Genomic DNA, 279759 nt, shown 5'->3' on the forward strand with positions numbered 1-279759 from the left:
AAGCAGGGTTGCTCGAAGCAAACAAATTATAAATGTTACGGTTTTAACAAAATAAAATACAAAAAATTGACCAAGATGCTAAATTGAATAACAAAATAATAGAATTGTACCAAATAGTTCTTGGAGTGAGTATTGCTATTTTACCAAGAAAAATAATAGATATTTCTTGAAATGAAAAATCTAGCTAAAGAGCAAATAACTACCTAGGACCAGCGAGGTCCAACCAATATAGAAAATTAATGACACCCGTACTAATGTGTTACCAACTTCCTAATCTTAGTATTGCCTTTAAAATTTCTCAAAACTACTTGGGCACTAGTAGGGTAGGCTTAGTTTAGTTTTGAGCTCAATGTGGATTATATGCGCACTCCTTTTACTTTCAGCAACACCACTCAAACATGGCCCACATGGGTATTGGCAACATTGAGTTTTTACCATGATCTATTGGCTTGGACCAACATCTGAACATCATACTTTACCTGGTCCATTGGCTTGCACGGCTTGTCTGAGACTAAAACCCTGGTCGGACGAGAAAGAGACAGAGAGGGAGTTGTAATGGTGGTGGTGGTTGGTAATTATCGTAGTAGCGATTATGGTGGTTGATGGAGGTGGCGGTGAAGAGTAGAGAGAAATAGGTTGTCGGCGTCCCTGACCTTGTTGCCTGTTGTTGACACCATCTTTTTTATTACAAAATACATGGTTTTCTCTGAGGTGGTATAAGATTCCTAGAGAAGAAAATGTTCAGAAGACCTAATTGAAATACCAAAAGAAACCAATCCATTGTGGTCAAACGATCTATTAGAAGTCCCATTTACTCTTTGGATGAAGGAGGCCCCAAACCAGAAAGATTGAACAAGTAGAGCCTAATTACTTACATAATGAAAAACATGCCTAACCATGCAAACTAATGACTTTCTTTAATATTGTCGAGTGAAAGGTTAAGTGTACAAAAAATCTTGATTTAATTTGTTACATGTTGACACACTCGGGTAAAAGAAGGGTAGTTAAACTTCGTATTTTCGTTTTTTTAATGAAGGTGAGTCAACATGTTATAAATTAAATCAAAGTCCTTTGTGTACACAGCACTCTCCCTTTGTCAAATCAAAGGGTTGCATTTAAATATGTTTACCAAAGGTGTGGCCTGGAAAGCAAAGAGATATCAAGTCCCTCAATGCCATTGTAACAAAAAAAAAACGTCCATCATGCCATTATAAGAAACTTATAAAAATGTCTTTAACGAAAAAATACCGGCCTCAATTAAGAGCAAGAATTCATCTATACACCGAGATAGATGGAGAGATGGTTTGTCAACAACCCTTGGTTGGAGTATTTACCAATTTGATTTCCACTATTTAGATCTCGAATTTGAAACACATATTCTATATTTCGCTCCCAAAAAAACTTCCTCTGCAAGTTTTTTGAGATATTACATAATTTAAGAAAACTGACTTTTTGTCCAACCATAATCCCGATCAGAATTTCACTTTTCTCTCAATAAATCTGGTCCCGCTACGTATCCCGACCAAAATTCGGTTGGGATTAAGGTATATGGCACAGTATCAGCAGTGATAACTTAATACTCTCTTTACTTTATCCGACCAAACACGACATCAATTTCTTTTGTTTCAAACAAGAAAATAAACCAATGAAGGATCTCAAAAAAAAAAAAATAAGAAACCAATGAAGTAGAAAAAATGTGACTTTCAAATTCAAACCATACCAGAAAATCGGATAGGTCTCTAACAAAAAGAAAAAAAAAGAAAATAGGTTAGGTGTTCAACCCTTTAACAAAAAAAAAAAAGGTTAGGTGTTCAAGACCACGGAGAGATAAAAAAAAATAGTAAAAAAAGGAAAAGAAAAAAGAAAAGGAAAAGAAAAACCTAACTATAAATAAAGAATAATATATGAGGAAGCTTGAAAGTCCTGCATTGACTTCCTATTTTAGCTCCTAATAAGATCATTTCTCCATTTATAGATACATTAACTAATGTTTAATGAGTTTTTATGGCATTGAAAATTACATAAAAGAACACATGTTGCTGTGCCGGGAACATAAACAAGCTGAATTGCGGTCAGAATATGTGTCTGGACACGAGTTAAAAAGAATATTTAAATTTCGATTTCTAAATCTTAGAGTGGATACGTACCTAACTATAATTTGGTCAGGATATGAAAGGGGAACTGTGTGCACCATATTGGATCCTGAATCCTTCAAATCATGCAACGCTGCATGCGATGTGCATCGTGGTCCACGGAAATGAAAGAATAAGTAACTAGATAAAAGTTAACCCATTTGTACACTTACACTTGATGACCCCTTGCCTGAAGAGATAGTGGATAGTGGCTAGTTGGGTGTTTCTGCCCGACCCTCCCCTTATGCAAGAGGTATACATGTATGTGCGTACATGATGTACAACTTCTTGAGTTAGAGTCATGTTAACCAGTACGATTAGGCACTATGATTAACACAATGAAGGGAAGGCACTATGATTAGAAAAATACAAGGGAACGAGGAAAATCATGCAGATTATAAGCATAAATCTTAAGTATGTTTTTTTTGTAGTTCGTACTTTCGATGATTCTGATCCACTAAGCAATGAATCATGACAAGTCACATAGAATTTCTAACTAAAGTCTACCTAATTTTTCTTGTTCTCTAACACTACACAATTAAGGTAATATGTACGTATATATACTTTAATTGTCCCTCTTAAACTGTGATGATAGTCCCACATGAGAAAATAGAACTTTATTAACAAAGAATGTAATATGAAGCTAGGTTTTGTCCCGTCATTGTTAACAAACTTAAACCGAATAGAATGATTTAAAAGAAGAGCATAAAAAATCACGAAGACATTTGAGAATGAGAAACGCAATATCAACTCAAATCGAAATTAGAACATTCTCGTAGTCAACAATAATAATAATAAACATCCGCAAATTCATCTCAATCTCTCTTGACACTTTCTTCTTGGTTCATTCTGATCATCAGCTAATTAATACTAGCTAAGCTAGTTTAAATGGATGCAGAATTGAAAGTACCTAATTATTCTAACAACAACAAGCAAGAACACAAATGCAAATACATAACTAATAAGTAACATAAACTAATAGGCTATTAAAGATCATGGGTTGATCTAGGTTTGTTCTCTGATAAATTAGATGTGAAAAAGAGAAGTGTTTTTATGATCTTGGTGGTGGGAAGAAGTGCGTACCCGCCATGAAGGCATTGAGAGGAGTTGGGTACAATGAAGATGGATCAATCATTCCGGCAGTTGAGGCACCAGCACCAGTAGTGGTGGGGGTGGTGGCAGTGGTGGTTGTTGCTGCTGTTAGTAGATGACGTCCACCGCCACCAGCACCACCGGAAGAACTTTCGCCCCCGTGAATGTATGAACTGTTATCAGGTCCTTGATCATAAAGAATACCCTTGAATAAATGACCTTCAATGTTAACAGCCGTTTGATAAGCGTATTGTTCATCAGCATCATCAATTCCACTAACTCTCACACAACGAAACACAGCCGGGGAATTCAATTCAGCTGGAAAGTTCCCAAGTTCTAACCCTAATCATAACTCAAACAAAAGAAACCCTAATTTTAGATTTCTAATAATTCCTTAGCTCAATATGACATCAAAATAATTTTAACAAGGAAAACACACACAAAAAAAAAACTTTCCTTTCTCTCTTGCTGATTACTACATTTGTAAAAATAAACATAGTAGAAAACCCTAAAAGAAAGTCTATTAGGTTAATGTCACTTCATTACAGTCACAAGTTTATGAGCTAGGTTCCCTTTTGTTTATTGTCTTTCTCTCTATCCTAAAATGGTGAAGTCATTTTCAATCTATCAAGAATTATGAATACAAAATAAACCATTATCTCAAGATTTCTCTTTAACCTAATCTATATATATATCTAACCTAGATTCTATCTAGTAATCTAAAGAATAGGATGAAACCCTAATTTGTTTTAGTAGTAAACTTAATAGTAGTAGTAGATATATAGCTAGGGTTTGAATAATTCAGAAGACAGAATGGAATAAAAGGAAGAGAGAAAGCAACAAAATATATACTGTTACCTGAAGTGGTAGTAGCAGTGGGTAAACGAGTTGAAGTGCAAGCAAGAGTTGAAGAATTTGGATTCTCTCTCTGCCTTTTAGTATACTCTCTCTCTTGGGTTCCTCTTAGGGTTTCTTGTTGTTGTTGTTGGGTTTGAAGTTGAAGTTGTCTCTCTCTCCTTCTTGAAGCAGGTACCCAAGTACTTTTAATATGAGTTTGACATGGAAGTCCTCTACTTTTACAACAACTTCTACATCTCATATGAACACAATCTTTCTTTGCTTTATTTCCACAATCTTGACAACTTCTTCCACCACCTTCATCACCACCACCTCCTCCACTACTACTTTGCCAAGATAACATTCTTAACCCTCTTGATGAAGATTCATCAGAAGAATAAGCACCACCATTCTGTTGTTGTTGGTAAGGGTGGGTATGTCTTTGAAGCTGATTTTGGTGATGATTTGGATGATGATATTGCCATAACTCAAAACCCTTGTTACTATTGTTGTTGTAAGATGAGATTTCTTCGTTGTTTCGGTATAAGATTAAGCTCTCAGGGTGAATTTGATGAGATGGGTTTTGATTATTTCCTCCTCCTCCTCCACCACCTAGTAAGAATCCAGCCATTGATTGCACTTGTTTTCTTTACAAAACCTAAATTTTGAGAGATAATCCATCAGTTTTAAGAAATGGGTATGAAGAAAATAGTGAGTTTATGTTCGTTTGGATCTTAATTTCTCTGAAGTGATGATGGTGATTGTTCAAGATGATGCTGGGTAATGAGGAAACTTTGAGAATTCTTGTGATTTTGATCAAAGAGTAGTACTGTTTAGAATATGGGTGGTTCTGATCTAGGGTTAGAGGATGAGGAAACAAAGTCTGTTTGAAACTTAAATTCTTCTTCTGTAATTCTGTGATAGAAGCATTTAAGTCAAAGAATTACAGCTCTGCTACGCCGCCATGGCACTTCTGCAACTTGTATCAATTAATTGCAACTAAAACAGAAAAACTCATTTCTCATCTCTCTCTCTCTCTCTCTATACTATAGACAGTGAGAAAGACAACCCTAACTTTCTCTCTCTAAAAACCCTTTGTGTGAAGAACTACTTACTATTACATGGATCAATATTCTTCTCTCTATCCTTATCCCTCGTTAAGTTAAAGATAATCATCGGACAAAATCATGTTATCATCATGAATATCTCAGTTGATCTAACGGATCTAATATGTACACGTGTCAGAGCAATAGCTTTTGATTATTATTCGTCCTTGTACCGGAAAACCCGCTACTTTATTTTTTTTGTTAAATATGACCCCCACTCCTTTGATGTACCAAGAGAACAACCCCCTATTTCTCTGCCAATGCTCACTTGGTGTACCTTTTGGAATGGTAAATTCTTTTTCATTTTTTTTGTTGTTGAATTAGATGGAGTGATTGTGAGTTCTATTCTAGCAAACTTAGATATTTTACCTAAGAAGTAAACCATTATTACAAAAATGAGATGTAACCGTTTGAGCACCATATGTAACGGTAAATGTGAAAGATCTCAACTTTGGTCGTTGTTGATGTGGTCTCTGCGAATAATGTCATACATTTGGGTCCAACCGAAAATAGATAATTAATTCTGCAAGCACCTCGTCCAGAAGGTCTTGGTGTATTGTGTCAAGCTCAGAGTATCTCCATTACAAGACTGATCTTACAATCTCTAAGGGTCGCATATAATTTTTAGAGCTTTTTAGTCTAATGTAAAACTCAATCAGGATATCTAAGATGAAGTTAGCACGGTTAATAAAGATATCTCAAAATAACACGCTGTCGCGATAGTTTCTTTTGTAATCTTCGAGATGACTCCCTGATTCTCATCATTTTTCAAGTGAAATCACTACTATTCAAAACGAAATCAAGTCTCTATATATCTTTGAAATAACTAAATATTTTTTTTACAAATATTATCATGACACATAAGTAAACATTTTCATTTGAAACACACAAATTGTAGGATCTATATTTTGTCGCAGAAGAATGAAAATCTCAATGGATCTTTTTTAGTTTTGCATTGAAGATGCTCTCACTCTATCTATACATGTTAAGCTGCAGCAGTATCTTACATATTAAATTAGCTCAGACAGTTATTTAACAGATAAGTCTGATTGTCTATTTCTTGTTGTGAGTTTGATAATATCTTATCTTATTGGGAATGGTTTCTTTTGATAGATACAGTTTAAACTCTAGGTAATCATCCAAACAACTAAAGAATATTTTGATCAATTTATATTAACTTTTTTTTACTACTCAAATTATTCCCACTATTTTCTCCCTCATTTTCTCTCCACATCTAGTATAAATTTGAAACTTGACTACCTAGTACTAAGAAATCTTCCAAATTTTTGATATTGGGATCTAGTATCAACTTGGAACTTAACCACCTAGTATTTCAAAATCTCTAAATGTGTGATATCAGCATGTTAGCCAAAAAAATAGTTACTGAGCTCGTAAGATGCGATGGACGCCTAGTTAAAGATCCCTAGAAATTCAAACCTATTTCCTTACGCAAGTTCATGCACGATCCAAATAGAAGTGTTGTAGGTACAACCAATATTGTACATAAATTTACCTATCAACTAGTTTTGTTATTATATTTTTAAACTATTGACCCTAACCTTAATTTTCGAATCCGTCTTGACTTCAAGGATTATATAAGTAAATTTGCTCTTTATTCTAATATATGAAAACTTAATATACATGAGAGTAAATTATCCATGTCTACATATTTTCAGTACCCTACTATCCAAGTAGAGGAAGACTATTGGGAGACCAAATATATAGAGAAAGGACATCATTTCATTTCATTTCAATTTCTAGTATAGAACATTCATTTCAATCATCACCCTATATATTTTGTCAAATCATGAAAATAGTACTACTATAAAGAAGTTTGGTTCTAACATATAGTATTATTACCTATGCTCTAAATCACTCTACTCTGTTGGGAACTTTCTCTCGATTTCTTCAAAAATTCTTGTATATATTTCAGTACAGGAATTGAAAATACTACATTTTTCCTTGTATCCAAATTGACCCCCTAAATTTTAAATTTTGATTGATATTATTATTATAATTATTTATACAAATATTATTATTTTAATTTCCAGACGGCACGGTCTGAATCCCGCCGTATACGGACTCTGAAAGAGAGAATGAGGAAAGAGAGAGAATTGAATATTACTATGATAATTAAATGATTATGATAAGAGAGAGTAATCTTTAGGAGTATAAAAGTTTCAAAGTCAATCATATTATAAGAATATCGTTTAGGGGCCCGAGGCCATTGACCAATCCACTCACTTCACTAATCACTACTACCATCCACCTAAGTAATTAACCAAGTAGATTGATTAGTACTACAACATACCTATAGGTTAAGATACTAATTCAACTAAACTATTTTGAATATTAATTAGGTGAACCTTTAGGTGTATAAATCAAGCAAATTACTACATAAATTAACATGAATTTAGTCACGTAACTCACGTTGGAGTATTAGTGAAGTCAAAGAAATCGTCAATGTCTATAGGCGTCTCAAACATCTGTCCTCGTTCTCCTGCTAATATTATTTTTTTTACGACTAACATGACCTTCCTAATTCAAGGTGTTTTGAGCATTCTAGCTCGATGACTCGTTCTTGTGTTGATCATACATACACTGGTTAACTCTCACAAGTTCGTTAAAACACTTAAATACATAGAAATGATAAAAAAGTATTTTTGATGACTCTTTGAGTGACCTCTTTACCTACGTATTCAATAAGACAAGTGTTTTTTTTTTTGTCTCTCTCCTAAATGAGATAATCAAAATATCTCTTGATTTGTTAGGACGAAGTCACCCAAGAAATTACTAAAGTACTAGTATTTTTGTTGTTAAATATATAGACGTCTCACTCTCACATGTATACATATACAAGTACTTGTAAGAGGAGTATAATACAGTGGTACAACTGTCACATACTATTTTTATTTTTTTGTTGTTGAAAGATGTCACATACTATTAAAGAGTTAGAAAAGAATGGTTGGGGAATGTTAACATAAACATCAAAAGTGAATAATTTAGGAGAGAGATAACAAAATAAATGTGAGGTTAAAATGAGTAGGTGAATGAAATGTACAAATCCCAATAATTGTCTGTTATTCTCGAGCCATGAGCTGCCTCTCTTTCGGGTTGACTCTATCTCTCTCTCTCTCTCCCTCTCCCTCTCTCTATTTCTTCTTCTACTACTACTGTAGACAGACAGAAAGGAGAGATCTAGTGAGAGAGAAAGAAATAGTAGAAAGTAGAGGAGAAAGGAAGACAAATGAAAGAGAGAAAACAAACAATTTGATAGCATTTATTCTCCCTGCCCAAAGGTCTGATTTTATCTGTTCAAAGTCACAAAATTTCTTGGTGTTGGAAAGAAAATCTCCATGGACATGAGGGGGAATTCCACAGCACTAATCCTATTAAACCGATTACTTTGTCTAAGTAAATTGTGTGACGGCCCAGCCTTAGCAGTACTAATATTGTTCCAATTTTAGTATTTCAGGCCAAGCTGGTGCAAAGCTTTGTTCTATTCAAAAGTTCCACAAACCTATTCAAAAGGCCTCCTACATTTATAACCCAAGTTCTCGTGAACGATGTACGGCTATCACAAAATGATTTTACACTTTAGTTTTGTTCGTGTGCAGACGTCTGCACGTCTTTGACATATGTTCACAAGTAAAATTTCCACATAGTTTTTATGAGTATACACAAGTTTGCAAGGTTTTGAAAGTGTGTTAAAAAGACCAACATGTCTTTCTACCATTAGTGACACAATATCCGTCTGTTTCACACCAATTTCTCCATTGTGAAACCTACTATGTACTAAAAAGAAAAAAAAAGTGTGTTAAGCTTCCACGCTATTAATAAACACAAAATTCCTTTCAAATTTGAATCTTTTTCTTTTGAAAATCTTTTAAATTTGACTAAATAGAATAATCATTGAACCTCTATATGTTTCAGAGTCAATCCGTCTTGATAGAGAAGGCGTGATAATCATTCGGACGTATATCTATTAGCTAGGTTGATGATGTTAACGTATGGATTAAAGAAGACAAATAGTAATGGGTTCAAAATTCAAAGCCATTAATCAAGGTCCAACTCTTCAAAAGTCTCTTTAAATAATTACTCTAATTAATTTTTAATTAGTACTCCATTAAGTTTTGTTAACTTGTAGAGATAATTGCATAAATTACCTATGGTTAACACTCAATTTGTAGTTTCAGATTTTATCTATGACTCAGATCCTTGTGAACCAACCCGAAAGTCATAACATCCCAAGGTGTTGGCAGCCCACCGACACCTGAGGTTCTATGCAATCGCCTAAACAATACAAGAATAGTGTATCTCAAACCGTATCAGTTGGACGCGTGTTTCCTTGCGCACCTAAGGTGCTAGTTACATCCTTCTCAATTGCGCTAATGTGACATCAACTTTTGACTAAACATTTTGATACGTTATTTATGCAACACACAACAATTAGAAACACCCCGATCCTGGTAATTACAAAATAGAAAACAAGCGTACCGCGCTACAACCATACAAAAGGTAGGGCTCAAACTATTATATATAGCATCAACTCCGACTAAAAACCGACAAGAAAACCTTGGCATAACTCTTAAGACCAACGTCTAGGTGGGCAACGGGTAGGATTCTCCCTTATTTACTACAAACTCTTTAGAATGAAAAACTGGATTTACTTTCATGGATATTTGATAACCAAATCCGGATCGGGATAAAGTGGACCCGGATGTGGGCCTAACAATCAAGTGTAATTGGATACGAATATAGGGCATGCTTAGGTTTTGTTTCAATGAACTTAGCCACGATGGTAACATTGTACTATTTAAAGATATATGTCTCGATAAACTTGGCTTCGTGTAACAAAACCCATTTAGGACCAAGATCTATCTCTTTCATAGTTGAAATTGAACTATGAAAAATGACCAACCATTTATCTATTTGGGTTAAGGGTTCCTATAAATGAGCTCAAGCTAGAAGTTGGTTAATAGCTTGGTCCTTCTACCAAGTGTCCTAACTTCACACGATGAATTTTCGGTAATTTCAACTATTTAAAGTTTAACCCCCTTCATTGATTGTATTGATTCTTAAGTTTTTATTAAAAGGAAATTAAGTCTTATCATGTGTTCTTATGAGTTACGACACATAATAAAATTCTTTACCTAACCAAAACCTTACTAATTTTTAGTAGTTATTAAAAACTTATTGGGGTATCGTTTTGATATGACAATATTAACTCTTTGATAACTAACATCAAATTATTGAAGTCCAATAAGTTATGGTCATGTGAATAGTATGTTTGTATTCTCTAACCCACTTGGGTTGTGTGGATTTCATTACAATAATTTGGAGTTTTTGGAAGGATCATGTTTGTTGATCAAACACAAAGATCAAGTCACTTCACTACTTTTTATTCTTTGATGATGAAAACTCAATGTATTATAGACTTGTGGTAGAGATTCCATCAGTCTATGTCAGTCACTATGAACAATCAAAATAATTAACCTTTTTTTATGTTCATCTCTAACTTTACAATCAATTACCTCCTTTCTAGAGCCTACATATCTAACTATAACTTTTGTTTCTCTAACTATTTCCTTTCAAGGACATGCATGTCGTCAAGATTGTACCTCTTTCCATATTATTGTAATGCAAGTCGAACCCTTCCACAATTGAAATTAGGGAAGGTCTAAAGACGCCTAACATAATCCTTATAGGGTGCCTAATTTACTTACAATACTTCCTCAAGATTTGAATCTAGAAGGACTGCCGCAATTGTGAGATGAAGAAGAAGATGAAGACTAAGACTAAAAAATTATCAGATATAAGTCAATCTTAATTGACTAAATTTTTATGCACCCAAAACTTCTTTTTGTGTTCCAAAACCGCGGCCTTACAAAAATTAGACATACCATAACCTTCTTTTGTTCATTATTATTGTGATGAAACTTAACTATCAATATAGGGTTCATAAACTCTAAAAAGGTTGGTCCATTCCTAGTTTGAAAACCCTAATTAAATTGAGAACTAAGATGATGATGGCAATTCAATAAACCAATGGGGTGAAATGGACGGTTAATAGCCGTACCAACTTTCGAAGATGGGACCCAATCTTAATAGTAACACTTCAAGCATGTGGCTCCAACAATAGTAGCATGTACACAACTTGGTAAAGGAAGTCAATAGACTTGGTTAATAGGGGTTGTTTCCTCTTTTGAGTTTTTTTTTGTAGGTGCATGTGATTAGTGGGCACCTGTCATTTTGTCTCCAAAAATTCTACTACAAGAAAACCCTCACCTTCCAATCCCCTACCCCTTTTCATGACCTATCACTTAGGAGTAGGGGTGGGAATTTTGCCCATGAGCCCGAACCCGCCCACGGGCACCCGAGCCCAACGATGACCATGGACGCCCGCGCCTGTCTCGGGCACAACCCGCCCAGCCCGCCAATTTTTAGTGGACGGGCATGGGTTAAAACCTCTACCGCGCACCCGCCCGTGCCCGCACCCACTTAAACTCACCCAATGATAACCAACCAAATTACATCAACTTTATGGGTTGATGAAGCCCCAGCTGTCTATGTTGCTAGGCTTAGTTGAGATGGTAAACAATATGCTTAAGGGAAATCACACGAACCCAATATAATGCTTTGCAATGGCCCAAGAGAATTCTTAGTAGAATACTGAATTAGTCTTTGGCTTTGAGGGGACAAAGAGTGGGGTAAGTTTATATTATATCTCATGAGAATTCTTCATTAGTTTTCAATGTGAGATTAAATTCCTAAAAGGAACAACACAAATAACGTCTAGTTTTAATCTCACATTGTCTCTTTAGAATCAGGAAAGGTATTTCCAGATTCTATAAGAAAAAGAGGAAAAAGTGATTTTTTTTTTCTAAGTCATGAGATTACCCGCTACCCGCCCGCCCATACCCGAATTACCCGAACTTCTTAATGGGCTTGGGCGGGTAATGAGCAAGGCGAATTTCAAAATTGCCCGCCCAATTAACCCGCTTACCCTAATAGCCATTGAAATTTTGTGCCCGATCCGCCCAGCCCGATGCTTCAAGTGCCCATGGACGCCCATACCCGCTCAATTCCCACCCCTACTTAGGAGTGACAAAACCCTTCCCTTCCAATCCCCTGCCCCTTTTTCATGACCTACCATTTAGGAGTGACAAAATCCTCCATGAATTCCTAAGATTTAAGGATTGAAAAGAAGTCAGGAGAAGGGTATATATGCATATTTATCATTGAAGTATATGATGAGAAGAAAAGATTGAAGGATTGAAAAAGAAGTCAGGAAAAGGGTGACCTCATACCACCCCAAGAGTTGAAATAAGAACATAAGGCAAAGGCAATCGTTTCTTGGTAACAGCGACAGCTATACGCAATATTTCCTAAGAATCGGGTGAATTACTGACATAGAGCTCTTTATAGCTCGAGCACATAGAATAGTGTCCAACTTTTTGGTATTCCTTTTTTCTTATTTTGTTCCACTCTTTTTGATCTTTTCTTGTTCAGATTGAGTTGTAAATTTTCTGTCATCCATCCATCCATTGATTAAACATGTTTCAATGTTTCAACATTTGAGGCAAACGAAAAAAAATGTTGTCTGTTACGTGAAAAAAGAAGTGGGGAATGCACATATATTTGAGACCATTCCCAAAATCATTGTTTCACTATCTTTGAGAGCTTATAGGTCCATTGATTAAACCTTGATGAAAATCAAATTTTACGTTATAAGGGAAAAAAGTACATCTAATTTGACATTAAAAGAGGTAGTCTGGTCACATGTAAATGGAATACCCTATAACTTAACACTAATTCGTTTATCGTTATTTGTTCCTAACATAATAACTTGAGTACCCATAGGAAGTGTGATATCAGAAAAGAATTCAACGAGAGATTGGCTTACTAACATAGAAGAAGATAGAGAACAGAGAGACGAAAAGACAAGAAAAATGGGGGAGTTCTCCATTAATACCATCACCTAATAGAGTAATTTACCAAAACCACCATTGACAACATCTTCATATCTATCACCATCTTAACAAACAAGTCCCCTTTGCTGCCATTCTCTAGTTCAAATCAACAACTAAGAAAACAACCAACTCAAAATTCTTGAAGTTTTGTTTATTACACCAACTCAAATCAAAATCATTTGAATAACGAAAACGAAAAAAAAAAAAAACATTACAAAAGGAAGATGTAAATAGAGACAGATAGAGAATAAAGAGCAGTTCACTCAAACTGAAATTCATGTTTAATATTTCCTACCTCTTCTTACCTTGGCCTAATGAGACAGAGGAACAATAATGTATAATCATCTATCTTACCTGAGATGGAGAACAAAGCAGTCCAGAAGCATCAGAACCGACCGAAGCAAGATCACAGACGCTACAGATATGTCCCTCCTGGGCTGGCACAAATCGCGAACAACAATATGGACATGCTACGTCTTTCTGTCCACGGTAAATAGGTACATAAGTTGCTCCACAAACAACAAACGGGTTTCTGAAGTCGTAGTTCAGCTGAGTTTCATCTCTCATGTTGTTCTTCTCAGCAGCTTGAAGAACTTGCCTGGCTGTCTTAGATTGATTCTCAACTGTCGGGTTTGTCTCCAAGAGTCGTCTGGCAAAATTAGCTGCAGTATTGAAGTTCTTGGCCTTGTAGCAGATAGTCATGGCGTTCAGTAAAGCGAGTCTCAAGTGAGGCGTTTGGAGGTTGCAGTGAGTGAAGTAGGCAGCTAACTCCTGCTGGCGAACTGGATTGTCTTTAAGCTCCCTCCTTTTAAGCTCCATCTGCAACCCAAGTACATATTCTTTGGTTATGATGATCAACTCCTTCACTTCATCAACCTCCCTTCTTGATTCAACTACAGTCAGAGGAATGGAATGAAGGATAGTGAGGAAGATACGAAGGGCTTCAGAGAATTTTCCGTTTGTGGTGGCCTTATAACCAGCTTTGAGTCTCTCATCCAACTCAGAAAACTTGAACACGAGAGACGGTGGGCCTCTAACATTAGGGATAGCAGACTCAGTCCACCCTCTCTCAACTGCTAATGCAATCACGGGGGCTGAAGAAAAGGCCCGTAGGTAGGTGTGGCTTGCGGTATGTAGATCGAGAAACACGGACTTCAAAGGAGTGAAGTTCTTGATACCCAGTTGTCGGTTCAGTAAGCGCATGGCAGTATCAAAATTTCCAGCAGCTGCATGTTCACCAGCAAGAGATGATTTCTGGATCCAGATCTGGCTTACAGGCATGCCCGGAGTTGGAGTTACAAATACTGAAGACCGGGCATTGGTTGAGGCCTTTGGAGTATCTTCTGGGGGTAGTTCAAGGTCTTCTAGCTCCCATCCTTCCTCTCCTTCATCTTCTTCATTTGCCTCCCCATTTTCATCCACTACTTCGACGTCCCCATTCTGTATCTGATCCCCATCGACAATATCCAAGTCCTCACCCCAGTCACCATTGGCCTCATCCCCTTCTTCCTCTTCTACTTCCCTGCCCACATTATCCAAACTTCCCTCGAAAATACCCTTTGTGACCCTTAATAAGGGCCAATCTCCACCACACAATATGGGGTTTGGAGGCATTAAAAGTGAAGGGGACTTTCCCTCTGGCAAAGAGGGTACATTATCTCCTAACTCTTCCTTAAGTCTCTCAGCAACATCCTGGAGACCATGAACGGCAGCTGTGGTGTAAGCAAGGGGCAAATGACCGGCATTTTCCAAGATCTTGACTCGCTCACGGATATCTCCCAAGTACAGTGCATTATGGAACTGACCCATCACATCATTCTTGACTTCGGCAATTTTAAGCATTTTTGAGAGCTTATCTATGTTACCAGTAATGAGATACAAGAACGATAGCCTCTCGAAGTTCTTTGTCCTCTGATATGCATATTCTACAATGCCAGCATTTCCTTGACGAAGTGCCTCTACCCCCAACCTATACCAATGATCTTTCTCATCAATCTCCTTTGCCGAAGCAACAGCTATCTGAATATTACCACTCTCTAATGCCAAGTTGAAACGAGTCCTTTCATCTTTCACAAAATGTAGAGCAACCTCAGGGAAGCCTTTCTGTTGCAGATAGGCAATCATGGCCTGTCCACAGAGCTGTGAGCTCCTGATCATATTCATTACCTGGTCATATTTCTTTTTGAGAAGGGAGAGCTTGAAAACATACTCTGTTGGATCAATAGTTATGGCGCGGTTTTTTCCATCACGGTCCAAGCAATATATGATGTTCCCACTAACCTTTGTCATGTATATCGGGACATCAAGAGTTCTGATGATTCCACTGTCACCGTTAGGAAGACAGTACTTAATATGGTTCAGTGTTGTATAAATGAATACTCCATTGTCATCCCAAGCTCCACTTTTTACACGGATCGTCTCATGAATTGTGCATCGATGAACCAGCTTCTTACTGGCAATAATGATAGCATGCTTACTCAGCAATGCAACAGTCTCCATGTCATTTGACCAAACAACGTATTTAACAAAAGGGGTCTGGAGATCGCCAAGAACAAGCCTCTGCTGAAGGTCAAAAATCACCACTCTATCTTCAGATCTGCACAACAAATTGCCAGTGCCGGCATAAAAAATAGCATCAGCAGGGACAGGAAGACCACTCTTCTTCACAATTTCATTTTTCAGGTTTTTGACCAGCACCTGATTGTTGCTCTTATCAAGAACAGCAAACCTGTTTCGAGCAACAAAGATCGCCGATCCTCCAAGTCCTCTCTTTGCTTCTTGCACAGTATCACCCCTGCCCGTGTCTTTGGGCACTATATATAGTTCATATGACCCTCCATCGACATCCGAACAGATCAAAACAGCATTTTCGGTAGGGCTGTAAGACATTGTTCTCGGGCCTTGATTCAAGGTAGTCGATCCAGGCCTTCTAATAGGGATTACTTGAGTCTCCTTCTGAGTCGAGAACTCATAGAAGCGCAGGAAGCGATCTTTTACAAAATATAGAGAATCGGCACTCACACAGAAAGCAGGACGCTCTCTTTCCAGCTTAAAAACAATCATGCCACTGTCATGACCAGCAGCCATAAGATTCATTTCGGGATGCAATGCAAGAATCCAGAATCGATCGTGCTCTCGGCGGAATGTTTGAACCCCAGTGCGCTTTGTAACATCCCATACACGAATACTTTTATCCTCTGAGTTGGACACGATGATGTCCTGCCTAGCATGGAACATGACACAGGACACATTATTCATGTGTCCTCGTAATGTATCTACTTCCCAAGCCTTTGTATCTGAAAAAAGTGTAAGTTTACTTGATGATGTTAATATCTTTACTTGAATTTCTGAAATTTAAGTAAGATCTATCAAACTGAAGATATTTGCAAAATGAAGGAGAAAACAAAGCAGATATTTTCAAAAGTACCATTCATTCGCCAGAGCTTTACTTGACGATCATCTGCTCCAGAAACAATTAGGGGCAAGGTAGGATGAAATGAAGCCCAATTTACACCCCGATCATGACCTTCCAAGACATACTTCACAATTGCATCAACCCCACCAAATAAATCAGTGTTCATCTGGCTCAACCGCAAGATGTCATCTGCTGGGGACACTGTCTTCTTCCTTAAGGCACCAATATCCCATACACGAACAGTCTGATCCAATGAAGCCGAAACAACAAGATCCTCCTTAGGGTGGAAGGTAGCACACATGACATAGTGGTTATGCCCGGTCAACACAGAAACACAGGTGCGTGACTGCCAATTCCATATTCTAATAGTCTGATCATCACTTGCACTAACAATCCAGGGGTATTCATTGTGAAATTGAACAGTACGAATATAATCAAGATGTCCAAGAAGGGTAAATAGACAGCGGTGCATCTTGTAGTTCCAGACTTTGATCTTGTAGTCATCTCCTGCAAAAACCAATGTCTCATTCAAATCAAGAACCACAACCATGGAAAAAACGCGTCTTCGGGAAATAAGTTTTGGTGAATTTGACACCGCAAGCAAGGATACTAGCTAGCTGACCAGAGTGAACAACAAGAACAAATAGTTCAATTGGATTTACCATATGCTTGGACAGAATCTAGATCGGTAAGAGGGTCACTAGACTAGGAACGAAAAAGTTGAATCAAAAGGAAACAGGTCAAGATCATTAAGTAGAACTTAAAAAGTTACTTTTTATTGGAATCTACGAAGAACTTCATTAACTGTGATAATGATCTATTCTAAATCTATCTACATAAAAATTGTTCCAATATGTTATAAGACTGAAATAGCATTGCTATCAGCAATAAAAAAAACTATAACAAATAACTGGAAATGTTGGATCTCAAATGTGATCGAAATTACTAACAAATGGCAGAAATTTGTACCTCCAGATACAAACAATGGCTGAGATTTATGGAAATGAACTCCCCGGACTGGTCCATCATGTTCATCAAATCTGTCAATAAGAGTCCCCATCCTGTAATCCCATAGCTGGATCACACCACTGTGAAGACTAGCAAGGATCCATGGCCTTTTAGGATGAAAACTCAGTCCTTTCACACGATTACTCTTCGTCTCAAATTTCGTCAACATTGTCCCGAAAATGATCTAACTACGTCAAACTACACACAAAAACAAAACAACAATTCAATCATAACTATACACTACAATAAGAACTAAGGCAAAATCAACAGACACACTATTGTACCCTTCAAGAAATTCAATCAAATTCAATTATCAATCAAAATTTGATTAGAGAGCAATCATCATCAATTTCATCATACACATTCTATACACAAAAGAACTTAAGTAAGAACTAGATGTGCAGATATCAAAAGTTAAGAAAGAGATCTAAAGATCGAGGGAGAGAGAAAGAAAATAGAATTTTACCTTAGATCTGATAAAATGAATAGTAGATCAAGCGGAATTTAACATCGGTTGAGGAATCAGAAGAGCAATCAGCAGGAAAAAAAATGAAGAAGTTAGTGGGAGAAATATAGGTTTGAAAAGAAACCCTAGATCGGAAGAAAATAAAATCGAGAACAAGTTGTATGAGGAGGTAGATCTAGATTTTGGCCTCGATGAGTGTTTTCTTTGTGTGTGTGTGATTTGAAAGTAAGTGTTGGCCGAAAAAACAAAAAATGAAAACCTTGAAATATCAATCTAAAGTGCATATATGCTTACGCGATATGGTGTTATTAAGGTGTACCAAATTATGTACGTTTATTACTTTTTGACGGCCAGGATCCTTTTTGATACTAACAACTAGATCATACGTAGATGGGCCTGGGCTCGAGAGTGGGCCTGGGCTCGACAGGTCGTAATTGGAGATAAGGAAGTGTTATTAGCCCACAGTCCACCATCGCCACCGTCTCTCTCCTTCCCCTCTCAATCCTCTCTTCTGACGTTCGCCTGAACCCTCGATTGGGGGCACCCAGAGAGAGATAGATTGTGAAGAAGATAAGAGAGTAGACAAACAGATGGTAGTGACGGTGACAGTAGTTGGTGGTGCCGTGGTGGTGGTGAAGATGAAGATTGGTGGGAAAGATGAGTTTGTTTTCTATTTGTGCCGACATCGTAAAAATTATATGTGCCAATAAAACTGCACTATACTAAGTACTAACAGTCTTAGAATGCTATGATCATGGGCCTTTAACCCCGTTCTAAAGGAGTTGTCGTTCGTGCTAAAAGCGCTCTATTGCATATGCTCCTTCCTTGTTTGGATTAGGAAAAATTTATTCGCACCCCCACCCAATTCTTATTGATACCCCTCAATGCGAACTTTAGGGGGAAGTATCGAGAAAATGAACACCAGTCGCAGGAGTCTGTAGTCCGAACTGATATTCAACTTAATCCATGGCCCGATTTTAACGTATATGTTTAGAGATGATGAAAATCATGGAAGTTGAGACCAATGCAACAACTTTACATAGGTCAAATAGGACTAAACATTTTATATATCAATCATGAGTATAGGTATCACGAATTCGTATTCTTTTTCTGAACTAATAAATTCTTTATCTCACTAAGGGTCCGTTTGATACATAGGAAAACAGGTCGGGAAAATCGATTTTCGTACGAAAATCGATTTTCCACTGTTTGTTTGGGCAGTAATGATGGGAAAGTCGATTTTCGTAGTAAAATATGGTGGGAAAAAAGGCTAAAAAATTTTACCACCCAAAAGGTGGTAAAACCGTTTTCTCACCCACCTCAACTTTGCGCTCTCTCTCCTCCCCGTATCTCTCTATTCGCCCGAAACTCTCATTCACTCTCACTCTCTGACTCCATCTCTTTCTTCCTCAAGCAAGAAATCCAGATTTATGTCCTTCTTTGACCTTAATCTCACGGATCTTCGCAATTGATGATGGAAGCTTAGAGGTTAGAGATTTCTGAGATCCCTCTTTTACCTTATTCTCAAACTACATCAACAGTTGATGGAAAGGTTAGAGATTTTGATCCATTAACTCTCTCTCTTGACTCAGGAAAAAACCCCAAATTGGTTAAACCCTAGATGATGAAATTGATCTTCGTGATTGTTCTAGAATGATTAGTTATGTTAATGGTGATGGTAGTGTTAATTTTGAAGAATTTAAGAAGATGATGAAGATTAACAACAATAACAACATTTCTTCTTCTTCTTCTTTTCCTTTTTGGTGTTGTTCTTGAATCTTCATCTTCTTCTCCTTTAAGCTTCATCTTTAATCTGTAGGTACTTTAGTTTTATGAAGAGTCAAAGCAATTAATGGATGATGAATGATACTGATGAACCATGAAATCTTTTCTTGTTATTATGTAAATAGATGGAAACATTTCTGTACTTGTTTTTCAAATTTGACTGATGAAGAACCTAAATTTTTAGGGTTTTTTTTATAGCTTTGTTGAAGAAGCTAATGCTTTTAGGGTTTATCAATTTAATAGATACAGCCATGAAGGTGATAAAATGTGTCTTTGAAAATTTAATAGATGGAGACCCTAATCTCCCTCTCCACTTTTTTTAGAACCCTGTCTCTCTCCCTCTCTGTTAATATGATTTGGGAGTTAGGGTGTTGGGGAAAACAATTATTTGGGCCATTTTGGGGGAAATACACGAAATTAAAGGGGGGTGGATTGAATTTTTAAAGGCACCCTAGATTTTCCCACAACCAATCAAACACTAGAATATGAATTTCACATGAGAAAGAAAGTCACTTTCTTTCCTATCAAAAAAGAGTCATTTTCTTTCTCATGTATCAAACGGACCCTAAAGTTGCTCCTTGGAAAGAAGTACTAGTGTATTTTGTTTTTCAAAAAATCAAGTACTAGTGTATTTGGGCACTTATATTGATGGTTTTACTTTCACTCCTTTTTATCTTCTTCTTTTTCACTTTTCTCTCTTTTGCCCTGTTTGGAATCTACTCCTATGAAACAATTCAAATTTAAAAAGCAGAGGAAAATGACCCAAAGTCTGACATTTTTGCCCGTGAAGGTCAAAAATCTCTGAACTAATCTAACTTTTTTACTCAAGAAAGAAAAATCCAACACTTCCCCTTCTTGTCTTTTGTCTCATTAAATTATGACAAACGAATTTATTGTGCTGATTCCATCTGTGACATTTTCATTTTTCCTTATTTATCTCTCTGCAAATATCTCTTATTAGATCTGAAAATAACCCACAAGAAGAAGAAGAAGAAGAAGAAGAACAGAGTAACCAAGTTAGTGAGAGAAAGAGAGTTTTTTTCTAGAAAGAGAAAGAGAGAAGAAATGGGTAATCGATTTTTCTTTATGTGGTTGTTACTAATTTCAGTAATAACTGTTTCAGAATCAAAAACTTATTGGGAAGATATAGAAGGATTGAAAGACCTAAAACAGAGTATTGATTCGTCATCTATTATTCCTGGATCTTGTTTGAGTTCATGGGATTTTTCAGTCGACCCATGTGATCAAATCTTCAGTGATCAATTTACTTGTGGATTCAGATGTGATTTAATGGTTTCTGAAATGAGTCGAATCACTGAAATTACCTTAGATAAAGCTGGATACACTGGTTCACTTTCTCTCTCTAAGTTCAACTTCCCTTACTTAGAAACCCTTGATTTATCAGATAATTTCTTCTCTGGTTCAATTCCTGAATCAATTTCAAATCTAACTCGTCTTCGTCGACTTGGATTCTCAAGCAACTCTTTTTCTGGTGAAATACCCAATTCTATTGGGTCTCTCTTTAACCTAGAAGAACTTTACCTCGACCACAATCAAATTGAAGGTTCAATTCCTGAAAGTTTGAAGCTTTTAGTGAGTTTGAAAAGATTAGAACTTCAAGGAAATAAGATTTCAGGGGAATTTCCTGATTTGGGTAGTTTGAAAAATCTCTCATTTTTAGATGCTAGTGATAATGATTTCTCAGGGAAGTTTCCGGCCAGCTTACCGGAAAACCTTATTGAGATTTCAATGAGAAATAATAACTTAGAAGGAAATGTCAATGAGAATATAACCAAATTAGGGTTTTTACAGGTACTGGATTTAAGTCATAATCAACTTTCAGGGTCTGTAATTTCAGCTCTATTTCGTCACCCATCTCTTCAACAACTTACCCTTTCTTATAACAAGTTCAAATTCATTCAAGAAATGAGAAATTTTGATGAAACCCAGAGTGAATTAATAGCAATTGATTTGAGTAATAATGAAATTGAAGGATTATTACCAGCTTTCATGGCGATAATGCCGAAACTTTCAGCATTATCAGTGGAGAATAACAAGTTTACAGGGATGATACCTTCTCAATATGCATTAAAAACAGTTTTTCCTGATAAGGGTAGTTCTCCATTTGTGAGATTATTATTGGGTGGGAATTATTTGTTTGGACCAATTCCAAGTCCATTAATGAGGTTAAAACCAGGAAGTTCTGTTACTGTTAGTTTAGTTAATAATTGTTTGTTTAGATGTCCAATTAGTTTCTTCTTTTGTCAAGGTGGGATTCAGAAATCTTTAATGGCTTGTATGAGTAATGGACCTGTAATTCCATGATGATAGTATTGGTGATGATAATGAGTTAGGGTTTTCACTTTTCAATTTGAGTTCTTTTTAGTGTTCTTATGAATCTCCATTAAAATGGAAAAATTGAATCTTTTGATTGTCAGAACAGCTAGAATACAAAGAAGAGAGAAAGACAAGAAGAAACAGAGAGTTATAGAGACTAGGATAATTTATTTATTTTTTGGTTGAGAATTGACTCTAATCCAATTTTAGAATTTTCTTTTTGTTATTTAACTCATAATGCTTAACTCGTCTAAATGACTAATTCAAAACTATTATAGATTCATATGAAACAAACAATTCAGATTTAGACAATGTGAAAAATAAACCACCATAGTCATAGATCATAGTGTTACGCTATTTGGCAAGTCCTTTCACATATGGCCAGTACAGCCAATTTGACACCACTAGTATAAAATTCGTGGCATTTAAGAGATCTACTCTAACTAAAAAGAAAAATCAAATTGTATGATTATAGATTAACTGAATCGAGTACGTCACATATTCTCTAACTAAAAGAAGATTGGGCTTAGTTCATCCTAGTCACCCAAACAAGGGAGTCTCACTTTTAAGAAGAGTGGAACAATAAAGTCTCGTTGTTGTTACCGTTGGGAGCATGTGCCAAAAATTTAAAAATCTAAATGGTAATGGTTGACCCTTGACAATTTTTTTTTTATGAGATACCCCCTTCACAAAATTTAAAACAAATGGATCGGTAATAATTCCATACAAATAAACAAATATTAATAATATATAGAAATAGAAATTGAATTTCCAAATAGATCCTTAATTTATGAGCAATAAACAATTTCATACACTTCTAACCCGAAAATAAAATGTTGGGAGTTGGGACAGGCCTTCGATTAAGAACTTATGATAGATATGTTAAGATAACCATTATGCAAATATTAGGTCAGAGCTCGCTCAAATATTAATTACGACAAATAAAAACGAGATTAAGAAAAGAAAAACGAGATTAAGAAAAAATCGAGAATGAGGAATTTGTTATTAGAATTTAGAACTGCAAGAAGTAACTAGAGTAATCCTTTGATTTTCAAAATTCATTATCTCATAATGAAAACACAAGTTGTTGATATAGATTTATAAATCTTATTGGGATATTACAACAAATTTTAAGCTACCTAAAAACAATTGAGATATGAACCTGGTTTAAATGATGCTGATGAATTCAGTATTCACCATGAATCTTGAGTTCAGACTAGTTATTTCTTCGACTGGAATGGTTACCCTCTCTCCAAGTTTCTGAACTCCCTTCTCTCTCTATAGGTCTTCGAGGTTCCGAATGGCTTCCACCTCTCCCAAGAATACCCTTTCCTTCTCTTATTGAAAGCTGCCTTGGCTCTGAATAGCCACTGCCTCTCCCAAAAACCCTCTTCCCCTTCTCTAAATATCTATCTCTCTGTCGTGGCTCCGAATAACTATTGCCTCTTCCAAAAAAGCCACTCCTGTTTCCTGAGTTAACGTCTCTAGTTGCAGGTTTCCATTTAGCCGAGAGTGGTGAGTTTAGAGGAGTTAATCTTTCAGAATCATCGGAGTCGTAACATAGTGGTTGAATGTTCTGCAGATCTGGCTCAGGTGTGAATCCAAGTGGGTGTTTTGATACGTCCATTTTTCTGAAGGTAATAGATATCCTAAAAGAAGGGAAAAAATATTTAATATTATAAGAAATGAAAATTTTTCGGGTGAAGTTTTCACATTAAATATCAACGCGAGTAATATCCACCTTTTCGTCGGTACTGCTGGTACACAGTGCTTCGCAACATCAGCTCCATTTCCATTTAAAACCAGTACAGACCTGAAAAATAAACCATCTATTACTTGTAAATTGTTCGAGAAATATAAATCGGAGTATATTAAGCAAAGACATCTGAACCACAAATACAAAACTTCACAGGAAAATAAAAGGATTTTCGATCGACCATAGATCCACTTGGCCTGGCATTACGATTAGGATCAATCCAAGGAAGTTTGACACGTTAACAGGTAAAAAATGCTCACACAATCACCCTAACTTCACTCGATTAGGCAAGAGGTCAGGTTACACTTCTACGGCTTCGGTAAGAAGCCAAGAACGGCAAATCAAATATTTGTGGTGGTTTATAATTAACGTCAGTTCTGTCTCGGTTTTGTGTTTTGTATAACTCGTCTGCATGGTGGACTCGGACTGGTTTTGGGTCCATTTGAGTCAAACATAAAATAAGACAGAATTAAGAGTCCATTCTCTGAAATGACTTAACCGACTACTATACCCCTAGCTAAAACAAGTCAGACTCGGACGAGTCAAACTCTGACAAAGAAACAAACTCGACTTAATATTAAACCTGCCTCGAGGTCGAATAGGCGAGTTAGCTCGGTTAAGGTCAACTAACCAGGTCTGATTTTCATCTCACATGCTCTAAACATCAACTTAAACTGGTTATATGGATGGATGGTTGCTAACCTCATTAAAGGAAAGAGATCCATTTCTTGTTAAATGTTGAGATTGGAATTTTTTTTTCTCTACAACTAATCCGCGTTTATTATACTCACCCAACTGGAAGAGGAATTGCAACTGAGCCAGCAAACTCGCCAGGGCCTACGATCTTTAGAGTTGATCCAAAGAGAATATTGCATTCACTAAGAAATGAAACCGTACAAAATGGCCGAACAAAATCATGGTTGTCGATATGAGGGGGTATGCAATCTCCTTCCTCGTAAATGTTGACTATACAACTGTCGGGTACACAAGTCGGTGGAAGAACGTGCCACTGCACCAGCCTTCTTATTATCACTTTGAAAAGTTTAGGCAATGGATCGACAAGTTCATTGTGAAGGATGCCAGGGGGATTTCCATTTTTATCCTGTCATAGAAGCATTGATTTCTTCTATCATTAATTTATTGGATAAGCATTTATTTGAGTATATCATATTAAAAGCTCAAGATCTCATTTTACCGTCGCATAGTTGTAACAGCAACCAAATTGGATGGTAACACGTCCCTTGCCTCGCATCCACTTCTGAGGAGCAGTAAATGTACGGTCTGTATAATAATTAAAATAGTTAGAATTTCATAAACTTGATGTGATATCATTTCCTTGGAACGAGTTAACGAAGAGGTATGCACATGCAGGAAAAGAAAATCAAATATCCGCACTCTACAAAAGATTTCCTTAGCATATAATATATTTCAAGATAAAAAGAGACACATAATGTTGATTCTCCCATGACGAAAGAACATAACTCCATATGATATAAAAACAAATATAAGATAAATTCTGTGGAGTTCTTTTCCCGTATTTACAATAACAAAGGTAAGAGCTAATACATCTATTTCGGATATCAAGTTTGGAAAACGCCACTCTAATAAATGATATCCGTTATAAATATCCTAGGCTTGGTTTTGGTTTAGATTTGGTCCATCTGTATATGTTTTACTGCTGCCGGAAATAAGGAACAATAGTTACCAAGAAAAAGGTACTTAGATTATTTTCTACAGACTCCAGAACGAATTTGGATGTATAATAATAAAAGGCCGACTATAAGGAAAAGTTCTTTTTGAATTTCATGAAAAATTCAACAACAAGAAAAAGTTGTCAAAGTTAATGTTAGTATAGGTTTTCAGGCTCGATTAAGTTCCAGACCGTTTTTGGTGTTTATAACATACTATAGTCATCTGAACAGAACATATACTTGACTATGTCTTGCTTTTTGAAACATCACTTTTAGCTCGGACAAACCTCTATAAGAGGTCCAAAACTAAAACAACCCAGAAAAAAGAACTTAGTTTATAGTGTTGCTTAAAGAGCATCCATAATACTAGCGAGGTCCTTGTAAAAAAAGAGTTTTTTTTTCCGTTCTTCCCTCGGCCCCAGAAGTACAAGATATCTTGAACAAACATCAAGAACCAAGATGACATTAGATGTATAGGATAACTTTCAACAAACTATTAAGGAAATTTTTCTCAGTGATTTTTGAAGCTTTGCGAAAAAAAAAATAGTCATCAAGAGGATGTCGATTGAAGTGGTAACTGACGATACTTGTTCACATATTCCTATGATCTAAATAAATTTCAAGCCATACATTCCTTCAAACTTTCAAAATATGTATAGATCTATATAAGGAAAAAAGACTAATAAGCGCAAACCATTCAATTTACGTAGACGTTCTCCTGAGGCTACTCTAACCAACAAATACATTTCCGAGGGAAATTAGTAGAATGTGCTGGATATGTATGGATATAAAGGGGAAAAGTCACAGTAAATTACCTCTCAATTCTTTATTTCTTCCTTTCTCCTGAAGTTCAAACACAAAATCAACTATTCTCTTCTGTTCAGCGGCACTAAATACACCAGTGTGAAGCTCGAGCCCATCAACAACATTAACTATTTTGCCGTTGATTCTCTCCAAGAAAACAAAGTCTTTCTTTCTCTGGACACTCATGAATCGAATGTATTCTCTTTGTTCCCTTGGTAATTCCGGTTTTTTCTGCACCTTCCCTTCTACCTCGGCATGAGCAGAGGTATCTCGTGAATGCTGATCGTCTTCATCTTCTTTACCCCCTCTCTCTTCGAGCTCATCTGCCATATCAGCCCAAGAAGGACGAGCACTCGGGGGATCAACACTGACCACTTCTGAGACACTGCAATCCGCATCATGTTCCGACCAACCATTTGCCCCGTCTTTCCAGCTACCAAGAGAATGAGTGTCACAATTATCACAACTCCGATCAGATTCTTGATGCGAATGGCTTGAACCACTGACACTCTCCTCTACTTGTGAGTGTCTAGAAAGTTCTACAATGCCAACCAAAATTACCATCAGCAGATAAACCAGACATGTACAAAACAGAAAAAAGGTAGAACCTTTCATGCAACATCAATTATAACTAACAGAAACCCTAATCTTACCGGATCGCCATCAAATAATTCTAACATATATTAAAGAGATACACGAAAATTTTACTGAAAAACTAGAGAGCACATCCTGAAACCCTAATTTTACAATGTAATCACTTAAACTAAAAGTAAACCAGAACTATTCCTCTAAAAAATCACATAATTAGTTGTCTGATTTAGCAATGAAGATATAACAAAATCTTTTCAACTTTTTTCCTTTTTGGTACAGATAGAATTTCGTTAGTGATTTCAAACCGGCGGTAGCCATTATCTTAAGAAGTAAAATCACATAAACTCAATTTGTAACCCTAATTTTAAGTAGTACCTTTATCAAGAGAAAGAACACGAGCAGCGATAATGTCGTTGCAACCACGGCAAAGATCTCTGGTAAGGAAAGGAAGAAGTTTTTTGAGAGATTCAACGGCAATTGGAAGTTCTGATGATGGGAAATCGAGATAGATGTGATCTTCTTTCCTGGTGTAAGGAATACCTAAACTCATGGCTTCTTCTTATCTGATGAGAATATAGAAGAAAGGAGAAATCCTAAACTCTAAAAGGCAGAGAGTTAGGGTAAATGACCCAGAATTGGGGGAATTAGAAGCTTGCTACAGGTTAGAGAGAGAGAGAGAGAGAGAGAGATGAATGTGTCGGAAGAGAAAAAACTGCAAGTGATGAGGGTGTACCAAAATTTGATGGACTTTCTAAATTTGTTGGGTTGTTCAGAGCATCTCCCGTGGCCGTGGAAGAAGAGTGTAGTGAAAGTCTATTAACCTTCACATCAATGAGATATTGAGATGGGTGTTTAGCCTCGGCCCCTGGGGGTGAAACTAATGCCCCCGAAAATCGAAATATCGGTGAAAAATCGAACCACACCTAACTAGACCAGACCAAGGAAAATCAGACCAAGAAACCCCATTTTACAATGGTTGGTACTTTTTTTTTTTATTGAATTGGTATTTAAATCTGAGTCGGACCTTTTCTCACAATATTATATTGACTTCCCAACTTTTTTTTTGATGAAAGAACATTGACTTCCAACTTCCAAAAGAAAAATGAGTGAGGTGTTGGCGAGTGTTACAAAGTCCGAAAATAAGTCAGTGTTTTGGAGATATAAACAAAAAAATCAGAATACAAAATTTTTAATAGAATTTGTGAATGTTGATAAATTTTCTGAGGTGCAAAATCTTAAAAGGAAACAAGATAGGGCCAACAAGATATCTTCTTATTTCCCATTTTCTACCACCAACTCCGATTACCATCACCACTATTTTTCTCCTCTTTAGTTCTTCTTCTCTCCTTCCACCACTTTTGTTTATCTTTCTTCTCTCTTTCTCTCTTTCCTATTACCTCTATCTACTCAATCTTCCCTTTCTGTTCTCTTTTTTTCTTTCCTATTTCCTCTGTCTCCTAAATCTTCCCTCTCTTTCTAATCTGGCGAATGACACTCATCAAATGTCTGGAGAAGACGTTCATTCCCCTAACCAACAATGCGAAGGACAAACCAAAACACCGTCAAGAGAAGCAATAATAATTGGAAATAGTCCTCGATGCTCCAATGCCATGTAGACTAACTTCTTCTGGGCGACGCATCTCTCTCTCTCTTTCTCTCTCATTGTTCCCGCAAAGGTGTCTCCCTCTCTCTCATTGTTCCAGCAAAAGGAAGCGTTCCTTTCATCGGAACCCTCTTTATCTGAGACGTACAGATTCTTAGTTGCCCCGCCACAAAACCCTTAAAAAACATTTCTCTGCCCTCTTCGAGGTCGCCCACGTCTCAAACGAAGGGGGTTCCGGCAAAGGTAAAACTTCCCTTCGTCAGATCATTGACAGAGACAGTGAGGGATAGAGAGACCGGGAGATATATAGGGGTTTGATAAAGAGAAAAACGGTGAAAGAGAGATAATCTGCAAGAGAGAAACGTACAGAAAGACAAAATCAGCAGGAGAGACAGAGAGGATAGAGAGGAGAGAAGTTATTAAGATCTCAAAATACTTGTTTATCCCATTTATCTGACATTACTTTTTCTGTCTCAACTTCTCTACCTTAAGTTGCAATTTTACAGCTACTAACATATAGATGAAAACGGAAAAAAGATACGGGTTTAGGTGAGAGAGTACAAACGTTATTAACGATTTGCTGACGCTCGAGTTTTCCTCAACCTGCCACGAGCCATCCAACCTTCCTCCATGACCACATCTTGCTGAGGTTGACTTGAATTCTCTTTCGATGCAGATGATGAGACTGTTTCCTGTACTATTTCTGCTTTGAGATGTGAAGATTGACTTGTAGATGATTCAGATGCAATCAGATCAGCAACAGTTGTTTGTGTCCTAGTTGTTTCTTCTTCTGATACTTCCTCTTCTGCTGCTGCTGCTGCTGCTGCTGCTGGAAGTACTGGAGAGTTCGGTTGAGGGAGAGCAGTAGTGTCTTGTGGTTCTTCCAGTTGAGTCTGGACTGTACCTGTACTGGATGTACGTAATGGTGGCTGTGTGGCTGGAGGAGCTTGATTACGAGTCCTTAAATTTGCCGGGGGTTTGCGAGTACCTGTATCCTGCTGTTGTTGCTAGAAATTCATTACGAATAATGTGTTAATGGTTGCTTCAAGTTTGTATTCTGGCCAAGTAAATTACAATTCCATTGACAATATAATCAGCAATTAGTTTATTTAATCTTGTGGCGTAGTATCTATATAAATATATATCTTAATGTATTGTGTTTGTGTGTATGTGTTCGTATAGATATGTATTATTGTTTTCGCAAGAAGTTCTTTACGAAAATTGGAAAATACTGAGTAGAGGATAAAAACGGATCTTAATACAAATGAAAGAAACCCGTCCATGCATCAAGAAATTGCCCGTATAAGTTTCGTAAGATTTGCAGGTAAACAAAAGTGGAGCACTACTATTTGATAACTAGGTTAAGTCTGAAATGAGTGCAGGTAAGACGAGTAGAGCACTGCTATTCAATTACTAGGTTAAGACTGTACTGAGAAAAAAAATGCAGGTAAAGACAAGTAGAGCAACACTATTCGGTAACTAGGTTAAATCTGTATCGAGTAATGGGTATAAACACAACAGGTATATGCCAGAAGTTCACTAAGACACTACTAGTCCAGTAACTAGATAAAGTCCATTGCGAGAATAATAGATATAAGCACAATGCTTGAAGCTAGAACCAATCATTCAATTTTATTATTTTGGATATGATCAGAGTATGTGTTCGTTAATCAAATGTTAAGCTAGTATACGGAATACCAGATCATTAAAATATCGTCACTGAGTATGACATTTAAATTTCAGAGGATTTAGTATTGTTATGTAGTTCATCTCGGTTTTCATGTACTTTAGTATTATCGTATAAAGTTCTTTCAAAAAATCAGCATGAAGTTGTTCCATAACCTCTTCTCTTTTTTTAGAGAATAACCTCTTCTTTTACCAGTTCCTAGACACTCCTCTATTATATCAATGAATATCAAGTTTATTTTACGTGTTACATGTCAAGAATTAGAAGGTCCATATGACCAACTTCATGCGGTCAGTGGGTATCAAAGTAGAGTGCCGACGTGCAAAAAGCACCTCGGCACATGATGCAGTGGACCAGAAACGAGGCCACCTACTTCTCCTTATTAGTAGATACCTGGGTTGGACGAGGTCTTGAGCTAGATTGTGAAGCAACATACTGCAAAATCTCGAAAACCCTTGTTTGCCCATAAGTTGCTGCCTTTTGCCAATATAGAACTGCTATATCACCAGCCCTAGTTTTTAGCTCCAACAAGTTACGGTCGATATCTGGTTCATGCTTTGCGACATATGGACGGAAGAAAGAATCATACACATACATTGTTCCCTGATACAGTACAACAAAATAATCGGTATTACATAAAGTTATGTAATTGAATAATTGATTGTAGTATAAACCATAATTGCGAGGAAGATCGTAGATGGAATACCTTTGTTTTAGGGTACCACAAATATATGAAAAAGGCTAACTTGGCCTCGCTGTACATCGGCACCCTTTAACAAGTGCAGCACCATTAAAATACAACACAAGTGATATATAACAGCGAAAAGAAGAGCCAGTGATGAAAAGTAAAAATTCCTTACCAAGAAACAAAAGCATCCCCGACCCTTTCGAAAACTGTCAACATTGCCACTAAAATCCTACCAAATTTCGACGAAACCCCTTGTCAACATTCACTTTGTAGGATTTACATGTATGTTCATTTATCTATGTTAAAAGAAGTAAAGTGAAGATAAATACCAGTATTGGCACCAAAATCTGAGTTGCTCGATCTCTGGTTTGTTCTTCTCCACAGTTTTGTAGCACTCGTAAGCTGGATAAGCGTATCCAAAAACCATTCTGTGAATACAAAACAAAAAATTCTCAAACATATAAGCTACAAAATTACTTTATCCACAGAAATTTAAACCTAAAAAGCCCAGATGGATAATACATACACAAGTCCTCTGGTAAGAAAGGATCCTATCATTGTTGAGATTTACAAATTTAGCATGAACAAGATGAACACAACAACTCCAACCGGCACTTCCTCAGTTATGCAAAAGTAACTGAAACCGAATAAGAAAATTACATCAAAACTGAGGCAGTAATGTTCAATTCAAATATAAAATGACCTAATTTCAGAACTCCTTGCTTACTACTACATCGTCCTCAATCCTCAAATTAGTAAAATTAGGGCAAATCAAACTGCAAGATATATTGAAACTTCAGAAGATAAATCAACAGAAGTATTAAAAAAAGGTAAAATCGAACTTAATCAACATAAGAACTCACAAAAGAATCAAAATCAAACACTAAGAACACAGATTATTAACCGAAAACCTAATCAAGAAACAAGTAGTACGTACAGACTTTTCCACCATAATCAATCAAATCAAACACTAAGAGGACAGGATTCAAGATAAGAATTCACAAGTTGAAAAGATGGCGAGTCTGAAATTCAAGCTAAAAGAAAAAGATAAAACTAATCAGGACTCTTACCTTTAACTAGTAGTATCTTCTTTTACCTTTAATTACAGAAAATGAAGAAGAAAATTCTGAGAGAATTGAACTTGTGTCTGAGATTATACCTGTAAATGGAAATGGATGACTGCTTTGTTAAAGCCGTCGGTGGCGAGTCGAGACCTCACAGTTGAAGCGTCGCGGCTGAAAACTAGTAACGCAACGCCAATCCAAAAGAGTAGAGACAGAGAGAGAGAGAGAGAGAGAGAGAGAGAGTCTTTTTGAATTTTGTTTTGAAAGTTGTAAAAGCTTGGGGGAACTTATTTGGGAAGTCAGAAATTGGGTAGTAATGAGGTAATAAGTAGGATTTGTTTGTTTATTGAACAAGTGTAAATAGTGTAAACTTTAAATGTGTCAAAACATTTTTTTTTTCTTACAAACATTAGGTTATATGAGGAGTATATAGACCTGCCTTCGTGGCTACTTTGGTCCTCACAGCTTAAGAACACATCAGTCAGAAAATCATGTTTAATCTTTGGTAACGAGCATCAGGTTGGTCTTCAGGACTTTCCTCACAGCTTAAGAACACATCAGTCAGAAAATCATGTTTAATCTTTGGTAACGAGCATCAGGTTGGTCTTCAGGACTTTCCTCACAGCTTAAGAACACATCAGTCAGAAAATCATGTTTAATCTTTGGTAACGAGCATCAGGTTGGTCTTCAGGACTTTGAAACACATCAGTCAAAAATGATGTGCAATCGAATCCCAAGATCTACACAACATTTTCTAATGCTAGAAAAGATCTGGAATCTCATATCTGATATCTCTTAGGAGATCCAGAGTCTCATCGTCTTAGCAAAAAGGAGTATTTGAACCCTTACAGAATGACACCATCCTACGACCACGTCATAGAATATCGTTATAAAAACATGTTATAAGATGGTGTAGAGTGTAGACCAACTTTTCAGACGGCTAGAGATACTATTCGCTTTAAAAGGCATTTACGAAGGAAAGGGTGTTTTATCCCCTTTTTTTTCCTAGACATAGCTTCGTCTCCTAACAAGGTAGGATTTGCTTACAGCAATGAGTTTTTTTTCACAAATTTTTCTTGTATTTTATGAAAAGTACGAGTTTTTATATGGCTGTTATAACCACATATTTCGCGAAGTGACATGTCAGTTCTGTAAAAAAGCAGGCTAAATATCTGTTCGAGATAACTCTATAAGGCTGTAACGAATAAAACCAAGAAGAGTATATAAACAAAAATTCAGAGTTCACTAGAAGCTAACTACGGAAATTTGCCATAACAAAAGATTTCAGACAATGTAGTCTATTAGGTACTTATACCATGAAACCAGGGGGCAAACACTTGCTCTGCAACCATATTAGTATATTACCCGTTTATCGGATTTAAGAGAGATGAATATCTCTCTAAGATTTGGATCATAAACATATCGACGATGCTCAAGTAAAAATGTTCGTCAAGGTCTGGTATCTGATCCAATATTTCAACACATTTCGTTATAGAAAATTGATCTTCAGTTTGAATCATGGCATTTGCTCTTAACTTCGATGCTTTTGCCATCTCTAACATTGCTTCTGCTATTTCATCATCAAACACATGGTATCTCTTGTGTGGTCGTGAACTTACTGGTGTCACATGTTTGGGCTTGGGTTCTTCTTCTATCTTGATAGCCTTATCATCTTGAATCGACGTTGGATGGGCCACGTTAAGGGCTTGTGGTTGAGGAGTTTCTGTCCCAACTGTTTCTTTATCCAAGTCAATGCAGTGACTTGACTGGGCAAATCTACCAATTCCAGACGGCTCTGGCTCTGAGAATATCTGGCATAGTTGGTCATAAATCGGACAGTCCTTCACTTTAGTTACTTCACCAGCTCCAGCACCCGGGTAAACCTAAAATGAACAACTTACTAAGGAACTTACTTAATGGTGGCTAAATCTCCTAAACACAAAAAAAAAACAATACGAAAAATTAGACAAAGGGGAAACGGGAAGATCAAAGCTTTGAACCATGGTTAAAAGTTAAACCGAAAACTAGTATAGAATCTTAGAGCGCTCAAAAGTGGTCAGTAGCTTATTCTTCTATTGGATCGCACAACCAACAATAAAAATCTGTTCTATCTAGCAATCCCTTTATAACTAGAGTGCTGAAGTACATTCATCTCTTTATTAAATTGAGATCTCTTAGAGCTCTGATTTGGTACATATAAACTTGACAAAATAGTATTACATTAAAGGTAAACTCATTGGTACAAGACTACTATTTTTTCTTCTGCTTCAGACAAGTACATAGACTATATATTATATCATCTAGAAACCTAAAATAAACATACCTCCAAGATCTCTTCACCAATAAAACACCCCACAAACACCAAAAACCTACCACAAATCCAAATGGTAGCCCCATATAAAACCATTTCATCTCAATCCAGTCTTCATCGTCCACTGATCCTTCACCATCACCATCACCATTTGGTGCTTTTTGACGTTGTTCATCTTCGTCGCATTTATTGAGTGGAAAACCACATAGATCATGGTTTCCGGTATAGCTCAACTCGGAAAAAGTCCCTAGTTGGGTACTTGACGGAATTCTCCCTGACAAGTTGTTATAGGACAAGTTCAAGTATTCAAGAAAAGTTAAGTTCACCATGCTTTGAGGGATTGAACCCAATAATCTGTTGTTTGATAAATCAAGCGATTCAAGTGAACTTAACAGACCAATTTTATTTGGGATTCTTCCCGTAAAACTATTATTTGCTAAGTTCAACGAGTGCAATCCGAAGAGGTATGTTAGTTCTTCGGGGATCTTGCCATATAATTTGTTATTTGAAAGGTCGATACCAGCAAAAGTGTTAATCACACTGTCATCATACCTCATATTTATACCTTTCGTCATATACTCTACTTTGGTAATGACATCAAGGAAAGAATAATTCCCATACTGACGAAAACTAGGGAAGGAAATACTCCACTGAGCAAATTTTTTTGTAACTGCAATACACAAAGGGAAGGAAATCGGACAGTTCTCGAGGAATTTCACCATGAAACTTGTTAGAATGTAGTCGAAGAACTACGAGTGTATCCTTAAAGCTTTCCCCTATCCATTTTGGTAGCGGACCTGTGAGTCTATTCTCACCAAGATCGATTATCCTCAACTCAGTACAATTTTGCAATGAGGAAGGAAATACTCCACTGAGCAAATTTTTTTGTAACTGCAATACTTTAAGTTGTTTAAGAAAGCCAATAGATCTTGGAACGTTCCCAGTTATTTTGTTGCTTTGGAAACTTATCCCAACCAAAGATCTCCAAGGAGACCAACAATCAGGAAGCATTCCAGATAGTTGATTTTCTGAAAGATCCAGAAACATCAAAGAATTGTTATCTTCAACCGGATTACATAGTAAAGCGGAAATAGGCCCCGAAAGGTAATTTTCGGAAAGATTCAGTTTGAAGACAGTAGAAGATATAAGTGGCAAGTTACCTCTGAATTTGTTTGAGTTCAAGTAAAACAATCCTATCGGATGACATTTCAATAACACATTTGATAAGTCCCCCTCAAGTTGATTGTGTGATATATCTAAGTAGTATAATTGGGAAGTCATGTTCCAAAACCAACTAGGAACTGAACCAGATAATCGTGAATTCGATATGTCTATTCCTTGGAGGTCTTTTTGCGTCCGTAACCATTCAGGAAATCGATATCCCACTGAAAAATTTCTCATACTCGCGCGCTGGAGTTGAAAAGGAGGAACCCAATCAAGGCTCACGTTTAAAACCAAAGAATCAATTTGTAATACTTTCAGTCTTGTGAGATTGGCAAAGTGAGCTTCAGTCACGACAACACTTTCTAGTATGTTATCTGAGATTAGCAATTCTTCTAAACTCCAGAGGCTCCTGAAACTTTCTGGAAAAGACCCATTTAACTTGTTTTCGCTAAGATCTAAGGTTCTCAACAATGACAATCTTCCTAAAGACATGGGAATTGAACCAGAAAATGAGTTACCTGCAAGAGAAAGTCTTTCTAGATTCTTAAGACTTCCCAACTCATCAGGTAATCGTCCAGAAAGTAGATTATCTTCCAAGAATAACGATCTCAATTTGTTCGCAAAACATCTAGATGAGTTTCTGAATAATCTTGATGATATCTCTCCTTGAAGCTTGTTACCAGACAAATGTAATACCTCCAAGTTGCAAAGATTCCCCAAGGTTCTTGGTATCTCCCCTTCCAACTGATTACCACTCAAATCAAGATACTGTAAATTATGAAGTGAACCCAAGAAAGCTGGTATCTGAATCCCCGTGAAATTGTTAAAACTTAAGTCTAAGTGATACAAATGTTTCAACTCCAACAGAGAAGAATTCAGTTCGCCACTCATCGAAGAATATAATGGGTTACCCCCAAGTTCAAGTTTAAGAATCCAATCGTTACCATCACTTTCAGTGTTGTTTTTGCAGATTACTCCGTACCATTTGCAACAATCCTTACCAAACCAAGACCAGAGTTTATTTGAAGGATCTATCAGATTATGCTTGAAGTTTATAAGAGATTCTCTTTCTCTTGGATTGCAAGCAGCATTAAACTTGATCATGTTTGATGAAGACAAAAATACACCGAGAAAGGAAATAGCAGCCATTATCAATCTAATAAGCTCCATGATGATTTAATTAGTTAAACAAGGACATGTACAATGTCTACAAAGAAAGTGAAGTCTTCATATATATATATATATATATATATATATATATATATATATATATATATATACATAAATATAAGCTCCATGATTAATTAGTTAAAGGACATGTACAGTTAGCACTTAATGGTTCTGAAATCTTGATCCATTCATTTGATACAGTTGGGAGTTTAAATACACAAAAGGGACCTAGTGAAGACTTGCCGTCTTACTTACATATTCCGTCATGATAGGATAGGATTGATGAAGACTTAGTCGTTAACTTTACATATAGGTAAGGTATCGATCAATGTGAATGTGACGCTAATTACAAAGATATATAATTACATAACAGGCATCAATTGTTCGCATTTGTGATAGTAGTCCAGGTTGTGGACTGGAAACCTCTCAATGAGTCAGGCTTATCAACTTTCTAGTCTCTTAGAAACTACAATATCCTGTTACTGTAACAGAGGTTGAAACGAGGATTATGGGGAAGTCGAATCTTTTGCAAGAAGTAGCTAACTAAAATAGAAGCTTGACCATATTTTTTACAAAAAAGAAAAATGTAAAGGTATATATGTTGTTCGTTGTCGAAAGTAATAATGTTACAAGACAACTTCATGTGAGGAGAAATATGTTGTATGCTGGCTCCAAGAACAGTTAGTTTCAAGAGAGACTTGAATGGGATTCAAGTTGAGTTGCATGCAATATTTCCTAGCAAGATGAGCATTAACATCATAAAAGCATGAGCTCTTTAGACCAAAAAAAAAAAAACCTATCGTTTATCGATGAAGGAATGGTGAATTCACCGTTTCATGAGTCCTTTGTATTCATGTTTTCACATATTCATAAGTCTAAATGATTTTGTAGAAAAATTAAATTAATTTTTTTATTGATTTTAAGTTTGATATTTGGGTATAATAATCTGAATCCTAGCAAATCATAGAGATTTGTATAGGGTGATTTTGGTTCAATATATAATTGAGACTTAGAAATCTTTAACATTCAAGAGTCTTAAGATTCTTAGTTGCCAAACAGACCATTGATTTTGATTCCTACTAAATTCTATTTTTGGTAGGACCCTACATAGAAATATTGCATCCAGACGCACCATTAAGTTACTCGTCTACGTTGAAACATATTTTTCAGTCTTTTTGTGTCCGAAAGACTTTTGCTTATGTTTAAATTGAGCTCTTTAGACCACTGTAGTTAGACAAGAAGGTGCTTAAAGTCATAAGAGCTTCTCCCTGTTGGATAACAATGAACATTATGACACATACCAAACCTGATAAGTTATGTGTAAACACAAGTAAAACAAAAAACCAACTTTTTTTTTGTTTTTTTTTTTTGTTAAGAGATTCCAACTTTTTTTTTGTTGAGAAAAAAAAAAAAAAAAACCAACTTGGATCATTACAAAATTAAATTCCTAGACAGTGTCATACAAAATATTTTGGTCTTAAGCTTCATCTCAAGTTATTTGGTATTTCGCCTAAATAGACACAAGGGGCTTAATAAAGATTTGGACGATTGACTCTAAATAGACCATATCTGTTCGTGGACAGACCTTGCTCTGACGAAGGAGAAACCCCTTCGCCAGAGTGTTTAGAGAGAGAGGGAGATGAGAGGTTTTTAAATTTTCCGGTCGGCGATCTTCGTCGGAGAAGAGAGAGGTGAGTTGGAGGTGGGCAATATACGGACAACTAGATTTCCTATGTGGACAACTATGTTGGGTGTAAATATAACTAATTATTTTCAATAGGGGACAATTTATTCTTTTCTAAAAATCTCGACATAAACTTTTCACTTCCTTCTCCGACCAACCATCACCACCTTCTCAAATCAATAGTATTTCTCTTGATGAATCAAGAGTGTCCAACCACAGAAACTTTAAGTATCTTAATTATTTATTGCTACGATTTGATGAATCAAAAAGATTTAAAAAATCCTAATGAAGAATTACAACTTATCATTCTTCATCATTTATCACTTCATCTGATTTTTCTACTGATTCATGGTTTCTTGCTTAATAAAGTTATTGGAAGAATAAATTATGATATAATCTAGAGAGAGAAACTATCCAGACTTAGTATGTATGATTTTAGTTTCAAACCCTACTACCAAATTAAATAGGAAGAAACCACCCAAACATATCCAAACCCTAAAACCCCATTAACCAAATGTATTGATGTTTCACATAAATGGAAAGGACAAGAAAATGGATAGTCTAGTAGTTAGATGTTGACGAAAGAGGTGATTTTGCCCAAGGTGAAAACTCCCCATTCTCTCATGGTGATGGGCGTGAAGCATGGTAGAGATTTTAGAGAGAGAAAGAGACCTAAAATTGTCCCCTTAAATTAAAAGATTATATTTACACCCAAAACAATTTTTGTCCACATAAGAAAATGGTTTGTCCACTTATTGGCAACCTGAGTTGGAGAGAGAGAGAGAGAGAGAGAGAGAGAGAGAGAGAGAAAGAGAGAGAGAGTTGGAGAGAGAGGTGAGGTTGAGAGAGATGTGAGGTGGAGAAAGAGGTGAGGTAGAAGCGAGGTGGAATTCATCTTTTTTATTTAATTTTATTTTGAAAAAATATTTTACAAGAAGGGCAGTTATGACATTTACATTAAAAAATGGGGTCATATTTGAATTTATAGAAAACAGGGGGCTATAAAGGATGTCTGTCACAAAGTAAAATATGAATTAACTCTAAATATAAGGGTCCCATAAAAACTCGAGTCTTGACTTTACATATACACAAAGGACGACCTAAACATCTATACGCGTTCTCAACAAAAAAAAAATATCTATACGCGTTTGTTTAACGGATAAAGATTCAATTATATGATCTTAAAAATAAAGATAACATTATTTGTAGCAATCTCACATCCACTAGTAGTGTCAAGATCCGATGTTTTATGTGTGAAAGTAACTGTACAGATTTTATGGATGGCCTCGTCACACATTTGCTAGAATCTAAAACTGGTAGCCATATGTGGTATGCCATAAAAAAAACAGAGACAATATGGATGTATGTTAAGGCCTAAGGCATTACATTAGTCTTAGCAACTACAACACTTCAACACTTACCATTCCGATTTCTCTATTTAGATCTCTAAGAAGATGTTGTGGTAGTTAGATAGATATATCTCAAGTGGAATACACTCAATTTCTAGAGTGCCCTCTTCAGATACCTCTAGTTGTCTAACTCATCAATTTTAATATCTAAACCAATAGAAATAAAGTTTTTATATATCTTAAAAAAACTAATTATATCTTTACAAAAATAACCATGTCGCATTAATAATCAACCAACTTTATAGTATAAAACACAAAAGAATTGAGGATTTCTATTTTCGCCAACAAGAATTGAGAATCTCAATTGAAACTTGAAACATAGAAATAGTAAAGTCTTTTAAGTTCAACATTTGAGATGTTTTCTTTTATATACGTTCTTGACTACTGCCACATCACTTTAAAGATCAAAGTTGACTTTTACATTGGAGAAATTTTTTAAGAAAAAAGTTCCGTACGCACAAATTCATAGGATTAGAGTTATATTGGAGAGACCTTTAGAAAAAGAAATGAATAATTCTTGATAGAAAGATAAGCAAGGGGAAAAATAATTAGATTAATTATTGGGAGAGAACATAAGAAGGAAAAAACTAAAAAACACAAGTTTTTGGAGAAAAAATTGGATATTAGTCTGACATTTTTACCATATTTCAGATTTCAACAGAAAACATATTTCAGACAGATAAATTTAAAGTTGCCAAAAAGGAAGAGAAAGCAAGAAATTTAGACAATGAACAAATTGGTGCACCAGATTTCGTACCCAAATCCTGTGACTTCAAAGTTGAACCCAAATCCCATTATTTCTTTTAGATCATCTTGGATCCACAAAGTCAGAGTCAAGTTTCTCCAAAGTATTTAATTTTACTATCCGATACTAACATTTTGAAACGAGAACTATATGTATTTGATAGGAAATATCAGTTTTGTTGATTTAAATCCAACACTAGGGTTTTAGTTTAGCCTTAAAAGCATTCAAGGAGTTATATATATTTGCCTATTTTGGTGATAGATAAGTTCTAAATAACCCTGTAAAAGTGAACAGCAAGAAAAGGTATATAAACAAAAATTCAGAGTTCACTAGAAGCTAACTACAGAGTACGGAAATATGCCATAACAGAAGATTTGAAACAATGTAGTCTAATAGGTTCTTATACCATGAAACCAGGAGGAAAATACTTGCTCTGCAACCATATTACCCGTTTATCGGATTTAAGTGAGATGAATATCTCTCTAAGATTTGGATTCTCAAACATATCGACGATGCTCAAGTAAAAATGTTCGTCAAGGTCTGGTATCTGATCCAATATTTCAACACATTTCGTTATAGAAAATTGATCTTCAGTTTGAATCATGGCATTTGCTCTTAACTTCGATGCTTTTGCCATCTCTAACATTGCTTCTGCTATTTCATCATCAAACACATGGTATCTCTTGCGTGGTCGTGAACTTACTGGTGTCACATGTTTGGGCTTGGGTTCTTCTTCTATCTTGACAGCCGTATCATCTTGAATCGACGTTGGATGGGCCACGTTAAGGGCTTGTGGTTGAGGAGTTTCTGTCCCAGCTGTTTCTTTATCCAAGTCAATGTAGTGACTTGACTGGGCGAATCGACCAATTCCAGATGGCTCTGGCTCTGAGAATATCTGGCATAGCTGGTCATAAATCGGACAGTCCTTGACTTTAGTTACTTCACCAGCTCCAGCAGGACCAGCACCCGGGTAAACCTAAAATGAACAACTTACGAAGGAACTTAATGGTGGCTAAATCTCGTAAACACAAAAAGACAATATGAGAAATCCGACAAGGGGGCAACGGGGAGATAAGAATTTTGAACCATGGTTAAAAGTTAAAACAAAAATTGTGTAGAATCTTAGCGAGAAGAAACATACCTCAAGGAACTGGTAATCATCCCAGACTTCATCTTCAGTCATTAGACTCATGACGGGGTTTCTTGATTCATTCCCACCTAATCCATTTTGATCAAGCTGTGACTTCACAGCATAGTACTTATTCCTCAAGACATCCAAGTGTTTCTTCAACTGGTTCTTATTGAACTCCAAACCTGCTTGTTTGTTGAAATCATCACATATATGCTTCCACGATCCCTTACTAAAAGCATTGTTTAGCCATTTCCCCTGACGAACTTGTTCCAGTATTACTTCCGCAAATATCTTATCTAGAGCTGTTGTCCACTTTGTCCTTGAACGATCTTGCTTCGTTTGGTTTTGATTGGCCTGACTATCCATCTATAGTTGCAATAAGTATCGTTAACTAGATTTAAGTGACATTTGATGAACAAGGCTATTCTTTCTAATTTGAACAAGCATTTTCTTACAGTTAATATCAAACAAGATTCTTACGGATCAAGAAAACTATAGAACATCATTAAAAGAGAGAAAATTAGTCAGCAACGACTCCCCAAGAAAGGATGATTGTACGATAAAAGATTGGTTGCTGACATAGTGTAAATTATACAGAGGGCCCTGAAGCAGAATGCCGAAATAACATGTTGAAACGCGAGGGGCAAGGGGCAACGGGTGTATTACAATTAATCAATTACATTTGAAACTAAATACTTTCCGATTCTCATCGTAAACCCCACAAGTTCAAAGAGAAAATAGATAGCAGAATGCCGAAATACCATGTCGAAAGGCAAGGGGGAACGGGTAAATATTCCAATTAGTCAATCAAGAACAACACAGACCAATCACCATGTCAAAAGCAAATAAAAGCAGCAACATCACATCTAATCCTTAACTAAGACAATTCAAAAAGCAATTTGTGTCTCACCGAGAGTGTCTAAACATAAACCTATAAGTAAGACAGTGGATCCTTTCCACCATACTGACTCTCCAAATGCAAATTTTATTATTCATATATCAGATTTATGTCCCGTAACACCCGATTTTCCACAACCCTGCATGTACATGATAAACACGGGGCCTGTAGTTTAGCTACACTAAAAGACTTGTTGAGCTTGGAGATAGGAAGAGCTGTAACGAATTCAGAAACCCGAGAAATCTTAACCGGTTATCTGTTACTACGAATTAGTATCTATAAGCCTATACTATCTAAAAGTGAAGGTAAGTGGAGATTCGACAATACTAAATAAGTGAGATAAATGTTGTTTCACCTCGATATCTCAACCGTGTCAATTAACTTCTCCAATTGATCAAGACCCATAGCCGTGAAAGATTGACCAATGTTCTAATGCGAAACCCGACTACATATTTTTTGTGATTAAAGTATATAATTCAGGCATTCAACTTTAACATCTTATGGTGCATTCAAACAAGCCCTATCTGCTTATGAACTGATAAATTTATAGTGAAATCAAACAAACAATGATAAAAACAAATGAAATTACTCAAGACATAATAACTAGGGTTAATAAGGACATAAGGTTCCTCTCAATCATCCTCTTCAGAACCCAAGACTCAGTTCTATACAAGTTAATTCAAAACTAGTTCTACTGCCTGAAATCTTAAACGCAGTTTAATAAACAAGAATCAAGTTTGGGAACGAGAACCGAAGTAAAAGAATGAAACAAAAATTCTACCTTTTATTGATAAAAACTCTCGGCTGAATGAATTCTACCTTTGATTTCGTTAAGTTTGTTCTTGTGAATTCGCCCGATACATCTTTTGTGCATGAATGATACGGGTAATTTCGATTTAGTATGATCAGGCGGGAGAACGGAATGAAACCCTAACGCTATTATCTGGTAGAACTTTTCAATTTGGGACTTTTTTTCTCTTCTGACGCTAACTGAGTTTGGGAGGAGGAAAAAAACCCTAGAGAAGAAATAGGGGAATTGAGAAGGCGCGCGAGAGCGGGAGGATCGAACATTCCCTCATTTAAATAACGAAAATAACGGGAAAATAACAGCAAACACTTAAATGTCACGTTATAAAAAAATTGCCCGATCAAAAATCCATCATAATTTTTTTTTTTTTGTTAAGGAAAAATCCATCATAATTATTGATAAATAAGTTAGATTTGCAATCCCTCTGACTCCACTAATAACATGTTAAAACACTAGTTAATTACTTACAAGAGTACATCTAGTGTATAAGAGCATAGGTTTGAGGTTATTCTAGTTTAACACTTCTTGATGTACTCTTTTTATCTCTCACATTTGTTGAGCACGTGAGATTTAATTAGTTATTAAACTACGTATATAGTATATGATCTGCATTTGTATAATCGAGTTATCTGTGTAGATTGATCCAATATTTATTTACTTAATTTTTGTTGAAAGATTAAGAGCATACGTTTCGTTTTTTGAAGCAACCTCTGGAAAAAGTAGGACTCTCACACCGAATTTCCTGTAAATAGGAAAAGAAACTTTTGAAGTAAATTGCACATTCAGAGACGTAATATGTGATCAGACACTGAACTATTTAAGGAGATTGTGGTTCGTGGGCAAGTACCTCATGTGTTTCAAGTGTGAATTGGCATTGCTAACCAAAAGACAGACATCTATTATCCTCAAAAATTTTTAATTAAATCATGATCAAACTCACATTAGTCGAAGGTGGCGAATGTCAAAAATCTCATTTACGAAACTGTCACTAAGATCGTTTTAAAGAATCTAAGTGAGATGCAGGATCAATTTGTTATGTAGAAATTTGTTACTCGAGCAATTTATGCTAAGACGAGTGCTACAATTTCTTCCTACTATACTCCCTTTAGTACGATGTGTAATTTAGAACTGCATTTCTTCTTTTGAGAATCAACTACGATTTACGTTAATCATTACAAGAATATTATCAAGATGTACTTAACACCATAAACCAATAATTGTATAGAACCTTAATTCATTTGTAAGTTCTAACACTATCTACCACTTCTACAACCAAGTATGTTGACAACTTAGAATTTCTAAAGGCACACGGCCAAAAGGCTGTTAGTATCCAAAAATTTTATTGACTCGGATCAGTGGCCATTGACCCGAGGTCTCTATAAGCACCGGTTTTTAATGTGGGTGATGTTCACCTTCTTTTGTTTCTTCATCTTCTTCTTCCAAAACAAAAGGAATCTCAATTAATTTTTCTTCCAAAACAAAATCCTAGCAACATTTTCCGGCGACGGCAACGACACCGGCACCTACCCGCGATCATTCTTTTATTCAGAACCATCAATCCGAGTGGCTCAGTTGGTGCCTAACAGTGAGGCTACTATGATCTTCCGGTATGCCCAGATCCTTGTTTGGATGGCTTAGTTGATGACTAGCAGTGAGGTTATAAATCATTGACGGTTTCAAATGCGTACCCCTAGATCTTACATTGCACTGACCTATTAATATACTGATTACTTCTTTTGGTCATTTTTTTTCTCAATGCGTTGTTTTCTTTGAATCATTAAAATTACTCCATAAAATGAGTTGTAACCTAAGTAAGAACCTAAGTAAGAGATATTGGTACTTAATATTCAGGAAACGTTAGAGGAGTATGTACACTCTTTCTCTCTTTTAGATCCAGCGTTTACACGTGTGTTATGACACTATCATACTCAGGCGAATAACATGTATTATTTTGAACCAACCTTGAAGAAGCAATTGTAGCTTGATTTCAACTTCGTCTCCACCAAATGATGCATGATTCTAACACTTGGAGAGCGAAAAAACTCATTCCTAACAAAATTTGAGATAGATTCGTGAGATTATGAACGATTTGGCGAGTAGAGTTCGGTTTGCTTAGAGAGGGAAAGTTTGAAATTGAGATTTCTGGTTGGTTTTGTGAGAGAATTGGGATTTCTAGTTAGTTTTGTGAAAATGGATGGAGGTGTTAATTGAGAAGGGACCGGTGCCTACATAGTTGATTGGTGCTAATAGAGAAAGGAGCGGTTGGGGCTGGTGCTACCAGAGATATGGATGCTAACAGCCTTTTGGCCTAAACACCCAAGCAGCTGGTGTTGTTAAAATATTTAAACAAAAAAAAGGGTGAGCTGTCAAACCAAAAGTTGTGGGTCCAAGAAATTGACGGCAGATCTACCACGTTTAAACCCAATAAGCTCACTTGTTGTTGTCGGTGTCTACTTCAAGAACCCATCTACACCGTCGATATCAATCACAACGACCCGTAAACAAATCTAACGGTCAAAACAAAAGACGACCTAAAAACTGGAGGGAATCAAAGAAAACCAATCTACAAGAAAAAAAAACAGATACATTTATCCTCACAAATGAAGTGGGGTTTTTAGTGTCGGTGATTAGTTCTTCTCACTCAAGCTTATAAGTTTTAACCTTTTCTCTCTAGAAAATCAGAGAGTTTGTTGACTCTTTCTCTCTCTAAAACTCTGATTCTTCCAGATCCACTTTCGTCACTGTTTCTCTCTCTAAAAACTCCTACAACTACAAATCTTCTTCTTCTTCTTATAGTTCAAATTGCAGTTCACAGATCTCTGATTGAATTTATATCTGTTGATTCGAAGTTGCATTTGACTCTTCATCTCTTTCTGTTGAAAGAGATTGAAGATTTTGATTAATGCTGGTGAAATCGGAACGATCTAAACCCTAGAAAACTTGAATTGAAGAGATCTGAGCTTGTTTGAAGTGGAAGAAATGGGAGAAAGATCGAAGTCGAAAGGATGGTGTGTTTGGTTCGTTATTTTTTTAATCATAGCTCTTGTCGTTACAGTTGCAGTAATAACTATTAGGAAGAAATCTCAAAATAAGTCGAAGCCATTACCAGTTCCAGGACCTCCAGGTGCTATCGAGAAGAAATATTCAGATGCTCTTGGAATCGCTATGCAGTTCTTCGATATTCAGAAAGGTATTGTTTCTTTTCCCTTTTTTATCTTAGTCGTCTGACTCAAGATCTGAATTGAGTTGAATTGATTTCAGAATGTTTGTTTTTGTCTTATGTGTGATGTTTAGGTCATTTGAATGTCTGAGTTGAATTGATTTTGGTCAGTTTAGTTAGATGAGTTAGATTCAGACGAGTTAGGTTCGGACAATGTCTCACCTTGTAGATACATTGGGTTGCTTAATTATCTTCTTAATTTGTCCTTTAGATATCTTAAATTTATGTAGTTATTGTCATTGTTGTGGAAATTCGAGTTAGGGAAGTATTTCGTTTGCTTATAGAAGTATGAATGTGTAGTTGTTTGATCCATTTTGGTGGGGTAATAAACGGATGTTTGCCATTAGTTACCCGTATTTGTAGTAGTCGATTGTTTGATATATTACCTTTCGTATTGTAGCGGGTAAGTTGGAAAACAATAAAATTCCTTGGAGAGGAGATTCGGCTTTAAACGATGGAAGTGAAGTGAAATTGGATCTATCGAAAGGAATGTATGATGCTGGAGATCACATAAAGTTTGGGTTTCCAATGGCTTTCACTGCTACAGTATTGTCTTGGGCTATTCTTGAGTATGGAGATCAGATGGGTGCAGTTAAACAACTTGACTCTGCTCAAGACTCACTCAAGTGGATCACCGATTATTTGATCAACGCTCACCCCTCTCCGAACGTTCTCTATATTCAGGTTTCCCTCGTAGTATCTTTAATTTACATCTCTCTCTCGTTATCCATCTTTGCACACTCCATGTGTAACAAGAGGGATTACGATTGATCTGTGATATTACGTGATCCCTTAGGTCTAGGTTTATAGGTATGTGATTATCTAATATGTACCTTGTTTTCGGCAGGTAGGTGATCCAAAAATTGATCACCCATGTTGGGAAAGACCTGAAGCGATGACTGAGAAGCGGCCCGTTATACAGGTGAACGCAACTGCTCCAGGATCAGATGTTGCAGCAGAAACCGCTGCTGCTCTTGCAGCAGCTTCTTTGGTGTTCAAGACAAGCGACGCTAAATATTCAGCAACGCTTCTTCAGCATGCTCGTCAACTATTTACTTTTGCTGATACTAATAGAGGTTTATACAGTGAGAGCATAAAGGAAGTTCAGACATTCTATAATTCTACTGGATATGGGGATGAGCTCTTGTGGGCAGCTTCATGGCTCTATCATGCAACACGGGAGCAGACGTTCTTTGATTACGTCACTTCTGATAATGGAAAAGCTTATGCTAAGTGGGGAAGCCCAACATGGTTTAGTTGGGATGATAAGCATGCGGGAACTCAGGTATATTTCTCCAATCCTTCGAGATGGACTCTTTCTTAACCTTCTTTAGTAATGTACTTTATAACTTAATCTGTAGTTTGTCCATGATATTTTGATGTCGCCCTATTTTTTACCAACTCATTGCCCATTCAATGTTCCTCTATTCCTCACCCATCGGGAAGCTGTGTCCTCAATAACAAACTACAGTTTGGCGAGCCATATAAACTACTAGGCTAAGTTTGTAGAATACAAACTACTATCTGATTATAGTTCTAACCTTTTCTAATTTTTCAAATTTCGGAGCAGGTTCTATTGGCGAGGGTAAGCTTCTTTGGTGAAAAAGGATCCTCAAACTATAACAACGTTGGACTCCAGTCGTACCGGAAAACAGCTGTAGCTGTTATGTGTGGTCTTCTACCCGATTCTCCAACAGCCACAACTAGCAGAACAGAAGGTATTATAGTTTTCATGTTATTTTTTCTTTTCGTGTTCGAAAGAGATGTTCTAAAGATGCTTTACTCCTTAAAATCAAACCAGTATTCAGTATTATTTCCAAATTATAAAATGAACTACTTCTTAGCATGCACTTCCTATTCTTCAAGAAACAAACAATTGGTGCCTAGTAAGTATTAACATCCAATGTCTGCGTACGATTTCTCCAAGGCTTAACAATCAATTGAACATGCAGGTGGTCTGACATGGGTTAGTGAATGGAACTCATTGCAGCAGCCTGTAGCTTCTGCATTCCTGGCTGTTCTTTACAGTGATTACATGCTTACAACACAAACACCACACATAACTTGCAGTGGTCATTCTTTCACTCCTCAAGACCTCCGCAACTTCGCCATTTCACAGGTATGGTACTTAACCATTACTGTTCAAGAATCCATGTGTTTGCAAATTTTAATTTCCACCCCGTCTTTCCCAAAATCACAAACTGAGCTTATAGCCTACAGGGCAAGCCCAGGCGAAAAGAAGCCAAAACGACTGTTTGGGGCGCAGAGCAATATTGGCCGAAGCCCCAAAGTGGACAAAAGGTGTTGCCTTTCCGGGTTTACCATCACTTTTTTTCTCCGGGTAGGGCATACCCCAAAGACTTGGGCCTACCCTTTATAGACTGTACCTTGTCTGTTCAATGTGGAGAGTAGGATTCATATGTTTTGAGAAATAGTCCATTTCGATTAGGAGAGACTCAGTTGTGATGGGGGTTTACCTTCCTTGACACTTCTTTTTTCTTCAAATCTAGGCTGACTATGTGTTGGGCAATAATCCAATGAAAATGAGCTACCTTGTTGGGTATGGAAGCAAATATCCACAATATGTCCACCACAGAGGAGCTTCAATCCCGGCTGATGCCAAAACAGGTTGTGATGATGGAGTCAAGTGGCTGACGTCGACCGACCCAAACCCCAATGTGGCAACTGGAGCTCTGGTTGGTGGACCTTACCTGAACGAAACATACATCGACTCCCGAAATAACTCCGAGCAAGCTGAACCGAGTACTTATAACAGCGCCCTTGTTGTTGGGCTCCTCTCGGGCTTAGTCACTACGTCCTCTGCAGTCCAGTCTTTCACGTTGTGAGAAATGAGTTTTTTTTTATTACGTATAATTGTTTTATTGATTTTTGTTGTAATATATATGTAAACTAGGTTTTCTGTAGGCCTGAAACACTACTCTCTAGTGGCTTTTGAGTGTTATAAAATCTCTTATTGTCTTGAATGGTTGCCAGTAGTATTGTGGACTCTGCTGGGTTGAGCTGGTCCCTTTTCTCTTTTTATGTCAAAGAATTACTCAGGAGATGATATCAAATCTTGTACTTGGTTAGAGATGGTACCATTAAGAAATAAAAAAGGACAGGTTATTAATGGAAGTTTAAGTCGGGCAGCCTACATAGATTTAACTTCAAATTTGTTGAATGTAATGCGTGGCATAACTTTGTCCGCACATAAATGATCAACCAGAGCTTCTTGTAGTGGCAAATGGTCGGTGTTTCGGGGGAATAAGAAAAATTATCGCAAAATGGTGGAAACAATTTTTTTGCTTCCTCCAAACACTATATCACTTTTAAAGTTGTTTATTTTCTTCTTCCCTTCCCACCACCATAAATTCCGGCGAGCGTAAACTACGGCGACACCACCAAAGTTAATCCCGGGGACCATTACTCTCGTCTCTCTCTTTTCTCCTCTCTCTCTTCTCTATCTTTTCTCACTTCTCCTCTCTCTCTCTCTCTCTCTCTCTCTCTCTCTCTCTCTTATCTCTCTTTTCTCTGTTCTCCTCTCCCTTTCCCTCTTTATACTCTTCTATGGTTCTGGCGAAGGGGAAATCTCGTCGTCAAAACTCTTGTCTTGTTTTCCAGACGAGACTGGCCTGGTTCTACCAGACGAAGCGTCGTTTGGTAGATCCAGGCGACCTTCGTCTGGTTTTCCACGAAGGATTTAGCGAAGGGATCATTCCCTTCGCTGGAATTTAGAGAGAAGGAGAGGATATGACGAATGAGAGAACAGAGAGAAGAGAAGAGAGAGAGAGAGGGGAGATATAAAAGATGATGAAGTCGTCGACTGTCGTGTACTAGTATACTAACAATAAATACATGAATAAATAACTTAAGACATTTTTTTTTGTTGAGGATAACTTAAGACATCTTACCATTTTAAGACTTGATTATCTTTTATTTATTACTAGGTAAAACCCGTGCCTCCGGCACGGATACTTGAATTACAACCATGGGATAGTTGTCTGCACACATTGTCCCCACACATTTCGACTTTTTTCTGCTTTCATTGTGTCATTCCTCCTCGCAATCTGCTACTGTTTCCAAATCCATTTGTCCTCGTAATAGTTTTGTTTAAAGAAAATGTGTTGAATTAAAAGGGTTAATTCCGTTTTGGCCCCCGATTTGTGACCAACTGGCCGTTTTGGCCCCGAATTGTGTCCGGCAGTTCGTTTTGGCCCCAAAAAAATTCCTAAATGGCCCCAAATTTTTTCAACCTCCCAATTTTACCCCCATGGCATTTCTGTAATTATCTTTTTTTCTTTTTCTTTGTCCACCTCATCTAACAATCACCACATCACTCTGTCCACCTCACCCTTCTTCTCCGGCGAAAGGTTGCCGGCCGGAATAAAAAATTCCGGCCGGCCACCTTTACAAAAAAAAATAAAAAATAAAAAATTTCTTCATCTTCTTCATTTCTCTCTCTTCTTCATCTCCTTCTTTCTCTCTCTTCTTCATCTCATTCTTTCTTTCTCTTCTTTCTCTCTCTTCTTTCTCTATCTTCTTCTTTATCTCTCTTCTTCCTCTTTCTCTCTAACCCCTCTCTCTTCTTCCTCTTTCTCTCCAATCAGACCGGGACTGGTTGTAGAAACCAGATCTCGGTCTGGTTTCCAACCAGACCGAGTCTGGTTCTACAACCAGACCGAGTCTGGTTCTACAACCAGACCGAGTCTGGTTCTACAACCAGACCGAGTCTGGTTCCACAGTAATGGTTTTATAGATGGTTTGTACCTCAACTGAATGAGGATATCACGAAGACAAAGATTCTCAAAATTAGTACCTATCTAGCTATATCATCTTGTCGAAGGCATGAAAATCTATGATATACAATAAATAAGCATTCATAGACATAGTTTCTACGTTTTTCATCTTAAGCTAAGTTTTGAGTTATGTTTGTTATGGTTCAAGCATTCTAGATTAAAATGGAATATGGTGCTCCATGGCTTAATAATACAAATTTACTTTTAAATTTGGCAGATCAGGATGATACCTCCCGGAATGGTGGCTTAGTGATATCCAAATCACATAAGAATTACAAGGTATAGAATATTGTTGCCTCTTATGGTTTGGAGTGTCTACGCCATGGCAGTAGATTTTTGAGCCGCACGGCAACCCATAAACACTATCACATTTTAGAATCTTGTCTTGAAATCAATAGACCGTGAGGATATTAGAAGTATATAAACTTAGAAAGACCCGACTATCTGATTGTGCAAAGAGTTAGAAATCCTTTTCCGAAAAAAAAACATATAAATTAAGAGCATTCAAACATGTTCGCCGACCAAACAAAACAATCAAATATCAACATAAGATGTCTCGCTTCCAAAGTTTCTTGTCTTAGTTATTAGACTCTTTTTTATCTTTTTCATATACAAAGTATTATTTCTTGATCAATGAACATATTATTATGGACGAAAAATATTGATCTAGAATGTTGTCTCATAGTCCCAAAGTGTGTGCTACTAACACAAAGATGTACATTCAAAATCTTACACTATAATAGCCATTGAATTACTATTATGTGATTATCAATTGAGGTGTTTTCATTGTTCATAAAAAAAGGGGGTTTTCATCAAAATGAGAGAGAAGAAGGAGAGTCAGAGAGAGATGAAATTTACAAGTAAACTATAATTCAAACTTTTCACTGTATAGATCATAAAAAAAATCTCCAATCAATCGAACTCCAATTTCTCCAAACTGTACAAAAAGAATTCCTAAACAAAAAGGTTATTAAAATCAAGAGACTGAAAACGAAATAATCGATTAAGGGTTTGGAGAGATTTAACGAATGCATTTGAAGATTCGATGAAGAGAAGGAGAGCAAGAATCGTCAAACATCTAATTTAGAGTAACTCACATAAAGGAACGTCAAGTAGAAAACCAATAAACAGATTAAACAAAGAGTTATTTAAATAAACTGAGTCCATCAGCTCAAATCATAAAACTTGATAAGAAGATGGAGTTTTGATAGAGAGAGAAAGAGAGAGACCTGATTTGATGAGGATCCGTTGAGTTTCCTGTTCATTCAAAGAATAAACCATCTTAATACGGGATGGCAGTCCTTTGTAAGTGAAGATTAAAATGCACGAAAAAAAATAAAAAACCCTGAATCTTAGAATGATCAAAGAAGAAGATCAAACTCACAAATTCTCTCGATCTACCGATGATGTTTAAGGGGAAAGAAAAGGGTGGCGTTTGGTGATGCTTGGTTATGGGTCGTGGTCATCTGGGTGCATGTGAATGGATATTAATGGATATTAATTAATTGCTACATGGAAAACATTTGATCTGTAACTGAAATTCTTTTTCTCTTCATCTTCTTGGTGATAACCTCTTGACCTTTAAATTGATTGAACGATTGAGATTGGTCAATCTGTTTGATCAACAACTTAGATTGGTCAATGAAATAATTACAACCAATTAAAGAGCCTATCACATTACCAATAAATTAGAGTTACGTATGGATAATGGAAGGTCATGATTTATCATGAGATAAATAAAAGGCCAAGATTTATCATGGGTTTGTCCCAGTCAGCACTTTTCAACCTGTTTTATTATATAGACTAGATATAGCCCGTGCCCTAGGGCACGGGCAGCTTCTTTATCTTTTTTTTTTTTTTTGATGAAAGGCAGCTTCTTTATCATATCACAAATCTTATACAATTTCCTTATTATAGAACTCAAATCTTATTGGCCTACCCCATAAAATTTTCAAAGAGGGAACAAAAATAGATTTGTTTGAAAACCAAAGTCTTATATACAATCAAATGAAAACATATAACCAACTCTTCGTCAACTATGAATAGTCATCCTCAACAAAAAAAAACTATGAATAGTTAGATGACATATTTGAATTTAGCATATTGTATAATGGTGGATGTTAAAGACTGGATTTACAAAATTACCTCACCATCCTCTAGCCACAGTCTCCTTTTGTTTTTCAAGGAAATAGTTTAATATAAGGACTACCAAGTATCGTTATTACCTCTTACTCCTGAAACTCTTAGTTAACATATTACATACCAACTGCCCATAATCAATTTGAGGTGCGCACTGAAGGACAAAAAGTGATTGTGAACATTCAACATTTTGGGAAGAAAAGAATATCAATAATGTTAAAATCTCCCAATAACTCAACAATGTTTAATACAAATCTTCAACTACTCCCTGCCTTTGAAAATCAACTACTCGCTGCCTTTTCTGCCTTCATTCCTGAACACCCTTTAAAAAGCCGAGAAAGAAAGCCATATGTTAATACATGCTACACAGACCCAAAATTCCATCCAATTCATTACATAGTCATAATATATACCTCCTCCTAAATTTATTGTAGACATCAGTCAAAATGTACGATACGAAAAAGAAAAAAAAAACAATAGAAGGTTCTTCATCAATTTACTTTAGAGTAATTTAGAATTGTTGAAATTGATGTGCTTTTTAGTCTAGTTTGTGTTGATCGTTCCACTATCTGATTTATTAGTTGTATCATTTTACTCTTCTTTCACCTCAAACTTGGTTTGTTTTTCGTCTTCCTTCACCCTTAAATTTGGCTTGTGTTGTCAAATTTTTGTGTTAGATAATACAATTTGGATTTGAGATCATTTTTCTCTTCATGCGTCACTACAGGAATAGTTGGTATATTTTATTGTTTTTTGCTTTTCAACTTCAGTAACTGATCTTTATTCAAACCCTAAGACATAAATAAAATCTGATCTAGCTAAGAACAAAACAAGTTAATAAAAGATGAGGTTTTATTAACTCACAATCGATAAATAGTCAACGATTTTTCGTTGAAGCGTTAATTCATTTCTTAACCATGGAATTCTAGAATTAGATTGAAATAAACCCCAATCTTTTACAAACTCCGAATAAAACTGATAAATCGTGGCACCACTCAGACACAATAACGACAAATCTTAGCCGAACGCTGCCCATTTCTTTTTCGTAAGAACCTTTTGGCACCAGCTACTAACAATGCCAGAACGTAGTACTTGCCCAAATTGATTAGATTCCGTTTCTCCCTCGTTGAACCATCTGCTAGAACACCTAACTCCCAAAGCAATGTTAGACACAATTTTATCCTTAAAAATCAAAGAAAGGTACCTTAGGGAATTTATGAACCTGCATTGCCCTCCAACAATAAGGAAGAAATGAAAGGGCATAAGCGAGCTTCAATGCTTGATCCTCATGCAAAAACCATAATCCTGAGTTCTAGCTCCTGGTTATGTAGTAAACAAGCGATATACTCTAGGGTTCGAAGGGTCGGTACCTCACTGCAAAGTTGATCAACCATAAAAAAGTCTAGCATTAGAACCTACAAATAAACGAAGTTATACTTTCTAGAATCAACATTAATTAATTGAATAGAACTACAACCCTCACTGATAATGTGCCATTGTTGTTTGGCCTCCCAAAAAACGTGCCAAGTCAAAAGATTTTGGCGGGACGTAGATAAGTTTCAATTATACATACCTTATAAATTAAAGGGGTGTTAATATGATACTCCTTATCGCTTAAGGGAAACGATAACGCTTGATCGGTAGACAATGTTTAATGGGCAAACCAGCACAAGTCAAAAAGAGCTGCATACACAACAAAAATCTTTGAACTTTACCATTCCTATCTGAATCTTAAAATGCTTAGGTGAATTTAAGTTGTGATTAGGAATTACCAGAAGAAGAATGCCAGGAATAGACCGAATTTAATTCGATGAATACCCTTTGGCAAAGAGGTAAATGAACAACCAAGATCCCTACACCTCTATATTTACAATGTTTGGTAGGAGCCAATTCGAAGATGAAGTTACGTTTATTCAAGTTTTTCTCCATATACATAGTCGCACCCATACAGAAAAGAGTACGAAAATATTAGGTTGAACATGCTGCAAACAAAAGCGTCGAATTATTAGAAATTCAAGACAAGTAAAATTATACTTTTTACGGACAAAAGAATGTCTAAAATAGGATAGAATGTTTCATGTATATAGTACCAGATTGCTGCTTAAACATCCCGGCAATATATGCTATAATGAAATATCCAACAAAGAGTGCTACGAAACATCCGGCGGAGAATCCTGAAAAATCATACATTATGTAAAGAACACAAAATATGCATTATGAAAAAGAAAACTGATCCATATCGTAGGCATCAATTTATTAAAGCACAACTAAAAATAAAAGAAACGAAGAATAATTGGATGAAATTAGAGTCACAAGTCAGAAGTATTGGAAGTAGAAAGACAAATGAAATTTGGGGGGTTTCCTATGGAACCACATATAATCTAAACAAATAATTAGATCATAACAAAGTTACCAATATTCAGTGTGTGGGTTTCAAAATGAATGTTTAGTAGTAAATAACAACTCATCCTCAGTGGTTCCATCTCTCTAGCCCGGTGGAGTTCGAGGATAGCGAGGTGAAACCAGCTGGGTTGGAACATAGAAGCCTCAGAAGTGCCACCGTAGTATCGTGTTTAGTCATCTCGCAAAAGCATGTCCAAAAAGTTCTCGAAACTCGTATCTGGTTCAAAGATATAGGCCAGAAGCGTAAGCAATCTAAAGAGGCGTATAGAGGAATATGAAAGGCACACCTTAGAGGCTTGAACCAGATTCATAAAAAACTGAAAGATTCATAAAAAACTTACACTCTGACTTGATTAAATTCATAGGAAATCAGAATGCTTCAGTCGTCTCTACCGTAGTTGCTGTAGCTTTAGGATTATAAACTTTTAACCAAAGGTGCAAACTAATCAAACACCAATTAAACATTTCTAACTAAGTAATATACATTGAAGTTGAAATTTAAAAAATGGAATAAAAAAAATAATCTTAGAAACTTGAATGATACATTTAATTAACAAATTTATCTCATATTTGCTAAAGAATCAGAACCATACATGCCCTCACCTTGATGCATCTGAACCCTGAAACCAGAAACCAAATTTAGAAAAAAAAAACAAACAAACACCAATAAGTATTCACCAAGAAAAGAAGTATGTCATACCAGTTTTTTGGAGTTGTTCAGAGAATGAAGATCTTGGGAATTTCGAACCAAGCAATGAAACATGTATGGCAAAAGAAGAAGATTGGGTAAAAAGCAATTGTCTTGGGATTAAATTTTGTAACCGAAGGAGGATAAGTGGGTAAAAAAATCTATACCTTCAATCGAGGGAGAGAGAGAGACTGATAGAAGATGATGAGAATGAGGGGAGAGAAGAAACTTTTAGATAAATTAAGAGTGATTCGATTTGGCGTTTGGTATTAGCGTAGAAGAACCACTCTCTTAGGTAATCATTCTCAATTGGTAACTGATATCTTAAAATTTCAACAATAAAAAGAAAACTGATATCTTAAAGGCCAATACTAAATATCAGCATTTAAGAGGGCGACCATGATTTGAGACGTTGGTGTATCCAAAGGCCAGGATTTGAGATGAAAATTCAACTACGTTTTTATATAGATTAGAAGGCCCCCTTTCATCCTCTTGTTTACTTTATTAAGTGGGTGAACAGATTTCGTTTTTTTGAGGTAGGTAATTGATCTAACGTCTAAGATTTAATGAAAATCTCAACGGACGACCGGATTTGTCTCTCGACTTGTCCCAGTCAGCACAAAACATTGTGTTTTGTTATATAAATTTATATTTTATTTAGACTTTGATTATCATTGTTTCTTAAGATATTATTAATTTTTATTGATTATTTCAATAAAAAATTAAAAATAAAGACTATTGTGCCCGATATATATTGTATCTTATAAAATTTTATTAAGAATTGATTACTTTAATTTTTTTTTTGTTGAACTAGAATTGATTACTTTAATAGAAATTTCAAAATAAAGTCCATTGTGTACAATATTTATTATATATATTAGATAACTTCTTTAAATGTGGCCCTCTTGGCCCCGACTGAGGCTTTGCTTCATTAGGCCTCAGGGCCGATCCTGACCTCGTGACCCTCGCAGTGGAAGACGATGAGGTGGCGAGAAGATGAGGTGGCAGAGAGAGAAGATGAGATGGAAGAGAGAAGGTGATGACTAGTTAACGGTGTGCTATCGCTTACTGAAAAAAGGAATCGTATGGGAATATTTGATAAAGTTAAGGGCTAGGCAGGAAGCTGGTCACAAAGTTAGGAGATGTTAGGGAAACAACCCTTATTTTATATGTTTACAAATTATGTCACTAAAAAAATATAAATCTCAGCGGCTGACTCTTCAATCGAAATTGATTGCTCTCTTTGAATCACTTAAAGTTAATACAAAAAACAAAAAAATAATGATAAATAAACTAGGGTTCATGGTGGGATTTCTGAAAATATGACTGTTGACGAAGAGTGATATTCTTAATTCTAGTTTCGATGACTCTGACGATTAAGCAACTGATGAAGTTTCTAATATGATTGTCGCTTCACCGTTTTAAATATATTGTTATTCGAGACGACATGTTATGTTTTTATAGCCGAATTGTTTTGACCACGGACCTGGTCATCCTTAATTAAATAGCATCTTTGTAACTTCAAGTCTCCATGGTTTTAGTTCAACAAAAAAAAAAAAAAGTCTCCATGGTTTTATTTCTTGAGAGAATATGGTTTAGTCCTTTAAATAAGGGCTACAAAATTTTGACTTGTCTTGGCATTAAATACTCACTATTTTCACAGATATTGTTCTTGGAACGAATACCTAACCCAACCCAACGTGGAGTTCCAGAACTATTTAACAGATTTTCTGTTCATTTTTTTGCCAACTGATCTTAGGTACTACAATTATAAAGGAGAATTATCAAAAAATTATATCTTGACATGTTACTAGTTTCTATTAAGAATTGATAATTTTATTGACACATTTGATGAACATGATCGACCAGTTCGGGGAGCTGATTTCCATGTATCTCACCCATTATTCGTATCTGGAGGTACAAATTTCTGCCATGTGTTGCTAATTTCAACCACATTTGAGATCCAACGTTTCCTATTATTTGTTATAGCTTTCTTCTACTTAATGATCTTGATTGGTTTCTTGTTGATTCAAAATTTTCGCTCCCCGAGTCTAGCTGACTCTCTAACCTATCTGGATTCTATCCAAGCATATGGTAAATCCAATTGAACTATTGGTTCCTGTTGTTCACTTTGATCAGTTAGCTAGCATCCTTGCTTGCAGTGTGTCAAATTTATGAAAAACTTATTTCCCAAAGTCGAAAATATATCATCCCCATTAAGCCACAAGAGACGTATACGAACGGTTGGATAAGTTTGTAAGAACCATGACAAACATATAAGGGGTCACATTACAATAACTCTCTTCCAGCCACCAAAATATGAGGGTCGGACTAACATTCTTTTCAATAGATGTTGTACTTTTTTCCTTGTTAAAAAGATAGCATTCTTTCAAGTTATAGGGTTGGAATTTCTTTACATTTTGATAAAAATTGATCTTAGGAAGAACTTTCTCTCTAATCTCTCTATAAGATCATCTCAAATTTTGTGCTCTTACATGAACATCTCTTCTGATTCGGGACTGATTCGGTAAAAATACCTTCTTGCCATCTCCATAAGTTCTCTTTTATCCGCAAATCTTCTCTCTAATTTCAACTCACTCATCCAACCAAATTGTTGTATCCAACTCAGTGAGTTCAGTATCCGAGTCATAAATAATCCCTCCCTCTTCGTTTTATTACCTACTTCAAAGAGCTTAGAGCATCTCCAAGGAGAGCTCCATCCCTCCAAAAAGTACAACTTTTGGAGGGATGAAGCTCCAATCCGTCTCCAACGGTGCACCATGAATAGTGGGCCTTCAAACATGAAGGGGCACTGTTCGCCTCTCCAAACCTTCTTCTTTGGTTCTTTTTTACTTTTCTTATTAGGATTAAGTCCATATGATTATTTTCTTAGTACATATATATCACTTTTGTTCTTATTTTTGTTATTTTAAGTCCCTAATTCTGTATTTAATTAACTTTAAGTCCTTAATTTTATTTTCTATATAAATATTTATGTCTTATTTCGGGTTATAAATTTATTTTTTAATGAATACACTATATAATTCAATATTTCTTTAATATAATATATTTTTTTAAATGTAATGTTTTTGTAATGAAATATATTTGTAGTTTTTACTTTAATTATTAAGAACTGTTATGAGTTTTTGTTAAATTATAACATTAAAAAATGAGTTAAAGTAGTTTGGAGAGATGAATATCGTTTCACCATTGGAGTGGAGCTCCAAAAGTGAGATCCAAATTTGGAGAAGATTCCAATTTGGAGGGGCATTTGGAGCTCCACCCTTGGAGATGCTCTTACCCGAGTTCAACAACACACAAAGTCAAAAATCGGATGAGTTGAATTTACCAAACCGATTTCTCAGAAAGACCAAAAAGAAACGGTTTAGAAATTAGAATCATTCCAAAAATCAAAATTTAACCTTAAATCAACGGTGGGAAGTTTCTGAAAATCATTCAAATTCACAAACTTGTTAAATTCAGGTCGTGAAATATATCGGAGTATATCATCTAAAACTGACTCGTCGCATGGAATCGCTAAAGGACCGTGACTAGTAAACCCTCATTCTTCTTCAGCTTGAATCAAAAGTTTCTTGAAGACGGGAGTTTCTTTCCATAAACAGAGACAATAACGTTAAATGCTAAGGTTTGTGGTATCATAGTCGAAGACTCGCGGGGGGATTGTGATTGTTCCACATCTCTCACGAGACTGTCTAGAACCGAGATTATAAATGAACTATCGAGCTCTTCCGGGTGAGTTCCTTAAACAAATCCCCGTAAATGGGCTTGGAGTCTTGGACCTAGAGTGCCAGGAGCAGCGACAATGGACAGAGAGGAAGATTTTTGCACGTGGGTGCCCCAAAACTCAAAAAACTACCCCATGTTAAGTGATTCCTTGTGGGTTGTCATTTTGGACCCTCTCAAACTTGTAGAAACCCCCTTATTTACCCAAAAAAAAAGAAACGTACTCCATATAATTTAGACACTAAATAAAGTCGACGTTGTCGGACTTTAGGCTCTTTGTTCTCTCGCTTTAAGTTCTTTGTTACGGACTTTAGGTCTCACTAATTATTGGTTTAACTTAGGGCGGTTATCGTGCTTATCACGTCTTAATGATGTTTCAATGCATTGTAACGACTAACGTAGATCGTAGTCGATGTCTCAGAAGAAAAAAATTAAGAGACCAGGTTCAGTCTCTTCGCGTCTTTTGTATGACTAGGGATCGAATAAAAGAGTTATTTGTATATTTTTCCTTTGGCAATATCTTTCTCTTCGCGTCTTTTGTATAGCCTTAACAAAAAAAAAAAAAACTAATTTTGGGTGATGTTGAGTTGGGGTCCATAACTTGTTTTTTCCTCCGTATTTCGGAACTTTCCACGTACGAATATGACACTCCCAATCTAACACACCCAGAAGTTACGAATATGAGAGAGAGAGAGTAGGAAAGAAAGAAATCCTGGTGTTTGTTGAGAGATATTTTAGGTATATTTTAATTGATTTTAGTATTATTTAAAAAAATTTGTTTTTTTTTTTAAGGAAAGTTTAACCAAAACGGGATTCTTTTAAGTAAGTGGTTATTTATTAAAATCTTTTTTTTAAGGGAAGTTTAACCAAAATCTCTCTACTAGGATTATTGTTATATATATACTATCTATTTGAGGAGAGGGCAGACCGTGGGAACCTGAGTTTAAAGAAAGAGAAGGAAATAAGCTTGTTGTTTAAACTACAATGACAAACTATAGTCAAGGTGTTTCAAACCTTCATGGAGTTTATGGTATTGATGAAATAATGGTGGACATACTTAGTAGACTTCCGGCAAAGTCACTTATGCGGTTCAAGTGTGTACGTAAGAGTTGGTGTTCTCTAATTCAAGAAGACAAACTCTTCTTCTCGTTACACAATTGTCGTCGATCAAATTCAAATAAAAAGATTCTCGTCCATTCTTTGTCCAAACAACGAAAAAGTAGTTTTCTCACACTAGATTTGTTCAAGGGGAGTAGTACTGAATTATTGCCTAAAATTCCATATACATGTGAGGGAAAACAATTACTCGGGCCAGTTAATGGTCTGTTATGTTTCATCGATAGTTCGAAACATTCTGTTCTTATTTACAATCTTTGCACTAAGGAAGAATCACCATGGATTACATCAAATTTGTGGAAAGGTAATAATGTTCTTATTAATCGTATTTCTCCGTTATTTGGATTTGGTTTTGATCCTGTCACCCAAAAGCATAAAATAGTATTCGTGTGGTTGATAAAGGGTTATCGTCGAGATGATGTGAATGAGGCAAAATATGAGGTATTGACAGTTGGTGAAAATACTTGGAGAACAACTCACCAAGTACTAAGGTATGGCAATAAAGATCCAATGTACTCCGATGATTGTTCTATATATTGGTTGTTAGAAGATAGGGATTGGTTGGGTCACGTATTAGCATTTGATGTTGGAAAAGAGAAATTTAAATTGATAAAACACCCCTATGGTGTGAGATTTGGGAAAAATGAAGGATTTGCATTAGAAGTTGATGGACATTTAGCATTAGTGGAGAGAATGATGTATGATGATCAAAAGAAGGTGACACAGATGAAGTTGTGGACTTACATTGACCAGGAGGAGGAAGGTGAGAAGAGCAGTAGTAAGTGGATTTGGGAGAGGATTGAATTTCCTTTTTGTACGGGAAAGTATGAGTCATGTTATATTGAATCAATTCCAGGAACAGATATGTTTATAATAATACGTCTATCTAAGTTTGATGAATCTCCTTTTGTTTATTTTTATGACACGAAGAAGAAGGAGTTTAGTGAATATGGTAGTTTGCCTCGTTCAAAAAATCAGTTTAGCGGGTATTTCAGGTATCCTTATACTTGTAGATTGTCAGTTCTTGAAGAGAGCATTTATCCTGTTCGAACACAACTACCTGCAGTCGGCGACGAGCACAATGAGATGATCACCACCAATCTACCACCGCCCTTTGTTGTCACCCCAAGTAACACCGAAGAATGGTCTAATACTAGCATAGTAATTGGTGTTTGTTGTTTTCTTGGTATGTGTTCGGCTCTTTATGTTTTATGCAAGTAAGGAAGTTTGTTCAAGTGCGACACATATTTATATTTCAGTCTAGTATGCAAGACATATTAATTATTATTATTTTTTGTTCAAATGCATGTTGTGGTTGTGACTAATAATTGGATTGAGATCTTCCAGAGGCTTATAATAGAGGCTTATAATAGAGGCTCAATTCCCATCTCATCTGATTTTACTTTAATTAGTACAAGGTAGGAGAAGATTGAAAAGAAAAAAAAAAAACCCAAATCTCTATCAATTTTTCCCTTAACGGATTTAGGGCTTTACCTGTTTGATTTGAGTTTAGAGATGTTATACTAATAGATTCAGACACATTTATATATTCGTTTTAACCTTGAATCCATTGGAAAGCTTCATAATAAAAAAAAAAAAATAAGAATTTTAGAGAGAGAGAGATGAATATTGGGGATGCCTGCTAATAGCATGCCCCGTTGGTGCTTTTAGCAGAAAATACATGGGTTTACAGGTAGGGTGTATTGTCAAAACTTTCGACGTACGAAACACTCCCAATCTAACACACCCACAAGTTACGAATATGAGAGAGAGAGCAGGAAAGAAAGATATTTTAGGTATATTTTAATTGATTTTAGTATTATTTAAAAAAAATAGTTTTTTATTAAAATCTTTTTTTTTAAGGGAAGTTTAACCAAAATCTCTCTACTAGGATTATTGTTATATGTATATCTATCTATTTGAGGAGAGGGCAGACCGTTGGAACCAGAGATTAAAGAAAGAGAAGGAAATAAGCTCGTTGTTTAAACTACAATGACAAACGATAGTCAAGGTGTTTCAAACCTTCATGGAGTTTATGCTATTGATGAAATAATGGTGGACATTCTTAGTAGACTTCCTCCCAAGTCACTTATGCGGTTCAAGTGTGTACGCAAGAGTTGGTTGTCTCTAATTCAAGAAGACAAACACTTTATCTCGTTACACGGTTGTCGTCGATCAAATTCAAATAAAAAGATCCTCATCCATTCTTTGTCCCAACAACGAAAAAGTAGTTTTCTCACACTAGATTTGTTCAAGGAGAGTAGTACTGAATTACTACCTAAAATTCCGTATACATGTGAGGGAAAACGTATACTCGGGCCTGTTAATGGTTTGTTATGTTTCATCGATAGTTCGAAAAATTCTGTTCTAATTTACAATCTTTGCACTAGGGAAGAATCACCATGGATTACATCAAATCTGTGGAAAGGTAATAGTGATCTTATTAATCATATTTCTCCGTTAATTGGATTTGGTTTTGATCCTGTCACACAAAAGCATAAAATAGTATTCGTGTGGTTCATAAAGGGTTATCATACAGTTGATTCGAATGAGGCAATATATGAGGTATTGACAATATATGAGGTATTGACAGTTGGTGAAAATACTTGGAGAACAACTCACCAAACACTACCCGTTAGAAGGTTTGGCGATAAAGATCCAATGTACTCGAATGGTTCTATATATTGGTCGTTAGAATATGGGGATATGTTGCGCAACGTAGTAGGTTTTGATGTTGGAAAAGAGAAATTTAAATTGATGAGACACCCCTATCGTATGAAATATGGGAAAAATGAAGGATTTACATTAGAAGTTGATGGACATTTAGCATTAATGGAGAGAATAATGTACGATGATCAAAAGAAGGTGACAAAGATGAAGTTGTGGACTTACATTGAGGGTGAGGAGGAGGAGGAGGAAGAGGAGGAGGAGGATGAGGAGGAGGAGGAGGAGTTGGTGAAAAAGAGCCGTCATAGGTGGATTTGGGAGAGGATTGATTTTCCTTTCTTTATGGGAAAGAATGAGTCTTATTATATTGAATCAATTCCAGGAACAGATTTGTTTATAATAATAGGTCTAACTGAGTTGGATGAATCTCCTTTTATTTATTTTTATGACACAAAGAAGAAGGAGTTTAGTGAATATGGTAGTTTGCCTCGGTCAGAAAATAAATTTAGTGGGTATTTCAGGCATCCTTATACTTGTAGATTGTCAGTTTTTGAAGAGAGCATTTATCCTGTTCGAATACAACTACCAGTCGGCGACGACCACGACCAGATGATCACCACCAGTCTACCACCGCCGTTTGTTGTCACCCCAACCGAAGAATGGTCTAATACAAGGATAGTAGTTGGTATTTGTTATTTTCTTAGTTTGTTTTCGGCTATTTATATTTTTAGCAAGTAAGAAAGTTTGTTCAAATGCGAGACATAATTATATTTCATCTAGTATGGAAGTTTGTTATATTTCAGTCTATTATGCAAGACATATTAATTATTATTATTTTTTGTTGAAATGCATGTTGTGGTTATTTGGTTATGGATTTAACAAGAGTGGTGATTAAATAAATAAACTCAAGCCCATGTAATACCTTATGCATCTTGTTATATTTTCTTTTCATTCAATAGTGTTTTCTTTTCATTCAATAGTGTTTTAGAAGATTTTTGGGTCTGATTGATTTCCATGAGCAATAAGAAGAGGATGGGTTGTTTTTGGTTCAGCTTTTCAAACAAAAGGTGAGATCTTTTTAGCTTTAACTTACTAATTTCTTGTTTTAGAATCTTAATTTCTTCATAGAAAGTGAAGATCTCCATGTTTAAGAAAGTTAGAAGCTTTGGGTTCCTCTGATTTTTAGGATTGAGTGTGTAGTAGTTTAAGATAACTGATAACTTTGGTGTGAGTGAGTTTTTCCATCAATTTTTACAGTGAATTGAAATGAGGATGCGATTTTCTTCAGATTAATTTTTCTCTAATTACCTACAAGGTAGGAGAAGAATTAAAAAGAAAAGACCCCAAATCTCTATCAATTTTTCCCTTAACGGATTTAGGGTTTTACCTGTGTGATTTGAGTTTAGAGATGTTATAATAGATTCAGACAGCAGACCGTGGGAACCAGAGATTAAAGAAAGAGAAGAAATAAACTTGTTTAGACTACAATGACTAACGATAGTCAAGGTGCCGATGTTTCAAACCTTCATGGAGTTTATGCTATTGATGAAGTAATGGTTGACATACTCAGTAGACTTCCTCCCAAGTCACTTATGCGGTTCAAGTGTGTACGCAAGAGTTGGTTGTCTCTAATTCAAGAAAACAAACTCTTCTTCTCGTTACACAGTTGTCGTCGATCAAATTCAAATAAAAAGATTCTCACCCATTCTTTGTTCGAACAACGAAAAAGTAGTTTTCTCACATTAGATTTGTTCAAGGGGAGTAGTGTTGAATTGCTGCCTAAAATTCCGTATACATGTGAGGGAAAACGCATATTCGGGCCTGTTAATGGTCTATTATGTTTCTTCGATAGTTCGAAACGTTCTGTTCTTATTTACAATCCATGCACTAAGGAAAAATCACCATGGATTACATCAAATTTGTGGGAAGGTAATAGTTATCTTATTAAACATGTTTCTCCCATAATTGGATTTGGTTTTGATCCTGTCACCCAAAAACACAAAGTATTATTCGTGTGGTTCATAAATGGTTTTCATGCGGATGCTGCGTTTGAGGGAATATATGAGGTATTGACAGTCGGTGAAAATTCTTGGAGAACGACTCACCAAACACTACCGGTTAGAGGCTTTGGCGATAGAGCTCAAACGTACTCGAATGGTTCTATATATTGGTCGATACACAATAGTGAATGGTTACGCCACGTATTAGCATTTGATGTCGGAAAAGAGAAATTTAAATTGATAAAACACCCTTATGGTATGAGATTTGAGAAAAAATACAGTTTTGCATTAGAAGTTGATGGACATGTAGCATTAATGGAGAGAGTAATGTATGATGATCAAAAGAAGGTGACAAATATGAAGTTGTGGACTTACATTGACCACGAGGAGGAGGAAGGTGAGAAGAGCAGTTGTAAGTGGATTTGGGAGAGGATTGAATTTCCTTTCTGTATGGGAAAGTATGAGTCTTATGATATTGAATCAATTCCAGGAACAAATTTGTTTATGATAATACGTCTAACTGAGTTGGGTGAATCTCCTTTTGTTTATTTTTATGACATGAAGAAGAAGGAGTTTAGTGAATATGGTAGTTTGCCTCGGTCAGAAAATAAATTTAGTGAGTATTTCAGGCATCCTTATATTTGCAGATTGTCAGTTCTTCAAGAGAGCATTTATCCTGTTCGAACACAACTACCAGTCGGCAACGACCACGACCAAATGATCACCACCAGTCTACCACCTCCCTTTGTTGTCACGTCACGTGACACCGAAGAATGGTCTAATACTAAGATAGTAATTAGTCTTTGTTGTTTTGTTAGTTTTTTTTGGGCTGTTTATGTTTTTAGTAAGTAAGAAAGTTTGTTTAAATGCAAGACATAATTATATTTAAGTCTAGTATGGAAGTTTGTTATATTTCAGTGTAGTATGCAAGACATTAATTATTATTTTTTTGTGGTTATGGAAAAAGAAAAGAGTGAGGATACTGGTCCATTTGGCATCAGAAACAAAACTTAAGTGGGAGGTCACACGGGGGATTAGGTCGTCCAATGTTTTTTTTTTTTCTTTTTTGAACTCAGGTCGTCCAATGTAGGTATGCAAATTTCACCCATTTTATCATTAATTACAAAATTGGGAGCTAAACAAACAGTCAGTAAGTAGGTCACAAATTTGCTGTTAAAAGGAAATAAAGGTTTTTTCTTTTGCCAAAATATCTAACTTCTCATTTTCGTGTCTCTCTCCACCTTCTCCTCTTTTTTCTCTCATTTTCTCTTTTTCCTTAACTTTCATGTTATCTATAAGATGTGGGCCGGTCCTGATTTTTTGGTGGCCCAAAGCGAACTCAAAAAATGTGACCCGATTATTATATGCAAATAAAAACCGTATTTATTATTAAAATTTATCATAATTATTATAAAATCATAGAGATATTTAGTATCGTAAATAATTTTCTTTATGTATACAACAAAAGGTTACTTTACAATTACTTGAATTTTGTTCGTCCTACATTTTTAGTTGAAAAAACGTTTGATGATTGCAGAGTAACCAAGATTGTAGAAACTTCTTTCTCAATTAACCTATTTAAACTTTGTGGTGGTATAATAAATCGAACATAAAATTGGATCAATCGACTTCAAATAGAGAAAATGTTTTCTGCAAATGCAACCGTAACAAGTATAGTTAACAAAATTTGTAAGCAATCCATGCGTACGAGTTAAAATCCTCCATATATTTAAATAAGCTTCAATAAGGTTTTCTATCTCTTAGTACAAGATGTTTCAAGACTTTTCAATTCTTGGTACGACCAACATTCTATCATACTTATAATCTCCATACATAACAAAACGAACAAGGATCAACAACTAAATAGAGAAAAGAAACTAGGAAAGGACTGCCCATTAACAGGGTCGGCCCTAACATATTGGGGGCCCAAAGCCAAAAGCAAACATAAGACTACCCCATTTGCTAATTCTTGATTTACATAGATAACGGTGTTCTTTAAGTCCAATTTTAAAGAACAATTTGTGATACCATACTCCACCATTAACCAACTAGATCAAACTTTTCCATGGGTTAGCACTATTACTTGCTAAATTCATCACCCCTAAATCTCCAAAACCTCACTACTTTATCTCGCTTCAGTCCAAGTAAAACTTTTAGATATCCATGAGCAATAAGAAGAGGATGGGTTGTTTTAGGGTTCAGATTTTCAAACAAAAGGTGAGATCTTTAACTTATTAATTTCTTGTTTTAGAATCTCAATTTCTTCCTAGAAAGTTAAGATCTTCATGTTTAAGAAAGTTAGAAGCTTTGGGTTCCTCTAATTTTTAGGATTGAGTGTGTAGTAGTAGTAGTTTAAGAAAACTGAAAACTTTAGTGTGAGTGAGATTTTTCCATCGATTTTTACAGTGAATTGAAATGAGGATGCGATTTTCTTCAGATTAATAATTGGATTGAGATTTTATAGAGGCTTATAATTGAGGCTCAATTTTGATCTAATTTTGCCATCTGATTTTACTACAAGGTAGGAGAGAGAGAGAGATATTAATGGATTTAGAGCATCTCCAATGCAACACTCAATCTTAGAAACTCTGAGTGCCACTTAGGATTTTTAGAGTTTTTTCTTAAAAATCCTCTCCAATGCAACACTTTATTTAGATCTCTAAGATGACGTGTCGAGGTTGGAATAGAGATATCTCAAGAGGACACTCTGTTTCTGGAGTGTCCTCTTGAGATATCTCTAATTGTCCAACTCATCAATATTTGATTTTCAACCAATAGAAATCGAGTCTTTTATATTTTCTAAAATAACTAACTATTTATTTACTAAAATAACTATGCCACATAAGTAAATAAGATAAGTTTAGAGTTTTGCATTGGAGACACAAAAAAAATTGAGGATCTTTATTACGCCACGTAGGAGTGAGAATCTCAATTGAAACTTGACACATAGGATGAATAGAGATTTTTTTGAGTTTTGCATTGGAGATGCTCTTTGTTGGAAATTAAAAATACTTGCACAAACAAAGAAGAATAAAGAAGATATTTAACTTGAATTGAATTACTTGACTTGATTTGATTTTTTTTTATGAAAATAAACTACAAAGACTGGTCTATTTATAGACCCAAATTCTACCCACTAACTAAGACCACTAGTAACATGATTCCACTAATTCATCCATTAACCCACTAACTTAATCAACTAAAGAAAATAACTACCCACTAATTAGTACATTAATCCCACTAAAATTAACTCTCTAATTACTTAACTACTAACACTAATCCACCTCATCTCACACTAATTTAATGAATAAATAAATAAATACCTTTTGAGTTTATAATTTTAACACTCTCCCTTAAACTCAAACATTAACACCCATCATAATCTTCGACTTGAAAAATCAATGGACCTTCAATGACTTAATAAAATATATTAGTCATTTAATCTTCAACTTAAAAATTTCATATCAATCTGGCTTTTCATCATACCCTTTCACAACTAATTTGTCTACTTCATCATCTGGTTTGTACTTGGTTTTGAATGACCATTTCAATCCAATTGACTTCTTTTCTGCAGGAAAAGAATTTAGCTCCCAAGTATCACTTTTCTCAATTGGATAAATTTCGTCGTCCATAGCAGAAATACACCCCACATTTTTTACTGCTTCTTTAACAGTGATAGGTTTGGTGTGATTATAATCTGCAAAAGATATAACACTTGAAAAATATTCGTTAGACCCATTATTATCATTGCTTACAACGTATCCATCAAACCTCGATGACATAACTTGAATACAAGTTGAACTGGGACATAATTCTAGATTTGAATTATCATCAATATTCAGAGAAATAGGTGCAATCTCAATTACTTGAGATTCTGAAGTTACTGTCTCATCATCAGTATCAATTTTTATTTGATGATCTTTAACCGGACAGTCCCAAACTCCATCTTCATCACTTTCTACCGAATCATCATCTAAATCTTCATCTGAATCTTCATTTAAATTTTCATCCGAATCTTCATCCGAATCGTCATCCATTCTGCAAGCTAATAAAAGAATTTCTCCCTCTTCTACATCATCTTCAGCAAAGTTAGCATGCTCTGAATATTTCTTGGAAACTCTACATTCTGACTTATAATGACCTAATTTTTTGCAACGAAAACATCTAACTTTAGATTTGTCATACCTTCCAAATTTTTTTGGTTCTTTACCATGGCTCTCTTCACCATTAAAACCACCTTTTTCAAGCAGAGTCACTTTGCTTTGAAAAGCTTGTTCAATAGACCCTGCAGCAGCTCTCTGGTTCATCCTATGTTCATGAGAACATAATGAACTCATCAAACCTTCAACTGACATAGTTGAGAGGTCTTTTCCTTCCTCAATTGCAGCAACAACATAGTCAAAACGACCTGTTAATGATCTCATGATTTTCTCAATAACACGAAGATCAGTTAAATATTCACCATTAACCCGCAATTGATTAACAATAGATTGAACTCTAGAAAAATAATCAGAAATATTTTCAGAGTTAATCATATTAAGAGATTCAAATTCACCTCGTAAAGTCTGCAACCTTACATTTTTTACCTTCTCATCACCCTTGTAGGATCTTTGTAACAAGCCCCACACTTCTTTAGCTGTTTCAGCTCTTGAGATTTTCTCGAAGACAATCTCATCAACAGCTTGATAGAGAAAGAACAATGCCTTCTTATCCTTCTTTCTGTTCTCTCTCAAACTATCTTTTTGGACCTGAGAGAGAGCTTCATGTGCTGCCTGATCAACTGGCTCTACATACCCAAATTCGACAACCTCCCAAATTTCCTGGAAGCCAAATAATGCTTTCATTTGGATACACCACTGATCAAAATTTTTCCCACAAAATCGCGGAAGCTGAGGTTGGATTGATCCATTCATTTTGTAATTCGGTTAGTAATCACAAAATAATTCTAGCTCTGATACCAAATGTTGGAAATTAAAAATACTTGCACAAACAAAGAAGAATAAAGAAGATATTTAACTTGAATTGAATTACTTGACTTGATTTGATTTTTTTTGATGAAAATAAACTACAAAGACTGGTCTATTTATAGACCCAAATTCTACCCACTAACTAAGACCACTAGTAACATGATTCCACTAATTCATCCATTAACCCACTAACTTAATCAACTAAAGAAAATAACTACCCACTAATTAGTACATTAATCCCACTAAAATTAACTCTCTAATTACTTAACTACTAACACTAATCCACCTCATCTCACACTAATTTAATGAATAAATAAATAAATACCTTTTGAGTTTATAATTTTAACACTCTTAGGGTTAAGAGATATTATAGGAGAGAGAGAGAGAGAGAGAGAGTAGGAAAGAAAGAAATCGTGGTGTTTGTTAAGAGATATTTTAGGGGAGATTTTGGTAGTATTATTTAAAAAAGTTCGATTTTTTTTAAAGGAAAGTTTAACAAAAACGTGATTCTTTAAGTAAGTGGTTATTTATCAAAATCTTTTTTTAAGGGAAGTTTAACCAAAACGTGATTCTTAATTAAGTGGATACTTATCAATTTTTTTTAAGGGAAGTTTAACCAAAATCTCTCTACTAGGATTATTGTTATATATATATATATATATATATATATCTATTTGAGGAGACAGGCAGACCGTTGGAACCAGAGATTAAAGAAAGAGAAGGAAATAAGCTTGAGTTTAAACTACAATGACAAACGATAGTCAAGGTGTTTCAAACCTTCATGGAGTTTATGCTATTAATGAAATAATGGTGGACATTCTTAGTAGACTTCCGGCTAAATCACTTATGCGGTTCAAGTGTGTACGCAAAAGTTGGTTGTCTCTAATTCAAGAAAACAAACTCTTCTTCTCGTTACACAGTTGTCGTCGATCAAATTCAAATAAAAAGATTCTCGTCCATTCTCGGTTGAAACATCAACGAGGAGCTAATTTACTCACACTAGATTTGTTCAAGGGGAGTACTGCTGATTTAGTGATTAACATTCCGCATGAATGGGAGAAAAAACACATATTCGGGCCTGTTAATGGTCTATTATGTTTCTTCGATAGTTCGGAACGTTCTGTTCTTATTTACAATCCTTGCACTAAGGAAGAATCACCATGGATTACATCAAATTTCTGGGAATGTAATAGTGATCTTATTAATCATCTTTCTCCGGCAATTGGATTTGGTTTTGATCCTGTCACCGAAAAACATAAAGTATTATTCGTGTGGTACATAAATGGTTATGATGCAGATGATGCATATAATGTTATATGTGAGGTATTGACCGTAGGTGCAAATACTTGGAGAACGACTTACCAAAGACTACCATATAGAACCTTATATGATAAACCTCCAATGTACTTGAATGGTTCACTATACTGGTGGTTAGACACTTCGGGATGGTTGCGCAATGTAGCAACATTTGATCTTGGAAAAGAGAAATTTAAATCGATAAAACACCCCAATGGTATGAGATTTAGGAAAAATGAAGGATTTGCATTAGAAGTTGATGGACATTTAGCATTAATGGAGAGAATAACGTATGATGATCAAAAGAAGGTGACAAAGATGAAATTGTGGACTTACATTGATCAGGAGGAGGAGGAAGGTCAGAAGAGCAGTAGTAAGTGGATTTGGGAGAGGATTGATTTTCCTTTTTGCATGGGAAAGTATGAGTCCTGTTATATTGAATCAATTCCAGGAACAAATTTGTTTATAATAATACGTCTATCTGAGTTGGATGAATCTCCTTTTGTTTATTTTTATGACACAAAGAAGAAGGAATTTAGTGAATATGGTAGTTTGCCTCGTTCAGAAAATAAATTTAGCAGGTTTCTCAGGTATCCTTATACTTGTAGTAGATTGGCAGTTCTTGAAGAGAGCATTTGTCCTGTTCGAACACAACTACCAGTCGGCAACGACCACAACGAGATGATCACCACCAATCTACCACCGCCTTTTGTTGTCACCCCAAGTAACACCAAAGAATGGTCTAATACAAGGATAGTAGTTGGTATTTGTTATTTTCTTAGTTTGTTTTCGGCTCTTTATGTTTTTAGCAAGTAAGGAAGTTTGTTCAAATGGGAGACATATTTATATTTCAGTCTAGTATGGAAGTTTGTTATATTTCAGGCTAGTATGCAAGACATTAATTATTATTTTTTGTTCAAATGCACGTTGTGGTTATGGATTTAACAAGAGTGGAGGTGATTAAATAAATAAACTCAAGCCCATGTAGTGTAGTATGCAAGACCTTATGCATCTTGTTATATTTTCTTTCCATTCTATAGTTTGGTTTGTTTCTCCCTTTTAGAATCGAGTAAAAATATTTGGTTTGTTTCTCCCATTTCGTATCAAGTAAAGATATTTGGTTTGTTTCTCCCATTTAGTACCGAGTAAAGATTGAACTTTTCAACAGAAAAAGAAAAGAGTGACGATAGAACTACTGGTCCATTTGGCATTGGAAACAAAACTTATGTGGGATGCCACACGGGATGAATTAGTAAGATTAAATTTAAGTTAAACTTGATGAATTAGTAAGGTCGTGGTTTCGAGGTATGAAGAATAATCTCTGAAGAATAAATTTTCTAGATAATTCATTTATTTCTGCACATTTTCGGGCGACATTTTTTCTAGTTCAAAAATTAATTTGATCAACAATTGCCTAAAATCTTCATTTTCTCTAACACATTCACCACCACAACTTTCAACCACCACCATTGTCCCATCTTCTCTCTCCTCCTTTCTCTCTCACTCACTGTTGCGCTCTCTCTCTCTCTCTCCTTCCCCCGCTTCATCTCTCTCTTTTCCAGCTCCATCTATCTCTCTCTCTCTCAGTGTTTGTTTCTTTAGGTCGCTTTCTCTCCCTCTCTCACCCGAAATCTCTTTCTCACAATGTCTCTATGAGAGCATCTCCAATGTAAACCTCAAAAGAAACTCAAATGTCTTATGTGTCGAAGCTTAATTGAGTTTCTCTTTCCTAGATGTCAATATTAAGATTCTCAATTCAGAAGACATCTCTAATGCAACACTCTAAAAACTTGAAAATAACTTAGGTGTCATTTCAAAGCTCGCGCATCCGAACATGACGAGGAAGTAAACCGGACCAAATTCCCGACCTTAGATACGTGCAGGCTTGGAATCTCGAATCAAATCTGAGTAGGTCATATCTTGAGACAGAACTGACTAGGTCTGAGACATCGAGTCAGATCTGAGTCAGTGAGAACTCTTCCCACGTGAGGGTGGAAGCTTTAGGTGGTAAAATATCCGGTCCAATAGTCATGATCATGGGTTGGGCTTTCTGAAAACAACACCACAAGAAGAAGAAAAGAGCCAACTTCTCTTTCTGCCCTAAAAATCTTATGAGCAAAAATCAATTCATGGTCTCAAAGGCAAAACTTTCCACGTTTTAGAAGATTTTTGGGTCTGGGTTCAGCTTTTCAAACAAAAGGTGAGATCTTTTTAGCTTTTAACTCACTAATTTCTTGTTTTAGAATCTTAATTTCTTCCTAGAAGGTGATGATTTCCATGATTAAGAAAGTTAGAAGCTTTGGGTTTCTCTAATTTTCAGGATTGAATGTGTAGTTTAAGATAACTTTAGAGTTAGTGAGATTTTCCATCGATTTTTATCTATCTATTTGAGGAGAGGGCAAACCAAGGGAACAAGAAAGAAATTACAGAAAGAGAGAAAGGGAACAAGATTGTTTAGACTAACTACAATGAGAAACAATAGTCAAGGTTCTATTCCCACCACCACAACCACCACCACCACCACCGAGGCACCGCCGATGTTTCAAACCTTCATGGAGTTTATGCTATTGATGAAATAATGTTGGACATACTTAGTAGACTTCCGGGCTAAGTCACTTATGCGGTTCAAGTGTGTAAGTAAGAATTGGTTGTCTCTAATTCAAAAAAACAAACACTTTTTCTCATTACACAAATGTCGTTGATCAAATTTAAATAAAAAGATCCTCATCCAAACTCACTACAAAGGAAATAGATTCTTCACAGCAGATTTGTTCAAGCGGGGTATTGAAGATGTGACGACAATTCAGGACACATGGGAGGGAACCATGCACGGACCTGTTAATGGTTTGTTATGTTTCGTCAATGGTCGGAAAGGTTGTGTTCTTGTTTACAATCTTTCCACTAAAGAAGCATCACCATGGATTAAGTCACATATTTGGAAAAATAATCGTCATTTATCTGATCCTATAAGTGGATTTGGTTTTGATCCCGTTACCCAAGAACATAAAGTATATTTAGTGTGGCTGATATGCCGTACTTACCAGAAAGTTGGTGTGGATGTGTTGACAGTCGGTGAAAATACTTGGAGAACGACTTACCAAGTATTATCGGTTAATGACTTCGGCTATGCAACTTCAGTTTACATGAATGGTTTAGTTTATTGGTTCTTAATGAACTCTCCGGCGGAAGGACGGTTGGACAACATATTAGCATTAGATGTTGGAAAAGAGAAACTTAGATTGATAAAACCACCCTTCTATGGTATAAGATATAGGTTTAATTATGAATATATACTAGAAGTTGATGGACAATTAGCAATAATGGAGACAATGGTTTATAATGCTCAAAAGAAGGTGACAGAGATGAGAGTGTGGACTTATAATATCGATCAGGAGGAGGAGGAAAGTGATGAGAATAATTATAAGTGGATTTGGGAGATGATTGAATTGCCTTTTCGTATAGAAAATGGTAAGATTCATATTATTAAATCAATTCCAGGAAAAGATTTGTTTATGATAACAAGTAGTATAATGGATTTAGTTCAACAAAAAAAAGTAGTATAACGGATTGGAAGGAACCTCCTTTTATTTATTTTTACGACATGAAGAACAAGAAGCGAATATGGTAGTTTGCCTTGGCCAGAAGATAAAATTGTGTTTTTCTATTTGTTTGTTCTTGAAGAGAGCATTTATCCGGTTGGAGCACAATTACCCGTCGACGACCAAAACGACCAGATGATCACCACTAGTCTCCCACCACCACCCTTGGTTGACACTGAAGAATGGTCTAATACTAGTAATTAGTGTTTGTTTTTTTCTTGGTTTGTTTTCGGTTCTTTATGTCTTTTTATGTTTTGAGGAAGTAAGAACGTTTGTTATAGTTGATTCTAGTCTGTGTGATCATTTTAGTATATAATAGGAGTAATAAAGTTTATTGATGATGAAGTCCCTTAGAATCATAATCAATCGCCTAATAACTTTTTTTTTCGATAATTATGACGATTTAGATTAGTTTTAACACTACCTACTATTCTTTAGGCCTCCATCTCTCAAAAAAAAAAAAAGTTGTGGCTTTGGGCATAAAGAAAATAATTTTTGAGTCTATAGACCAAAAATAGGGTCCTAATAGGAGATTTAATCCTCTATAATCCTAAAAAGGATTTCAAAACCTAAATAATAATTTAAATGGATATCTAGTCCTTTTGGTCTCATCTAGAGAGAAAACACAAATCCATATAATACATATTAAAGATTTAATACCTATATTAACCTTCTTTAATATCAAAACGTGATTTACATTTTAAACTGTTAAAGATATTTTTTCCATTTTTATCTCAACTTTCTCTCTCCAATCACGTTTGAATTGTAACTAACTACTATGTTGATAATATTCCGTAACTGAAATCCGGTAACTTTCCATCTCTCTCTCTAAAAACGAAATCTTCATTAAACATAAATTAAACTCACCACCAGCTGTTAAAAATTCCATTGTTTAATATTCAATCAAGAGCTTTCATCAAAACCTCCATTGTTATTTAGGTTTTATACTGTTTATCTCTTTATTCTAGCCATTGTTATTCAGGTTTAAAATCTTATCTTTATTGCTTTATAGGTTAAAGATTCATATAGAATCGTTGAAAACATCAAATCTTGATTTAGGTCTTTCTTTTCTTGTTTTCCATTTCAATAACTTTGAATCTGTTTTGCTGTAATCTTAACTACCTTCGAATGGAAGATTTATATTTTCTCTCTCTAAAACTTTCATAACTCTTTAAGATCTTTGATGTTTGTTTCTTATTTAATGATTTGTTCAATGTTAGTATGTTATTTCTCCTTCCAATGTTCATTGTATATTTCTTCAGATCTACGTTAAATCCTCTTCTTTTTTTGTTTTTTTTGCAGATCAGAATCATCTGTCCGTACAGTTCTTGATCTTTGTGATTATCCACACTTATTCCTATAACAGAATATAAAGTACAGGTACTTTACGATAACTTTTCATGTTTTCTGATAAAATTTGCTAATAATATCTTGATGTTTATCCTTTCTGATTCTTGTAACAGAATAAAAATTACAGTTACGTTACGATAAATTACCATACTTTCTGATACAATCTGCATACATTTCACGTAAGATGATAGTATTAATGATGAAAGGTTCGTAAAGTATGAAAAATTTATCCAACATTACACGTCCTTTTTTTACCAGAACAGTGGCCATGACAAGCATATAAAACTTCTCTTAACCTAATAAACAATTGTACTTTTTCATACATTATACATAATTTATTGATCTGTACCTGTTATTTATGATCCATCTCATTTGTTTTTTATTAAATGTTTCATTATTAATGTATGTAAATTTGATTATAATTTTTTTTAACTAATACATATGTTTTTTTTTTTCTTGTAGTAAACCAGCACTGATGGAATTTCTTACAGAATCATCACATAAACTATAGAAGTATAAATTACGATGAAGAAGATTGTTTCTATGATCCTGTTTGGACAACGGAGTCTTACGTGAAGACTTACAAGGAACATATAAACCCTGCCCCTAACTTCGATGAACCATGTACATTTAATGAAGAGTCAAAAACACTACCATGTTTGATTCGCCGTAAACCTGGAAGACCAAAGACAGTAAGGATCGAGAGATCGGGCAACATTCTGACGGAGTTTGTTTTTAAGTTACATAGTCTACTATGTTCTTTTCATTTACAATAAAACACAGATTACTGTTCAATAAAATTTCCTTTCAGTCGTACAAAGGTTGTGTTATTTTCTATACAGTATACATAATTTATGATAAATCACATACTTTATAACAAAAAACATGATTTCAGATTTACATTTCCTAACAAGTTACTATAATTTATGGTACATAATGGATAATCTAAGTATTCAATGGTACATAATGGATTCAATGGTACATTTCCTAACATGACATAAAAAACAAGTAATTTATGTCAGAAAGTAATCTAAGTATTCAATGGTACATAATGGATGACACACACGCATATGATAAATTACGTTGTATACATGACAAATGATGGTTTCCTCGTCATAAATAACACATAATTTACGAACTTGTTTCATAATTTGTATTCGATGTGTGTTTATGTATGAGTAAAAAATGAAAGTTAATTGAGAGAAAGTTGATATATATGTTTTGAATATTAACCCCCAAATCACGCTAATTGATCTCAGAAAATATACTCTTTCCAAATCTGAAAATTAAGTGAGAGAAAGTGATATATAGATTTGGTTTCCAAATCTGAAAGGATGAGAGAGAAAATATATTTTGGAAAATATCCGTTTTCCAAATCTGTTTTGAAAAATCTGTTTTGGAAAATATCCTTGATCCGTTACTTCCTATTAAATCTTTTCAGTTTGTAACCTAAATATCTCCCCCAAATCACGCCCCCTGGTTTGGGAAACTTTCCGGATTCATTCTGAAATTTAACAACCCCGGATTTTTTAGACGAGGGACATGAAGGGTATTTATCAATAAAGTATGAGTTATTTATGCCCTTATTGTAAAAGGACTAAATGTCCATATTTTGGGAAGATTGGTCTATATACCTATTATGAAAATGATTTTGGTCTATATACCCATGGACTCTAAAGAAAAATCTCCCGAGAATAAAGACTTAATCAATCACGATTAATTTAGGAGGCATACTTGTTTTCTAATCCAAAAAATCATTAAGTTGTCATTTGCCTCTTAATCTTCATCTTCTTCACCACACCTCTACCACAGAACTTCTAACAACCACAACTTCCAGAGCTACAATCACCACCACCATTTTTTCTCCTTCTCCACCCCCCCTCTCTCTCTCCCTTCTTCTTCTTCTCTTATTTTCCGTCCCTTTTTCTCTCTAAAAACTAATCTTCTTCTAGTCAGATTCAAATGACTTGAAATCAAATCAAAAAAAATATTTTGGGGTTTGATTATATGGTTTCTCAGCGAGATTTTCCTTACACTACATAACCTACTTCGGCACTTCGCTTTCGTGAAAGTTGAAGCGGAAGAGAGTAAGAGATCGCGAAAATCCTAGATTTCAGTTGATCGCCATCTCTTCCTCTTAAAACAACGCAAAGCCAAAATTCTATTTCTGCGGATTTACTTAAAAATCTTGTAACTTATAAAGATAGTTTTTTTTTTTGTTGAAATACTTGTAAGGATACTTAGTGACCATATATTAGCCCAATGGCATCCCATAATCACATTCTTAAACAAGCTGGTTGATGAAAATTTACCTTCATACTTTAAGATAAAAAAGGAAAAAAGGTATAAATAAGTTGGTGAAACTATTCCATTCATCAACTAGGTTAGTATGGAACTCCACAAAACTCTTCTTCTTTAGAAGCCATTAGTTTATCTCTCCATCGAATCAAATTAGCCAAAGGCGTGATTTAATGAGTCCACGCTAGAATTTCAATCAATTCCTGCCAATATCCACGCCGGGAAATTAAGAACATAAGTCAAGTAGCCCAAACAAGATGTCCAAATAGGAACATCCATGCCCAGACCGATAAATTATTCATACCGAAAGATTTAAATCCATTGATAAGTTGTGAAGAGTTTAACCATAGGTAATCTCCTTCCTAACCAACCCATAAAATAAGTGGAGGATTCATTAAACTGTAAACGTTACCCTGCCATAATGTCACCTCCGCCAACAGGTTTGAATTGATGACCCAGATTGATATTTAACATGGATACATCATATTGTTCATGCCTTTCAACAAAAAAAAATGTAGTTCTATGCCACAAAGTTATAATAATAATAAAGAGGACCTCCAAATGCTATAGAAATTCCACTAATGACAGATTGTTCCGTTGAGTATGTGACCTCTAAGTTTACATAATCGAGATACTATCACTTGAGCAAGATTCTCGAAAAGAAACATAAACTAACTAGTATCATTGAGGGCCTCCATTAAACAGATGTCATATAATTGGCCAAGAAAAGGATGATAAAATATTTTCAAATGGACTAGGAATAACACCTTAAAAGCTATCTTAGATCCTAATGGGTAACCTAAAGAGCTTAAAATCTAAATGAACCAACTTATGTCGTTATTTCTACCTTTAATAACTCAAGTTCAATAAACCTTGGATTCCACCTCGCTAACAAATCGAAACTTAAGACATTCAAAAATTTTGAATACATGCACTACCGACTGAACTATCAGTTGTTGGCACTGATTAACTACACAACTACATCACAAATTTATCAAACAAAATCTGTCAAGTTCTGTTAACAATATAAACTTCATCAAATAATGCAATACCATTATCGAAAAAGAAAAATGAGATGAGATTAATCAAAACTTATGTCTATACCTTCAAGTTAAACCTAATAAGTAGATGACAACAAAATCTCAAAAGCATCAAAATGTAAAAACCCTCATCTTAAATTCATATCCTCCTTTTCACTGGAGACATAAAAAAACAGAACAAAATAACTCATCTGCAAAAACAGATTTGCTTATGGGTCTGCAATGGTGACTTCAACCTCGACACCAGGTTCAATGGTGATTGAAGTGATCTGCTTCACTACCTCTGATGAACTTACAAGATCAATTACCCTCTTGTGAACACGAAGTTCAAATCGATCAAAGGTGTTCGTTCCTGACCACAGAATAACACAACCATTTCAGAACATTTCCAAGGAAAATGGCAAACGTGTAGTCCAATTGAGTACAAAGAAGATTTGTGTGATTTATGTAGTTAAATAAATTCATAAAAAATGAATGATATGAAGCATAGTTGATGTTTTGAAACGTTATTCCGCAATCTTCAACTATTCATCCAAGCTTTAATCAAGTTAATGACTATGCATTTCCCATTGTAACGACAGTCATGAATTATTGAATGATGGAGCTGCCGGGTTGTAAGAATTCATCTCCCTAGTTATCAAGTTAAACTACAAAGAAGCACTCTCCTAACCGAAGTGAAGTTTAACAAATACGAGAATATGACAGTACTAGCGTGCAAGAGAGAGGTTGATTAATGGTTTTGTTGGACTAATAATAAACTACAGATGATAAAACCTCCACATTTACCATCAAACAACCAAGCACTATGAACATTTCTTTCATGGTTTACCATAATATAGTATGTGAAAAATTCACGCTTAACTCAAGTTATCAACACAAGTAATATTTGGGAGAATATTACTTGCAAATGATTACTATCTTGCATACACATAAAATGGTTTCACGATTCAAGCTCAACTAGCAACACATTTGTTAACCAGGAAATTAGTCCACAAGTGTGATGTTATTGGTACCGACACACAGGCTTTTACATGCAAACAAATAGAAGAATTTACCTTCACCACAGGGGGACTTTCTTGTTGTGATGAGCAAGGTTTTTGTTGGCATTCTTACGGGTCCCTTCACTTTCAACCTTTTGTTCTTAGCTCCGCTCACAAGATCGGCACAAACTGTTAAAATTATCAAACGCAAATTATTAGGCTTTAACATCAGACTCTAGAATCAAATAGATTGTTACGAAAAACAGGGGAATGTCGACAACCTTTCTCTAGATTCTTCACATTCTTCGATGAAAGAGTAATCCTAATACGGTGGAGTTGTTCTTGCGGTTCCTCAAAACCGGGTTTCGTCGGTTTCATCATAGCAACAGCAGCCATTGTTCCAAATTCAAAATATCTAACAAAAGAATACCAACAACATAACTAAACCTCACAAATATGGACCCATCTACGAGAACAAATTTAAAAGAACCGAGTTTCGATAGCGAAAACTGCCAACTTAAGCCACAATCGGATAAGTCAAAGCTTCAACTATTCAGAAACCTTAGCATTTTAGTGAATGAATGCTTCTATAAATCCATATTAAGGCAGATTTAATTCATGATTACTCATTTCTTCCAAGTGCTGTGGAAAGGGGGGAAAATAACCCTAGATTCAACTAATGATATCTATTCATGAATTATCACTGCATATATTAACTCCTATAAAGCAAAACAATCAAAATCAACATGAAATTTCATCAGGAAAGACATAAATAACAAGTAGAAAATCAAATAAAACTGGATTAGGGTTTCTAATAAAAATCTATAACTAAAATCTGAGGACAAAAATTGATCTTTACCTAAATTCCTGCTCGAGGTTTTCTGAAAACGGCACAAGGAGAGATATTGAGCTAAAACAAAACCCTAATTCATCTAAAAATCATTTTCTTCTACTGAATATAAAGGAAAAACATTTTACGCTTTTTACCCTTGAACAATGAGGATTTGATTCTTCAGTCCTTGTGACGAAAGGGGTGTTTTAGACAGTTTACATCGAGGAGTAACTTCACAAACGCCAACGGAAATTCTATTCGACCCGATATGTTACCACCTCAAGCTTCCGGCCTCGCGTCGCAAGACGGCAAGAGTTCTCACCTACTCAGATCTGACTCGAGAATCAAAACCTACTCAGACGTGACTGGAGGTACCAGAGCTTACTCATATCTGACTCGAGAGTCCAAACCTACTCAGATCTGACTCGATGTCCCATACCTACTCGACTCAGTGATGCAGGGAGATCTTTTTCGCTGCGTCATCGAAGTACCAGACCAACTCGAATTTGATTCGAGATTTTAGGCATGCACATATCTAGGGCGGGAATCGTATTCTGTTAGCATTTAGTTCCTCATCAGGTCGGGATGGTTGTGCCTTGAAATTTTATGTTCATTGAGTAATTGCGTGTGAACTCGAACCAGAGTTGTGTTTGAGGGAGGCGGACAGGGCATTCACTTTAAATTGAAGTATGTATATATATTGAAGTATGTATATATGTATTAGAAACTAGTTGGCAGAGTGAAGGAAGTAGAGTATGTGGGATGTGGCCCAGCGGTATCATACAAGAGGGTTTCTCATAAAATTTGGTCCCAGACCCTCAAATTCTCAGCCACCGTTTTGATTCGAATGAGGAATTCGTCAAAAGTGGAAGTCCAAGTCCGTTTAAAGCCACATACCTTCTTGAATTTGAGTTTCTCGAATTCCCATTCGCCAACAAAACTTAATGCACACCCAAGCTAAATTAGGCATAAGTCACGTAGTGGTCGGGAATTTATAAAGAAATCAACTTCTAATTCATTACAACATGTAAAAAAAACCTTGTTTCTTTTACACCTTGACACAACAAGACTGTGGTACCATTACGCAAATCTAACAGATCAGGATTAGACAGGATGTCGGACATGACTTCAAAATCTAAAATCGACCTCTTTATTTCATCCGCCTCACCCGGGGTGAACCCATTTCTAGGATTTGGTGTCCATGGGCCAACCGGTGTCAGTGTCCATGATGAGTTACGGGTTTCGGACTTCTTTATCAGGGAAACTCAGATCTGACTCGAGGTAGCAGACTTACTCGTACCCGACTCGAGTTCCCAAACCCAGTCAGGTCTGACTCAAAATTTCTACCAACTCAGACCTGACTCTAGATTTCAGACCTATAAGGCTAGAACCCAGTTCAAGTGCTTCGTTTGATTTTGAGAAGAGAGTCTGGAGAGAGAGATGTTGAAGTTTCTATCGAAGGTGAGGATCGAATTCAATGTGTTGGATCCAAAAACAGCAGCGTGCATGGAGTGTTTCTGGCTCAGTGCAACGCAAGGTCACAAGGAAGGCAAAGGAATCAAATCCAGGATGTCATTGTTGTAATCAATATTGTCATCTTAATTTGTTCGTATTTATCAAATTCAATATAATCACTTCTGTTAAAAAAAAAAGGAGGTACATTGCCTAAGGCAAAATATACAAATAAGTCTTTTATTCGATCCCTAGTCGTACAAAAGAGATGATGATTTCAGTAAGAAAAAACCAAACTTGGTCTCCTAAATCCTTATTATATACCTTTCAATCAGCTGGATCTACTTCCAAACAGAGTGTTTTTTTGGGGATAAAATAAGGTTTATGGGTTTCTCCAAGTTTGAGAGGTCCAAAATGACAACCCATAAGGAATCACTTCATATATTATGGGGTAATTTTTTTGAGCTTTTGGGCACCCACCTGCAAAAAATCTTCCCATCTGTTAAAAGATATTGTCCCTGTTTCTGGGCACACCAGGTCCAAGCCCTCATTTACGGAGATTTGTTCTCGGCGAAGGTTCCAGAAACTCACCCAGAAGATCTCAAGCTTTCACCCATAGTCTAGGCTCTAGACATTCTCGTGAGAGGAGTGGAACTATCACAATACCTTCGCGAGTCTTCGAATATGATACAATTATGAACACCCCAAACTTAACATTGAACGATGTTGCCACTGTTCTTGGCAACCCCCAACCCAGGCCCACATGTACACCATTTTTTTTTCCCTGAGGAAGACTTTTCGAGCCTATCAAAAAAATCGTGATACATATTAAGCTTGAGCGTTCACCGGTTCTCATGTCATAAGTTTTTTTTTTATGTACCACACTAATTAAGTTAAATTGATGGTACAAGTATTATGTTATTATTATTATCAAATCCAAGGGTAATTTAGTATACGAAACTTTATAAAAGCACCCTTTCTCTCTCTTCCCTCCAAAGTCCCTCCTATTCTACTTCCTTTCTCCAAGAACTCAATCAAAATGTCTACCGGCTTCAGAAAATGCTGCAATATCCGTCACATTGTTAGACTCAGGCAAATGCTCGCGTGATGGCGTCATAAAGCCACTTCCCGCTTAACTGGTTGTACCGTCGATATAACGTCAGATGTACCAGTGGGACATGTAGAAGTAACCATCCGCAACAATTGCAGAAGATTCATTGTACGGACGAAGTACCTGAATCATCCAGTCTTCAAGAAACTTCTGGTTCAAGGTGAAGAAGAATTAGGGTCGCCAACAACCCTTGGCTCAAGTCCTAAAAGGTGAAGAAGAATTAGGTTAAGTCTTCCACATAAGAGGTCAAGGATTCGATTTTAACAAATTCAAAAAAAAAAGTTATGGTCCTTATCGGATTCCTTGCGCCAAGTTAGTTTTTGAAGATATTCTCGGGTATATTTCACGATCTGAATCTAACAAGTTTGTGAATCTCAATGATTTCCAAAGACTTCCCACCGTTGGTTTAAGGTTAAATTTAATTTTTGGCCCGATTCTAAGCTGAATTGCCATGATTATCGAACTATTGACGGCCTAAGATATTCTCGGGAAAATCTTGAAGTAGTGCATTTTTTGTTTCAGAAGTTAGAACTAATCTGAATTGCCATGATTATCGAACGATTGACTAAGAGACTTCATCAATAATAAGGTTTATTATTATATGGTAAAATGATCACACGCATTAGAATCAACCATAACAAACGTCCTTACATCCTAAAAACATAAAGAGCCAAAAAAAACAAAACCAAGAAAACAACAAACAGTCAACGGTGGTGATCATCTAGTCGCGGTGGTAGCCGGCTTGTGCTCCAACGGGATAAATGCTCTCTTCAAGAACTAACAAATAGAAATCCACAATAGATTTATCTTCTGGCCAAGGCAAATTACCATATTCACTAAGCTTCTTCTTCTTCATGTCGTAAAAATAAATAAAAGGAGGTTCCCTCATGTCCATTATACTACTTGTTATCATAAACAAATCTTTTCCTGGAATTGATTCAATAAAACGTAACTCATATTTTCCTAAACAAAAAGGCAATTCAATCATCTCCCGAAAAATCCACTTATAATTATTCTCATCACCCTGATCAATATTATAAGTCCACACCCTCATCTCTGTCACCTTCTTTTGATCATCATATTCCATTCTCTCCATTATTGCTAATTGTCCATCAACTTCTAATGAAGATTCGTACTTGAACCTATTATATCTCATACCATCGGGGGGTGGTGGATTTATCAATCTAAATTTCTCTTTTCCAACATGGAATGCTATAATGTTGTCCAACCCATCCCCCCCATGAGGGTTGCATATCAACCAATATATAGAACCATTCAAGTAAGTTGGACTTGTACAACCAAAGCTTCTAACAGGTGGTACTTGGTGAATCGTCCTCCAAGTATTTTCACCAACGGTCAATACCTCCGCACCATATTTTTTATTACGATTCATCCACCACACTAATAATACTTTATGTTGTTGGGTAACAGGATCAAAACCAAATCCAATTGTAGAATATAAAAGACCAGGATCATTATACCAAATATTTGACTTAATCCATGGTGACGCTTCTTTAGTGCAGAGATTGTAAATAAGAACAGAAGCTTTGCAACCTCTCGGACCACCATTGACGAAACATAACAGACCATTAACAGGTCCGACTATGCGCTTTCCCTCCCATTCAGACGGAATTGTTGTCACATCTTCAATACCCCGCTTGAACAAATCTACTGTGAAGAATCTATTTCGTTTCCACTGAGATTGGATGAGGATCTTTTTATTTGAATTTGATCGACGACGACAACTGTGTAACGAAATAAAGTGTTTGTCTTTTTGAATTAGAGACAACCAACTCTTACGTACACACTTGAATCGCATAAGTGACTTGGGAGGAAGTCTACTAAGTATCTCCACCATGATTTCATCAATACCATAAACTCCGCCATCAAGGTTTGAGTTACTCATTGTAGCTAGTTTAAACAAGCTTGTTTCCTTCTCTCTTTCTGTAATTTTCTCCTCTACTAATATATATATATATGAATAATCCTAGTAGAGAGATTTTAGGTTAAACTTCCCTTATTAAGAATAGATATTGATAAATAACAACTTACTTAAAATCCCGTTTTGGTTAAAGTGTAAAGAAAAATCAGATGGGATCAAAATTAGATCAAAATTGAGCACTATAAGCCTCTAAAAAATCTCACTCCAATTATCAATCCTGAAAATTAGAGAAACCCAAAGCTTCTAACTTTCTTAATAAACATGGAGATCTTCACTTTCTATGAAGAAATTAAGATTCTAAAACAAGAAATTAGTGATTTAAAGCTAAAAAGATCTCACCTTTTGTTTGAAAAAGCTTAACCCCAAAAACAACCCATCTTCTTCTTCTTGTTGCTCATTGAAATCAGTCACACCCAGACCCAAAAATCTTCTAAAAAGTGGAAAGTTTAGCCTTTTAAACCCATCACTGATTCTGATTACAGTTCACACCAAGAATTGATTTTTTGCTCATAAGATTTTTATGGCAGAAATAGAAGTCGCTCTCTTTTGCTTCTCCTTCTTCTTGGGTGTTGTTTTTAGAAAGCCCAACCATGATGACTATTTAGACCATCTCCAATAAAAATTTCAAAAGAAACTCAATTTGTCCCGTGTGTCAAAGTTCGAATGAGTTTTTCTTTTGATATATGTCAATATTAAAATCCTCAATTCAAAAGACATCTCTAATGCAACACTCTAAAAACTTAAAATTAACTTAAGTGTTATTTTCTAAATGAATACATTTGCTTTTAAGTGGCCGATTGAGATTCTTAAAAGACATTTCAAATATTGAATTTTTTCTTCAGATATCTCAACATTAAATGATGCCACATCATTTTGAGATCCAAAGGTCATGGCTTTGGAGAATAAAGAAAAATCTTTGGGGCATAAAAACTTAGTCAATTACGATTGACTTAAGAGATGTACTTATTGTTTAACCTAAAAATTTAATTGATTGAAATTTGCTCCCCAATTTTCATCTTCTGCCACATTCACCATCGTAAAGAAAAGTCCTTTGGTTTCTCTTTACCACACACTCTACTGGTCATTCTGTCTCTCATTGTTACTCTATTTTTCTTTTTCTCTCTCCAAAACTTAACATACTTTCTCAACTAAGAAGAATCAAACTACTCGCTATACCTAATTCTGCAACTCATCTTCTCGAGTATATATGAGGAAGAGATAAGGTCTAAAATCTCTGTGATTTCTTTTAACAAGTTTTTGTTAAATCTCCAAAGCTTCAATATATTTCCTCTCAACAACCTCAACTTTGGAAACTAACAATTTGACATCTCTTATATCATCTTTCTTCTTTTCCTTCTTGCACATTTCCATGGCATTTTTAATTCTCTTCAAAAATATTTTCTAATTCACCTGTTTCCAACTTCAGTTTCCAACTTATAAATCCATGACAAGCTTCAACAAATAAAGGGTCTTTAGCAAGTATGAAACCCTAATTTTGTCAATTCGACTTCTCCATGAAAAGATGGGATTTGAAAAGAACCCATTCTGTTTCAGTGGATTTGATTTCAATTAACTTAACGACTATTGAGATTGCTTCTTCGATTTTTCTTAGTTTGATTTTGACTTCCAAAACTGCTTTAAGGGATTTGACATGGTCGGTGGGGGAACTCAAATACTCATCTAGGATTTCTTTCTCTTGGAGGTGGAGATGGAGGTGGCTACAACGATGGGTGCGGAGGTGACTATGGAGATGATGATTTACCCCCGTATTAACAAAGTAGTTTCAATTAGAAGTTTTCGTAAAATGTTGTAGTTTTAGTACAATGACGTTTTAGCTTCAATTTGTAGTTTTAGTAAAATATCATAGTTTTAGTAAAATAACATATTAGTTTCAATTTTTAGTTTTATCAAAATATTGTATTAGTTTTAATTTGTAACATAAGTCTTGTAATTTCAATTAGTTGTAATGTAATCTTACTAGGTATGACACGTACATTCGGCACGTTCAGTTTCGTATATTCGTCTTAAAGATCATAAAGAAATAAAATAATTTTAGATTTTTACTATGTTAGTTGTTATTCTTAGGAGGCTCCTGAGCATTATGAACTATTTGACATGTGAAAAAGGTAACGTCAACATGGGATTGTTGTCAAATAAACGTTCATTTTCATTTGTAAGTACAAATGATGAAATAGAAAACAGTAAAAGCATCTGGTCATTTATATGACCTCATGTGACAAAGAATTTGAGTTCTCTTTGCACTATGTCTATTAACTACGTATATTACCATCAATTTAGCACGAATATAAATATATAAGTTTCGTTATTATGTTATTTACATTTGGTGCTATGAAGGGTTGAAAGTCTAAAAGTTAGGAAAATTCGGTCCAAGATCACCCTTAAAGATCTATAAGTTTTTAGTCCTTTGTCTAAAATGTCAAAATACCCTCAGTACGTCAACAGATTTTATACATCTGGTAGTTTGTGCAATGCATCTGGTAGCTTGTTTAATGCATCCGGTAGTTTGTATATTGCATCTGACAGTTTGTACAATGCATTTTTAAATATGTAATCCATTTTAGTCTATGATTTTAGATTCTTAGCATCTGAAAAATTAGGTTATGAACTTGACTTTGTACGAGTCTTAGATGTAATGCATTTCTAATTCAACGTTGGTATATTGTATCTGGTAGTTTGTACAATGCATTTTTAAGTGTGTAATTGTATCTGGTAAATTGTACAAACTATGCGAATAACGTGGAATAATTCTGAAAAATGTATGGAGAATCATAAATAATGCTTGAAAAACATGATGTGCAATGTAAGGTATAAGTTCGACAATGTTAGAGTAATGGTTGAATTATAAAATACAAATGAAGTATACATTGTATGTAATGTATGGTACAACTAATACAATGCGACAATAATGGTTACAATATAAAAGAAGCTTGAAGAAAATACATTGTATTATCATTCCTTACACATTCTTAAAAATGTACATATTATAAATCATTAGACAATTAGAACATACATTTTAAAAAATGCACAAACTATCTGAATAGTGTACCACACTATCTAATTAATGTACCATAATTCTGAAAAATGTGCACAGAATTATATATATAGAGGGGTAAAGTTGGAAGAAAGAAAAAAATCCCTAGAGATGGAATTTAGTGCATTGAGACCCGTTTTTGGACTACATGTTAGTTTATAGTTTGTTTTTGGACTTTTGATTTATTTTGGGAGATGAATGAACTATTTGTACCAATAAGGCCTTATTTTTTTACCTCCCACCCATTTTTTCTTATCGAAACATGAAGTAATTGAAAGGGAAACAATGAAATTGAAGATAAAAGTTCCAACAAAAATAAAACCTAACCATCGTTCACTAGTTATCCCGTTGTGATACTATGGAATCCAAACATAAGCAGTCAGCATAAACATTTCGTCGATGTAAAAAACGCCTATCTACCTTTTTTTCGTTTGTGTTTAAGCTCTTTGACTTGGACAAAACCGAATCAAATTGAAAACGGTCAAAGTATTGTCTTATCTTGAAGTTTCACTCTTTCTCTTAAAAAAAATGAAAGAAACAAAAATTCTTCAATTATTTTATAAGGACTCAGTGAAGTGATAAACACGATAACCACCTAAACAAAACAAATTAAACAAACATTTAATGGGGCCTAAAGCCCGACAACATTGAACATATAGCCTGACAATATTATTATTATTTATAAATTCAAATTCAATAATTATGGATTTCATCTAGTTTCTGTGAATACTATCAACCTCTTGGGCAACTAAGTGTGGACAGTATATTGTTTGTGTTGTGTTTATATTATAACAAGATATACTTTTATATAAAATAAAATATTAACTTGGCCTTGTTGGGACACATGCCCTCTCAGGTTCCAATGTGAGCCCTTATTTGGTTCCATGATTATAGATATGTTTTCATCATTCTATCTCAAACTTGAATACCCCAGTCATTTCTTAACAAAAAAAAATACCCTAGTCATTTACTTACCTAAGGTGTGAAATTTCAATCAAGTCAGAAGAATTGTGGTAATGATTTTTTAAAGTGGCTACGACAGTCATTAAAATAGCATTAGTACACCAATGACATGTGATAAATACGACAACCGTCAATGTGTTGGATCCAAGAACAACTGCGGGCGTGGAGTTTCTAGCTCGGTGCAACGCAAGGAAGTCGGAAGAATCGAATTCAAGATGTCAATTAGAGGTGAAGAGAAGAACCGACGACCATTGATGGAGGCCATCAGCATGGGCCTCACGGCCAAGTCATTGGGCCTCACGGCCGAGTTCATTAGGGTTAGATTTGAGTGTTTCCTAGTAATTTTAGAGTTTAGAAGTTTCTATGTTTGAGTATCTTTGATATTTAGGAATCCTAGTTTGAGTCTATCTAGAAGTGTCTAAGTTCCTATAAAAGGAAGTCCAGTCTGTCCTCGTTATTCAGATCAGAGAATATTATCAATCCAGTTTATTATTAATCAGTTAATCGTTTTGTTTTTTTACTTTATCAGTTTTCTTCGCATATTTAAATCACTTCTATTTGTGCTAGTTCTTATACTGGAACTTTTTATTTACGTATTTTACCAGTTTATTTCATTAGTTTAGTTTAATAACAATGGTAGATTCCATTACTTTTACGCTTCCGCAACAATCTACATCAACCATCCACCCCAAATCACAGTAACATTCAATAATGGAGTTGAAGAGGTCTTCGATGCAACATCGACACCAGCTCAGAGTATAAGACAGATGATTCTTGATAAGGGCCGGATCTAGAAACTGAACAAATGTTCAAGGATAATGGAGAGTTTTGGCTTGTGGCCATCCCTGAATAAGAACTTCATCAAAAGTGGAAGTCCAAAAGTCCAAGTCCGTTTAAAGCCACATACCTTCTTGAATTTGAGTTTCTCGAATTCCCGTTCGCCAACAAAACTTAATGCATACCCAAGCTAAAGAAGGCATAAGTAATGTAATGGTCAGGAATTTATGAAGAAATCAATGTCTAATTCATTACAACATGTAAAAAAACCTTGTTTCTTTTATACCTTGACGCAACAAACTGTCATACCATTGTGCAAATCTAACCGATCGGGATCAGACAGAATGTAGGACCCGACTTCAAAATCTAAAATCATGGAGGTACCCATGTCTAGGAATCGGATGTCCATGGGCCAACCGGCGTCAGTGTCCAACTGTCCATGATGAGTTACGGGTTTGAGACTTCTTTATCGGGGCAACTCAGATCTGACTCAAGGTATCAGAATTCAGACGTACACATACCTGACTCGAGGTCCCAAACCCAGTCAGGTCTGACTCAAAATTTCCAATTCAAATCTGACTCTAGATTTCAGAAGAACCTAGAAGGCTAGAACCCAGTTCAAGTGCCTCGTTTGATTGTGAGAAGAAGAGGGTCTAGAGAGAGAGAGAGAGATGTTGAAGTTTCTATCGAAAGTGAGGATCGAATTCAATGCGTTGGATCCAAGAACAGCTGCGTGCATGGAGTTTCTAGCTCAGTGCAACGCAAGGAAGGCGAAAGAATCGAATCCAGGATGTCAATTACAGGTGAAGAGAAGAACCGACGACCACCCACCTCAAATCACAGTAACATTCGTTAATGGAGTCGAAGAAGTGTTCGATGCGACATCGACACCAGCTCAGAGTATAAGACAGATGATTCTTGATAAGGGTCAGATGCTTGAAACTGAACAAATGTTCAAAGATAATGGTGAGTCTTGGCCTGTCGTTATCCCTCAAGAAGAACTTCATCAACGTTTCCCCGGTACCAAGGTACTATTTTTCTAGGTTTTGTTCATTGAAGCACTTTATCGAACAGTTGGTGTGCATATTTATGTCATGTTCTGTTAGGTCTAAATTTCTTGCTTGGCCCTCTGTTTTGACGTTTTTATTAAAAACCCATTCTTGTTTCAAACTTGTTTCATCGATTCCTTTGAGTATCAAGCGTACCAGAAGGGATGAATTCCTTATTTTCATCATCTAGAATAATAATATCGAAACAATAGTTCATTTTCTTATTCGAAGTTTGGTTGATCAAGATTCTGCTTTTTTGTTCCTATACTTAATGTTAATCTTATTCGAGGTTTAGGATAACAGTTCTTAATCTTGTAAGGGGGAGGTTGTCTTAATGATGTTGTTTTGGGTACGGATCGATAAGGTTACACGGGAATCAGTAGACATAGGAAGACATAGTACTAGGTGTTTCATTAGGCAAGGGTCAAGAGCCTACTTATGAATGGAAGATCGATCATGAGAATACATCGCGAGAGTGTGGAGATAGAATGACCGAGTAGTAAGACTCATACATCGGTACGTGCATAAACACTTACGAGTGAAGCAGTTGGGATTGGGATTTGGAGCTCAGGACTAACTCGTATTTTAATTATTTTATGTAGAATGCTTCCATTTTCTACAATCGAGAGTTTCGTATAAAAGAAATGAAAAGGGAAACAGAGAATGGAAGCTATAGAATAGGGAAGTCCTTGAGTCCCTCGAACTGAGCTTAGGTTAACCCCCGAGCTCGAGCTTACTTGTAAGCTGAAATAATTAGCTTAAGGTGTAGAACCTACAATTCTTGGAGGGAATATTGAGAAAGTGAGAAGAGAATAAAAAAGTAATTATGAAATGTCACTAGAACGATAGAGAAAACAGTGCACATGAATAATTGTACCAAGTACATATAGTTTCAATATGAGACATCGTATAATATGATGTCCTCCAAAGATACTTCTTAAACCCATGGGTGAGCCAGAAACACAGTCTTACCCAAACATCATATATTGGCGGGTCTCCTTCCCGGCCATAATGATTGTATTGTGACAATTGACACGTCAAGAGTGTATGTCGTCTCTGTTTGTTCTGTTTATGAATTGAATTGGAATTGTTATTAATTGGAGTCCTGCCTAGGGTTTCATAAACCTACTTTTGTTCTGTAGAAGATCATATTTGCATTGAATGAGTAGCTCAGGTCCAACTGCGGATGAACGATACCCCACTGCAGGACTCAAAAACTCTTCGACGACTTCTTACCTGAAAAAAATCTCCAGAATTGATCAAATTTTAAATTGAGAAATTATCATTTTTATCTTCATGCAATTCAAAAGGACGAAAGTTTTAAAGTTACAAACATTACTCACTTTCTCATTTTCTTCTTTCCAGCCAAGGAAGGCAGAAGAGAAAAAGCAATAACACTTTCTCGTTTATCAGCTGGTGGTTCATTTTCTTCTTTTATGCATCCACCACTTCATTCAGGTAAGAGAACATCATTCAAGGAAAGATGGTTGTGGGAAAGTGGGTATCAAAACAATCTTAAACTTGTACTTGTCTTTGTTCTGATGCACTTTGGATTATGAATATCATGAACGTTTTGTTCTATTCGGTAACAAATTGTTTTGGTTAATGTATAGAAGGAAGTTAGAAATGAATAATTACATCAGGTTTTGTTGAGTAGATATCTTCGGGTGTCTGTTTTCTTGACCATCTAGTGTGCCAAATTGTTGAGTAGATAGAGAGAGAGTCGGGAGAGAAAAGAGAGAGAGAAAGGGGAGAGAGAAGATGTCGCCGCCAGTGACTTTCTTCCGGCAACTTAAAAGTGCGTTTGGTTTGGGTTTTTTTAGTTTTTCACCGTCTTCCCCGGAAATTTTTCTGCTTTCCCCAAAGCCGTGGCCTTTCTTGACCAATTAGAGGACTTCTTTTAATGGAGGCCCCCAATGACACTAATGAGTTTATGTTTCTTTTCATCAACCTTTTCTTGAAAGGCCAATTAAATGACTAGAAGAGTTCATCTTTCTATTCAAGAATCTTGCTCAAGTGATAGTGTTTCGATTATCTAAACTTAGAGGTAGGTCACATACTCAATGAAACAATTTGTCATTCAGTACTGTACTTTCTATAGCATTTGGAGGTCTTCGTGGTATAGAACTATATGATGTATCGAAGTTGAATATCAATCTGGGTCATCACGGTCAATTTCCGAAAAAAAAATAATAATAATTTGTGTCATCAATTCGAACCAGTAGGCTAAAAGCAAACATATGAGTCATCAGAAAATGGGAGTGGAAAGTTGGCATCTTTGAAGAGAAAAACGGAAAAACATGAAAAAAGGAATGTCAGAAGTGGTGGTATTTGAACCCACGCCCTCTCTCGGAGACCGGAACTTGAGTCTGGCGACTTAGACCACTCGGCCATCCTGACTTTCTGGGTAGAATATCACCCCAAGATTTATAAGTAATAAACTTTCTGGTCAGAATATCACCCCAAGATTTACGACTAATTATTTGTGATATCTGAGACAAGCATGAGAGTTCACTCCCATTATTTGTGATATCTGAGACAAGCATGAGAGTTCACTCCCATTATTTGTGATATCTGAGACAAGCATGAGAGTTCACTCCCATGGGAGTACAAACTCAAGATTTATTAAAGTTCGGTATAAATAAGTAGTTAGACAGACTTTAGTTTAGATAAATTTTAGAGAGGTTTAAATTCGATAGTTATCGTGCTTACCACGTAGTATTGATGGTCTATGCAATTGTAATGAGACTATAGTAGTCAATATAAAAAAAAACGGATTTGGGGATCGGAGAAAAACCACTCATTCGAAACATCTTGATCACTTCATTTAAGATCTTGTCATACACATTTGAAGGCCAGTTGGCGTATCCAAACCCCCCAATGGGAGCTACACAGAGTATCCCAAACATCGATTTCAAAATTCGACAACTAGACCAAAATGCCCTCGGACAAACTTAGTTTGGGCCTTAATCGGAGTATGAAAAACTTATAGGAAAATGCATTTGAATAAATATTCCAATTCAATCTTCTTCCCCTACCAAAAGGAATAATATTTAAGATAGTAACAAAACAAAACCCACAACCAAAAAGAATAAATAACATAAACTTGTGTGTATAACTTGTTCTTACCACCAACTCCAAGACCAGGATTAAACACAGACAGTTTACCTATTTGGAGGTTGATTAACCTCTATGTCTCCGTCTACAGGTACTTTTTTAAGCATAATCAAAAGAAATCATACTGAATTGGTATGACCAATGATAGAAAAGAGTAATATTGTCGACGATGAACCCACTCATCTCATGAACGTACTCGTCTTCATTCTTGCTTCGACTCTGCACCATTATTCTGCTGCGGCTGTGGAGGTGGCTGGGGAGACTGCTGCTTCTGCTGCTGTTGGTGTTGCGGCTGTTGATGTTGTTGCTGCATCTGGTATATTTGAGAATTCATGGGCAGTTGGTGAGACAAGGAGCTATTGGAGCTACTTAACTCTCCTGCAGATATCTTTAACCTTTGCACTTCCGCAGTCAACGCCTCATTTAAAGCTGCCATTTGATACAGGGTGAGCACATACTCTGACAACATTATATATATATGCATAAATGTGAAAAGGGGCAAGCTTTTTTGGATCAAAAGGAGTAGAAGCCCGAAACTTTTCCAGTTCGAGTTGATGTATGATATACAAATTGTATTATATTGAAACTGTCCAATTTATAAACAACTCAGCCAGATGGGCCAGATCAGTTAGATACATGAGTGAAAGAAAAGATAAATGAGTATTTAGTTATCTATTGCTCAAGTAGGCGAAGATTGTCTTCACATTATTACTGCACTTTTCAGGTTCACTGGCATACACAATGCAAAAGGTGTGAACAACTTAATATCTACTTTGGCATATTCGCGTATGATGTGTTAACAGTGAGTCAGTGCCAAAGACTTCTTGATTCATGGGTATTTCTGAGTCAGGGAGTTACTTAAAGATGTTTTACATATTTGTATGAAATCTAATACCCAACTAAGTATCGATCAAATTTCGATGCATATTGGCCACTGGGTACACTTTTTGTCCATGATATAATATCAGAAATACATAGGACATTTTGCATATCGTCTAGGGTTGAGTAGCTGTGTGATGGATACATGGAGATATCAACTACTAACTACTTAGTAACTCAAAATCCCAAAACTATTTTCTACCCATTTTAAAAATTGTAGTCTTAAGGTGATGCCACTATGTATTACGTGTGAATTTGAAGTGAAGTGATTTGACAGGATAATGCAGAAGATATGCACGAAGACACTTCTGGGGTAAAGTTATGGTTACAACCTACTATCAAACAGAAGAACAAAAATATTATATGCCCACTTTTTCTAATAGAATTTATCTAAGCTATGTAAACAATAAGAAATAAAGGTATTGATAGTGAGAGAGTTTTACCATCCCTAAGTTGAGCTTGCTGTTCCATGGCTTGAAGACGAAACTTCAGCTCGTTGTTCTGACTGGATAGCCCAGCAGAATCTCTCTATGGAAACCAAATAACAAATATAAGACAGAGATGGAGGATATATATATATATATATATATATAGAGAGAGAGAGAGAGAGAGAGAGAGAGAGAACACTTGATGCTCACCTGCAACAATGTAAGCTGCGCAGACAATGTGGTAGCTTCTGTCTGTAGCGTCTGCACCTTGTGTTCCAACTCTGAGATGTATCTCATCTTCCTCTCCTTCGACCGAGCAGCTGATTGACGGTTAGCCAAAATCCTGAAATGAAATAAATGTAACATACAATCTTCTTCTGCTCTTGATCTCATCTCGAAGGCTGTACACTTCAAGTAAACAAATGTAATTGAGTAAAACAGGTGGAGAGGCTGCACTACCTTTTGGCGCGTTTAGGATCCGTCTGTGCAATCTCAGCAAGTTTCTCATTGGCCATGATCTTCTTCAACTCGGCTCCAGTGAATTCACCATTTCCAAATTCTAAGCTGAAAGTGTTGGAATTTCCATCCAAAGAATTGCTATGTGAGTGTTGACCACAACGAGTACCCGGAGAAGGTGGCAATTTTGGTACATCGTCGACAAAGTTAGGAAGGTTGCCCATGAAACTATCCATAGATATGCTTCTACAATGACGAGTAGTAGGAGCAATATCTCCTCCTGCTCTCCTTTTAGTTCCTTCCCTCTTCTCAGTGCAAGCACTTACACTCGCACGCTGCATACTGTTACAACTTTCATTTACACTACTCTCGGCTTCATTATCACTGCTGCAATTTGTTTTCGTCCCACTGGCTCTACTATCGTTGTCATGACCAGTCTTGTCATCTGTACCGGATGAGTTTAGGGCATCCAAGTTTTCCAAATTCATATAGGTATTAAACAGATCAACGACAGAATCTCCTTCAGATCTCCTCTCACCCATCCCTTCTGCATTATTATCACTTTCTCTATCCCACTCTGATTCTCGTTTCACCAACTGAATTGGCTTACCAACTCGTGAATTTTCTCTGACAGATGCCGATTGGTCGAAAGCGGATTGCCCTTTAGGCGGAATAAACGGAGGGGACAAATAATTCGTATTGGATAACCCAAATGGAATATCACTACTTGATCGTCTATGTGACTTTCGAGGGGGAAGGCTCTCACCAACCCGAAGTGAATTACCTCTCATAAACGAAGGAAGTGGGGGAGTTTGTGAAGTACCACCTCCATCTTCCATCGAGACATCAGCAGAAACAGCATCAGACATTGAAGTAGATGGGGAGTCTCGGTACGGGGAAGGGCTTAACGGAGGCAAACAATCCATGTTGAAAAATGCAGGCTGTGATATAGATCTAGAATGTGTAGGTCCTCGACCAAAATTCTGTAAAGGGGATTGCTGACCAACAACTGCCGATCGAGATACAGGGATCTGAGAATAAGGCGATACAGGTACCATCTGTGGATGAGATGGTGGTATTCCAAGTCTTTTACTATTATCAGGACTAAAGTTCTGTGAGAAATGTCTAATGGGAGCTCGAATTTGCGAGCTATTTAACTGATAAGCAACATCTAATCGATTTGTAGATAAATTTTGTGGGTTTTGAACTGAAGATAATGAATTTCCAAATGAAGATTGAAGTAACTGCATCATATCATTACAAGATTCTTCTCTTTCTTCCATTTCAAAAAAAAAACCTTAATTCTTTAACCACCAAAAACCCTAGTTACTACTTTCACACGTTCATTTAAATTCATCAAAACCTGTACCAATTAAACCAACAAAAATTCTTAAAACTAAGCAAACCCATTAAACCCTTTATAGGGTTTATCACAATATTAAGTTTTTGTAGTTCAAAAACTGCAAAATAAAATACAGAAATGAAACTAACAACAACTTATTAAACTTGAATAGAGAGGAAGAGAGATAAATGATCATTACCTCACCGTGAATACAACATTTTTTAGGTTAATCAAAGCAATGCTGGTCGATCTACTAAATTTTACAGAGAATTTCATGAACAGATTGAGCAAAACTGTGCCCTAATTTAGTAGAATTAGGGCAAGATAATGAAAGAAAAGAACAAGTTTGATTTCTCTATTGGGATTGAAAATGTTTAGAACAATGCCGTCGGGTTTCTCTCTCTTCTTGTATCTGGTTGATAGTGTTGAATTACGCGTGAATTTAAGTTACATTTCAATTTATAAATTAATTTCCATTTAATTTGAATTTCATTCCGACCGCATTTTGTGTGCTCAATCTTTTCTTTCCCGTGTTTGCGCAAGTTATCTATGCCCATAATCTTTTCTAAATCCATTCAAGATTATTTTCCTCTTTTAACCTTCTTCTTTTCTTTAAATGTCATTTCTTTATTGGAAATATAAAGCTAAATATAATATTTTCCCTTTTTTTTTTTTTTTTTTTTTTTTTTTTTTTTTTTTTTTTTTTTTGAAAAGGAAGTAGTCTATTACCAAGGAAAGTTACAAAGTAGTCCACAAATATACACCAAACATACCCGGACTAAATAGTAACTAAGTTAACATTTGAGGATAAAACACTAATTTAAATAAAGTTCGAGGATGACGCTGACGCGGCAAGATCGTGCGCATCTTTGTTATAAATGCGGTTGCAATACTCCACCTGTGCTCGGAGTATATTGACCCTTGATCTCAGGCCGTCAATCTCCCTTGATAATCTCCAAGGGACCTCACAATCGACGGTCGTAATCCAGTTAAGCATAACCTGCGCGTCTCCTTCAATTATAAATTCCGTCAACCCTAAATCTTCGGCCACTTCTAGGGCACACTCGAATCCTTTCATCTCACTATAAACTGCCGATCTCGGCGGTATCTCTTTCACCTTCGTTCCTAAAATGTGTCCCTGTGAATCTCTTACTAAGGCTGCACATGAGGCTTTGGTCTCCATGAAAGCTCCATCAAAGTTTATTTTGATTCTTCCATTTGGTGGAGGAATCCACCTACCTTCCTGTAAAACAGTATGCATGTTAGTTTCAAGAGCTAATAGAGGTACTGACCTGAGCAGTTCTTTGGTGTTCCACCAGCACCTATCCAGATCCGGTTCCTTTTGGAGAAAATGTTTATCACATCTCAGCTTCCACCATGACCAAATCAAATAAGAAAAGGTAAACCATTCCCTGTTGCCTAGATCTCTTTGATTGAGCAAATATTTTAAATTTTTGATCGGATCTACAAATTTCATTTGTAGATTAGTGGTTCCAGCTTTAAGATTCAGTTCTGTAAATGATGGACAGCTACCGAAAAGGTGAGTGATCGTCTCTGTTTCCCCTTGATCACACATGATACATGTTTGATTTATATGATTCACCCTTTTACCTATATTATCTAGAGTTGGTATGCCTCCATGAATAAGTTTCCAGATGAAGTTTTGTACCTTAGGGTTCATATCTTTTTTCGACCAAAAGTATTTCCAAGGAAAATCCGAAATTTCCTCATGAAGTGTTGGTAATACTTTGATCTGTGTATAATATGATTTCGTGGAGAATTTACCTGAATCAGTAGGCTTCCATATGAGTTTGTCTTCAGTGTAACTCTCATTAATTCTGATATTCAGGATATGTTGTGTTGTAGAAGTATCAAAAACCGATTGGATCAATTCTATATTCCATGCTCTTTGATTAGGGACCATAAGGTCCCTGACTTTATGAATTTCATTAGGAAGGGGTTGAATAGGGATGGGTATTTGATTAGGGAGATCTGGTAACCAAGGATCCTTAGTAATTTGTATTGAATTGCCATCTCCTACTAACCATGTGATATTCATTTTCATGGTGGTTCTTATATCTGTAATTGCTTTCCAAAATTGGGATGAGTTAGTTGGGGGATGATGATCCCAAAACTCTCCATTCTTGATATATTTTGATCTCAATAATTTAACCCAAATTGCATCCTTTTCATTTAAGAAACGCCATGTTAGTTTAGCCATCAGTGCCTGATTTACCTCCTCAATTGATCTAATACCTAGCCCACCACTATTTTTAGGGCTAGTAATAATCTCCCACTTTATAAAATGAAGCTTTTTCTCTTGAACACCATGTCCCCACCAAAAACATCTTTCTATTTTTTCTAATTCATGTATAACTTCCTTTGGCATTATTTGATATCCACAAGGATAAGAGCATAATGAAGCCAGTACAGATTTTATAAGTACTGTTCGACCTGGTTGACTTATCATTTTGTTCTTCCAACCAGCAAGCCTACTATGAAATTTTTCCAATAACCACTGATAACTCTGCACTCTGTTGCTTTTTTTGAGGATAAGCGCACCAAGATACTTTTCTTCATCTGTCATGAGGGGAGCTGAGAGTCTATTGATAAATTGGTTTTGGATATCTTCGTGAATGCCTTTTCCGAAGAACAGGGATGATTTGGAAAAGTTCACCTGCTGACCAGAGAAAGAAGAATATTGATTCATTATATGTATTAAATTATTCAAAGTTGTTAGATTTGCTTTACCGAAGACTATCAAATCATCCGCGAACAGTAGGTGTGTTATGTTAGGGCTGTCCGGATTGATCTTGTAACCTGTAAAGATCCCTTGGGATGCATATAAATCAAATAAAAGAGAGAGAGATTGAGAGGTGAGGATAAAAAGATAAGGGGATAATGGGCAACCTTGCCTAAGGCCTCGAGAGGCCGAAAAGTCCCCTACCCTGGTACCATTTATTTGGATATTAAATCGGGCTGAAGTAACACAAGACATGATAAGGTTGAGAATTCTACCTTCTAAGCCCGTAGCCCGCAGGACCGAATTCAAAAAAGTCCAGTCCACTCGGTCATAGGCTTTAGCCATGTCCATCTTTAAGGCAAAGGCCCCATTTTTGGCCCTAGAACGATGCATAGAATGTATTAATTCTCTGGTAATCACTATATTGTCTATGATTTGTCGTTTAGGGACAAAGGCATTTTGGTTCCAAGCAATGGTTTCTTCTAGGTAAGGTCTAAGTCGGTTGGCAATTATTTTCGTGATGAACTTATAGACCGAATTACATAGTGCTATCGGTCTGAATTCAGAGGCGAAACTCGGGTTCCTAGTCTTAGGGATTAATACAATAGTGGTACAATTCAAAGTTGGATCAATAGAACCTGTAATAAAGATGCCTCGAATGTACTCTATAAGTTCTGGACCAATTATATCCCAATTATGTTGGAAGAAATAACAAGGTAAGCCATCTGGTCCAGGGCTCTTCGCTGCTCCCATTTCCATAACCACTGATTTAATCTCCTCTGCCGATGGAACCCTTGAGATGTCGTCGATTTGTTCAGCCGAAAACACTTTGTAAGAGTTTAATAACTCGGTCGGAGGCAGAGTGACCTGTTCTGCTGAAAATAAGTTCTGAAAAAAAGATATGAATTCCGAAGAAATATCATTGATATGCCCCGTAGTTTGACCATTCGGCAATGTTAATTGATGAATCGTATTTTTCTGTCGACGTGTAGACATTGCCACATGAAATGCTTTTGTATTCCTGTCTCCATTATGGACCCAATTGGCTTTGGCTCTCTGTTCTGCCCTAGTACATTGTAAGTTTTCCAAAAACATAATCTCCTCTTGAATTTCACTCTCAATATTGAGTACTTGTTCCGTGGGGATCATTTTTTGAATGTTTAACAGTCTCTGTTTAAGAATAGAGAGTCTATTTTTAATGACCCCAAAAGCACGCCTGCTCAAGTGTTTGATACCGTCTTTGGCCTGTTGAACTCTTTCTGAGAATGTACCCGTACTCTGGTCCCATTGTTCCTTGAATGTTTTCGAATAGTCTTCATGTTTTGTCCAAAAAATTTCAAATTTCGAGATGGTATTCATGGTGGCACCTTGAACATTGAACTTGAGAAGTATTGGGGCATGGTCACTGTTGTAACGTGGCAAATGAAATACTCCTGCTGTTGGATATTTAAGTAGCCACTCCGCATCACATAATACTCGATCCAATCTTTCTTTCGTTAAGTGGTGAATGGCTTTACTATTCGTCCAAGTAAAGGCTGGACCATTGTAGCCTAAGTCCAACAGATTAGCATCACGAACAAATTTCTGAAAATTAGACATAAAAGGGATGTGAGTTGATCCGCCCCATTTTTCCGATTTATCTAGCAGTGCATTTAAATCACCCATACAACAGTATGGGTTAGTAATATTACCTATTCTGAGTAGTAGTTGAGTCCAAAAAGATTGTCTATTCTGGACCTGAGGAGGTCCATAAATAAATAGAAAGTCCCAAGGGGTATTATCATTATCACTACTCACTTTGACATGGATAAGATTAGGAGAAGAGTATATGATATCAAAATTAAACTCAGGGGACCAGTGTAAAATCAGACCACCACTACGCCCTATAGAGGGAACAACAAAAAATTTCGATAAATTAAACTTATTAAAACATGAAAGAGGAATATAATTAGAAATACGAGTTTCAGAGAGGAAAACAATGGAAGGCCTAATAGCCCCAAGGAACTGAGAAAGAGTTTCCTTTGTCGGGGTGTTCCCAAGCCCCCGACAATTCCATGCTAGTGCAGTCATGGCCCCTGCGGCATTAGGGATGCCGAGCCCTTTTCATTGTGAGTGACTTCTTTAGAGTGACGACTTGAGTGCCTGTATTGTTTGATTGTTCTTTGTGATTGAGATGTATTGTCCTCTTCCATATCCACCAATGCATTCGATTGTTCTTTAGGTTGCTTTCGTTTTGGATTTTCCAGAGTTTCTGAGTATAAACCATTGGAATATACTGATGCATCGCCTGTCTTCCTCTGCATTTTTGGTTTCTTTGCGTCGATCAAATGAGATAGGAGATCACCAAAGTTTTGGTTAATACTAGTATTAGGAGGGACCTGTTCTTCTCCTGTTTCATCAATTTCATTTAAGGAAAGATTAGCAATTCTAGGAATTATATCATAACCGAATGAACCCAATTCTCGGATCGGGTTCCGAATAGTGAAAGGGACTTTGAAATCCTCTTTGTATTTGGGAAGTAAAGCTTTCTCAACAAAATTCCTAGTATTAATGTCAATATCCTGTTTAAGGACATCACTAAATGCCAAAACCGTGGGACAAAATTTCATTGAATGCCCTAGTAATCCACAATAAAGACAGAAGCGTGGTAGTTTCTCCACCCGAATTTCAATAGAAATAAGTTTATGGTTAGAAAGATTGAGATTAACCCGTTGTGGTAACTTCTTGGTGATATCCAGTTCCACTCTAACTCTTCCAAACAAACTCCACTTGGACGCTTCCTCCTTAGAAGTGGGAATGTACGAACCAATAGAACCTGCAAGACGGTTTATAACTGTACTGTTTAGGTAAGCAGATGGGATTCCATGAAGTTGAATCCAAAACCATGCTTTGTCGAAAACATGATCCCCCGGAGGAGTATCTGGTTTGCATTTCTGAAGGATCATTAACTCTTCTTGGATTACCCAGGGAGAACATTCTAAAGCAATATCCAATTCAGAACCTGTGTGAAACTTTATAAGGAATACATTATCCTTAACATCCGACAATATGAATTTATTAGGACCGTGAATCACTCTAGATAAACGCATGAAGGCCTGAGAGATATCAATCTTTTTATTACTTTGGATCCAAACGATACCATTTTTGACGATTTCATTATTCCATGGAAGTAAGTCTTCCCCTTGAACTTGAATGGTTGGCGAATCATCCGTAGATAGTTCTGAAAATTGTTGGATTAAGTTTGTGTTGATGTTTTCCATAGTGAAGATATGATAACGATAACAATGTAAAGTCTAAAACTTTGAGAATTATAAGCCCCTTAAGAGCGACAGTGTTGGAAACCCAGGCCTATTAGCCGGAATCCGTGAAAAATTTGAAATTCAAAAAGGAGAAACCACTCTAACTGCCCGATAACTGTAGAAATAACCGTAAATTCAAACGTAACTAATTTCCCTCCTCCACAAAGGGTGGCGACGCTGACTGAGAATAACTAACTCCGCCCGGGAGCAAAAATCCATTTAGTAAGACCACTCCTCTTTATCCTTTTAATTCCCATAATATTTTCCCTTAAATTTCGTATGTAGACTCTTTTTTCCTAAAGGATGTATGGTAAAACTGTAAAACTATCTGTATCGCTAGGATTTTGAAGTTTTGTATATGCAGTTTTCAGTCGTTACAATTTGTACACCTAAATTTAGATCAAGCAAAAATATTGTATAACTCTTATTGCAAACACCTTTTAGGAGAAAAAAAACTGATAGAAAGAGAACCAGACGTCTGGCTCAACTAAAGCAAATATTTTATAGATTTTTGTAATGAATTGAAAAGAAAATCGTTTGAAATTCTAACACGTTTGTAATGATAAGGATAGTGGTGACATTTTCAAAACTATTTAGGTTGGATATACTTCAAAACAACTAAAGTTAATTATTAGAGGTTTCATAATCTTTTTTTGTTAAAGATAGAGGTTTCATAATCAAGATATCATTTGAGATTAGGACTAATGATTTATTGAGCTATCGTCCATAGTCAAAGATAGATTTTTATTATCGATAATTTAACAAACAACCTTCGATAGTTCCATATCACATCCAAAATGAGTTGCTTACTGATCATTATTAACTTTTAAATGTATGTCCATCTAGGATTGTATCAGTATATGACAAAAACTTGGGTTGCTAAAATTTGTAATTACGTGTGAAATATTAATATTGTTCATCTTATAATTTATTTCAGAGATTAAACACGGTTTACTTAAATATCTTCTCTCTCTGCCCATAAGAAATACAAATTTCAGTGTCTGTGCATTTGTTTGAGTGAAGTTCTTTTTATACGAAGACCTATATCACTTGTCATTTGCGACTTAAATTCGCCAACACCAAATAGCAACCCGTGGTACGCCGAAAAAATAGTGCTTGAAATTTCAACAATAAGATTTACATTGACGTGGGGTGGGATATGGGGAGGATGTCCAACTCGACGTGCCGATCTTGTTTAGTATTTATGACTTCACATAACCACACCTAACAAGTTATATCCCGTGTTAATCATTTAAATATAATATTAGGGCACTTTTGTTATTATAAGTAAATTTAGGGGGCACTTAGGAAATTATAGTTGATTTGTTTGCCCGTCTCGCTTTGCCTGTCTAATGTCGGCGACTTTATTACATCAAAGTTTTGGCCTTTTGACTTCTCTACCCATACTACATTATGGGTTAATTCCATTTTGCTCCTAATTTGTATAGGATTTGATATTTAACCTCTACATTTGTCCAATTGAAAATTTTAGCCCAAATTCACTTCTCCTTCACCACATTTGGAAGACTATAACTAGTATAAAATGTAACTTCCAACTTCCTCTTTTTGTGTAGAAATAAGTAAAGAATACCCAATTTTAATTTTATTTTAAAAAAATAGACTACAAGAGTTATCATTACAAGGCAAATATTCATATAATAAAAAACACTCAACGATAGAATAAGCGTTGTAATTGCCTCATTTGAGCCCTAGAAGCTATATATTTGTTTCAATTGTCATCCAAGGGATCTAAAACCCAATTAATATATCTCACTTTATTTATATCAAAATTCAATAAATGTTAAATTTTCAATTATTTGAGCTTGAGACTTCTGTATTTCGGAATGAGTGTCCAACCACTATTCTTGAGAGGTGGTGGACTACCCAATTCTTATTCGTACATACAAGTACAATCGATACCGATTTATACCAAAATCAGGAGTCAAGAAAAGAAAAAAAAAATGTCGAATTTACTTCACAAAAGTATATGAGTAGATCAACTTTATCTTATATCGTAAGAGAGAAGTGAAGATCTAAATAAAGTTGTTGATTTTTGTTCTAAAAACGTGTCAACATGAGACATCTATGAGAATGCTTGTCTTTATATTGAGATGTCATTTTCAGACTCATCCTGATTTATTTCCACAGGCCCCCATGACAAAGGCAGTAGATTGTGGCATAAAGTTTTCACGTGGAAGACGAGAGCGAGAGATTGTTAGGTTCAACCAACTACACTATTGACTCTTTGACTAAATCAATCCAAATATTTTTTTTGTTTTCCGTTTCATTGAATTTGATTTATTTGAGTTATTAAGTCATGAATTTCATAATCTATTATTTAGATCCTAATCTATTACTTAGATCATTGATGATTCGTCCATTTCCTTTTAAATGGAAAATAAAAGTTTAACTTTTTAAAATTTAATTTTATCAAAATAAATATTTATGAATTCTTTTAGTGACATAAGACTTTATAACTTTTTTTTTTAGATTCTCACAATTTGACCTATAAAAAGGGATATTTAAATAATAGAGCAAGTTATTTTATTTTTCTTTCAAATTAAAAAGGAGGGAGAGGATAAAGCTTATCCAATATATGGGCCCATAGAAGACTATTTAAAGATACCCATCACACATAGGCCCGTTTTGTCTGGGCCCACCTAAAAGTCCATTCATGTCCTTGCACCATTATCTTCGTACTATTAGTTAATCGCCTAATCAAGTCTGGTACTATGCCATGTTAAATCCCAACGAGGGTATGTATCTGGACAAGATTTAGAGAGAGAAAGTTAAAGACATTCTTTGTCTTAATCTTGCGCGGCCAAATACCTTGATGGACTCAGATGGGGTATAGGGCCATTCTTTTATGTCACTTTATCTAATCTCTTGCCATAACTACAACAATTTTGACCTAATTCATGGTGTGGTTTCCAACCCAAGTTCGTAAAGGGCCCATGGGCCAGTCCATTACATAACAAGTGAATTTCTATCTAGGAAAATCTGCAAAACATCCAGCTCAATCATTTCTACAACTAAAAAACAGTTCAATCCCTAATTACTTACACAAAACCACGATTCTACAAAATTCTCACCTTCAGGCAAAGCTTTATGCTTCCTTTTCCGATAATGTGAGACCCCGATCAATGGGAAGGCCTGAAAATGGTAAAAGCACAAAGATACAAACAAAGGCGGAAGGCCCATTGGGCTCAATGCGAAACAAGCGTATGAACGAAATAACTAGTCTGAACTAGCTTTCTTCTCTATGCTGGATTTGCTTAACACGAAGACTCCAATCACAATGAACATAGCACCTACAAACCACTGCAAATCAAGAAACCTTTTATGATTGCAAACAGAACAATATGAATATGAGGTTCGTTAGGTCCCAATAGTATTGCCATGTAATAAAAAAATCTAGAGGAAGTAACACTCAACAGTTTATGAAGAATGACTAGTAGATGTGATGAACCGAATTGTACTAAACTTCATTTCAGTTGTATTTAGTCACGATATGACAGAAGTAAGAGATGATCAAATTGGTAGCGCGATAATAATGATTTGATTAAATCATTAAACAAAGACAGTAGAGCAGAAAGTACTGTCAGCATATTGATTATTGAACACTCTAGACGACAATGACTCTCATGATGATAGAAATGATTAACTTGAGTTGTATAGTGGATTAGAAATAAGCAGTATAAAGTATTCTTAGAGGGTTTATTAGGTGAAGTGATTATGTTTGTTCAGTGAGACTGCACGAGTAAGAACGGTTTTCACAAACTCGACACCTAAACACACATACTGTCTTTGTTCGGTATATTGACTCTATATCTTAAAAGAAGGGAACCTGCAAACAATGACAATCAACGTCTAAGGTGGCATTATACAGCAAGCCCTGAAGAGAAAAAGTTGGTCGCAAAATGCATTTGACTATCTATTACCTTAGCGGGTAATGGTTCGTCGAATAAGTAGAATCCAGCAAGCCCTGAAGAGAGAAAGTTGGTCGCAAAATTTGTAACCGTAGCTTGAAGAGACGAGAGAGCTTTCAGGCTGTTGACGTAGCACACCCACATAATCACATTGAAAAAAATAACCATCCCATACTTCAATATCTGCCATTGAAGTAAGCAAACAAATTTTATGCAACAAAGCATAATACACACTACTTTCGATATGATCGACAATATCTCATTATATCCATCATTTTTTATACTCATTCCAACCCAATAAAGTCCGGATGCGTAAAACTCCATCAACGGTTTTCGAGAAAAACATTATACATCTAAACAAGAGCAGTATAGGTCCTCAATTCATAACTCTTTCCATTTTTAACCGACAAACATTAGAACCAGAGAGAATTTATGATTTAGAACTCCCCGTCGAACAATGGAGGAGAACCCCCAAAAATATTTATGTTTTGAGTGTTGTATTCAAGTGGGTAGCCATGGGGGTGTCATTGGAACAGAAACCATTCTACCCTAATTCTAGTGGCTGGATCCAAGCAAGTTAACGAATTTTTGTGTTATGATTTCGAGTAATCCAAATTACCCAAACAAACGATCACAAATTTGATTAATTAGAGTTAAAATGAAAGATAATTCACAAAGTAATCCAAATGAAATCAGTTCTAAAAGTTGAATCTTTAATACTGGTGCTACTTTTACAGACAAATTGAGCAATCAAATAAACTATAAAGTGAATTCAACTAGGGTTTCATGAATGTGGGATGGTTAGAGTTACCTGGGAAGATAGAAATTTAGCAGCAATTGCTGCTAGGGCAGCATTTAGTCCGGCTGATATAGCCCATGCGTAGCCTCCACTGGATTTACCTTCCATTGGAACAACACCCACCAACTATATAACTCAGATCGTCTTCCTGACGGTGGTGATGGTGGTTGGTAGTGGTCGGTGGCGGTATTTTTACGCTTCTCCGGCGAATAAATTGGTGGTGAGACGTGATGTACCGGGAGCAAATCTTAATCGGCTCTTGTTCTCGTATGAATTCGTTTCCTCTCCGATTGGTTCGTTTTGGTTCCGAGGAACAACGAAAGAAGTATTATTCCTATTCAGCCCCAATTCTGTGATAAAATTGACTTTTGGTCTCATATTTCAACCATCTGCCGTTTTAGTCCCTTTTTAACCAGTTAAGTAGATTTCTTTAATAACAATTTTCTGTTCCCAGTTTACCCTTATAAAACTGTTTGTAAACTCATAAAAGCCAAAAAGGTGAGTTGGTCATTATTGTGATATGCGGTTAAATAAATTAATAAATTATTTCACATCACAATTAAAAATTACTTACGAAAATGACGAATATTGTATGAATTACAAACTCAAAACTTCGAGAACCATTTTTATAAAAGTGAGCATGTTATATGGTAGAGAAGCCAGTCATTATATAGGGAGGGTAGGTTAGGGTGTTGTAATTGGTGTTTGTTTTTTCGTAGTGTTTGAGTTTGACTCTTAAATCTTATATGTAAAATAGGTCTGTCAGTTACACATGATACATCACCGGATAAAGATCAGATCTAGGGGGAAGAGCTTAGAAAATAAGTAATTGCAAAAACTACTTATTCTTTATATCCAAATCAAATTTTAACGACTAACCCCCTATTTTTTTTCTCCGTATTTACTATCCCCTCCATACGTTTTATCAAACACTCTCTCTGATCCAAGAAAGATGATGTCTATCTAACTCCTATAAGGGTTGATTTGATTAATTATGGTTTGGTTCAACTAGACGATTCATGTTTATACGAACTAAGTTCCTACTTCGTACGTAAATCTGTTTTGCTAACGTCTTATGAAAATCATATGTACCTAGAATTATATTATTTTTCGAACAGTGTCTAAGAAAAACAGACACTCCGAAATCTAATTAGAGTCAATTCAGACATGGAATAAAATTTCATATCTGACTGGGAAAAAGAAAACACTAGCTAAAGTAGGATTCCTAAGGTGCTTGTAGAATCAATCTCCTCCCAGAACTAGGATCTTGTTCTAAGCCCAGATATTGAGTTGACGTCTCTTCGAGGCCGAACGTGTGTGGCTTATCAATCAATTATATATAATCAAGCCGAAGAGAGAGAGAGAGAGAGAGAGAAAGAGAGAGAGATCGTCATCGAGGAAGAGGAAGAGAAAACCAACCACCAGATCCGATCGAGTTTTTTTTTTTTTTCTGCAAATCAAATCAAATCGGTGTGAAAGAATGTCTACCTCCTTCAGTGGCGATGAAACTGCTCCTTTCTTCGGTTTCCTTGGAGCTGCTGCTGCTTTAGTTTTCTCATGTACTTATTACACATCAAACCCTAACCCTAAATCAATTTCAACTTGATCTTTTTAAGTTTCTGGTTTTAGGGTTTTTATTAATATATGGATTTTTGAATTTGTAGGTATGGGAGCTGCTTATGGAACGGCAAAGAGTGGAGTTGGTGTAGCATCAATGGGAGTTATGAGACCAGAATTGGTTATGAAGTCAATTGTTCCAGTTGTTATGGCTGGAGTTTTGGGTATTTATGGTTTGATTATTGCTGTTATTATCAGTACTGGTATTAACCCTAAAGCTAAATCTTACTACCTATTTGATGGGTATGCACATCTTTCATCTGGTCTTTCTTGTGGTCTTGCTGGTCTTTCTGCTGGTATGGCCATTGGGATTGTTGGTGATGCTGGTGTTAGGTATACCATTTCTCACTTTCTCTATCTAAAACCTATTGATCTTTCATTATTTGATTCAAGTTCTTGATTACTGCATAAAGGGAACTTGTTATCTATGTTTTTTGATCTACCCATCTTTGAATTCTCTCTAATGGTTGGTTTGACTGGATAAAGTTCATATCTTTGTTATTTTTCTGTGATTATATTTTAGTTTTTTATGCATTTGAGTTTTTCTTTACATGTTATTTGATTCCTTGTTTGGGTGAGTTAATTTTATAGGATTGTATTTATCATCAACCCATTAGTTTAGAGTTTATCTTAATAAATTTTTGGGGTAATTTGTAAGAGTGACTAATTTCTTGGGGCTTTTGGGAAGATTTTCTGGGGTTGATTGAGGATTTGACTTTTGAGATTACAAAAACAGTTTTAACTCAGTTGTTTATGAGATTATCTTATCAATTTTTAGGCTAATTTGTAAAAGCGGCTAATGTTTTGGGGCTTTTGCTAAGATTTTCATTGGTTGATTGGGAATTTGAGATTAAGAAAGTAGTTTTAATTTTCAACTTGTGCTTGAGATGTGAATATTTTTTTGTTTAAATAATCTGGTGTAATGAAGTAAATTTTTTCGTTCCCTGATTAGCACATGTCTGAACCTTTCCTTTCATGAACGCATCTCCGCCCTTCCTCTCATGTCTTCATCATAAGTGTCCGTCAGTCCGTGTTTATTGAAGTATATAACTTATATGTTTTCCAATATATGCTAAGTTTTGTGATGTTTCTAGTCTTCAATCTCTCTGGTGACAACTTATTCGCTAATTGCAATCGTATTTGTTTGTGTGTACCTCATGATTCATGAATGATGAGTTCAACTTCTCGTTTTGCATCACACTTTTTTGGCATGTGGTCCATCATCCTTGATTGAGTGTTGACTATCTTGATTGTATTAACTCATAAAAACCAAAAAAAAAACTTAGAATACGATAAAACTCGTAGTAGTCTAAAATCTCGATTGAAGACTGCTAGTAGTGTGTGTTAAACGATGCTCGTTCGAGATTATGATATTGATGTATCTCATGCGAATGAAACTTTAGGTATGGGGGGATCACCTAACTTGAAGTTCACTTCATGTTTAATAGATGAAAATTGGTACTAAACATAGAACATTATTGACAAAGAACGAAAATTCTGTACGGTATCCTTTTTTTTGTTCCATGACATTTAATTATGGGTTATTTTGCGAAAGGGTCGTACATAAGTACTGGATTTTGCGAAAGGGGCATGACCGTTTATTATTTTGTAAAGAGGTCGTGGACTAGGATTGACCAGTTAAGTTTAACGCCGTTAAGCTTTAACACCATTAAATTTTAACGCCGTTAATTCTATCCACATTACTTAAAAAATTTATGGTTATATCTAAGTAAACTTTATACAATTTTGACACTAATTCGCAAAAGTAACAAATTAAGACATTCACTATTATTTTTCTAGATTTCTTAGTTACTTCTATCAAGAACTTAGGTAACTTCGAATTTCTTCTAAATTATTAGATCAAACAAAATGATCCCATTAAAATGGTTGATAAATTGGTCATTTTAGTGCACTAACAGTGCACTAATGTTGTGCCACTACAATACATTGTAGTCACTTCCAGTGCAATCATCTAAAGGGTTAAACAAGTTCTCCAATCGGCAACACCTCTTCATTATCCAGTGAAATAAAAAGTTAGAAGAAATAAAAAGGGAAGAAAATGAATGGAATAAGTTTTTCTTTTATAAAACAAATGTGAGATTAGGCAAGTTTCATTAATAGATTATAGCCATCTATGTGGAGATAGCGTCCATCAGATTTACTTGAGGTAACACCGTTACATTTACATAACGGCGTTAACTTTTCATCTAATGTGAAGTTAAATCTAATATTTATTTAACTGTCAATCCTAGTCCACGACCCCTTCACAAAATAATAAACAATCATGTCCCTTTCGCAAAACACGGTACTTATGTACGACCCTTTCGCAAAATAACCCTTTAATTATCAACATTTGGTTTTACCTATCAGCCTCCTTCAGGTGTCTTTTAGTTAAAATTTGCACGTGTAGGCAGCATAACAGCAATTTACTCTGATTTTGTTGTTAAGTTTTCTAACTATTTTCGATTTTTTAGAGATCAAACTTTTGATTGTTGTGTTTATTTTGCAGAGCCAATGCTCAACAACCAAAGCTCTTTGTTGGTATGATCCTTATCCTCATTTTCGCCGAAGCCTTGGCCTTGTATGGTCTCATCGTCGGTATCATCCTGTCTTCAAGAGCTGGCCAATCCAGAGCAGACTAGAGTGAGAGAGAGAGGTTCTCCCTTGTGTTACTTATGTGGTTAATCTGTATCATTTTGGCTTTTAATTCCATCCACAAGGTTTCTTAGTTTGTCGATCGTGGTGGGTGGTCTGAGAAATTCTTCACTCTGAAAACAATGACTTGTTCTTCTTCCCCACTCCCCATTCTTCATTGGGGGCTTATTATTTATTCTGTGCTGGTTGTGTAGTATTAGAAACCAATTGCTACCTCCTTGAATAAAAAGCTTTACAAGCTTCCATTTAATTTCTGTATTTTGAAGATATATAAACTCGGTCTTGTTTTAGGAACTCATGGATCACTTTGTGTCTAGTGTTTTTGTACTGTATTCGAGCATGCAGTAAATTTTGTGAATCATAGGTTGCAGGAATTGTTTCCATGGGACTGTTTCAAAAATTTTCGCCAATGGCAAGGATTGGAATCTTATTAGTATTGATCCATATATAACGTGGGAGTCTACTGCTTTATTGGAGAATATGTGGAGGATGAATCTTGCTAAATTGCATTTGACATGATCTAAGATCTAGACAATTCCTGTTGAATGATCATCCAAAATTTCTCTCGGGGGCTTCTGTCTGTATGTGCTTCCTCCCTACGGTCCAAAACGCGCACCACCTCTTCTTTTCTGCTTCTCTTTCCCTACATCGAAAAGCAGTTCTTTGATGTTCATAACAATTCATGTCTACTTAACAAAACAACTCCTATCAGAACGGGATCTATTCAAACATCACTCTTATAAGTTATACCCATAACACTCTTATAATTTATACCCATACTCGAACAACCCTAAAACTTCAAAATCTAAAATGAGAACCCTTCTCAGGATATATTGCCTACGAAATAATCAACAGAGTACAATTAAAAAAAAAACAGAGTCCGGCATGAACATTGATAGCAGTTGTCTGGGACTAATCGAAACAACACTACCACAAGTCTCGGATTTGTCCAGTCTGAGCTTCTGAGGGCAATGCTTTGGGTCTCGGCCTGGTTAGTCCGAAAAGAGGACCTATAGGTGGTGGGAGTCTGAGCTTCTGAGGGCAATGCTTTGGGTCTCGGCCTGGTTAGTCCGAAAAGAGGACCTATAGGTGGTGGGAGTCTGATGGAGACGGATCACGGTCAATCAGGCGCCAAGAGAAATTGATTAGAAATAGGGGTGAGCAGCGGTCGGTTGCCGATCATTTAGAGTCCGGCCGAACCGAACCAATCAATGGCGGTTTGGCTAGATCATCGGCCGAAGCCGAGCCGATCAAATTGCCAGCCGACTTCGTTCGGCCTGGTTCGGTTTGGTTCGATTGACTTCGGTTGGTCGGTCCGCCCGAACACATTAAACCAAATAAAACGTGAGAAAAATGAAATTATTGAAATGATAATGTTTAACAATGTAATTCCAATCAAAACGTAAATCAAAACGTAAAGAGATAACGTATTAGGCACAAAATAACTAAAATCTTTTAACAACCATATATTTAAATTCAATTGTCTTGTAACCGTCATAGACACATAAATAACTTAAAAAGATAAATTCCATACACAAAGGTCAGACAAGTATATAAAACTTGAATAGTGGTGTATTAGTTTGATGGGAGATTGGGAGCTTTGATGTTAAGACTTCACATCTTACCGAAAGCGGCAAGAAGAATAGTCGAAAACTATATTAATTAGGTTAGATTTTAACCTTTTCACTTAAGGACAAAACAAATAGAAACTTATAATTCAAAGGAGCTCTTTTTTCTATTAAAGGTTTCAATCCGTAGAATAATCCTTCCTTAATTTTCAATCCCGATTTACTATTTAGTTTCAACTTTTAAATACTTATTTTTAGTTTTATTTTATACAATATATATATATATATATATAATGTATAATAAATATATGTAGTTTGGTCGGTTCGGTTTTGGCGGTTTTCAATATCCCAAGCCGAAGTCAAACCAAACTTTGATCGGTTGATCGGCTTTTCAGTCGAATCGAGCCGAATACTATTCGGTTCGGCCTAAAAACCATTCGGTCTGGTTCGGCCGAGTTCGGTCTGGTCGGTTCGTCGACCGTTGCTCACCCCTAATTAGAAATGATCTTTCCTCTTTCTTTTTCTTATTTATTTACTCCATGAAAGTTTGAAGAAATAAATTGACTTTGAAGATAACATCAGCAATTACGTCACACTTGAGAGAAATAAAAATTAAGAAGAGAGTCAGCGAAGCTAAGAAATTCATTCATCAGCAATCTGAATCATACTCCATATATTTGATTTGAGGAATTGAATGAGCAGACGTTTGCCGACTTCTTCTTCTTTGTCGAAAATGGCTGAGGCAACAATCAAAAAGGTCGATGTTGAACTTTCTTCTTCTTCGTCTAATAAATCTGGATCTAGGTCTCTTTGGCCTTCTGTTCTTCGTTGGATTCCTACTTCTAACTTTCAAATTATTGCCGCTGAAAAACGCCTTCTATCCTTGGTCAAGTACGCCCCTCTTTCTTATTCCTTGTTTATTGTTCTTTTGATCTTGTAATTCTTTGTTTCTGCTTTGATTTTGAGTTTTTTTGTTTCGAAAATGGAAACCCACAGTGAATTCAATTTAGGGTATGTAAAAGTTTCAATTTTTAGTGAGTTTATGATTGATTACTGGAATCCCTTTATTTTGCATATTTGTGTTTGTTTTATGTTAGGGAGATGCTAGAGTTACAAAGGATAAAACAAAGTCTAAATTGCTTACCCTTTATGAAACTGAAGTTGGTTCTGGATTTTAGGGTGACTGATATATTCGTATTGATGAATTTCTAGAATCGTGGTAATATGGATTTGAAATTCCTTCAATGGGGTATGTTTTGTATGGATTTGAAATTCCTTCAATGGGGTATCTTTTGAATTGACCCACGTCGCTTGGGAGAGTGTCTAGAGCCTCGGCTATAGCTGCTCGCTTGCTCAAAATTAGTAACAAAATCTTGTAGTGGTTGGGTATGACCCTATGAGTGTCAAAGTGCGTATAGTATCGAGAACTGCTGCAGCGTAGGTCGTTGGAGGAGGGAAATTAGTAATTTCGATAATTGTTTTAATCTTTTGATGAACATTTCCGATGTCAATTTTCTTTAAAAAAAATGTGTTTTTGCCTATCCTATTTTCGAAGTACTACGCTTCCAATCAGTATATAACAAGCTTTTTTTTTTTTGAAACTTTGAATGAATAACAAGCTTTAGTTAACGAAAAACATGATATTTAACAGCTAATTTGGTCTTAGCTAATTCTGTTTTCACATGCATTGCAGAACTCCGTATGTTCAGGAGCAGGTTAATATAGGATCAGGGCCGCCTGGATCGACAGTAAGGTGGTTTAGATCCAAGAGCGACGAGCCTCGGTTTATAAATACGGTTACATTTGATAGTAAAGATGACTCTCCTACTCTTGTTATGGTTCATGGTTATGGTGCCTCTCAAGGTTTCTTCTTCCGGAATTTCGATGCTCTTGCTAGTCGTTTTAGAGTAATTGCAATTGATCAGCTCGGGTGAGTTGGTCTTTACCAAATTGGATATTTACTCATGCTTCTTCTTAATGTCTATTCTTCAAGAATAATTGTTCAGATTTTAACCATATCGGGCGATTTTTTATAGGTGGGGTGGTTCAAGCAGGCCTGATTTTACATGTAAAACCACTGAAGGTATTATATATGTTTTCGATATGTAAACTATATGACAAAATGCATACAGACCCTGTACTTGTCATGGTTACTTCTAAACGATTGAGGTACTAGGGTAATCAAAAGACTGGGTTTAATCCTAGGTTTATTCGAATGCAGAAACTGAGGCATGGTTCATTGACTCCTTTGAGGAATGGCGCAAAGCTAAAAACCTCACAAACTTTATTTTGCTTGGTCATTCTTTTGGAGGATATGTTGCAGCCAAATATGCTCTCAAGGTGGTTTTTTTGTTCCCTAATTGCTTATTATATTTAACAGGTCATTTCCTCATAGTTCTAACGATGATTTTATGCGTTTCGCAGCATCCTGAACACATTCAACATTTGATTTTGGTGGGTTCTGCTGGATTTTCATCAGAAGCTGATGACAAGTCTGAATTTCTAACTCGATTTAGAGCAACATGGAAAGGAGCTATTTTAAACCATCTTTGGGAATCTAACTTTACTCCTCAGAAAGTGATCCGGTATTCCCCTTTTTCTTCTTATGTATGTTTCCTTCAGGTAGATGAACTCGTACAGATTTGTACAATACATGCACATTTCTTCTCTCATTTAACTTTATGTAAATTTAAATGGTTCCGTGGATACGCTCTCATCAGTCTTGTGCTTCTTAAACTCGGTTTTAGTCTTATCCTTTTGGATTGCAGGAACCTTGAAATCTGCTTAGAGGGGTTGTTTCCTTTCTGAATTAATCTTATAGTAATCTAGTCATAGGTTTCTTTCAAAAGTAGTGCTGAAAATTCTTCAAATCATTCTTCATCTATTTGTTGATAATTTTCTAAGCAGGTGTCAGTATCCATATCAATGAAGATTTCCTACTTTGACAAAAAGAATTATTTTGATCAGGGAGAATTTCATTTCCTCGAATATGAGTTTGATTCAGTTATGTTCACCATGCAGAGGTTTAGGTCCTTGGGGTCCAGACATGGTTCGGAGATATACAAGTGCTAGATTCAAAGTAAGTGCAAATGGTGATGTACTAAATGAAGAGGAGACAAGTTTGCTTACAGGTATACTAGACCTTCCACCTTTGGTAGTTCAATTGCAATATGGCACTAGTACTGCATAATCCTTTTTTAACACATCCCTTCGATGGCAGATTACGTATACCATACTTTAGCTGCCAAAGCTAGCGGAGAATTGTGTTTGAAGTACATATTTTCTTTTGGAGCGTTTGCACGACTTCCGCTTCTTCAGAGGTCTTAAGTCATTGCTAATTTAACTTCTCTGCAATATTTTCCTTTCTTTATCTTCTGTATTATTTGGTTTTTTACTTCTCTAAGTCAGATCTGAAATTTGACTCGAGGTATGAATTGACTCTAGTCAGACCAATTTTGGAAGTTAGGTTTGTTGAATTACCATAAAAGGCGTAGACTAAAATCTTGAATATACTCGTGTTATGGTTTTTCTAGTCAATAGTTTTAGAGGGATACAAAATTATACGAACACCCATACTCCCATATGAAACTTTTCATCCCTGAATATGATCTGCTGTGGTAAAGACGAAGAGCTATCAATTCCGTGTCTTACATTTAATTCTTATCATAAGAGGGTGCTACTCATTAGTCATCCATTTGTACAATATTGTCGAATTCCGACATAAGTGATGGGTTTTACACTTTCTCTAATATGTTTATATGCACTTGTCTCTTTCTTCCATGGTTGCAGGTCATCAGAATGGAAAGTGCCAACTTCTTTCATTTACGGTACTGATGATTGGATGAACTACAAAGGGGCGCAGAAAGCTCGCGAGAGTATGCCTGTCCCTTGCGAGATTATCAGAGTGCCCCAGGTCTCTCTCTCTCTCTCTCTCTCTCTCTCTCTCTCTCTCTCTCTCTCTCTCTCTCTCTCCATACACACACTCTTACACGAACACACTCTTACACGAACACACTCTTACACGAACACATGAACAAAGTCTAACACGACCACAAACATATCTAGACTAGTAGGCAAAATCCATCTTTTTTACCCTTAGGTTAACTCCAATTCCCATTTACTCCCGTAAGTTTGCCTAGATTCTTGGGACGCCACCCATCTGGCAGTGTGGGCAAAGATCGGCGTTGGCCTAGTGCAGTAGGGGCGGCCCAGTCTGTCTCTCGCTAAGCTGGGCGGGCTAATTCTGCAGTTCGAGTTTCAGGTCCTGAAAAAGGACATCATCTTATCCTTCTGCACGCAGAAAAACTATCCAAGCTCACTTGTCTAGGAATTGCCAGTACTTTATGATTATTGACATCTTAAAGGTTGTGGCCTTAATATCCAAGTCAAGACATGATTGTTAATGAGTCTCTTTGACCTAATTAAGGTGTGCATCTGATCTACGATCAATATTAGATGGAACTTGTCTACCTGTGAAAATGGATTTTGCACATTCAGAAAGTTCATAAGTAAATTAGTAATGTTGTAAGAGTTGTCCATTAACTAGATCTCACACTTTTTGACTGCAGGCTGGTCATTTTGTGTTCATAGAGAATCCACCAGCGTTCCATTCGGCTGTTTTTCACGCTTGCCGGAGATTCTTGTCACCTGATTCAGTGAATTTACGCTTCCCGGATGACCTGATTTCTGCTTAAAAATATGAACTGTAGGACTTTTATCCTTTCCAGAACTTTGATTGTAGCTCTTATTGTATTCCTTATTTGTTATTGATGTATGTATATAAGTTATAATGAATGACCTAATAAATAACACTGAATGACCGAATGCTACATGTACGACCACACAAGCTAAGGGCAAGCTGCTCGCTAGCCTCTCATATAAAAGCCCAACTTGTAAGGTTTTGTTTCATCTGGTTTTAAGTGTTCATTGTCTTCTTCTGTCCCCCCACCACCACCATAACCACCACGGCGTTTTCCTTCTCTCTCCCTCCTATCAATGGCTGTCCGCGAAGGCGCCCCATCCTTTTCCTCTTAGCCCATTCCCTTTCTTGGCACTCCACGTAGCCTTCAGATTGAGCAGTCCAATGCTCACGTATTGTGGCAGTCTGAGGCTTTGAATACAAGCACCTTTTTTTTTTTTCCTCTGAGGCCGTTCCTCTCTTGGCACGCTACGTAGGCCTTGGATTGAGCAGTCTGAGTCCCTTGAATTGGGGCAGTCTAAGGGTTTCAAACTCAACACTCCTCGTAGGCCTCGGATTGAGCTATCCGAGGGCTTTGAATTGACCCGAGTCTATGCTGTTCAAGCCTAGACGGACACGTGTAAGCCCGAGTGCCGAAGGGCACTGGCCCTGGCCCTTGCAGTCCGCGAAGAGGGTTAGTGGAGTCCGACTGTCCGAGTGCCGTAGGGCACTGCCCTGTGTAGGGCGCGAAGAGGGTAAGGGGACTGAGTGTAAGCATAATTTGGGTGGAAATATCCTAAATATCATTCTAGTTTTCAGTACTATATTTTCTCGGCCTCTTCTTTGTTTTGATTCTGAGAGTGAAGTGAAAGCGACAATGGCGACGATGATGCAGAAATGCGGCGGTTTAGTGAGAAGAGTGACGATGACGGAGATTGGTGGTCCGACGGCATCAATTCCGGCACTGTGTGGTCGAGGAGATAAGAAGACTAAAAAAGGAAAGAGATTCAAAGGGTCGTATGGAAATGCGAGGCCTAAGAAGGAGAAGATGATCGAGAGGATTAAAGACAAGGTTGAGGTACCTAGATCCACTCCTTGGCCTCTTCCTTTCAAGCTCATATGAATCAAATTAAGATTTTTTTTTTACTACCTATCTCTCTCTCTCTCCCAAATACTAATTGGGGATTAGGGTTTTGGTTTCATATTATGGTGTGGTTTTGTCAGAATCAAATTAATGGATGAATTGAATACTTGAAATGATAATTTGTTTCAGATTGTTGATTTCGATGTATTTGTATTGAAGAATTAACAGCATCTGAAAGTTAGGGTTGTTATTTTTATTTTTTGCATAAAAGTTAGGGTTTTTATTAAAGAACAAATGGGGACCAAATCATGATTCTTGCAGTACTTGTGAAATTGAATTTTTTGAATGTTTTCTTAAGATCTATGATTTTTTGCATATTGGGTATTCCTTAAGAGGTTAATTTTGTCTAATAGTTCATATAGGAAGGAAGGACTCACCCATCGTCGAAGAACCCTAGACAACCCATTATAACACGATCAAATGTATAGATATCCCTTCAAAACAACATAAATCATCGAAAGGATCTAAGACGATAAACAATAGTAGGAAATGATGCGAAAAATAGATCGATTTGATATAACTTTTCACTTAGAATTAGCAAAAGCAATGTCTCCTTGTGTAATATAGGCGATTAGTTATTCACTCCTGGTAGACTATGCACATTGATGTTAGGGTTGCTATGTAGTAGGCTACTCGAAAGAGATAGTTGTTTCGTTACAATGGGAAATTACAGGATCCTAAGGGGTTACAGATATTGATCTTGACCTATTACCAGATGTTGGTTTACGTTGAACACTCGGGAAGACAAAACTTGAATTACAGAACACAAAGAGTTCTTTTACTTACATCACTCGACTTTTTTTTGTTGAAGAAAGTTGAGATAAAATGCTTGCTAGAAGCTTAATATTCTGCATTTCTCAGGAAGACAAAACTTGAATTGTTTGCTATATTGATCTTGTGAAACTTGACATTTATCTTGAGCTTTTCAGATTTGTGATTCATTATTGTAGAATTGTAGTAGTGTTTTGTGAAGAAATCAAGAGTTAGATTGGAGTTGGTTTTATAGCAAAAGCATGGTATGGAGTTGGTTTTGTGGCAAAAGCATGGTGTGGAGTTGGTTTTGTGGCAACATGGTCGAGACGACTCCAGAGTACATGAGGAACTTTTACGAGATAGTGTCACCAAAAGTGCATGAAAGACGGGACAAAACTTCCCCAAAAAATGAAGAAGAGTTGGCGAAAGTGCGTAAAAAGGGTTGCCAATTTTCTTAGAAAGAGTTGCGGAAAGTGCACAAAAAGTGTCGTTAAGAATGCATGGAAGAGTTGTTGGCAGAAGTGCAGGAAGACATGTTGGCATAAATTAATTACTACAAGTGGTAAAAATGTCACGAAAAGTGCACAAGGGAGTGTTGCTAAAAATGCATAAAAGAGTGTTGCTAAGAATGCGTAAAGGAGTGTTGCTAAAAATGTACAAAGTGTTACCGAAGTGTACAAATTAATGTTGCCCAAAGTGTTCAAGGAGTGTTACTAAAAATAGTAAAAAGTGTCTGAAAAACTGCACAAAAATAGTTAGGATAAGTATGTAAAGCCATATTCTTAGAAGTGAATGAAGTAGTACAAAACGTCACACTAGAAGCGCACAAAAATGTTACTGAAAATTCCTAAGCATTCTTTCCGAAATGGTGCAGAAGAGTGGTGAACTACTACAACACTCGTAGATGCACTGAAAATTCCTAAACATTCTTTCGTGAAAGTGCATCTACGAGTGTTCTAGTAGTTCATTAAAAGTGCACAAGTGTTACCAAAAGAACACACGCTAAATATAAATGAAGGAGTGTTGCCGCAAGTGGTAGAAAATGCATACGTGATACTTAGTTGGAAAAATATGTCGCAATAAGTGCACAAAAAGTGCCGAAGAAATATATGTTGGAAAAATGCAAGTGTCGATATAACCAATCGTCACTCACACCACGTTAAAGTGACACCAAAAGGCCTTGTGGGTGCTTAGTTGGCGTGGAGATAAAAATCAGAGGAGAAAAAAAGGTTTTTCCGTTGCCGGGACTTGAACCCGGGTCTCTCGGGTGAGAGCCGAGTATCCTGACCAACTAGACTACAACGGAACTGTTGCAAATATTCCGAAGGAAACCTACATAGAGTCGTTACTATCTAGAGGGAGAAGGAGAGATAAGTGAGAGTGAAATAGAGGAGAAGAGAGAGTCTGGAGAGAGAGAGAGATTCTTGAGTAATGGAAGCTTTGAACCCTAATTTAGGTTTAGGCATTTGCTCAGGAAGAAGACCAATTAACCCTAATTTAAACACACCAAAGAGATTTCCTCCTCCTCCTCCCAAATTAAACCCTAATTTCTTAAATGTTGGACCTTTTGGTAGTAGAAATGGGAACTTTACTACCACCACCACTTCCATTCCTACTTGCTCCGCTAGCAAATGGGCTGACCGTCTCATCACCGACTTCCAATTCCCCTCTTCTTCCTCCACCACCACCACCACCACCACCACCGTCGATTCTCCTGACAACAACAACAACAGCAACTACACCACTTCTTCAAACACCCCTCTCTCTTCTCTCCTCCCTCCCCCTCCTCCTTCCTCCCTTCCTGATCGCCACCTTCCTCTCCCCATCGACTTCTATCAGGTTTTAGGAGCTGAGACTCATTTCTTAGGAGACGGAATTAGAAGAGCATACGATTCTAAAATTTCTCAACAACCTCAATATGGGTTTAGTCAAGATGCTTTAATAAGTAGACGTCAGATTCTTCAAGCTGCTTGTGAAACCCTAGCTAACCCTTACTCAAGAGCTGATTATAATCAAGGTCTTATTGAAGATGAAGATGCTACTCTTATTACTCAAGTCCCATGGGATAATGTTCCTGGTGCATTAATTGTTTTACAAGAATCTGGTGAGACTGATATTGTTCTTACAATTGGGGAGAATTTGCTAAAACAAGGGAGATTACCTAAATCTTTTAAACAAGATGTTGTTTTGGTTATGGCACTTGCTTATGTTGATATTTCTAGGGATTCCATGGCTTTGTCTCCTCCTGATGTTATTCAAAGTTGTGAAGTTCTTGAAAGGGCTTTGAAGCTTTTGCAGGTTGGTTTGTTAGTCTTTTCTTTTATAATGGTTGTTATATGTTGTTCTTTTCAAGCAAATTGGTTTAAATTGTTCATCAGAGGGCAGTCGAAAAATGAGAGATTTTTTTATATCATGTTCATAACTTTATATGGTTTACTAGTTTTACTTGCATTAATGGTTGTTCTTAATGTATGTGATCTTCGTTTAGGAGGAAGGTGCGAGTAACCTTGCACCTGATCTTCAAGCACAGATTGACGACACGTTAGAAGAGATAACCCCTCGTTGTGTTTTAGAGCTTCTTGCATTGCCTCTGAACGAGGAGCACCAGAGAAGACGAGAGGAAGGTCTACATGGTGTCCGCAATATTCTGTGGGCTGTTGGAGGTGGTGGTGCAGCTGCTATTGCTGGAGGATTCACTCGAGAAGAGTTCATGAATGAAGCCTTCTTAAGAATGACAGCAGCCGAGCAGGTGAGTTATGTGATTGGTTGCTACTGTGTAAACTTGTCTAAGTCTCATTGTCATTTTGATTGAGCTTGTTATGTACTCATTGTTTTGTATGAAGGTGGATTTGTTCGCTGCAACTCCAAGTAATATACCGGCGGAGAGTTTTGAAGTTTATGGAGTGGCACTAGCTCTGGTTACCCAGGCCTTTGTAAGTAAAAAACCCCATCTTATGAAGGATGCCGATAACCTTTTCCAACAACTTCAACAAACCAAGGTTACATCTCTTGGAGCAGTTGTTTCTGATTATGCCATGAGGGCAGATCGTGAAGCGGACTTTGCCTTAGAACGTGGACTGTGTTCATTGCTTGTTGGAGAGCTCGATGAATGCCGTTCATGGTTGGGCTTAGATAATGAAAACTCACCCTATAGAAATCCATCAATTATCGAATTTGTGATGGAAAATTCAGTGGATGACAAAGACAACGATCTTCTTCCTGGGCTTTGTAGATTATTGGAGACTTGGCTAATGGAGGTGGTTTTTCCTAGATTTAGAGATACCCAAGATTTACAGTTCAAGCTCGGTGATTACTATGATGATCCCACTGTCCTGAGATATCTGGAAAGGCTGGAAGGGGTTGGTGGATCACCGTTAGCAGCTGCAGCAGCCATTGTGAGAATTGGGACTCAGGCTACAGCTGTGCTTGATAATGTTAAGACAACTGCGATTCTTGCTTTACAGAAAGTATTTCCTATGGGTGACAAAGATGAAACTATAAGACGCGAAGAAAATAATAACAAGAGTAATACTGTGTTTGCTATGGAAGGTGAAGAATTCTCCGAGGTTCATGATCATGATATTTTAGGTGGGTTACCTAAGATCTCCGGGGAAGTTTATGCCAATGAGGTTGAAGATGAAGAGTCCATAACTGAAAAAATAAAAGATGTAAGTCTTAAGATCACATGTGCTGGGGTGGTAATTGGATTACTGACTTTAGGAGGCTTGAAGTATATACCAGCTAGAAATGGGTTATCTGTTTCTCGCAAAGAAGTCGGTTCAGCAATGGCTTCTGACGTTGTCAATGTGGGTATGATCCGATGATACTTTTTCTCTCTGTCATTTTACATGTTAAACTCAAAAAATAAGTTATTGAGTTGATCCAAAATTTCTTTCGCTGTTTTGTTTATTGCTTCAAAATTTGTATTTTTTTTCCTTTCTTAATAGCTCTCTGTGTTGAATAAATCATTTCTGGAGGTAAAATTGAAGGCTTTTAACTCTTAAGCACAGTATTTCACAATTACCAGGGTACTCATGCTAAATGTAACAAATAGAGAGACAAATTATTGTGAACGTTTGCATTTTGGCATACTAACTAAAGACTAAGGCGAATAAAAATGTTGATATTTGTGGTAATACATGTGTGCAGATGACGATATTGTTAAGGAAATACCGAAAATGGATGCAAGATTAGCAGAAAGTTTAGTGCGGAAGTGGCAGAATATTAAGTCTCAGGCTCTGGGACCTCAGCATTATCTCGGTCAGTTGCCTGAGGTAACAAATGGTTCCTCTTCGTCTAAACCTTATTTTCTTCATTATACTGTGCATTTCTTCACAGTGAATTGGATCACAAAATGAGTAGTCTTATTTGTTTTACTGCTAACAAGTTCTCAAATGTAAAGGAGTTTGGGCTGAAAATTTGAATGAAGTCTCAGGCACCTTCTCTTAGGAAAAACCTTCTGATGTTGGGAATCTTCAAGCAACTCTTTTCTCTGTTTACTACATTCTGAGTTTCTCTTCTTGAATTTTTATTTTTTTCGTATGTGTTTTCGAGTCCCTGACACATTTTAATCCAACCAGGTATTGGAGGGTCATATGCTTAAGATATGGACAGATCGTGCAGCAGAGATTGCACAAAAGGGTTGGTTCTGGGAGTACACTCTGCTCGGCTTAACAATCGACAGTGTAACCATCTCACTAGACGGACGACGAGCAATGGTAGAAGCAACACTTGAGGAGGAAGCCCAGCTCACGGATACTGCACAACCCGAACACAATGACTCATATAACACGTCGTACTCGACGAGATACGAAATGTGTTGGTTCGAATCAGGATGGAAGATCATAGAAGGTGCTGTCTTAAAGTCATAAGTAGAGAGAGAAAATTAAGATTGATTTTCAGATCACCAAAATGTCTTGCCATTCTTCCTGTGTTAGTTCTCTCTGTAAATCCCAGAGTTACTTTCTCCTCTGTTCATCATTATTCATCCTATTATGTTTTTAAGTCAGCCTTTTCGATACATGTTAGCTTTTCAATCAGGTTTAAGCTTGTCATTGGTCTCTGTTAAGTCCTCTCTCTCTCTAAGATTTCCGGTCTGAACTGCGCAGACACACATACAAGTTATAATAAAATGTGATCATCAGCGATATTGACATTCTCGATCTGCCTGGGTCTCTTGTGAGTTGTGAAGAAGAACAACCAGTTTCCTAACAATGTCAGTGCTCTATTAAGTTTCTTCCACTTGAGTTGTATCATTTGTCAAAGAAGCTCAATGGTGTTGCAGGTGGTAGCATTATGTTGGTTTGGAGTGTTTGATATGGAGGCTTTGGTGGGACTACTGTCTTTCATTTTCTTATCTTTAGGTTTTCAAAACGTTGATATTTGAGCGGTTGAGCCTAACACGTGTATTTTTTTGGGTGACGTGGAGTTCGTGTGACTTTTAAGCCTATCACATGTGGACTTAGATCTGATACCATGTTAAGTTTGTGGTCCTCTTCACACATTGCCAATTGGTTTTGAGTTAAATGACCACAAACTTAACAACAGGAGCATCGGGAAGTTTATCGGTCACATAGGCTTGATGTCAATCGCTATCCATAGGTGTCCTTATTTCTTTCCACATAGTAGTATTTGATTTTCAAATTATGAGACCTAACTAACCTTCACTCATTTTCATTCCACATAGTAGTATTTGATTTTCAAATTATGAGACCTAACTAACCTTCACTCATTTTCATGGGGTAGAATCATTTGGTGAAGAATGTGTGTGTGTGAGAGGGAGAGAGAGAAAGAAAGTAGTGGTGGAGGAAGAGAGACAAAAAGAGAGTGAAATGGAAACATCATAGATATTTTTCATCCCCCAAAATCTTTTATATACTTGTGGTTAAAACTCTTCAATCAAGATGCTTTCTTAAAGAAGAGATTCCAGTCCTTGTATATCTCTCTCTCCTTCACCACAAAATTTTCATTCTCTCTCTCTCTCTCTCTCTCTAACCAACACCATCTTTTTCTTTAGTACAAAAAAGCTCTGAAAATACTAGAGCATCATCATTGTCTGCATCCTTCCATTCATGCTATTTCAGTTTCTTGGTCAACCCAGTACTTCATTTTGTTCACTCTCTACAAAATAAGTTAGGGAAGAGACATGATAGAGAGAGAAAGAAGAAGAAGAAGAGAATTATGAGAACACTTTGTGATGTTTGTGAAGGTGCTGCTGCTACCCTTTTCTGTGCTGCTGATGAAGCTGCTCTCTGTCTTCCCTGTGATGAGAAGGTAAGCTTACTAGTTACTACAATATCTAGAGCTCTCTATGGTTAGGCCATAAATGTTGCGACCAAATCAAGTAACCAAGAAAAATAGAATCACAATAAACAATCACACAGAATATAAAGGGATTTATGTCATTCGGTTTGTTAAACCTATTCTTAGGATGGCGCGATGATTTCCACTGTGATAAGAAAACACGTCATACAAGGGGATAGTGAGAATGAATAAGATACCACTTGAGTTTCAATTTATGTAGCCACTAAAACTCTAATCCTACCTACTCACTGTCTCACCAATTCTCTTTTTCTAATTTTTAAAATTACACTGATACCCTTAGTATTGGTAACCCACCTTAACATAAGTTCTGCTTAACATACCATTCCTGCATCGGAAATCAGTTGTGCTAATAGGTCTAAAATTTCGTGCTGAGACCGTGTAAGCGGGTTGGTAGGTCGCGAGCCAGGTTTGATATCGACCTATATTCAAGGCAAACACTCGAGTTGTTTAGATAATAAATACTGAAAAAAATTGCATCTTTATATTCTTGTTATGACATTTGTTATGAAAAATTGATCTTTTTCAGTTTGTCTAATTTTGTTGAGGTTGAGGGGAATACCTCCTTGATTATTCCCTCCTTTAACAACTATTGGGTGTAAAATTAGGGTTTTTGGATGAAAGAAAGGATGAATATAGAGAGACAAATAATGGAATTCATATTTGGACTCTGGGTACTTGAGTTCTGCTGATGTTATAGCGATGTTTGTTTTGTTTATTTTAGATTATAGACAACGTATGGATAAGGTAGCTGTATAATTTCCACAAACCATTAATGTTTGAGTTGCAGGTTCATATGTGTAACAAGCTTGCGAGTCGACATGTACGTGTAGGACTTGCCGACCCAAATGACGTTCCTCGCTGTGATATATGCGAAAATTCACCTGGTACACTATATTCGCTTCTTCTTCTATAAATTTTCCTTCCTTTTTCTTCAAAAAACAAACTAAATTAGCTTCTTGGTGTTGGTACCCGATTTAGCTTTCTTTTACTGTGAGATCGACGGAACTTCCCTATGCTTGCAATGTGATATGGCTGTTCATGTTGGTGGTAAAAGAACCCACGCAAGATATCTCTTGTTGAGACAGCGAGCTGAGGTTTGTGTCCATATGTATACGATATATGTATATATTAGTACCCACATTGTTGGATTCTTTTAAGAGGAACGGGTTCTCAGTATCTTTCTTTTTGTAGTTTGTGGTGGATAAGTCCGCTCAGATAGACGAAGTTCCCTTCCACCCAATGGATTCAAGCGAGAAAAAACAAAACCAGCCACCGAAAATGTCAATGAATGAGAACCACGAAAACCACAGAGTCCCCTCTGTTCCAGTGCCACCAAATGCTAAAGATGACAACAATCGAAAGATGGATATCAACATGTTCGATCTTAATACCAAGCCTAACCGAACAAACGGGGAGGCTTCAAGTAACCATGTACGCATAATTCAATACAAATTTGTATATTGGCTTCTTTTTATCAATCTTATATTTATGTATGTATACACAGGGGGTAGATGATCGCAGTGTTAGCAATCACGAATCTGCGAGTATGGGTCCTGTCGGTTCGTGTGATAAAGAGGTTGATAAATGAAGAAGGTACTGTATTTACTTAATATTGCCAAGGTCGTTCGGACGTCCATTTGAATCCAGAAAAGGAAAAGGAAAGAAAGACAAGAATGATAGTGTCCTTGTAATAGGGAAATGTTGTAGAACTTGTATTGAAATATTCAGAAATGTAAGTTGTACAAAACCTGAATACATTATCGATCTCTGAGCAACAACATTTTCGGCCACTGTTATTACATTTTTTCTAATCTTAATCTTGAAATTAAGGGAAGAATCCCAAAGGTCCTAAGGTCACATGAACCAGGCCTTGGAACTAATCTTTAGATCCTTAGAGGTCCCATCTTCTATGTTTGTTATGAACCAAAACGGAAACCCTAAACCCAAACAACAAAACAGTTGTCCTGGTGTGAGCAAGTTGACCTGAATTGCCATGGCTTTTGAAAAAAAATTTGGCCATTGGTTATGACTCTAAGAGACTTTATCAATAAGCTTATTACTATACGTTAAAATGATCACAGACTAGACTCAACTGTAATAAACTTCCTTACTTCCTAAAAACATAAAGAGCCGAAAACAAACCAAGAAAACAAAGATTAATTACTATACCAGTATTAGACCATTCTTTGGTGTCAACCAAAGGTGGTGGTGGACTGGTGGTGATCATCTGGTCATGGTAGTCTTGGGATGCTAGTTGTGCTCCAACAGGATAAATACTCTCTTCAAGAACTGACAAAATGAAATACTTTCTAAGTTTATTATCTGGTCGAGGCAAACTACCATATTCACTATACTTCTTCTTCTTCATGTCATATAAATAAATAAAAGGAGGTTCGCCGGAGTCAGCAGTTAGACTTGTTATCAAAAACAAATCTTTTCCTGGAATTGATTTAATAATATGAATCTCATCATTTTTCATACAAAAAGGCAATTCAATCATCCCCCCAAAAATCCACTTATAATTATTATAACTCCACAGCCTCATCTCAGTCACCTTCTTTTGATTATCATAAACCATTCTCTTCATTATTGCTAATTGTCCATCAACTTCAAGTATAAATTCGTAACTGAGCCCATATGTTATACCATACGGGGGTGGTTTTATCAATCTAAGTTTCTCTTTTCCAACATCAAATGCTATAATTTTGTCCGGCCGGAAGTTGCCTCTGAACCAATATATAGAACCATTCAAGTAAACTGGATCTCTATAGTCAAAGACTATAACAGGTAGTACTTGGTGAGTCGTTCTCCACGTATTTTCACCGACCGTCAAAACCTCGCATATTACCTCTTTCCCACCAGTTTTTTTTTCCGCCACACGAATAATACTTTGTGTTCTTGGGTAACATGATCAAAACCAAATCCACTTAAAGGAGAAATATAATCAATACTATCACTATTACTTTTCCAAATATTTGACGTAATCCATGGTGACGCTTCTTTAGTGCAGAGATTGTAAATAAGAACAGAAGCTTTGCAACCTTCCAAACTATTGACGAAACATAACAGACCATTAACAGGTCCGAGTACGTGCTTTCCATCCCATGTATGCGGAATTTTTGTCACATCTTGGGTACTCCGCTTGAACAAATCTAGTGTGAGGAAACTACTTCGTAGGTGTTTCCGATTAGAATATATGTTAGAACGGATGAGGATCTTTTTATTTAATTTTGATTGACAACAACTGTGTAACGAGAAAAAGTGTTTGTTTTTTTGAATTAGAGACAACCAACTCTTACGTACACACTTGAACCGCATAAGTGACTTGGGAGGAAGTCTACTAAGTATGTCCACCATTATTTCATCAATACCATAAACTCCATGAAGATTTAAAACACCGTCCGCAGCGGCAGTTGTGGTGGTGATGGTGGGAACAGAACCTTCACTATGGTTACTCATTGTAGTTTAAACAAACTTATTTCCTTGTCTCTTTCTATAATTTCTTTCTTGGTCGAACATATGTATAAGAACATTCACAGAGAGATTTGAGAATCCCACTTTTAGTTAAACTTCCCTTAAAAACCCATCCCCTCTTTTAGTTAGAAGATTTTGATTAAAAAAAAAGGAAATATTTGGTTAAGTAACTTGTTTGACACTAAATTTCTTTTTCTTGTCACAAAAGTAAGGGGCATATACAAACACCTACTATAGAGAATGTGATGGCTGAGTGAATGTGATGACTGACCTGGCTGACCCGACAACAGGCCCTAAGAGGCTCTCGGCCAGATTGCTTTCCTAGAAAAACCGGTCCGAAATAGCATGACTCTTTTATTTAGGAGATTTGCGTAAAAAATAAAAGGCCAGCGCTTTGGGGAAAGCATTCCGCAGTATAAAATTTTAAAGGGAATATGCGAAATTTTAGGAATTTCCCGAAAAACAAATTTTAAGGGAAATCAAAGATTGCTTCTTCCTCTTATTCTTCATCATCTTCAACTCCGGCCACTATTTTCGACCATCATCTCCAACGACAACCATTCATCATTTTCTCCTTTTATTGTCTAAACGAGCGAAACAAGCAGAAACCGAGGGACAATTCAGTATCTTGATTTCTCACTCGGTCACCCCAGTTTCTTAATACTATACCATTTTTTTTTTACCCAAACGCGGTTTCCCGCCATCCAAGTAGCTGGATGCCTGGATCCATCTTGGTAGTTATAAAAAGGCGTCCGCACCTCGTTTTTTGTAACGGTTCCTGTCAATCTAGAGTAATTTTCTTCTCCCAATAAAATCATTGTCATTTTCCTGCAAACAGATACCCGTTCACCATTCACATAGAGAGAGAGAAAGAGAGTCGGTTTGAAAAGCAAAAGCTAGACGGTGGGTGGGTGGGTGGTTTTTTATTGATTGAAGGAACGTAATGGAGAACAGATTGGATATGGAATTGACTTCTAAAGGATCTCAATGCATCGAATCATCTAAGAAATGTATGGAGTTGGGATATGGGGATTACGGGTATTTTGTTTTTAATTTATGGAGGTGGTGGTCGGATTTTGGTGAAGATGGTGATGGTCGAATTTTGGTGATGATGGCGGTGGACGGATTTTGGTGATGATGGTGGTGCCCGGATTTCGACGATGATAGTGAAGGTCGGATTCCGACAACTCTTGCCGGAATGGAGAAGAAATAGTCAAAAAAAGTAAGCTCGGTCGGATTCCGACAACTAAAGTTGACCAGTTTTTGACAAAGTCTTCACAGCCCGAAAACTATTTTGATTTTCCCAAAGCGCTGGCCAAAAAAAAACTCCATAAGTAACCACTTCTACGTCTTGTTCAGACTAATGGTGGGAAAAAGACTCGAAAAATCGCTATCCTACCCGTTCGATCGAGATAAAAAGTGCCCATGGGCATCCAATGATCATAACGGTTAGTGCCCCACCGACCCGAGAGAATTGGCGGAAGGTCACAATCAAAATTCTGTGTCAATAGACCGCTCGCTAACCGACCGACCAATATGGCCCGTCCAGATACCCGATCGGTACTAGTGACCGAATAGCCAGACCGAATAACCCGTCCTCATTTTTAGAAGTTATAAACTTATAGACCTCAAATTACGTCCCCTAAAGCCCAACTGAACAACGGTCTAAAGCCAACAGAACTACGGGCGAACAACCCAATTTAAACTACTTTATTTATGTTGGGAAAAATAACCTAATTAACTTGTTCAGGAATATGAAGATAAACGATGCGAAAGTAAAAGTAGAGACACCAAGATTATTTAACGTGGCAAAAAACCCCTCCAAACTAGAAGGTAAAAAACCACGGGACCTAGTCCAGAAATCTTCCACTATAATTAAATAATGGGTTACACAACTCTTCACCAAACCTATGGTGGATAAACTGAACAAAGAAACAAAGAAATAGAAATTTCCTACTCCTTAGGATTTGAACAAATCCTAGATTACCAAAGGTTGAAGAAGATAACCACAAACTAAATTGCTTCACAAGATTAATAATCTTCTTTTCTTCAAACCAATATTCTGCTCCTTCAATCTCTCTTGAAAGAACCACTTCAGAAATCTCTCTTTCTCTGACTTCTCTTTGTTCTGGAAGTTGTTGTGTATAATCTCTTCCCTTTCATTCCCTTTTATAATGATAAATAAGGAGGTTTACCAATAGAAATAGGAATTCCTTTTTAGGCTTGAAAAAATAGAAGTTTCTATTTTTTCCCCAAACAAGGAATAAGGGAAATCCTATTCCAACTAGGAGTCCTTTAATTATAAGGAGGGACCCCAACAAACTCCCCCTCCCGACTTATGAAGAGGGACCTACCATCCCCAAACCTGCAACATTGCTACATAGCTCATGTTTGCCTTTGGGTAATGGTTTTGTCATCATATCTGAACCATTGTCGTCAGTATGGATTTTCTCGATCTTCAACACCTTTTCTTCAAGAACATCTTGGATCCACTGGTATCTCACATTTATATGCTTGGACTTGGAATGGAAACTAGAATTCTTACTGAGGTGGATGGCACTTTGACTGTCGCAATGAATAACATAATTATCTTGTTTCATACCAAGTTCTTCTAACAGCCTCTTCACCCATAACATCTCCTTGCAACATTCTGTAATGGCAATATATTCTGCCTCTGTAGTAGATAAAGCTACACACTTTTGTAATTTAGATTGCCATGACACTGCTCCCCCTGAAAATGTAAATAAGTAGCCTGATGTGGACCTTTTAGAGTCTACATCTCCTGCCATGTCTGCATCTGTGTAACCGACTAATACTGGCTTATCATTACCAAAACATATACGAGCTTTAGACGTACCTCTAAGATACTTCAGAATCCACTTCACTGCTAACCAATGCTCTTTGCCTGGATTAGCAAGAAATCTGCTTACTACTCCAACTGCAAATGCAATGTCCGGTCTTGTACACACCATTGCATACATCAAGCTTCCTACAGCTGAAGCATAAGGAATTTTCTCCATTTCTTCTTTCTCACTTCTAGTTGATGGACACTGATCACGAGTCAACTTGAAGTGACTGGCTAATGGACAACTCACTGGTTTTGTTTTGTCCATATTGAACCTTTCTAGAACCTTCTCAATGTATCTTTCTTGTGATAGCCAAAGTTTTCCAGCTTTCCTATCACGAGAGATATGCATGCCAAGAATTTGTTTTGCTGGACCCAAGTCTTTCATATCGAAATACTTGTTTAGTTCCTTCTTTAACCTGCTAATTTTATTAGCATCCTGACCAACAATCAACATATCATCAACATAAAGTAGAAGTATAATCAAATCTCCATCAGGAAATTTATGAACGAAAACACAATGATCTGAAGCCGTCCTGTGATACCCTTGATCCTTCATGAATGATTCAAACTTTTTGTACCACTGTCTTGGTGCTTGTTTCAGCCCATATAAACTCTTCTCTAACTTACAAACCAAGTGTTCCTTACCTTTAACTTCAAACCCTGTTGGTTGTTCCATATACACATCTTCCTCCAAGTCACCATGAAGGAAAGCGGTCTTGACATCTAGTTGTTCAATTTCTAGGTTCATACTTGCAGCCAATCCCAATACTAACCGTATAGAGGACATCTTCACCACTGGAGAGAAAATCTCATCAAAATCAATACCCTTCTTCTGCCCAAATCCTTTCACCACTAGGCGTGCCTTATACCGTGGTTGTGAATTTCTTTCTTCGGTTTTGATTTTGAAAACCCACTTATTTTTAAGAATTTTCTTATTCTTAGGTTTTTCAACCAACTTAAAAGTGTTGTTCTTATGCAATGATTCAATCTCATCTTGCATAGCTTTCAACCACTCCTTCTTGTGTTCATCATCTATGGCTTCTTCATAACACTGTGGTTCTCCACTATCTGTAACCATCACATACTCGTGTGGAGGATACTTGGTAGATGGTGCTCTATCTCTAGTCGATCTTCTCAATTCAGCTGGTGGTTCATGTTGAACTTCCATTTCCTGCTCAACATCATCACCCATAGGAACATCTTCATGAGCTTCATCTTCATGATTTTGTTCTTCACCTGCATTATCATGCATAACCTTAGAAGAGATATGTGGATCTAGATCAATGAGATCATTACTATGATTCTCATGCTTCTCAACTTTCCCAAAGTCCTCAATAGTTTGATTTTCAAGAAAGACCACATCTCTACTTCTAATAATCTTCTTATCGACTGGATCCCATAACCTGTATCCAAACTTCTCATCTGCATACCCTAAAAAGATGCATTGCTTGGCTTTATCATCAAGCTTTGCTCTTTGATCTTTAGGTATATGCACAAAAGCCCTGCAACCAAACACCCTTAAGTGTTCATAACTGACTTCTTTCCCAGTCCACACTCTCTCAGCTACATCTCCATCTAATGGTGCTGAAGGTGATAAATTAATCAGATAACATGCAGTACGCATTGCTTCACCCCAGAAGCTTTTAGGCAGCTTTGCTTCTGAGAGCATACATCTGATCCTCTCCACAATAGTGCGGTTCATGCGTTCTGCTACACCATTTTGTTGTGGAGTTTTGGGAACTGTCTGTTCATGTCGAATACCATGGGTTTTGCAATACTCTTCAAACGACCCGATGTATTCTCCTCCATTGTCAGTGCGAATGCACTTCAATGATTTTCCTGTCTCCCGTTCTACCATGTTGTGGAAATTCTTGAAAACTGCAAGTACCTGATCTTTGGTCTTTATGGCATATGTCCAAACTTTCCTGGAAGCATCATCTATAAAAGTAACAAAATACAAAGCACCACCAAGTGTTTTGACCTTTAAAGGTCCACAAACGTCAGAATAAACAAGCTCCAAAACACTGGATTTTCTTTCAGATGCATTCCTTTGAAAGGATACTCTATGTTGCTTTCCTACTAAACAATGAGAACAAGTGTTTAAATTTATACCTTTTACGTTCGGTAAGTCTTGTCGTTTAGCAAGGATTTGAAGTCCTTTCTCACTCATGTGCCCGAGTCTTCTATGCCAAAGATCAGTGGAAGAATCTTTTTCAACTGCATTCAATTCTCCTTTACACAGTTTTACTTGAGTTCTGTATAAAGTACAGCACTTCTTCCCTCTTGCTATCACCATTGACCCTTTTGTGAGCTTCCACTTTCCATCACCAAAGTGACTGTGGTACCCTTCATCATCTAATACTCCGGTAGAGATTAGGTTATATCGAAGATCTGGTATATGCCTCACATTCTTAAGAATCAATGTACTCCCTGTGCTTGTCTCAATTTTCACTTCTCCAATTCCTACGATTTTTGAGAAACCTAAGTTTCCCATCCTGACTTTGCCAAGGTCACCAGTTGTGTAGGATCTAAAGAAATCCTTACATGGAGTAGCATGATACGAAGCACCTGAGTCAACCAACCATGTTGTTTCTAGTTCTGACTCAGTCATACTTAAGCAATCCTCTCCACAACCTGAGAGTAAGATAATGTCATCACCTGAGGCAACTGCCGCAACATTATCTTGTTTTTCATCATCCTTTTTATTTTCCTTCTTTGGTTTCCTGCAATCACTCTTGTAATGACCCATTTTTCCACAACCAAAACATCTAACTTCTTTCTTTGGTTTTGATCTTCCCCTTGACTTATCACGGTTATGAGGTTTTCTACTTTTACCTCTCCCCCGTCTTTCTGTAACAAGTGCCTCTGAATGAGACTCGTCTGACGATGATTTCCTTCTTGTTTCTTCATTCAACAAACTACCTGTTACGTGATTCATGCGCATTATGCCATCAGGAGCAGAATTGCTAAGAGACACCACCAATGTCTCCCAACTATCTGGTAAAGAATTTAGAAGAAGTAAGGCCTGCAACTCATCATCCAAAACTAACTTCATTGCAGAAAGCTGGTTTACTAGACTTTTCATCTCATTCAAGTGTTGAGCAATTGAGGTTCCTTCTTTATATTGTAATTTTCCTAGCTTTCTGAACAAGTAAGCCTTTTTGGCAGCTGTCTTCTGATCATACAATTCTTCTAATTTCCTCCATAGACTATAAGCGGAAGTCTCCGTCGATACATGATGAAAAACACTGGGTTCTACCCATTGTCGAATAAATCCAACAACCTTACGATCTAATACCTTCCAGTCTTCTTCATCTATCTTCATCGGTTTTGTACCGTGATTTTCAATGGGTGCAGCTAGATCTTTGCAGTATAACAAATCTTCCATTTTTGCTTTCCACATCAAATAGTTTTCTCCATCTAAACTAATCATACGATTAGTATTCACTTCCATATTTCTGAACAATAAATCCAACCTTAGCTCTGATACCACTTGTTGGGAAAAATAACCTAATTAACTTGTTCAGGAATATGAAGATAAACGATGCGAAAGTAAAAGTAGAGACACCAAGATTATTTAACGTGGCAAAAAACCCCTCCAAACTAGAAGGTAAAAAACCACGGGACCTAGTCCAGAAATCTTCCACTATAATTAAATAATGGGTTACACAACTCTTCACCAAACCTATGGTGGATAAACTGAACAAAGAAACAAAGAAATAGAAATTTCCTACTCCTTAGGATTTGAACAAATCCTAGATTACCAAAGGTTGAAGAAGATAACCACAAACTAAATTGCTTCACAAGATTAATAATCTTCTTTTCTTCAAACCAATATTCTGCTCCTTCAATCTCTCTTGAAAGAACCACTTCAGAAATCTCTCTTTCTCTGACTTCTCTTTGTTCTGGAAGTTGTTGTGTATAATCTCTTCCCTTTCATTCCCTTTTATAATGATAAATAAGGAGGTTTACCAATAGAAATAGGAATTCCTTTTTAGGCTTGAAAAAATAGAAGTTTCTATTTTTTCCCCAAACAAGGAATAAGGGAAATCCTATTCCAACTAGGAGTCCTTTAATTATAAGGAGGGACCCCAACAATTTATACCTTTAATAATCCAAATTCAATTATTTATAATAAATTCCACCTGGGAATCGAACTTGAGATCTCTAGAATTTTAAAGTTTATGTCAACAATGTCGACCTCTTGGGCAATGTTGACCGAATTGTGGTAATTCCAAGCAGGTTATGGCAAAAAAATTTGGTGGTGCTGTGGTTTCTCTTGAGCATTGTTACTAAGGGAAGAGTTCTCCTTTCCATACATTATCAACTAAAAATTTGAAATAACTCTCTTCAAAGTAAGCTCTTTTCGATTTGGCTGTTTTCGTCAGTATTATCAGGTATACAACTACTGCTACATTGTGATGTCTGAATACTGTTGCCAACCTTCAATGTTATTCACCTGAAGCTTAATTGATTCTTGTAGATGACTTGCTACCTAGTTGGGTACTTGTACTGCAGGAATCCTTGAACGTGAGGTTTAATCGATCAACTGTTGGTAACCCACGGTTCCTTTTTCGTGTTTCTTATCCTGGTGCACTCAGTGCGTGGTTTCATTTGAATTTTTCTCACTTACCACGTCGGACCACGTCGGACCACGTCGGACCACGTCGGACCACGTCGGACCACGTCGGATTGTTGCAAGTTCTGCAGTTGTAGAAGCCATTAAGGAATTCACAGAATTTCACAAGCAGGTGGTCAAGTGTAATGAGTTCGTGTGGATTTTAATTGTTATCTCAATTGAGTGATTTGAGCTTGTTAGCTGTGTTACTGTACCTTTAAGACCAGGATATATATCTTGTGGTCTTTGTGGAAAACCAGGAATAAAATGGTATTTGAAGGGATTGATCCATCGAAATCAATGGTTGTTTGGGGAGCTATAAACACGATGAATGACTTCTCCATGAATGAGACTGAACAAGACAATGTGGTAAAGCACGAATAGTTGCGGTTGGAGGAAATTATGATGGTTCACTCACGACAACCACTTCTAGAGTGGCGATGGCGATGAATGTACTAAAGCCCTTATAATAGGGAAATGTTGTAGAACTTGTATTGAAATATTCAGAAATGTAAGTTGTACAAAACTTGAATGGCGTTAACAATCGCTGAGCAAAATATACAACTTTTCGGCGATTGTTGTTACATTTTTCTTATCTTGATCTTGAAATTAAGGGAAGAATCCCAAAGGTCTTAAGGTCGCATGAACCTAGCCTTAGAACTGATCTTTAGATCCTTATAGGTTCCATTTCTATGTTTGTTATGGACCAAGACCAAAACCGAAACCCAAACAACAAAACAATTGTCCTGGTGTGACCAAGTTGATCTAAGTGTCCATGGTTATCGAAAAAAAAATTATTTGGCGATTGATTATGACTCTAAGGGACTTTATCAATAAGCTTTATTATTATATGTTAAAATGATCACATAACAAACTTCCTTACTTCCTAAAAACATAAAGAGCGGAAAACAAACAAAGAAAACAAAGATTAATAATTAACCCACCATTAGAACATTCTTCGGTGTCAACCCTAGGTGGTGAGCGGGTGGGGATCATCTGGTCATGGTGGTCTCGGGCTGCTAGTTGTGTTCCAACAGGATAAATGCTCTCTTCAAGAATTGACAAAATGACATAGTTTCTAAATTTATTTTCTGGCCTAGGCATACTACCATTTTCACTAAACTTCTTCTTCTTCATGTCATAAATATAAACAAAAGGAGATTCCTTCAAGTTAGTTAGACCTTTTATTATAAATAAATCTGTTCCTGGAATTGATTTAATAATACGAATCTCATCATTTTCCATACGACAAGGCAATTCAATCATCTCCCAAATCCGCCACCTGTAATTATTCTCACCTTCCTCCTGATCAATATAAGTCCACACCCTCCTCTTTGTCACCTTCTTTCGATCGACATAAACCATTCTCTCCATTATGGCTAATTGTCCATCAACTTCGAGTATAAATTGGTAATTGGGTATATATCTTATACCATTGGGGGGTGGTTTTATCAATCTAAATTTCTCTTTTCCAACATCAAATGCTAATATGTTGTCCATCCGCTCCTCCGGCGGAAAGTTGCTTATGAACCAATATATAGAACCATTCAAGTAGACTGGATCTCTATATGCAAAGTCTTTAACAGGTAGTACTTGGTGAGTCGTTCTCCAAGTATTTTCACCGACTGTCAATACCTCACATATTACCTCTTTCCCACCAGTTTTTTTCGGCCACACTAATAATACTTTGTGTTCTTGGGTAACATGATCAAAACCAAATCCACTTAAAGGAGAAACATGATTAATAAGATGACTATTATTTTTCCATAAATTTGATGTAATCAATGGTGATTCTTCTTTAGTGCAAAGATTGTAAATAAGAAAAGAAGCTTCGGAACTTTCCGACTTATTGACGAAACATAACATACCGTTAACAGGTCCAAGTATAAGCTTTCCCTCCCACATACGTGGAATTTTTGTCACGTCTTCAATTCTTCGCTTGAACAAATCTAGTGTTTGGATCTTTTTATTTAATCTCATTCGACAACAATTGTGTAACGAGAAAAAATATTTGTCTTTTTGAATCAGAGACAACCAAATCTTACTTACACACTTGAACCGCATAAGTGACTTGGCCGGAAGTCTACTCAATATGTCCACCATTAATATTTCATCCATGGTGGTGGTAGTGAGAACAAAACCTTGACTATAGTTTCTCATTGTAATATAAACAAGCTTGTTTAATTTCCTTCTTTCTTATCCCATTTTAGTTAAACTTCCCTTAAATTAAAACCCCAAGATTTTGATTAAACAGGAAGAAGATTTTGGTAAGTAACTTGATCAACACTTAAACTTCTACTTCTTCATCTTCATGGGCCAACTTGTTTTCGTCCAAAAAAATTTCGACATATGTAAACAAACAGCCAGCCACGTGTTATTTTTCAAACGGTACTTCTGCTCAATTAGGGTAGTTTTAATGGCCCCCCCTATAAGTGTTATAGGGGCCTCCTTCAAGGCACATTTAAGGGGGACTCTGGTCTCCAAAATTTCTCTCTCTGGTCTCCAAAATTTCTCTCTCTCTCTCTCTCTCTCTCCAACAGATGAAGACTTCAATATTTTTCTCGCTCTTCTTCTTCTTCTTCTTGATAGCAGAGTCTCGTCGTTACTTAACTCAACAACCACTCTGGTTCAACCAAACCCTTGATCACTTCTCCCCAATTGTATGTCAGTTTCTCTCTCTCTCTCTCTTTCTATCACTTACCCAATTTTACTAGTACTAAAAATTTCAATAAACTTTTTTGCAGGATGGACGTCAATTCGAGCAGCGATACTATGAATTCCTTGATCACTTTCGACTTTCAGATGGACCTATTTTCTTCAAAATTTGTGGTGAATATTCTTGCAATGGGATTCCAAATGATTATATCAGTGTAAGTCTTATCGATTTCGGTTTGGTTTTAGATTTGTAATCATTTCAACTGTTAGGCTGAAAGAAGGCTAGGTGAAAATAGTCGCACATCGGAGAAATACGATCTAGCAACCAAGAATATATACATGGTAGCAGAGCTAGGACCACACGTGATAGACTTATACACCACTTGTGCTCCACATCACCCGAAAAAAGCAAAACCCGTGTTAGGCTCACTCAAAGAATGCCACACGTCCAGTGGCGTGTGAAAATAGTCCCACATGGGACTTGGGAGAAAGACTATCTACTGTTAATGAGATTTTGTTCCATGACTATATATAGGTTTTCATCGATCTATTTCCAACTTGAATACCCTAGTCATTTACTTATGCAATTTTACTCAAGTTGAAGAATTGTGGTAATTCTGAGTAGGTTATGGCAAAAAAATTTGGTGCTGCTGTGGTGTCTCTTGAGCATCGCTACTATGGGAAGAGTTCTCCTTTCGATACATTATCAACTGAAAATTTGAAATATCTATCTTCAAAGCAAGCTCTTTTCGATTTGGCTGCTTTCCGTAAGTATTATCAGGTATATAACTACTACATTGTCATGCCGAATACTGTTGCCAATCTTCAACATGATTCACTCGAAACTTATTTGATTCTTTATATACTATGTTCTTACTTCTTACCACTTTATGCTTGTTTGCAGCAATGGAAACATTGGTTTTATGTGATTAGGTACATCCTTGACTTATTGTCTAATTGGGTACTTGTACTGCAGGAATCATTGAACGTGAAGCTTAATCGATCAACTTTTGATAACCCATGGTTTGTTTTTGGTGTTTCTTATCCTGGTGCACTCAGTGCGTGGTTTCGTTTGAAATTCCCACACTTAGCATGTGGGAGTCTTGCAAGTTCTGCAGTCGTTCAAGCCATTTACGAATACACGGAATTTGACAAGCAGGTAGCCAAGTACAATGAGTTCGTGTAGGTTATATTTGTTATCTTAATTGAGTGATTTGACCTTGTTAGCTCTGTTACTTTACCTTCATTCCCATTTACGTCTGTCCTCTTTCATCTTTCCATTGATTTTTATCTTTTGACTGTTTGACGGCAGGATTTTATGTCTTATGAATTAGGTATCATTTTGGTCATCTAATTGCAGATTGGAGAGTCTGCTGGTCCTCATTGTAAAGCCACGTTACAAGAAATCACTAAACTCGTTGAAGAAAAACTGGCATCAGATGGAAAAGCTGTGAAGAATTTGTTTGGCGCAGCTGAGGTACAGTGTTATGTTTCTTACAGATTTGATTCTATTTGGTAAACTTAACTGCCTTATGCACGAAAAAGCTACTTATAGTGCTAACGTTTTTTTTGCGTACTTTGGTGTTTGTTGTCTCTACGTACTCTTAGAAGTTTTCGTTTTGCATCTTTGATATATGCTTGCAGCTTAAGAACGACGGAGACTTTCTATACTTTGTGGCAGATGCTGCAGTCGCAGCGGTATAGTGACTTATCAAATATAAATAATTAAGTGTTGCTTACTATACCGGTTCTTTTAAGCAAGTGACCGCTTTCTTACATTTGTTTTGCAGTTCCAATACGGGAATCCAGATATACTATGTGATCCTCTTATTGAAGCAAAAAAATCCGGAAAAGATTTGGTGGTAGGCACTTTCTATGCTATTATTCTCATGCATGTGGAATCAGGGGTAAATTGCATTTTGTAAAAAATTGCACCTGGAAGAAATAAAACTTAGTGATACACACAGAGTCTATCATGCATAAGAAATAATCGTACGATGCTATGATTGTGGACACTAGAAAAATCATTGTGGACTTTATTGAGGTAAATTAATAAATAAAATGTTCATGGCATGTATAGTTAAGATTTATTTGTCAGTTTCTATTACTTATTTATTTATAACCTAGACATGAGTTCATTTTGGTATGCTCATATAGATCATCAGATTTCATTATTATTCTTAAAAGAAAAGAAGAATCTCAACTCCTTTAAGAAGCAAATGTCCTTTTAGAAAACTCTGATAAGTTTTTATTCAATGTTTTAGACATTAAGTTATTAGCATCAAATCCTTTTATGTTATGGTTTACAGATCCCATACTTCCCCACATCGCAATTCAAAGGAAAAGAAGAGTAATGATGGACTTGTTTAATTCTTTCTCCAGTAAAAGAATTTATGTGATGTACCAAATACATAAGAACGCCACCGTACTATTGTCTCTTTCTATTACTTTGGTCTTTTGACGAAGATCTATATTCTGGCTTTTTGAATTCGGGGGCGTGCTTATAAACTGTAATAATGAAGGATAATCTTGTTTCCAGGACGCATATGCCAGCTATGTGAAAGATTACTATCTTGGGACTTATGGGGCTGGCGTTCAAACTTATGATCAAGAATACTTAAAGAAGACTTCTCTTGGTGAAGATAGTGCTGATAGGTTGTGGTGGTTCCAAGTTTGTACCGAGGTCGCTTATTTCCAAGTTGCACCCTCAAATGATAGCATCCGCTCATCAAAAGTTGATACAAGGCATGTATCCTTCTTACAGTGTTGAATTTTCTCTACTTTTCCCATCAGATCTCTTTCCCCATGTCAAATGTACTCAAAATATTCACAATATGTTCCAAGTAATTTGAGGTGTTTGCAATACCTTGTTCCTGAAACTTTTGAATATTGAATCTAGCATTTGAGCTTACTGTCGAGTTCCGCATATCTTTTGCAATCCTGAACTTGAAAATTTTGTTAATTCAAGTTTGCAGATACCATCTGGACCTATGTAAGAACGTTTTTGGAGAGGGCGTCTACCCTGATGTAGATGCAACAAATCTATATTATGGAGGCACAAAAATTGCTGGTGACTACTTTAAAACTCTTTCAGCCGTTTTTGCTTAATTGCTTCTTTGTCTCGTACATTCATAGGCGATATGTTTCATTTTTCCTTGTTGTCTCGAACCTTGAATCTTTTACCCAACAAAAGGTTGGTTAACTTGTCGTTGATGCTGTTTACAGTCTCCTTTAACTGTAAGAAAATGGCCTTCCTCATTCTACTTCAACGGTTTGTAGGTTCGAAGATAGTCTTCACAAACGGCTCACAGGACCCCTGGCGCCACGCATCCAAGCAGACTTCATCTCCTGATAGTGAGTTTTCAAACTTGTTAATATGGTAGTGAATTTGGTGGCTAGATCTTACATTTGCATGTTATCATCAGAATGCCACCAGCACCGCCTGGTGGACTGTAGCCCCAGGTGTACACTATACCGGTTGCTCAATCCAGACCTCGTGATATAGACAAGAACTTTAGTCTCAACTTATCATCTTATTTTTGTTACTGCGACATTTTTTTGCAACTATTCAGTGCCATCCTATCTCATCTCATGTCATAATTGTGGCCATGGAACGGATCTGAGAGGGTGTCCTCAATCTCCTGCAAGTCTTGAAGGTATACTTCAAATTCATCTCTTAAGTTTTACTTGCGTAGCCGAACCACTCCAAAGTTACTCCGTTCGGACTCTGTTCTAGCCTGAGCCGAGTTATTTGTTCTTTCATCTTTTTTCTCCTCTGGGTAAGGCGGCAGCTTATATGTATACATGTTATACATGTAAGACAATTCAATCTCTCATGACTTAGGCCACAGCCCGATTACTTAGGTTATCACCAATCATATATGTTGCAAGAACTGATGGGCTCATGCATAAATTTGTGGGGTTTTTTTCATAGGAAATGCCATGAATTGCAGCTCCCCTAATGCAGTGAAGAAAGTAAGAGAACAGATCATAGAACACCTAGATTTATGGCTGTCTGAGTGCCAACAAAGAGGTAGGAGTTCTATCTGACTAATTATGTTCAACAAGCATAAACTGTAAAAGTTTCTACTAATTAACTTGTTCTAATCTGGCTATCATGTACTTTTTGGACAGATAAGTAATTGGTTCTCTCTCTAAGTTATGGCTGAATAATCGTCTTGTATTAAGTGTACTTGGAAATGTAATTTGTATATGATGTAAAGACGTCCATTGATAAACTTCCATACGAAAATAAATAAATACAATATAAAATCCCATATCTATTATCCTCATGGCATGAGCCATCGGGTCAGCATGTGGAACCGATTCAAATCCTTCTTCTTTTGACAAATTTATCCCGTCAACTTATTATTTGTGATGCACTGATATTTTTTTGTTTTCTTCTGTCTGTCGGGGACAAAGTACTGATTCTTTTTGCCAACAATTCTTGGTTGGAGTGGTAAAAGATTTAGTCTTCCACCCTAAAAGTCAAGGGTCCGAGGCACAAATGATTAAAAAAAATGATTTTTGTGCCAATTTACCAAGTTTTATGCAATTTAAATTATATATCTTTTGAAAAATTGACTATGAAGAAGTCATTACAAAAGGATTGATACATCATTAAGATGTGATAAACACAATAACCGCGTGAACTTAAGCATTCTAAATTATAAGGCCTAAAATCCATCTAACTTAGAGGTCAGATTATCAAACTAATCTCTTTATACCTTTAATAATCTATGTTCAGTAAATATGAGATTCCACTGGTTTCAGATTACATGACTTACTAATGTAAGTTCAAAAACTTCAAAAGGCACCATAAACAAATTACATTACTTACTAATCTAAGTTTAAAAATTTCAAAAGGCACCATAAACTAGGGTGCGCCTAAAGGCCCCCCTGAAAGTGGTGTAGGCCCTCGGATTAAGCACGAAGTGTGAGAGGTCTCACGTGTAAACGATGAGCCCTTTGCCCATCCACATAAACAATCATTCATCTTATATTAGGGGATTAAATATTAGGGTAAACGTTAAAAGACACCAAGTTTGGCTGTATAAACCCCTGAAATGTTTAGTCTTTGGAATGGGATGTCTTACTATGAATTGATAACAGGAGACCTCCAAAATGGCCCCCTCCTTTTCTTCTATTCCTAATAACACCCCTTGAGCTTCCTCATACATCTCAAACCACCATCACTACCCCCACCTATCTCCATGGTCGATCCCCTCTTCTCTCGTCACTCTCCTCTCTCACGTTTCACTCCTCTCTCCCTCTGATGATTCCGAAATAAACTGAATGGTTATTATCATTTGTAGACGACCTTCCGTTTGAGACAAATGGGAAAATTGTTTGCCTAATACTACGGAGAAACCTTTCCGTCAAACGAAGGGCAGCAGTTTGCAGGGAAAACGAAGAGGAACTTTTACATAGGTTAAAACAATTTAAATGTGGGCCTTCAAAGTAACAATTAGCAATTTTGAACAAAATTAGGTGTCTCTTGAACAAAATTGGGTGTCTCTTTAACAACTACAGTACTAAAAACCAAAATTAATGAGTACCTAAGTACTACCAAATAGAATCTTGTTAACTAACTTATATCAATTTCCCAACCGTCTCTCTCTCACTCTAGATCTGAGAGGAATGTTGAAACTGAAATACCCTCACTTTACCCCAAAGTAAATCAACAACAACCCTAATTTCATCTCAATCTCTTTCTACTACATCTTCCTCTGTTGCTTCATTTGCCCTAAATATGGCTTCAAGAGACAGCAGGACGAAGAAGGTGAAGAGAATATTTCAACAATTCGATATGAATAAAGATGGAGGTCTTAATCGAGAAGAAATGGCTTCCCTTGTTCTCGCAGTTAACCCTAGGGTTAAATTCAGCCAAGAACAAATCAATGCCATACTCGATGAAGTTTTCAAAACTTACTCTGAATTCATTAATGGACAAAAAGGTCTTACCTTTGATGGTCTCCTCCGTACTTACGATGATGGTGCCGGAGATGTTGATCGTGACTTCCAATCTCTCGGTTTCCAACTCAATCCTGAATCGCCTTCCTTACCGATTTCTGATGAAGCTGAAGCTTCTTCTTCTTCCACTATCGATGATGATCGAATTGTTGAACAGAACGAGAATCAAATTACCAATGCCGCTTGGGAAGCTTCCCCAAATCATGGAATTGTGTTTGATGGTACTTCGAAAATTGTGGATGAATTGGAGAATTTGATCAAGAGATTGAAAGCTAAGCAAGCAAAAGATGGAAGATTGAAAGGGGATAATATTGATATTTACTCAGATGTTGGTTGGTCAAGGGAATTAGGTCCTTCTTCAGAAATTTCAGAGAGAAGAATTATTTGGGAAGAATCAGGAAGTGATTTTGCTTCATTTTTAAGAGAATTAGGGGTTTTGAGAAACAGAGTTGATGGAACTAGGTCAAGAGAAGAGGCATTTGATGGACATATGGCAATTGCTAGGGTTTTATATGAACACCAATTGTTTAAGGAAGCTTTGATAAGCTTTAAGAGATCTTCTGAGCTTCAACCTACTGATGTTAGAGCACATTTTAGGGCAGGAAACTGTTTATACGTTAACGGAAAGCGTAAAGAAGCAAAGGAAGAATTTTTATTAGCTCTTGAAGCAGCTGAGGTTGGTGGGAATCAATGGTCTTATCTTCTTCCTCAAATTCATGTCAATTTAGGGATTTCTCTCGAAAGCGAAGGTATGGTTTTAAGTGCTTGTGAGAATTATAGAGAAGCTGCAATTCTTTGTCCAACACATTTTAGGGCTTTAAAACTTCTGGGTAGTGCTCTATTTGGAGTAGGAGAGTATAGGGCAGCTGAGAAAGCCCTAGAAGAAGCAATTTTTCTGAAAATAGATTATGCTGATGCTCATTGTGATCTTGGATCGACTTTGCACGCAATGGGAGAACATGATAAGGCGATTCAAGAGTTTCAGAAGGCGATCGATTTGAAACCAGGGCATGTCGATGCTTTGTATAACTTGGGTGGGCTTTATATGGATATGGGTAGGTATCAAAGAGCTTTTGACATGTATACTAGGGTTCTAGCTGTGTTTCCAAATAATTGGAGAGCTCAGCTTAATAAAGCTGTGGCTTTGTTTGGGGCTGGGGAATCTGAGGAAGCTAAGAAAGCTTTAAAGGAAGCTTTTAACATGACGAATAGGGTCGAGTTGCACGATGCGATTACTCATTTGAAGCAGTTGAAGAAGAAGAGGCCTAAGCCGAATGGTGGTACTGATGGTGCAGGATCTTTTCATGTTGTGGAAACGTCGAAGTTTAAGAGAGTTGACACAAGGACTACACTCAGACAGGATTTAGCTAGTGCTTTAGAAATCAGGTCTTTTCAGAGGCTTACGAGGTTGAGCCGATGTGAAGCTGAACTTTTGAAGAAGGAAATGGATGAAACCGAAATACCCGTGTCTTTTTCTGGCAATGGTGTCCCTGAGAAATCAATCAGGAAGGCAGCGTTAGAGGTTATTCTTCGTAGGTTACTTCATTTTCTGAAATCCGAGACATTCCAAGGAGCTGTTAAAGTTATCAATGAGAGGATCTTGTCTGTTTTAGATGTTTCAGGTGGGGGTAGGATAGACTTGGGCATGTTCTTTGCAATTCTTGCCCCTATTTGTGGTGGCTCATCGGAACAGCGAAAAAGGACTGCCTTTGATGCTCTCATGTGGCGGCCTGTGAACGAAGAAGGCAATGGACATATCCAGAGAATCGATGCCCTGAATTATATCAAGTGGTTGAGGGCAGTTTATATCCCTTCTCAAGGTGCTGCTGAAATGATGGAAGTTCGTGGAGAAGAAGATAATGTTTTGTTGATCTCTTTCCCGGAATTTGTCTTAATGTTTGACGATCCAGATTGGGGGTTTGGGATTATGACAACTTTCGAGAAGCTCGAGAACAAAGACAGAACTCGTCATGGTCACCATTCTTGCTCAGTTTGTCGATACCCCATTACTGGTTCTCGGTTCAAAGAGATAAAATCTCATTTTAGTTTGTGTAATCAATGTTATAGCGCAGGAAAGGTTCCGTCTTCCTTTAAGCAGGAAGAGTATAACTTTAAAGAGTATGAAACCGAGCGAGAAGCTGTGAAAGATAAGTGCTTGTTCTTTAATTTGCATTCGAAGAACTCTTCTCAAAATGATTCGTAATTATTTAGTTTGTGTTTAGGTGTTTTAAGATCATGTTAATATTCCCCGAAATCATTCTAATTTCTGTGTGAATAAGAATTTTATTTTCTTGTATGTTATTATTCTTGGAGTGTGGTCGAAACCTTTTTAGTTTAACCTTGATTTTGTTCAGATTCTGGGCTCCATTAATGGTGCTTTTGCAGCTTGCAGAAAATGTTTGAACATGTCAGGGTGCTAGTGAATTTATTGTCGAGCGTCTTTCTTATTTTTTACTTCTTTTTTGCGTTCAACTCTGTCGAAAATACCTAATCAAGAAAAACCGATCATCTTAATAGAGAAAAACTCCGAAACGACTAATTCGTCCAAATGAGTCATTTATACGTCTCATCACCAAATCTTATAGTTTCTTTTCTTCCAAGCAAACAACTGCTCCAACTTCAACCACAACGAACGACCATTAGTCTCATTCTCAATATGATGCAACACATTATCATCAATCCATATGAGTCATTTATACGTCTCATCACCAAATCTTATAGTTTCTTTTCTTCCAAGCAAACAACTGCTCCAACTTCAACCACAACGAACGACCATTAGTCTCATTCTCAATATGATGCAACACATTATCATCAATCCATTGCCTCATCAAACCACACGCTTCGTGATGTAGCAATGCCCACTGATCTTCAGTCTCCCACTTTTTTTTCTATATTATCCTCGTAACTAACACAAAGGGGGAAAACTTTATATTCCGCTGCGTCGACTCGACCGTTTTTCCCAACAAAGTATATATATTTGGCTTGGGAGTGCCTATTTGGCTAACATAAGGGCATACCACTCGGTGTGTCTTAAGTTTTGTCCCAGAATTGAAACTAAAAAACCCAAAACTCGAAAAATCAGAAGAATATGAGGCCTTGGACAGGTGTTAGAATCCAAATTTCGGTAATTCTTCGTCAGAGTCCACATGATAACCTTAATGAACATAAAAATTCAAAGCTCGCCCATCACGACCTGATGAGGAAGTAAACCTGACCAAATTTCCGACCTTAGATATGTGCAGGCTTGGAATCTCGAATCAAATCTGAGTAGGTCATATCTCGAGACAGAACTGAGTAGGTCATATCTTGATACAGAACTGAGTAGGTCATATCTTGAAACTGAACTGAGTAGGTCATATCTTGAGACAGAACTGAGTAGGTCTGGGTCATATCTTGAAACAGAACTGAGTAGGTCATATCTTGAGACAGAATTGAGTAGGTCATAACTGAGTTAGTCATATCTTGAGACAAAACTGAGTAGGTCATATCTCGAGACAGAACTGAGTAGGTCATATCTCGAGACAGAACTGAGTAAGTTATATCTTGAGACAGAACTGAATAGGTCTGGGACATTGAGTCAGATCTGAGTGAGTGAGAACTCTTCCCGCGTGTGGCTGGAAGCTTTAGGTGGTAAAAATATCGGGTCGAATAGTCATCATCGTTGGGCTTTCTGAAAACAACACCCAAGAAGAAATTTCAACCGAAAAAAAACACCCAAGAAGAAGAATGAGAAGAAAAGAGACCGACTTCTATTTCTGCCCTAAAAAATCTTATGAGCAAAAATCAATTCTTGGTCTGAACTAGTTATCAGTATCAGCAATGGGTTTTAATATAAAAGGCTAAACTTTCCGCTTGTTAGAAGATTGTTGGGTCTGGTTGTGACTGATTCCCATGAGCAATAAGAAGAAGATGGGTTGTTTTTGTGTTCAACTTTTCAAACAAAAGGTGAGATCTTTTAACTCACTAATTTCTTGTTTTAGAATCTTAATTTCTTCCTAGAAGGTGATGATTTCCATGATTAAGAAAGTTAGAAGCTTTGGGTTTCTCTAATTTTCAGGATTGAATGTGTAGTTTAAGATAACTTTAGAGTTAGTGAGATTTTCCATCGATTTTTATATATCTATTTGAGGAGAGGGCAAACGAAGGGAACAAGAAAGAAATTACAGAAAGAGAGAAAGGAAACAAGCTTGTTTAGACTAACTACAATGAGAAACAATAGTCAAGGTTCTGTTCCCACCACCACCACCACCACCACCACCACCACCACCACCACCACCGATGTTTCAAACCTTCATGGAGTTTATGCTATTGATGAAATAATGTTGGACATACTTAGTAGACTTCCGGCTAAGTCACTTATGCGGTTCAAGTGTGTACGCAAGAGTTGGTTGTCTCTAATTCAAGAAGACAAACACTTTATCTCGTTACATGGTTGTCGTCGATCAAATTCAAATAAAAAGATCCTCATCCATTCTTTGTCCGAACAACGGAAAAGTAGTTTTCTCACACTAGATTTGTTCAAGGGGAGTAGTGCTGAATTGCTGCCTAAAATTCCGTATACATGTGAGGGAAAACGCATACTCGGGCCTGTTAATGGTCTATTATGTTTCTTCGATAGTTCAGAACGTTCTGTTCTTATTTACAATCCTTGCACTAAGGAAGAATCACCATGGATTACATCAAATTTGTGGGAAGGTAATAGTTATCTTATTAAACATGTTTCTCCCATAATTGGATTTGGTTTTGATCCTGTCACCCAAAAACACAAAGTATTATTCGTGTGGTTCATAAATGGTTTTCATGCGGATGCTGCGTTTGAGGGAATATATGAGGTATTGACAGTCGGTGAAAATTCTTGGAGAACGACTCACCAAACACTACCGGTTAGAGGCTTTGGCGATAGAGCTCAAACGTACTCGAATGGTTCTATATATTGGTCGATACACGATAGTGAATGGTTACGCCACGTATTAGCATTTGATGTCGGAAAAGAGAAATTTAAATTGATAAAACACCCTTATGGTATGAGATTTGAGAAAAAATACAGTTTTGCATTAGAAGTTGATGGACATGTAGCATTAATGGAGAGAGTAATGTATGATGATCAAAAGAAGGTGACAAATATGAAGTTGTGGACTTACATTGACCACGAGGAGGAGGAAGGTGAGAAGAGCAGTTGTAAGTGGATTTGGGAGAGGATTGAATTTCCTTTCTGTATGGGAAAGTATGAGTCTTATGATATTGAATCAATTCCAGGAACAGATTTGTTTATGATAATACGTCTAACTGAGTTGGGTGAATCTCCTTTTGTTTATTTTTATGACATGAAGAAGAAGGAGTTTAGTGAATATGGTAGTTTGCCTCAGCCAGAAAATAAATTTAGCGGGTATTTCAGGTATCCTTATATTTGTAGATTGTCAGTTCTTCAAGAGAGCATTTATCCTGTTCGAACACAACTACCAGTCGGCGACGACCACGACCAGATGATCACCACCAGTCTACCACCTCCCTTTGTTATCACCCCACGCGACACCGAAGAATGGTCTAATACTAGGATAGTAATTAGTCTTTGTTATTTTCTTAGTTTGTTTTCGGCTGTTTATGTTTTTAGTAAGTAAGAAAGTTTGTCGTAGTTGAGTCGAGTCTGTTACGTCTAGGCCTTGTGAAGAAAGTATTTTATACAGCTACCTTAGAATGATGCCTGTGATCATTTTGATATATAACATTCAAGTTTAATTATTGAACGCCACAGTTGCAGTACTACTTGGGAATTTTCTTTTACGATCTTGTTACTATTTTTTATTGAAACGCATCTCGTTGTTATTTGCACATATAAGTATTCAAGACATTATGGATCTTGTTGTATTTTCTTGTCATTTTATAGTTTTCTTTGTTTCTCCCATTTGGCACTGAGCAATGATAGAGTGGGTCAAGTATTAGACCTACATTGGAACCAAAACTTAAGTGGGAGGCCATGTCGGATTAGGTCTAAGTATGTAAATTTCACTCATTTTATCGTTACCAAATTGGGAGCTACATCCCCAGTTGGTCACAAATTAGGTGTTAAAACGAGATAAATCATTTTGTTTGGTCAAAGTATTCTCTAGGCCCTATCCATCATTCATCTTAGTCTTTTCACCACCAACAACACCTTCTCATTTTTTACTTTCCCCTCACTTTCATTTTTAACAGAAAAAGGAGCGGTTCTGGTGGTATGGTCAATGGTGGCGAAACGAAGAAGATGGAGAAATAAAAAGAGAGGGACAAAAATTCCTAGAGGTTATGTGCCTGTAACTTAATAAAATTTCAGTTAAACTAGATTAACTAGTTGAAGTTCTTTGTCTCTCCAAAATCAACACAATAATGTTGAGTGTTTGAAAAATCTAAGCGTTTGGAATCTAGTTTAGACGATTGAGTTTCACCCAATGTTTCGATATCCCTCTCTCTAGATCGATTGGAAAGAATCTGACTCAACTTCGCTCTTTTTTACTCTATCAACTTTTAAACCATTTTGAATGTCAAAGCATCTACCATAGAAAACAAAAAACAAACATACAATGCTTAGGTCAATATTCATTGACCATACATAGGTGGACTAACGTTTTTCTTTTCGATATTAAAAACTACTATAGTCATAAAAATGAAATCGATAGATCAATACGAACGATAAACACGAGAACGGTTTAGGAATTTCTTGTATTACAAGAGTAGATTCACTACCAACTCGGCTACCAGTTCATTTTATAGAGAAAGAAAGAACAAGTAGTCAAGAAAGGGAAGCCAAAAGAGAAAAACGGTTTTGAAGAAAGGGTGATATTCCGTTATTTACACTTTTTTTTTTTCTTCTTCCCTCGTTTCGTTCCTCTAATAAATAAATTCCTCCACGCAAACCACAAGAAGTCTATTTCTGAATTCTCCTTCCAAGATTCAAATCACCATTCAACTCCAATTCTTTCGGAGTCTTTCTCTCATTTCAAACTTCCTATTTTCTAGGGTTTCTACCAACATTTATTATCTACTTGAAGAACGCGATCGTCAAAAATTCTCCTTTCTTGTTCTTTCTATCATTTCTCAGATTCAATTTTGTCAACCCTAATTTGGTAGTAGAAAGAAAGAAAGAAAGAAGAAGGAATGGCTTCTCCGGCGACTTGTAGGAGGGCCGTTCTTTCCGGAGGATTTAATAAATCTAGGTTTTCATTCAACGAAATTGGAGGTATTCATTCATTACCGGCGACAAATACATCAACCACGACGACGACGACATCTGATCGAATACATCAAATAGGAGGAGGTTCTTCTTCCTCGATTAGGTTTACTACTGGTACTCCATCTTTCAGTTCTCAAATTAATAGATATGATTGTAGACAGATATCTCAACTCTCAAAATCTACTGGAAGCCAACGAGCTTTTCTTGTTGATACATTAGCTATGGTAATCGTTTGTTTTATCTCTTTTCTTGAATTTTTATTCCTGTCATCAAGTTCTGTGCTTTTTAGGGTTTCTTCTTAGATTGAAAATGTAGGTTCATGTATTTGTTTGATATTGCAGGTTAGACATTTAGAAGCACAAGGGATTCCGTCGACTCATGCCGAGGCGATAACAGCTGCCATTACCAGAGTTTTGAGTGATAGCTTAGAAAGTGTGGCTAATTCATTTGTTTCAAAGGGAGAAATGGAGAAGGTATTGAAATACTCAAGCTTTATCCAATTATCTTTTTGTGATTTGCCTAAAACGATATCAATGAAATTCGGTGATTATGTATGTATGGTGTAACTTCATCTTATATCATCTATTCGTGTTTTTTTGGTTCGGTGTAGATTAAGATGGGTCAAGAAGCCATTATATCCCAGTTCAAATCTGAAGTACAGAGCTCCCAGGTACTAACCCTTTAAAGTAGTGTTTCAGTTCGGTGGTTATAGCATAACTTTGTTAGTTTCGTATACTAATGGACACATGACATAGCATACACGACCCATTGTCGCGTTAGAGCAAATTGAATTTGTTTCATTTTCGATTAAGTAGTGCTGTAGCGGAACAAAATTATACTGTGGATCGTACGGTATTTTCCATCAAGAAAAAAGTATTCACGAAGTTGATATGTCTCTGTGTGTGTGTGTTTGTGTGTCTGTTTTATCGATGTTTAAGAAGCTAGGAATAGATATCTATACCAGTTCAAGTGTTATGGTAAAACCAATGTCATACTTCCACAATCTAGGTTGATAGAACTCTGCTGCATAATCAAATATATGGTCCCAATATTATTTTTCAATTTGGTATGACAGTTCAGGATGTTGTGTTCGATTTCTGTACTAAGTATTTACATTTAGTAAGACTGGCATGCATTATTACGTAAATAAGACCAAGTGCAGCACTTACCATGCCATATTAGGCCTAAGGTAGTACCTTCTCCCATAAATGATAGTACCTTCGGTGTGTATCTCCCTTGGCACTTTCTGGAAACATATTTTCGAGATTCATAGATTACCTTTCTGTCATGAGCGTTCGTAAAGAATATGCCTAGGGCCCTAGGCTTTGAAGCCTCCATAGGTCTTACATGTTTTTAGTCTCTTCAATTTTCTAGATTTGTGATGTTGATGCTCCCATTAGCAAGATAGAAAAATTAAGGTCGTATACTTGTATCTTCTATGATCATCGCGTCGGCCGACCATGTGTTCTTCATAACAAGAATAAACTTTAATAGCTCACAGCGTTTGATTCTAAATACAGCTATCATCTCGAAACGAGGCCTAACGACTATAATTGACAAAAGTAGAAAACTAGCGAAAGAAACCAAATTAGTAATATAAACTATTAACAGGATGATCCTTATAAACCTTAAAGATCGGAGCTTCTCCAATCTCCAGATTCCAAACACGTTTGCTGGATAGTATTTTGACTGGATCATTTGTGCTTCGTCTCTGTCTTGCGCTTCTACCTCAACTTCTCTTCTTGTTCTTAGGGGCCTCATTGACCTACTTCAATATGCCCACTTGAGTTGCCCCTTAGTGTTTTAGACGATTATGCCATTCGTGCAGTACATGAACTGCCAAATGTTTCTTCATAGTCATATCGGCACTGATGTCTGAAATGAGTATCCTGTTATTATTGGAGAGACCGATTATGATGTGGTTCTTTAATGTGTCTTGAACTAACTATCCATAATGAATACAGGGTCATCATTTCTCTGAACTACAACGTGAAACTGAAAAACTGCGGAACGATATAGAGAAGATGCGAAGCGAACTGAGGTTTGATTTATGGAGCTGTAAATGAATAGCAGTATGATACTAGCTTGATCGATCCATCTAAACTTAAATTATGTCCGTTCTCGAAACAGGTACGAAATTGACAAAGTGACTGCTGGACAACGTTTGGATTTGAATCTTGAAAAAGGGTAAGCAGGATTGTTGTCCATTATCTTACCTTTTCAATATAACAAAGCTCGTCAAAATTTCGACATTCTTATACTTTTAGGCAGATACACTCATTGTTCCTCTGGCTATTTGGATTAACTGCTGTTGAATATTGAGTGCAGTCGAATTAGGGATGAGCTAGCGAATCAGAATGTAGAAACCTCAAACCTCACAAACAAGCTTGACCGGGTAAGTTATAGTAGAATGCTTTCGGTAACATGACTATTTTTTCTTACTGGAATTTACGACCATTGAGTTTTGATTTCTGGATATTCCATTTGCAGGAAATTCATGCTTTAAGGGCTCATCTGGAAGCGTCAAAGTACGATGTGATCAAGTATTGTATAGGAACACTCGTCTCCATTTCTGCCGTTGGTCTTGCCGTACTTCGCATTCTGATGTAAAACGCTCCCAAATCAAGCAAACCGAAATGGTGGTGGAATTAAAAGAAGAATGTCTGCCTACTGGAAAATATGCGTAATCTCTTTCTTTTGTTTTTTCTTCCTCTCTCCCCATTTGCTAGGTATTTTTATAGTCATTTGGAGGAGGGAGGAGGTTCGAAGATAATATGCGCATACATCAAATTTGTTGTGTACCAAGCATGAAATGACCATGTCTCTACCTGGGCTTTGTATTGTGAATTTTCAATAGCTGACTATTAATGCCAATTTGGTGCTCTGATTTCAATGTATCAATACTTCAATTACTTGTATCCTCCCTCTCCCAGATTTCATTTCACATAACGACGTTAGGGGTCTTTCTTGCATCTATTTCACTTTTAAAACTTTCATCGGTTCGCTCTTTGTCTAAACAATTTCTTCTTTCGTCATTTAATACTCAGAGAACATGGAAAATGTAGTAGAGTACCTTAATGTTTCGATCTGCAATTTCAAGTTACCCACAATTCGTACCGTTTACAATTATATATAAGCAACAACAATACAACTGCTATTAGACTAACGTAAAGATATTTTCTTGAACTACTTGTGTACAGCTAGCTATACGAGAACTTCTTCGCTTTTTGCTAATATTTTAGTTCAACAACTGAAAATAATTGTCGTCACAGAAGATCAAGAGTGCCTAATTGAGACTTGCCGATGACAGCATATAAGTTTCTAATGCTCTTTGAATTAAATTCCTTTGCTCTTACTTACATTTAAAATTGCTGGCTCGTGTAAAATAGTATACGTTGCAGTTCGAAGCAAACTAGCATGGCCAACCTATACAAACCCAAAAAGGAAATGACAGCATTACCAAGAAGTGGCTGACCAGAGAGTGCTATTTCCATGGGATCAAACATTGCATCATTAATTCAACATACTTACATACCTGCAAAACCCCATATAGTATATATATATCATGGGGACGAGGCCCATAATAAAACTCAAAATGTGATTAAGGTCCTATCTCCCCAGAAAAATGGATTTTAGTCCTTTTATATACAAAATACGTTTTGTTTTATACGGAATTTATATTTTATATACAAAATGCGTTGTTTATCATACATATGTTAAAATTTATAATCTGTTAGTAACTTTAATATAAAAAAATATATCTTAATATAGGTGGAGATAAGGGAGTATGATGATGGAGAACAAAATGAGTTTTGTTATATTCAAAATGAATTTTATTATATATGAAATGAGTTATGTTATATACAAAATACGTTTTGTTATATACAAAATGTGTTTTGTATAATACATATATCCAGATTGGTAATCTGTTAGTACCTCTGACAAGAAAAATTATTATTTTTTTAGAGAGGGAAAATAATAGAGGATTTTTGTTAGAAGAAGAGATTGGTTTTCAAAATGAAATATTTATCTTATATAGAAGGTTATAAAGGGTATTAAGATAAAATAAAAATCATAGAGATTTGTGTTTTCTATAGAGATTGGGCATTTGGACTAGATTTCTATTATAATTTTTATTTTAGCTTAAAAACTTATATTAATATTATGGTGGACTAAATATACGATTAGGTGTCGTTTTTTGGACTATAAACTCAAAAATTATAAGCAATATCATTTGGTTTTGGGAGATTTGCTGTTTGGACCCCCTTTCACATAATCCACTTGCTGTTTGGACTCCCTTTTTCCAGAGTTGCATTTTGGACTCCCTTTTTCAAAAAAATAGTTAAATATAACAGTCCAACAATATTTTTGAGATGAAAATACTATTTTACCCTAAGCAAATAAGAAATACTATTTTACCCTCTAACCTAACCTAACCTAACCCAATCTACTTTTTAACCCATCATGTTAACTAAACCTAACCCGCGAACTGACCTAACTAATGGACCCGTGTACTGATCCTAACAGAGACCTATCGACCAAAAGAAAAATCCCAAGAAAAAATACACTTCGTCTTCTTCCTCTCTCTCTCTCTATAAGCTTACAGAAATCGATTGGGAGAAAAGGAAATTGTGAGTTGTTGTCTTCTTCCATTCTCACTCAATAGACTTTCTTCTTCGTATCTTTTCTAAAATAGTTACATATTCTCTTGAAGAAATCGAGTGGAGTCGAGATTTTGAATTTCTTTTTACAAAAATCAATTGGGAGATGAGTATACCAAGTTTGAGGAAGATGTAAGTTCTTTTTTGCTTTCACCTAACTACATTTTATGAACTTCTTACAATTGTAAGTTTCAAATATTTAAGGTTTCTGAAAATTGGGAATTTTCTAAAAACAGGGGTTGTTCTACTTAGGGTTTTTGAAAATTGGGAGCTTTCTAAAATTGGGAGAATCCTTAAAATTGAGGGTTTAATTTTGTTACTTTTCTACCATTCCATGATAGTTAAAGCATCTCCCTTCCATTTTCCAGAGAATAACTTAGGAATTTGGTGTCTAATCAAAGTTATAAGCAACCACCACTAGCTACTCAAGGTTCTACACAACCACCACTAGTAGAGGCTAGTACACCACCACCATCACCTACTCAAAGTTTATGTGAGTATATTAACTATACAATACGTTATTATTTTGATTAATGGATCATTAGTTGTTACATTATTTTTAAATGTTTTGCTAGGGAGAGACTTGGAATTACCGTCTTTTAACCTGTCAGCTGATCCCGGTATCCCCTCATTTGATTTGGGATTTGAATTTGATGGCATAGATCCTGAAAAAGTTATTCCCAGATTTTATGAACCAGAACCGGATGGAGAAGACAACAGTATACTTAATTTAGTTGGTTGAAGGTACGGCGCACTTTGTTTACTTTATATTTTTTTATATTGTTATTTACTTTATATTACTTGAGTTGGGTGATAGTTTCAACATTTTATATTTTGAGTGAGAAGAGTATTTCGCTGTTATACTTTTGGTGTTATTGGTGGAGTCTTTTTGGTGTTAGACTCAATACTTTTGGTGTTAGTTCCAACATTTTATATTTTGCTTGAGAGGAGTCTTTGTTGTTATATTTTTTTTGGTGCTATAGAGTATTTTGTATTATACTTTTGCTGTTACAGGAAGAGTCTTTTGGTGTTAGAATCAATACTTTTGGTTTTAGTTCCAACATTTTATATTTTGTTTCAGAAGAGTCTTTGTTGTTATACTTTTTTGGTGCTATGGAATATTTTGTTGTTTCAGAAGAGTCTTTGTTGTTATACTTTTTTGGTGCTATGGAGTATTTTGCTGTTTTACTTTTGCTGTTACAGGAGGAGTCTTTTGGTGTTTTTTTTTTTTTGTTGAAAGGAGTCTTTTGGTGTTAGTTCCAACATTTTATATTTTGTTTTCTTGTTGTTTAAATAGTTTTGTTCTTTCTTGTTGCAGACTCCTAAAATTGTCACTTCACCACCATTAAAGAGGGGTCCGGGAAGGCCTAAAAGAAGTACGCATCGAGCACATACTGAACCTCCCGTGCAAAGAAAGATGAGAAGGTGTTCGATATGCAAAGATTGTAACCACAGTGCTACCGTTAACAATTGATACACTTTTGGTGTTACAGGAGGAGTCTTTTAGCAATACTATTTCATAGTTTTGGTGTTACAGGAGTCTTTTTAGTGTTACAAGAACCAATAGTTTTGGTGTTAAGTCAGGATAGTATTTTTGAATTTAGATGGAATCATTACTTTTGGTGTTACCGGAAACTAGTATTTTGATTGAACTCCCAACTTGTTATTACTTTACTGTTATACTTTTGGTGTTACAGGAAACTAGTATTTTGATTGAACTCCCAACTTGTTATTACTTTATTGAATTTATGAAACAATATTGCTTTTTCCCAATTCATGATGTTACAAGAAACTAGTATTTTGATGTTATAGGAAACTAGTATTTGGATTGAACTCATCAAACAAGTTAATCACAGAATTATTATCTCCTTGTTGGGCATAAGCAGCCATTATAGAGTTCCAACCAACAACATTAACTTCTGATAATAACCCATTAAAGATTTGATGTGCATCAATAACAAGACCTGATTTTCCATACACATCAATTAAAGAACTAAATTTGAATCAAATCCTGTCAAAATTGAATGAGCATGAAGAATTCTACATTGTTCAAGTGCAGCTAATTCAACAGCTGCACGACGAGCACCAGAAATACTATAACATAGTTGACCCAACATTACAAGATTTCATTTTAGCAAATAAAGAAAGAGCTTTAGAAGATAGGGAATTCTGAGTTAGACCCACTATAATTGAAGAATAACAAACTTCATCTCTCTCAGGAATTTTATCGAACACCTTGAGGAATTTTAATGAACTTTGCTTTATGAAACAATATTGTTGTTATCCCAATGGATGTGATTTGCTGTGATCCCAATTCCTTGCTGCTGTTATCCCAAATTCCCAATTCATGAACAATATTGCTTAACCGACGAGAATGTGTTTGCAATCTTTTCCACCTGCAGAATAATGAAACAAAGAATCATACAAACTTCAAAAATACTAGCACTTTCATTGTCTCTTAGAAATCAATACTCCAACAATTTTGTCTCAAATCAAGCTCAAAAGTGCCCTAATTTTGAAATAACAAAAACCTAACAGGGATCCCAACCTAACATAACAAGGACCTCTTTTTTAAGTTAATGGAAAAAGTAGCAGTGGTTTCCTTGCCCTTGTGAAGATTCCTTGGCTTCCTAACTCGAGCAATGATATCACTAATTCTTGATCCAGAATCTTCAGCCATGATAATGGTTGTAATGGAGAAGATGAACTTGCATAAGAAACTCACAATGGAGAAGATGAGTTCGTATAAGTGGGACTTCACGTACGACAACCAGCAAATCTCAATTCTCCCACAACTAACCTTGGTAGAGTCAGGCCAGACGGGTCCATGGTTTGATTATTTGGACTCATCATCTCCCTACACGTGGCAGCCATCTAGTTCTTGAGTTAAATAAATCAGGGAGTCCTAATTGCAATATTCATTATGTGAGGATAATTTAGGAATTATCTAAACTATAACTTCATATACGGAATATTCTCTTTTGATTCTGTCAAAAGGGAGTCCAAAATGCAACTCTGGAAAAAGGGAGTCCAAACAGCAAGTGAATTATGTGAAAGGGGGTCCAAACAGCAAATCTCCCTTTGATTTCTCCGTCTTTATTAAGCCAAAAGATTTGAATTGGTATGATTACAAGAATTTGAAAGATGTAGAGGCTTTAATATCCTCGTCCAACTTCAACTGAATACCATTTACTAAAGAGACAGGTTATCAAATGGAGAATGCCAAGGAGAACATTTCTTAATAAAAAGAATGTAACCTCAAAGCCTAAGACTAAATTGATCATGAATCAATATTATCAGAACGTGCCCAACTCCTTTAGAACGTCTTGAATTGCGATCCATTATGAGACGGACATCTCTAACCTAATGAGAGTTAAAGGGTCAACGAGATAAAAGAAATGTGAAAAATGTATAGTGACATCTTTAAGAACTCCAACTAACAAAAATATGTTCTCCTCACAAAGATAATAAATAGTTTATGTTATTGCACCATGAGAGGCAGCTATATGATTGACTGTCATGTTCAAGCACAGCAGATTAAGAAGTAAATCCTAAAGAACATATAATGGCTTCGAGTAGAATACGTAGACCAATTAATACCTACAGATATATAATCGTTTGCTAAGTAAGTTTGAAGGCATAGCAAAAAAACATACACGGTTACACCAGTAGACTTACCAAATCTTTCTAGAGTAAATAAATGTACTACAATGTTTTATGTTTAAATAAGAATTTTTGGGCTTATAGTCCAAAAAACGGGTCCTAATAGTAGATATAATCCTCTCTAATTCTATAAAGGGTTTTAAAACAAAAAAAAAATAATATAAATGGATATCTAGTCCATTTGGTCTCATCTAGAGAGAAAACACAAATCTCTAGAATAAATATTATTTCATAATCCCTAATCTAACCTTTCCATATTTTATAACTGATTTATCTTCGAAATCTATGCATATCTTTTTCCATATTTATCTCTCATATTTCTTTCCAATCATGTTTCTATTCAAAGTAAGGATATCTTCATTATTATCTTCCATATTTCGCTCTCCAATCATGTTTCTATTCAAAGTAAGGATATCTTCATTATTTTCAGTAACGGAAACTCTTTGTTTTATCTCTCTAAAACCGATTTAGTTGACAAACCTCCATTAAACTCAGAAAATCTTCTTCTTCTACATTATTTTGTTGTCCAAATTTATCATTTATCAGGTTTAATACTTTCGAAATCTTTATAAACACCATTGTTAATATCTAATATTTCTTCTTATAACTAAAACCCTAATTATTTCGCTCTATTATAAAACGTATCAGATTTATGATACATATCTATAAGATCTGTTTACTAATTCATTAACTTCGAATTTATGATGTTTATTTTCTCTCTCTAAAATTTTCATAATTGTTTAAGATCTTTATGTTTATTCCTTATTCAATGATCCCTTCAAAGTTAGTATGTTATGTTTGCATCCAGTGATAATATCATATTTTTTAGATCTATGTTTAATCTTCTGTTGTTTCTTATATTTCGTGAGAGCAGATTATCAATCATCTATGAAATGTTTGGTGTTTATTTTCTTTCTCTCTCTTAAAATTTCATCTATGTTTTTAATCTTGATGTTTAATCCTTCAACTTGAGTTTGACATTATTGCAATCAATCATCATAGCAGATATCTTTAGATTTGTAGTTTAAGCATAATGATATTCTCATTTTTTTTCTTTAGATCTGGTTTTCAATCCGTACGGATTTATGAAACATTTGTTCTTTCGTACGGTTACTCATAACAGAATTTACAGTACATGTACTTTATCATAAATTACCACAATTTATAGTAAATTATGGGTAATTTATAGAACATTACTTGTGCTTTAACACCAAAACAGTACTCATTTCATTAGTAGAAATGCTTCGCTTTACTATCAAATCTCGTGTACTTTGCAATAGAGTATATATAATTTACGTATATATTCATGTTCTTACCATTATGTAAATAATTTACGTATAAGTGCACATAAATTGTGTATTTTATTTACCATTACGTGTACTTTTCACCCAAAACAGTAGCCTTGATAAGTTTACCAAACTACTCAAAACCTTCAAATGTTGTCAAAATTTGACAAACATTATATATAATTTACGAAACTGTAGTTTATAATACAATATATGATTTTTTTTTCTTTAATGTATGTGTATTTATGTGTGTAGATTTGATATACCAGATGAAATTTCAAAGAGAATCGTCAAATCAAAGTGAGTCAACGAAACTAATGGAGTGTACATGGATGGGCACCATTTTTGAACCAAAGAAGATTTTGTACTTTTTTTTTTGTAACAGAATGTAAAGGATGTGTAATGTAAAAGAAATTATGTGTAATTTATTGAACAAGACCCACATACATTTGATAAGTTATGTTGTATACTTGACAAATGATGGTTTCCTCGTCATAAATAATACATAATTTACGTATTTGTTTCCTAATTTGTATTCTATGTGTATTTATGTATGAGTAAAGACGAAAACACATGTTGCTTTAATGTTCCTAGAAAAATATACTATTTCCAAAACTGAAAGTTAAGTGAGAGAAAGTGATATATATGTTTTGTATATTAACCCCCAAATCACGCTAAATTGATCCTTGAAAATATACTATTTCCAAATCTGAAAGTTAAGTGAGAGAAAATTGATTTGAATCGAAAAAAATTACATAGTAAGAGAGAGAAAATTGATTTGGTTTCCAAATCCGTAAAGGATGAAAATTGATTTGGTTACGATTTTTGTTTTGAATTGATTTGGAAATAGATTTGCTTTCCAAAACGGTTAGAAGATAGAGAAAAATCAATTTCGGATTTATACGTTAGTTGCTTTAAATCCCCTAAATCACGCCCACATTAGAAACATTCCAAATTCACCCTGAAAAATTAAAAATCCCGTGATTTTTGTAAGAGGGACATGGACGGTAGTTCTCTCATAAAGAATGGGTTATTATGTCCATAATGTAAAAGGACTAAATATCCATGTTTTGAGAAGATTGGATCATAAACCTTTTTTGAATATTATTTTGGTCTATATACCCACGGACTCGTTAAATAAACACTAATGTACTCTGTGACAGGAGGTCAATAACATTGTCAATGGTCATTGACTCAAAGGCTTGAAGTACATATGAAGCAAAACCAATATTTTGAACGGGGTAAACTCAATTACTAATTAGTTTTGAGGGGTAAGTTCAAAAAACCCTTAAAAGATTGATGCAATGGGTCCCACCAAATAGTTAATTTTTTTGACTTATTTTACATTTTCGGTTTATTTTGGTTTTATTTTATTTATTAATTTAGGAGTGGATATGTGACTCATTACCCCCTATTTTTGGATTTTAAACTCAAAATTACTTTATTAACTATATTTTATTAGCTTTATTAACTATATATTTATTAACATTTCTAATTTACTAACTATATGTTTACTTAATAAAAGTTATTAATTTTATAAACATCAAATTTATTAATTAATTTTCATTAACTTTAATCAAACGTAATTTTATTATGTTTAATTAACTATATGTTTAATTAATAAACGTTATTAAATTTATAAACATAAAATTTATTAATTAATTGTCATTAACTTTAATTAAATAGTAATTTTATTAACTATATTATAATTTTAATTTATTATAATTTAGATTATTAAAGTATAGAGGAATCTATAATAAAATAGTTCACTTAGTAAAGTTAATAAAGTTAAAAACGATTACTTAATAAATAATTAATTAAAGAGTATTACTTAAAAAAGTAGATTAGAGAGAGATCAAGATATATATAGATAGAGAGAGATAGATAGTTACAAAGCAACGCAGCATGTAAGATAATTTTGAGAATTTGAATTCCTTGTGTCTTTCACTCGAGCTATCTTGACGAACAATCCATCACGATCACAGCATTGCTTGCAACAAAAAGCATCATCAGAGATATCAACATTCATGATGATCCGAGAGATGAGAAATTTCAAAGATTTAGAGAGAGAGAGAGAGGAATTAAGGGTTTTTTTTTGCGCGTAAAGAGACGAGAAATTTTATTATGTTTAATTAACTATATGTTTAATTAACTATATGTTTAATTAATAAACGTTATTAAATTTATAAACATAAAATTTATTAATTAATTGTCATTAACTTTAATTAAATAGTAATTTTATTAACTATATTATAATTTTAATTTATTATAATTTAGATTATTAAAGTATAGAGGAATCTATAATAAAATAATTCACTTAGTAAAGTTAATAAAGTTAAAAACTATTACTTAATAAATAATTAATTAAAGAGTATTACTTAACAAAGTAGATTAGAGAGAGATCAAGATATATATATATATATATATATATATATATATATATATATATATCTATTATATATAGCACAATGGTGTTTTTTGAGTTGGACCGTCGATTTATCTCTGAGATATTCACGTCTGTCGGATTTTCATCTTGAATTTTATAATCTAACGACTTGAATTGAATTGGAAACCACAAAATATTAACTTCCTTGACTCCCACGATTCCATAACCACCCAGAGTAAAACCAACCCAAATCTTCTCTCCCACGTGTATATCATACCCAAGGTCAAAACTACCTAAATATAAGCCTTATATTCTTCTCTCTCCTAAATCTAATGGCTGGGTTTGAACTATAAAAATATAACCACCCAATTAAAATCAGTTCTAACCAACCCACCCACGATTCTCTCCTCCATTTGAGTTGAACATTCCATGGTTAGTTATTTATTTTTGTTCTTTCATTTACTGATTTTTCATCTCTCTTCTTCTGTGTAATTTATTTTAACAGATTTTTGTTCATTTGAATTTTGCAGGTTCTAAGAGATGATAGATCAACAGGTTCTACCTCCCTCTACATCTTTCTAAAATAAATATACATAATTCTTTCCCAACATTTCTACTTGATATTGTTTTATATATGTTTTCTTTTTCTTTTGTTTTTCACTTATGATTGAATTTGCAGGACTTTAAAGTGACGGAAAGTAGTCTACAGAGATGAAGAGGTTTTTCTCATTCATTTCACTAATTATGTTTGTCTATTTACATTTTGATTGTTGCTTATGATTTTTTTTGTATGTGACTACAGTTTAGGTTATGATGGACACAAATAATTGCTGGATCCAATTCCTTTCTTAAAGAAATTATTCTTCTATTTTTTGTGGTTCTTTTCTTTTATATAAGACTTTCTTCTTCTCCCCCATTTGTTTTTATATTATTGACTTCTTATCGAGATGAACTAAAGTATGAAAGTTTCTTCTTCATTTCTCATATGTTCAAATTTCTTGGAAGTAATTATACGACATCACTATTTTTGTTTTGTTGCTCATGTTTTACCTTAACACAGTTATTACTCAATAAAAATATTTTATTTTTATTTTTATAGTAGTTCTTCTCCATTGTCATTGCTAACATTTTCCTTAATTTTTGTTCACGTAAAATCTCTCCAAAAAAAATTTGTGATTAAATGGACTGTTTGGCGCGATAAACTCCCCATTTTCAGAGAGATTAATGCCACATTCATTACCTTTTTTTTTATCTCAAATTCACATCTCATATGAGTATATCTCTCAAGAATTACGTATATCTGATGACAGATGTCTCCATGTTGATTTGTATTACGTATATCTTTGAAGAATAATTAACCTTTTTTTTTGTTTTATTTGTTTGTAGATTTTCATCAATGATTTCGATGTAAGTACATTTTCATTTATCTTATGACAGATGTCTCCATGTTGATTTGTATTATCCCTGTTTTTTTTTAACAAATGCAAGATTGAAGAATATTAACTTCATTTTTTTTTTGAAAAATTCAGAGAAGAAGGTAGGAGAAATACTCACACTGGTAGTGAGAGAGATCAGAAGGAAGTGATAGGGGAGAAAAGATAGACATTTAAGAGACATTAGTTGAGGAAGAAAAGAAGGAATAATATTGTTGTTAAATCTTTGTTTAATTGTTACAATTCTTACATTTTTGTTAATTTTTTTACAATAGTGTCAAAAATAGACTTCTCTCTGTTCTATCCCACAATTTTTTTTAGAAGTTCCTTATATTTCTTCAACATCAACATAGTTTCCTAATGTCACAATTTGTTAATGCAAATATAATCTTTAGGACTTCTGGCCATTAGTTATTCAGTTTTCTCTTAATTTTCAATTTGATGTAAAAAGGGTCCCTATTATTTTTGCTAGGAAAATGTGGCAAAAAGGAATTTGAATTTGATTAATGAAGATGGAAAATACAGCCTGAACAACTAATTGTTTTCATTAAAGGACGGACTTATTTTCTATCGGAGTTCCTGTTGGAGTGGAAGAAGATTACTCCATTTTCAGATTTAGTTTTTAATTGACAATCTTTAATTTCTAAGTAAATATTTTATATTTTGTAATTGTCCATGATCAACATTTTTAATGAAATTGCCATTATAAGAAGAAAGGTGGTCAGGGGTATCATCAACTCCCTTTTGCCTTTTTTTTTCTTTGTCTCTTCTATAACTAATCAGTTTACAAAATATGTCATTTTGAACCCTTTGCTGCTTCAAATATATGTTCTTCAAATCGATAGGAGTTTTACTGCCTCAGGTTGATGATGTCAAAGTGATACTTATAGACTAATTTCTACAACATATGTTGGGTGTGTATGTGCCACAGTGTTCATGTACCCCATTTGTCTATACACAAATCGTCTGACGTCACACGCGTCGTGTGCCCATTTTACGACTGCTACTAGATTGAATATATTGTTGTCAGAAGATAAAAATGCATCGACAAACATCGTCTATCCAAAAGTACGATTATGATGATTCAACATTATTTAAGATTTTTTTTTAATTTTACTTGGAACTAACAAAATATTATCTATTTTGTTATGGGTGGTAGGTACTACTTTAGTTCCCTTTCAATTTCATTATAATTTTAATTAATTTTTTTTACGATAAATACCTGAAAACTAAATTTTCACCGTGAAAAAAATGAAAACTAGGTTCCCACCGCGCCCTACGGGCGCGGTAGATCCCTCTTGGCTAACGCCGTTGTGGTTTATTACGTCTCGATTTTACGACAAAAGTGTTTTCGAGCATTCTCTGAGTATGCGTGTAACGTGGAATCTATTTTGTGAGTTCACATCACGTTGAGTGGAGCTTACCCAAGAAGTGGATGCACATTGCTGCCCATTTTCACACAATGTGGGGTCAGGCGAGTAGCTGTCATCCGAAATCATGTACTGATTTCGAATGAAATCACGTACTGATTTCGGATGACAGGTAAACGCATGACACCAAAAAGTGCGAAAATGGACAGCAATGTGCATTCACTTCTTGGGTAAGCTCCACTCAACGTGATGTGAACTCACAAAATAGATTCCACGTTACACGCATACTCAGAGAATGCTCGAAAACACTTTTGTCGTAAAATCGAGACGTAATAAACCACAACGGCGTTAGCCAAGAGGGATCTACCGCGCCCGTAGGGCGCGGTGGGAACCTAGTATATATCTATTATATATAGCACAATGGTGTTTTTTGAGTTGGACCGTCGATTTATCTCTGAGATATTCACGTCTGTCGGATTTTCATCTTGAATTTTATAATCTAACGACTTGAATTGAATTGGAAACCACAAAATATTAACTTCCTTGACTCCCACGATTCCATAACCACCCAGAGTAAAACCAACCCAAATCTTCTCTCCCACGTGTATATCATACCCAAGGTCAAAACTACCTAAATATAAGCCTTATATTCTTCTCTCTCCTAAATCTAATGGCTGGGTTTGAACTATAAAAATATAACCACCCAATTAAAATCAGTTCTAACCAACCCACCCACGATTCTCTCCTCCATTTGAGTTGAACATTCCATGGTTAGTTATTTATTTTTGTTCTTTCATTTACTGATTTTTCATCTCTCTTCTTCTGTGTAATTTATTTTAACAGATTTTTGTTCATTTGAATTTTGCAGGTTCTAAGAGATGATAGATCAACAGGTTCTACCTCCCTCTACATCTTTCTAAAATAAATATACATAATTCTTTCCCAACATTTCTACTTGATATTGTTTTATATATGTTTTCTTTTTCTTTTGTTTTTCACTTATGATTGAATTTGCAGGACTTTAAAGTGACGGAAAGTAGTCTACAGAGATGAAGAGGTTTTTCTCATTCATTTCACTAATTATGTTTGTCTATTTACATTTTGATTGTTGCTTATGATTTTTTTTGTATGTGACTACAGTTTAGGTTATGATGGACACAAATAATTGCTGGATCCAATTCCTTTCTTAAAGAAATTATTCTTCTATTTTTTGTGGTTCTTTTCTTTTATATAAGACTTTCTTCTTCTCCCCCATTTGTTTTTATATTATTGACTTCTTATCGAGATGAACTAAAGTATGAAAGTTTCTTCTTCATTTCTCATATGTTCAAATTTCTTGGAAGTAATTATACGACATCACTATTTTTGTTTTGTTGCTCATGTTTTACCTTAACACAGTTATTACTCAATAAAAATATTTTATTTTTATTTTTATAGTAGTTCTTCTCCATTGTCATTGCTAACATTTTCCTTAATTTTTGTTCACGTAAAATCTCTCCAAAAAAAATTTGTGATTAAATGGACTGTTTGGCGCGATAAACTCCCCATTTTCAGAGAGATTAATGCCACATTCATTACCTTTTTTTTTATCTCAAATTCACATCTCATATGAGTATATCTCTCAAGAATTACGTATATCTGATGACAGATGTCTCCATGTTGATTTGTATTACGTATATCTTTGAAGAATAATTAACCTTTTTTTTTGTTTTATTTGTTTGTAGATTTTCATCAATGATTTCGATGTAAGTACATTTTCATTTATCTTATGACAGATGTCTCCATGTTGATTTGTATTATCCCTGTTTTTTTTTAACAAATGCAAGATTGAAGAATATTAACTTCATTTTTTTTTTGAAAAATTCAGAGAAGAAGGTAGGAGAAATACTCACACTGGTAGTGAGAGAGATCAGAAGGAAGTGATAGGGGAGAAAAGATAGACATTTAAGAGACATTAGTTGAGGAAGAAAAGAAGGAATAATATTGTTGTTAAATCTTTGTTTAATTGTTACAATTCTTACATTTTTGTTAATTTTTTTACAATAGTGTCAAAAATAGACTTCTCTCTGTTCTATCCCACAATTTTTTTTAGAAGTTCCTTATATTTCTTCAACATCAACATAGTTTCCTAATGTCACAATTTGTTAATGCAAATATAATCTTTAGGACTTCTGGCCATTAGTTATTCAGTTTTCTCTTAATTTTCAATTTGATGTAAAAAGGGTCCCTATTATTTTTGCTAGGAAAATGTGGCAAAAAGGAATTTGAATTTGATTAATGAAGATGGAAAATACAGCCTGAACAACTAATTGTTTTCATTAAAGGACGGACTTATTTTCTATCGGAGTTCCTGTTGGAGTGGAAGAAGATTACTCCATTTTCAGATTTAGTTTTTAATTGACAATCTTTAATTTCTAAGTAAATATTTTATATTTTGTAATTGTCCATGATCAACATTTTTAATGAAATTGCCATTATAAGAAGAAAGGTGGTCAGGGGTATCATCAACTCCCTTTTGCCTTTTTTTTTCTTTGTCTCTTCTATAACTAATCAGTTTACAAAATATGTCATTTTGAACCCTTTGCTGCTTCAAATATATGTTCTTCAAATCGATAGGAGTTTTACTGCCTCAGGTTGATGATGTCAAAGTGATACTTATAGACTAATTTCTACAACATATGTTGGGTGTGTATGTGCCACAGTGTTCATGTACCCCATTTGTCTATACACAAATCGTCTGACGTCACACGCGTCGTGTGCCCATTTTACGACTGCTACTAGATTGAATATATTGTTGTCAGAAGATAAAAATGCATCGACAAACATCGTCTATCCAAAAGTACGATTATGATGATTCAACATTATTTAAGATTTTTTTTTAATTTTACTTGGAACTAACAAAATATTATCTATTTTGTTATGGGTGGTAGGTACTACTTTAGTTCCCTTTCAATTTCATTATAATTTTAATTAATTTTTTTTACGATAAATACCTGAAAACTAAATTTTCACCGTGAAAAAAATGAAAACTAGGTTCCCACCGCGCCCTACGGGCGCGGTAGATCCCTCTTGGCTAACGCCGTTGTGGTTTATTACGTCTCGATTTTACGACAAAAGTGTTTTCGAGCATTCTCTGAGTATGCGTGTAACGTGGAATCTATTTTGTGAGTTCACATCACGTTGAGTGGAGCTTACCCAAGAAGTGGATGCACATTGCTGCCCATTTTCACACAATGTGGGGTCAGGCGAGTAGCTGTCATCCGAAATCATGTACTGATTTCGAATGAAATCACGTACTGATTTCGGATGACAGGTAAACGCATGACACCAAAAAGTGCGAAAATGGACAGCAATGTGCATTCACTTCTTGGGTAAGCTCCACTCAACGTGATGTGAACTCACAAAATAGATTCCACGTTACACGCATACTCAGAGAATGCTCGAAAACACTTTTGTCGTAAAATCGAGACGTAATAAACCACAACGGCGTTAGCCAAGAGGGATCTACCGCGCCCGTAGGGCGCGGTGGGAACCTAGTATATATATATAGATAGATAGATAGATAGATAGAGAGATAGATAGATACAAAGGAACGGAGCATGTGAGATAATTTTCCGAATTTGAATTCCTTGTGTCTTTCACTCGAGCTATCTTGACGAACAATCCATCACGATCACAACATCGCTTGCAACAAAAAGCATTATCAGAGATATCTACTCAATTAATGGTTCACGTTAGTTTAAAATTGAGAGAGAGAGAATTTTTTGGGCGCGTGGATAGAAGAATTGTGTTTCTTTCTCATCTGTCGATAAATACTCAATTGATGGTCTGGATAATCTTCAAAATGAGAGGTTTTTTTTGGCGCCAATATAGGGGATAGGGGTTCAATTCCTATTTGGCCCCCTACTTTGTGACCAGATTCCTTTATGCCCCCTACTTTTTTGTAAAATGGTAACTCAAAAAGAAAAAATTTGTAACTTATTAAACTAATGGTAGTGCTTAATCACGAAATTTCTTACCTAATGTTTTCCACAGATTACACACTCGTATCAAGTTGAATCTGACGTGGAACTGTGTTTGTCTGTTGGTGACTATGTTGTTATTCGAAAGGTTTTCCGTTCTTCCATTTATTTCTATTCTCGTATGACATATAGTTCATTTAACTGCACTTTTCTTTTGACTCTGGATAAAGGAAATCTAATCTGAACTTCAGTATCATAGAGCTCCACGTACTAATCTTGGGCAGAAATTCTGCACCGAATATTGAACTTATTTTTGAGAAATTGTTTGGACTGCATTCAGATAAATCAATGGCCTCCAAAACTCTTCGAAATGAAGTACAGTTTCATGCGACAACCAATATTACGAGGCACCATTTTATTCATTCGATCCTGCTAGAACCTTCTGAGTTACATTGAAGGAAATGAAATCTGTTCTTAAGTATTATGGTATTTGCTTTTGACAGGTGACGAGCAGTGGTTGGGCAGAAGGAGAATGCAAAGGAAAGGCGGGCTGGTTTCCTTTTGGCTTCATTGAAAGACGAGATAGTGTTCTTGCAAGCAAGATAGCTGAAATGTCCTGAAAACTGTTTACAAGGGGGTTCACGATCAGTTGGGGATTTCAGATTGGATTGCCCATCATTTTGTATGTCAAAATTCTGCTCGAAGATTGAATCTACTGTGTTCTTGTGAGAGAAGGAAAACTTTTTTTTTAGTACACTGTACTTTCGAAGTTCTCAGTCCATGCACATGTTCTCAGTCCATGCACATTGTTTTAAACAATGCTAAGTACAAAGTCTCACCTATATATACAGATGCATATTTGTTTATCGATAGTGAAGGGTTACTCGGTTCTCTCTTTTGTATTTGTTGCTTGATTTAATCGATCATTGCAAAATATACTGTTATATATCGAGCAAAAACAAGTTAAAGGAGAAAATTATAGAGCTTTCAACATTTCCTTATATTTCCCAAATGGTGCAAAGAAATGAAAATCAAATATAAAAGAATCGTCACACTTTTGTCGATACTTTTCCACTTTTTCTGCTCGATCAGTTCATGTAGTTCTGGAGTAGTTTAGGTACTTCATTCTTCATACCGTTACGACATAATGACACAGTGAAGGGTTTCGAATGATTTACCAAATAATGATAATAAATTAATACTAAGAGATAAAAAGACAACATTTGGTTGATACAGGCGAATGATTTCAGAAAGAAAAAAAGACAACATTTGGTTGATACAGGCGAAAAGATCCAAACAATGAAGATAAGAAGTCTCTTCGAATAAAAGAAATGAACTGTGTTCATTTGGCATTTTAAACTTAATTAATTACACATCCGAGAGCAACACAAACTATAAATTTCAGATCAGAACGAGTCACCAACTCACACCATAACTTGGGTGACTTTTCATCGACCTGGAGCAGATTGCGTTCGCCACATCAGCAACACCGACTATTCAAAGAATGAACGACCAAATAGAGATGCTAGTGATTGCCGGAAATGAATGGTCGCTGCTTGGTAGAGAAAAGTGCGATAACGATTGCAAGCACAAGGAAGAGCAAAAAGATCTGCATCGAAAGTACAACAATGTCAAGCATATGATTCATGAAAGGCATCTGGGATAAGAAAAACCGAAGCAGTATTATTTACCAGAGTTGAAGTATATCTTGAGTCGTTGTCGACTATGTATGATTTTCTAGAGGGGAAATAAAAGAAGATGAAAGAAAACTATAAGAATATAATTTAAAATATAGTTCGTTGAGTATCCGAGTAAACATCGAACAATGACAAACCTTTGATTTAGCAGACCAGATTCCCGACAGACTTTTTTTACTGCTTCTACACGAGTAAGAGTTTTTGTAGCGTTTGTATCTTTCTTATCGATCTGCAATCAATTACATGTTGCTCTTAGGATACTCGAGGTCTGAATTGAACGCAGTCAGATTTTAGACTGATTGTTTTTGTTTGACTCATTTGAATAGCTTATTCCGCTTGATTACAGGTTCATTGATTCGGACGAGTCAGACTCAAACAACGAGAAGAAAAGAAAAAATACAAACGCCACGTCGCCACCTTAACTCCCATTAATTTATTAACATTGATGAGATATTTCTGAATCTGGCGTACGGGAGAAGGTCCTGTCTTGTTCACAAATAAGGACCTTTATGGATAACTCTAAATACGTAACTTGCTTCAAATATGCAAGAGGACAGAGATTTCTTACCACGCCTCATTTTCACTACTCCTCTAAAGACTTCAATGTTATTGTAGCATAAAGCCAGGGTTCCTATTGCCCTGATCTGGTACAAGTAGCAGTATATCAGCAACCATCCAAGAAAAAACATCCCACTTATTTTACCAATAATTTACATATATGAGATGGTGCGAATTTGTAAGACATGTGATGGTTGTTCACCGAGGTTCAAAACTTTTGACTGATATTGACCATACTCATATTAACACCGACATGGTATGAGATAGATATTATCAATTACGGTGAAATGAAACATTATGCAACCACTTAACAAACGAAACGGCAACCAGTTAAATTGTGGAAGAATTCATACCTGAGGAATAGCACAAAATCGGAATACTGAGGGGTCCCTCAAAGCAGACATGTACTTCAAGCCATCTTCCACATGTAGACGTAGTAATGCATTAGTGATCATATCATTCAAGCACTGAACCGATTTACTAGAGTTCTCTTCATATTTCAAGTCCTAGAGTACAAGGATGTAACACAAACCAATGAGTCAGACTTAAAGTAGTGGCATAAATACAGAAAACTTCGAGAAAGAACATATACAATAGATGCACCTCAAGTTTGTCAACATATTTACTCCATATTTCACGAGGCCAGAACATGCGTGATTTTGGTATCTCATTTATATCCTCCAGATAGTCTCGAATGATATTTGTTTTCTGCAATTTGGAAAATATGGACAGATAGTGTAGGAGAATTAGAACTGCTAGTACAGAATATGGCAGAATGGTAACAACAATAAGTTACTACTCGCTATGCATATGAAAGATGTCACCTGAAGAAATAAAGCCATAGAATTTGAAAGATAATCTAAAGCCAAGTCCTCCAAATTAGAAGCATGAAAAAGTTTCGACAACCCCAACCCAACAAGCCCAACAACATAGTGACAGTACTCATCGTACTCGTCGACTGTTTCTACCTGCAAAACAAGATATGGGAATAAAACGACACACTTGAGATGTAACATCGACCTACATTCACTCTACGTGCATTACAAGTTAACTGTGGAGCAACAAGGGATAGTTCATAACGAAGGATGATTTGGAAAAAGAATTACATGGTTTTAGGAACTCTAATCTGGTTTCTAAGTAGATTTATGGTACTAGTTATATACCTATTTTGGTTTATAATAGTAGTTTGTCAAATTAAACATAAGAGCTCCTCATTCATTACACACCTCCTTCAATATATAAAATAATTTTGCCATTCCAGCACCCATTCTTTTGGTTGTATCTTCAATTGCCTCTTGATAACTGAAATAATTGGGAAACTATTAAGATTTGTATAATAAGTACTGAGAGAGTGAAATGGTCTCAGATGGACTAGAAGTTAATGCATGAATCATGATATCTTGTTTGTAATTAAACATGGTAGGAGATAGTCAACTGGTATCCAAGTTACACTAGGTGGAACGAGGAACCACATGTGGTATTCCACATGATGTTTGTCAAACACGGTTTTCATACATTATCGTAAAATTTCTTTCTGAGATTCAGACTTAACCTTTTGCACCCCTCCAAAACCAAATACTAGCCGTAACCCCTATGCCATTTGGAGGGTACATTGGACAAGTTTAATAGAAGTAAAGCTTAGTTCAGACGAAAGCTCATTTTTTACGCGGTTGCATCTTTTATTTAATTTAGGTTATCACTTATATATTATGTAAAAAGTGATGAGTTTGATTAAGGAGTTTGATGATGGATTACACATAGATATAGTCTTCTGCTTCGAATTTTCGTAGCTTAAGTTCCGAACTGGATTATATAAATAAAGCAATTTTTTTGTTTTCTGCAGTGTGCTGATTTGCTAAGAGCTGACCTAATATTATTTGCTTGGTTGACACGAAGAGACCTTAAAATTAGTTTCTTTTCTTTCGCTAAACTCCTCTTTGAGCTCAACCTTGCTTCATATTTTACTGTCTTCTTTTATGCACAGTTGACTATTTGGTGATGCTTCCATTATTAAATTTCTGCATTTCGTACCAGGTGGGAGTGGATAATATGTGTATGCCTCTATATGCTGTCAAACGGCAACCATTAGAGTTGCCATTAGAAGAATGAATTAGTAATGCACTGGTTGAAGTTGGACCATCCATAACACTAGCTAGTCTCTCTGAAGTTTTGGCATTTGCAGTTGGAAGTTTTGCTTCTGTGCTAGCTTGTCGTGTTTTCTCCATGTTTGCAGGTCAGGGATATTTGTTTCTCACATTGAAGCCTTTTGGTCCATTGGTTTTTCTTTCTATATTATAGTGGTTAAAGTCGTTTAGTTGACTTTGTTTGATCCGTCTTTCTTTTTCTTTTGCTTTTGTGCAGCATTGGCTGTTCTTTTGGATTTCCTTTTGCAAGTCACTGCTTTTGTTGCCTTGATAGTTTTTGACTTTTTACGCGCCGAAGATAACCGGGTTGACTGTTTCCCGTGCATTAAGGTTAATTCATCTCTTGCTGTATCTGATAGAGGTAATCTAGTCAGAGTTTTTTTTATTGAACATAAAAAGGAACACACCCCAGTTTGTCATAAATATATGGAAATTAAAGCTCCTTAATTCTTTGCATCTCGAGGCCCAAACAAACTCTTAAATTAGATGTCGACAATGATGTTTTTAATTGAAGTTCTGATGTTACGCTGCTTCCGTAGAACCAAACTATCATGATTGTTGGGTTGCCTATCAATTTTGGTAAGAAATGAATTTCTGATGGACCAGGACTTTTAGATTTAATTTCTACAAAAAGATAGTACTTTTAAGATATAGCGGAAGAGGGCAATTTAAATAAATCGGGAATATCTACCTTTTGTTTGTCTTGTCCGGTTCGTTTATTCATTTCTTCCTTGTAGGAAGTTCATGCACCTATACTTGGGGAGTTAAAATTGTTGTGGTTGCCCTTTTTGTCGGATTTACCGCTGCAAGCATTGTAAGTGTTCCGTTCTTTTATTTTGTGAAAAATGTTAAATTATTGAATTCTTTGTAACTGTAGAAATCGAATCAGAAAATCCTCTAGGGAACAAAATTTACACCTAACACATATGAGAGGCTCACCCGAACCTTCAAAGTTTCGAAAATAAGTCTACAGACTTACAGACCCAGTACTTTCAGTAAGATGAGTTGCCTGCTGGAGAAAGGTAAAATGCCATTGTTCATAAAAGAAAGAACAAGAAGAAACATATATTTAATATACTGTGCTACATATCTGAAAGGAAACACTTTCTCTCATCTCATTGAAGCCTTTAGTGAATTGGAAACGGGCAGTGAACATGGCCCATATCCTTGAGGAAAACAATTAAGTTGACACTGAATAGTTCTCGAGGAAAACTTTCCTTTTGTCTAAGAAGAAGAAAAAGATGGTATCAGACTAGAGACACTAGAGGGCCACTTAAGTTTGTTCCGCATATATTTTGAAGTTTCATGTTTTCCCTTGTTTTTCTTTATGGTTATTTAGGCACGATTTCTATCACTTGTGATTTAACCTGGTTTGGAACAACAGATTGTTCATCCTTGGAACTCATATCTGCTGGTTAGTTCTCAGATGCTAGGAGTTTTGGTTCCTTTTTTTTTGTGATGCAAATTATATAATCTTTTATTTGTTTCTTTATTCTTCTGGTTCTTCTTAGTTCTAAATTTTGTTACTTGCTGCAGGGATATTTTTAATAATGTTACTGAATATCTCAGAATAGGCCATCCATTGTACTTTGCGGTGAAGAACTACAACTATAGGTATCTTGCCAATGGCACCTCTTACTGATTGCAAGGTTTTAAAATACGTTTTCATGAGGCGAGGCGGTTTGCTGAAAAAGAGACTATACATTTTCAACTGCAGCAGACTGAAGTTTAGAGATCTCCATCTTTAAGAAGTTGTAACTTGTATGCATTTGCTAATAAGATAATACCAATGAAAAATAATTGTCACACAATTGTTTTTTGATAAATCCTAATCATATTATAGAAGTAAAGAAGTTCATAAAAACTTAAAACTTCTGATGAGCGAACAATTTAAGACTTGTGAAGAATATCTGATTGGTCAAAATGTGCAGACCCCCGTAATAAAGAAAGAGGGTAATTATAAAAAGAAGGTAAATAAATGGTAAGAACCCTGCATGTGAATGCTTTATCTTGAAATTCTCATCAGGAAAAGGACCGCCATAGATAGAATCGGTTACCTTCCCAAAAGGGCCACGAGCAGTATCTCCACCTTGTATCATGAATCCTGAAACGATACGATGAAGTGGTGTTCCCTTATAGTGAAGTTCTTTACCACTTAATTTCACCCTTGCCCTTTTCCCCTGCACTTGAATATACCTTGGTCATAACCACCATAAAAAGGGAGTCCACAGTTACAGTATAGACTGCTGTAAATGAACATCAAGAACGAAGACAGACTAATTCTATTGGTTATCAAATTAGGTTTATAACCATTCGGAGTAAATTCGTCCTTAAGGTCTTTAAGCACTAGGCAACCAGGGTATCATCAGGATGAGGAGTAAATGGTGATGAAAATAATGTGCTACCCATGAGCTAAAATGTAATCAACAAGATTAACTTCCATTTACCTGTGCAAGAGTCCCAATTCTCAAAATGGCTGCTGCAGCTGCTAATGGTGATCCACCAACCCCCCCTTCCAGCCTTTCCAGATATCTAAGGACTGTGGGATCATCGTAGTAATCACCGAGCTTGAACTGTAAATCTTGGGTATCTCAAAATCTAGGAAAAACCACCTCCATTAGCCAAGTCTCCAATAATCTACAAGGCCCAGGAAGAAGATCGTTGTCTTTGTCATCCACTGAATTTTTCCATCACAAATTCGATAATTGATGGATTTCTATAGGGTGAGTTTTCATTATCTAAGCCCAACCATGAACGGCAATGAACACAGTCCACGTTCTAAGGCGAAGTCAAGTTGTTGGAAAAGGTTATCGGCATCCTTCATAAGGTGGTTTTTTTTTTTTACTAACAAAAGCCTGGGTAACCAGAGCTAGAGTCATTTCATTTGAACGCCGCTTCCTTAAACAGCGTAGGGCAAGCGGCCTAAAAGACACCGTATATCCCAAATATTGTAATTGTAGTTATAGTATAACATATGAAGGTCGCTCTCCCAAACGATTTAGGACGAGAATAGTTAAGACCATTATTATTTGGGAGGTGTATGTGAGGTGTATGTAGAAAGTTAGTGAGTACCTCTTCCTTTCACTGTTTAACATTTGAAACTCTCTCTCTCTATACATTCTTTCTCTCTCTCTCTCTCTCTAGAAACAGACGTTGGAAAATCATTTCTTTACGAATCCAAAATTCAAAACCCTAATCTTTCATCTTTGAGTCAGCAAATCGTGAATGGAAGCCATTAGAAAGCAAGCCACAAGGCTAAGAGAACAAGTTGCCAAACAACAACAGGTTAAACTCTCTTTACCCTCTTCTTCTTCTCTTCTCTCTCTATTGTTAACCCTAGTTTCATTTCGTTATCGAAACAAACCCTAAATTAAGATCTGAAATTGTTGATCTGGAATCTTCCTCTTCCTGATCCCATTGAGGTATACATAGTTTAAATCATACCCGTTATAAATACATTCTCATATTCATCAATTGAATCTCACCTTCAAAACCCTAATATTATCTTAATTTGATTCCCATTGTTACTGACAGATCAAAAATTCGATTGCTGTTTCATTTTTTGCTTGAAAATTTGGATTTGGGTACCCTTTTGTCCCTTCTTGAATAAATGACAAATCTTTACATCTTTAGTTGTCAGCTAATCCATGATTGAGGGAATTTGGAGCTATCCAGCATTGGTTTTGTTCCTTTTTAGGGCTTTCTATAACACATATTTGCTTGTGTACTTTGATCATTTGATGTGATTTGATGAAACTTTTTGAGAACTCTTTCTCATCTCCATTGCTTTTGCTTCTCTTTAGTACAAATTCAATTTATGCTGTCTCTAGTAAAGGTATTGAATACTTAGTTTTCTCATTGCTGAATGATATGCTTATTTTTCACTGCGAGTTCGTCTCAGGCTGTTCTTAAGCAATTTGGTGGTGGGGGATATGGGGGTTCAGATAGTGTTGTTTCTGATGATCCAGAAGTTCGGCAGCATCAAAAGCTCGAAAAGCTTTATATATCAACCCGTGCGGGAAAGGTTGTCTTTTCTCATCAAATAGTTTCAGCTCAAGTTAATCTTTTTGGCGGGTATTGAACTTTAGTTTTAACTCTTTTTATTGTTCTTTCAGCACTTTCAAAGGGATATAGTTCGTGGTGTAGAAGGCTATATCGTTACAGGATCCAAACAAGTAGAGATAGGCAAGTTACCAAATAGTTGAATTTATTCATTGGCATTTTCAACTTTTGTTGTTTCAAAATTAACCGTCACTATGTGCGAAAACCACAAATTTACAATAGGTTCAAAGTTGTCCGAAGATAGCAGGAAATATGGTGTTGAGAATACCTGTACCAGTGGCAATACATTGTCAAAAGCTGCACTAAATTATGGAAGAGCTCGTTCTCAAATGGAAAAAGAGCGTGGGAATCTACTGAAAGCCCTTGGAACACAGGTGAATGATAAATTAATTGGAATTTTTGTTCTAACTACTTCCACTCTTATTAGGTAAAAGGAGCAATTGTTGGGTATATCTATTGCCTTCTCTTCTTTCTATTATTTTGGACCTCTTTCTTTCTACTTTACATTTCGTAAATTTCTGTAGTTCACGAGTTGTTTTCCGACTACAGTGGCCTTAATCATTTTTCTACCCACGTCTTTTCAATTTTCTATTACTCATGCTATTTGCATATCTCAATAGTTCCACTAACTTTTGATCTGTATACTATTAATATCTAGGTAGCTGAACCACTAAGAGCAATGGTGATGGGAGCTCCACTGGAAGATGCTCGACATCTTGCTCAACGATATGATAGAATGCGACAAGAAGCTGAAGCTCAGGTAATACGCGTATGAGGTTATCTTTATTCGCGGGTTGTTTAATTTTAATTTTACTACTGTTCTCTAGTCTTTTAGAGTTTAGTCATTCTAAATTTCTATGCTGGTTACGAAATTTCTTTCTACTTCGCTATTTGCAGTTAATTTAAAAAAAATGGAAAAGAAAAATAAATTCTTTTTCAAATTGTAGATCTACCTTACATTACTTTCGTGTTATTCGGGTTACGTGACATGGTGGAGCTCGTGTCAGTTGCTATGTGGATTTATGATCTTGATGTATTAGTTGTTTAATTGAGTGATGTAATTCATCTCCATTTTCTTATTTATCTCTCTACGATGATTTTGTGTGAATTGGATAAAACTATATAACATGATGGTCATCAACTCTAATTTGCTCTCTTTAAATATGCTTTGTAAAACTTCTTTTTGATCAAAGTAGGCTATCGAGGTCTCCAAGCGACAAGCAAAAGTGAGGGAATCCATGGGGCATCCTGATAATACTGTAAAACTCGAGGCTGCTGAAACCAAACTTCAAGAGCTGAAGTCAAATGTTGCAACATTAGGGAAGGAAGCTGCTGCAGCGATGGCTGCCGTGGAAGCTCAACAACAAAGGTTAACACTACAGAGACTTATCTCAATGGTAATGCTTTCTCTTCTACTTTTTTTTGGTTAGGTATAATAAGTTAGTTCTCATGACCTTGAGATTTAGAATTGAATAAGTTTGCTATTTTTCTTCGCACTGAAGGTCGAATCCGAGCGTGCATATCATCAAAGAGTACTGCAAATACTTGATCAGCTTGAAGGCGAGGTATAGGCTAAGGCCACTAACATGTTATTTTCGATAACCGATTATCTTCCAGTTTTTGTTTGGTTTGCAGTAATTCACTTGTTTTCAACTTTGACAAACCAATTATTTATGTACAAAATTTTCCCAATTGGTAGATGGTATCAGAGCGTCAAAGAATTGAAGCTTCGCCTAGCCCAGTCATGGACCAATCTATGCCACCACCTCCATCATATGAAGAAGTCAGTAGCGTTTCTCCTTCTTCATATGATGGTGTAACTGACGGCATGGGATACTTTTTAGGAGAGGTATTTTTTCTTCTTCCAGTTTTATGAAGTAGGTGTTATTATTAAAATATATTATTTTACACGATATTTCTTACCTAATGTTTTCCGCAGGTCACACACTCGTATCAAGCTGAATCTGATGTGGAACTGAGCTTGTCTGTTGGTGACTATGTTGTTATCCGAAAGGTTTTCCGTTCTTCCATTTATTTCTATTCACATATGACATATATATCATTCAACTGCACTTTTCTTTTCAACTCTGGAAAAAGGGAATCTAATCCGAACTTCAGTCTCATAGAGATCCATGTGCTAATCTTGGAAATTGCCGAACATTGAACTTTTTCCGAGAAATTGTTTGGACTGCATTCAGATAACACACATATATATATACACACATATATATATCCATTGCTTTATTACTACATAGACAGGTAAATCAATGGCCTCCAAAACCCTTCAAAAATGAAGTACAATTTCAATCGACAACCAATATTGCGAGGCACCATTTTATTCATTCAATACTGCTAGAACTATCCTGACTTATATTGAAAAAAATGAAATCTGTCCTTAAATATATCGTATTTGCTTTTGACAGGTGACAAACAGTGGTTGGGCAGAAGGAGAATGCAAAGGAAAGGCGGGTTGGTTTCCTTTTGGCTTCATTGAAAGACGAGATCGTGTTCTTGCAACCAAGATAGCGGAAATGTCCTGAAAACTGTTTACAAGGGTTTTCACGATCGGTTGGGGATTTCAGATTGGATTGCCCTTCATTTTGTATGTCAAGATTCTGCTCGAAAATTGAATCTACTATGTTCTTGTGAGAGAAGAAAAACTTTTTTTTTTTGAGTACACTGTACTTTCTAAGTTCTCATTCCATGCACATTGTTTTAAACAATGCTAATTACAAAGTCGAACCTATATATACAGATGCATATTTGTTTATTGATAGTAAAGGGTTACTCGGTTCTCTCTTTTGTATTTGTTGTTTGATTGAATCGATCAGTGCAAAATATACTGTTATATATCGCACAGAAACGGGCTAAAGGAGAAAATACTAGAGCTTTCAACATTTCCTTATATTTCCCAAATGGTGCAAAGTTTGAAAATGGAATGTAAAAGAATCGTCACACTTTTGTCGATACTTTTCCACTTTTTCTGCTCGATCAGTTCATGTAGTTCTGGAGTAGTTTAGGTATTTCATTCTTCATACCGTTACTAACGAAGGTACTTCATTATTCATACCGTTACGACATAATGATATTTCAGATAAAAGATAATGCACCGAGTGAAGGGTTTCGAATGATTTACCAAATAATGATAATAAATTAATATTAAGAGATAAAATATAGTTCTACAGAAAGAAAAAAAGACAACATTTGGTTGATACGGGCGAAAAGATCCAAACAATGAAGAGAAGTCTTTTCGAATAAAAGAAATGAACACTGCTCTTTTGGCATTTTGAACTTAATTAGACATCCGAGAGCCACACAAACTATAAATTTCAGATCAGAACGAGTCACCAACTCACACCAGTACCAGCAAATATAGAACTGTCAAACATAACTTGGGTGACTTTTCATCGACCTGGAGCAGATTGCGTTCGCCACATCAGCAGCACCGACTATTCAAAGAATGAACAACCAAATAGAGATGCTAGTGATTGCCGGAAATAAATGGTCACTGCTTGGTAGAGAAAAGTGCGATAATGATTGCAAGCACAAGGAAGAGCAAAAAGATCTGCACCGAAAGTACAACAATGTCAAGTATATGATTCATGAAAGGCATCTGGGATAAGAAAAACCGAAGCAGTATTATTTACCAGAGTTGAAGTATATCTTGAGTTGTTGTCCACTATGTATGATTTTCTAGACGGGAAAGAAAAGAAGATGAAAGAAAATTATTAGCATATAATCTAAAACATAGTTCGTCGAGTATCTGAGTAAACATCCAACAATGACAAACCTTTGATTTAGCAGACCAGATTCTCGACAGACTTTTTGTACTGCTTCTACACGAGTAAGCGTGTTTGTAGCGTTTGGATCGTTCTTATCGATCTGCAATCAATTACATGTTGCTCTTAGGATACTTCGAGGGATATCGAAATAATTTATGTGATATAGTTATGAATAATGTGACTATTGACTACCAGTTTGATTAAAACAAAGTATTAATAGCTTACATTGGATTTGATTGCTCAACAGAGAATATCATGGAAACATACTTTCTCCACAATAATGCGTTAGATACATGGGTGGAGGCGTGGAGCTACATGGAGACTAACCCTGGCTGCAGCCAGGGTTAGTTTTTGATTATTTACATTAGAAAGTAGTGGTTTTCGATGAAACAGGCAGGGTTTGTTTTTGGATATCTATATTAGAAGGCAGTATTTTTCAAAGAAAGTAGATTGGCTCAGTCGGTGCTGGCTTTGCGTGTGTGTCCTAGGTCATGAGTTCGAATCCGCCCATACCCATTGTTTTGTTTCATTTTTTTTCCTTTCTTTCCCGCTTTGTTTTAAGGCTAGCCAGGCCTAGCTTTGGATCCTGGCTCCGCCCTTGGTTAGATAGCCGATACCGATGGAGCTAAACCTATACAACTCTCCGGAATCCGAAATGGAGAATGACGGAACTAAGGGTACTTTTTCCCCAACTGTTAAGGATATAGTTACGATATATCCATGGAAATTTTGCATGCAGTTATACACATGTTGATTGAATTTTAAAAGGCTAGCTACCTACTCTGTGGAAACTGAGAAACCCCATACCTTGGCCTTCAGCATATGAGAAAAATCATAAAAAGCGCCATAGACGTCAGCCATGGTGTTTGCGCGGTCCATCACTTTAGCTGTAAGACCTAGAAAATCGAAAACAAGGACAGAAACTAACAGTACTTAGCACAAGATCATAATACTCCTTTGAGTTAATTCTGATGTGTACTACTATTTAAAGCATAAAACAACGAGCAAATTTCTTAACTCAAGATAACTGGTTTGAAAGTATTTCGGAAAACCCCTCAACCATATCCAAGATTTATTAATTATGTTATTATCTAAGGAATCCAACTAGTCCGTCTGGACAATGGACAGTACTCCATTTGTATTGCTATTAGTCTGTTACGAAGTTCATTCGTCTACAGAAAACGCACTTAGTTCAACAATTTGAAAAGGATAACTCATTAACAAAAAATGGTATAGCTAATAAAAACATAAATAACACCAGTTCCAATATAATGAGGTCCATCAAATAATTTGAACTTAGGTAGTGTTTGGTTTTTCCGAGTATGAATTCAACGCAGTCAGATTTCAGACTGATTGTTTATGTTTGACTCATTTGAATAGCTTATTCCGCTTGATTACAGGTTCATTGATTCAGATGAGTCAGACTCAAACAACGAGAAGAAAAGAAAAAATACAAACGCCACGTCGCCACCTTAACTCCCATTAACTTATTAACATTGATGAGATATTTCTGAATCTGGCTTACGGGAGAAGGTCCTGTCTTGTTCACAAATAAGGACCTGTGGATAACTCTAAATACGTAACTTGCTTCAATATGCAAGAGGAGAGAGATTTCTTACCACGCCTCATTTTCACTACTCCTCTAAAGACTTCAATGTTATTGTAGCATAAAGCCAGGGTTCCTATTGCCATGATCTGGTACAAGTAGCAGTATATCAGCAACCATCCAAGAAAAAACATCCCACTTATTTTTCCAAAAATTTACATATATGAGATGGTGCGAATTTGTAAGACATGTGATGGTTGTTCACCGAGGTTCAAAACTTTTGACTGATATTGACCATACTCGTATTAACACCGACATGGTATGAGATAGATATTATCAATTACGGCGAAATGAAACATTATGCAACCACTTAACAAACGAAACGGCAACCAGTTAAATTGTGGAAGAATTCATACCTGAGGAATAGCACAAAATCGGAATACTGAGGGGTCCCTCAAAGCAGACATGTACTTCAAGCCATCTTCCACATGTAGTAATGCATTAGTGATCATATCATTCAAGCACTGAACCGCTTTACTAGAGTTCTCTTCATATTTCAAGTCCTAGAGTACAAGGATGTAACACAAACCAATGAGTCAGACTTAAAGTAGTGGCATAAATACAGAAAACTTCGAGAAAGAACATATACAATAGATGCACCTCAAGTTTGTCAACATATTTACTCCATATTTCACGAGGCCAGAACATGCGTGATTTTGGTATCTCATTTATATCCTCCAGATAGTCTCGAATAATATTTGTTTTCTGCAATTTGGAAAATATGGACAGATAGTGTAGGAGAATTAGAACTGCTAGTACAGAATATGGAAGAATGGTAACAACAATAAGTCACTACTCGCTATGCATATAAAGAGGTCACCTGAAGAAATAAACCCATAGAATTTGAAAGATAATCTGAAGCCAAGTCCTCCAAATTAGAAGCATGAAAAAGTTTCGACAACCCCAACCCAACAAGCCCGGCAACATAGTGACAGTACTCATCGTACTCGTCGACTGTTTCTACCTGCAAAACCAGATATGGGAATAAAACGACACACTTGAGATGTAACATCGACCTACATTCACTCTACGTGCATTACAAGTTAACTGTGGAGCAACAAGGGATAGTTCATAACAAAGGATGATTTGGAAAAAGAATTACATGGTTTTAGGAACTCTAATCTGGTTTTAAGTAGATTTATGGTATTAGTTATACACCTATTTTGGTTTATAAAAGTAGTTTGTCAAATTAAACATAAGAGCTCCTCATTCATTACACACCTCCTTCAATATAAATTTTGCCATTCCAGCACCCATTCTTTTGGTTATATCTTCAATTGCCTCTTGATAACTGAAATAATTGGGAAACTATTAAGATATGTATAATAAGTACTGAGAGAGTGAAATGGTCTCAGATGGACTAGAAGTTAATGCATGATATCTTATTTGTAATTAAACATGGTAGGAGAGAGTCAACTGGTATCAAAGTTACACTAAGTGGAACAAGGAACCACAGGTGGTATTCCACATGATGTTGGTCAAACACGGTTTTCATACATTAACGTAAAATTTCTTTCTGAGATTCCGATTTAACCTTTTGCACCCCTCCAAAGCCAAATACTAGCCGTAACCCCTAAGCCATTTGGAGGGTACACTGGACAAGTTTAATATGCAAAAGGAAACAGATGCTATCTTCTCAAAGTCTGATTCTGGTACTTAATCCACAAACAAATCAATTCTTTACATTCATTCTTGCTGTCAGAGTCTTCATTCGCTTTTATGTTCCAATAATGAGAATGCAAGTAAATCCCTTTAGTGAGCCCATTTTGCTTTCAGATTTTAATTGATTATGCCTAAGATAAATAATAAAGAAGAAGCATGAAATGCAAATTGCATTAATACAAGCACTCGGAGAAATGCTTAGAGACTTGAAGTTAACAGTCTAAAAGATTACGAACTCGTCGACCTTAACTTTATCATTTAGACAAGGATAGAGCAAAGTCCAATAATAGAATCACATAGTCGGCAATCAGGTTTGAACTCCCTTTAAGATCGGATAGACGTATCATAAAGCATCCATGATAAACAATTGTAATATCTTTCAATCAATTATCCCAGAATAGGTGTTGGAATAAGTACCCTTTCCCAAGCTCTAAAAATGCAGTTGAAACATGATGAAACTCATCCATGAGAACTTTGTAGTGATTCGTACCACCTTTAAAAGGAAAAAAAGATAAAGTGAAATCAAAAAGTATGTCGACTTCACCTCAATACATGAACTATAGTAATTGCTTCTCCAAATAAGCTTCAGATCAAAGAATTTGAATTATACTGAAACATCAACATTTGAGCAGGATTACTTTGTAGCTAACATTACAAACCCCTCACCTGAGCTATTCTGTGACAGATCAAGCACCACAGTTGGACAGACTTATTTTTAATTTGAGTAGACATGCACATATGTCCTAAGCCGGGTTAGAAGTTTAATAAACAATAGGATGACTCGTGAAATCTCTAACTATTAACCTGGAGTTAAATATGTGTATTATATTATATAAATACAATATGTTGTGGAATCCTCAGAAAAGTGGTTGAAGAAATTGTATAGACTCAAACTCAAGTTTCTTTACGAACATAAAACATGGTTTAAAGCACAACGTTTGAGCACTAAACTAACATTGGTAGACTTTTCCTACCTTCCTTGGGCAACTATAACAAACTAACTTTTAAGTGGGAAACCACAGGTTGACCCTTTAACACGCTGATGCAGCCCCTGGGTAGTGGTCTCGCAATAGCGATCCAGAAGCTGTAGAATCTCTACCGTGTAAGATGCGTAGAATCAAATAATTTTGGATTAAAATGGATTTTTCTTTATTTGATCAGTCCAAGATGAACGTCATGTGCATAAAACCCATTACTCTTGATATTTCAAGAAAATAATAAGCTAAGTAGTATCCAGACAATTTGGATTTTTTAAGGGGAGGAGTGATATTCAAATAAGAGCAATTTCTGGTTCATAAGGTTAGAGTTCAGACTTCAGAGTAATGAATACATAGAGTAAGATTTTCGGAATGCTTACATGGGAAGTGCCAATCACGATTGTATATGTGACCGTGGAAAGCTTCTAGAATAGGGACCTTAACATCAGAAGGTATGCTGGTGTCATCCTCTGTTACAATGCAAGAAGTTAGATGAATGATAAAGAGAATTGACGTAATTAAGAAATAATGTTCTCATGCTTTTAATCCTTGTTGATGAGGGTCGACACAACAACCATTTGAGAACATAAAATAGAACATGACTAAGTGATTTCCAAATAAGCTACAACTTAGAAAGACAAAATGTATGAAAAAAAGGCATTTATGTGGATAGGTATATGCAAATATTAGGCAAAAAGATGGGAACTAACCAACGGTATCAAGTGCTCTGAGAACCAAATAAAAAATGCACACCTGCGAAAAGAGAAGAACAAAAAAATGGCATGGGTAAGTAAAGTATCTTCATCAAAAGGTAATTCCAGAAAAACTGCTACAGAAACAAGAAAAATTACGATATCAGTCAAATGGCATCTGGATATATCCTTATAACATTTCACATTTTAGTATCCTTTGAGGACATCAACGAGCAAGAGTTTTACTGTTATGTTTGTATTTCACAACCACATCGAAGTGAGCATCTAAAGTTACTTACCAGGATAAGCACGGAAATGTGCAGCGGTTAAACCTCTTCCCTATACCTATAACCCCAAGGAAGGCGAATTGTTGATTTTGGGACATTTGGGTACCTGTGAATCACAGTGGTTATATGGGATGATGAACCAACTGAAGCAATCCGAAGTCAACCACTTCGATTCGTTGAAGTTGTATGTTTCAACATGACTCGTACTTGATTGATCACGACAATTGGAGTTCGCATTTCCAATTGAAACCGTGAGAATGGTAAACATATTCAAAGGGAAGTCTCATTACCAACTATATCATAATGGCCCTATCTCTCTTCACTTATTCCTCCTAATTGGTTCATTCTGAATTGGATGTCCACAAACTTAACATAAACTAGTAATCCTTGCTTACCCTTTATCAAACAAGTAAATTATTCAAAAACAAGATCTACCCCAATTTGCAAATTAGATCACAAATCTCGATTTAGCTATCAAAACGAAATCCAACAATCAACACACACACACACACACACACACACACACACACACACACACACACACACACACACACACATATATATATATAAGAATCTGCCTATCTAAGTGAAATCATCTATTTGAAATCGAATTTTAGCAACAACCCATTAAAACTAAGGGTAATTAACAAACAAATCAATGTCCGAATTTGATCTATATGATTCTAAAAAGAGAGAGAGAGAGAGAGAGAGAGTGTGTGTGAGTGTTTGTGTGTTACTTACAGCGTTACGAAGCTCAGGGCCAAGTTGTTGAATAACGAGGGCAAAACTCCGGGAAACTTTACGAAGCATAGAATAACAGAAAGCCCAGTGAGGTTGAGATGGGATCTGTTTCTCGGCATTTCTATCAGCCATCTTCAATTTCAAAAGTGGATAGAATTCATCTGGGTGTTTCAGTATTGCTCCCAAACTCCCCATTTTTTAATTTCTCTTCCCTTTTCTTTTCTCTTCAAACAGATCTCAGGAGAAGAATTATTTCCTTCGAGAGAGAAAATAAGCTTACAGATAGAGAGAGAGAGAGAGAGAGAGAGAATGGGGAGAGTGAAGATTTGAAGTTTGATGGGGGAAGGATAATTAAGTATTTTTCTTTTTGGGTGGAAGGAGGATAATTAAGTATTAGGTGGTGGTGGTGATTACAAAAAAAAGTCCTCCCTCCATTTTGTCCCCCTCAGCTCTCCTCGATTGGGTTTGGATGTGAGCAAATGAAGAAAGGATATCTTCAAGTAGAACGTCGCCACATCAGTTGGAAGACTGGGGGAGGAAGCAGACGGAGATAGTAGAATTTTACAGGCCTAGCATCCGACGATCGTTCTGTCTTAGTTAGTGGGTGCCTAAGAGCACGTGAGATGGACAGATCGATCGACCAGTTGAATAGGTGGGTTGGACATGAATAAACCTTCCACTAGCTAACAACCTGACTTTGGCCCATATACAACTTCCCCATGTTTAGTCCATTTATAACTAGCTTGAGTTTGGCCCGTCTATAACTTGCTAGAGTTTTGAATCTGAATCATTTATGCTAGTTTTGGATACTCATTTTCATGCTTGATAAAATTTTAGCATCTTACGAGTATTACTTACTTCGAACTGATAAAATTTTGTACCAATTGGAAATATCCTACAGAGATCCGATAGGTGTTAGAAATCCTACTTGAATAGGTGATCAATTGTCACATTTGCAAGTTGTAAGTATAAACTACTTATTTTATGTTCACTATATTGTAGTCTTGTTACACTATTTGAGTCTCTTAGTAAAAAATTATCATTATTAATTAAATTTTATTTGATGACAAATTTTAGGAACTATACCCCGTTCGAGAGGTTTCAGACTAATCCAATACGCACGGACCCTTAGAGTAGGGGCCTGCCCAAGAATAAAAAAGAGAAGCCCGTGTAGACAGACATTCCCAAACTTTTAATAGGTCCGTCCATATAAACAACAAAATGGTAGGCCAACCACAGCCCAAAACAAAATATATTTGTATATGAGACAATAACTGGTCTCATATCCTTCATAAGCCATTTGTCCTCTGTGAGAAAGAGAGCGGGAGCGAAGTGTTTTTGTTTTAAGAACGTGGGAGTCCCGCCGGGAAAAAACACAAACAAGACTAAAACCTCTCCTCTTCTTCTCCGTTTCGATATCTAAAACCCTAGTTCTTCACTATAAATAACATCAACAAACTAATAATCCTGGCCAAATTCTTAATAGCCTCAAGTATATGATGGATTCGATCACTGAAGAATCTCGATTATCAACTCCAATTCAGTATTATGAACAACATGCACGATTTCTCGTCGATCCTCAACTTTGTAAGCTTCAATCTCTCTCTCCCTCTCTCTCTCTCTATATATATTTGTTTCTCTCTCTACTCTGTTACTTTTCTCTCTGTTTTGTTTATCTGTTTATGTGTTTGTAGTTTGATCATCGAAGTTATCATCGTTGATTTTTTTTTTTGATGATTTAAGAAATGAGATTTTTGTTAATGATTTTGGTGATTGTTGTATTAAGATTTTGGTTTTTGATTGTTTACCGTGTGAAAACAGCGATTCAGACGAGGCTTGAGATGATAATGGAGGTTCGTGATAGGCTTGAGATTGTTTACACAGACGAGTACCTTAACTTCCTCAAATGTTACTTTAATGCGTTTTTTGTGATCTTAACTGAACTGACTAAACCTCAATTTACTGATAATTCTGAAAATCAAATTCGAAATATTATACTTGAGGTTTTTAATAGTCTTCCTACGAGTGAAGTTCTTCGTCCTTTTGCCTTGGACTTACTGAAACTTGCTTTGAATGTTCTCGTTGTTGATAACGAAAGAAACGGATTAATTTGTATTAAAATCATCTTGAATGTCGTAAGGAAATTCAAAATAGGGTCCGGAAATGAAATTCGGCAAATGGTTGACTTTGTTTCTGAGGTATATAAGAATTTTGAGGCAACTGTTAGATATTTTTTTGAAGATGGAGGTGGGAGAGTTGGTAGTGATAGCGGGTCTGGGACTAGTGTTGCTAGTGGTGATGGCAAGTTGGTTGTAGAGAATAAGGTGATGGAAAGGTCGGGTTTGGTATCATCTGCATATAGTGGAAATGGGCAGCTTAATCCTAGCACCCGTTCGTTTCTGATTGCTATTGAGAGTCCTCTGGTGGTGATGGCGTTGTTCCACTTGTGCCCGCCGGTAGCTCGGAGCAGTGTTCCTCATTTGTTGCCTTTGATAATTGGTGTAATGTCTGTACCAGGTCCAAGTAAGGTTCCTCCTCAGTGGACGAAGCACTTAGGAGATATGAAGGTTGCACAAATTAAGGTACACCGTGCACTAAGGTTTCTGATTAGTTGTTAATATTATTGAATTAAACACTTTTGTTTGAGTTACTTAGAACATGGAAACCTCGAAACAAGATCAAATGGAAGTTCTATACTGAAACCAGTTATGAATCTGGTTAGTGATTGCTAATCTTCTTTCTCCATTTGTTGTAGGCAGTGTCCTTTCTAACTTACCTGCTGAGGAGTTTTAGCGACAATATCAGGCCACACGAAGAAACCATATGTAGAAGCATTGTGAATCTGCTTGTTACTTGTCCTGACTCTGCTACTATCCAAAAGGTGGGAGGTTGGTGTGTTCTTTGCAGTTACTACGACTCTCTAAACCACTTGTCTCCTGATAATTGGGATGCTATTTATTTGACACAGGACTTGTTAGTAGCCATGAAGCATTTTCTAAGATCAGAGTTTAAGAGGGGCTTATTTCCTTTCATCGATACTCTATTAGGAGAGAGGTACTACATGATAGAACTTCTGGTTTTACAAGATGGGTTAAATCTGTTATTTCCTTAATGATGTTGAATAATTTCTAGTTGCATATTCTAGAGTCACGTGAAGAAGTTTATATTCTTTTTCATTTGCACAGATATTCTTTGTTCATCTAGTGAAACAAGAGATTTTGACTACATTTTCATGTGTAGTAAGATTAAGAAAATGTTATTTGTGTTATACATATATATTCTTACATTTGCTATGGTTAAGAACATCTCGATTCTGATACTATTTTTGCTTGTGGAATGCTTCATTGGTTGCCACAAGTTGGTTGAAGTAATATTTTTTGCCATGTTTTGACTTTTGTGTTTGTCCTCCTAAGTCCATTAGTCATTTTCTCACTTATGTGCTTTTGCTAGGTGATCAAATATGGTCATTGACATTCCCTTTACTCTTTTATACTACTCCTTTTTAATGTTTCAGTTTTTTAGCGGGCACTGGCCGGAGATGCTTCCAGATTTGTAGACCACTTGCTTATAGTCAACTTGCACAAATCATTCATCTTGTCCGGGCGGATCTTTCTCTGTCACAGGTTTTCTTATCACATTTTCAACGTTTAATACCTAGGTTTTTTGTTTTTTATATTTCTGCAATTGTCGTTTTACTATCAAAAGTTCTTCGCTTATTAAATTATATGATCTCCTATCCACTTTTTGTTTATACACTAGAATTGATGATTCGTGTCAACACGCATAATTCTATGAACATTTTTGGATGAAAAAGTAACCTTAAATCCTGTTAAAGATTCAAATTCTAATGTGTTTTGTCCAGGTCTGGATAGAACTGATTCTTTATATTGGTGTTTTTCTTATCAAGGAATCAGTAAATTCTTCTTCGATTTAGGTGGATACATTAACGTCTTACCACCCAGCCTGTGCGAGGGAGTAACATCACCTTGAAGCATACTGCTTAGGCACTCAAAATTCATTTGACTGCACTGATACATGAGGTGTAATAGTCCCACATTGCTCACAAGAGTGTCCAGAGACTGGGCTATATGTGTAAGCTCAAGCTTAGTAAGTACCGAGGCCTTTTGGGTAGGCTTGTGGGGCCTTCGCCAAGGACAAAACCCCGTACCTGTGTAAGGTGGTCAAAGCGGGGACAATATCGGCAATTGCTAAGGCTTGGGGCGTTACAAAGTGGTATCAGAGCCGGGGACGGCTCTTCGCTGAGGGTGGGGGATTGTAATAGTCCCACATTGCTCACAAGAGTGTCCAGAGACTGGGCTATATGTGTAAGCTCAAGCTTAATAAGTACCGAGGCCTTTTGGGTAGGCTTGTGGTGCCTTCGCCAAGGACAAAACCCCCTACCTGTGTAAGGTTGTCAAAGCGGGGACAATATCGGCAACTGCTAAGGCTTGGGGCGTTACAAAGTGGTATCAGAGACGAGGACGGCTCTTCGCTGAGGGTGGGGGATTGTAATAGTCCCACATTGCTCACAAGAGTGTCCAGAGACTGGGCTATATGTGTAAGCTCAAGCTTAGTAAGTACCGAGGCCTTTTGGGTAGGCTTGTGGTGCCTTCGCCAAGGACAAAACCCCGTACCTGTGTAAGGTGGTCAAAGCGGGGACAATATCGGCAACTGCTAAGGCTTGGGGCATTACATGAGGAAAAGCTGATTTTTTTGTATTATTTCGACGTGTTTTCATTTTGAAAAGTAAAAAAAGTTATGTTAAAAGCCCTGATGCAGAGATAGATTACAAGAAAAGTCAATAGAAGGACAAAAAACAAACATCTTGTCGACACTTGGTTGCTCAAGTGGTTGATAGTGTTGACATAAACTCCAAAATTCAGGAGGTCTCATGTTCGATTCCCATAGGAGGTGGAATCCATGGTTATTGAATTTGGGTTATTAAAGGTATAAATAATGTAATAAATATGTCGGGCTTTAGGCTCTATGTTGTTGGGCTTTAGGCCCCTTTAGTTATTTGTTTAACTTAGGCGGTTATCGTGCTTATCACGGCTTGATGATGTATCAATGCCTTGTAATGACTAACTTATATCGTAGTCCATTTCCCAGGAAAAAAAACAAGCAAACATCTTTTGCTGTTTTTATAGGTGAATCCTCACAAAAGAAATACATCCCAACCTGACAAGAAAACATGCAATTCAACACTCTTTAGCTCTTTGTATTTAAGGGACTATAATAGCATATTAGACTTAATGTCTAAGATGAGTGCTTCTAGTGTCCTCTCAGTCCCCAAAGTTACCTATTCTTCCGCTACGTCCATGAGAACCATGTGAGTCTGTGACAACAAAAAAGTGATTTCCAAATGGCAATTTTCGCTGGGGTCTGCTGTACATGAGCACATTCAATCTAGGTCTCTTATGATTCTCATTGAGTGTCAACCATCTTATACAAATTTAACAGTTTGTATTTTGTTGCAGTTGTCGCAGATCATTTATTTGTCCTCGAGTAACATGCATGATGAGTCCTTGCACCTCAGCAGTCATACGACTAGTGCTTGCCTAATGTTGAATCTGGTGCGAAAATGAGCTATAATTGAAGATACTGGTTTCTCTTTTTTTTTGTTTGAGTTGCTAACGAATTTTACGAAATACATATGTGATTTGAGTAACTGACAATTTAAGTATAATATTGTTTTGTGGTTTTCAAGGTGGAACCCATATTTCAGAAAGGTGTTGATCAACCTACGATGGATGAGGCGCGGTGTTTAATGGTAGGTAATGTAGCAGAAATAAATGTGAAATAAATAAATATTAGGACTAGGAACCTAGAAGAAATAAAGGGTACATCAATAAGGTAGATAACATCGATTTCATTTAGTTCATCAATGAGTAGAAATAGTAGCAAATAAAAGTGGTTCTCGTAGTTCCTAAATTGTAACTTGGGAATACAGTAAGTCGGTAGTATTACTACTATGGATAAGAATTACTGTTCTCATCCTTAAAGGATTTTGACCAAGTTTGCACCCATAAGGACTCCTTTCTGCCACATAATGTTCTTATGTCTCCTACATCTATCATTAAGATATGACGCAGATATGGCACTTCTCTTCTTTTTGTGTACAAGGATGATAAAAATACCTGTAATGTAGCACAAAAATGTTCAATAATAACAAACTAGAACTAGAAAATTATAAGAAACAGAGGAGAAAACACTAAATTAGATGGCCAATATTTTATTAGCTCATCAAGGACTAGTAATAGTAACAACTAAAGGTGCTTATAAAGCGCATAGTCCGGCGCCTACCGACTCTAAGGGGTTTCCGAACTTTCTTACTTGTAATTTAGAAATTCTTTAATTGGTTGTCCTACTAATACTAGTGATTAATGTTTTCACCATAGGGATTTTTTCCATGTCCGCACCCGTTTTAGGTGCTGAGCGAGGCCCATGGATGGGCTAGGATTGAGTTCTTCATGGTGGTGTCTGTCATTATATATCTCTCATTTTACTGAAGATATGAGCCTCTTTCATCCGATAATGTTACTTAGCTAGTAGTTTATTAGTGGCTCAGTCTCTACAATATATATATATATATATTGCTTGGTGTGGTTTTTGGGATTTCTTTCTGAATAACATATCATCCTATTTCTTTACAGGGGAAAATTTTAGATGCTTTTATGGGGAAGTTTAGCACCTTTAAGCGCATTATACCGCAGGTATGCTACTTTGGTGTGTAGTGAGCATATTGTGTTTTGACTCCTATAATATTTTCTAGAAAGCCAGATCTTTGCCTCCATGGGTGCTTTTCTAGCATTTGTAAGTTGTAGCTAGTTTTTGTCCTTTTCGATCAATGCCAGATCAGTTCTTTCACAAACCAGAAGAAAGAACAAGTAACGAAGAATATATGAATCCTCTCTCTCTCTCTCTCTCTCTCTCTCTCTTGAGAATCCTATCTCTTAAATATTTAATATAATAATATATGAACCGAGTCACTGAGCGATCGAGTGGCTTATGGCTTAGCCTTACTTGGTTCTTATTAGGACTTTGAGTAAGACGCAGCTTGGTCTACCCCCAAGTTGAAGCCCGAAGGTGACTAGTGAGTTGAACTAATTAGCTTTTATTGGTGCTTCATGCTTGTTGATGTACTACTTATTTTATCTAAGATGTTTTAGTCGATGCTGGTGGAAATGCATTTTCCTTGTTGAATGTTCTTCATGGACTGACTCAGACTTAATATGTGGCATTTTTCTGGGACTAGATCTTAGAAGGAGGTAATGAAGGAAGAGAGTGGTTGACGTTGAGGTCGAAGCTTGAGACACCAGAGCAGGTGATTGCAGATCATTTATTGTAAAATATCTAAATTATCTTTATCGATGTTGGCCATTTTATGTCTTAATAATTTATCTGATTCGATTGGGAAACTTTTTGTCCTTCATTTGTTTGAAATTGTCATTAAGGGTGTGTTAGTACTTTCTGTGGAATGCTGAAAATTCTGATGATAGTGAAACTAGATGCCAGTCCTGTACTTTTCAGTTGTAGAGCCAACTGTTGTTAACTTTCTAGTAGCTTCCCTTCTTTCTGTTTGCTACTAAAACCCATGTAATTCAAGTTTCAGCTCAGATGTTGCATGATTGGTTGGTCTCTTAGCTAGCTTGTGTTGTAACAATTTGTCACCACTGAACTACCTACAGCGTGCTAAACTTAACTGCATTTGACTTTTTGGTTCCCTTGTCTCATTTGAGCATAAATGCACCACTCTGTTTTTGTGTGCTTTATTAGTTTTACGAAATTTTTAGGTCATAAAGTAATACCTGTTGACGAAAAGGATATTTATGTTGCATTATATCGGTATCTCTGGTACCTCTTCGTTAGATTATCTGGTTAACAAAAATACCACGCGGTATGAAATTCAGGAGTAAAACAATTCGTATCATACCATCATAGTATTAGTAACCATTTGGAAGGGGAGAATGAATAATATATTGAAGAGCCAAATGTTTAATTTATCTGTGATCCTTTCTCTGTTCTCCTTATTTTGTGGTATAAAGTAAATGACAGGTTTCCTAGGGTATAACCAGTATCTATTTCCACCATGAGTATATCAACATCCGTCAGTTCAAGGATGGTGGTCAAGAGTCCTACATTGATAGTTGGGGGCACATATATATATATATATATATATATATATATATATATTATCTTAGTGCAGTTGGTGTTTTCCTTGTAATTCCTTTCACTGATATATGATCTTATTGTAGGCGGTTCTATATCTGCAAGTTCCTTTTGATTATTCCAAGGAAGTCGGATATTGTAAAAATCTCATTAAGACCTTGGTCATGGGTAAATACTGATAACCCCTTAAAATTATTGTTCATCATCTTCGGCTATCAACCTAGCAAGGTTGCTACTACCTGATTCGGCTTGTAGCTAATTATTTTCTTTGTTCTTGAATCTTGATGATGCATATACTTGGGACGTTTCATGTAGGAACTAGGACCATAATGTGGAGCATCACTCATGCACATTTACCCCGAGAACAGGTTCATTATCCTCTAATTCATCACTTCCATGCACTCAGGTGTAGTCTTGTTATATCATGCTCCACTTTCTACTCTTTAGGTTTCCTCATCATTACATGGGACACAGCAGGAGATGCAGGTTTCTTCTTCACCTAGTATGTCAATAACCCAAGGTTTTAAAGGGATGACAGTAGATGAGGTATTCGATATAAAGTGACCATTCTTCTTTACTGTAAGAAGTCTAGGCAAACTTCTATTGCATTAACATTTACTTTTGTAGGTTCTGAAATCGTCTGAAGTACTAAGGAGTGGGATCCACTGCTTGTCTATTTTCAAGGAGAAATATGAGGAAAATGAAATGCTTCATCTGTTTTCTGAGATTCTAGCTGTTTTGGAGCCTCGAGATTTCATGGACATATTATCACTGTGTTTGCCTGAGCTGTTTGAATGCATGATTAGCAACGACCATCTGGTCTACATAATTTCTGGGCTTCTGCATGAACCGAAGCTTTTTAGTCCATGTGCAGATGTTTTGCTCAATTTCGTAGTCAGTAATAAACTCGATATTTTGAAAAATCCAGATGCTCCTGCAGCAAAACTTGTTTTGTACCTTATCCGGTGGATATTTGAAGCTATTGCTAAGGGTCCATCAAATGGTGAACATATTTTACAGCTTCACGTTCCTGTAATCATGGAAGCTTGCATTAAATATGCTACAGAAGTTGATCATCCAGTAGGTTACATGCAGCTTCTCCGTATAATTTTCTGTGCAGTCTATGGGGAGAAGTTTCAACTACTATTGCGCGACTTAATTCCTATGTTGCATCCTTGCCTAAATATGTTATTGTCTATGATTGAGGGTCCCACCAGTGAATATACAAGGGATCTTGCGCTTGGGCTATGCTTAACACTACCAGCACAGTTGAGTTCGTTGTTGCCTCACTTTCCATGCCTCATGAAGCCTTTAGTTTTGACTTTAAAAGGAAGTGATGACCTGGTGAAATTGGGTCTAGCGACACTCGATACATGGATTGATTATTTGAATCCGGATTTCTTGGAATCAAATATGGCAAATGTTATGGCTGATGTGATTTTAGCTTTATGGTCCCATTTGAAGCCTTCACCTTATCCTTGGGGTAGAAAATCTTTGCAAATTCTCGGCAAGCTAGGTGGTCTGAATAGACGCTTTCTCAAAGAACCCCTTGCACTTGAGTGCAAGGATAACCCTGAGCATGGGTTTCGTTTGACTCTAACATTTCAGCCAGAAACTGCATTTTTGGTGCCTTTGGATCGGTGCATTTCCTTTGCAGTAGCTGCAGTATTGCGAAACAACAGTAATTTGGATATTTTCTATAGAAAGAAGGCTTTGAGATTTCTTTGTCTGTGCTTGTCATCTCAACTGAATCTACAAGCAAATGCAACCAAGGACGGCAGTTCATTTGGGACGTTGATGGCATTGTTATCATCTTCAGTGGATCCAATCTTGCTTGTGGCTGAGGATTCAGATGTGAAGGTTGGTATTGATTTAGGTTTTTTGCATTACTTAGTGCACCACATGTTTTCTTTTTTTTTTTGCTGCAGTGGACTCTCGCTTGTTTAAGTTAAAATTCAGTGCTCAAATGCTCAACCCGGTGAGCATGGTAGCGTAAAAACAATTACCTGCACAATCTATTCCTTTGATCCTTCCCCACATTAATAATCATTATACATCTCCGTGGCTGCTTATGTACGCAACTTTTGCTGGATCTCTTATGGTTTTATTACAGAAAAATAACACTTGATCTTCCTGTTAATGATGTGTTTCTTGTTTTACTAGAAAACTTCGGATACTAGCTTGGAATCTTGGATTATAATAATGGTCCTTCATTGATACAGGTTGATTTAGGTGTAAAGACGAAGACCCAACTTATCGCTGAAAAATCAGTTTGTAAGATTGTATTGATGACCATCATATCTGCCAGTGCAGAACCGGAGCTCAAAGACTCGACGGATGATTTTGTTGTAAATATTTGCCGTCATTTTGCAATGATTTACCATGTAAACTACTCTTCAACTAATTCTCTGGTTGGAAGTGATCAGCCTGATCATATGCTTCCATTGTCTAGTACTGTAACTTCTAGCTCTAGAAGTCCAAGTTCTTCTAATATGAAGAAACTCAATCCTTTGATTTTTTTAGATGCACTAGTTGATGTCCTGTCAGATCAAAATAGACTCCATGCTAAAGCCGCTCTTAATGCTTTGAACATGTTTTCTGAAATACTTTTGGGTCTTGCTCACACAACATATACTGATATGCATACTTCTAATGGAGATCCTGCTCCCCCCACAATGGTTTCAAGTCCATCTACTAATCCTTTATATTCACCCCCACCCAGTGTTTGCGTCCCTGTGTTTGAGCAGTTGTTGCTCCGTCTCTTACATTGTTGCTATGGAAGCACGTGGGAAACACAAATGGGAGGCGTGATAGGTCTTGGGGCTTTGGTTGGTAAACTCACAGTCAAGACGCTATGTACTTTCCAACTTCGGGTGATCCGTGGCCTATTTTATGTTCTTAAAAGGCTTCCTTTGCATGCTAAAAAAGAGCAGGATGAGACAAGCCAAGTGCTCACACAGGTACTGCGTTTGGTAAATAATGCTGATGAAGGAAGCAGTGAGACGACTAGCAACTTTCAAGGAGTTCTTAATATTCTTGCAGCAGAACTATTTACTCCTAATCCATCTCTTATCGTGAGAAAGAATGCAGAGACATGTCTAAATCTACTGGCTAAAAGGACTGCTTGCGAGGTGTCTGAGTTGCTTGAGCCATTGTGTCAACGCTTACTTAAGCCACTTATAATGCGGCCTCTGAGGTTCAAGAATGTTGGTCAACAGGTAGAATATTTAGCTTCTCCCGACATCTCTCTCTCTCTCTCTATATACATATCTAATGTATATATATATATATATATATATCTACCTATATATATATATCTAACTATATATGTATATGTAAATGTCTTCTGTTTTATGTACAACATGACATGTTTCTTTGACAGGTCGGAACAGTCACAACTTTGAATTTCTGCTTGGCCTTGAGACCCCCTGTTCTAAAGTGGACCCAAGAGTTGACCAATTTCTTACATGACGCTTTGCAAATTGCAGAGGCGGATGAAACCGTTTGGATTGTGAAGTTTATGAATCCAAAAGTAGCGGCTTCTCTGAACAAACTAAGAACAGGATGCATTGAATTGCTTTGTACAGCAATGACATGCTCAGATTTTATGGCACCAGATCATGCTGAATTGCGTTCGAAGATCATTACCTTGATTTTAAAGTCTCTAACATGTCGAACACCAGAAATTGTAGCCATTTCAAAGGAGGGTTTAAGACAGGTTAATTATATCTTCTTAAATTTTTTGACTCTTGTTACAATCCAACATACATAGTAGTGATACATCAATTGCTATATGTTGGCTGATCCAACAAACTGCTTAATGCGACTGCTGATCAGCTCTTCTTGGCCGAGAATTAACGAGGGGATATAATCTTAGTCATCTTTTGCTTCACATTTTCTCTAGATCGAAGGTTATCTCATATTGATCTTATTGATTCATTTTGATATGTATAGTTATGGAAGTTTTACAATTTTCAGGCTAAGCGAAGGATGTCCAAGGACATTTTGCAGAAGAGCCTCAAGCCAATTTTGGCCAATTTGGCACACACAAAATGTCTCACCGTGCCTCTTCTGCAAGGTTTGGCCCATGTTCTTGATTTAGGTTCCAATTGGTTTACTGTTTCATTTGGTGGTAAGTTGTTGGAGCACCTCAAGAAATGGCTCGAACCTGAAAAGCTTGATCAATGCCGGAAGCTATGGAAAGCTGGAGATGAACCAAAAGTTGCAGCAGGTTTTCGGTTCTTCTTGCCTTCTTGGATATTTACTGTGATTACCATGTGCTTTAGACTCTTACACAACGTGCTTACTTTGCAGCTATTATTGAGCTTTTCCATCTGCTTCCTCGTGGGACAGACAGGTTTTTAGATGAACTTGTGACAGTTACTATGGATTTGGAAGGAACTCTACCCCAAGGACAATTTCACAGTGAAATTAACAGCCCTTATCGCCTCCCACTTACTAAGTTCTTAAATCGTTATGCATCAGATGCCATTGACTATTTTCTTGGTCGGATAAATCAACAGCGATACTTTAGGAGGTGAGACTATTTTGAAGCTACATTAAAACAAGAGTTTGTTTTCTGCTCTGATTTACACTGTTCTTGTTTTATGTTGTTGTCTGTTTTAGGTTTATGTTCATCATACATTCAGAAGTTGGCCAACCCTTGAGAGAAGAGCTTGCGAAATCACCGGAGAAGATACTTGCAATTGCCTTTCCCCAAGTTTTTACAAAATTGGAGGCATCAAGGACAGCCACATCTGTAATTCCTGCTGCTCCAATGAGTAACGAGATCCATGCTACTCCCTTAACTGATAGTCTTACTGATTCAGCGATAACTCCAACTGCAAGCTCAGATGCGTACTTTCAGGGGCTTGCTCTTATTGTAACTTTGGTTAAGTTGATGCCAGAATGGTTGCCAAGGAATCGTGTCGTGTTTGACACCTTGGTCCTTATTTGGAGGTCACCTGCAAGAATTGCTCGGTTAAACAATGAACAAGAACTTAGCTTGGCCCAAGTAAGTTAGTTGCACGGTCCGCCCAGACTGATGTTTTATTTACAATGTAAATTATAAACCATTGTTGTTCACTGTAATCCAAAAATTGCAGGTAAATGAGAGCAAGTGGCTCGTTAAGTGTTTCCTGAACTACGTGCGGCATGATAACCTAGAAGTTAATGTTCTCTTTGATATGCTCTCCATATTCTTGTTCCGCACTCGGATTGACTATACTTTTCTAAGAGAGTTTTATATCATCGAGGTAATGCTTAGATTATGGTATCGCAATCATTCTTACATTGGAAGCTTCTTTCTGCAAATAATTTGCTAAGGTGACTTCATTATCATGTCGTTATGGGCCTACATTATCACTATCTTTCTTTCCAGGTTGCTGAAGGTTATACACCCAGTATGAAGAAAAGACTTCTGTCACGCTTTTTGCATATTTTCCAATCAAAAGAGCTAGGTCAGAATCACTTGGTTGTCACCATGCAAATGCTCATTCGTCCGATGATGGCCCATGCTTTTCAAAATAGTGAAAGTCGGGAAGTTGTTGATCCTGTTATTCTACAAATGATTGCAGAAAAGCTTCTAGATCCTCCTGAGAATGTACTTTGTCTATTGATATGACCCTTACACATTATGTTCAGCTTGTTATAGTTAAGAGCGTCTTACAGATTGAACTGTGTTTTGCTTTCCGTGACTCATTTATAGGTTTCTGCGGAGTATGGCGAACTACTTAGAATTGAACTTCTGCAGCTCTCGACGTTGCTTATCAAGTACCTTCATAATGACCTTGTTGACCATCGGTTAAGTTTTTTCAAATTTGGGTGGGATAGTCTAAAACGTGAAGGAAGTGCTAGTAGGCAATGGGCACTCGTCAATGTTTGCCAGTTATTCGAGGCCTATAAATCTCCCGAGAAAGTTGTCTTCCAGGTATATGTACCAACTGCAAATTATACTCAATACAATAGGATTGAGTAACTAACTACACCTATCAACCAACCATAGCACAGGAAAACTCTTAGTAGTGACAATACTTTTGAACTCTCTTGGTACTATGAAGTAACTACACTCTTTGTTGAATTTGATAAATGTGACAGACAATATCATAACTCAAAAGAAAAAAAGTTGTAACTTATTATACTAACGGTAGTGCTTCATTATGTTATCTAGTTTGTCTAAGTTTTCTTGTTTGCCAACTCTTTTTTTGTATGATTATGTGTTCCTGTACTCCGAATTATATCAAGCCATGTGAACTTATAAGCGTTTCATGTGTAGGTTCTCGATATCCTTCTTAAAGAATCCCAATCAGAAGACACTATGCTAATTAAGCAAGCTATTGACATTCTACTGCCTGCGCTTCCAAAAATGCTGGCTGGGGGTCCTGGAATGCCAAAATGGATCCATTTCATAAAAAAGGTCTTGGTTGAGGGAGGTTACTCAGTTCCTGTTTTGGTTCACATTTTCCAGCTCATTGTTCATCATCCTGATCTCTTCTATGTTGCTAGAGCTCAATTTGTACCAAAAATGGTAAATCTTCTATGTCCGCTCGGGTTGCCACCTAATTCAACAGTGGAAAATAAGCGCCTTGCCATAGAAATTGCTGGATTGGTTGTTGGTTGGGAAAGGCAAAGGCAAAAAGAAATGAAAGTTGTACTTGACACCAATGGAGCTAGCCAGAGAAGCAATGTATTGACTCGAGGATCTATTAGTGGTGTAACTAAGCGTTCTTCAGATGGTTCGACATTACCTGATGACCTAAGTAAACGTGTCGAGGTTGAACCTTGTCTTCAATCCATTCCTATAGTGTCACATGGTAGTGCGCAAGCGGTTTGTGAGGTTGACACCCCTGGTTCTGGTGGCCAACCTGGTCAAGATTTCAAGCCCAGTGCGGCGATGGAAGAAATGATTATCTATTTTCTAATGAGAGTAGGTCTCTTCTAAACTTTTTATTGATTATCTATTTACTTAGGGTTGTTTGACTATAATAACTTACCTTGATAGAGTTCTTATTCAACTGACCAATTAAGTTGCATTTGTTTTCATTGCTTTAAATGGCACAGGTATCTTTGGTCATAGATCCCAAGGACAAGGGAGTAACTTCTTTGTACATTCAAGCTTTGAAACATTTATCAGAAGCTTTGGAGGTGTGGCCAAATGCCAATGTAAAGTTTGATTATCTAGAGAAGTTGTTGGACGGTCTTCAACCATCTCAGTCCAACAAGGACATCGCAACAGCTTTTGCACGGGGTATGGATGTAATGAACACCATTATGGAGAAACAACCACAGATATTCATCCGCAACAACATCAATCAGATCTCTCAAGTATATTAATACCAGCTATTTTTGCCAGAAAACTGATTCTAAATCTCATGACTTAGCTTATTGCTGATTATGTTCTATATGAATGTTGTGTAGATACTTGAACCCTGCTTCACTGGGGAAGTGCTCGATGAGGGGAAGTACCTCTGTGTCTCACTTAAGATGGTCTTTGGTGCTTTTCCTCCAGAATCTGCCAACACCCCTCAAGATGTGAAGATATTGTACCAAAAAGTTATGAAGCTCATACAAAATCATCTTGATGCTGCGATATCCTCTCAGACACCACTCGAATCCGCTAACTCCATGATCACTTTTGTTCTTTCTGTTGTTAAGACCTTGGTTGAGTTGCAGACGAACTCCATTGATCCTTTCCTTACATCGCTCACTCGTGTTCTTCAACGCCTTGCACATGATACTGGTTCAGAAGCAGCTTCGCATGCGACACTGGTATGTGATGTCTTTCAAAAAATTAATTGTATTCTCCAATAAACTTATATATGGATTACAGGATCACTCAAGTTTTCAATGTGTAACAGAAGTTTCGTCCACTCCTCTTGATTCAACTTTGTTTCTCTTGAAGCAATTCGACCACTGCTTCCTGTGTAACAAGGGGTCTCTGTCTCCAGTATAGATTATATCACATAGATAAATCAAGTTTTATCAAAAAAAATTGGAAGGATGGTTCCCATCAACCAGTTGGATTAAATTTCTGTGTTGGAAAAAAATCTATCTGGGCCACTTCATATGATTTTCTATCTCCTTAGTTTCACAACCTACACTATAATGATATGGTCACTATCTGCAGCATGATGATTGTATGTATACCTTTTTCAAATGAATGCAATATTTTCGAGATACTAAGAACAGATGTAATGATCTATTGACATATATTTCCTCCACACCTTTTTTTCATCTTTATTCAATATATTGACTGCAATTAATTCATACTGAGTTTCAGGGTCCCAGAAGAGATCCAGATTCTGCCGTTAGCTCCTCACATGCAGTTGCTGACGTTGGATCAGTCATGTATAATTTGAAATCTATCCTGAAACTCATCAATAAAAGAACCATGTTTTCCCCTGATTCCAAGCGTTTTCTAAACGAAACACTGCACACTTTACTATCACAGAAGGGTGTAGATTCTAGTGTTCTTCTTTGCATACTTGATGTTGTAAAGGGTTGGAATGAAGATGACTTCAGCAGGCCATCCACATCCAGTAGACCAAGATCTGTGCTCAATCAGAAGGAGATAGTTACTTACCTGCATAAGCTTTCACAGGTTGATAAGCAAAATTTTTCCGTTAGCGCTCTTGAAGAGTGGGACAGGAAGTATCTCGAACTCCTTTATGGAGTTTGTGCTGATTCAAAAAGGTACTTGTATAACTTGCAATTAACTGATCTTTGTTTTATCAAGATACCGAATTAATGGATCTGGTTTCTTTCCAGATTTCCTCTTTCTGTGCGACAGGAAGTGTTTCAGAAGGTTGAAAGGCGTTTTATGCGTGGCCTAAGTGCAAAGGATCCAGAGACTAGGCAGAAATTCATTTTACTTTATCACGAGTGCCTGGAGAAAACATTGTTTGCAAGGCTGGATTTCATCCTCCAACTCCAGGATTGGGAAGAGCTAGGTGACATTTTTTGGCTGAAGCAAGGACTTGATCTTCTTTTCAAAATTCTGATTGAGAATAGACCTATTGAACTTGCTCCAAATTCAGCTCGTGTTCCACCTCTTGTGCCATTGGGATATCACCAAGAGCATTCAGGGTTGCACCAGCAGATAACTGATACCCCTGAAGATTCTGAAGGTGTACAAACACTCAAGAGGCTCGTTCTTAACCATTCACAGTTCTTGAACGAGATGAGCAAACTTCAGGTTATAGCCTTTTCTTGGTATTTAAGCTATCTAGTCGGTAATGCAATATATCGTGTATGAGTCCTCATTGACGTGCACAATTACGTCATATATAGCCGAAAATCCTCATGTACCAGCGATATATGTATTATTCACTGCTTGATTGGTCTGCATCCAATATTAATATCGACTGCTTAGTATTTAAGAACAAGGTGTTATCTCCAATTGTCAGTAATAAGCTAGTAGTAAGATATAAGATGGTTAACCGCTAAGAACTAGTACATCGGAATATAAGTGAGTGGTAATATTGATTTGATGATAAATTTGACATAGATGACCATTCCATTTGTTAAAACTTTTATTTGTCTGTCACAAACTCGCGAGTCTCAATTTTTTTTTTGACTGAAGCATCTAAGAACATGTACTACCATCATCTGGTTGTTGGTTGTTTCGTAGGAGGTATCTTAGTTTCCATTAGATGGTGTTTTCGAACTCTGCAGTTTGTAATCCACGTACTAGTTTCGAAATGACTTTTACCTTATGGGGATGACGGTCACTTTTAGTTTATAACCCACGTGATCATTAAAGTAAAGGAATTCTGTTTTCTTTTTCTTTGTGTGCTGTTCGGGTTTATTTTTGGTGGGATACTATTAATCAGTGTAAACTTTGATTTTCAGGTACTGAACTGTTTCCTTCCTGCGTATATTCTTTTCCAACTCGGAGCCGGAGAGTCTAAATTCTGTTTCTAGAAATGACTGTCGTCAGAAGATTCAACTGATAAATCTAATTGTTGTTTGTCTTATTCTTCAGGTTGCTGATCTTATTAATCCATTGACAGAACTGGCTCATGTCGATGCAAATGTTGCTTACCACTTATGGGTTCTGATTTTTCCAATTGCCTGGGCAACTTTACTAAACCAAGAACAACTTGCGCTGGCCAAGTCAATGATAAATCTCTTATCAAAAGATTACCACAAGAGGCAGCAAGCGAGCAGACCAAATGTTGTGCAAGCTCTTCTTGAAGGTCTTCGGTTGAGCCATCCTCAACCTAGGATTCCAAGTGAACTCATTAAATATATCGGGAAGACTTTCAATGCTTGGCATACCTCACTGCCTATGCTAGAAAGTCATGTCATCTTGTTAACGAAAGAAACTAAATGCTGCGAGTCTCTCTCTGAGCTTTACAGGCTATTGAATGAAGAAGATATGAGGTGTGGTTTGTGGAAGAAGAGGTCGATTACTTCTGAGACTACGGCTGGGCTTTCACTTGTTCAGCATGGTTATTGGCAGCGCGCTCAGAGTCTCTTTTATCAAGCTATGATTAAGGCAACCCAAGGCACATATGACAACACAGTTCCAAAGGCTGAGATGTGTCTTTGGGAAGAACAATGGCTTTATTCTGCTGCTCAGCTTAGTCAGTGGGATGCATTGGTAGACTTTGGCAGTAGTGTCAAGAATTATGCCATTTTACTTGATTCTTTCTGGAAGACTTCCAACTGGAAGTCTGTAATGGACGATATTTCAAAAGCCCACGTGGCAGAGACCCCAAATCTCCGTTTGGTCCAGGCCTTTTTGGCACTTCACGCTAAGAATGCGGACGGCATCAGAGATGTTGGGAACATAGTGCTTAAAAGTGTTGATCTGGCTCTTGAACAGTGGTGGCAGTTGCCTGAACTGTCTGTTCAATCTCAGATACCTCTTCTGGAACAATTTCAACAGCTGATTGAAATTAACGATTCGTTTAAAATTAAAGTGGCCATAGCTAACGGAAGCAAGCAGATTTCGGGAAGTTCAGCGGTGGAGGTTAGTAATGGTGCATATGGGGACCTCAAAGAGATTCTCAAGACTTGGCGACTTAGAACTCCAAATAAGTGGGATAACTTGTCTGTTTGGTATGACTTGCTCCAGTGGAGAAATGAGATGTATACTTATGTAATCAATGCACTCAAGGATTTCGAGACCACTAATCAACAACTTCATCTGCTTGGTTATCGTGACAAAGCATGGAATGTCAATAAGCTAGCTCACATTGCTCGCAAACAAGGCCTTTACGATGTTTGTCTCACAGTACTTGAAAAGATGTATGGTCACTCAACCATAGAGGTGCAGGTATGTGAAGAGGAGTGCTAGTGGCAGTTCCTCTAATGGAAAAGAAAGTGAAAACAAACAAACAAGTTTTATCATTGCATCTACCGGGAATCATAACTGTCCAGTTTTGGAGGCCAGTAACATTTGGCTTTCCAAAGGCAAAATTTGAACAACCCACTACCCTATTCAGAATTTTTTTTTCGAGAAAAAGAAAATTGTATCGAGAAGGCCAACGATCCTGTCTATATTGTTCTTTTGTTTGTGAGGAGAGAAGTATATAGATTGGACAGTCACGCTCATGCATTTGGGGTTTGGTATGCTGAAAAGTATCCTCACTTAGGCGTGACAAAAAGTGATCATAACTCATAAGTTTGGTTATTACATGTAGTCTTTATGGGTATCTAGGTCCATTCTAGGACGGGGTTTTCTCTGGTAGGACCCAATCTGAGAAGTTGTGCACATAATAGCTTTCCAAAATGGTCTATCTTTTTTCATCATTAGTCATTTAGTTTATTATGTTTTTTGTGCCTATTACATTTATGTTATGCATCTAACTGGTTTCAGGAGGCCTTTGTTAAAATAAAGGAGCAAGCAAAGGCTTGTCTGGAACTGAGGGGAGAACTTATCAGCGGGCTTAATTTGATTGCCAGCACCAATCTTGATTTTTTCCCTGTCAAACACAAAGCAGAGATTTTCCGCATCAAGGGAGATTTTTTCTCGAAGCTGGGTGATAGCGAGAAGGCTAATCTTGCATATTCCGATGCTATAACCCTGTTTAAACAATTTCCTAAAGGATGGATAAGCTGGGGAAATTATTGTGACAAGGTATCAGTTTTTCTGCTCACTAATGCTTAACTTTCCATCTGCATAAAGCCTGTAGCAGATATTTCCAGTGCTCTGCCTAATGGGCAGTTATTGATTTTTCCTCAGGTCTATAAAGAAACTCAAGATGAGGCGTGGTTAGAATATGCTGTGAGCTGCTTCCTTCAAGGCATTAAATATGGGGTTTCTAACTCTAGAAACCATCTTGCTCGAGTTCTATACCTTCTCAGTTTTGATACTGCAAATGAGCCTGCAGGAAGAGCGTTTGATAAGTACTTGGACCAAATACCTCATTGGATCTGGCTCTCCTGGGTCCCGCAGCTATTGAATTCCTTACAAAGACCAGAGGCTCCTCACTGCAAACTTGTTCTTCTAAAACTAGCCACTGTTTATCCCCAGGTGAATTGTTACTTTCAGAATCAATTGTTAATCATTATAAAAAAGCTTTAAGAAAAAATTGACACACATGTTGAGGCGCTTAATCAATTATTCCTTGCGTGCTCAATCAGAACTTACAACATACTTTTTTTTTGTAAAAAGTCCATCTTTTTGTTTTGTTTGTTGTATTATCTGGCTCATTTGACGCAGCTCGTCCGTAAGGATGGGATCCCTCTACTTCACGTTTTTGGCTTATTTTTTTGTTGTGCTGATGCTTCCAAACCGGCTCCGCCTCTGCCTTCTCCGCTCCCAGTTGCATATTAGTTCTTTGTAGATTTTTACACACTTATGCTCTTCCTAAATTGATTGATGCCTTTTACCACCTCAAGGCATGCCTCTCCCTATAGCCTCCTTGAGGCTCAAAAACATGATTTTAAATCATCAATATTCAGACATGTTTGCTGTTGTCAAGTTCCATGCTTGCTAATAACCGTCAAAGCAATTTTTCCAATATGCAGGCGCTATATTACTGGCTACGAATGTATTTTGTTGAACTACGTGACTTTTCCAATAAATTTGAACTTGGAAAAAGTTCAGCAATGGCACAAGCTCAACAGAGGATGCAGCAAACTGCTGTTGGTGCTGGGAATGGTCCTTTAGGCTCGGCTGTTAGAAATACAAGAGTACAGAATCATCCAGGATCGGGTTTAAACTCGGAAAATCATCAGTGTTCTCAACCTTGTGGTGTTAGGGGGTCCCATGATTGTGGAACCTCTAATTGCCAAAAACTTGAAAGGCCCACAAGAGAGGAAGCTAGTGCTCATGTCAGGCCTGGCCAAATGCTGTCACGGAGTTCTTCAAGCATTAATGGAGGTGGTCAACGCACATCAGGGTGCAATGATGGATTGGGAACGGTAGCTTCGGAAGCTAGTGCATTATACGCTGCTAAGGATATTTTGGATGCTCTCCGAAGCAAGCACACTGTTTTGGCGAGTGAACTTGAGGTGAGGATCACCATAACGAGGTCGTCTAAACATTGAATATCTGATACTAGACATGTTTGAACTTTCATATTCATTTCAACACACCACCTTTTGAAGGCTATAATGTGTTCGTCGTTGGGTTCCTTGTAAATGACCTCAGATAATTGGTTTCTCGTCATTTGTGCTGATATATTCAGTTTTTGTAGTGCTAAATCTTGACCTGACAAGAGAGGTCCTTCATTTTGATTTTTGCAGGGTTTTCTAGGAGAACTTGGATCGAGGTTTCTACCTCGAGCAGAAGAGGTTTTTCTAGTAGTCATTAATGCTGTGATACTTCACTGTTACAAGCACTCAGTTGCCACTACTGCTGAGGTTCCTCAGTCTTTGAAGAATGAGCTCTCTAGTGTTTTCAAATCATCCTTTCCAGTGAATGATGGGGGCAAGTACACTGATTGCGTGAGACAGTATAAGCAGGCCTTCAAACGTGACTTTGATCCGACAAACGCATCTACTTTTCCTGCCACTCTCTCTGAACTAACAGGGAGATTGAAGCGCTGGAAAAATGTAATTGAGGGTAATATTGACGACAGGTTCCCATCTGTCCTAAAGCTGGAGGAGGAAAGCAGACTCTTGCTTAATAGCCATTTTATAGACTTGGAGATTCCGGGGCAGTATTTTACTGATCAAGTAAGTAGAACTATAATTTGGTTCATTAACATGTAATATGGGACGATCGCTAAAACTCTCGAGACCAAGTTTCTTTTTAGACTTTAGCTCCCTATGTAAAGTTTGCACGGGGTTACACATGTTTGCTCAGGAAGCCCAAGCCTAAAAGAGAATATTGACACGTCTTTTTAACCAAGACCAACAGGAAACTGGACTACTATTATTTTAGTAGAGTCGACTGCTTCTCTACAGTCATTGGCTTACGGGTGCAGTCTAAACTCTTAACTGTTCAACTACTTTCAGGAAGTTGCACCTGCCCATACAGTAAAGTTGGACAAGATTGGATCTGATATTACAATTGTTCGACGTCATGGAGCTAGCTATAGGCGCCTTACTCTCATTGGTTCTGACGGCTCTCGACACCATTTTATTGTTCAGACAACTTTAAGTTCCAGTGCTCGAAGTGATGAGCGAGTTATAGACCTTTTTCGTGTGATGAACAGAATGTTTGACAAGCACAAGGAGTCGAGGCGACGCCACTTAGGCATCCATACTCCACTCATAATCCCTGTTTCACAGCAGGTAATGAAGCCCTCATTGCTACAGCTGTCGCTTACTAATTTGTTTGCCCGCTTTTCGAAGAACTGAGATATACGTGGCAGACCAGTAGGACTGCAAGTTACAAATGCCACCTAGTTAAGATTTAAGAACTGCCACACAATTGTTTTCTTTCTTGCCAGGGTTCTTCTACTCCAAACAATAGTTCCATTGGACGCTGTTGGTGGGTGCAGTTTCATTGACCCACTTGTGACCTGGGCCAACAAACTGGAAACCCATCATCTTAGTGTCCACTCAAATTCAATTACCAACATGGCAGAGTTCAATCCTACCTAAAAACCCTGAAATATTTTTCCCGATTACTGTTTCCTACCGATCTGTAGGATTTATTTTTGTTTCATGATACATATGTGATCTTAAACTTTGTCAGGTTCGACTCGTAGAAGATGATCCGATGCATATCACATTCCTTGAGGTATATGAGGTCAACAGTGCTCGGAACAATCGAGAGGCCGATCTTCCTATCATCCATTTCAAGGAACAACTAGACCATGTTATATCTGGTCTCGTATCACCAGAAGTAGTTTCGGATTTTCGACTCCAAACATACACTGACATAACAAAGAATCTAGTAAACGAAACCGTATTTACTCAGTACATGCACAAGACTCTTATGAGCAATAACCTTCTCTGGGCTTTCAAAAAGCAATTCTCTGTTCATATTGCACTGTCCTGCTTCATGTCATTCATTCTTAAAATTGGTGGAAGGTCCCCGGACAAGATTTTATTTGCTAAGAACACCGGCAAAATATTTCAGACTGATTTCCGTCCAGCTTATGACGAAAATGGGATGATCAAGTTTAATGAACCTGTACCTTTCCGACTTACTAGTAATATGGAATCATTCTTTTCACCCTTTGGCGTGGAAGGTCTTATTGTTTCTTCCATCTCTGCTGCAGCACAAGCTGTGGTTTCACCTAAAGTAAGTTTAATAAACAAATTTAGTGAATTTGAGATGTTTGTGTTACAGTAGTAATTGGCCATTATCTGTTGATCCTTAATTTTTTTTTAAATCAATATTTTTGCAGCAAATTGATCACTCGTGGCACCAGTTAGCTATGTTTTTCCGTGATGAGCTGATCTCTTGGTCACATAAGAGATCTCAGGGAATGCATTCGTCAGCTGTTGCTTCTGGAGGTAGCTTGAATTCTACAGATCTCAAGCATAAGATTACCACCAACGTCGAAAACGTTATGAACCGGATTAAAGGAATTGCTCCACATTACTCCGCCGAAGAGGTAAAAGCTTTAGAAGGAAAATGCTTCTTTCCCCTAGAGTCCTACTTAGAGTTTTACTCAAAATCTGATGCGACATCTTCCTAACCTCATACTCTCATCAGCAGTTTTCCGAAAGTACAAAATAAAAGATACAGACAGTGCCATCAATGCATTGAGTAAGACCAAACTTTCAGAAATTAGGATACTGTCCATGTCCTAGGGCGGAGAAGTCAGAGCAGGCAGGAAATAACTATAAGATGTACCCACATGTACTTTGATGGTTTTATTCTGCACTTTGTGGTTTCGACCGTCTAGACCAGCGATATAATTGGTCGAGTTGTAACCTCGTAAATAGTCTACTTCATCTCCGTCACGAGTCTAGTGTCAACGTTACCGTTTTCTGATATGTAGACTGCAGTTGAATCTCTTCACTTTGACCTACCAGTTCCTTGACAAGATTGGGTAGAGAACAAGTATGTACCATTTTGGTATTAGATGGTGAGTTTGACTTGCATATAGGCATTAGGCAAGGTCTTGATGGTTGTACTGACCATGCCATCCCAAGTTCACTTCACATTGGGCAACTCTAAGTAACTCTAGACATGCGCCATTGTTCTTTCCCTAGTCAAACCCAAAACCTAGATCTTTTCGCTTGACTGCGCTGCTAATTTCTTTTTTCCTGTCATTTCAGGATGATAACGGTAGCGAGCCTCCACAGTCAGTAGAGAGAGGTGCCTCGGAACTGGTCGAAGCAGCCTTAAACCCAAGAAACTTGTGCATGATGGACCCGACATGGCATCCTTGGTTCTAACCCTAAAGTCTTTACTCATTAGACGGATCATTGATGGCCTTGGTGTAGTCAGACGGCAATCGTCAGTAAATATCCATTTTTTGGCAAAATATATTATCCTTGTGAATATTTTGCTTATCTTTTTATTACAAGAAGAACCTAAATTTTCAATAAAAAAAATTTTCGGTGGGTAGATTGTGTTACTGAAACAAAAATTCTTTTGAAGGTTTAGCATTATAGACTCTGTAAATATTACTATCAATGGAAAAGAAATATAATCAATTAAATTTTCTTTAAGCATTAAAAACCATTCAACATTTTTTTACTTATCAGAAATACTTGTCTGGTGACATCTGAATCGTTTTTTAGGAGTCCCCAAGATCTAAAATGTATTTTTACGAGTAATGTCGGAATTAATGAATGATTCCCCACATTTTCTCATTTGTGGAGAAGTCAAGAAAGTTTTGTTAGATCATGTTTGAAAAACATATATCCAAATCTAAATATTATGGTAATTTTTCAAGTCTCCAATCTACTAGTGTGCGTCACATCACTTGAAAGAGAAAATAATGACCATGTATGCTAATATCACAAATATCTTCACAAAGACAATTGTAAACCATTAGAAAAAAGAAAAAGACATGAAGTCGTCATAACTCAGTCAATAGACACAAAACTCGATAAAAAGAAAAATAATTGAGCAAATGAGACTCATCCTTACTGAGTGAGAGAGAGAGAAAAAAAAAAGAATGGCAACATTTGAAGGTCTCCTAGTTAATGGTGTAACTGAAATCTTGAAGAAACTGGTGGGTGTCATCTCAAATGATATTAGTCCTCTTTGGAACATGACAAGTGATCTGAAAAATCTCGAAAAAACACTGGAGATGATTTTGGCTGTAATATCTGATGCTGAGAATAGACAAGTTAATGATAATTCAGTCAAGCTATGGTTGAAACGCCTCAGAGATGTCGCTTATGATGCTGATGACGTGCTCGACGACTTTGCATACGAATTAATGCGTCGAGACACAATTATGAACCCTGGTCGTAAGCGAGACAAGGTACGCAATTACTTACTTTCAGTAGTACCCAAAAACATCTCATTTGGTTCCAAGATGGCTACTAAAATCAAAACTATCAACACAAACTTAGATGCTCTTACCAAAGATATGGCTAGGTTTGGATTCAACCAGTTGGGTAGTACTAGGGATCATCTTCAATGGGACGGCCGAAACAACACTGACTCCTATGGGGATGACTCGGAAATTAATGTCGAAAGGGAGAATGACATATCCCAGATAGTTGACTTGTTGATTAAATCACATGATGATGAAAATATTTCTGTCATATCCATTGTGGGTATGGGAGGAATCGGAAAGACGACACTTGCTCAACGAGTCTATAATCATGAGACTGTAACCAAACACTTCGACTTAAAAATATGGGTTTATGTCTCTGATCGTGATATTGTTGTTGATAAAGTTTTAAAAGATATCCTTTGCTCAATTACTGGCGGATCCACTTCTGACTCACCAACTACTGATGTGTTGGTAGGTAGACTTCGTGAAAAGTTGAACGGTGAAAAATATTTGTTAGTCCTCGATGATTTTTGGGACAAAGATACTGGAAAATGGGCAAGTCTTTTTAGTCGGTTGGTAGTTGGTGCTCAAGGGAGCAAAATTTTGGTGACTACACGAAGCAATGAGGTTGCATCAAAAGTTAGCAGAGCGATTCCTCCTTACATTTTGCAACAGATATCGGATGAGGGTTGTTGGTCTATAATCAAACACCGAGCATTTTCTCCTAGCGGAGCACGGGAGAGCTCAAATATGATAGATCTAGGAAAAAGCATAGCAAGTAAATGTGGTGGTGTTCCCCTTGCAGCACAAGCACTAGGAAGTCTTATGCGCAACAAAAATCAAAGCGACTGGCTGGAAATAAAAGAAATGCGCGTAATGAAAATTTTAGAAAATGGAATTAGAATAAAAGAAATACTAAAGTTGAGTTACGATCATTTGCCGGCTAATTTAAAACAGTGTTTCTCTTATTGTTCTATATTTCCAAGGGGCTGGATGTATAAGAGAAAAACTCTGGTCCAGTTGTGGATAGCAGAAGGGTTTGTTCTATCACCAGTGGAAGAAGAAGGAAATAAATGTTTTGATATTTTGGTAAACAATTCATTACTCCAAACTCATTCAGGAATACTAGGTAAAGAGTACAAGATGCATGATCTTATACATGACCTTGCACAAAGTGTTAGCGAGGATAATGAGTTCTTAAATGTGAAGGTGAGCGAAATGGATGCCATTTCTAACAAAGAAGTTCGTCGTTTAGGGGTGGTTTTTGACGAGAAAGAATTTTCAACAAAATTTCCGAAGAAGCTGCGTACTTTTCTTACCCTCGATGCAAGAGGACCATGGGAATCTAATCGTGTCTTTAGTAATAAGTACTTACGCATATTAAGATTGAGATTTTCAAAGATTAGGAGTGCACCTCTTTCTTTTGCCAAATTGAAACACTTGAGATACCTTAACCTCGAATACTGCACAGTCCAAGTACATGATTTGACTATCGGTGCTCTATATAATTTGCAAACACTCCTATTAGACAGCTGCCATGATCTTCGAAGTCTCCCTAATGACATCGGAGCATTAAAAAATCTAACACATCTTGCTCTGTCAAGGTGTGCACACTTTGAAGAACTGCCCAAGTCTATTTGTAGCCTGTCTAACTTGCAGTATCTGTTCCTCCAGGAATGTGGTAGATTACAAGGGTTACCGAGTGACATTGGAAATTTGAAAAAACTGAGAATTCTTGATCTCACTGGTTCTGAGATAAAGAAATTACCTGACTCCATTTATGATTGTCATGATTTGGAAGTGTTGATTGCTGACAATTGTAGATATCTTAGTGAGCTACCGAAAGACATGGGAGCTTTGAAACGTTTACGTACCCTACATATTTCTTCAACAAGTATAAGAGATTTGCCTGACAGTTTTGTTGAATTGACGGAATTGACCGAATTACATCTGGGGAACTGTCAGCATCCCAAATACATCGGAAATTGGACTAACCTGAGAAGTCTTACATGGTCCAAGGATACCATAAGAACAATGCCAGGAATGGATCGCCTAACTCATCTTCAAAGATTAGATAGTTATGATGTTAGTGGATCACATTGTACTGCAAATGTTGGTGGTATTGGAGACCTGGGAGGTCTAAACCTCATTGGTGGTGAGTTAACAATCAATTATTTGAAGAGGGTAAGAGGTGGTGGAATAGAGGAAGCCAAACAAGCAAATTTAAGGGAAAAATCAAATATTACCTCTTTGATACTAAACTGGGGTCATCCTTCAGATATTGATGTCGTTGATGATTTTGACGAAAACGGACACTTGGATGAAGACGTACTGGAGGGCCTTCGACCTCATTCTAATCTGAAGAGACTGACAATTAAAGGCTATAAAGGTTTGAAACTTCCATCATGGATGACTAATACGTCATTGTCTCTACCAAATTTGGTGGAGCTACAACTGCGAAACTGCAACGGAATTCAACAAATTCAAGGCTTTGGTCAACTTCCTCACTTAAAAGAGCTTACTTTAGATCATTTGGAAAATTTAGAAGAATGGATTGAGGAGGAGGCAGCTATTGCAGAAGAAGAATCCACCAGAGTTTCACGACATTCTTCTTCTTCTTGTTATTTTCCGATGCTTGCTTACTTGGTCATTAAATATTGTCCAAAGTTGATTACATTACCAACTATTTGTCCCTGCCTTGAGGATCTCACCATTAAACAAGTCAATGCCAAACTATTGAATATCACCATCTTCACTTGTCTGCAAGCCCTTCACATAGGGGAGTTTATGAGTGATATTGACGAAAACAGACATTTGGATGAAGACGTACTGGAGGGCCTTCGACCTCATTCTAATCTGAAGATAATGAGTATTGATGGCTATAAAGGTTTGAAACTTCCATCATGGATGACTAATATCTCATTCTCTCTAGTGAACTTGGTGCAGCTAGAACTGCGAAACTGCAACGGAATTCAACAACTTCAAGGCCTTGGTCAACTTCCTCACTTAAAAAAGCTTACTTTAGATCATTTGGAAAATGTAGAAGAATGGATTGAGGTGGAGAAGACAGCTTCTTGTTATTTTCCCATGCTTGTTAAGTTGGTTACTAAATATTGCCCAAAGTTGATTACATTCCCAACTAATTTTCCCTGTCTTGAGGAGCTAAACATTGAACAAGTCAGTGCCAAACTATTGAATATTAACAACATCACTTCTCTGCAAGACCTTCAAATAGTGGATGTTCCACAACTTGAGTTCTTGCCGCGCCAGATATTACATCCTAGACTTGAGTGTCTGGAGATTAAGAAATGTCCGAATTTCCAAGGTTTCTGTCCACATATACAAGACATTGATTTACAAGCCCTTGAAATGATACAAATTTTAGATATTGAATGGTTGCATCCTCAATCTGATAGTACAAAGAAGGTTATGTTGAGGCACCTAAACTAACATATATGGATGGGTCTACAGGTTCGTCTTATTTACTACTTTCCTCTCTTATTTTCTTTATTAAGCGCAGATGGCGGGTGGTCTAGATTGAGGCAGCAACAGTGCTATATATGCAACTAACTAAGGCATCCAATAACAGAAAGCCAAAAAAAGAAAACGTCGATCTCAGAATTGAATTTCATATATTATTTGAGAATTCCATTTATTTAAAAGTTCTGTTGTTCATTTTGAGGAGGTTTCATGCACTCCCAGTTATGTCCATCTAATGATTTAATAAGAAATTCAACAATTTCTCTTTAACTGATCACAGTTCAATTCTGTTTCCAAATTTTATTTGAGAATTAGTACAAAGAAGCAAATTGAAGCTTGAAGATCGACTCCATCGTCCTTATAAGTAGTCCTCCGGAGAATGACGATTGTTTGGTTGCTGAATGATGTAGTTGTAGTAGTAGTATCATAGTACTCATTCAGTTTCCTGAGTGCTTGTGCCAGTGAAGTAGAGTCGACTGCTTCTCTACTACACTCATTGGTTTACGGGTGCAGTCTAACTGTCCAACTACTTTCAGGAAGTTGCACCTGCCGGCCCATAGAGTAAAGTTGGACAAGATTGGAGCTCTGATATTACAATTGTTCGGCGTCATGGAGCTAGCTATATATATATATATATATATAGGCGCCTTACTCTCATTGGTTCTGATGGCCCTCGACACCATTTTATTGTTCAGACAACTTTAAGTTCCCAACAGTGTACAAGTAATGAATGATTCTGACATTTTATCAACTTGAACTAAAATATAACACAAAATATCAATACAAAGTTAGATGCTGTTACCAAAGATATGGGTAGCTATGGGTTGAATGATTAGTTGTTTAATAATAAGTCATGGATCAATGAATAGAAACAGAGAAAGAGAGAGGTGCATAAGAAGGTGAGAAAGAGAGTCAAGTTGTAATAAAAAAGACTCAAGTTCTAATAAACCATAAAAAAAAAAAAAAGTCAAGTTGGGAGTATAATATAGAGACAGAGAAAGAGAGAGAGGTGCATAAGAAGGTGAGAGTATAGTCATGGATTAATTCATTACTAAGAGAGAAAGAGAACAAGAGAGCGAGAGAGAGAAAGAGAAATAGAATGTCAATAGTTGAAGGTCTAATAGTTAATGGTGTAACTGAAATCTTGAAGACACTGGTGGGTGTCATCTCAAGTGAGATTGGTCCACTTTTGAGTGTGAGAGGTGATCTGAAAACTCTTGAGAAGACACTGGAGATGATTTTGGGTGTAATGTCTGATGCCGAAAATCGACAAGTTAATGAAAATTCAGTCAAGCTTTGGTTGAAACGCCTCAGAGATGTTGCTTACGATGCTGAGGACGTTCTTGACGAGTTTGCATACGAAATCATGCATCGACATCACATTATGAACCCTGGTCGTAAGCGAGACAAGGTACGCAATTATTTACTTTCATTACCCAAAAACATCTCATTTGGTTCCAAGATGGCTACGAAAATCAAAACTATCAACACAAACTTAGATGCTCTTACCAAAGATATGGCTAGCTTTGGATTCAAACTGGGTAGTAGTAGTACTAGTGATCATCTTCAATGGGTCGGCCGAAACAACACTGACTCCTACGGAGATGACTTCGAAATTAATGTCGAAAGGGAGAATGATATATCCCACATAGTTGGCTTGCTGATTAAATCACATAGTGATGAAAAAGTTTCTGTCATATCCATTGTGGGTATGGGAGGGATTGGAAAGACAACACTTGCTCAACGAGTCTATAATCACCCGACTGTAACCAAACACTTTGACTTACAAATATGGGTTTATGTCTCCGATCGTGATATTGTTGTTGATAAAGTTTCAAAACATATCCTTGAGTCAATTACTAAATCCACTTGTGATTATTCAACTAAAAAAAAAAAAAATCCACTTGTGACACACCAACTACTGATGTGTTGGTAGGTAGACTTTGTGAAGAGTTAAACGGCAAGAAATATTTGTTAGTCCTGGATGATTTTTGGGACAAAGATATTAATAGATGGACAACTCTTAAAAGTCGGTTGGTAGTTGGTGCTCAAGGGAGCACAATTTTAGTAACTACACGTTGAGGTTGCATCGAATGTTAGGGGATCAATTTCTCCGTACATTTTGCAACAGATTTCAGACGAGGGTTGCTGGTCTATTATCAAACGCCGAGCATTTTCTCCTGGCGGGGCACAGGAGAGCTTGTTAGAACTAAAAGTCGCGGAAGCTATCGAACCTATCCTAGAAATTGATCCGACTACGAAGATTAATCGAAAAGCTAAGTCAAAATCAAATATGCGAACAGAAATTAACGAGGTTCGGCCTAAAGCCTACGTCCTCGGGCGAACAAGAAATCTTTATTGAAGGATAGATGAAGACGACTCACACAACCCGCAAGTTCGTCCCAAGATGGTACCATATAGAAATTAACCTTTTATACTAAATCTTCGACGACCGAGAAATTAAACACCGCTCAAAACTATGAACAAAAATTTTCTCTCTCACTTGCTCTCTCTCTTTAGCTCTCTCTAAAGAAGAGTTGTTGTTGCTTGTGTTGGTGATGTATAGTGGTGCCACTCAAATCCCTATTTGTAATTATTATAAGCCGGCATTATGTCCCAATTTTGAGCAATTTCCAAAGAGAAAACGACTATTGAGGTTGATAAACTTTTCATAATAACTAAAAAAGCCTACATCTATTACTATTGACTAGAAATTACCAAAATATTATGGGTAATGATAAATGAAGTTCAAAATAATTTGAGTAATTATCAATTAGGTCAATTTTTAATTTTTTTGATTCCTAAAATAACCTTACATATCAAAATTAACTCTCTCTGAAACAAAACCAGAAATTTCAACACCGAGTAATTTTGTGGTTCAAGCATTCGATCACAGAAACCCTAATCCCCACTTATAAATCCCATCTTCTTCCACTTCTATTTTGTTCCAGAATCTCATAATCAAGTATGAGAGATGTTGATATGAGACTCAACCAAAACCCCAATTTGAATCAAAACGAAATATGGTTAGTGGCTTCTATTCAAGTCCTGAAACTTCAGAGAATCTCATCCGGCGGCGACAATAAAGTAGTTCCAACTCTCAACTAAGAATGGATTATGTACGAATTTAGTATTATGTAACACCTTTATGATAAATTTTATGCTCGAACTAGTGATATGGAATCTGCTCAAAAGGTGTTCGATAAAATGTCTAGAAAAAATGGAGCCACATGGAATTGTATCATGTCTCGTGATATGGGATCTGCTCGGAAAGTGTTCAATAAACCGTGAATTGCTCCATGTTTTGCTCGATTTTGCACTGACTTATTATTCATGTATTGCTATTCTTCGCGCTCGCCAGGATTCTAGTCCTGAAAGACCAAGGGTCGGGATGCAAGTTAACACTTTGATTTCTAAAACTCAATATTCATTTGATGTTGCAATTTGTAATGTGCAGATTTCATCCTATCTTAATTGGTTTATTGTACAGACACATAAGTAGCAAGCTTGGAGAAGACATTATTGCATAATAGGGAAGACTATGGTTCTTACAGGACCGACGAAGATTCACATAAAACGTGCCAGCAGAGCTAGTTCTTGGATGAGTGAGAAACCAGAAACAGTTCTTGCAATGAAGAAGACTACCCAAAAAGTTGCATATCATCAGTGAACTATCAAGTGAGTGCTTATTTATAGATTGTGAGCAAATCATGTTATATGATTATGAGCATTAAAAGATCTATATGTCAATATTTAATTGAATTATATGTATGGTTGTTGACTGTTGTAGTATGAATCTAACTTCAGATGTTTGCCATGTGTTTGATTACGTACAAATAAAAATTCGATAGCTTGGAGTTCGATTTTTTCAATATGTTCTAAAAATCAAAACGTTTTTTCTGTTTGATATAAACCAAATGAATATACTTTTGGTAGTTTGATAAAGTGTTCTTTTCTGTTCTTTATAGGAAAGTAAATTCGTTTAAATTTCGAATTTAGTTAGGAAGCTAGTGTTTCAAGAAGTCTATTGTCTGATCTTTTTTCTTGGTATATTTGGCCCAGATGTTTGTATTGTTGGTATTGCTCGTACACCAATGGGAGGATTTCTTAGTACTCTTTCATTCCTACCAGCCACCAAGTTTGGTGCCATAGCTATCCAGAGTAAGCTTATATTGGATCGAATATCACTTTCTTTTATCTGCGAGTACATCCAAAAGAACTCTGAAATGGTCACTTTTAATCTGTAGGTGCTCTTAAGAGGGCAATTGTTGACTCATCTTTTGTGCAAGAGGTCTTTTTGGTAACGTCCTGAGTGCAAATTTGGGCCAAGCTCCAGCTCGACAAGCTGCGATTGGGGCTGGGATACCTAATACTGTTGTGTGCACCACAATTAACAAAGTTTGCGCATCAGGGATGAAAGGTGAGGTTCCTATCTTTTGGGAAGTGGGAACTATATTTTCTTGTCTGACATGTGAATAAAATGCACATAACATTTTCGTCTTGGTCATACAACAACAATGCTTACAGCACATATTTTGAAGTCTGGATTCTTGAGAAATTTGTACGTTGGAAGTGCTTTAGTTAAAGGGTTTACCAGGTCTTGCTTACTTGATAATGCTAAGAAGATGTTTGAACAGATGAGATAAAGAGACTCAGTTGGCATAAACATTGATACTTATGTAGTTTTTCTAAGTGTGCTTTTGCCGAGATTTGAATGTCGCAATTTCAAACTCAATTTGCTATAAATGTTGAATTAGAAATGTTATATAAACTACTATTGTTATTGTCTTGGTGGGATTATTAACGATTAATCGTTTGAACGATTGTCCTTTTTTTTTCTTCTTCTTCTGATGCAAGAAAGGAATGAGTTGTTGGTTAATATTTTTTTCTTCTCTCTAGTTTTTTTTTTCAAAAAGGATCCATATCGCGATTTTATATGATGAATGATGAAATCAATTCGAAACTCAAGATTTCACAGATACATAATCTTATTTATATTCTCGATTTGCAAATCGAGTTTGCAAGATATGCAACCCAAGATTATATTCTGCAAAGCTTGCAAATCATGTTTGCAGTCTATATTTTGCAGATCATGTATGCAATCTATATTGTGCAAACACTGTTTGCAGTTTACATTATGCAAACATATGTTTGCAGAATAGATTGTTGCAAACACATGTTTGCAGAACTTGTTTGCAAACACATGTTTGCATAACAGATTGTTGCAAACACGTTTGCAGAAAAACGTAAAGGAAAAAAACGCCGTTTTTTTCTGGTTTTTTTTTTTGAAAAAAAAGTATTGAAAGTGGATCTTGTTAGAAAGCTAATGAAAAATCATTTCTAAATATATAATTTTTATAGAAATCCGACATCTCAAACAAAAGTTATATCGATTTAAAATTTAAAGAAAAATAAAGGAATTTAGTTACACAAAATGACAAAAAAGGGTATTTTAGTATTTGTACACTTTTTGAGCTGAATAATAATTTTCAAATGTTTTGTGCTTTTCTACTCATTTTCAATATTATTTTGACCTTTCTAGAAATTACCTCATTTCCAAATTGGAAATCCAACTTGGGTAAGGATTACCAAACCGCCTACCAACTAAACCGCCTATGAACATTTCCAAAAAACCGCCACAAGCCTCAATTTGGAAAACTGCCTTAATTGGAAAACCGCCTCTCACAATTCTCCACCTCGTACACAATTTGATATACTTCAAATTTTGGACGAACACCAGGATACTCCTTGTAAGATATATCTGCTTCTTGTAACTTCATCCGACTGCACCATATGACCATGGCTGCCTACGTACCCTTTTACAGGATCAAGCCTACCGTAGTTCTACCAACCCTTCACATAAAGATTACCTTGTCGCCATTACGCCCTTTCGGGCAACTTAACACGAGCCGATTTGTAGCAATTCCAGACAATGCTGAAACTTGCTACATGTCACCACTTTAGTCAACATGTCCGCGGGATTCTCATCCGTGTGTACCTTCATGAGAGAAACATCACCTTCCTCTATGACATCTCGTACAAAGTGTTACCTGACATCGATATGCTTAGTACGAGCATGATGTACCTGATTCTTCGCCAAGTGGATTGCACTTTGACTATCACACCACACATCTACGCACTCCTGCTTAATCCCTAGATCATCCAGAAGACCCCACAACCACAATGCTTCCTTCACACCCTCGGCCATAGCCATATACTCGGCCTCCGTAGTAGATAACGCAACTATAGATTGTAACATCGATCGCCAACTAACTGGAGCACCATGTACCCTAAATACATAACCAGTAGTAGATCGTCTTCCATCTAGATCGCCAGCATAATCCGAGTCAACATAACCGCTTACCTGACATGTGTCTCCACCAAAGCACAAACCCGTATCAACGGTACCCTTCAAGTACCTCAAGACCCACTTCACAGCTTCCCAATGTGTCTTCCCCGGGTTTGCCATAAACCTACTAACCACACTGACCGCCTGTGAAATGTCCGGACGAGTACACACCATAGCGTACATCAAACTGCCAACTGCACTAGCATACGGTACACGATCCATATGATCCTTCTCCACCGTAGTAGTGGGAGATTGTTTTCCCGAGAGCCTGAAGTGTGGTGCCAAAGGTGTTGACACCGCCTTCGCATTCTGCATCCCGAATCGAGAAACTACTCGTTCGATGTAACCTTTCTGATTCAAGTACAGTTTCTCTCTTGACCGCTCTCTCTTAATCTCCATTCCCAGTATCTTCTTTGCAGCGCCCATGTCTTTCATCTCAAACTCTTGACTGAGTTGAGATTTCAACTTATCTATCTCCACCATGCTTCTAGAAGCAATAAGCATGTCATCCACATACAAAAGGAGATAAATAAAGTCACCTTCGCGAAGCTTCTTGATGTATACACAACAATCATAGTCACTTCTGCGAAAACCATGCTTTAGCATGAAAAAATCAAATCGTTTGTACCATTGGCGAGGGGATTGTTTCAATCCGTAAAGAGATTTCCTCAAACGACATACTTGATTTTCTTTACCCTCAACCTTGTATCCCTCAGGTTGAGTCATATAAATTTCTTCTTCCAAATCTCCGTGCAAGAAGGCGGTTTTAACATCAAGTTGTTCCAGCTCAAGATCACTATGAGCAACAATACTCAATAGCTCCCGAATAGAAGTATGTTTCACGACCGGTGAGAAAATCTCATTGTAGTCGACCCCTTCTTTCTGTGCATAACCCTTGGCCACTAGTCTTGCCTTATACCTTGTACCCTTGATCTCGGAAGAATCCTCTTTCTTCTTGTACACCCATTTACAACCAATAACAGACTTACCTTCGGGCAATGGGACAACCTCCCATGTCTGGTTCTTGTGAAGAGACTCCATCTCTTCTTGCATAGCAACCAACCAACTCTCTCTTTCCTCCGCGGTAATAGCTTGTTTGAAGGTGACCGGCTCGTCGTCTTCCACCGAGAGTGCATATTCAACCACATTTGCCTGCCCGTAATGCCTAAGAGGTTTGTCTGACCTTAACCTCTATACCGGCTTATATAACCGTTTCGGCCTAGTGTGTACCGAAACATCCTGCTGTTGTTGTTGTAAAACTTGTGTACCTTCCCCTTAAACCTCCTCATGATCGGGTTCATCAATTTCCTCATCCTGAGTATTATCCTGATGCTCCACCTTATCATGATTCCTAGAAACCCGTTGGTCTTCGGCTTCTACTTCCACTACTTGAGCTTTAGTAGACCCAACATCACCACAACTAGGCACCGTAGCTTTCGCCATAGCTACAATAGATGACTCATCAAACACCACATCTCTGTTGATTACAAACTTATTGTCTTCCGTACACCATAGCCGATAACCCTTGACTCCTGTAGCATATCCTAAGAAAATTGCCTTCTTTGCTCTATTGTCAAGTTTGTTACCTTTAACATGGTAATAGGCCGTACAACCGAAAACCTTAAGTCTCCCGTAATCTGCATGTTCACCTGACCACACCTCGTAAGGTATGCCGCCATCTAAAGAAGAATGTGGAGACCTGTTCACAATATAACAAGCTGTAGCAACAGATTCTGCCCACCATTCTATGCCTAATCCCGAATTTGAGCGCATACATCTAGCCTTCTCAAGTAGTGTACGGTTCAATCTCTCTGCGACTCCATTCTGCTGAGGTGTGTTTACTACTGTCCAGTGCCTCACAATGCCTTCCTGATTACAAAACTCCTTGAATGCCCCATCCGTGTACTCGGTCCCATTATCCGACCTTAACGTCTTCAGCTTTCGACCAGTTTTGTTCTCAACCATTGCTTTCCACACCAGGAATGTGTTGAATACCTCATTCTTATGTTTCAGAAAATAAAGCCAGACAAATCTCGAATGATCATCAACGGATGTAACAAAATACCTGGAACCACCCTTGGAAGGTAACTTTGCCGGTCCCCAGACATCGGTATGTACGTAGTCTAATACCTCTTTGCTCCTGTGCTTGCTTGTAGAGAACGTCACTCTGTGTGCCTTCCCGAACACACAATGCTCACAAAACTCCATGCAAGGCTTCTTCATGTCCTTCAACAAGCCTTTCCCGCACATCAAAGATAGACCCTTTTCCGACATATGCCCAAGGCGCATATGCCAAAGCCTCGTACTAGCCGTTGGATCCCTTCCACAGATTCCTACTGCTACATCTCCCGTAATTGTTGTCCCCAAAAGTTTGTATAAATTACCGTAACGAGTACCTCTCATTACCACCAAAGAACCCTTAACGACTTTTATGGAGCCATTCTCTATAATTATCTTACAACCGTTCCGCTCCAACACACCAAGGGAAATTAAATTTTTCCGCAAATCGGGTATGTGTCTTACGTCCGTCAATGTTCTCACCACTCCATCGTGCATCTTGATACGTATTGTTCCGAGTCCCACAGTTTTACATATACTATCATCACCCAGTATAACTGTACCACCATCTATACTCCTATAGGTAGTAAACCACTCCCTATTTGGGCACATATGGTGTGACGCCCCTGAATCAAGCATCCACTTATCGAAGATCTTCTCAGACACCTCTGTCACCGAGAAACATTCGTCCGCCTCTTCTGACACATATCCCGCCTCTTGCATCTCTTGTTTCTCCTTGTAGCCTTCGTTCTTTTGCTTCAACTTTCCCTTTGGACAAGCCGCTTTAAAGTGGCCAAGCTCACCACAACTAAAGCACGTTTTCTTGAAAGAGCCTCTAGATTTGGATCTAGATTTCCCGCCCTTTCCCTTTCCCCTTTCATTACTCCTCCCCCTCGTTACAAACAACCCTTGTGCTTGTTCCTTGTCTACTCCACTCGACGCCATACTGCTAGTAGCAACCTTACGATGGTCATCCGCTAATAGCGAATTTCTCGTCTCTTCCATGCTTAGACTATCACCAACAAGCATCAAAGTTTGAACAAGGTTCTCATAGGATTTAGGTAATGAAAGTAACAATATGAGGGCTTGGTCCTCATCCTCAACCTTAACATCAATATCCTTCAAATCTGAGATAATCCTGTCAAACCTATTCACATATTCCTGAATAGAAGAACCCTCTTCCATTCTACATGTGAATAATTTGGATTTTAAGTAGACCCGATTCGTTAAAGTTTTCGTCATGAAACTGCTTTCTAGCTTTAACCACACACTCGCCGCCGTTGTTTCTCCGTCTACTAGGAACGCCACGTCCCTCTCAAGACACAACATAATGGTAGCCCGTGCTTTGAGATCTAACTCCTCCCAATCCTCATCTGACATATCTCCTGGTTTCTTTCCCGTCAACGTCTTGTGTAATTTCTGCGAGATTAGCAGATTCTTCATCTGCATCCGCCAATAAGAAAAATCGTTTTTCCCATTGAACTTCTCTATCTCATATTTCCCTGATTTGACCGTACCACTTCTCGATCCCATCTTCTCTTCGTTCAATCTCAACAAGGCTCTGGTACCAATTGTTAGAACTAAAAGTCGCGGAAGCTATCGAACCTATCCTAGAAATTGATCCGACTACGAAGATTAATCGAAAAGCTAAGTCAAAATCAAATATGCGAACAGAAATTAACGAGGTTCGGCCTAAAGCCTACGTCCTCGGGCGAACAAGAAATCTTTATTGAAGGATAGATGAAGACGACTCACACAACCCGCAAGTTCGTCCCAAGATGGTACCGTATAGATATTAACCTTCTATACTAAATCTTCGACGACCGAGAAATTAAACACCGCTCAAAACTATGAACAAAAATTTTCTCTCTCACTTGCTCTCTCTCTTTAGCTCTCTCTAAAGAAGAGTTGTTGTTGCTTGTGTTGGTGATGTACAGTGGTGCCACTCAAAGCCCTATTTATAATTATTATAAGCCGGCATTATGTCCCAATTTTGAGCAATTTCCAAATTGGAAATCCAACTTGGGTAAGGATTACCAAACCGCCTACCAACTAAACCGCCTATGAACATTTCCAAAAAACCGCCACAAGCCTCAATTTGGAAAACTGCCTTAATTGGAAAACCGCCTCTCACAAGAGCTCCAATATGATAGATCTAGGAAAAGGCATAGCAAGTAAATGTGGCGGCCTTCCCCTTGCAGCACAAACACTAGGAAGTCTTTTTTTTTTTTTTGGAAGTCGACTACGATCTACGTATGTCGTTACATTTGGCACTTGATACATCATAGATGTGATAAGCTCGATAACTGCCCACTCAAACACTAACAGGACCGGGCCTATAGCCCAACTAGAACATGCCCTAAAGGCCAACAACATTATTTACACCCTAATAATCCCAATTCAAATAACTAAAGATTCCACCTTCAGGGCTTTCTGGAGTTTATGTCAACACCTTGGAACCACTTTGGGCTACCAACTGTTGACCACTAGGAAGTCTTATGCACAACAAAAATCAACAAAGCGACTGGGTAAAATAAAAGACATGCCCGTTATGACAATCTTAGAAAATGAAAGTAGAATAAAGGAAATACTGAAATTGAGTTACGATCATTTGTCGCCTAATCTAAAACAGTGTTTCTCTTATTGTTCTATATTTCCAAGGGGCTGGGTGTTTGAGAGAAAAACTATGGTCCAGTTGTGGATAGCAGAAGGGTTTGTTCCATTACCAATGGAAGAAGAAGGGAAGAATTTTTTTAATATTTTGGTAAACACTTCACTGTTCCAACCTCATTCATCAAAATGAGATAAAAAGTACAAGATGCATGATCTTATATATGAGCTTGCACGAAGTGTTAGTGAGAACAATGAGTTCTTAAATGTGAAGGTGAGCAAAATGGATGCCATTTCTAACAAAGGAGTTCGTCGGCTAGGTGTGGTTTTTGACAAGAAAGAAATTCCAACAACATTTCCAAAGAAATTGCACACTTTTCTTACCTTCAATCCAATATATGTATGGGAATCTAATTGTGTCTTTAGTAATAAGTACTTACGCATATTAGATTTGAGCTACTCAACGATTACGAGTTCACCTCTCTCTTTTGCCAAATTGAAACATTTGAGATACCTTAACATCTCATCTTGCTCACTCCAAGTACATGATTTGACTATCTGTGCTCTATACAATTTGCAAACACTCCTATTAAACAAGTGTGAAGTTCTTCGAGGCCTCCCTAATGACATCGGAGCATTAAAAAATCTAAGGTATCTTTTTCTTGCTGGATGTTCTGAAGTTGAAGAATTGCCCAAGTCAATGTGTAGCATGTCTAATTTGCAGTTTCTGTACCTCCTGGGATGTATTAAATTAGAAGGGTTACCCAGTGACATTGGAAATTTGAAAAGACTGAGAATACTTGATCTCGCTGGTTCTAAGATAAAGCAATTACCTGACTCCATTAATGATTGCCATGATTTGGAAGTGTTGAATGTCAAAGATTGTGAAGACCTAAGTGAGCTACCGGAAGAGTTGGGAGCTTTGAAACGTTTACGTGTCCTAAATATTTCTTCAACAAGTATAAGAGATTTGCCTGACAGTATTACTGAATTGACAGAATTGACGAAATTTAAATTCCAGTGGAGCAAGGTAGAAGCATTACCCCAAAGAATAGGATATATGAAACTTAGGAAACTCAACCTGGATTATACCGAAATCAAACTGTTACCAGAGTCATGTACTAGTGCCGAGGGGCTATGCAATCTGGAGGAACTAAATCTGGGGAACTGTCAGCTTCCCAAATATATAGGAAATTGGACCAACCTGAGAAGTCTTGCATGGTTTGGAAACTACACCATCGAAACAATGCTAGGTATGGATCGCCCAACTCGCCTTGAAAGATTAGATAGGTATGATGTCAGTGGATCACATTGTGCTGGTGGTGGTGGTGGTATTGGAGACCTGGGAGGTCTAAACCTCATTCGTGGTCAGTTAGTGATCAATTGTTTGGAGAGGGTAAGAGGTGGTGGAATAGAGGAAGCCAAACGAGCTAATTTAAGGGAAAAATCCAATATTACCTCTTTGATACTAAACTGGCAGGGTCTTCATTCAGCTACTGATGATGATGATAATGATGATGTTGACGAAAACAGATATTTGGATGAAGACGTACTGGAGGGCCTTCAACCTCATTCTAATCTAAAGAAAATTAGAATTAATGGCTATAAAGGTTTGCAAGTTCCATCATGGATGACTAATACGTCATCGTCTCTACCAAATTTGGTGCATCTAATACTGTATGACTGTAACGGAATTCAACAACTTGGAGGCCTTGGTAAACTTCCTCACTTGGAATATCTTGCTTTAGATCATATGGAAAACTTAGAAGAATGGATTGAGGAGGAGGTAGCTATTGCAGCAGAATCCACCAGAGTTTCACGACATTCTTCTTGTTATTTTCCTATGCTTGTTGATTTGGTTATTATATATTGCCCAAAGTTGATTACATTACCAACTACTTTTCCCTGTCTTGAGGAGCTATATATCAAACAAGTCAATGCCAAGCTATTGAATATCACAAACTTGACTTATCTGACCCACGTTGCTATAGTAGATTTTCCACAACTTGAGTTTCTGCCGCGCCAGATATTACATCCTAGACTAATGCATCTGGTGATCATAGAATGTCGGAATTTCCAAGGTTTCCTTCCACATATACAAGACATTGATTTACAAGCCCTTAAGAGGTCATGCATTTTAAATATTGAATGGTTGCATCCTCAATCTGATACTACAAAGAAGGTTCTTTCCAAAAAGTTTAAGCATCTAAACTTGCAAACACTATTGAGTCGAGATGCCCTAACTAGGGCAGATACCATTGTATTTATAGAATATTCAATGTTTGTGAAATTACAATAATGACCCTGTAACATAATTAAGTAAATTAACAAGACATTAGTGGTTGATTACATATTGCTTTACACCCCCCCCTCAAGCCGAACGGCGATGCACCAGTGAGAGCTTGAAAATCAACTCATTGAATCGAGAGCTGGAGAGACCTTTGGTAAATAAATCTGCAATCTGAGAGTCACCCGGCAAGTAGTGAACTCGAATGTTTCCAGATTTCACTTGTTCACGAACAAAATGAAAGTCGATAGATGCATGCCTTGTGCGAGAGTGTAAAACGGGATTGACAGCCAAATAGGTGGTGCTTATATTATCACAGTGTATGATAGGAGTGCTTGTAGAAGAAAGGCCCAACTCCTTTAATAAATTCTGTAACCAAATTATATCGGCACACGTATGGGCCACTGCCCTATATTCTGCTTCGGTGGAGGATCGGGCCACGGTGGGCTGATTTTTAGAGGTCCACATAATCGGGTTTGGACCTAGGAAAACACATGAGCCGGTGGTCGATCGACGATCGTCCGGCGAACCAGCCCAATCGGCGTCGGAGTAACCGAGTAATGGAAGGTCAGTGGCTGATCGTAGTCGAAGACCAACAGTAAGTGAGCCCTTGAGGTATCGAAGAATTCTTTTGGCAGCTATCCAATGGAGTGTAGTTGGTTGATGCATGAATTTCGAGACTTGATTGACGGAATAAACAATATCCGGTCTGGTAAGGGTAAGATATTGGAGGGCTCCGACGAGGCTTCTAAACTCTTGAGGGTTGGAGAGAGGACTTCCATCAAATTTAGATAACTTTTTACCAGTAAGAACCGGAGTATTGACAGACTTCGAATCAAGAAGACCAAATCTTTTAAGAAGATCCATTGTATACTTCCTTTGCGTTAATGTGATTGAATTATCATCACGAAACACTTCCATGCCCAAAAAATAGGATAGGTCTCCCAAATCAGACATTTCAAATGTTGATTTGAGAGACAAGATGAAACTCTGTAAATCAATTGTCGAGGAGCCAGTGACAATTATGTCGTCAACATAGAGTAATAAGATAGTAATACCTGTCGAAGCTTGTTTGTAGAACATTGATGGATCCGAAATCGACTGAACGAAGCCTAATTGAAACAAAAAGTTACTGAATCGTTGATGCCAAGCTCTTGGAGCTTGTTTTAGCCCATAGATTGCCTTGTTTAGTTTACAAACATGATTAGGAAAATTTTTGTCTTCAAATCCCTTCGGTTGAGTCATAAAAACTGTTTCATGAAGTTCGCCATTGAGGAAGGCACTTTTGACGTCCAATTGTCTTATCCCCCAATTCCCATTGATAGCAAGAGTTAGAATTGCCCTAATTGTTGCTGGTCGAACGACAGGGCTAAACGTTTCTTCGTAATCAATTCCATGCTGTTGTGTATAACCTCTAGCGACCAATCGAGCCTTAAATCTTTCTATTGATCCGTCTGATCTTTGCTTGCTTCGATAAATCCACTTGTTGTCAACAAGGTTCATGGTGGGATCTGATGGAACCAGAGTCCAAGTATTGTTTTTATGAAGAGAAGTGATCTCTTCAGCCATTGCTTTTTGCCAATAATCATGTTTCGAAGCTTGAAGAAAAGTATGTGGTTCTTCAAGAATCGAGTTGATGGCAGACTTGTTTGAGGGAGGAGAAACAGTAGATTTAGAAAATAGAATTTTTGGTTTTCGGGTGCCATCCCTACTTCGAGTTATCATGGGGTGTTTAGAGGATGAAGGTAATGGAGGATGAGAAGGAGGGGGGACAAGATGATCAGAGGACTGAGGTTGTGCAGAAGTCGGTGGTAGAGGAGGAGAGGCAGATGGAATCTCAGAAGGACGGAATGTTGGGGAGAGAGGACAGGAGGTGGGTTCGACGAAGGTGGTGGTGTTTGGTAGGTGTCGTACTGATGGCGAAGGAGGTGGGACCAAGGTAACAGCTGGAATTGTGGGTGTAGTTGATTGAGATGAGCGGTTGAGATTAGAAGGATTATTAGGGTTGGAATTTAAAAGGAGTGAAGAAGAAGACAACCGAAGTGGTCCCTCAGAATGTAACGGTCGACTTGGTTGTAATGGGACACGTGGACGGGTATTGGGTAGATGGTATGGATCGGGTGGTGGATGGTTTGAATGGATAGATTGATTTCGTGGGTCAGGAGACGAAGAGAGAGGGAGTGCTGGTTTTAAAAACCAAGTAAGACTTAATGGAGGTAGAACAGAGGAAGAGGAAGAAGACGACCGTTGAGATTGAAGTGAAAAAGGGAAAATCAATTCATCAAATATAACGTTTCTCGAAATGTATATACGCTGAGAAGCTTCATCAAGGCATCGATAGCCCTTATGGGCAGGGCTATAACCTAGAAAAATGCAAGATTTTGTTTTGTAATCAAGTTTCGATGATCTGTAGGGGGTAAGAAGGGGAAAGCAGCGACACCCAAAGGTGCGAAGAAATGTGTAATCAGGGGGATTCCCTGTTAATTTTTGAAAGGGGGAAATACCATCAAGAATTTTAGTTGGTAGCCGATTTATTATATAGATTGAGGTTTGGAAAGCATCAGGCCAGAGGGAAGAAGGAGCAGAGGCCTGATGAAGAAGGCATAGGGAGGTTTCAACTAGATGTTTAATTTTCCTCTCAGCCACCCCATTTTGTTGGGGTGTATGAGGGCAAGATTTTCGATGAATAATGCCCTGTTGCTGAAGGAAGGAAGCAAAGGAGTTGCTGATATATTCACCTCCACCATCAGTTTGTAGTATTTTGATTGGTTTTGAAAATTGATTTTCAACCATGGTCTTGAAATTTCGAAAATGTTGTTCAACCTCAGACTTATTTTTCATAAAATAGAGCCAAGTAAATCGTGTGAAATCATCAATTAACAAAAGCACAAAACGAAATCCAGAAGCAGAGGTAGAGGGAGAAGGACCCCACAGATCAGAGTGAATCAATTCATTTGGATTAGTAGTAGAGTGAATAACAGAGGAAAAAGGAAATTGATGGTGCTTTCCAGCAATACAGCTAATACACTTAGTGTTTGTCATTACAGACTTTGTTAAAGGTAAAGCATTAGAGCTAATTAGGTAATTTAAACTCTGCAAATTGAGATGACCGAGACGTGAGTGCCAAACATCTGATGAGGTGCGACTGCCATTGGAGAGGGACTGAGTGAAGAAGGATTGTGATGGTGAAGGAGCAGGAGTTAGACGGAACAGACCATCCTCAATCGTTCCGACGAGGAGTATCTTCCCTGTGGGAAGGTCCTGAATGAAGAATCCATTACGATGGAATAGAACAATACAGTTAAAATCACGAAGTAATTGAGAAATGGAGATTAAATTCTTTTTAAATGAAGGAACTATTAAGACATTTTTAAGTGTGAGATGAGGGTTTAGGGAAAAATTACCAACACCACTGACTGAGGCTGTATTTCCATTTCCCACCATTACTTGGTCTGGAGCAGGAACATCAGAACGAGAAAGAACAGAAACATTATCAGAGGCAATGTGAGAGGTGGCTCCTGAATCGACGTACCCAGTGGCGAAGCCAGAAACTTTTCTTTGTGGGGGCACTGTTGAACAGTAAAAAAAAAAAATACAGTCATTAATGACGAATTGCAGAGCTTCAATAGTAACCTCTATCGAAAATAATTATAAGTCTAAATTGCGAAAAGAAAATCATATGTTTTTCAAACCAATGACTTCTATATGTCCATGCAATACTATCAACTAATTAGGCTACAACTAATTGTAACATGTTTTTACTAAAATCTAAACATAAATAAGTAACATTTGCAGGTAAACTAAATAATGTTTGTATATATACATAAGAATGAAGAATTAATAGGACCCAAGGGTTATATGGGGATGCAAATAACTCAATCTGAAGTTGGATGAATTTACAAAGAAATAGGAACAAAAGAAATTTGATAAAAAAAAAAATAGGAGTTAAAAAGGAAATTTGAGGTACTAACTAGATAGACAAAAATAAATTGAAAATTTTAGAAAGCCCCCTTATAAGTATTTGTCTTGAGGGAGGCTGTAACACTAAGACCCTTACCTTTAAAAGGTCTAACAATAAAACACCCAAAAAAACCTAAAAATAATAGTAAGACAATGGGTTTTGAACCCATGACGTGTTGTGTGAATGGCAAGGAACTCATCCACCGAGCCAACTACAACTTTGTGATACAAATTAGCAATCATCTGTACTATACCTAAATCCGACCCCGAGATTTTCACACCTAAATACGCTTTTATCGCGGAGCCGTGGGGGCCTGCGCCCCCACGGCCCCTATGTGGCTCCGCCCCTGGACGTACCAATTTGGATCAGATGAGAAAGAGTCAAGACCTAGAGCAGCAAAGGACTGAGCAATGTCATTTGGTCGAGTAAGGCTGTAGCATTGGCGTGCTGTGTGGCCATGTTTACCACAATATTGACAAATGATAGCTTGTCGACCTGGTGGAGGACCTAAAACAGAGTTATTGAAGGGACGTTGATAACCTCCTCTGGTTGAATGGGATCCTCTGTGAGAACCTCGATAACCCCCTCTGTAAGAAGAACGACCTCTATATGCTCTGTTAGGTGAGAAGGAAGGTCGAGGAGATTGAGATGTTTGAGTGAGAAGAGCTGTTGGTTGAGAGGAAATGGGGTTAAGAAGTTGAAGACGAAACTCTTGAGTAAGAAGATGAGAGTGAAGTTCAGAGGAGGTTGGGGGTGAAATTCTAGTTGTCATTGAGGTCACAAAGCTTTCATACTCAGGGCCTAGACCAGAAAGGATGATGAGGACCATCTCATCATCAGCCACTGGATGTCCAATGGCTGCAAGAGAGTCTGATAAGGTTTTCAGGCGAAGAAGATATTCTGAAACAGAGAGGGATCCCTTTTTGGTAGTTTGAAGTTGCAATTTCAAATTCATAAGTCTAGCTGAGTTAATGGAGGAGAATGTATTTTCAAGAGATTGCCAGACAGCCCTAGAAGAAGTAAGCCCCAAGACTTGAGTTAAAATGGGTTCAGTGAGTGTGGCATTCAGCCATGATAGGAGCATTTGATCGATTCGATACCAGTAAACAAAGTCTGGATTAGGAATTGTAGAAGAAGTACCTTCAGTTGGAGAGGTTAAAAACTCAGGTGGTGGTGGGTAATCACCATTGACAAACTTATATAGATCTTGAGAGTGAAGAACAGGGAGAAGCTGGCTTTTCCATAAGAGATAATTGGAGCTATCAAGACGAATGGAGATTAAGTTAGAAATGTTAGTGAGGGTGGGGAAGGTTGCAAAAACAGAGGAAGAAGTTGGATTTGAGGAATTGATAGTAGGAGATGATTGATTAGCCGCTGAGCTTGCCATTTGAAAAAGAAAGAGAAGAAACAGAGAGTAGCTGAAGAAGTGAAGAAATGAAGAAATGAAGAAATGAAGAAATGAAGAAGAAGAAGAAGAACAGGGATGGCGGCACTGAAAAGGAGGAGAGAGCTCTAATCCCTAAGCTCTGATACCATGCAAACACTATTGAGTCGAGATGCCCTAACTAGGGCAGATACCATTGTATTTATAGAATATTCAATGTTTGTGAAATTACAATAATGACCCTGTAACATAATTAAGTAAATTAACAAGACATTAGTGGTTGATTACATATTGCTTTACAAAACTAACATATATGGGGCTACAGGTTCGTCTTATTTACTACTTGTTCACGTTTTATACTCCTCCTATACTAATAGATTGTTGCTTGATCATGTTCTATTTTTCCTTATTACGCGCAGAAAGTGATCTAGATTGAGGCAGCAGCAGTGATATGCAACTAACTGAAACATCCAATAACACAAATTAAGCCAAACTGAAGAAAACAAAAACGGTGATTTCGGAATTGAATTTCGTATTATATTGCGCGGTTATGACATGAAAAATGTTGGAATTTGTTGCTGTTGAAAAGCGAGATTAAACAAAGGAGTCATTTAGATCTTTGAATATACCGCTTCTTTCTTTCTCCGTTCCGGTTTTTTTTTCTGATATCAAATCTAACTATTTTATTTTAGCACTTTTTACTTGTAGTATTTTCAAGTACTCCAATATTTTTGATAAATGAATAATTGTTTAAGAAGATGCTGGTGCATACTGATGCAGTTGATGCTGACTTTGTTCGTAACGTCTTGCCCATAGATGCTTTCTATTGATTGTGAACTTAACCTTTTCTTTTCCACCCAGGATGTCCTATACATCTGCTGCAGAATTGAATACTATCCGTGCGAAAATTGTTTTTTTTAGGCCCATATAGCAAGCCGGAAGTCAGAGAGCTATAATATAGATAAAAAGCGATTTTTAGCATAAAGTTTGTAATGACCAATTAACTTTTTCTGTTACTTCCATAACTCTGTTAGTCTGTTATCTGTGGTCTGAACTCCTCAGAGACAAGAACCTTTGAAGATTTTACATCTTCGTGAATAACAGCTCGAGAGCATTCATTGTGAAGTGTAGAAGCAAAGCAAAAAAATTGTTTTCTTATATTTCAATTTTTTTTGTAATATCATCAAAATGTTGTTTCCTAAATGGGCAAGAGAACGGTGATGAAATCCAAACTCCTATCTTGTAACTGGGTTTGTGCCCTTACTAGAATGCTTATACTAAACAGTTCAGCAAAACAATGAGGCAAACAAATTCACACAATTACCCACTTACAGGAGATTCGTGGGTGATCAGAAAAATTACCTCCCGTTCTAGACGGGCGATGACCTTTGCAGACGACCCGGACCACTATTCTCTTAAGTGTTTGAATCCGAGGCTTCTTCTTTCTTTTTCTTTTTTTTCTTGCTAAATCTGAAACAATAACAAAAAAGCAGAATTTAGAAAGTTCCTAAAAAAAAAAAAAATTTAGAAATAAAATATTTTTGTGATTTGTTTCTTTTTAGAAAGCAAATAAATTCCTAAACTAACTAGCTTAAAAATCAATTCAAAATTTAGAAACAATCCCTAAAAACAATTCCCCGGCAGCGGCGCCAAAAACTTGATGTGAAATCTAGTGAACCTAAATACTAGGCTAATTAGATCAAATTAGAACTCGCAAGTGTACGAACCATATGTAAATAAGGCAAGAATTACGAGGTCGATCCCACGGAGATTTGTTTGGAATTAAACCTAAACCTAAGATTAACTAACAAACTAGGAAAGAAAATAGTAGATTTTGAGAATAATTTGAGAAACTAAAAATTGAAAATTAGAAAACAAATTTAAGTTGTGATGAAAATCTATAAGTTGGTAAATCTAGGATATTGGAATTCACCACTAACAATCATATTCAAATTTAATATCTAATTCAAATTATTATCCCTCTTTGATAACTCAAAAATTGTTAGAAATCAATCTTCAATTTTCGGAAGATAAAACGATAAAGAACTTTTTGTAATTAACTAAACCCATAACCCACTTCACTTAAAATATCATGCAATTAGGAACCAAGCTGTTAGTTTCTTAGGCTAACCGAAGTACAGTTAATTCAAAACATTAAAGCACATTAAAAGAGATAATAAAATAAATACGATATTAAAATCCAAATACTCATGTTAGGGTTTCATCCTTTATCCTAGTGGGAGAGTTAGAAACCCATGAATATCAAAGACATGGTTGAATTAATGATAAGAGAAAAAGAATTGGAGAGAAAACACCTTTTTTCACTTTTTTTTTCCTTCTGCGCAGCCAAACAGACCCTTAGGGAAAATTATTTTCTCGTCTTCCCGGAAACGATTTCCAGGTGAGAATATAATTTTCCTTCTCTGGTTTTTCTCTTTCCTTACTGTTTTCTCTTTCTATCTTCTCTCTTTCTCTCTTTAATAAACACAGGATCTCTCTCTCTCTCTCTCCCTAATAGTAACAATGGAGAAAGAAGAAGAAAAGAGAATTTCAATGATTTTTATTATTTTTATTCAATCTTTCTCTCTCTACAGTATCTCTCTCTCTTAACTCTTTCTATCTAACTTTCTCTCTCACAAAGAGAATAATTTAGAAGAAGAAGAAGAAGAAGAAGAACATAAACTCTTTCAAACTCACTTTCTCTCTCTAGCTCTCGGCTCTAATGGTGGATGGAGAGATATTTCTTTCTCTCGGTCTCTTCTCCTTTATATAGGTGAGAAGCTTTTGATTTTTTAGAAACAGATTAAAGAAGAGGAAGAAGATGATGGCCGTAAATAGCTTGGTGTACTCCTGACCGTGCCCGAGTGTAGCCCGCGCCTTCTCCGTCCGATTTATTTCTTGGTTGTGCGCCACGTGTCCTTCTTGACTCTTAGTCCATTGAATTTGACCCGAACTTTGACTCGCTCTATTTTATTCATCCGAACTCCGATTTGACTTCCGTTTTCGCCTACGGGTTAGTCTTGGACTCTACTTTTAATCCGAGCACAAATATTGACCATGAAATCAGAATCAACAAATGACCAAACTACCCTCAGTCTGCATTTCTCTGACTTTTATCCGTTTTGCACACATAACTCTAAAAAGGGTACCTGAGTAGAAAAAAGAGTAATTCATGAGAATAACTTGCCCTAGATAGACTAACTTATCCAAATTAAGAGACTAAGATGTGACATTTTCATGTCTCATCAGCACCTTCAAAGTGTTATTGGCACTCTTGTCAAGACCAATTGTAGAATGAGATTGGGAAGGAAAAATGAGCCAATAATACTTCAGGCACATTTGAAATTATCCAATCTCTTTTTGCCCCATTCTCTTCCTATTACTTAATAAAAAAAAGGGTCCGTGGGTATATGGCCCAAAATAATGTTCAAAAAGGGTTTAGGGTCCAATCTTCCCCAAAAATGGATTTTTAGTCCTTTTGCTCTTGGGACTAAAAACCCTTAATATATATTACATAATTCCTTCCATGTCCCAGTCGTTTTTCACGGTATTTTAATGTGTGGGGCCGCACAAAAATTTCAAACGGTTTAATGTACCTTGATTTTACGATAAATTTAGGAAAAAACGGTTAGATTCTCACGAAAATTTCTCTCTCTTCTATAATCTGTTTAGAAACAAAATCTAAACTTTCCCAAATCAATTTTCTCTCTCTTCTTTACAGATTTAATATGGAGATTTATTAGCCAAAATATATGGAGATTTATTAGAAAAAAAATAGATAGAAACAAATAATAATTTCTCTCTCCTCTAAACAGATTTGGTAATCAAATTTTCTCCTTCCTATTATCTGAATCAATCTAGGATCAATTTAGCGTGATTTGGGGGTTAATATACAAAACATATATATCACTTTCTCTCACTTAACTTTCAGTTTTGGAAATAGTATATTTTTCTGGGAACATTAAAGCAACATTTGTGTTCGTTTTTACTCATACATAAATACAAATCGAATACAAATTATATAACAAATACGTAAATTATGTATTATTTATGACGAATAAACCATCATTAGTCAAGTATACAACGTAATTTATCAAATGTATTTGGGTCTTGTTCAGTAAATTACACGTAATTTCTATTACATAACACATAATTTCTTTTACATTACACATCGTTTACATTCTGTTACCAAAAAATCGTTTACACTATATTGTCGAAGAACATATGTAGTCTTGAGCAGGACAAACAACATTTACACTATATTGTCGAAGAGCATATCCAAATGATTTTGCACCACCAGGAAACAAATGACCAACTTCAGTAGGAAATTCCATAAGTAACAACAAAACTGCAAAAAGAAAACATATACATTTGTTAACAAAACAAACAATTTACTAGAAACGACATGTATAATGGAATAAATTATGCATACTGTTTGTTAAACTTCATAATGTGTTAGGAGACAAACATAACGTTAGTTCGAATCACAAGGTCACTGTTATGTGAAAAAATATGTATAATGTGCAATAAATTACATATAATTTTTGGAACATTTATTGTACTATAAACGGCAACTGTTTTGTGAAAAAAGTACGCGTAATGTTGAATAAATTATATTTAATTTATGCAGATTTATAAGATGTTTTTGATATTATTTATAAAGTATGTATAATTTGTAACAAAATACATATATTTTACATTCTGTTATAAAAACATCGTACAAAAGATGTCTGCGTTATGTATGTGTTATGTTCAGTAAACATCATGTAATGTCGTGTAAATTATATATCGTTTACATTCTGTTACAACCAAATCGTACTAGATTTACCCTGGATAAAAAATGATATGTAATTTATTGTAAACGATTCGTAATTTATGTTAAATTATATATCGTTTACATTCAGTTATAACAAATCTTACGAGATCTTCTCTGCATCAAAAATTGTACGGAAACCTTGATGAAGATTTGAAGAAATGATCTAAAAATCTGTAACCTAAAACTACTAAAAAGTAACAAAATACATAGATACAAACACTTCTTAATCGCATTATCTTCAGTAAAGACGGATTTAACATTAACATAATAAAATCGGTTATGAATCTTAGAGAGAGAAAATACTGAATAATGATGAAGATTTGATTAGATGATACAGAGAGAAATTCGATACTGAATTTGTAAGTATCAGTCATGAAGGATTGTCTCATCAAAATATATATCATTCAATAAATTTTTAGAGAGAGAAAGACAAGAATTTCATATTCATTTGAAACAGAATCATTTAAGAAGATGATTGTTAACCTGTTTAACAATATTAAGAAACTGTTTTTGAATATCTCTAATGAATATTAAACACAAATTTCTTTGCTTTAATGGAAGATTTTCAGTAGATTAAGGTGTAGAGAGATAATCAATTATCATAAAATAAAACAAAATCACAAAAACTAATAACTTGATTAATGTTTTACCTGATTAACAATGGTGATTTGATTTGAGCAAATCAAAAGAATATGAATCAAGGTGTCTGATTTAATGGAGGATTTACTTTCGAATCAGATGAAGAGAGAGAGAGTGTAGAGACAATAAGGTTTCGGTTACAAAACTTACTGATTATGAGAAGATCACGGTTTCTTAATAAGGTTTCGGGATTTGTGTTTTCTCTCTAGATTGAACCAAATGGACTAGATATCTATTTGTAATATTATTTTGGTTTTTATACCCTTTATGGGATTAGAGAGGACTAAAAGTCCTATTAGGGCCTATTTTTTGGGCCATATACCCAAAATTTCTAAAAAAAATTGTTATTTTCACAACAAAAAGAAGTCAACTATAGGTGATAGACACGATTTATTTTGATTTGATCTTAGAAGTGTCAAATTACACCGACTTTTTTTTTCTATAATTTTGATTGTTTCTTTTTACATTAGTTTATTTTATAATATTTTTGTTGATAGACATTAGTTTACTTAGATGTCTATTTCATGACAACTTTCAACCCTCAACTTAACAACTAGCATCTACGAACACTTTTGAAGAGGTCAATAGGATTGACTGAGACAAAAAAAATTGTTCTCTTATATCTCAATTTCTTTTTGTAATATCATCAAAATGTAATGATAAATGACATAAACAAATATTTTTTTGAATCTCTCTTTCTTTGGATTTTACAAACAAGATTTCTTTGACAATCATGACATATTCTTAAACTCCAAACGTGGACCTTCCTAAATTATTTGGTGTAGTGAACTTTTGACGAAAGGTTTGTCATTTTTTAGAAGCAATTTGTCTAGTAACATTCATGTAATTTCAATTGAGAAAGGGGACAAATACTGGTTTAAAGAAATGTATCTCATACATCTTTCAAGTCTCGAATCTCCATTCTTCTTTATTTGTTTTTCGAATACAATTTTCTAACGAAAAGTTAGGTTTTGAAGTGGATTCGATCAAAGAGATATCAACACAAACACACTTGAAGTCATATCACTTCAAGGAGACAATAATTAGGATGTGTGTTCTTTCATCAAAAAAAAAATTAGGATGTGTGTTTCTTTTGTTAGTTATAAACCTTGTCATGTAAATAAGAAGTTCAATAAAGAACAAATACAAAACAACCATTATTAAAAATTAGTCAATCTCCCAAGTGTCAAACCAAATGTAATCTAATTATATATGACAGTTGATAAGACCCAGCGTGCAAATGACTGGGTCTTTGTTAACAATAACAGAGAAAGTGGTCATAAAGAGGATAATTGAGCAAATGAGACTCATCAATACTAAGAGAGAAAGAGAGAAAGAAAAAGAGAGAAAGAAAGAAAGAGAAAAAGAAAAAGAGAGGGAGAATGGAAGGCCTCCTAATTAATGGTGTAACTGAAATGTTGAAGAAACTGCTGGGTGTCATCTCAAATGAGATTAGTCCTTTTTGGAACGTGAAAGGTGATCTGGAAACTCTCGAAAAAACACTGGAGATGATTTTGGCTGTAATATCTGATGCCGAAAATCGACAAGTTAATGATAACTCAGTCAAGCTTTGGTTGAAACGGCTCAGAGATGTCGCTTATGATGCTGACGACGTGCTCGACGACTTTGCTTATGAATTAATGCGTAGAGATCACATTATGAACGGTCGTCGTCGTAAGCTAGACAAGGTACGCAATTATTTACTTTCACTAGTGTCCAACAACCCATTGGTATTTGATTACCAGATTACTACTAAAATCAAAACTATCAACACAAACTTAGATAAAATTGCCAAGGATATGGATAGGTTTGGATTCAAACTGGGTACTACTAGTGGTCCTAGTGATCATCTTCAATGGGACGGCCGAAACAACAATGACTCCTACAGAGATGACTCGGAAATTATTGCCGAAAGGGAGAGTGATATATCCCACATAGTTGACTTGCTGATTAACTCACATGGTGATGAAAAAGTTTCTGTTATATCCATTGTGGGTATGGGAGGGATAGGAAAAACGACACTTGCTCAATTAGTCTATAATGACGAGACTGTAACCAAACACTTTCCCTTACAAATGTGGGTTTATGTCTCTGATAGTGATATTGTTGTCAATAAAATTTCAAAAGATATCCTTGACACAGTTACTGGATCTACTTGTGACACACCAACCACAGATGTGTTGGTACGTCGACTCCGTGAAGAGTTGAACGGTAAGAAATATTTGTTAGTCCTCGACGATTTTTGGGACAAAGATGTTGGAAAATGGGCAAGTCTTAAAAGTCGGTTGGTAGTTGGTGCTCAAGGGAGCAAAATTTTGATAACTACACGAAGCGTTGAGGTTGCATCAAATGTTGGGGGAGCAATTTCTCCATACCTTTTGCAACAGATATCGAACGAGGGTTGCTGGTCTATTATCAAACACCGAGCATTTTCTCCTGGCGGAGCACGGGAGAGCTCAAATATGATAGATCTAGGAAAAGGCATAGCAAGCAAATGTGGTGGCCTTCCCATTGCAGCACAAACATTAGGAAGTCTTATGCACAACAAAAATCAACAAGGCGACTGGGTAAAAATAAAAGACATGCCCATAATGAAAATCTTAGAAAATGAAAGTAGAATAAAAGAAATACTGAAATTGAGTTACGATTATTTGTCGCCTAATCTAAAACAGTGTTTCTCTTATTGTTCTATATTTCCAAGGGGCTGGGTGTTTAAGAGAGAAACTCTGGTCCAGTTGTGGATAACAGAAGGGTTTGTTCCATCACCAATGGAAGAAGAAGATGGAAATAAATGTTTTGATATTTTGGTAAACAGCTCATTACTCCAAACTCAATCACCAAAACAGGATAACAAGTACAAGATGCATGATCTTACATATGAGCTTGCACGAAGTGTTAGTGAGAAAAATGAGTTCTTAAATGTGAAAATGAGCAAAATGGATGTCATTTCTAACAAAGGAGTTCGTCGGCTAGGTGTGTTTTTTGACAAGAAAGAAATTCCAACAACATTTCCGAAGAAATTGCACACTTTTCTTACCTTCAATCTAGGATATCGATGGGAATCTAATCGTGTGTTTAGTAATAAGTACTTACGCATATTAGATTTGAGTCATTCAACGATTAGGAGTTCACCTCTTTCTTATGCAAAATTAAAACACTTGAGATACCTTAACCTCTCAAACTGCTCACTCCAAGTACATGATTTGACTATTGGCGCTCTATATAATTTGCAAACACTCCTTTTAGAAAAATGTTTGAGTCTTCGAGGTCTGCCTAATGGCATCGGGGCATTAAAAAATCTAAGGCATCTTTCTCTTGCTGGATGTTCTGAAGTTGAAGAATTGCCCAAGTCAGTTTGTAGTTTGTCTAATTTGCAGTTTCTGTTCCTCCAGGAGTGTACCAAATTAGAAGGGTTACCCAGTGATATTGGAAATTTGAAAAGATTGAGAGTATTTGATCTCGCTGGTTCTAAGATTGAGAAATTACCTGACTCCATTAATGATTGTCATGATTTGGAAGTGTTAAATGTCGAAGATTGTGAAGAACTTAGTGAGCTACCGAAAGAGTTGGGAGCTTTGAAATGTTTACGTGTCCTAAATATTTCTTTAACAAGTATAAGAGATTTGCCTGAGAGTATTACTGGATTGACGGAATTGACGGAAATACATTTTTGGCTGAGCGGGGTAGAAGTATTACCCAACAGAATGGGAGATTTGAAACTTAGGAAACTCAACCTGGAAGGTACTAAAATCAGATTGTTACCAGAGTCATGTACTAGTACTGGGGGGTTATGCAATCTGGAGGAAGTAAATCTGGGAAACTGTCATCTTCCCAAATACATAGGAAATTGGACCAACCTGAAAAGTCTTACATGGTTTGGAAACTACACCATCGAAACAATGCTAGGTATGGATCGCCTAACTCGCCTTGAAAGATTAGATAGCTATGATGTCAGTGGATCACACTGTGCTGGTAGTATTGGAGACCTGGGAGGTCTAAACCTTATTCGCGGTGAGTTGGTGATCAATTTTTTGGAGAGGGTAAGAGGTGGTGGAATAGAGGAAGCCAAACAAGCCAATTTAAAGGAAAAATCCAATATTACCTCTTTGACACTAAACTGGGGTTGTCATTTACCTATTGATGTTGAAGAAATCGAAGATTTGGATGAAGATGTACTGGAGGGCCTTCAACCTCATTCTAATCTGAAGAATATGAGTATTAAAGGCTATAAAGGTTTGAAACTTGCATCATGGATGACTAATGCGCCATCTTCTCTACCAAATTTGGGGGAGCTACAACTGCGAAACTGCAACAGAATTCAACAACTTGGAGGCCTTGGTCAACTTCCTAATTTAAAATATCTTACTTTAGATCATTTCGAAAATTTAGAAGAATGGATTGAGGAGGAGGCATCTATTGCACCAGAATCCACCACTGTTTCTTCTTGTTATTTTCCCATGCTTGATAAGTTGGTCATTAACAATTGCCCAAAGTTGTTTACTTTCCCAACTAATATCAACACCACTTCTCTCCAACACCTTGAAATAGTGGATGTTCCACAACTTGAGTTATTGTCGCTGCAGATATTACATCCTAGACTAAGTTATTTGATGGTTAAAGACTGTCGTAATTTCAAAGGTTTCCTTCCACATATACAAGACATTGATTTACAAGCCCTCCAGAGGTCATGCACTATAAAGATTGGATGGGTGCATCCTCAATTTGATAGTACAAAGAAGATTCTTTCAAAGAAGTTTAAGCACCTAAAGTAACATATACGGGGGGCACAGGTTTGTCTTATTTACTACTGTTAATACTCTCTTTATCCTCTTAATTTTGCACTTTTAATACTCCTGTTCCTATACTAGTTAGTAGATTGCTGCTTCATTAGGTTCTATTTTTCTTTATTATGGTGCAGAGGCTAATCTAGGATGAGGCAGCAGTGGCATGCAACGAGCTGACTGAGGCATCCAATAACACAAATTAAGCCAAACTGAAGAAAACAAATACGTCGATGTCAGAAGTGGAATTTCCTATTTTATTTGAGACGCTATAATTTTGTTTGTTTTAAAGTTCTGTTATTCATTTTGAGGTTTCATCCACGAATTATGTCCATCTAATCATTTGATAAGAAATTCAATTTTGTTTCCAAGTTTTATTTGAGATCTAGTTTAAGGAAGCTAACTGAAGCTTGAAGGTCGACCCCATCGTCCTTTTAAGTAGTCCCTAGGGGGTAGTAGTAATCTGGATAAGTATACTCTAAATATCTCCACTTTCATATTTAGAATAAATGAGAATTCATTTTGAAAAACATAAACATTAACTAACAATCTTACAAGTATTGGGCCAATTCTGAATTTGTGGAAAACATTAAAACAGACAGACTAGCACGATAGATTAGGGAAAACAAACCAAACAACCATTATTAAAAAGGGTCCGTGGGTATATAGCCCAAAATAATGTTCAAAAAGGATTTAGGGTCCAATCTTCCCAAAAAATGGATTTTTAGTCCTTTTGCTCTTGGGACTAAAAACCCTTAATATATATTACATAATTCCTTCCATGTCCCAGTCGTTTTTCGCGGGATTTTAATATGTGGGGCCGGACAAAAGTTTCAAACGGTTTAATGTACCTTGATTTTAGGATAAATTTAGGAAAAAACAGATAGATTCTCACGAAATTTTCTCTCTCTTCTATAATCTGTTTAGAAACAAAATCCAAACTTTTGCAAATCAATTTTCTCTCTCTTCTTTACAGATTTAATATGGAGATTTATTAGCCAAAAATATGGAGATTTATTAGAAACAAACGGATAGAAACAAATCATAATTTCTCTCTCCTCTAAATAGATTTGGAAATCAAATTTTCTCTTTCCTATTATCCGAATCAATCAGAAACCAAAATCCTAACCAAAACCAAAACGTCATCACCACGGATATTTCCAAATCAATTTTCTCTCTCTTCTTTACAGATTTGGAAACCAAATCAATTTTCTCTATCTTACTATGTAAATTTTTTTCGATTCAAAACAATTTTCTCTCACTTAACTTCAGATTTGGAAATAGTATATAATCTAGGATCAATTTAGCGTGATTTGGGGGTTAATATACAAAACATATATGTCACTTTCTCTCACTTAACTTTTAGTTTTGGAAATAGTATATTTTTCTGGGAACATTAAAGCAGCATTTGTTTTCGTTTTTACTCATGTAACATCCCGTGTTTTAAAAGGTTGTTTAGGGACTATTTGGCATTTGGGTCAAGTCAAAAGAAGGGCCAAATCAGCAAAGAGGAAAATGTAGGGGGTATTTTGCAATCGGGACAAAAACAGGGACCTAACTGTAAATCCGTGGGAATGGATAAGAGAAGAAAAATCAGACTTTTTATCCCTCTTTTGCTCGACAGAAATTGAGGGTTAGGGTTTGGGTGAAAGAAAATTCGATTTCTATGGAGATTTCAAGTTGATTTCAAGGGGAAATTTGATTTGTTGTTGAATTCAAGCTTCAATGAGTTGATTCGAGCTAAGTTCGTTAATTTTGGTAAGTAAAACTCTCTTTCTCTCTCTAGACCGAATTTCTTTTGAATTTGGTTGATGAAATCTTGTTTCTACTTCGAATTTATATTAGTTGCGATGAAATCATGAACAAGTAGAGTAAGAACAACTAAATCAAGTAAGAAATTATGGTTTTGATGATTTTATTGGCTTGTTCTTAAATTCTAGGGTTTGGGGTTTATGGAATTTTGGGTTTTCATGGTTCATATAGTTCTAGGGTTTATATGGTTGGGAATAAAGTAATTTTGGTGTATAAGTAACTTTAGAGAGATTATGTGATATAGGTTATCGATCGAACGACAACTCGAGGGACTGAATTAAACCTACTGTCCGAGCCAATCTGGGATTGATATGTTACTCGTACGTACTTTCATAAAACACGAAAGTCGTAGCTTAGGTTGTTAGCTTTCCGAAAAGGTATGGTACAAGTCATTTCGATATCGGACGAAAGAATTATGACTGTTTTACCGAACAGTGCGCAGTTAGGAAAAAATTCTGCTTTGTTGTTCGTATTTTTGCAAACTTCAAAGGCGATTCACTTGGATTTTGGGGAATACATCTAATGACTAAATGTTAAGGTTATAAGTCAGTTCAAACAGTGATTGATCGACCCCGATTGGGCATGGTATGAAAGATAGAAGATCGATCGAAATTCGGTTAAGTCGAAGTCTTCCAAAGTTATCGTTTTGTTTTTATGTTATGACTTTTCATTGTTTTGTTTTATTTATCGTTTTTGTCGTGCAAGGTTCTTCGTTTAGAACCTAATGTTTCTATTCGGTGGTTTTGGTTATTCTTCCTTATCCCAGAGTATGCGAATGAGGAGGAATAAGGTCGTCTGGTAGGCGGGAGGTCTTTGGTGATGCAAGGACTGAGGTAGGGGTTCTGAATCTTTTATCCAACATGATGATTTATAGATAATGAAATGTGCCAAGTCGTATAGTTATATATGCGCCATTATAACTAGAGTTTAGGTAGCATGAAACTCGATTTTAAGTGATGAACTGAATATGCGTGAATGGTTTTAAATGTGATATGAGAAATGATTTCGAACTGTTTTTACGATGATTGCGAACTACTTGGGATTTTCTTGTATGTACCCGACTGCGGATTATGTCAACCTACGGGCACGTAGCCATTGAGGGTAGGATGACATGTGGACACGGTTGTGATCCGTGTGAGACCGGTGAGGTGGGCGACACTAGTCATGAGACCTGTGGGAGTAGAGTGCTTCACTTGCTGGCCATTGGTGCTCGTGCCTCCAGCTCGAGGCTCAGGGCCGTACACCCTGACCGCTCGCCTGGGAGGTGACATTGATTGGGAATCCCTCTGCTTTGTGGCGATATGACTCTTGGTTGTTCCACTTCCGTGTTTGATAAGATAATGAATTGAATATGAATATTGGTTTTGATAAATGGATGAAACTGATTTTGAAAGATTGCATTAGATGCATGACAGGGTACCGAAGAGAATGAGGTTCAGGTCCTTCCATGGGTATTGGGGGACGGCTCTCTTATTCGAACTCGGTGATCAAAAACGTATTTAGATACTTAAGGTATATATGTATCATGAGGTAAACTCTTCAATGATTGCGGAGTCCCTTAGTGGGAGAGAGGCTTACCGGCTAGGGGTAAGTTTCTTTCTCGAGGAGACGTAGTGCATTAGCTAGTGCCATAAATGGGCTGGTACTATCTAACGCACTCTAGGTTCTCCTGAGGAACTCTCCTCTTATTGGGAGCGCACCATGGGTGGGCAGCTAATCACTGCTATTGCTTGCTAGATTAAGGAAAACGGTTTTGTATATAGTATATATGGTAACTGGTTTGATAACTCGATTTGTCATGATGTTTACAACTTATTAAATGAACCTTTGAAAACGTGATGGGTTTTGGATTGGTCTTCTACCAGAATAACTCGTGTCGGTGAGTATTCTGACCCCCTACCAGTTGTCAGTGTGCAGGTTCTTGGTTGTAGCCTCGAGGCGGAGTGTGTATTCCTGCCGGTGATCTTGTCTGACGAGGCTAGTGGAGTTGCGTCGTTTTCTTCGGTTGTCGTTTATTCGCTTTGTATTATTTTAAAGTTGTGTATTTATTGCAGAAATCAAACTCTAATATGTATATACGTAACACTTAGAGTTGTTTATAAGTTGTAGCGGCGTTTTATGAGGCATTTGTATTTTTTGTGGTTCGGGTTTCGACCCGAAACTGAGTTGAGTTTGTGTAGCTTCCGCTTAATAGTTTATTCTTGTTTATGCGAATGTATGGTTTGCATGACAGGTTTTGCAGGTGCGACCGGTTCGATTTACAGAGGAGACTCTGCCGGATTTTAGTCTCGTCTGTGAATTGCCGGGGCGTGGTCGTGTCTATTTTGGGACACGGGGCGTCACAGTTGGTATCAGAGCATGAGTTCTGGTGACCTATAAGTCGTGTATAGTGTAGAGCATTGACTGCTCTAGACTTTAGGGAAAGATAAAATTGGACAAGATTAGGTGTCTAAAAGCTTCAAGATTAAAAGCGACCAAGAATAAAAGATGCTATATATGTATTTGTTTCTTTTGATTTTCGTTTCTTGATTCATTTTACTCGATAAAGGAAGACTCGATGGATGGTTTAAGATTGTTATAAATTTCTTACAAGGTTGTACAAGATGTTATGGGAGGACAGTGAAGGGTTAGGAGTTCAGAGGTAAATTTTGGGCAAGTCGACATATCGATGTTTTGGAAGTATCTAAGACAATAGTAGATGAGGAAATGAGTCCGACTTGGTAATGCAGACCTCATGGTAGTTATACACATTCCTTCATTTATGAGCTTCGATCAGATCATTCAGAGACAGTTGAGGTTGACTTTGATCAGGTTGTTTCGAGCGTGTATTGTTTCAGTTTGATTACAGATAAGTATGGGTCTGGATTTTATTGGGTTGACGAAATGTTTTGATATTTGAGGTTATATAGATTAAGTTGGTGTTGGGTATTAGAAATATTGTTATAAAGTTATTGTGGAATTTTTCGAGGATTGATTTATCTACGACTTGTATAGATATTCTAGTGGTCTTCTATTTTCATTTTATCATCTTATCGACAACAACTATATTTTTCTTGAGATTATAGTGTCAACGCCGATGTTGACTTGAATTTATTATAGATGTCTTCATTCTTTATTTTATTATATTATGGACAACGATATTTTCTTATATTATTGAGAACGATATTTTCTGAGGATGTGGGATCAACGGCAACTTATACTTATAGATAGATTATGGAGGTCTTCAATCTTTATTTTATTATATTATGGACAACGGTATTTTCTTATATTATCGAGAATGGAATTTTCTTTGAGGATATGGGATCAACGAGAACTTATTCTTATATACAGATTATAGAGGTCTTTATTTTTCTTTATCTCTTCATATCGTGGATAGTCATTGTTATGGAATATCCTTGAGTTGTGTGGTTATTTAGAAGAATTCGGGATATGAAGGATTGAATCTAGTTTGTTTATAGAGTTTAGCCAGATTGACTTTGGTTAGATGCAGTGAGTTAGTAGTTTCAGAAATGATTATATGTGTGGTCAATTGGTTCGATATGTATGGACTAGTGGTAAAATTGGTGAGCCTAAGTCACTCGAGCAGGTGATTCTTATATGAAGGCATTGCCAGGAGTAGCTACCCTAGGCGAACCGGAAATGTGAGAAATGCCATCGAGTAACGAAGAAGCTACTGATTGAACCACTCGAGATGTATTGTGACCACAATGAAGTGACCATAACTTCAGGAAGGATACATGAGGGTTGTAGAGAGGTTCGAACACTACAAAAAATAGGTCCATTAGGGACGGCCAAAAACCGTCCCAAAAATGGGAAAACTGTCCCTAAAAGTGTATTGGGGACGGTTAAAATCTGTCCCAAAAAGTGGCGTCCCAAATAATAATGGGGACGGATATGGGGACAGATAGCATCTGTCCCAAATATATTTTTGGGACGGTTTGTAATTGTCCCTGTATCAACAATTATTAGGGACAACATATATTTGTCCCTGAAAAATTCGGCGTGATTTCTTCTTGTTAGCATTTGGGACAATTAATATCCGTCCCTACAAATTTGGAGAGAATTCCCTCGTTAGCATTTGGGACGGATAATAGTCATCCCTATAAGGTCGATTGTGATTTTCTATTGCCTGTACCTGATACAGTTAATATTCGTCCCTACAAATTTGATTAGAAGTTTTCTAAACAATAATTAGTGCATACGAAAGAGAAAATTTTCCCTGAACAATTTAAAAAACAAATATTCACATTAACATGTTTTGAGAAGCCTTCCGAAGAAATTCACAAGCGTGGACGAAAAAAAAGGTCAATCCAAAATAAGAGAATAGACTAATAACTTTTCCACAAGAAGATAACATTGTATGAAAAATAAACTACCCTAACTTCATCCTCCCATCTTGTTTCTCATGTTGTAGGAAAAAAGTAGAAACACCATTAGCACATCATCTCAGCAGAGCTCCATCATATCCCTGTGCCATGGACACGAAAAACAGAAGAGAACAAAAGCCATTAGTTTATTAGCTTTTTCAAAATTAGGACACGGCAAATATACAAACATGTTAAAACTTTTATAAAATTATTAAAAGAGCAAACATTCACACATAAAATCTTCTTAAAAGTCGTAGCTTCATAATAAGTTTGTGTTTACTATTCTAGTAATCTAACGAGCATACCCTCACGGGTCTTTGCGTTGCATTTAGAAGAGAATTCTTTTACAGTACATAATAATGTTTCATATTAAGTGTCCAGGTCACTGTAATACAGCATTAGTTCTAGAAACAATGCTATAATTCAGTAAAAAAATAACGTTTCATATTGAGTGTCCTAATTTGATCAACCAAAGTTCTCCTTTATCTCCAAACAATGGTATAATTTGAGTATAATTTATGTGAGAGATGCTCTATCCAAAAACAGAGGAATAGAGTAAGATAACAAAGGGTTTAAGTCAAATTAGCAGAAAAGGACAACCAGATTGGGAAGTCACTCGTTCTCTATAATACGAGAATAACCATCATCTTCCGTGACGTGCGAACAATTTGGCCTAGATCATGTGAGACGGTGAAAGTTGGGTTTTGATCCTAGAGAAAGATTGCTAGGAAGAATGAATCAAATGAATAAGCCCTCATTGGAGAAGTCGACCCTATTCCAACTTCCAATGTCAAATTAAGGGAAACCACTTTATTAGCACTTCGTCATTTTGATTAGGCTCCAGATCCCGGCCAGAGGCCCAGAACAGCAATCAATTTGATCATTTTTGTAATTCATAACTTGACTATTAATTTTAAAGCTTCTTTTGAAGAATCAGTTCAGTTATAGTAACCTTCAGTTGTTGAATCTGATGTTGCAGAGACTGCAAGTACCCTTTTCCGCAGCCTTATCAGATAAAAGAGCTTGATGTTCCTCTTTCAAGGTCTTCATACCCATAGCACGAAGCTCTGCCTGTTAACACCAATCAAAGGATAGTAGAATGAAAAAGAAAGGAAGAGAAACAACAGAACGTAAACCTCAGTCAGAGACTTTTATATAAGGTACAAATACCAAAAAAAAATACCAGACAGGTAAAGTACATGTACTGAATCAGGAAACCTAGAGTTGCAATGTGAATATTGATAACGTCGTTATCCAATGGATCCTAGATAAGGGTTATTCCTAAATTTCAAGTTAAATCTAACCATCATACATCTGAATCACTGAGAGATAAAACAGAAAACTGTACATAAACAAATCGACAGTTTCAACAACTTCACTCACCCATTCACCAATGAGGACTTCCCAGTCTTGGTATTATTTGAGATTTAAATGATCTCTGCTAAACCATTAATTTCTAGTGTTTAAGAACCTAACTGCAGACTTCCAGCACACATATGACAACTAACAAACCGGAAAGTTGTCACCCTAGATTTGCTTTCCTGAATTGACTGCTCCACTTGATATGACAAAAATAAGATTAAGAAAGAACACTTTTCTAAACTGGGACAATGTTGCAGTTTCAAATAAGAATCATACCTTTATATTGTCTGAAACAAGACTTGATTTGTTCATTTTTATTTCCTCGTGCTTAGCTTTCATTAGGTCCAGCTTGTCTGTAGATCCTGGTACTCCTTATTCTTTTCATATTCCTGATAGGCATCAACTATTTGTTATTTGAAATCCAAACTGTTCAGGTTTAAATGATGATACCTGATTATCACTAACAACATGGATCTGATAGGTACCCTCCCTTGCACCTGAAAGATATGAGAGAGCAAAAATCCTTTTGTAAGCCAAAACATCAAAATGATTTGTCCTTCAGACATTGATATAAAATAGGTCTTTTGTACAAAGAAGGCGAAATACAAAGTAAACATATTAGAGATTTGCCTAATTTTCCCCTGGAAAAAAAAAATAAAATCAGAAATTGCCCAACCAGTAACTAAACTCTCATGGTGAAAGTCAACCCAAGATTTGAAAAGTTTCACATGGTAATATGTTGTCCAACCAAATCAAGAGACTAGTTTCCGAAAAATATTCAGAACTATAACATCAATAGTATATCAAAATCATCAAGATAGTACCTTCAATTTTGCATGTTTGTTCACCAAAATCTCCCTGGACCTGTAGTAGTCAGTATGGTAGCAAAGAACATGAGCTCAGAATGTACAAAATATCAAACCTATCATATGAAGTAAGATAAATTAAGGACCGAAAAAGATCTAACCAACGTGAGTAATATGATTGTAAAGAAACCACGACAAAAACTACAAAAAAGTCAACAGAAGTTACAGCGTTTGTCTCCTTGAACTTAAGTTTCATATCAAATTAAACCTCACAAGTGTTCACAACATTGGATCTGCTAAACCTTTCATTGGTTAGTAAGGCTAGGACATTAAAAAATATTTAAGCAAAAAGATGTTAAACCAGAAACAACAAATGTATTTCAGCACTTCTTCATTATTTAGAACCGTTCTCGCGAGTGCTCAAATGTATCCAACAGGCAAACTACATCGAAGTACGACCAACCTGTATCCCAAGCTTCTCATATTTAATCAAGTCCTATACAAACACAAGCCAGAAATTATCATTTACAGCTTGGGAGATAAAAGCATTATAAAAACTTGGCATTCAAATCCTCAATGACCATCATGTAGTTTTTTCTGTTCGATAACATAGTTGTATAAATAAAGCTTAAAATCTATAATACACTTCCTCTAATAGTCCGGAGTGTAAGGAGTTCGATATTACCGCCTCACTTTTAGCTTTAGTTTAGCAGATACACTGACGCATTCTTGTTCAATTAGCTCTAACGTCTGAAAGATGAAACAAGTCGAGCGAAAAAAGAAAATGATTAAAATTCCTTTATCAACATGACTAGGATTATTTTTTTTTGGTATACATTTTTCATTTAAGTTTACTCCATCAAATAAAATAGGAAGATAACAAAAACTAGGAAGACAACAAAAAATGGTAAAAGAAGGAACTTTCTATCGATTTCTTGACCAATTCAGTCTTAACATCTATTGATAATGGTAGAAACATGAAGCTAACAAAAATACTTTGATTTCACCCAACCATAAACTCTTGATTTCTACTATTGAGGAATAGGAAGAAGAGGAAGAATACCAACTTACCTGGAACAGTCAAATTGAATAAAGTTGATGCCAAAATGATGCAAAATTGAATACAATTGATGCTAAATTGAATAACATTGGTGCAAAATTGAATCAGGAACTATGTCATAAATAGTTAGTAGCTTAATTCGAAGAAGAAGACGAATATGAAGAAAAATATAACCTGGTTGTGGCAAGACTTGTGGAAACAATCTAACTTTGTTTAACACCTGAACTGAAACGGTTTTCTGCAAAAACAAATAAGGGTTTCATGGTACTCCAAAATTTTCATTGATTTATTTGAAGAAGAGGATGAACACATACCTGGTGGTGAAACCCTAGAAGTGGAGGTAAAAAAGAACCCACACCCAGGAGACAGAGATTGAAGAAGAGATCGAACAAAGGAAGAATAAAAATCTATAACATGTAGAAGAAAAAGGAGAAATCTCCTTCTCTTTATTGAGGAGAAATCGTTCCTCTTCTCTGTACCTACAGAGGAGAAAAAAAGAGAGAGAAAAAGAAAGAAAAGAAAAACTAAAGAAAACGAGGGATTTGATTTTTTAGGAAAAAAAAGAGGGAATTTTTTTGCGCAATTTTTTATTTTGTCCGAAATTTTGCGCCATTTTTCAGTTGTACCTAAAATTTGTCCCTATTGCTATTTTATTGGGGACGAATAGTAAAAAATTGTCCCTACTTTTAATATATTAGGGACAGAAGTAAAAATGCATGTCCCTATTGGACGCTTTTTTTGTAGTGGAAGAATCAGATGCGTGAAGAATGTGAGGATGGTGAAAGATATGTTGTTATCTGATTAAGCTCAGAAGTTATTGGAACAAGCAAAGCTCTTGAAGAATCTATCGATAGGGTCAGAAGTTCGTCATTATAGTAGGAAATGATAAAGAAGAGTTGTGATATGATCTGGTTAAGAAGTCGTTAAAGGAAAACGATTTAATTCGAAGGATACTTTAGGACAATTTGTGAGCTGATCTAAATTTCGGGGACGAAATTTCTTTAAGGGGGGAGGATTGTAACATCCCGTGTTTTAAAAGGTTGTTTAGGGACTATTTGGCATTTGGGTCAAGTCAAAAGAAGGGCCAAATCAGCAAAGAGGAAAATGTAGGGGGTATTTTGCAATCGGGACAAAAACAGGGACCTAACTGTAAATCCGTGGGAATGGATAAGAGAAGAAAAATCAGACTTTTTATCCCTCTTTTGCTCGACAGAAATTGAGGGTTAGGGTTTGGGTGAAAGAAAATTCGATTTCTATGGAGATTTCAAGTTGATTTCAAGGGGAAATTTGATTTGTTGTTGAATTCAAGCTTCAATGAGTTGATTCGAGCTAAGTTCGTTAATTTTGGTAAGTAAAACTCTCTTTCTCTCTCTAGACCGAATTTCTTTTGAATTTGGTTGATGAAATCTTGTTTCTACTTCGAATTTATATTAGTTGCGATGAAATCATGAACAAGTAGAGTAAGAACAACTAAATCAAGTAAGAAATTATGGTTTTGATGATTTTATTGGCTTGTTCTTAAATTCTAGGGTTTGGGGTTTATGGAATTTTGGGTTTTCATGGTTCATATAGTTCTAGGGTTTATATGGTTGGGAATAAAGTAATTTTGGTGTATAAGTAACTTTAGAGAGATTATGTGATATAGGTTATCGATCGAACGACAACTCGAGGGACTGAATTAAACCTACTGTCCGAGCCAATCTGGGATTGATATGTTACTCGTACGTACTTTCATAAAACACGAAAGTCGTAGCTTAGGTTGTTAGCTTTCCGAAAAGGTATGGTACAAGTCATTTCGATATCGGACGAAAGAATTATGACTGTTTTACCGAACAGTGCGCAGTTAGGAAAAAATTCTGCTTTGTTGTTCGTATTTTTGCAAACTTCAAAGGCGATTCACTTGGATTTTGGGGAATACATCTAATGACTAAATGTTAAGGTTATAAGTCATTTCAAACAGTGATTGATCGACCCCGATTGGGCATGGTATGAAAGATAGAAGATCGATCGAAATTCGGTTAAGTCGAAGTCTTCCAAAGTTATCGTTTTGTTTTTATGTTATGACTTTTCATTGTTTTGTTTTATTTATCGTTTTTGTCGTGCAAGGTTCTTCGTTTAGAACCTAATGTTTCTATTCGGTGGTTTTGGTTATTCTTCCTTATCCCAGAGTATGCGAATGAGGAGGAATAAGGTCGTCTGGTAGGCGGGAGGTCTTTGGTGATGCAAGGACTGAGGTAGGGGTTCTGAATCTTTTATCCAACATGATGATTTATAGATAATGAAATGTGCCAAGTCGTATAGTTATATATGCGCCATTATAACTAGAGTTTAGGTAGCATGAAACTCGATTTTAAGTGATGAACTGAATATGCGTGAATGGTTTTAAATGTGATATGAGAAATGATTTCGAACTGTTTTTACGATGATTGCGAACTACTTGGGATTTTCTTGTATGTACCCGACTGCGGATTATGTCAACCTACGGGCACGTAGCCATTGAGGGTAGGATGACATGTGGACACGGTTGTGATCCGTGTGAGACCGGTGAGGTGGGCGACACTAGTCATGAGACCTGTGGGAGTAGAGTGCTTCACTTGCTGGCCATTGGTGCTCGTGCCTCCAGCTCGAGGCTCAGGGCCGTACACCCTGACCGCTCGCCTGGGAGGTGACATTGATTGGGAATCCCTCTGCTTTGTGGCGATATGACTCTTGGTTGTTCCACTTCCGTGTTTGATAAGATAATGAATTGAATATGAATATTGGTTTTGATAAATGGATGAAACTGATTTTGAAAGATTGCATTAGATGCATGACAGGGTACCGAAGAGAATGAGGTTCAGGTCCTTCCATGGGTATTGGGGGACGGCTCTCTTATTCGAACTCGGTGATCAAAAACGTATTTAGATACTTAAGGTATATATGTATCATGAGGTAAACTCTTCAATGATTGCGGAGTCCCTTAGTGGGAGAGAGGCTTACCGGCTAGGGGTAAGTTTCTTTCTCGAGGAGACGTAGTGCATTAGCTAGTGCCATAAATGGGCTGGTACTATCTAACGCACTCTAGGTTCTCCTGAGGAACTCTCCTCTTATTGGGAGCGCACCATGGGTGGGCAGCTAATCACTGCTATTGCTTGCTAGATTAAGGAAAACGGTTTTGTATATAGTATATATGGTAACTGGTTTGATAACTCGATTTGTCATGATGTTTACAACTTATTAAATGAACCTTTGAAAACGTGATGGGTTTTGGATTGGTCTTCTACCAGAATAACTCGTGTCGGTGAGTATTCTGACCCCCTACCAGTTGTCAGTGTGCAGGTTCTTGGTTGTAGCCTCGAGGCGGAGTGTGTATTCCTGCCGGTGATCTTGTCTGACGAGGCTAGTGGAGTTGCGTCGTTTTCTTCGGTTGTCGTTTATTCGCTTTCTATTATTTTAAAGTTGTGTATTTATTGCAGAAATCAAACTCTAATATGTATATACGTAACACTTAGAGTTGTTTATAAGTTGTAGCGGCGTTTTATGAGGCGTTTGTATTTTTTGTGGTTCGGGTTTCGACCCGAAACTGAGTTGAGTTTGTGTAGCTTCCGCTTAATAGTTTATTCTTGTTTATGCGAATGTATGGTTTGCATGACAGGTTTTGCAGGTGCGACCGGTTCGATTTACAGAGGAGACTCTGCCGGATTTTAGTCTCGTCTGTGAATTGCCGGGGCGTGGTCGTGTCTATTTTGGGACACGGGGCGTCACAACTCATACATAAATACTCATCGAATACAAATTATGAAATAAATACGTAAATTATGTATTATTTATGACGAGTAAACCATCATTTGTCAAGTATACACAAATGTATTTGGGCCTTGTTCAGTAAAATACACATAATTTCTTTTACATTACATATAATTTCTTTTACATAACACATCGTTTACATTCTGTTACAAAAAAACGTACAAAATCTTCTCTGGTTCAATAATGGTGCCCATCCATGTTGCCCTATTGCTTGGAATGCTAATGGAGGGGGCCGAATATGAGGCTTTTCCAAGGAATCATGATCAAGATCCATTCAAGTGTGCATTTCTTATGAAATATTTCGAGGAGCCAATCAAAAAGTCAAGTAACAAGAACAAGGGTATTTCAAGTTTGATTTGCTTATTTTGATTTGATGATTCTGCCAGGAACTCCATCTGTGATAACAAATGGAGAGAGATTAATACATATAAATTATATAAAAAAAGTATATTATTTACAATAAATTACATGAACATTTACGTAAATTATATGTAATTTATTTCAAAGTACACGGGATTTACATATATAAGCGAAGTTGTACTAATAATGAAACGAGTATTGTTTTTTAGATTAAAGCATAATTAATGTTCCATATAATATTCATGATATTCGTGATAAAGTATATATAATTTGTCAGAAAATACATATATCATGTTCTCATTTTGAAAAACATCGTACTGGAGATGTTTGCATTATTTACTATAAATTATGGTAATTTATGATAAAGTACATGTACTGTTAATTCTGTTATGAGGAACCGTACGAAAAAACCACGTTTCGTAAATCCGTACGGATTGAAAACCAGATCTGAAGAAAAAGTACGAATATCATTAGGTTTAAACTATATATCTAAAGATATCTGATATGATGATTGATTGCAACAATATGTATACTCGATTTATAGGAATTAGTAATGAAGGATTATCTTCATCAATATCGAAATCATTAAAGAAACTTTTAGAGAGAGAAATACAATAATAACATACTCGATTTGAAACAGAATTATTAAAGAAGAATTTTGTTTACCTGATTAACAATTAAGAAACTGATTTTGAAAAACTCTAATGAATATGAAACAATTTCTTTGTTTTAATGGAAGATTTTCAGTAGATTAAGATGTAGAGAGAGAGAGAGAGAATCAACTACTATAAACTGAAATAGAATCACAAAAACTTATAAATTGATTTATGTTTTACCTGATTAACTTGATATGAAGAGACATAAATAGAAATGGAGTTCTGAGCTTGTGTATTGGATTAGAAGACGAATGTTTGAAAAACAATCTAATGAAGATGAAACAAGATTTCTGAGTTTAATGGAGGTTTTGTTATGTGAATCGGATTTAGAGAGAGAGAGAATAAAGAGGTTTCGGTTACTGAAAATAATGAATCACGTTTCTTTGTTTAGAAACGTGATTGGAGAGGGAATGTGGGAGATAAAAATGGAATAAGATCTTTATGGATTTTGAAGATAAATCAGTTATAATATATATTTCTTTGTTTAAAAACGTGATTTGAGAGAGAATGTGGGAGATAAAAATGGAAGAAGATCTTTATGGATTTTGAAGATAAATCAGTTATAATATATGAGGAAGGTTAGATTAGGAATTATGATTTATTTGGTATTATAGGGATTTGTGTTTTTTCTCTAGATGACACCAACTGGACTAGATACCCATTTATATTATTTTTTTGGTTTTGAAATCCTTTATAGGATTAGAGAGGACTAAATGTCTTATTAGGGCACGTTTTTTGGGCTATAAACTCAAAAATTCTATTAAAAATTAGTCAATCTTCCAAGTGTCCTAATATGAAATGTAATCTTCTACACTAATTATATATATGACAGTTGGTTTTAAAAAAAAAAACTATTATTAGAGGTGGAGAGAGAGAGAAAGCTCAGCTCCATGAAGAAGAATAATTGAGCAAATGAGACTCATCAAGGCGGCCCTCATCAAATACTAAGAGCGAAAGAAAGAAAGAAAAGAGAGAGGGAGAATGGAAGGTTTCCTAATTAATGGTGTAACTGATATGTTGAAGAAACTGCTGGGTGTCATCTCAAATGAGATTAGTCCTTTTTGGAACATGAGAAGTGATCTGAAAACTCTTGAGAAGACACTGGAGATGATTTTGGCTGTAATATTTGATGCCGAAAATAGACAAGTTAATGATAATTCAGTCATGCTTTGGTTGAAACGGCTCAGAGATGTCGCTTATGATGCTGACGACGTGCTTGACGAGTTTGCCTACGAATTAATGCGTCGAGATGACATTATGTACCTTCGTAGGCTAGACAAGGTATCTAATTATTTACTTACAGTACCCATGAACATCTTATTTGATTACCAGACAGCTACTAAAATCAAAACTATCAACACAAACTTAGATAAAATTACCAAGGATATGGATAGGTTTGGATTCAAACTGGGTAGTACTAGTGATCATCTTCAATGGGACGGCCGCGAGAGCACTGACTCCTACGGAGACAACTCCGTGTTGGGGTCCCTCCTTATAATTAAAGGACTCCTAGTTGGAATAGGATTTCCCTTATTCCTTGTTTGGGGAAAAAATAGAAACTTCTATTTTTTCAAGCCTGAAAGGAATTCCTATTTCTATTGGTAAACCTCCTTATTTATCATTATAAATAGGGAATGAAAGGGAAGAGATTATACACAACAACTTCCAGAACAAAGAGAAGTCAGAGAAAGAGAGATTTCTGAAATGGTTCTTTCAAGAGAGATTGAAAGAGAAGAAATATTGGTTTGAAGAAAAGAAGATTATTAATCTTGTGAAGCAATTTAGTTTGTGGTTATCTTCTTCAACCTTTAGTAATCTAAGATTTGTTCAAATCCTAAGGAGTAAGAGATTTCTATTTCTTTGTTTCTTTGTTCAGTTTATCCACCATAGTTTTGGTGAAGAGTTGTTATTCAAGAGTGTTTCTACACATCTTGAAGAGTTGGTTAATCCTCTATTTGTTTAGGAAAGAATTGTTATCCAAGAGTGTTTCCACACATCTTGAACAATTGGTTTATCCACCATAGGTTTGGTGAAGAATTGTGTAACTCATTATTTAATTATAGTGGAAGATTTTTGGACTAGGTCCCGTGGTTTTTTACATTCTATCTTGGAGGGGTTTTTTGCCACGTTAAATAATCTTGGTGTCTATACTTTTACTTTCGCATCGTTTATCTTCATATTCCTGAACAAGTTAATTAGGTTATTTTTCCTAACACTCCGTAATTAATGTCGACAGGGAGGATGATATTTCCCAGACAGTTGACTTGCTGATTAACTCGGTATCACATGGTGATGAAAGAGTTTCTGTCATATCCATTGTGGGTATGGGAGGAATCGGAAAGCAACACTTGCTCAACGAATCTATAATCACGAGACTGTAACCAAACACTTTGACTTAAAAATATGGGTTTATGTCTCTGATCGTGATATTGTTGTGGATAAAGTTTCAAAACATATACTTGACACAATTACGGGATCCACTTCTGACACACCTACTACTGACGTGTTGGTAGGTCGACTTCGTAGAGAGTTGAACGGCAAGAAATATTTGTTAGTCCTCGATGATTTTTGGGACAAAGATGTTAGAAAATGGGCAAGTCTCAAAAGTCGAATGGTAGTTGGTGCTCAAGGGAGCAGAATTTTGGTAACTACAAGAAGCGTTGAGGTTGCATGGAACGTATAGGGGAGCAATTTCTCCTTACATTTTGCAACAGATTTTGGATGAGGGTTGTTGGTCTATTATCAAACACCGAGCATTTTCTCCCGGCGGAGCACGGGAGAGCTCAAATATGATAGATCTAGGAAAATGCATAGCAAGTAAATGTGGCGGCTTTCCCCTTGCTGCACAAACATTAGGAAGTCTTATGCACAACAAAAATCAAGAAAGCGACTGGGTAAAAGTAAAAGACATGCCCGTAATGACAATCTTAGAAAATGAAAGTAGAATAAAAGAAATACTGAAATTTAGTTACGTTCATTTGTCGCCTAGACTTATTGTTCTATATTTCCAAGGGGATGGGAATTTGAGATAGAAACTATGGTCCAGTTCTGGATAGCAGAAGGGTTTGTTCCATCACCAATGGAAGAAGGGAGGAATTTTATTAATAATTTGGTAAACAGTTCATTACTCCAAATTCAATCACCAAAACGGGATAAAAAGTACAAGATGCAAGATCTTGTATATGAGCTTGCACGAAGTGTTAGTGAGAATAATGAGTTCTTAAATGTGGAGATGAGCGAACTGGATGCCATTTCTAACACAGGAGTTCGTCGGCTAGGTGTGGTTTTTGACAAGAAAGAAATTCCAACAACATTTCCAAAGAAATTGCAAACTTTTCTTACCTTGAATCCAATATATGTATGGGAATCTAATTGTGTCTTTAGTAATAAGTACTTACGCATATTATACTTGAGTGGTTTAAGGATTACGAGTTCACCTCTTTCTTTTGCCAAATTGAAACACTTGAGATACCTTCATGATGTAGAAACGCAGCGGAATCAAAGAGATGAAACAACTAAATAAGAACGACGAAAATAAAGATCAAATAACTCTAAATACTCAACTTTATTAAATCTTCAAAGGGGTTTTTCTCTCAATCTGAGAATAATAGACAAACTAGATATCCTTTTATAGGATTCTGGACTTTCCTAGATAGACTTGAATTAGACTTTCCTAAATAATTAAAATACTGCAACTGCCTAAATAACTAGACTCAAATCTGGACCTTTCCAATTATTGAAAATACTAAAATAACATAATTTCCTAAACCTAAATTATCTAATAATCATACTAAAATAAGGACTTCCTAAATCTACTTTCTCTGGCCGGTTGGCCCATGACCGGGTTCGGTCATGGAAAAAGTCTTCACGCCGGGTGCCCCTGCATCACTTCACCTTTCGTTTTGCTCACTCCAAGTACATGATTTGACTATCGGTGCTCTATATAATTTGCAAACACTTTTATTAGACAACTGCAAGGATCTTCGAAGTCTCCCTAATGACATCGGAGCATTAAAAAATCTAAGGCATCTTTCTCTTGTTGGATGTTCTGAATTTGAAGAATTGCCGAAGTCTATTTGTAGCCTGTCTAATTTGCAGTTTCTGTTCCTACAGGAATGTACTAAATTAGAAGGGTTACCCAGTGAAATTGGAAATTTGAAAAAACTGAGAATACTTGATCTCTCTAATAGTACTAAGATAAAGAAACTACCTGACTCCATTAATGACTGTCGTGATTTGGAAGTGTTGATTGCTGAGAGTTGTATGTATCTTGGTGAGCTACCGAAAGAGTTGGGAGCTTTGAAACGTTTACGTGTCCTAAATATTTCTTACACAAGTATAAGAGATTTGCCTGAAAGTATAACTGAATTGACGGGATTGACGGAATTAGAATTCCGGTTGAGCAAGGTAGTAGTCTTACCCAACAGAATTGGAGATTTGAAACTTAGGAAACTCAACCTGAGAGGTACTAATATTAGTTTGTTACCAGAGTCATGTACTCGTACCGGGGGGCTACGCAATCTGGAGGAAGTAGACCTGGGGGACTGTCAGCTTCCCAAATACATAGGTAATTGGACCAACCTGAGAAGTCTTAAATGGTCACACTACACCGAAGGAACAATCTCAGGAATGGATCGCCTAACTCGTCTTGAAACATTAGATAGGTATAATGTGAGTGGATCACATTGTGCTGCTGGTGGTGGTGGTGGTATTGGAGACCTGGGAGGTCTAAACCTCATTTGTGGTGAGTTAGAGATCAATTGTTTGGAGAGGGTAAGAAGTGGTGGAATAGAGGAAGCCAAACGAGCCAATTTAAGGGGAAAATCAAATATTACCTCTTTGATACTAGACTGGCAGGATTTTCATTCCGTTTTTAGTGATGATGATGATGATGACGACGACGAAAACAGACACTTGGATGAAGACGTATATGAGGGCCTTCAACCTCATTCTAATCTGAAGAGACTGACAATTAAAGGCTATAAAGGTTTGAAACTTCCATCATGGATGACTAATACGTCATTGTCTCTACCAAATTTGGTGGAGCTACAACTGCGAAACTGCAACGGAATTCAACAAATTCAAGGCTTTGGTCAACTTCCTCACTTAAAAGAGCTTACTTTAGCTCATATGGAAAATTTAGAAGAATGGATTGAGGAGGTTGAAGAGACAGCTTCTTGTTATTTTCCTATGCTTGTTGATTTGGTTATTATATATTGCCCAAAGTTGATTACATTTCCAACTACTTTTCCCTGTCTTGGGGATATCATCATTGAACAAGTTAATGCCAAGGTATTGAATATCACCAACATCACTTCTCTGCAACACCTTAGTATAAGGGATGTTCCACAACTTGAGTTTCTCCCGCGCCAGATATTAAATCCTAGACTTAGGTCTCTGAGAATCACCGAATGTCCAAATTTCCAAGGTTTCCTTCCACATATAAAAGACATTGACGTACAAGACCTGAGACGCTTATGCATTTTAGATATTGAATGGTTGCATCCTCAATCTGATACTACAAAGAAGGTTCTTGAGAAGCTGCAGGTTCGAAGAAGAATACGCACCTAAACTAACGTACATGAGGATACGGGTTCGTCTTATTTACTACTTTCTTACTCCTATACTATTTAGTAGACTGTTGCTTGATCGTGTTCAATTTTTCTTTATTACTTGCAGAGGCCAATCTAGGATGAGGCAGCAGTGGCATGCAACTAACTGAGGCATCCAATAACACAAATTAAGCCAAACTAAAGAAAACAAAGACGTTGATGTATTTATTGCAGGTGTGACATGAAAAATGTTGGAATTTGTTTCTGTTGAAAAATGAGTAAGCGCAAGGAGTCGTTTAGATATTTGATAATATATTATTACTGAGTAGATACATTTTAAACGGTGGAAAAGAAGAAAACAACATCCTATAAGATTAAGTAGAGAGATATTTTGAGGAGAATTGTTACCTAATTTCATTTTTCGGTCCTTTAGCTTTTTTTTTTTGAATAATGTGATTGAATTATAAACGAGAAGGGGGCAAAATATGTACACGCCGAAACGGCGAAGAAGACAAAAGAAGAAGGAAAAAAGGGCAAAAACCAAGAAACGAAAAAACAAAAGACAAGACCCGACACCGACGCAGTTACATCAAAGAAATGAAAGCCCCCCAATTCCCCACTATGTCCAAAAACGATCTATATTTAGCCCTCAGAATGCTTCGGCTCCAATGGTACACAAAACAATTCGCTGAAAAAATAATGTCTTCCACCGTCCCCGTCTTGTTAGAGAAGATAACTGAATTCCTAGATTTCCAAAGCGCCCAAAGGATAGCATTAGGGATCATGTTTATGATCGAATTTCTCCCTTTGAAAACTCCCCCAGTAGTCAAGAGGTCTGAAACTGAAGCTGGGGTAACCCATGAAACCCCCAGAGAGACTATGAAATGCCGCCATACATTGTACGATATATCACAGTGAATAAATAGGTGCGAGCTAGATTCCTCATCTTTCTTGCACATCGGGCACCTATTTGGGGTGGAACACCCACGCTTTCTCAACAAGTCAATAGTAGGAACCCGCCCTAAACACGCCGCCCAAAGAAATAAAGAGACCCTCTGAGAAACGTTCCGTCTCCACACATCCAGGTAAACCTTAGACTCTCGGTCAGAGAAATTGGACAAAACTTCATAGCAAGACTTAACAGAAAGCTCCTTATTTTTCGAAGCCACCCATTCCTTCGCGTCCAAACTGTTGGATAAGGAAAAGCTGCCCAATAAAGACATTAACCGATTGAACTCAACTACTTCCCAATCTCTGAGCCTACGTCTCAACGGAATAGACCAAAACCCTTCCACGGAATCAAAGAACTCGGTTATCATACCCTCCTTATTCATACATATTCGAAATAAGATAGGAAAAACCACATGAAGAGGCTGGTCCACTAACCAAGTATCCTGCCAGAACTTAGTATAAGACCCCGAGCCGACCTTGATCCTAGTATTAGAGTGAAATGAATCCCAACGCTTGAAAATTCCTTTCCAAACCGAGCAACCGTAGGTTCCCTTTGGGGGAAGAGAAGTCCAGCCACCGCTATCTACCCCATACTTTTGCCCGATGACAATCCTCCAAAGCCTATTTCTCTCGATCCCGAATCGCCAAAGCCACTTGGATAAGAGGGCGTCATTCATAATTCTGAGATTTTTGATTCCTAAACCTCCCATCGACTTCGGTCTACAAATCAACTCCCAAGCCGCCCAATGGATTTTCTTCATCTCTTCTCCCGAATTCCACAGAAAGTTCTTGAAACTCTTCTCTATATGTGAGACCACGCCGATGGGCATCGAGAAGAGGGAAAGAAAATAGATAGGAAGGGCTGAAAGGACAGCCATAATTAAAGTAACCTTACCTCCGCGGGAAAGAGTCTTGGCTTTCCATGAAGAAAGTTTCACCGAAACTCTCTCCAAAATTGGGTCCCAAAGCTTTTTCGATTTGTATCCATGACCTAAAGGTAGCCCGAGATAAGAAGTAGGAAGGGACCCTTTAGTACATCCGAACAACCTAGCTAGACTGTCAAGCTCCTCTACCTCACCCACCTCGATCACTTGGCTTTTAGAAAAATTAATCTTCAAACCTGAGGCTGCCTCATACCAAATTAAGATATCCTTGAGTTTCAAGATTTGGGTACGGCTAGCTTGAAGAAAAAATAACGTGTCGTCCGCGAATTGTAGATGAGAGACCATTGTTCCTGCTTCTTTCACTCTAAAACCATCCAGCCACCCTTTACTTTCCCCAATAGAGACAAGAGTAATCAGTACTTGAGCAACTAAAAGGAATAAAAGCGGGGATGTGGGATCCCCCTGACGAATTCCCCTCGAGTTCTGAAAAATATCCGTGGTCGAACCATTAACCAACACGGAGAATGAAGCTGTTGATACACACTTATAAATCCAACACAACCATTTTCTTTTAAAACCCATCTTAGTCATAACTGAGTGTAAGAAATCCCAATTCACCTTGTCATACGCCTTCTCGAGGTCCACCTTAACCAGGATACCCTTTGCCCCACTTTTAATCCTTGAGTCGAGCAATTCATTGGCTATAAGAACACCGTCTAAAATTTGTCTACCTTCGATGAAAGCTCCCTGATAAGGAGAAATAAGGGACTCAAGGCAAGGTTTCAGCCTGTTGGCCAGACACTTGGACAGAATCTTGTATGGCCCGCTGACCAAACTAATGGGACGATAATCGTTAAGAGTTTCTGAAGCACTCTTTTTGGGAATTAAGAACATAAACGTTTGATTTAACCGCCAATCCAATCTGCCTGAAAACCAGAAATCCGACATCATTTTCATAACATCTTTACCCACTATATCCCAACATTTCACATAGAAAATCATCGGAAAACCGTCTGGGCCCGGAGCTTTGTCTTTCGCCAACCCCCGAACTGCTGCCAGAACATCTTCCTCTGAGAATTCTCCGTCCAAGCTTAACGCAACGGAATCATCCAATCTAGGAAGGTTGATTCCTTCCGCCCCTGGCCTCCACAATTCTGGTTCTTCGAATAAAGAAGCGAAATGAGAAGAGATCGAACCTTTAATTTCCTCCATCTCTGTGACGATTCGGTCGCCAACTTTAAGAGCCGCGATTCTATTCGATCTCTTCCTGCAATTGATGATACTATGAAAGTACTTGGAGTTTCTGTCCCCCGCTTCTAACCATAAGGCCCGAGACTTTTGGCGAAGACTAATCTCTTCCAAACTGAGCAGACTTTCCAATTCCCCTTTCAAACCTGCCCTACTGTCGAACTCTGACTGGAGCAGATCCCTCCCTTCCTCAATCTTATCTAGCTCGTGAATCTGATCTTGCAACTTAGTCATTGCCTCTCTTTGTCGCTTGAATTTCTCTCTCGACCATGGTTTAAGCTTATCCTTGAGAGCTTTAAGCTTGCACCATAATGGACTCAGCTCATTCATGTCTTCCCACCAACCCTTAACCAAAGGAAGAAAATCCTTATCCCTCAGCCATATCTCCTCCAATCTAAAGGGAGGGTTGTGAATGACAGGAGACTCCACTTTTAATAGCACTGGAGCGTGATCCGAAACAGGGCGAGGCAAGATAATTTGAGTAGCCAACGGATATTTCTCCTCCCAATCCTTATTAATTAAGAATCTATCAAGTAAACTCATGTTAGGGGAAGCTTGATTGTTAGTCCATGTATAGGACATCCCAAAACTCGGGAGATCTATAAGCGAATTGCGTTGCACCCAACTGTCGAAACGTTTCATTTTACTGCTAATAGGAGCATAATTCCTTTTCTCATGAACAAAACGAGTAACGTTAAAATCCCCCGCAATGCACCAAGGCAAATTCCAACTATCTTGAATCTGATTTAGCTCTTCCCAAAATAACTCCCTAAGATTAGATACACAAGGACCATAAACAGAAGATACCATCCATTCAAAACCATCTAACACATTACAAAGTTTAGCAGAAACAGAAAAGACACCTACTGATTTGTCTAAACACACAAAAAGGTTAGGATCCCACATACAAAGGATCCCTCCTGCTGCCCCTACAGTAGGGAGACACACCCAATCGACACAGCTATTACCCCATAATCCACAAACCAAAATGTTGCTAACACTATCAAGCTTAGTTTCCTGCAAAAGAACTAAAGAAGCTTTGTTCTCCAATCTTAACCTTCTGACCGCTGCTTTCTTCTTCGCCGACCCTAACCCCCTGATGTTCCAGCTAATGAGGTTAATTGACATACTTACCACTCTTCCCAACTGCAGAGCTAGACCTTGCCCTCTTCTTTCCTTCTACATTGTCATCCCTGAGAGTCCAATGAAGCCTCCTTGCTTCCCTTTCACTTCTAGAACGCGATTCCGACCTTGTAACCCTCGAACTTGATTTGGGGGTATCTGTCCTTTAGCTTTTATTTTCTTTAGATCAATGTATTGGGGAAATAAGAAAAATTTCAGGGTACAAAGTTTTGGTGTAAACAAGTTTTTTTTTTGTTTCCTCCAAACACTACTAACTTTTTATATTATTATTTTTTTGTTCTTCTTCCTCCGTATTCCATTCTCACCGCTAACAACTCCGTCGACCATTACCTCAAGCGACCTTCCAACGCTGAATCCCATCGTCTCTCTGTTCCTCTCTTTCTTCATACCTTTCTCTCTCTCTTTTTTTTTCATGGTCCGACGAAGGGGAGCTTCGCTGGGACCCTCCTCTAGTTCTACCAGAGCTAATGGTAAAACTAGACAACTTTGCCTTAATCTGGAGTCCAGATCCAGACGAATAAATCCTCCCTCGTCTGGTTTTGCAGACGGCTCAGACGAAGATGCAATTTTTTTCGTCGGAATTTAGAAAGAGAACGGAGAAAGGGAGGGGGAAAGAAGAGAGAAAGATACAACAAAAAAAAAAGCCAAAGAGAGAGAAGAGACAAAGAAATCGTGGGCGCCGTTGGCCGGCGATTTTAAGAGTGTGAGGTTCATGTTTTTTGGGTTTCCCACATTTTTCTCCAGAAATTATTTTTATTTGAGTTAATTCCTATTTGGCCCCTACTTTGCTTCCTTTATGGCTCCTTTTTTTTTTCGAAAAATTCAAATATGGACCCCTTTTCTTAACACCGTCAGTCAACTTTTATGGTTAATCTTTTTTTTTTCCATATTTACCCTTCTTATAAGAATGATTTCAAAATTCAAAATTGACCCCCTTTTAAATTTGGGTCAATTTCCAAAAGCTTATAGCTACTTTGGAAAAAACTAGGGGGCCAAAATAGAATACATATAAAAAAAATTTAAAAACACCTCATCTCTCCCTCTCTCTCCTCCATCTCATCGCCTCTCTCCTCCACATCATGTATCTCGCCACCTCATCATCTTCTCCGATGAAGGTCGCCGGCCGGCCAAATTTTCCTGCGACCTTCAAAATTTATTTATTTTATCTTTCTCTAACTAATCTCTCTCTCATTTCTCTCTCTCCCATCTCTCTCTCTCATTTCTCCCTCTCATCTCTCTATAATTCCGGCGAAGGGGAGGAGCCCCTTCGTCGGAATAACTGATGTGATGTGAATTCACCACATTTATGTCACTTAATTTAAATGAGTTAGTCCATTTTATACTTTTATTTTGATTAGTTATAAAATTCTTTTGATTAGGTACTATCTATGGAGTTGAACAAGAAAAACGGATAAAAATGGAAGAAAGGCGCTTGAAGGGCAAATTGGTCATTTGGACCAATGGAAAGTAGAGTCAATGATGAACCCAACGGTGAAGACGAGAATCGAATCGGAGTTCGGATGAAGAAATGGTGATCATAAGAAGTCGATGGATATTTCGGTCTTTGCTAAAAGCTAGATGTAGAGAATGATGAGGGCACCCAATTTGATTTCTTAATGAGAAGCAACAACCCAAACCCAAGCCCACTTGTGTAAAGAAGATGAGCAATTAGAGATTTTATGAACACCCCCATGAAGAGTTAGCCTAAGTCAAAGAGTATGACCAAGAAGTTTTTCTAGGGTTGGAGAAAAAAATAGAAAAAGAGAGAAGGGGCTGGAAGAGGGGAGTTTCTGAAGGTGCAAGGGGCAGGCGAGGTGAGAGAGAAAGAGAACCAGGCGGGATTTTCTGGAAAGAAGAGATCAGGAAGGAGGGGGCTAGGTGGTATTGGTGAGTATTAATTATTGGTAGTAGTTTTAGTGGGATGAAAGTGGCGGTTTGTGCTAATGAGATAGGTGGTTTGGATGGGTTTTATTAAGTAGTTTAAAGAGGCACTTGGAAGTGGTTTAAGGGATTTGTAGGCAGTATTTGGTGAGAAAGGAGCAGGTGGTTTTGGTGGATTTAAATGGCGGTTTTCAAGGAGGAAAAACCAGGGAGCTAGTGGGGGTGACTAGGGTGCTGTTTGGTGAGTTCTTGGCTGGAAAATTCTTCTACTTAAGGGACTGTTTGGCTACACAGTGGAGACCCAACCTCAGCCGGAAAACCTCCATTTTCTCTCACCTTCTCTTGTGTTCTTCCATTTTTACTTGTTCTTTATCTTATCCAATCACTCCAAGAGCATATTAGTTTGTGTTAAGTTACTCCTATTAATTTAATTGAGATCTTTAGTGTTCCAAAATTATAAAATCATGTGTGTGGTTTCTTCTTTAACTTTGAATCTCGATATTTGCTTGAACATGAGTAGCTAATCAATTTGTTGAGGTCTAGGGATGAAATCTTGATGAATTTGTGATTGTGTTTGTGATAATTTAATGTGTTTGATAATAAATTGATGTTCTCTTATTTTGATTACTTGTTTCAATCGTTTTTTCATGTGTCCTATCAAGTACTTCACATAGTTAATCGATTAGGCAAAGTGATCGATGATTCGGTTTTATTCGTTTAGGAAGTTTATTTGACTAAGTATTATCTCCGGACATACGTAGTGCTTATGAACATCTACCTTAGGAATCGAGACTAGGTTTGTATCAATCCATTCGATTAGACCGTACATAGTTGTAAGTTCACCACATCGGATTCCCGGACCTCGACACTTCTCTCACTTGTTGTTCCCGACTATTGTTCCTCCGAACTCTTCTCTCAAATCTCTCTCGCCCTCTTACATTGATATTTTAGTTGTTTTACTTACTTTATTTTCTTATTGCTTATTCGATTATAAACCTCACATTATCTTCTTTTATTTCCGTTTTTGTCTAAGTAAGCCTTTGATATCTAAACTGACGAATAAGACCATTCGATATCCAAGCTACATTCCTATCCTTGGATCGAACCCGGCTTTGCCGGATTACTACTTGATACCTCCGCTTGGGTTTGCAACCTTTTCGGGTGCATCAAGTTTTTGGCGCCGCTGCCGGGGATAGCGACGTGTAGCTTAGATATAAGTATTATTTTCTTTTATCCTAGATTCTAATTAGTTTTGTTTGCTTTGTGTTTTTCAGAAAAACAAAAATAACAAAAAGAGATCGAAAGGAAGTTTGGGGATTTCGGAGGAAAGTGGAAACCCGACTTCAAAATCAAACAACAAAGGGGGGTAACGAAGTTCTATCTTTCATATTGTCTGACTATTGTGTGTGTTTGTGTGTGCATTTTGTGTTCTCTTTCTGTGCATGAATTGTTGGATTAGGAATAGTCACAACCGTTTAGAGAGGAACATAGAGCTTGGTAGCACGTCTGAGTCTGACCACAACTATCATCGGTCAGACACTATGGAGGACCAAGAGAGCACACATGGTAGTGAGGGTCATGAGATGAACCCTCCTATGAGGAGCTTGAGAGATTACTTGCAACCCGACCGAACTAGTCAACCATCTTGCATTGTTCTTCCTATGCATGTTGGCAACTTTGAGATTAAGCATGGTGTCATTAACTTACTCCCTAAGTTCCATGGCTTAGAGTCTGAAAGCCCTTACCTTCATCTGAAGGAATATGACGAGGTCTGCTCGACACTCCGACTCGATGGAGTGCCGGAGGACATCGTTAAGCTTAAGTTATTTCCTTTTTCATTAAAGGAAAGAGCTAAGCAATGGCTTCATTCTCTACGCCCTAGATCAATAGGGAGTTGGAAAGAGATGACCACACACTTTCTAAAGAGATTTTTTCCCACTCATAAAACGAACACATTGAGACGGAGCATCATGAACTTTTCACAAAAGGAACATGAGTCGTTTTATGAGTGTTGGGAAAGATTCAAAGAGCTCATAAATTCTTGCCCACATCACGGTTATGAGGTGTGGAGGGTTATCAATTTCTTTTATGATGGTCTATCCTCCACCCAAAGACAACTTGTAGAAATGATGTGTAATGGGGAATTTATGAGTAAAGATCCCGAGGACGCTTGGGATTATTTCGACCACTTGGCGGAAAATGCCCAAAGTTGGGACATATCCGATACAAATGATCGAAGTAAATCCAAGGCTCAAACGAGCTCAAGGGGAGGGATGTACCTTTTAAATGAAAGTGATGATGTGCATGCAAAGTTAGCCAATTTGACTAAACAGGTGGAGGCCTTAAAGGTGCAAAAGGTTAATGTTGTTAGAGCACCGGAAGCTCGTATAGTTGTTTGTGATGTTTGTGATAGCATGGACCACTCCACTAGAGATTGTCCTTTGTTGGTCCATGAACAAGCAAATGCCATGAACAACTACAAAAGGCCATTTAGCTCGCCTTATTCTGACACTTATAACCCGGGTTGGAAGAACCATCCCAACTTGAGTTGGAAGAATGGTCCTACTGCAAATGATGTGCATAATCATCAAGGTCCCTCATCAAGCAATGCTTATGTGCCACCTCCACGGAGGAACCTTGAGGATCCAATCCATGTAATGCTTCAGAATCATGAGCAAATGTTGCAAGGCCTTCGAGAGAGTATGGTTAGAATTGAGGCAAGGTTAAGTATGGATGAGAAAGGCAAACTACCTTCTCAAACTCAAGAAAACCCTAGGGGAAACGGTGAGGGTAATACATCTGACCCTAGGGTTGCACATGTTAAGGCAGTTACTACTCTCAGAAATGGCAAAACGATTGGACAAGATGATCCTATGAGGGTCATTGAACCTGAGGAGCCTAACCAATCTGAGGGTAGTAGTGGTCATAACAAGGCATCCGACAAAACCTCAAAGCCTAACCACATTCCTAAGCCTAGTGTGCCTTTCCCTGAGAGATTGGTCTCTACTCAACCAATGAGAGATAATAGTGATATCCTTGAGATCTTTAAGCAAGTTAAGATCAACATTCCTCTCTTGGATGCTATTAAGCAAATTCCTACTTATGCAAAATTCTTGAAGGATCTTTGCACTATGAAGAGGAAACATCATGTGAAGTCTAGAGCTTTCTTGGCTAAGAATGTGAGTGCCATCATTAAGGAGAACCTCCCACCTAAATATAAGGACCCTGGATC

At 36.6% G+C, this 279759-nt stretch overlaps 34 protein-coding genes, 8 long non-coding RNA genes, 1 other non-coding gene and 2 pseudogenes across 62 annotated transcripts; 29 read left to right on the plus strand and 16 right to left on the minus strand.

Annotated features, from left to right (window-relative positions):
- Positions 1-2864: 2864 nt before the first annotated feature.
- Positions 2865-5391, minus strand: LOC147570594 (protein EXPRESSION OF TERPENOIDS 1-like). The gene is made up of 2 exons (XM_086657140.1): positions 4083-5391; positions 2865-3566 (listed from the first exon to the last, which is right to left on the minus strand). Exons 1-2 carry the CDS (start codon positions 4690-4692, stop codon positions 3184-3186), a joined length of 993 nt encoding a protein of 330 aa, XP_086513266.1. The 5' UTR covers positions 4693-5391; the 3' UTR covers positions 2865-3183.
- A 7718-nt stretch (positions 5392-13109) lies between these two features.
- Positions 13110-18265, minus strand: LOC147570595 (coatomer subunit alpha-1-like). Its single transcript, XM_086657141.1, has 4 exons — positions 18030-18265; positions 17525-17761; positions 16568-17062; positions 13110-16436 (listed from the first exon to the last, which is right to left on the minus strand). Exons 2-4 carry the CDS (start codon positions 17730-17732, stop codon positions 13486-13488), a joined length of 3654 nt encoding a protein of 1217 aa, XP_086513267.1. The 5' UTR covers positions 17733-17761; positions 18030-18265; the 3' UTR covers positions 13110-13485.
- A 2450-nt stretch (positions 18266-20715) lies between these two features.
- On the plus strand, positions 20716-22184 carry LOC147570596 (uncharacterized). The gene has a single exon (XM_086657142.1). It carries the CDS (start codon positions 20880-20882, stop codon positions 22137-22139), a length of 1260 nt encoding a protein of 419 aa, XP_086513268.1. The 5' UTR covers positions 20716-20879; the 3' UTR covers positions 22140-22184.
- Positions 22185-23183: 999 nt separating this feature from the next.
- Positions 23184-27970, minus strand: LOC147570597 (RNA demethylase ALKBH9B-like). The gene is made up of 6 exons (XM_086657143.1): positions 27369-27970; positions 26414-26941; positions 25103-25188; positions 24699-25009; positions 23893-23964; positions 23184-23800 (listed from the first exon to the last, which is right to left on the minus strand). Exons 1-6 carry the CDS (start codon positions 27541-27543, stop codon positions 23368-23370), a joined length of 1605 nt encoding a protein of 534 aa, XP_086513269.1. The 5' UTR covers positions 27544-27970; the 3' UTR covers positions 23184-23367.
- Positions 27971-28997: 1027 nt separating this feature from the next.
- LOC147570598 (HVA22-like protein i) lies at positions 28998-32500 on the minus strand. 4 transcript variants are annotated; one of them, XM_086657156.1, is made up of 9 exons: positions 32131-32358; positions 31909-32005; positions 31699-31747; positions 31498-31608; positions 31301-31399; positions 31144-31200; positions 30990-31053; positions 30677-30886; positions 28998-29603 (listed from the first exon to the last, which is right to left on the minus strand). In XM_086657156.1, exons 4-9 carry the CDS (start codon positions 31527-31529, stop codon positions 29166-29168), a joined length of 900 nt encoding a protein of 299 aa, XP_086513282.1. In that variant the 5' UTR covers positions 31530-31608; positions 31699-31747; positions 31909-32005; positions 32131-32358; the 3' UTR covers positions 28998-29165. The 4 variants fall into 4 exon arrangements, with proteins under 4 accessions (XP_086513282.1, XP_086513281.1, XP_086513283.1 ...); XM_086657155.1 differs by lacking the exon at positions 31699-31747 and having other exon boundaries at positions 32131-32423; XM_086657157.1 differs by lacking the exon at positions 31909-32005 and having other exon boundaries at positions 32131-32251.
- Positions 32501-33240: 740 nt separating this feature from the next.
- On the minus strand, positions 33241-43636 carry LOC147570599 (L10-interacting MYB domain-containing protein-like). 2 transcript variants are annotated; one of them, XM_086657158.1, is made up of 4 exons: positions 43330-43636; positions 41660-42016; positions 40947-41494; positions 33241-33371 (listed from the first exon to the last, which is right to left on the minus strand). In XM_086657158.1, exons 2-4 carry the CDS (start codon positions 42014-42016, stop codon positions 33320-33322), a joined length of 957 nt encoding a protein of 318 aa, XP_086513284.1. In that variant the 5' UTR covers positions 43330-43636; the 3' UTR covers positions 33241-33319. The 2 variants fall into 2 exon arrangements, with proteins under 2 accessions (XP_086513284.1, XP_086513285.1); XM_086657159.1 differs by lacking the exon at positions 33241-33371 and having other exon boundaries at positions 40806-41494.
- Positions 43637-45798: 2162 nt separating this feature from the next.
- LOC147570600 (endoglucanase 24-like) lies at positions 45799-49560 on the plus strand. The gene is made up of 6 exons (XM_086657160.1): positions 45799-46546; positions 46977-47260; positions 47424-47861; positions 48147-48294; positions 48529-48695; positions 49087-49560. Exons 1-6 carry the CDS (start codon positions 46336-46338, stop codon positions 49420-49422), a joined length of 1584 nt encoding a protein of 527 aa, XP_086513286.1. The 5' UTR covers positions 45799-46335; the 3' UTR covers positions 49423-49560.
- A 5173-nt stretch (positions 49561-54733) lies between these two features.
- On the minus strand, positions 54734-56942 carry LOC147570601 (uncharacterized). The gene is made up of 5 exons (XR_015239407.1): positions 56770-56942; positions 56615-56646; positions 55602-56534; positions 55284-55493; positions 54734-55194 (listed from the first exon to the last, which is right to left on the minus strand). It is a non-coding gene; the product is annotated as an uncharacterized LOC147570601 (long non-coding RNA).
- Positions 56943-61076: 4134 nt separating this feature from the next.
- On the plus strand, positions 61077-62715 carry LOC147570602 (F-box protein At5g49610-like). Its single transcript, XM_086657168.1, has one exon. It carries the CDS (start codon positions 61331-61333, stop codon positions 62681-62683), a length of 1353 nt encoding a protein of 450 aa, XP_086513294.1. The 5' UTR covers positions 61077-61330; the 3' UTR covers positions 62684-62715.
- Positions 62716-62785: 70 nt separating this feature from the next.
- LOC147570603 (putative F-box protein At5g62660) lies at positions 62786-64976 on the plus strand. Its single transcript, XM_086657161.1, has one exon. It carries the CDS (start codon positions 63455-63457, stop codon positions 64865-64867), a length of 1413 nt encoding a protein of 470 aa, XP_086513287.1. The 5' UTR covers positions 62786-63454; the 3' UTR covers positions 64868-64976.
- A 5-nt stretch (positions 64977-64981) lies between these two features.
- Positions 64982-67039, plus strand: LOC147570604 (F-box protein At5g49610-like). The gene is made up of 2 exons (XM_086657167.1): positions 64982-65196; positions 65536-67039. The coding sequence occupies exon 2, from the start codon at positions 65617-65619 to the stop codon at positions 66979-66981; it is 1365 nt and encodes a 454-aa protein (XP_086513293.1). The 5' UTR covers positions 64982-65196; positions 65536-65616; the 3' UTR covers positions 66982-67039.
- Positions 67040-68059: 1020 nt separating this feature from the next.
- On the plus strand, positions 68060-73313 carry LOC147570605 (F-box protein At2g23160-like). Of its 4 annotated transcripts, none has more exons than XM_086657163.1 (2): positions 68060-68684; positions 71452-73313. In XM_086657163.1, exon 2 carries the CDS (start codon positions 71844-71846, stop codon positions 73206-73208), a length of 1365 nt encoding a protein of 454 aa, XP_086513289.1. In that variant the 5' UTR covers positions 68060-68684; positions 71452-71843; the 3' UTR covers positions 73209-73313. The 4 variants fall into 4 exon arrangements, with proteins under 4 accessions (XP_086513289.1, XP_086513291.1, XP_086513290.1 ...); XM_086657165.1 differs by having other exon boundaries at positions 68106-68346; positions 71731-73313; XM_086657164.1 differs by having other exon boundaries at positions 68112-68346; positions 71703-73313.
- Positions 73314-74462: 1149 nt separating this feature from the next.
- On the plus strand, positions 74463-76336 carry LOC147570606 (uncharacterized). The gene is made up of 2 exons (XR_015231472.1): positions 74463-74592; positions 74713-76336. It is a non-coding gene; the product is annotated as an uncharacterized LOC147570606 (long non-coding RNA).
- Positions 76337-80693: 4357 nt separating this feature from the next.
- On the minus strand, positions 80694-82593 carry LOC147570607 (small ribosomal subunit protein uS10y-like). Its single transcript, XM_086657144.1, has 4 exons — positions 82519-82593; positions 81941-82074; positions 81735-81848; positions 80694-81031 (listed from the first exon to the last, which is right to left on the minus strand). Exons 2-4 carry the CDS (start codon positions 82053-82055, stop codon positions 80889-80891), a joined length of 372 nt encoding a protein of 123 aa, XP_086513270.1. The 5' UTR covers positions 82056-82074; positions 82519-82593; the 3' UTR covers positions 80694-80888.
- A 1338-nt stretch (positions 82594-83931) lies between these two features.
- LOC147570608 (uncharacterized) lies at positions 83932-91966 on the plus strand (annotated as a pseudogene).
- LOC147570609 (putative F-box protein At1g32420) lies at positions 85632-87650 on the minus strand. 2 transcript variants are annotated; one of them, XM_086657169.1, is made up of 2 exons: positions 87336-87650; positions 85632-87041 (listed from the first exon to the last, which is right to left on the minus strand). In XM_086657169.1, exon 2 carries the CDS (start codon positions 86958-86960, stop codon positions 85776-85778), a length of 1185 nt encoding a protein of 394 aa, XP_086513295.1. In that variant the 5' UTR covers positions 86961-87041; positions 87336-87650; the 3' UTR covers positions 85632-85775. The 2 variants fall into 2 exon arrangements, with proteins under 2 accessions (XP_086513295.1, XP_086513296.1); XM_086657170.1 differs by having other exon boundaries at positions 85632-87213; positions 87336-87589.
- Positions 91967-92406: 440 nt separating the features above from the next.
- On the plus strand, positions 92407-94350 carry LOC147570610 (uncharacterized). The gene is made up of 2 exons (XM_086657145.1): positions 92407-92816; positions 94203-94350. Exons 1-2 carry the CDS (start codon positions 92460-92462, stop codon positions 94230-94232), a joined length of 387 nt encoding a protein of 128 aa, XP_086513271.1. The 5' UTR covers positions 92407-92459; the 3' UTR covers positions 94233-94350.
- Positions 94351-95838: 1488 nt separating this feature from the next.
- On the minus strand, positions 95839-99601 carry LOC147570611 (bZIP transcription factor 29-like). Of its 3 annotated transcripts, none has more exons than XM_086657146.1 (5): positions 99259-99601; positions 97721-99080; positions 97472-97604; positions 97277-97361; positions 95839-96383 (listed from the first exon to the last, which is right to left on the minus strand). In XM_086657146.1, the coding sequence occupies exons 2-5, from the start codon at positions 98998-99000 to the stop codon at positions 96157-96159; spliced, it is 1725 nt and encodes a 574-aa protein (XP_086513272.1). In that variant the 5' UTR covers positions 99001-99080; positions 99259-99601; the 3' UTR covers positions 95839-96156. The 3 variants fall into 3 exon arrangements, with proteins under 3 accessions (XP_086513272.1, XP_086513273.1, XP_086513274.1); XM_086657147.1 differs by having other exon boundaries at positions 99264-99595; XM_086657148.1 differs by lacking the exon at positions 99259-99601 and having other exon boundaries at positions 97721-99106.
- An 8467-nt stretch (positions 99602-108068) lies between these two features.
- LOC147570612 (cell growth defect protein) lies at positions 108069-110159 on the minus strand. 2 transcript variants are annotated; one of them, XM_086657149.1, is made up of 3 exons: positions 109842-110159; positions 109043-109213; positions 108069-108422 (listed from the first exon to the last, which is right to left on the minus strand). In XM_086657149.1, exons 1-3 carry the CDS (start codon positions 109935-109937, stop codon positions 108339-108341), a joined length of 351 nt encoding a protein of 116 aa, XP_086513275.1. In that variant the 5' UTR covers positions 109938-110159; the 3' UTR covers positions 108069-108338. The 2 variants fall into 2 exon arrangements, with proteins under 2 accessions (XP_086513275.1, XP_086513276.1); XM_086657150.1 differs by having other exon boundaries at positions 108069-108948; positions 109842-110143.
- A 539-nt stretch (positions 110160-110698) lies between these two features.
- On the plus strand, positions 110699-114351 carry LOC147570613 (V-type proton ATPase 16 kDa proteolipid subunit-like). The gene is made up of 3 exons (XM_086657172.1): positions 110699-111388; positions 111494-111779; positions 113956-114351. Exons 1-3 carry the CDS (start codon positions 111310-111312, stop codon positions 114086-114088), a joined length of 498 nt encoding a protein of 165 aa, XP_086513298.1. The 5' UTR covers positions 110699-111309; the 3' UTR covers positions 114089-114351.
- A 1845-nt stretch (positions 114352-116196) lies between these two features.
- LOC147570614 (putative 1-acylglycerol-3-phosphate O-acyltransferase) lies at positions 116197-120493 on the plus strand. The gene is made up of 9 exons (XM_086657171.1): positions 116197-116560; positions 117363-117599; positions 117706-117752; positions 117891-118009; positions 118094-118254; positions 118691-118800; positions 118890-118989; positions 119459-119582; positions 120238-120493. Exons 1-9 carry the CDS (start codon positions 116364-116366, stop codon positions 120361-120363), a joined length of 1221 nt encoding a protein of 406 aa, XP_086513297.1. The 5' UTR covers positions 116197-116363; the 3' UTR covers positions 120364-120493.
- A 672-nt stretch (positions 120494-121165) lies between these two features.
- LOC147570615 (30S ribosomal protein S31) lies at positions 121166-121788 on the plus strand. Its single transcript, XM_086657173.1, has one exon. It carries the CDS (start codon positions 121225-121227, stop codon positions 121468-121470), a length of 246 nt encoding a protein of 81 aa, XP_086513299.1. The 5' UTR covers positions 121166-121224; the 3' UTR covers positions 121471-121788.
- A 1689-nt stretch (positions 121789-123477) lies between these two features.
- On the minus strand, positions 123478-123550 carry TRNAE-CUC (transfer RNA glutamic acid (anticodon CUC)). The gene has a single exon. It is a non-coding gene; the product is annotated as a tRNA-Glu (tRNA).
- A 101-nt stretch (positions 123551-123651) lies between these two features.
- Positions 123652-127246, plus strand: ARC6 (Chaperone DnaJ-domain superfamily protein). Of its 2 annotated transcripts, none has more exons than XR_015231473.1 (5): positions 123652-124542; positions 124733-124993; positions 125088-126050; positions 126394-126518; positions 126825-127246. XR_015231473.1 is itself a non-coding variant. In XM_086657175.1 (5 exons), exons 1-5 carry the CDS (start codon positions 123676-123678, stop codon positions 127113-127115), a joined length of 2511 nt encoding a protein of 836 aa, XP_086513301.1. In that variant the 5' UTR covers positions 123652-123675; the 3' UTR covers positions 127116-127246. The 2 variants fall into 2 exon arrangements, 1 of the variants encoding a protein (XP_086513301.1); XM_086657175.1 differs by having other exon boundaries at positions 125088-126054.
- Positions 127247-127253: 7 nt separating this feature from the next.
- On the plus strand, positions 127254-130358 carry LOC147570618 (B-box zinc finger protein 19-like). 4 transcript variants are annotated; one of them, XM_086657177.1, is made up of 7 exons: positions 127254-127422; positions 127529-127584; positions 128381-128517; positions 129356-129452; positions 129547-129662; positions 129760-129999; positions 130073-130358. In XM_086657177.1, exons 3-7 carry the CDS (start codon positions 128425-128427, stop codon positions 130154-130156), a joined length of 630 nt encoding a protein of 209 aa, XP_086513303.1. In that variant the 5' UTR covers positions 127254-127422; positions 127529-127584; positions 128381-128424; the 3' UTR covers positions 130157-130358. The 4 variants fall into 4 exon arrangements, with proteins under 4 accessions (XP_086513303.1, XP_086513304.1, XP_086513305.1 ...); XM_086657178.1 differs by having other exon boundaries at positions 128453-128517; XM_086657179.1 differs by having other exon boundaries at positions 127273-127584; positions 128453-128517.
- Positions 130359-140387: 10029 nt separating this feature from the next.
- LOC147570619 (F-box protein At2g34280-like) lies at positions 140388-141413 on the minus strand. The gene has a single exon (XM_086664654.1). The coding sequence runs from the start codon at positions 141411-141413 to the stop codon at positions 140388-140390; it is 1026 nt and encodes a 341-aa protein (XP_086520780.1).
- Positions 141414-141965: 552 nt separating this feature from the next.
- Positions 141966-146440, plus strand: LOC147570620 (putative serine protease EDA2). 2 transcript variants are annotated; one of them, XM_086657152.1, is made up of 13 exons: positions 141966-142168; positions 142253-142378; positions 142789-142944; positions 143140-143322; positions 143524-143640; positions 143808-143861; positions 143954-144025; positions 144703-144908; positions 145139-145233; positions 145443-145517; positions 145736-145819; positions 146098-146196; positions 146298-146440. In XM_086657152.1, exons 1-13 carry the CDS (start codon positions 142049-142051, stop codon positions 146303-146305), a joined length of 1395 nt encoding a protein of 464 aa, XP_086513278.1. In that variant the 5' UTR covers positions 141966-142048; the 3' UTR covers positions 146306-146440. The 2 variants fall into 2 exon arrangements, with proteins under 2 accessions (XP_086513278.1, XP_086513277.1); XM_086657151.1 differs by having other exon boundaries at positions 146098-146440.
- Positions 146441-147637: 1197 nt separating this feature from the next.
- Positions 147638-150432, plus strand: LOC147570621 (putative TPR repeat-containing protein At1g05150 pseudogene; annotated as a pseudogene). Its single transcript, XR_015231471.1, has one exon. The product of XR_015231471.1 is annotated as a putative TPR repeat-containing protein At1g05150 pseudogene (transcript).
- Positions 150433-151823: 1391 nt separating this feature from the next.
- Positions 151824-153880, plus strand: LOC147570622 (F-box protein At5g49610-like). The gene has a single exon (XM_086657180.1). The coding sequence runs from the start codon at positions 152342-152344 to the stop codon at positions 153752-153754; it is 1413 nt and encodes a 470-aa protein (XP_086513306.1). The 5' UTR covers positions 151824-152341; the 3' UTR covers positions 153755-153880.
- Positions 153881-154787: 907 nt separating this feature from the next.
- On the plus strand, positions 154788-158240 carry LOC147570623 (protein FMP32, mitochondrial-like). Its single transcript, XM_086657153.1, has 7 exons — positions 154788-155567; positions 155685-155816; positions 155954-156013; positions 157308-157384; positions 157474-157530; positions 157672-157738; positions 157834-158240. The coding sequence occupies exons 1-7, from the start codon at positions 155268-155270 to the stop codon at positions 157951-157953; spliced, it is 813 nt and encodes a 270-aa protein (XP_086513279.1). The 5' UTR covers positions 154788-155267; the 3' UTR covers positions 157954-158240.
- Positions 158241-159883: 1643 nt separating this feature from the next.
- On the plus strand, positions 159884-161673 carry LOC147570624 (uncharacterized). Its single transcript, XR_015239417.1, has 5 exons — positions 159884-159974; positions 160058-160136; positions 160373-160497; positions 160580-160748; positions 161323-161673. It is a non-coding gene; the product is annotated as an uncharacterized LOC147570624 (long non-coding RNA).
- A 6138-nt stretch (positions 161674-167811) lies between these two features.
- Positions 167812-169189, plus strand: LOC147570625 (uncharacterized). The gene is made up of 4 exons (XR_015239428.1): positions 167812-167894; positions 168019-168058; positions 168142-168746; positions 168869-169189. It is a non-coding gene; the product is annotated as an uncharacterized LOC147570625 (long non-coding RNA).
- Positions 169190-170952: 1763 nt separating this feature from the next.
- LOC147570626 (uncharacterized) lies at positions 170953-172330 on the plus strand. The gene is made up of 4 exons (XR_015239440.1): positions 170953-171035; positions 171160-171199; positions 171283-171887; positions 172010-172330. It is a non-coding gene; the product is annotated as an uncharacterized LOC147570626 (long non-coding RNA).
- A 2947-nt stretch (positions 172331-175277) lies between these two features.
- LOC147570627 (squalene synthase 3-like) lies at positions 175278-178584 on the minus strand. The gene is made up of 9 exons (XM_086664655.1): positions 178391-178584; positions 177586-177661; positions 177184-177327; positions 176963-177067; positions 176713-176865; positions 176370-176445; positions 175939-176030; positions 175796-175841; positions 175278-175713 (listed from the first exon to the last, which is right to left on the minus strand). Exons 1-7 carry the CDS (start codon positions 178582-178584, stop codon positions 176023-176025), a joined length of 756 nt encoding a protein of 251 aa, XP_086520781.1. The 3' UTR covers positions 175278-175713; positions 175796-175841; positions 175939-176022.
- Positions 178202-180374, plus strand: LOC147570628 (uncharacterized). 2 transcript variants are annotated; one of them, XM_086657185.1, is made up of 5 exons: positions 178202-178592; positions 178721-178864; positions 179241-179317; positions 179843-179917; positions 180040-180374. In XM_086657185.1, exons 1-4 carry the CDS (start codon positions 178583-178585, stop codon positions 179867-179869), a joined length of 258 nt encoding a protein of 85 aa, XP_086513311.1. In that variant the 5' UTR covers positions 178202-178582; the 3' UTR covers positions 179870-179917; positions 180040-180374. The 2 variants fall into 2 exon arrangements, with proteins under 2 accessions (XP_086513311.1, XP_086513310.1); XM_086657184.1 differs by lacking the exons at positions 179843-179917; positions 180040-180374 and having other exon boundaries at positions 178393-178592; positions 179241-179479.
- Positions 180375-181172: 798 nt separating this feature from the next.
- LOC147570629 (SH3 domain-containing protein) lies at positions 181173-185364 on the plus strand. The gene is made up of 10 exons (XM_086657183.1): positions 181173-181788; positions 182405-182527; positions 182619-182688; positions 182788-182939; positions 183224-183325; positions 183762-183962; positions 184068-184130; positions 184265-184414; positions 184505-184579; positions 184989-185364. The coding sequence occupies exons 1-10, from the start codon at positions 181729-181731 to the stop codon at positions 185103-185105; spliced, it is 1113 nt and encodes a 370-aa protein (XP_086513309.1). The 5' UTR covers positions 181173-181728; the 3' UTR covers positions 185106-185364.
- A 332-nt stretch (positions 185365-185696) lies between these two features.
- Positions 185697-192507, minus strand: LOC147570630 (squalene synthase 2-like). Its single transcript, XM_086657182.1, has 13 exons — positions 192313-192507; positions 191303-191345; positions 190973-191062; positions 190033-190108; positions 189175-189244; positions 188774-188917; positions 188554-188658; positions 188310-188456; positions 187967-188042; positions 187155-187243; positions 186356-186447; positions 186213-186258; positions 185697-186130 (listed from the first exon to the last, which is right to left on the minus strand). Exons 1-13 carry the CDS (start codon positions 192505-192507, stop codon positions 186071-186073), a joined length of 1233 nt encoding a protein of 410 aa, XP_086513308.1. The 3' UTR covers positions 185697-186070.
- A 1096-nt stretch (positions 192508-193603) lies between these two features.
- LOC147570631 (uncharacterized) lies at positions 193604-217522 on the plus strand. The gene is made up of 35 exons (XM_086657181.1): positions 193604-193899; positions 194134-194894; positions 195068-195193; positions 195281-195366; positions 195827-195935; positions 197790-197885; positions 198020-198082; positions 198966-199025; positions 199568-199636; positions 200568-200649; positions 200797-200849; positions 200929-201027; positions 201109-202341; positions 202704-203699; positions 203864-204199; positions 204460-204712; positions 204796-205018; positions 205108-205495; positions 205587-205736; positions 205862-206083; positions 206189-206410; positions 206756-207406; positions 207541-207804; positions 207898-208248; positions 208760-209172; positions 209248-209674; positions 210464-211762; positions 212306-212566; positions 212672-212962; positions 213460-213945; positions 214180-214611; positions 214894-215172; positions 215579-216130; positions 216237-216446; positions 217117-217522. The coding sequence occupies exons 1-35, from the start codon at positions 193809-193811 to the stop codon at positions 217234-217236; spliced, it is 11754 nt and encodes a 3917-aa protein (XP_086513307.1). The 5' UTR covers positions 193604-193808; the 3' UTR covers positions 217237-217522.
- A 397-nt stretch (positions 217523-217919) lies between these two features.
- LOC147570632 (putative disease resistance protein RGA4) lies at positions 217920-222044 on the plus strand. Its single transcript, XM_086657186.1, has one exon. It carries the CDS (start codon positions 217965-217967, stop codon positions 221742-221744), a length of 3780 nt encoding a protein of 1259 aa, XP_086513312.1. The 5' UTR covers positions 217920-217964; the 3' UTR covers positions 221745-222044.
- Positions 222045-222819: 775 nt separating this feature from the next.
- On the plus strand, positions 222820-226086 carry LOC147570633 (putative disease resistance protein RGA3). The gene is made up of 3 exons (XM_086664656.1): positions 222820-223645; positions 225837-225935; positions 226022-226086. The coding sequence occupies exons 1-3, from the start codon at positions 222874-222876 to the stop codon at positions 226084-226086; spliced, it is 936 nt and encodes a 311-aa protein (XP_086520782.1). The 5' UTR covers positions 222820-222873.
- A 21174-nt stretch (positions 226087-247260) lies between these two features.
- On the plus strand, positions 247261-250650 carry LOC147570634 (putative disease resistance protein RGA1). Its single transcript, XM_086664657.1, has one exon. It carries the CDS (start codon positions 247261-247263, stop codon positions 250648-250650), a length of 3390 nt encoding a protein of 1129 aa, XP_086520783.1.
- Positions 250651-252267: 1617 nt separating this feature from the next.
- LOC147570635 (uncharacterized) lies at positions 252268-263692 on the plus strand. The gene is made up of 6 exons (XR_015231483.1): positions 252268-252417; positions 253238-253304; positions 254375-256225; positions 260811-261413; positions 262234-262300; positions 263371-263692. It is a non-coding gene; the product is annotated as an uncharacterized LOC147570635 (long non-coding RNA).
- On the minus strand, positions 258505-259154 carry LOC147570636 (uncharacterized). Of its 2 annotated transcripts, none has more exons than XR_015231485.1 (3): positions 259025-259154; positions 258651-258697; positions 258505-258589 (listed from the first exon to the last, which is right to left on the minus strand). It is a non-coding gene; the product is annotated as an uncharacterized LOC147570636 (long non-coding RNA). The 2 variants fall into 2 exon arrangements; XR_015231486.1 differs by having other exon boundaries at positions 258528-258603.
- Positions 259416-260520, minus strand: LOC147570637 (uncharacterized). The gene is made up of 4 exons (XR_015231484.1): positions 260381-260520; positions 260241-260304; positions 259692-259756; positions 259416-259502 (listed from the first exon to the last, which is right to left on the minus strand). It is a non-coding gene; the product is annotated as an uncharacterized LOC147570637 (long non-coding RNA).
- A 2157-nt stretch (positions 263693-265849) lies between the features above and the next one.
- On the plus strand, positions 265850-270559 carry LOC147570638 (putative disease resistance protein RGA1). Its single transcript, XM_086664658.1, has 6 exons — positions 265850-266149; positions 267168-267512; positions 267583-267762; positions 267858-268226; positions 268982-270415; positions 270548-270559. The coding sequence occupies exons 1-6, from the start codon at positions 265850-265852 to the stop codon at positions 270557-270559; spliced, it is 2640 nt and encodes an 879-aa protein (XP_086520784.1).
- Positions 270560-279759: the final 9200 nt, after the last annotated feature.

This window comes from Eschscholzia californica, unplaced genomic scaffold (genome assembly GCF_041429995.1).
Source record: "Eschscholzia californica isolate CP2 unplaced genomic scaffold, dmEscCali1.0.p SCAF_1, whole genome shotgun sequence".
Lineage (NCBI taxonomy): Eukaryota > Viridiplantae > Streptophyta > Magnoliopsida > Ranunculales > Papaveraceae > Eschscholzia > Eschscholzia californica.

Bases quoted from the DNA above. Each gene is read 5' to 3' on its own strand.
- LOC147570614 (XM_086657171.1), top strand. From the start codon at position 116,364: ATGAGCAGACGTTTGCCGACTTCTTCTTCTTTGTCGAAAATGGCTGAG. The intron at 117,753-117,890 runs GTATTATATATG...ATTCGAATGCAG, and splicing joins TACATGTAAAACCACTGAAG to AAACTGAGGCATGGTTCATT. The intron at 118,801-118,889 runs GTATACTAGACC...CTTCGATGGCAG, and splicing joins GGAGACAAGTTTGCTTACAG to ATTACGTATACCATACTTTA.
- LOC147570629 (XM_086657183.1), top strand. From the start codon at position 181,729: ATGGAAGCCATTAGAAAGCAAGCCACAAGGCTAAGAGAACAAGTTGCC. The intron at 183,963-184,067 runs GTAATGCTTTCT...TTCGCACTGAAG, and splicing joins TACAGAGACTTATCTCAATG to GTCGAATCCGAGCGTGCATA. The intron at 184,131-184,264 runs GTATAGGCTAAG...CCCAATTGGTAG, and splicing joins TTGATCAGCTTGAAGGCGAG to ATGGTATCAGAGCGTCAAAG.
- LOC147570638 (XM_086664658.1), top strand. From the start codon at position 265,850: ATGGAAGGTTTCCTAATTAATGGTGTAACTGATATGTTGAAGAAACTG. The intron at 267,513-267,582 runs GTAACTACAAGA...ATTTTGCAACAG, and splicing joins CTCAAGGGAGCAGAATTTTG to ATTTTGGATGAGGGTTGTTG. The intron at 267,763-267,857 runs GTAAAAGTAAAA...TTTGTCGCCTAG, and splicing joins AAAATCAAGAAAGCGACTGG to ACTTATTGTTCTATATTTCC.
- LOC147570598 (XM_086657154.1), bottom strand. From the start codon at position 31,529: ATGATAGGATCCTTTCTTACCAGAGGACTTGT. The intron at 31,054-31,143 runs GTAAGGAATTTT...CACTTGTTAAAG, and splicing joins GGGGATGCTTTTGTTTCTTG to GGTGCCGATGTACAGCGAGG. The intron at 29,604-30,676 runs GTATCTACTAAT...ATGAATTTCTAG, and splicing joins CAAGACCTCGTCCAACCCAG to CAACAACAGCAGGATACAGG.
- LOC147570610 (XM_086657145.1), top strand. From the start codon at position 92,460: ATGTTGAAGTTTCTATCGAAAGTGAGGATCGAATTCAATGCGTTGGAT. The intron at 92,817-94,202 runs GTACTATTTTTC...TCTTCTTTCCAG, and splicing joins AACGTTTCCCCGGTACCAAG to CCAAGGAAGGCAGAAGAGAA.
- LOC147570611 (XM_086657146.1), bottom strand. From the start codon at position 99,000: ATGGAAGAAAGAGAAGAATCTTGTAATGATATGATGCAGTTACTTCAA. The intron at 97,362-97,471 runs GTGAGCATCAAG...TGGTTTCCATAG, and splicing joins CGCAGCTTACATTGTTGCAG to AGAGATTCTGCTGGGCTATC. The intron at 96,384-97,276 runs GTAAAACTCTCT...ATCAAATGGCAG, and splicing joins GCAAGCTCAACTTAGGGATG to CTTTAAATGAGGCGTTGACT.
- LOC147570613 (XM_086657172.1), top strand. From the start codon at position 111,310: ATGTCTACCTCCTTCAGTGGCGATGAAACTGCTCCTTTCTTCGGTTTC. The intron at 111,389-111,493 runs GTACTTATTACA...TTGAATTTGTAG, and splicing joins TGCTGCTTTAGTTTTCTCAT to GTATGGGAGCTGCTTATGGA. The intron at 111,780-113,955 runs GTATACCATTTC...TTTATTTTGCAG, and splicing joins GTTGGTGATGCTGGTGTTAG to AGCCAATGCTCAACAACCAA.
- LOC147570632 (XM_086657186.1), top strand. From the start codon at position 217,965: ATGGCAACATTTGAAGGTCTCCTAGTTAATGGTGTAACTGAAATCTTG.
- LOC147570631 (XM_086657181.1), top strand. From the start codon at position 193,809: ATGATGGATTCGATCACTGAAGAATCTCGATTATCAACTCCAATTCAG. The intron at 200,850-200,928 runs GTTCATTATCCT...TCTACTCTTTAG, and splicing joins CACATTTACCCCGAGAACAG to GTTTCCTCATCATTACATGG. The intron at 212,963-213,459 runs GTGAATTGTTAC...TCCAATATGCAG, and splicing joins TAGCCACTGTTTATCCCCAG to GCGCTATATTACTGGCTACG.
- LOC147570594 (XM_086657140.1), bottom strand. From the start codon at position 4,692: ATGGCTGGATTCTTACTAGGTGGTGGAGGAGGAGGAGGAAATAATCAA. The intron at 3,567-4,082 runs GTAACAGTATAT...AGTTATGATTAG, and splicing joins CACTGCTACTACCACTTCAG to GGTTAGAACTTGGGAACTTT.
- LOC147570596 (XM_086657142.1), top strand. From the start codon at position 20,880: ATGGGTAATCGATTTTTCTTTATGTGGTTGTTACTAATTTCAGTAATA.
- LOC147570628 (XM_086657184.1), top strand. The intron at 178,865-179,240 runs GTAATCTAGTCA...TCTTCCTTGTAG, and splicing joins TCTTGCTGTATCTGATAGAG to GAAGTTCATGCACCTATACT.
- LOC147570633 (XM_086664656.1), top strand. From the start codon at position 222,874: ATGTCAATAGTTGAAGGTCTAATAGTTAATGGTGTAACTGAAATCTTG. The intron at 223,646-225,836 runs GTGATTATTCAA...TATTTGGCCCAG, and splicing joins GTCAATTACTAAATCCACTT to ATGTTTGTATTGTTGGTATT. The intron at 225,936-226,021 runs GTAAGCTTATAT...TTTAATCTGTAG, and splicing joins TGGTGCCATAGCTATCCAGA to GTGCTCTTAAGAGGGCAATT.
- LOC147570609 (XM_086657169.1), bottom strand. From the start codon at position 86,960: ATGAGTAACTCAAACCTTGATGGCGGAGTTTATGGTATTGATGAAATC.
- LOC147570627 (XM_086664655.1), bottom strand. From the start codon at position 178,584: ATGGAGAAAACACGACAAGCTAGCACAGAAGCAAAACTTCCAACTGCA. The intron at 177,662-178,390 runs GTACGAAATGCA...CAATTATTTCAG, and splicing joins ATATTATCCACTCCCACCTG to TTATCAAGAGGCAATTGAAG. The intron at 177,328-177,585 runs GTGTGTAATGAA...CTTGTTTTGCAG, and splicing joins TATTTTATATATTGAAGGAG to GTAGAAACAGTCGACGAGTA.
- ARC6 (XM_086657175.1), top strand. From the start codon at position 123,676: ATGGAAGCTTTGAACCCTAATTTAGGTTTAGGCATTTGCTCAGGAAGA. The intron at 124,543-124,732 runs GTTGGTTTGTTA...ATCTTCGTTTAG, and splicing joins GGGCTTTGAAGCTTTTGCAG to GAGGAAGGTGCGAGTAACCT. The intron at 126,519-126,824 runs GTAACAAATGGT...TAATCCAACCAG, and splicing joins ATCTCGGTCAGTTGCCTGAG to GTATTGGAGGGTCATATGCT.
- LOC147570603 (XM_086657161.1), top strand. From the start codon at position 63,455: ATGACAAACGATAGTCAAGGTGTTTCAAACCTTCATGGAGTTTATGCT.
- LOC147570623 (XM_086657153.1), top strand. From the start codon at position 155,268: ATGGCTTCTCCGGCGACTTGTAGGAGGGCCGTTCTTTCCGGAGGATTT. The intron at 155,568-155,684 runs GTAATCGTTTGT...TTGATATTGCAG, and splicing joins TTGTTGATACATTAGCTATG to GTTAGACATTTAGAAGCACA. The intron at 157,739-157,833 runs GTAAGTTATAGT...TTCCATTTGCAG, and splicing joins TCACAAACAAGCTTGACCGG to GAAATTCATGCTTTAAGGGC.
- LOC147570615 (XM_086657173.1), top strand. From the start codon at position 121,225: ATGGCGACGATGATGCAGAAATGCGGCGGTTTAGTGAGAAGAGTGACG.
- LOC147570607 (XM_086657144.1), bottom strand. From the start codon at position 82,055: ATGGCTGCTGTTGCTATGATGAAACCGACGAAACCCGGTTTTGAGGAA. The intron at 81,849-81,940 runs GTTGTCGACATT...TAATTTTAACAG, and splicing joins TGTGAAGAATCTAGAGAAAG to TTTGTGCCGATCTTGTGAGC. The intron at 81,032-81,734 runs GTAAATTCTTCT...TTCTGTGGTCAG, and splicing joins AAAGTCCCCCTGTGGTGAAG to GAACGAACACCTTTGATCGA.
- LOC147570595 (XM_086657141.1), bottom strand. From the start codon at position 17,732: ATGTTGACGAAATTTGAGACGAAGAGTAATCGTGTGAAAGGACTGAGT. The intron at 17,063-17,524 runs GTACAAATTTCT...TGGTTTTTGCAG, and splicing joins GCCATTGTTTGTATCTGGAG to GAGATGACTACAAGATCAAA. The intron at 16,437-16,567 runs GTACTTTTGAAA...CACTTTTTTCAG, and splicing joins AAAGCTCTGGCGAATGAATG to ATACAAAGGCTTGGGAAGTA.
- LOC147570630 (XM_086657182.1), bottom strand. From the start codon at position 192,507: ATGGGGAGTTTGGGAGCAATACTGAAACACCCAGATGAATTCTATCCA. The intron at 188,043-188,309 runs GTATGAATTCTT...TACTTGTACCAG, and splicing joins GATTTTGTGCTATTCCTCAG to ATCATGGCAATAGGAACCCT. The intron at 186,448-187,154 runs GTATGGGGTTTC...AATTGATTGCAG, and splicing joins CTCATATGCTGAAGGCCAAG to ATCGATAAGAACGATCCAAA.
- LOC147570605 (XM_086657163.1), top strand. From the start codon at position 71,844: ATGACAAACGATAGTCAAGGTGTTTCAAACCTTCATGGAGTTTATGCT.
- LOC147570618 (XM_086657177.1), top strand. From the start codon at position 128,425: ATGAGAACACTTTGTGATGTTTGTGAAGGTGCTGCTGCTACCCTTTTC. The intron at 129,453-129,546 runs GTACACTATATT...TACCCGATTTAG, and splicing joins TATATGCGAAAATTCACCTG to CTTTCTTTTACTGTGAGATC. The intron at 130,000-130,072 runs GTACGCATAATT...ATGTATACACAG, and splicing joins GGGAGGCTTCAAGTAACCAT to GGGGTAGATGATCGCAGTGT.
- LOC147570600 (XM_086657160.1), top strand. From the start codon at position 46,336: ATGGGAGAAAGATCGAAGTCGAAAGGATGGTGTGTTTGGTTCGTTATT. The intron at 46,547-46,976 runs GTATTGTTTCTT...TTCGTATTGTAG, and splicing joins GTTCTTCGATATTCAGAAAG to CGGGTAAGTTGGAAAACAAT. The intron at 48,295-48,528 runs GTATTATAGTTT...TTGAACATGCAG, and splicing joins CACAACTAGCAGAACAGAAG to GTGGTCTGACATGGGTTAGT.
- LOC147570604 (XM_086657167.1), top strand. From the start codon at position 65,617: ATGACTAACGATAGTCAAGGTGCCGATGTTTCAAACCTTCATGGAGTT.
- LOC147570620 (XM_086657151.1), top strand. From the start codon at position 142,049: ATGAAGACTTCAATATTTTTCTCGCTCTTCTTCTTCTTCTTCTTGATA. The intron at 145,518-145,735 runs GTGAGTTTTCAA...GCAACTATTCAG, and splicing joins GCAGACTTCATCTCCTGATA to TGCCATCCTATCTCATCTCA. The intron at 145,820-146,097 runs GTATACTTCAAA...TTTTTTTCATAG, and splicing joins ATCTCCTGCAAGTCTTGAAG to GAAATGCCATGAATTGCAGC.
- LOC147570612 (XM_086657149.1), bottom strand. From the start codon at position 109,937: ATGGAAGGTAAATCCAGTGGAGGCTACGCATGGGCTATATCAGCCGGA. The intron at 109,214-109,841 runs GTAACTCTAACC...CTTCAATGGCAG, and splicing joins CTAAATTTCTATCTTCCCAG to ATATTGAAGTATGGGATGGT. The intron at 108,423-109,042 runs GTAATAGATAGT...CTTGATTTGCAG, and splicing joins ACGAACCATTACCCGCTAAG to TGGTTTGTAGGTGCTATGTT.
- LOC147570597 (XM_086657143.1), bottom strand. From the start codon at position 27,543: ATGAGTTTAGGTATTCCTTACACCAGGAAAGAAGATCACATCTATCTC. The intron at 26,942-27,368 runs GTACTACTTAAA...TTGGCATTGTAG, and splicing joins TGTTCTTTCTCTTGATAAAG to AACTTTCTAGACACTCACAA. The intron at 23,801-23,892 runs GTGGATATTACT...CCCTTCTTTTAG, and splicing joins CCAGCAGTACCGACGAAAAG to GATATCTATTACCTTCAGAA.
- LOC147570599 (XM_086657158.1), bottom strand. From the start codon at position 42,016: ATGGATAGTCAGGCCAATCAAAACCAAACGAAGCAAGATCGTTCAAGG. The intron at 41,495-41,659 runs GTATGTTTCTTC...TGTTCATTTTAG, and splicing joins ATGATTACCAGTTCCTTGAG to GTTTACCCGGGTGCTGGTCC. The intron at 33,372-40,946 runs GTATTTTCCTCC...TTGCAGAGCAAG, and splicing joins GTAATATGGTTGCAGAGCAA to TGTTTGCCCCCTGGTTTCAT.
- LOC147570619 (XM_086664654.1), bottom strand. From the start codon at position 141,413: ATGTGGGAGGGAAAGCTTATACTTGGACCTGTTAACGGTATGTTATGT.
- LOC147570622 (XM_086657180.1), top strand. From the start codon at position 152,342: ATGAGAAACAATAGTCAAGGTTCTGTTCCCACCACCACCACCACCACC.
- LOC147570634 (XM_086664657.1), top strand. From the start codon at position 247,261: ATGGAAGGCCTCCTAATTAATGGTGTAACTGAAATGTTGAAGAAACTG.
- LOC147570602 (XM_086657168.1), top strand. From the start codon at position 61,331: ATGACAAACTATAGTCAAGGTGTTTCAAACCTTCATGGAGTTTATGGT.